The sequence below is a fragment of the Liolophura sinensis genome, chromosome 7 (genome assembly GCF_032854445.1).
Source record: "Liolophura sinensis isolate JHLJ2023 chromosome 7, CUHK_Ljap_v2, whole genome shotgun sequence".
NCBI classification, from domain to species: Eukaryota; Metazoa; Mollusca; class Polyplacophora; order Chitonida; family Chitonidae; genus Liolophura; species Liolophura sinensis.
The window spans coordinates 23372304-23610170 of NC_088301.1; the positions used below are offsets into that span (position 1 = coordinate 23372304).

Genomic DNA, 237867 nt, shown 5'->3' on the forward strand with positions numbered 1-237867 from the left:
CAATTAAAAGATCGTGACAACGGCCATGCGAAAATCTGAAGTTCGTCAGACCATCGCGAAGACAGTCAAGAGATCGTAAATATAATTAAAGACGTACAGCAAAGAGAGTGAAACCAGAGCAGTGACGAGAGTATGATAGCTGGCAAATGATCACATAAAGCCTGTTAGAAAATCACGTGATAATAGGATCTGAGTGGGTTATATGGATGCGGAATGTGTGTAATTTGTTTTAACTGTGCTTCGAAAAAGCCTTATGATTGTAATGTGATTAGAACAAGAGGATCTCAGTATGTAATTTATTTGTTTATTTGTTTATTTAAATAGTGTTACCGGTAACGTCATGCATTATGGGGAAAGCCCACAACCATCAGCAGGTTGCTGTCAGACCTAACCACTTACGACCAGAGGGGAAGCCAGCATGAGCTGGACTTTAACTCACACCGACTGCATTGGTGAGTGGCGCCTGTATGAGCTTTTGTGCCGTATGAGCTGGCACGCCAACAACTCGGCCACGGAAGCTCTTGCTTGTGTAATGAAGGTTCAGTTTTATTTACCAAAGAGTTGTACTTCACAAAGCGTCAGTGGGCTTGGTGACCACGGCGGTAAATTTATCTGGACCGTGTTTCCTGTTCTTGGGTTACCATCATTACATGTACCGTTGATGATGTCCCCAGGTCGTCACTGGTTGTTGTGTCTACATAACATGTGCTGTAGCTCTTATTATTCATCCCCACACTCAGCCTAAAGCCGTTCAACCGGGAACCACCTGGAATGCATGTGCCAGAATCATATTTTTTTAAAAACATTGCTTTTTAAATTCGATGATTGTATTACAAGAGAAATATTCAATGTATAGAATGTCTGTATAGTCTGTATTTTGCTGTATTTTAAAATATAGAAAATTATTATAAATATTTAAGAAAGCCAACGTGAGTGGATCTACAAAAATGCAGCAAAAATTTCCAACTGTACATTTACAGTATACTGACTTGCCATAGAATTACCTAATGTACTTTACCGTCATTTAAGCTTTAACTACACATTATAATGATGAATGTTTCATTACTCTTTCTTACATGTGACGACGTTGTGCCTTTACAGCGCCTTGTTTGTACATCTACAAAACTGACCATAAATTTACAGGTCAGAAAACATTTGTCTTTCTGTAGGAAAATGAACTGCGGCCGAGAATGCTAACAAAGAAAAAGTACCTATGGTTTTTCCTGGGCTATCGAAATAAGTTTTGCAATATTAAAATCTGTCTCAAAGCTGGGTCTTAAACTAGCATATGCCACTTTCACTCTGAAACTTGCCATTAGCCATTTTCTAACATCTCATCTAACCAGGTTACACACTACAAAGAAAGGAAAGGCCGTGCTATTTTTAGATATATTTTCTCTCCATTCTCCTTGCTGCCGTTTTTCGTTTTTTTTCTGCTTGTTGAGTGGTCTCATTATGTAGCAGAGGCGTCAAAGTTTCACTCTAGGCATAAATTTGTGCGTTTTTGACGAAATGGTGGCGGGCGCACACTCGACAAAAGTAGCGAAAAGACTGGGTTTGACCTCTATCAGCTGTTTGTCAATTTTGTGAAAATCTTCATCGGTCAGTCCCTATCAGGAATTTGACTGGAGTTGTCTCAGGGGACGATGACTATGAAATCCCGAGCGTTCGGGGCTCCCAGATTTAGGACCAGCCCTGTGAGGCCAAGCGATAACATGTAAGTAAATGGGAGAATAATTGTGGTGTGTGGCCAACCACATCTTACTTCTAAACACAGACTTTTTAAACTGGAGAGTGACTTCAAGGTAATTTAGTGCGGCCTTTATCTCTATCGATAACCAAGCGGGATGGCATGTTTTTTTTTTGTTGTTGATTTTTTTTTTGGGTCTCCAGTTCATGTGCCTTAAAATTTCCTGTAATGTTCTTGATGTTCTTCCGTTTGTCCAGTCAGAAATCAGATGGAAATACAGGGTCTACAGCTGTTGTATTTTACAGGAATATTAGGAGCAGTTACTTACATGGCTTGTATGTTTGTTGTTTTGTTTTACAAGATCCGACTCTGTTGTAAATCTGGAACCTGTAAAGAGAGTATTTCCTGTCCAGTGACACTATCCACGTGCGTTGATTAAAAGACTCTGTGTGTGTACATATCTTCAGGGAATGACCCACTTTACCGTCGACGGCGAAATGAGACTTGAAGATATCAAATGTTGATGACTGGCTCGTCTGTTGGTTCAGTGCCACATTGCCTTTGAAATAAATTTCAGATCATAATTATTAATAAATAAAATTCAATTTTAATTAGAACTACCTTCAGCTTCACGGCCTCCGAGCAGTCGTCACGAATGATTTTCACCTTGTGGTTCAGTCCTCAGAGGTTTGCGTCGTGACAACGGTGTAACAGGTCATCGGAAACACATCGATGCCGATATCTTCAGATACACAGCCCGTTTTAGAAAGTCATGGACAGTTATCTTTGCAGCTAAAACACATAATTGTCAAGTCACCATTTAAGTCTAGGTTAAACCAATGGGCCTAAATATCTATTTATGAATAGGGTGATGCTATTCAAACACTTGAAGCGAGAAAATATATAGTAATCCTAGTTTAGCATGGTCCAACCAAATGAAAAGAGCATGCTCCGGGCTACAATTTAAAGCAAATTTTAAGACTCTCGATTTATAGATCATTGAAATTACGTAATTTCAAAACATTAAACATGGGAAGGTCTACCAGCAATTTGGGAATTGTCGTGGGTTTCCCCTAGACTATCTCCGGTTTCCTTCCTAGATAAATAATTCAATCAATCAATCAAAACTCTAAGAGTAGTTCTTTGACCATATTTCAAGAAGTCATAAAGGTAGACCATAAACAGAACTAAACTGACGGTCAAGAGAAACTTTACAAAGATTTCAAATCAATTTACTTTGCCAAAGCAAAAAACAGGATGACTGAGGTTTAATATATTTAAAAAGAACAATGACTTTACATATTGAAAGTCTTGAGTAAGAACGGACAAAGCAGACCTCAAATCATTTTACAAGTGAATAAACAGAGCAGGGGGAGATAAAATAGCCATTCCATCTTGGTTAACAATGTGCAGAGTATACAAAAAGTTGATTATTTTCAAAATCAGTCAATATCAAAACCAATCAATATCGCGTATGGCCACCCCTTGCTTCAATGCATAAAAAACTCTCCGACGCATAGAAAAAATCAGTCGTCTGATGAGATGACGTGGGATTCGTTGCCATTTATCTTGGAGAGCGAACGCAAGTTCTTGTCGGTTTGCTGCAAGGTGTGGCCGTTGTCTTACTCGATCACCCATGTTATCCCAAAGGTGTTCTATGGGGGGGACACATCTGGGGAAAGTGCAGGCCACAGCAAGACGCTGACGTCGTTGGCGTCCAGGAAGTTCTGCACAACTCGAGCTGTATGGGGTCTGGCGTTGTCATGCTGGTACATGACACCACGTGGCTGCTGTTGAAGGAATGGCAGGACAACAGGACGTAGAATTTCATCCACGTAGATGATGACCAGTGGTATCCGTTCCTCTCCACAAATCCCACCCCACACCATCACGCTGCCGCCACCAAACGGTACTACCTCCTGGTCGCATGATGCAGCCGTTCGTTCGCTTCTTCAACGATAAACTCGCTGTCTGCCATCGGCTCGGAACAGTCAGACGCTGGTTTCATCCGTGAAAACAACACGTTGCCAATCATGCCGTTGCCAACGGCGCACAATTCGAGCCCATTGCAACCTCTGGCGACGATGTTCGTCTGTCCACAACTGCCCTCTGAATGGTCGATAGGCTCTAATTCCGTGAGGCATGAGTTTCCTGGACACGGCCTGTTGACTGACCTAGTGACCTAAGGCATTGATTGACGATGACGCTACTGTCAGGAAGCGGTTCCTCTGGTGTAAGGTGCGCAGGGACCCGTCTTCTCTGGGCGTAGTTACCCTAGGCCTGCCTGTTCTTGGCCTGTCCAATGCCTGCCCTGTCTATCTGTAATGTTGTATCAAGTTTGACACAGTTACACGAGAGCAGCCGAAGGTCCTGGCAATGTGGGCATGGGTGGCTCACATGGATACCATACCCTCTCGCGTTGTTCTGGAGTCAATCGAGACATTACTTTGGTGGTTTTTAGTCAGTGTGCAAGTCCAGCACACTGTGTGTAACGTTTTTATACACTCATTACATGTGCAGTAGCCCATGTGTGGGTCACGTAATTTTTCAACTTTCTTCGTTGTCTCAAAACAAATTCGTGTGGGCGTACATGATGTTTGTCGCACATGGGACTATGCTTCGTACAATGTTTTCCTAGAATAAGTTGGTATTAATTTGCTGAAATGCTGGTTAAATTTAACTCACGGAGTCTCTTTTTTGGCCGTCAGTTTATATTCGTATTAAGCCAGCCAAATAGCATGTAACTGTCTACGATGTTTGTTTGTTTTTTGTCTTGGAAAATTCAAAAATAGGTCGTCTCGGTCTGTGGCAAACTTCAGTCCATTGTATAGCCGTATAGCCAGAGCAGGTGTGCACCGTTAAATTTCAGTGCAATTGGATTAGCGGTTTTGGAGAAAGAAGAGGGAGATTGATGTATCTCCAATATGACGGTTAAGAAGGTCAGTGGGGCGTAAATGTTTTCTATACCAGTGCGTAACCCAAGGGATAAGGTAATAAATATTGTATGAGAATATATTCCGATAGACTAACGACAAAATGCAAATAATTATATTACTACTTCGTTCATAAACCTTCATAAGTATCATAAAAAGCCCATTGCGTAGAAGTATGCAACTTTCTCATAGCTGATCTCCGTGGCACTTTAAACTTTTCTTCGACCTCTAACACATTATGGGACGTTTCTGCGCAGCCATGTATGTTTTTCTCTCCACTGCGCAGCGGCTGATGCATGGAAAAATGTTCCAAACGCGGTTGTGTTGAAAAAGACTTAATTACGACAACGGAGAGTTTTGTAAAAGGACAACAATTTCTTTGAGAGTAATTGTATTAGAGTTGTTTGGAAATATAAAGTAGTCAGTGGGTTCTTAACTGCATAGTAACAATGATTAGCGAAAGCGTAGTTTTTTAAATACGGAGTTCCGCTTTCAAGGTGTGGCCGGTTTTTGTAGCAGCCCTTTACCTTAAATATCCACAAAAGAGGTTGGCATATTTCTCCACCAGATGAAGCGAGCTTCTACAGATGACGTAACATGTGAGATGTGCGATAGAGACTAGTTATTGGGAAGTTGCATACTTCTAGATAATGGACTTCTAGCATCATCCACATATAATGAATGTATCCACTTACCTCCGCTTCCTTCCTTCTACAGCCATGAATATATGAATATATAAAGAAAGCAAATAGTTTACAAAATACTTGTATTCTACCGTCATGAGACTTGACAAGGGAGTACTGAGGAAAGTTGTGAGCTCGAACTCTTTTGTAGTTATAGTAAATGTGATCCCCCAATAGATGCTTAAAATTTTTGACAGGTCACGTGATACATTAAGATTTGTTGTACCTTGTTGTGGCGATTAAAGAGTTCGAACATTACACCATTGATATCTACGTATTAGGAATCGCTGTATTCTCCAGAAACCAATTAACAAATTACGTTACACTATATGCAATGTATTATCCATTTAAAACTCAGTAACGGTGGGTGGCGATTGGGTCTCTATATTCATCTACTGGTATACGTGAACTTATGGCATAATATCTGGGTATACACGCAACACTGAATCTATGGTGTGGAAGGTGTCGTTCATACTGACTGTCAGTTAGAGACGTTCATAATGACTGACAGTTATAGCCGTTCACACTGACTGACAGTTACAATAGGTACATACTGACTGAAAGTTACAATCGTCTGAGAGTTGTTCATACTCATTAGCAGTTACATCCTTTCACGCTGACTGCCATTTAAAGTCGTTCCTACTACCTTGAAGTTACAGTCACTCATACAGTTGACTGCAGGTTACAGTCGTTCATACTGAGTGACAGTTACAATCGTTCACGCTGACTGACAGTTACAGTTGTTCACAATGATTTGCAGTTAAAGTCATTGATACTGACTGCCAGTTACAGGTAACTTCAGTTTTTCATACTGACTGGCAGTTACAGTCGTTCATACTGACTTACCCCTTTAAGGTACACGTAATATTGAATAGTGTTTTTTTTTTATTTCGTCGTAACCCCAGACCCCAGTACTCACGTCTCTGACAGGTAGAACCGTCCCAGCCTAGGGTGCAATTTCCGTCACAGCCTGTCCGAGGATCACAGTATCCGGCACAGTTACAGTAATACTCACAGTCTGGTCCAAATCGGCAAGCCTCCGCTGCACATGAAGAAGATTTTGATAATGAAATTAACATAATTTAATCACAGCCTCTGTGGTCTACTTACATGAATATATATGGGCAATAACCCAAGCAAACTTTGCATGTTTTGAAGCCTGAACATTAGTTCCAAGCTAAAAGTAATCTTGTACATTTATTTATTTATTTTTTTATTTGATTGGTGTACACAAATTCCTTATCGTAGGAGGAAACCGGACAAAGCCCGAAGGAAACCCAAGACCATTCGCAGGTTGCTGGTGGACCTTCCCACGTACGACCAGACAGAAAGCGAGCATGAACTCATAGCTACTGGATTACTATACAGCGCTGGCACACTAATCACTCGGCCACGGAAGCCCCCGTCAGTATGTAATGAACGTTCAGTTTTACTTACCAAAGAGTTGTACTTCACAAAGCGTCAGTGGGCTTGGCTCTTACAGCAACATAGCCGCACGTGGGAAGGTCTGTCAGCAGCCTGCGGATGGTCGTAGGTATCCCCTGGGTTCTGCCTGGTTTCCTCCCACCATAATGCTGGCCGCCGTCGTATAAGTGAAATATTCTTGAGTACGGCGTAAAATACCAATCAAATAAATAAAATAAATAAACAAATACAACCACATACGTAGTTTGTACCAACCTGCTGAAGCCAGCCAGCACAGCATCGTTAGAGCTGGGACTACCGTGTGCATCACTGGTTAGAATTTACACTTTAGTGAGTCACACAAACTGTCGTGCACGGCTAATATGCAGCGTTTACTGATATACCTCGCTGCTGTGACCACGATGAGGTTTAGATTTTTCACAACACTGACTCAATGTGTCGTTCTATTAAATTATAACCAGGGGCCTTTGCCGGCATATCATGTGAAATCCACAAGTCATATATAGGACTTTATCGTTTTAAGTTAAAAACAAGGAAGTGTGATACGTCACCCGGGGGAGCCATAACTATTTGGCTGTCTGTTCGTTGTTTAAAACGCTGGGTTTCGAAGAAGACATGCCTTTGGCTCGCTCTGATTCAGCAGTGGGCCATTCGGCGATGGCTTTAATGAATAAGGTTCGTTGGGTGAGTTGTTGGGTGAGGGTTATGGAGTGTAGTTGTTTCCTCGTTCAGCTTCAGATTTAATCATTGGGGCTTGTCAGCTGCGTTGTGAAATGCTGTCATTTCTTTGTTCGACTACGGCTTTGAATCAATAAGATCGTCAGGTGCATTGTGAAGTGTAATCGTTTCCTCATTTGACTTTAGCTGACCTGTCTAACAACGAAACCAAAATATATATTCGTATTCCGACAGTATATATAGTGTGCTCTATTCCCTACAGCTGTGGCAGATATTGACTCAGATTGTGGAAAAAACCCAAAGTATTATAGATGAAACCAAAACTGTACTCATCGGTTGTTATTTCTTCGTATGCTTGATGTAATGTCGTCAAATAAATATCAATACAAACACCATAAATCATGAAAACTTTCAAACAGTATACATCCAGGTATACCGGAGAGTAATTTGAGTGGGATGTGTGAAACGTCATTTGGACATTCCACTCGACGGAAAATTTAGGGATGGTAGACAACACTTAGTAGTGATCGTCTGCTTTAATCTTTACACCATGTATTCCCTGTACCTGTTTCTTCCCTAAAGGTACAGCCTGTGACCATGCAGTGCCATTTAAAATACTTGGTCATCCTGACAGCAAATGCCTTCGGTATGAAAATAAAAGGCGAGATTTCCACATTGTATATTTTTATCATAAAAATCTAGTCTCCCAGTTCACATCATAAGGATGAAGTAGCGCTTCAAGCCTGAGTTTGCAGAACGACAACAGTGGTTGACGGGTCCAGTGCCATTTAATATCCTTGAGCAAGTCTTCGTCCTGACAGTATATATCCTTGGTTTAGGAATAAAAGAAGATATTTCATCAAGGTGGCAAATGATATGCCATTGTACGGATAATGTTATTGTACAGACAGGTTAAATGTGACCACAATTAACATAGTATTTAGGTCATTTTAAATCAGTGACATCCAATAAATTGCAAGTAATATTGCGGCTTTTTTTTACTTAATTTTACTAACACCATGGTGAAGTAGGGGGCGTGTAATTTGCCAGTACATATGCATTTACATGAGGAGGTAAAATAAAATACACACTGAGGTAAAATGGCAAGAGGGCGTATTTCACCAGTTACTTGTAACCAGTTGCCAATTACAACACTGTCGTCGCTGCTCTGAATTTACTCTTATTATTTACTCCTTACGCACAGTATTATATGCACTGCCATTGAACTTGCCTGTTTGTTTACAACAAAAAATTCCACCAGTCTATATAAGACCTACGAAAGCAGGTCAAAGGAGGGGAAAGGAGAATTATTGAGAGTTTCGCATGCTTTCGCTGTGTGTTACTTTAGTAGGCCTTTTGTGCTGAATTTTGGTGTCTTTATAGCCTCTGGCTTTGTTATATCCTATCTCCACCGGGCACTTGTTCAGTCTGAACTTGTATATTTAATTTGTGCTCTTGTGTACACAGTGCTTATTAGTACACAGACCCTGTCTGTTCACAGCCCCCCCTCCAAAAAAAAAAAAAAAAAACACAAACGTCCGGGTTACTTTTTTTGTGAAAATGCCTCTAATTTGTTTTGCTTTATCTATCGTCATCCTATTTCGTCAAATTGCCTTGAGATATATGTGTAATCATGTTCCCGACTTCCTCAACTGTGAATTAATGGCGAAAAGATACTTTCTTGAATTAATGAATAAGCTAAAATTATCGTCGGTATTTAGTAGGCCACGATACATACTCAGGTGGTGTTTAGCCTACTCTTGTATTCTATTAAAGGTGGTCACAGATTGTTGGTATGTGGACATTTCTTGTGACATGTGATTTAAATGACCAGGTAATTTTGACAGAATTTCAATTGCTTCTACACCCTTATTCTGAGTCGGAAATTCGGGTCAGGTCAACAACATGGAAAATAATTTTGAAAGCATGCAACTAAGCTGATAATACATTAATTATACAAGCGATATCGTGTTAGGATATAGATTCAATCCTTTCAGTACCTTTCTTCTTATTACATGACATTGTAGTATAGAAAATTGCAAATGGTAATATATTATTACGCAACAAAATTATTCAAATCGTAAGCGGGTGACCTGGAATGGGTTCAAGCGACAAACTTGGGAAATTTTGAAAATTCTCTCTTGGTAATCAACATCTTAAAGGATAGAGTAAGTATATGGTCGTCCATATACCATAACCGTTTGAGGCGTGATGTCCTGTGTATTTCGAATGGTCTATTGTTCTACAAAAAGACACTGTATAAAATGTGTGCTGTTGAAAGTGATTGTGAACATCAAGCAAGCAACCAGAAAAGGCATAGCAGTGTTCATCCTTCTCTGGTATTTAATTGGTCCGCTGGTCTAAAAATGTTTTATGGAAAAGCACTTCCATCTTTAGATGCCACCTCAACGTCTACCTGTGCTCAGTGCTGGCTTGCTGAGGTATTAGGCGTGATAGGGACAGAAGCCTCTTGTTTTCACCTCCTCCATTTTTCTATAAGTCTATCAGAACTCTTCTGCATTGCATTAGCCGTAGAATCATACTAGCTTATTTTCCAGCTTTTTGCCGAACTTTTCCTTGACTTACAGTGACATTTCTCTCACCATTTATGCCTCCAGTCTGGAACAGGCATCCTTCAGTCGCTGACTGTGATACACCTTGATGGTGTACTTCCGCTTTCGGTTTGCCTTGTCTCTGTTCTGTCGTTTCACTTCGTCTCTCCTAGCCTTCCAGTGATTTCTGTCTTTGCATTTCGGTTTCCTTCACGACATCTGCCCAGTTTTTTCTCAGGTGCTCCAATTACCTAAACAGAATAAATCATTACAAAACGTAGAAATTCAAGAAAACTCTTTTCTGAATTAAAGTCACACACAACGACAGTGATAACAATAAACACATTACTTATCAATGGCATTTCTGGAGGATAATTTATAAATTTATTTATTTCATTGGAGTTTCACGGTATACTCAAGAATATTTTCCTTATACGAGGGCGGCCAGCATTATGGTGGGAGGACAGGAGAAAACCCACGACCATCCTGATGTAGATGGCAGCCCTTCTCACGTACGATCGGGTAGGAAGCCAGCATGAGCTGGACTTCACAGCGATCGCAGTGATGAGAGGTTTCTGGATTATTTTGCTGTAGTATCACTCTATCTACTTGGTCACGATGGCTCTCTACACCTAATAAACAGAAAGTTTCCGTTCCGTTTATTTAAGAACTTTCAATAACTTTCAAGAACCCCCGGGATTCCCGCAATAATCTAAACCGTATTTGATAAATGATTGTTATCTAAATTAATGTGTATCATACTTAAAAAATAACGATAAATAAATGAAGACAAAACCATACCTTTCATCCTCCATCTGATGATATCTTAACACTGCTGCCCTCTTATTTTCACGCAGAAGGTTTCAGGTTTAGTTCTTTCCTGGACGGGTTGATATTTCCTGAAACACAAATTTCTATTTCACTTTAGTACGACAAAGAAAGATATTGTTTACAAAAAAAAATGAAGTATATTTTAACATAATCTATATCATTCAAAGAGTCATGAAAATTACTATTAACTGTACTGCAGATTTCATTGAATATATATAATTTATGTGAAAGTGGAATGTCACAGTGAGGACATATGGGTAGAGCTATTTAGTCGACTCGATGTCTTGGAATCATCAGTTTAAAAGAATGTTCCAGTGAACACATCATCCGCAAAACAGAAGTGTTTCGAAAAACTGAAATGAAATAAATGTGATATAACTTATTTAGCAACCTTTCTGCTCTTGTGTGGCGGGTTTTGTTCTGATATGGATTTTCGGCAGTGTGAACCTCAGGCCAACTGTAGGTAAAACAAGTAGAGATATTCAGAGAATCCAAACAAAATGGTGTTATTTTTGTGGAAGACAAAAATAATCAACATAAAAGGGGAGTTTTGAGGTAAAAAAAGACCTACTGTATCATGTGACCTGCCAAAAATGTTAGACAACTATTGAAGGATCACATTTATTATAACATGGGCGTCTGAAAAAAAAGTTTCACAAAAAGTGATTTCAGGGTAGACAAACGATGGAAAAAATTCCGGAGCTAAACGTTCTTTCTAGAGGAAAGAGGTGCCATTTGTGCCTTTGAGGCACAGTGAGACAAGTGACAGGTAAATTAATGGCTGCAAAGGTTGCCTATCATTTTTCTCAAGTCACATGGTACAGGAAGACTGTTTTACCTTCAATGACAAAAGAGTTCGAACTCGAAATTCCCCTATTATTATTGACAGTATGCCACTATGTTAGATATTGGTTACAAAACAATCACCTGCGCGATGTTTGCTGTTGGGGGTCTTCTGGCTAAGCTCTCTATTTCTTCCTGCGCTTGCCAGCAGTGGAAGACAAAACGAGAGTCTTACATCCGTTTTGGAAGTCTGCTGGAATTTACCTAGTTTAGGAAATGAGGAACAAAGAGTAAAAAAGATACCGTGAAAAAAAATGTGATGCTTTTCGAAATGATATGCATTTTCGACCCAAAACTCAAAAGCTAAGTATTTATGTACATACCCCTCAAAATACAGAGCATCCACATGGCTTCAGTAAATATCTAAGTATAAATTTCAATATAAACCTTGACCAGGATTCTGAAGAAATAATAACAAATTTATTCGGACATATTAATCCATGAGATCCATTTTCATGTCATTTTCTATCGGACGTCATTGATGGTTCAGTTTACAAAATAAATTAGATATGCCTTATTAACCAACCTGTCTGCTCCTGTGTAGGTTTTGGTGCGACATGGGTTCTCGGAAGACTGGAAGTTGTGTCAACTGAAGGTTGAAAAAGAGTAGGTATTTAGAGAATGGATACAAAGTGGTATTACTATTGTTGAAAACAAACTGATCAGCTTAAATATCGATGACACCATGCCTTTCCTGTGAAAACAGTCTAAATACTCTCTCTGGTCATTCCCCATGAAAAATCTTAAAATTAAACACATAGCTCCCGTTCATTTATATCATGTATCAGCTAAAAATAGGTTAAAAATAAATCACCTACATTGTAACAAATCATGTCTGAAGTCTCCATTTCTTCCTTGGAAATTGGCCAGCTATAGAAGACAAAACATAAGTCTTACATCCGTGTTGGAAATTGGCTGGGCTTTAGCCAGTTAAGGAACTGAGAAACAAAACGTAAAAGGGACGCCGTGATAAAACATTTGGGAACATTGCGTTTAAGAGAGAAAAATACAGTCGCTGTTGAGTACACCGGATATACGACATTGAAACTAGAACATGAATTATACCAGTATGTGATCACCTTTGGAATGCATTCTCCACAGAAAACTAATCTGTGCGTATTCATTGAAAAATATTGATTTCAGTTTAAACCATGACAGCTCTTCAGTAAGGTTCTAAAATCTGTCATGAAACAAGAAATTTTTTCTGGACAGCAACCTGTTCGGCTCGTAATCGTTACGAACGGCCAGCAGTAGGTGACGAGGGATTATGCTCCTCCTCTTGTTGTCTCGGGCAGCGTTCCCAGCAATCTCCAACTCATCAGTGGTCAAGTATTCCATCACTGCGGCCAGGTAAACGGGAGCTCCAGCACGACACGGTTAGAGTAGTTCCCCTTTCTCAGAAATCTGTGGATACGGCCTACAGGAAACTGTAGACCAGGCCTTGATGAGTGGGTTTGGCTCTTTCCACTTTAAGACAAGTGTGTCGTCCGTCGTTCGATGTGAATACGAATGATAATTGACTGCCTCTACGTTACCTTTTATACTCTTTGCGGGGATTCTGTTGTTTTTAGATGCATTATTTTCCGCCAACATCCCTTTTCAGGGCCAACCACATCCTCGAAAGAGGAATGGCCTAATCTGAGCATACAGTATTTTAATACAAAGGAAAAAAAAAAAAAACACACACACACACACACAACCACACAGTATTATTTTTTCGGGAGATCTCATCATATTTTTTTTTGATTTTTCAAAAACAACAATGAACACGGGGTTTGATACGAATCATGCGGTCCACACAATGCTATATATATCAGTGTCGATTGAACATGGTCGTTAAAGGAATGTTTTTTTTTAATCCTTTCAATGACAAAAAACTGGAGTCGGGATACCAAAACTTGTGGTCCGCCCAATCATATACCAACAGATCGTTATCATGTGGTGGTAGGTGGGGATTCAAAAGTACTCACAAATACAGCTCAAGGAACGTCCTCGGGCGAGAGCTTTAATAAGATGTACAAACAATATTGTCCTCACACGGCTGTATCGAAGCTTTGTACAAGTCGGAATCTAACTATTTCGCCACTCCTGTGCGGACGTAAGAATTCGTAAGTCCGTGGGAATCAAAATAGTCTCCAGAAAGGTGATGTGTCTTGGCATCGTAATCCAGATACAAAGCCACCCAATGTTCCCAGGACCGTCACAAGGATATATACATGACGGGACGTTGAGGCATTTCTGCAGGGAGGGACGCCTTGTATCATGTCACGTGTGTAAGGATCTAGCTGCACAATCTGTAACAGTTGTCGACTGTCCATGTTTTTTTCGCCATCTTACGTTTATAGCCGGTGAAATCACACAAGACGTTTGCTGCTCGGCGTAACAGATCACGTTGATGGTTTGAGGTGAGGCGTTATTAAACCGCATTTGCAAACGTAGATCACCCTTTTGCACCATATTCAACAGATTATCACCGTTATGGTCAGCGGTCGGGCCAAAGAAGAAACAAAGTGTGGCCTCCCTCGTAACCCTCGCGCGTGATGCCGTCACTGGTGTCCCAGGCCAGCTTTACAGTATCTAAACATGCTCATGTTTAGACCGAATGTAGTTGTCCGAGTCAAAGTTCGAGCTGAGTGGCTTGGCCAGCATGCACTGGTCTAAACCCCTTGGGCGTCGTGGCCAAGACTATGACGGAGAAAGTTTAAATACGTTTCACACCAGTTGCCGGCACCCCAGAATTGAAACTACCTGGATAGTCAAGCCACTTGACCAAGTGGTCATTTTGTCCCGCTTTTTCTTCGTGATCAGCACGGTCTCCACTTGGTAGTAAGTCTCCGGGAAGGTCTCACGGGTTGGAGTTCCTTCTCGTAAAATGTCTCCCCCTCCCCCCTCCCCTTTGAAATTTTCCAAAGAATAGACCACAGGCTTCCTGGGAGGGCGCCGAAGGATGCGGAATACTTCTTGACACCAGTTTGGGAGGTAGATTTCAAGGAAAATCCCTTGAGAGATCTCCACGTCCTAGAGGTAAAGTCGACGGTGCCGAGGGCGGGTGGGACTATAACCAGGTAGGAATCTCGTTTTCGTTCTTGTTGTGACGGTGATGGGTGCTCGACGGATACTGCAATGGTTGACCCGATTGTATCCGCGTGGTTAATGCGGACAAGACGTCCAGGTAACGCCGTTTGTTGTTGGCCGTGAGTGTTTGTACATGTGCCCTTCAACCGTGTGATTGAATCGTTTGATCACCACGGCAATGGAAGAACACCCCATTCTCCTTTAAAAATGCTGGAAAGGACTTACTGAGAATTCCTTTTCCCTTGTCCGTTTACAGGAACAAGGCGGTACACCCGCTTTTGAAGATTGTCTAAATGCGTCGATGAGATTAGCCCCAGTCTTGGTGTGGATGGGCACCACCCAAGTGTATTTAGAAAGAATGTCTATACACGTCAATACCCATCGTGTATTTGGCAAAGGCACTCATATCCTCAAGCCGTATACGTCTCTTGCTTGGCTAGACAGGCCTTCACCCGAGTCCGTGCTCACGTGCCGCCTGGGTTAACGTCTCCACTGCAGGCGATCAGGCTGGTAATACAGCTGATGTAAGACGGTAACAACGCTGTCCTGCGTTTTTTTTTTGTTCAAACTCTCACTGAAACGCTGACGACGGCGTCGTGACGGCTGAACTGAGGTGGAGAACACTGTACAGGCACAGCAATCACTCTTATTTTGTAAAGGACAGCGCAGGTGAGAGAGACAGCTATGGGCCAAACCGCCACAGAAGGTGAGACCGCGGGAGATGCCTGACGCTGGGTGAGGTTCTGTGGCGTAAATGATGGGTCGCGTGGACGTTGGAGGACACTCAGTTTCGGTAAGATGGTGTGGTCACAGTAGTTGAGGATGGGATGAGGATCCTCCACACGGTTACATATATCCTTCGTGACCCCCACCCTCGTTCACGTGACCGCCTTCGAACATGGCACGTATCACGTGTTTGTACCTTGATCCGTGACAATGCTGACTAAACCTTCCACCCTAAAGCAGTTGGACTTCATAATGACGAACGTCTTTAAGCCTCCCTGGCTGGGTACGTAATGACCACACCTGCTTGACACAACGTATCTTATGTGAGTTTGACCACAAAACCCCCTAATCCACAAGCTCATCTGCGGTAAGAACCACTCGGCAAACACCAATCCATCAATCAATCCATTAATAAAAATAACTACCCCTCTAACATCGGAACACCATGGGTATATCTTTCAACAGCTACAACAATAACAACAACAAACACAGCATCTTGTATAAACAGTTGAATAAAAGTAAGTTCCCCCTTGGTACTTATCTCCCTTGATATGTACCAGATCGCAATGAAATTTTGCACACCCCATCCCTGTAATCCGGCAGACGTGGCATATCAAGGATTAACGTGCAGGTGCAGGTTGTGCGCTAATGGGCATGCTCAAAAAAGTGAAAATCGGTCGATTTTGAAAATTTCACAAAACGAGTTAACCAGATTTTTCACCGCCAAATTTAATTTCATCAGAGAATTCGTGTTACTAGTCCTGAAATATTCGTGCGGGTGGGCATTAAGGACATGACATTAAGGACAAGGACACCCACACACAAGAAATTCATGCGGTTAAATACGACCTGCATCAGGTCTGAGAAACCACCTTCAGGAAGAGTGGTTAGCCATCCCGCAAAGTCGGATAGCACGCCTCATCAACACAATGCCAGCGCGTTGTTGAAATGTGTTACAATGTCGTGGCGGCGACACACGATATTGATAATTACTGGTCATCGAGTGAAAATGATCGAATTCTGTGAAAAAATAAAAAAATTGCCGTTGAAAAATCTGGTTGACTCCTTTTATGAAATTTTCAAAATCCACCGATTTTCAGTTTGCGCATGCCCACTAGCGCACAACTACACCTGCACGTTAATCCTTGATATACCAAGTCCGCCGGATTACTGGGATAGTGTGTGCAGATTCACTGCGATCTGGTATATATCAAGGGAGATATCAAACAATGTTTTGGGGGGAACTTACTTTGGTTGCACTGTATATTTCAATTATTTGACCATCATAAAACAAACTACAGGAAGTGGAGAAACGAAAAAACAAGTCACTCATCATGGATCTGCAAAGATTACTACGAGGTCAAAGTTGAAATGTGTGGTCAAAGTGTATTGCATGTTCAAAGTTCAATCAGTGGTGAACGTTTCAAACAATGGAAAAACAATCTCAAGGTTCTATTCGCCGTCGAATTTCAGAGAAAACATCTCAGATCTCCAAAGTTCAATAGGTCACCCATGTAATGGTGGATATTGACGATACAGGTGTTACTGATATGCACACCGTCGCAATATTCCATGTTCAAAGTGGAGACAGTGTTCCCCTGGTGGATTCATTGGTGAGTAGTGGTGGTGGTGTTATGCTCCGCCTTTTTCTCCCCCCCCCCCCAAAAAAAAAATTATAACATGTGCTAGTCACTAGGTGTGGTCAACATTGCCATCTTAAGTGAACATAGTCCAAAGCAACAACAGCAGTAGGTATATGGTGGGGAATTATGCTATAGTTTTAGATATGGATTTAACCCACAAAACAAATCACACCTAGGTGTAAGGTTATAAATAAAAGAAAGGAAAAACAAACAAGAAAATTACTTACGCCTTTGACAGGATACGCCTTTCACAAGTTGTCTTCCATGAACGTTGGGCTGCACAAACGGCCAACGATTCTCGTTGATCGGTTAACGTCAACAAGGCCTAAAAGCAACAGTGATTGCGGAGGACTGTGCAAACTTTGAACCCGCACCTGTGTGTCCTGTGGTGATAACTGGATACAGTGTAGTAAATCGGATATTACCCCATCGGCCGTCCAGGGCCCAGTTGTTCAAAAGTGTATTAGAGCCTAATCCCGGTATTAAAACTACAGACTAAAATATTATTTACTGTGTATTGGAATGAGACTGGTATTAAGATTCAAGTCTGGGTTAACTTGTATACACCTCTGAACTACTAGCTACTGGCTACTGGCTCCTGAATGTGCAAGTCACCTTCCAAGACGGGCGATGGCTTAGAGTCAAAAATCACTCGATTTTTCGTACAACATCAGCTATTGTTCGTTCTCTGTCATCAAGCGAAGACCGAACTCAGACAACGGTTTCATTATTTCAAAACCTGTTAAATTTGAAAAGGATTTCAAAGTATCAGATGATTTTTTGTTGGTAAGCTGTTACAATCAGACAAAAAAAGGAAATTTATAAAAACTGTTACGCGTTTGCTGTCCCCAAGAACGTTTTTGAAGAAAACCGCACCGTGGTGTCAGCACCGGAGATCGATTCCCAACCACCGCCAAACGTCCCTATTAGTGGGGGTGGACTCCATGTCAAGGCTCAATATGATTAGACAACTGAACAAAACATATCACTTTTTGACCGAGACGCTCGGGAGAGTTGAATTCCATGGCTACAACAAAGTCGCGGATAACACGTTCGTCAACGTCGTGCCGCTATTTACTGGCAAGTTTGTACATGAAGTACCGCCAAGTGGAAAGAAAAAACACGTGAAGAAATATGAATACATGTGGAAGGAATTCTCCAAAGCTGGATACCTTACACTTTTGGCTGAAGACCACCCACAAATTACCACGTTTAACTACATTAAGCCCGGTTTTCCTAAACAGCCCACTGGTTACTGTCTAAGACCTTTCAGTTTAGCCATGAGGAAAAACACTTGAACCGTATTACCAATAGCACTAAGTGCGCGGTTCTACATTTAAAGGCAGTCCACAGAGCCTGGCGATTTTCCGTCAATGCTTATCTGAAAAACAAACAGAATAAAGCCTTGACTCATTGTCAGATCATGTTCTCATCTGTGCCCGGTGATGGGCTATTCGAAGCAACAGTTCGCCAAGTTGAATCCAAAGACATTTTTAAATTGACAGGGGAGATAAGCCGTATAGACATGTACGGGCAGCAATCATATTGTATCAACAAGGCAAATCTGAAAAAGTGTTGTTATTGCAGAGAGCCTCTCCAGTAAACAGATTTTTATGTTATATGTTTGAGATTTGTTAAAATAATTGTTTTCGGTTGATCACAAACTAAGGTTTATTGTTTTATACCAGATGACTTAAATCTACAACAAAATCTAATGTATAAACCTCTCGTGTCATCGAGTTGCATAAATGCCTTAAAGAATACGTTTGTTGATCATATTTATGGTTTTATATTCTATAAGAACATTATATATGTGAATACATGGGCACTACCATGCGCGCGTAGAATACACAAAGTAGTCATGTAGTCGCACACTGAACTCTTCAATGAATGGGGACCCGATTTCCTCCCACCATAATGCTGGTCGCTGTCGTATAAGTGAAATATTCTTGAGTACGGAGTAAAAACACTAGTCAAATAAACACATAAATCAAGGAATGGAGATAACATTGTATAACCTTCAAAAGATCTCCGTATACACGAGTTTACAGTGTTGCACTATTCGATCAAGTAGGACACCCTGTGGAACGTAAGCAAAATCTCAGCATGTCAAAAAGGGCAAGAACTGGCTATGGGCCTTTGCGAACGCAACCAAACCCCGCCTACTGAATGATCCCTAAGCACCACGTGGCTTTATTTACACGTTCCAAACGCGAAACACCTGGCTCTCCATGTCAGTTGTCAGAGGGCATCCGCGCGTGTGGATTTCACTCCAGGGATATATGGAAACTGATGAACCCCGAAGTCACGACATATTCGGTCTTGTATGTTTGGTATATTAACCAATTAAATCAAAGAAGACAGTGCACGTCCGCGCATGCCAGAGAGACAGGCTGACATGCAGGCCATGCAGCAGAGTTGGTTCTAGACTGGTTCAGGGGGAATAACTCTAAAAGGAGTACTACTCAGCGGTTCGGGTTGACCTGCATGAGATGCACAAGTTTGTACTCATACAGGAAAAGCAGGTCCGAGCCTTTCGTATATATGGCGCCACTGTTTTACTGCTGAGCAGGTTTTCTACTCGCTCAGCCCGAAAGAAACCACCAATATCTGGAGGTGGCAAATGTCAATTTAACCCCCTGTCTATTTCAGACGTGCATTGAGGTTGTTTTAACACGGTCGATTGTAGTGGGTCGCTGTTGGCATTGTGTGTAATATTTTGCATTTTTTCAAAATTCTAGATTTATTTCATAGTTTTGCAGCTTGCTTTATCTTAGCTTGTTAATTTAGAATTTTTCTTAGGTTTAGGCCTGTGGTTCTGTTGTGTTTTCAACATTCCTTCTGTATTGTCAATATTTTTCAGTTATGTATATATATAGTTAAGTAATAAATAACACTTCATATAGACTCATTTCTTATATAGTCTGTTACAAGGCTTTACGTTATCAATGTAGTTATACGTTTCAACCTGCAGTGTTGTAATCGTATCTTCTGACGGACGTCCGATAAACTATTCCTTTATTGAGTCGTCAACGGCAAGATATGTAATATATCCACATCACACAGAAGTTATTGCCGTCATTAATGCAGGTCACTGTTCACAATATGCTGGATACTTGTTTAAGTTTTGGTCTACATTTACATGTACAGTTATGCGTTTCCCCTTTTCGATATATATTTTGCCACATGAAGTTTGATAATGCGAAGGCTTGTTTTGCATGATATTCTTCACCTTTCGTCCCTTTACTCTGAATGCTAAATTGCTGGATATATTATTTCCGGTATTAAATACAAATTCTTGACATTAATATTTCAAGCGTCTTATTTTTTAATTCATGTTGGAGTATAAACTTGAATAACATGGGTAGATTATCAAGGTTACTGAGTGCCTTTTGAAATAAGTCCGTGTCTTATAATTACCGTTATCCAAGCATCAGGCCTGTGGCTTATTCCACAAACACTTCTGACCAGATTACCAAAAAAAACTAGAGAAAGATGAACACTGCGCGAGCTTCCCCTTTCATGTTTGTTTGCGTGATGTTGAAAATCACTTTCAACATTACACCATTTATACGTATTTATACGATCTTCTTGTAAAAGATCGTATATGTGACGTATAATATAGAGTACTGCAACACTACACCATTCCTAATAGACCACAGGTTCGAAGTATACGGACAATTCTGTACTTGCCCTATCCCTTCAGTGCCAAGAAGAATTTACCAAAATTTACCAAGTCATTTGCCTGATCTGACTCCAGGTCTCCCGCTTAAGAAGGGAATAACTTTTCACCGTCTAATAATATATTAAAACTTACAATTTTCTGTCAAGTTGCCATATGGTTAGTATAAAAATTTGTAAACAACTATATGTTAATTGATATTTTATTAAATGCGAGCAAAGTAATATGCCTTCTGAAGTTACCTCCCCTGCACCGTCATGTTATTTATATATACACCATGTGGATGGGAGAGTTGTTCCCCCTGAAGTTAAGTTACAAGGCGGGTTATTTTAAGAAGAAAGGTATTTGTTGACCTTGAGCCCACAGACTATAGAGCAATAACAGTCCCTGTTCTTCACTTGTTTCTGTGTTTGAAAATGCGTCCTATAACGTTTGATCATACATGCATTTAATTGCATGCTTCAAAAAATTCGTTTCCGTTCTGGTGCCCAAGTTATGTGGAATGGCCAGACCGATTTGACTTCTATTTCTTTGATTTCATTTCCTTTGATTTTTTGGAGTCATTTATTTTACTTGGTCAAACACATACAAAAGATATAGAAAAATACAGATATTGCATGTCTTCTGGTGAAATTTAAGCTCTCTTTATATGATGGTTGTGCACTGTAATTAGAATGTAATTATTAATAAGAAATGTGATTATGCATTAATAGGAACACTATATACAAATTATTTATTTCACGTAGAGCAAATGACTATATAAATCGGGCTTTTTTAGCATACTTGGCGATTTCTGATATTTTAGGAGCATGAGAGAGAGATACTAGTAAATCGACATTGTAGAAATGCCTATAAAATCGAATGATCGGTCTCTCGTAATGGTCGGCGTCTTCTGATTTATTCATTGTTTTTTTCTGTGTATGTGTATGCAGTGTAGGCCCTATACTACACTATAGAGTGACTAGCTTCAATTTACAAGCATTTCTCAATCCCCAAGCTCCCAGTGTAAGGCTGTAGAGTGTAGTAATCATTCAAGGGTAGAGCGCACGTGAAAACATATCCTCCAATGAAAAGCAACATTTCTGCTTTCTATTCGGTCCGCGCTGTGGATTTCCCTACAACTTCGCAAACAATGCTCGCCATATAAAAAGCTGATAGCCTCAACTGTGACAACTTGCCCTGAACCTATTATATATGAGTGCATATATTTACCTATCTAATGTATACATAATAAACTAAGGGAAAATAAGCCAAGCAAACTCAATACCACGTAAAGCTGTGGCGTGCATCGCCCATTTGGGGCGGAAAACGCCAGTGCAAACCAAATTTTTAATTGAGTTATACACTCTCTACAAGTGAGAGCATTTATAGACATTCAAAAAGATTGATCCCATGGCTTCTCATATTGTGGGCCGTAGCAAGCGGCATGACGAAAATGTTTTTGGTTTGAAAATAGTTTGTTACACATATAATTAAGTATAAGTAGCCTTCACTCAGTACTTGACATGTAACCTACATATATAGGCCTACATACTTGAAATGAAAAAGTGCATCCATATATAGAAAGTAGAAAATATGATATTCACCCGGAAGTCTTTGCTCTCAGGACGCCACCGTGTATAAGCTAAATATTGTACCTTAACTCGTGAGAGTCCTTTCTTTTAGTAAAACAAACAACTTTATCAGGTAGGCGTTGATGGCCTTTCTTCTGATGGTATCCTTATATATTATACGTAGGTCCATACTATTCTTTTAAATATTCCCCATGCATTCTCAGTTGTAACTGCCATTTATAAATTAGGTCTACATATGCTTCAAGTTAAATATAGTTTTTATTTGAAGTTTCTGGAGGGCTTTGTCGAGAACGTGACCTCAGCATGAGGCTCAAACGGGTTAATATACATGTAAATAATTGCTGAGATTAATTAAGGAGTCTGGTTCCGTATCGAAGATAAATAATCTCTTATAGGTACAGCTATCCACTGCAGTGATTTATATGAATGCGACAGCATCAAGAAAAAATACGAAAGCGCGAACCTAATAGAAAACATTTTATCTGCCTCTAATTGGCTGGTGTGACAATTTTACCCTCTGCTGGTTGGTTAAAATGATTGCCGGAAAAAATGCATCTAAAAATAGCAGAATCCCCGCAGAGAGTATATAAGGCCATGTATAGCCTTCTGGCATCATTCGTAGTTACATTGAACAAGGGACAATACTTATATACATACAATCGAAGATGTCTGGACGTGGTAAAGGAGGAAAGACGAAAAGTGGCAAGAGCCAAACCCGCTCATCCAGGGCTGGTCTACAGTTTCCTGTGGGCCGTATCCACCGATTTCTGCGGAAGGGGAACTACTCTAACCGTGTCGGTGCCGGAGCTCCCGTTTACCTGGCCGCTGTGATGGAATACTTAACCGCTGAGGTGTTGGAGCTGGCTGGGAACGCTGCCCGAGACAACAAAAGGAGGACCATCATCCCTCGTCACCTGCTGCTGGCCGTTCGTAACGACGAGGAGCTGAACAGGCTGCTGTCCGGAGTGGCCATTGCCAAAGGAGGAGTTCTGCCAAACATCCAGTCTGTTCTTCTGCCCAAGAAGTCCAAGAAATCTCAGTGAGTCGCTGTTTCCAAGTGACACAATCCAAAGGCCCTTTTCAGGGCCAAACATTTCTTCCGAAAGGAACTTGATAATAGAGCATTTTACAAATACAATTTTTCTCTTCTGTAAATAATACAAACTCCAAAATATTTAATGATTTGGTAAAGTCGATTGTTGCAGTGATCTAATGAGCTTGAGAGGCAAAATGGGCAAGACTAGTAACAAGTTACGAATATACAAGTAAGTCTAGAGAACTATAAATCTACATGTATTTTTAATATCAAAATGTTAAAGTTATACATGTGGCCACTGTACTGCAGATATTCGTCTACTGACAGACCAGTGTGATCGGTGCACATCTTAACTTGACTAACCTCAGCAGACGAGTAAATGACGTCACTTTTTGTGGCGGGATTGCTCACGAGCCCAGAACATGACGTAACTAACAAATGATGTCACAGACATCAATAAAGTATTACCACTTCAGTTCAGAGGAATCGCTTGTCAAGATTGACACCAGCACCTGAATAATCATAGGCTTTAATTTATGTCAGGTAAATATACATCGCTGTATTGTTTTTGACATTATGGGGAATGAGAATCGACGCCTGTTCGGCTGTTTTTTTCTTATGGGAAATAGGGATTTTCAAAGTATATAATCTTCGAGCAAAGTGATCAAAACAAATCGTTTAACTTAACTATAGGGGTCACCCAGTAGAAAAATTTCAGGTGACTTTGATCAAAAAGATTCTTTTCCTTCCATTATCATTACAAAAAGAAAATATTTTTTACATAAAGATCTTTCGCAAATATTTAGTTTTGTTTTTCTATGTTTGCATTCAGTGTTCTGCTCAGACTTTCGATGTTTTGTGGTTATTCAGAATCTGTCATATTTTGAGTATTTATAATACTAGCTCTGAGATGGATTAGCCACTTTTCCAGCTTACCTTCAACATTATTCTGAAAGCTGGGATAAAGTTTTGATAACAGAACATGCGCATTGTTCATAGTAAGAGGGTTCATAATTTGATTTTCCAGAGATGATGACAGAATACATGAACAAGTTGCCAGTTATTGGCACAGAATATCGAAGGAGCAACTATCCGCCACCGGCAAGACAAGGTAGGCATGTATAATTTTTGTTTCAATATGTGGGGCTATTTATGTTACAGTTTTACACCTTAATGTAAGTCTTGATTCTGATTTCCATGGTACTATGAAACGCATGTTTCCTCCTAACTTTATACGGTATTATATCTTACTACATTAGGTCAGTTATTGAGCTATTACATGATTGGTTTTATCAATTTCTTCTTCCTCTTAAGTTTTAATCTGCAGTTATCGTAACAACTACTCCACTGTTCATTGAATACACTAAAAACATCAGTGACACCCGGTATTAGTAGATGTGAAAATTGACCTAATGCATTTATGTGTTCGAATAAATTTCCTTACTTAATGGTAAGTGTCAGAACCTCCCTCAAAGAGCTGGCAAGGAGTAAATTCATAGTTTAAATTGCTGAAGTCACAAAGATGCTGTGCAATTTGGGGACTACGTTTTTGACATGGGTTCTTAGCCTTTGATATAAAAGAGTTTTGCATCGGAAACTAAAGAATAATGTCTTTATCACATACCCAGGGCTTTCATTATTTTTATGGGCAGTCGGCTACCCTGGCCGGAAAAATAAAGTAGGAGAATTGGTCACAATAATGGGCTACCTTTCTTAATTGTTGATGAAAGCAGCAGGGTGCTTGTCATAGCTGGTTAATGCCTTCAAATTAACCCCCTGTATACCCGTTCCAGTTTCTGTGCCCTATAGATCTGGTGTATCCAACAGAAGAAAACTTATATTTTTCCAAAATGAAGGCCCTTTTACATTATTTTTCACAGATGACGGCTGGCTATATGAACAAATTTTTATTTATTATTTTTTTAAGAGGTCTGCTTTACTTGTTACTTTTCAGTTTCTAAACTGACTAAAGACCAGCAAATTTCCAACACCGATACAAAACTTTCCTTTTGTCTTCCACCGGTGGCCAAACCAAGAAGAAATGGTGACTTCAGACAGAAGACCTCCAATGTGAAACATGATATAGGTGATTTGCTTTTAACATTTTAGTTATACATGATATGAATGTACAAAAGCAACGTGTTTTAATTTAACATTTTCTTCATGGAGAATGACCAGAGATTCAGAGAGTATTTGAACTGAGTAGTTGAAGTTGTGATGGATGTTAATCAGATTGTTTTCAACGATACTACATGTAATGCTCCTTTGTTTCCGTTCTCTAAATACCTATTTTTTTTTCAACCTTCAGTTGACACAACTTTCAGTATTCCGAGAACCCATCTCGCACCAAAACCCACACTGCAACAGACAGGTTGGTTAACAAGGCATATCAAATTTATTTTATAAACTGAACCATCAATGACGTCGGATAAAAACAAAACTTACATAAATGGACCTCAGGCATTACTTTGTCAGAATAAAATTATTTATTTTATTGCAAGTGTCAGAGCCCTAGTCCTGGTTGAAATTAAATTTGTAGATTTTAAAGATATTTACTGAAGTAACGAAGAATTTATATACGTTGAGTGTATGTTTAAACTCTTGGCTTCTGAGATTTTGTGTCGAAAATGTACGACAATCATTTTTACGGTTTCTTTATGGGGTCTGTTTTTTGTTTCTAAATTCCTAAACTAGCTAAAGCCCAGGAAACTTTCAACATGGATTTACTTCCACTTCGTCTCCCACCGCTGGCCAACCAAGGAAGAAATGGAGAGCTCAGACAGAAAATCTTTAACGTCAGACATAACCTAGGTGATTGAATTGTAACCGATTTCTAGTTAATACATGATATAAATGTTGTGTTATTTTGTTGTTTTCTATGCGTTTTAAATTAAGATTTTTTCATGGATAATGATTGGAGTGAGTATTTGAACTGTCACTGCGGCAGAGAGACATGGTGTCAGAAATGATAATTATGTTGATCATTTCATTTAAATTGTTTTCAACGAAAGTAAGAACACTTTGTTTAGATTCTCTGTATACTTTTTGTTTAACCTTCAGTTAACACGAAGTTCCCTCTGCCCAAAATCCATGCTACACTAAAACCCGCCACACCCACCACGCAAGAGCAGAAAGGTTGGTGAATAACTTCTATCAACATTTTTTTAAATTTTGTCTTGAAAAATTGTAAATTTCAGCTTTTTAGAAAACACTTCAGCTTTAGGGATGGTGTGTTCAAAACAACAGATTATGTTTGGAAATTACTGATTCCAATATAATGGATATTTGTGTCCACGAATTACGTTTACACAAATTTTCTTAGTGAATGACTTACTATAAGGTAACACTCCGCTTTCTTAAAGGACATATCAACTAAGTCATATATTCAGTTAAATTTGCAGTACAGTATATAAGTAATATATATATATATATATATATCAGTAATTTTCTGAAGTCCTGTAGTCTGATATAGACTATGTTAAAATATGTTTCATATCATTGTTTGGTAATATGTCTCTTTATCGCACAAAGCTGAAAGAAAAATTTGTGTTTCAGGAAATATCAACGCCTCCAGGGAAGAACTAAAACTGAAACTAGCAGAAAAACTTCTTCGTGAAACTGAGAGAGCAGCAGAGTTAAGATATCATCAGATTGAGGATGAAAGGTACGGTTTTGTCATGTGCACGTACTTGTAATTGCTTTATTTATTTATTGTTTGGCACTTTCAAGTATAATACACATTTATTTAGATAAATTTATTGAAGTGACCTAGTTCCTGATCATATGAACCGAAAAACTGAAGCTGTGAAACTGTCAAATCTTTTAAATTTGAGGGTTTTCTTGTTGAAATGTTTCGTATTCGGAAGGCTTTTAAGTACAGCTGCATGTGTCGGTCCTTTGATCTTCGTCTTCTTGTGTAAATATTCAGGTTTTGACCTGAATTCAGTTTTATCTCGCTTTTGAAAGGAAGTTTTTCTTTTTCGCATGTTAAACCACTCTGTCTCAGTTATATAAAAAGAGACAAGTTTCTTGTATAGTGACACCGATCATCATTTTAGTCACCAAAATACTATCCCACACACCTTACTCATCCCACTTCAATTTTCGTGGTGTGTTGCTTTTTACCCTTGTATTTCGTTACAAACTCCGGTCTGAAGAACTAATGTAAATTAGCAAATGTAACAGAAATGTGAATTAATTAATATCCTTATTGCATGTTACCATTCACACGGACTTTATTCCAGTTACAGAGTCTTCCTTAATTTTAACGTTCGCTCATGATTTATTCTCTTCTAGGTATTTGGAGCACCTGAGGAGAAACTGGGCAGATATTAAGAAGGAAACCGACAAAGCAATGGCAAAATTAACCGAAATCTCTGCCAGGAAGGAGGAAGTGCGCGAGGCGCTGAAACGACAGAACAGAGACATGGCAGATCTGAAGCGGAAGTACACCATCAAGACGTACCGCAGTCAGCGCCTGAAGGATGTCTGTGCCAGGCTGGAGGCAGAAATGGCGAGAGAAATGTCACTGCAGGTCACCAGAAAGTTGGACAAAATGCTGGATAATAAGTTGGATGTCTTTACGGATAATGTAAACCAGAACAGTTCTGACAGACCAGTAGAAGAATGGAGGAGGGCAAAGCAAGAGGCTTCTGTCCCTGTCATGCCTTATGCCTCAGCAAACCATCATCAGGCACCGGTGCACGTGAAGGGGGCATCTAAAGATGGAAGTGGCTTCTATAAATTCATTAGCAGGATGCTGAGTGGTAGGAAAAGGTCTGACGGAGATGCGAGCAAATCCAGAAAGCAATCACCCATTCAGTCTATCAAGCGAAAATGCCAGAAGCTCATCTGCAGGTTAAAGGGTCGAAACCGGGTAACACCAAGTTCCGCGGAAAATTAGATGACTGTATGCATGTCGGCGTATTGAAGACTGGTTAAATGAGAGAATATTACGCATGGTTTATGCCACCATTAATTTCCAGTCAATTTTGTTTGCTAGAATTAAGGACTTATCAAAACATAGGCATGTGGTTACACATTACGTGTACGGTAGTTACTATAGTGACGATAATACACACGTAGTGATGGACCTTTCACTGCGTGTTGACGTGTAGAATTTCGCCAAAAAAAATTAATTTTCTGTTATAAATAATTTTGTCTAATGTTGTGAACGTATTGAAACCAATATCATAATTAATGCGATACGCAACCCTAAACGGTTTCACTGAATTCAATTTGTGGTGCTAGAAACAGCTGTTATTTGTCAGAGTAAGTCAACCGCTTCAAGCTGCTGTGTTGTAATCGTGTTTTGTGAAGGACTTCCAACCAGAACTCGTGTCCTAGAGAATTTTTCCTTAAAATCGTTAATGCGGCTTAATGTTTACAATGTGCGGGATACTTCTTCAGGTTTTGGCCTACATTTACATGTATGTTTCTTCTGTGTCAATACATATTTTGCCATATGAACTTATTTTTGTACATATTTTGAAATATTTCAAAGAAATTTCAAACTGAGTTTATTTTGTGTACATGGTACATCGTTTGATATTGCTGATAATATATACAAATGTTTGACATCAATATTCCAAGCTTCTGAATTTTTTATTCAATTACTGTTGCTGGATTGTCAAGATTATTGTAATTTGAATCCCTATAATTAATTTGAGAGATACACTACCGTTATGATGCATAAGACCTTTGGCACATTCCACAAACATCTTTAGACCAAATTACCCATTAAAAAAAAAACAGAAAACACCGTACCGTAACATTATGCTGTTTACAAAGTATCTACTTGTAGAAGGTTGGTAGCATGCACGGTAATGTTACACTAGACCATGTCAAAGACACCAGGTATGACGCCTCACGGGATCACAGTATGCGGACAATCCTATACTTGTGTCCTCTGAGACGTTGAGTGCAGTAAACCACCGCCACAAAGTGTAAGCCAGTGGTGAGAAGCAAACCAGAGTAACACAGTAAACCACTGCCATAAAGTATAGACTCGTGATTTAAGCCACTGATGAGAGAAAAACAAGAGTAATGCAGTAAACCACCGTCAGAAAGTGTAAGCCAGTGATGAGAGAAACCAGAGTAATGCAGCAAACCACCTTCACAAAGCGTAAGCCAGTGATGAGAGAAACCAGAGTAATGCAGTAATCCACAGTCACAAAGTGTAAGCCAGTGATGAGAGAAACCAGAGTAATGCAGTAATCCACAGTCACAAAGTGTAAGCTAGTGAAGAGACAGAAACCAGAGTAATGCAGTAAACCTCGGCAGTGTAAGCTGGTGGTGTAAGCCAGTGATGAGAGAGAAACCAGAGTAATGCAGTAAACCATCGCCAAAAAGCTCAAGTGGATAAGTGAGTGCTTGGGGTTTAACGTCGTAATTAAAAATTTTTCAGTCATATGATGACGAAGGAGTCCTTACATTGCATGACATTATTGGTACGCAATGCAATTACATTATTGCATGGTATTGGTACATGACGGATTTCCACCGTTCGTACTTAGTGCAGCTTCACTGAGACGACTTACCGGAGGCAAGTAAGGTGCCCCACTCGAGCCATTTATGCTTATGCGGGTCAATCAGTCGTTCCACTTTCCCTTAATCCTGAACGTAAAGCGTTTTTCTTTGAAAGGAGAAGAAAACTTAAAAACATGACACTATAGGCTGAAAAGAGAACTCAATCTGGTGGTGCATGCTGCATAATTTTGCAATTTTTCCTCGCCATACACGTAAAGCTTCAAAACGGCAAAGCTGGCATAAATCGCTGAATCCATCGCGTCCTCCATCTTTAACACCCTGTAATTTATGCTGGGGGTGTGTTACCTCTCAGCCAATGAGAGTCGTTAAAACTGCCGGCTTGTTCGTGTAAACTCGGAACCTCGGCCCAACATTCCGGTTTCCCGATCGTCAAGCGGAAAACGAACTCTACCGTTCGCTACCTTCTGGGAAGAAGAGTTCTACCGGAAATGTATGAACTGCACTTCGGCGGTTTCCGACGGCAATTCTCCTCCTAACACAGAAGACTTCAGGACTAGTTCCTAGGCACAATGGAGTCGCCCACAGCGGAAATGGGCGATGACTTTATTTATAATTTATCAACTTCAGGTACATATTTTAATTTTTTTTTAAGGCGTGCACCTGCGAGGAAATGGATACTCTTTTCAATGGTATTTCATTGCTATTAAAATTTTCTTCTCCTTTGAGGTGTTAGGTGTTTCCCGACCAAGGACTGACCATGGATTTACCGCCCGCGAAACGGACGCTCTACCACCATCGGGGTCGGTTTCATAAAGTGTGATGTACGTGATGAGTAAGAAGCCGGAGTAATACAGTTAACCACCGCCACAAAGTGTAAGCCATTAATGTAAGTAATGAGGAAGAAACCGGAGTAATACAGTGAACCACCGCCACAAAGTGTAAGCTATATAGGATATGTAATGAGTGACCCGAAGACATTAAATTTATTTAACGAGAGTGGAAGAGGACAACCTGTCTATATCTACTCACCATGATGTGGCTGAAATTCTGCAGAGATGATGTTAAGGCATAATCATTCTATCTCTCCCTATATTTATACATTATATATCTCCCATGCAAGCATCCCATACATATAGGTCGCTCACTCACTGCTTTTCGCCTGCTCTCCCCATGCATAAATGCATGCAGCTGTATAGTGTGTAAAGTGACAAACATCGACAAAGAGCAATTTGAGCACTACTTAAGTTGTTAAACTGTGCTAAATTAAGCGGAAGTGAGTGGACCGAGCGAGTGGGAGCCGGAGCTCCTGTCTATCTGGCTGCCGTGCTCGAATACCTGGCTGCCGAAGTTCTCGAGTTGGCAGGAAACTCCGCACGTGACAACAAGAAGTCCAGAATTATTCCTCGACATCTCCAGCTGGCCGTCCGAAACGGTGAGGAATTGAACAGGCTCCTGTCCGGCGTCACCATCGCCCAGGGAGGTGTCTTGCCCAACATAAAGGCTGTACTGCTGCCCAAGAAGACCCGGAAGGCCGGCAAATAAGCGCCCAGAACACCGACTGTCCGTCAAGACACTATCCATCCAACGGCCCTTTTCAGGGCCAACCAATTCTCCGGAAAGAACCTTTTCCATCTAAGCACTTGTAATGCAATCCCATGCACTCACTTTTACGTACATGTCTATACGTACATATGTGTGCATAAACGTGTGCATGTGTATATGTATGCAGGATCTCAACGTACGTTCCCACGTGCACATTCCTGTATGTCTTCGTGTAAGCAATTAGCACGTTCTTCCAACATTCATTGAAGAATTAATCCGTTAAATTTACCAAAGTCTCTTGTCTAAGTGATTCTAGAATACATTCTGCAAAGAGATTATTCCGTTAAATATAACACACATGTACATACACTCACACATTCTCTTAATGCAACATATTGATTCTATTACACTAACTTTGGGGTTATTATATGTTGAATATGACAGCATTACGTTATAACAAAATACATTTTATTACATCACTCAGATAACGGGCTTTCTGTTAAAATTAACACATTACTTCTAAATTTACATGTCCTATATATGAAATCTTACTTTCATGTAAGTAAGAGGACAACCTCTCTCTATATATACTCGCCATGATGTGCATGGCTGGAATTTTGCCGATGTGGCGATAAGGCATAATCATTACATATCCCCCATGCAAGCATCCCATACACATACAGGTTGCTCACTTAGTGATCTTCGTCTGCTCTTCCCATGCATGTATGCAGCTGTATATATAGTGTGTAGCGCAGTAAAGTGACAAACATCCACGAAGAGCAATTTGAGCACTACTTAAAGTGTTAAATTGTGCTAAATTAAGCGGAAGTGAGTGGACCGAGAACCCATCCATAAAGCTCCTATATTTATTTATTTATTTATTTTATTTATTTATTTACTTGCTTGCTTACTTGTTAATTGCTGTTTTACGCCGTGCTCAAGAATATTTCACTTATACCACGGCAGCCAGCATTATGGTGGGACGAAACCGGGCAGAGCCCGTGTAGCTTCCAACTTGTATGTCCACGTATATATAAATAAGTCAATGAATGGAGGCATGCATACATGGACTCACACAAAAAATGTAATAATAATAAAGAAATAAAATAGACGGGTCCGCAGTTGGAGGACAAGTCACCATGCACCCTTTTGTGTCGAAAACAAAAACTAAATGGCCGCCCATTGTTAAAGCATTGGGGAAAAGGTCACCTTTTGCCATGGACTTCGCTAGCGACCAGTAAGGCCTACAGTTGTACAAAATAACTTGACGAAAGCTCTGCAGAAATACTCAGGCTATCTGGAAAGCTGAAAATTATACGAATCAAACGGATACAAGATCGCTGACAGCGATTCGAACACAGACATTTTCCTGTGCAATAACGTTGGCAGGACCGTCTTCTGCACCCACGCCGCTTGTTATACTAAGGAGATCACGAGGTTTCTGCCTTTCGATCCGTCTTACAGAATAATGTGTCGAAGTGCACGTAAAGTATCACATGCGACAAACTCGTGTATAATCCCTGATCCAAATGCTCTGCATGGCTAGCGTGCGTGCATGTGCCTCGAGTAAACACACCATGCAACATAGCCTATATATGACTCTAATATTACGCCATCGTTTCCAGCACCACGTCACGGTGTATGCAGTTAATGCATATAGGCTTGCGCCTTACACATGAACGGTCGCCCCGCTGCATTGTGGGTAATCGGCCAAAATTTCGACGTGCCCTTCACACACGCCCCACCTCAACAGCTTTATAAACAAAGTCCGAGCTGTTGTCAACATTTTCACACCAAATTTGCCCACAAGAACCCTTCATCAAAGTGCACTCCAAATGGATGCAACACTTGCCCGCCCAAAGCCAATGCTTCTCCAGGCATGTGCGCAGCGTTTTCACATTATGTGATGTATGCCCGTATTTATTTCATTTCATCTTTATTTTATTTTATTTTTTTGGGGTGGCGTTTCAGTGTACTCGCCGATCTATATTTAGCCTACATGTAGATATACATACGTATATATTCTACCTTAAACCGGAATTTTGGCCACTGGACAAAATGATTACACATCCCTGCACTGGCGTGGGTGTTATATAAAGTTTCTTGAATAGCGAGTACACATTTTGTGCAAGCTTGCACGGAGGTCCGTGCGTGCCATCTATACATCCGTGCATGCAGCATTGTAGTTGCAAGGAGATCGACATGCATGCATGCAGTGGCAGCAATGGACGCCGGCGTATGGACTGAGGTGCTTTCCCCATCGAACATACGTTCAGTATGTACATATGTAGCAAACCAAGTAGAATAAATGTGTGAAGACATTCTAGCTATTCGAGGAACACAGCAGGTACTGGTACGCCTGGAGCAATGTAACAGGGCAGTGCATAATGTAATAGGTTTAAGGTTAGGGGCTTGTGCACGAGTGCCAAAACAGAGCTTCCCATTCGATGGCACCCTATAGATGTACGTAAAATGATGCTGTTGTCAAATGTATAGTGGCATATACTTAGCTGTAGCTGTAGACAGCACAGGTCCGCGCAGGCATGCAGGAGAAGCAGGCTGACATGCAGGCCATGTAGCAGAGTTGGTTTTCGAGTGGCCGTTCAGGGGAAATAACTCTAAAGGGAATCTTTCTCATCGGTCCAGACCGAAATACGTGGCGCGCGCCAATCAGTGAACCTAAGTTGGAAAGTGCATTGCTGCTGGGGCAGCGTGTATATAAGATCGCCCGTCTCCGATATGTGTGGTATGCTCTCAAAAAAGTCAATGTGCGCCGTGTCGTACGCACGTTTTGTACACAAGATGTGTGTGCGTCTCAGGTAGGCCTACTCATGCAATTTGATCACATTAAAAGTGTATGTATACGCTTGTTTGCCCGCCTCTTTTCACAGTTACCCCCATTCAGGACTTTGCCCAACATTTAGTGCTTTTGCGTGTATTCAGATTTTGTCCATGCACCTCTACCTGAAGTGTGGAATCGATTTTCATGAAACTTAGCATATATAGGCCTACATCTTCTCTGTAATCTAAGCTTGTGTGTGTTGAAGGTTAATTACAATCGGGTAATTACTTTCATAATTAATCCCGTTATGGTGCTTGGTGCAATAATGGATTTTCATGTACACTGCATTCTCTTTGTGTGTGTGTGTGTGTGTGAGTGTGTGTGTGTGTTTTTGCATCACTGTGGAATGAGAAGTGGGAGGGGGTGACGGGGGGATTGGGGCGGACGGGACAGACTGCTTTGGATCGAGGTATTCCTTAACGTGTCGAGGTATGGCTTTGCATGCTGCGCCTGACTGGCAGAGCCAAGCCGGCCCGCGCTTTTCAACCATTCACCGCTCAGATAATTGTACATGCCGTGCTTTCGTCCAGGTCCGAGTCGCGGGTATATAAACCGCTGCCGGGCTTGTGCTCAGCATATTTCTACTTGCTCAGCTCGATAGAAGGTATAGATATGTCTGGACGCGGTAAAGGAGGCAAAGGTCTGGGAAAGGGGGGCGCCAAGCGCCACAGGAAGGTTCTGCGTGATAACATCCAGGGTATCACCAAGCCAGCCATCCGTCGTCTTGCCCGACGAGGTGGTGTGAAACGTATCTCCGGTCTGATCTACGAAGAGACCCGCGGTGTCCTCAAAGTCTTCCTCGAGAACGTCATCCGTGATGCAGTCACCTACACCGAGCACGCCAAGAGAAAGACCGTCACAGCCATGGATGTCGTCTACGCCTTGAAACGCCAAGGCCGCACTCTGTACGGATTCGGCGGTTAGACTCCAGCTCCACTCGGACCACCAGCAGCAACAACAACAACCCAACGGCCCTTTTCAGGGCCAACCAAATCTTCCCGAAAGAGATCTTTCAGTCTTGAGCACTAGTGTGAAATTTTCATTATATGCATTCACAACCAGCTAGGTCAGTTCATGTCCGCGTGTTTCAAACGTGAGTAAACGCATGTCGATTTTCTCGTTCAATGTGTAACGTATACCCAACATCCCTTTAAACGCAGCTATATATACATGTCCATTGACATGTACGTATTTTCTGGCATGCGTGTGCTCGTCCGCTTATTAAGGTGTTGCGGGCCAGTGTAGTGAAGAAAACCTGTATCGCCTATTTAGTTGGACACAACTTGACTATGAAAACACATCCATGAAGCCCTCCCAATACATATGAAGACACATACATGTACATGAGAACTGGGTCTGTATGCCCGGCATGAACTTTCAGTCAAAAGATTTCAAAAAAGTACCCCTGTACACGTTTACAGTTCTCTTACCATAGGGTACTCTGCCTGTCGTCAATACATGTCACCCGCCCACCCCCCCACCCACCGCCACTCATGAAACATTGCCTGCACTCAATCACACGACTCCACGGGGGCCTAAGCCGACTGAAATCCCACAATATATGCATGAGAAATTACAATTGCATAATGGCAAAGGCGTGCATTGAGCTCCAAAGCAACAACCACATGGATGGAAACAGGTGAATTCAAAATGAACTTACGAACCCATTACGTACAACATGCGCACGTAAGTTTTGTATATGCAAGCACACATGCACACTTATACGCATTATAGGGTTCCTCCGTGGCTCAGTCGGTTAGCGCGCTAGTGCAGCGTAACGACCCAAGAGCCTCTCATCAATGCATTGCAGTGTGAGTTCAAAGTCCAGCTCATGCTGACTTCCTCTCCGGACGTACGTGGGAAGGTCTTCCAGCAACCTGCACATGGTCGTGGGTTTCCCCCGGGCTCTGTCCGGTTTCCACCCACCATAATGCTGGCCGCCGTCGTATAAGTGAAATATTCTTGAGTACGGCGTAAACACCAATCAAATAAATAAATAAATATACGTATTATAGGCCTACATGTCCACGTGTCGGTGAAGGCATATAACATGTACATAGCAAATATACAGGTACGCGTGCAGAATGCGCACGGGTGTGGTAATCTTTGTGAACACTCAATCTCCTCGTAGCAGAGAAATATACGAAAACACGCCCGCCAATGATACATCACTTTTAGTGCTCTCTGTCAGGTCCGCGCTCCGCTTTTCCCTCCAACTTTACAAGCCGGGCTCGTCTTATAAAAGGCCGATCGCCTCCGTGGCACGTCACTCTACAGGGCTATCTCTGACTGAGCAGCAGCCGTACCGCCATGGCACCCAAAACACCAACCGGCTCCAAAGGAGCAAAGAAGGCTATTAAGAAGTCTGCCCCAAAGTCCGGGGATAAGAAGAAGCGTAGGAGGAGGAAGGAAAGCTACGGCATCTACATCTACAAAGTCATGAAGCAGGTCCACCCTGACACCGGCATCTCGTCCAAGGCCATGTCCATCATGAACAGCTTTGTCAATGACATCTTCGAGCGGATCGCCGCCGAGGCCTCTCGTCTGGCTCACTACAACAAACGCTCCACCATCACGAGCCGGGAAATCCAGACCGCTGTCCGTCTTCTCCTGCCCGGTGAGCTGGCCAAGCACGCCGTCAGCGAAGGTACCAAGGCTGTCACTAAGTACACCAGCAGCAAGTAAACTCCTCGCCGCTTGAAAACTCCCAACGGCCCTTTTCAGGGCCAACCAACCCTTCCCGGAAGAGTACTTTCTGTTTCTGAGCACTAGTTCTTGAGCGTTCAACGTGTACAGTTACCCTGTACCGTGTGATATCATAGTAATTCGGGTGTATGCAAGTCGTTTAGTTCCCCTCGATATATATATATATATATATATATATATATATATGTGTGTGTGTGTGTGTGTGTACAGCACAGATAGTATAGAGAGCGAAGCTTGATCAATATATAAACAACCCCCACTCGCCTCCCTCAACGGCGATGACCCCAGACATCTGATGCGAATATGCCTTTATTTATAATACTGCATGCGACATGTCTACACTATGTGGTTTGTACCGGCACTGTATATATTTGGCCTGTCGTGTATTGATGGCTTTACAAACGGAACCACCTCTCTTAACCCGCACTCTCGCCAGCGCAAACCAGCTAAAACGACACATTTCCACACCTCTCGCGCTCTGTCTACATGTATGTAGATATATATTTACTGCATGTTTCATCATGTCAGTTCAAGGCAGGTTACCCGAGCATTTCCCTCGACAAGAAAACTATAGCCAGACTGTAAACACATCGCTTATGCTGCACAAACAAACGGTTGCATAAATAGTTTGTCATATATTACACAACCCTTATCATTTAACTCGATAAAGAAGTCATGTCCACAGCTGTCTTTTTCTATCTATCCATCATCCCCTCTTCCTCCCCCCCCCCCCCAACAAAACCCAACCCCGACAGCCTGTATCCACAAGGCTTTGTTCCTGAACAGTTTTGCGCCTAAAAGCGCGGACCTTTCAGAGAGCCATGCTCATCGCCTAACACGGCTCGGGGATTGGTCGCCCGCCAAAACCTGCCTAAAAATAGCAGAATCCTCCTCGGCAGTATAAAAGCGCTGACTAAACTCGGAAGCCAGTTTACATAAACTCCAATATTGCACATGACTTTCTAAATTGGAAATTCACCCCAAAAGAAATAATTGAATGGGGAATGACCCAAAATTTACTCAGAAGGCATCTACTCCAACCAAAATATCAGAACGACTAAATACGTCAATATAATTACAGCCCCAACAATGATCAACCGTATGGCTCCAAATTTCGATCAATAAATTCAATCAAAATCACATCAAAATCCTACAATGGAATGCCCGCGGCATTCAAACAAACGGAGACAACCTTAAAGTACTTACCTCTGAAACTAACCCCGAGGTTATTTGTATTCAGGAAACCTTCCTCAAACCAGGAAACAACCCCAACAACAAATTCAATATCCCCGGCTATAAAGCATACCGATGTGATAGGTTGCAAGACCGTCTGGGTGGAAATCTTATCCTTGTCAAGGAAAACATCATACACCTGTATATGGGCTCGAATAACGTAAATGACTTACTTGAATGGCAAGCTATTCAAATTTACCACGAAAATAAACCAATCCACATTATAAACATATACTCTCCCGGAAGTATGAGGAAAATATCCAAAACAGAACTGGACAATATTATTTCCATGTTCAGCCCAAGTGCTATTATCTGCGGCGATTTCAATAGCCATAACCCTTTATGGGATGCAAAGTGTAAACACAGTGACGATCGTGGCAACACAGTACAAGCATGGTTAGAAGAACACAACCTAGTCTTCCTAAACGACGGTGAGGGAACAAGAATAGACTTCGTCACAGGCAACACTTCAGCAATAGATCTCACTATTACCACACCCGATCTCGCACCTAAATCAAGCTGGAATGTTATACCAGATACACTCGGGAGTGACCATTTCGCTATCATGACAGAACTTGGTATGTCACCTCAATCTGAAGTAAATCTCAACAACCCCAAATTTCTGTTCCACAAAGCAAACTGGGAAAATTTTAAGAAAGATTGCCAAAATATATTCATTGATGATGACTGCCTCTCCGATATAGACCTATTCAACCAAAAACTTACTGATAATATACTCAGGATAGCAGAACAACACATCCCTATTTCCTCCCAGCATAAAAGGGCTGCAAATCCTGTTCCCTGGTGGAACAGTGAATGTGCTGCAAATATAAGAAACAAAAAAGAGCACTGCGTAAATTCAAAAGAACCAGATTACATACAGACCACGAAAAATACAAAAACCTAAAAATTGAAGCCGAAAAATCAGTCTCCCGTGCCAAAGCCAAATACTGGGAGAACTACTGTGGAACACTTGATACAAAAACAAATTCAAAGCAGGTATGGAACAAACTCAAACATATACAAGGCAAAACCATCAATCCAATCCCAACTTTGGATCACAAACACAAAATCAATGAGGAAAAAGCAGAATGCCTCGCAAAAACCTTCGCAGAAAATAGCAGCGATCGAAACCTCAATCCAACGTTCAAAATAATCAAAGATAACACATTTCTACAACTAGAGCCCGACGATCACGTTGAACATGACCTTAACAAAGATTTCTCCCTACAGGAATATCACAAAGCCATTCACTATAAAAAAGAAACCTCACCAGGCGAAGACAAATTAGGCTACAAAATCCTGAAACACTTACCGCTAAAAAACACAAAATATAATACTAAAACTCATAAATACAAGTTGGAGGAAAAAACAGCTGCCACAAAGTTGGAAATCGTCCATTGTCATTCCCATCCAAAAGACTGGAAAAAACCCATCAGATAGTTCCTCCTACCGCCCAATATCACTCACGTCATGCCTATGTAAACTAATGGAAACTATGGTCAAAAACAGACTAGAATTTCATCTTGCTAAAAATAAAGTACTAAATGAAACACAAAGTGGATTTAGAAAAGGACGAAGTACATACGACCATCTAACAAAATTACAACATCAAATCCGAAAGGGGATAAGTAGGCGCGAATTCACTCTGGCTGTTTTTCTAGATATTGAAAAAGCCTTCGACCTCGTTTGGCAGGATGGAGTTATACTCCAATTCGATCAACTTGGGATAAAAGGAAGAATCCAACATTGGATATATGATTTCCTAAGAAATCGGAACTTTAAAGTCAGACTTGGACAAACTTCATCTAAAAGGCACACTCAACAAAATGGTACACCTCAAGGGAGCGTACTAAGCCCGACGTTATTTAACATTCTGATAAACGGTTTAGCAAATACAATAGACAGTAACCATCCAAAAATAGAGCAGTCACTATTTGCTGACGATGCGGCAATATGGAAAACAGGCAAATCTATTAAGAAAATAAAAGATGCTATACAGAAAACATTAAACACCATCTCGAACTGGGCCGACCACTGGGGATTTAAATTCTCAGCCACTAAAACGACAGGTATTGTTTTTACAAACAGAAGAAAAGTGAATATTGAACTTTTCATAGGTAAAAAGAAAATTGAAATCAAAGAAAAAGTGAAATACCTAGGTATGATTCTTGATAGTAGATTAACATGGAAAGACCATATTAATGACCTCACAATTAGATGCCAACGCGATCTCAATCTTATGAGATGCATTTCAGGCACTAAATGGGGAGCCAACAAAACCACACTCATAAAAATGTACCAGTGTCTAATTCGCTCCAAAATAGACTATGGTGCAATAGTCTATCAATCCGCGTGCAAAACTCTACTACAGCGAATTGATAGTATTCAATATTCTGCCTTAAAAGTAGCAACAGGAGCCTTCAAAGGCACTTCGCTTTGCAGTCTCCAAGTAGAAACACTTGAAAAACCCCTTCACCTTAGAAGAGAACAACTAACCCTCAAATATGCAGGAAAAATAAGCGCTTACGGTAATACACATCCATGTTACAATTTAATCCTCCCATATTCTGAATATGAATATCTGGAAAAAAAATGGACAAAACACTCAGCTCCAATAGGATATGAAATCAACAGACTACTTTGCAAATATGACATTGCCTTGCCAAAGCAACAAGAAAATGTATATCAACAACCCCCGTGGCTATTGCAAACTCCCCAAATAGACATTGCACTCCACGACCAAATTTCAAAACTGGAAAACCCAGTATATATCAAAGCTCAAGCCTTAGAACACTTCCACGAACACTACAACGGTCATCTAAAAATATATACTGACGGATCTAAAAATGTGCAGGGTCACACTGGATCATCATTTGCAATACCAGATCTAAACATAGTTAAAAACTATAAACTACCCAACCACCTCTCCGTCTATACTAGTGAATTAGTTGCAATTACAATGGCACTACAATGGATTCTTGAGAACAAACCAAACCGAGTAGCCATACTAAGCGACTCCCTCAGCGGAATAATTTCCATCCAAAACTCCAAATCTGAGAGTAGACCAGACCTCCTACAAGAAATAATCTCGCTAACTGACAAAATACAGAAACAAAAAACCGACCTGACTCTAGCATGGGTTCCAGCACACGTTAATATTCGAGGAAATGAAATTGCAGATCAGGCAGCAAAATCGAGCCTACGAAAATATGAACAAGATATAGACGTCCCCCTGAGCCAAAATGAAATATATACATTGATCAATACCCAAATTAACAATCAGTGGAAAGAGGAATGGGATAAAGAATCCCGCGGACGGTGGCACTATAAAATATTAAACGGAACGATTACAAAATTAAATTCGTTCCAATTATTGAATAACCAAGATGACAAAAACATATCACGCCTGAGACTAGGGAAAACAGGGCTCAAAGCACATCTAGCAACTATAATCCAAAATTCTTCACCAACTTGCCCAGCCTGTCAAGAGCATGATGAAACCATAGAGCACTATTTGCTACAATGTATTAAACACAGTAAAGAACGAAGGCGATTGGCAGAATGCCTGCAAATCTACAAATGTGAACTTGACCTTCAGACTATCCTTAACCCCAAACCACACCTGAGAGCACAAATATTCTCCTTACTAAAAGAATACATCAAATCGACGAGTTACGAAAGCCGAATCTGATAAAACACAATTGACCAACAACGGCGATACCTTGATTCTGAGGGCCGTTTCTGCTCTAGTCAACAATACGTCACCTTCTCTGATTAAAAACGGTGCATTCTCCGTAATTACCAAACACATATACTAACAACGGCGATACCTTGATTTTGAGGGCCGTTTATTCCACAGATACATAATTCCTCCCTACAACTTTATCCCCAACTATATCGGCGATACCTTGATCTTGAGGGCCGATAAAACGTCCATGAAACCAATCTGCAAAAACATAGCACACGAAAACAATGTAACCACAAAAGTTGATAACTGTAGTAATTAATAATATTTCTCCATTAACTAATCTGCCCTCTTACTTGTTGTTATTTATCTATTCTTATTAGTTGATATTTATTATCTATTTATTTACAAATGTGTATATATCATACGAGGGCAGACCCTCTATCAATTTCTGATTGGTAGGTATACCACTAATTTGCTCCTAAATATCTGTTTTATCAAATATCTTCTTGCTTAAGATATACATTATCTCATAAACAAAACACCTTCGCAAATCAAAAATACAACTATCTTGTATATTTGTTTTCTCTATTTGTTTTCACAGGGAAAAAAGGATGAAAATCTTTATTATCGGCAGCAGTTACGTTCATAGACTGGAGAATAGTATCCTTCGAAATTCGATCCCAAACTCTAGAATCGACTTTGGAACAGGCCAAGACATTCGGTTTTTTGGCATTGGGGGAGCTAGAGTTGGGACACTTAGATGCTCTGGAAGATTGGAAAGTCTCCTTCAGGAGACAAAACCTGACCTAGTTATCCTTCACATTGGGGGAAACGATGCGGACTCTCACAAATCAGCAGCAGCAATTTGCGCTGATATTTTAGACTATGTTGGTGCACTTAAAACGAAATTCCAAATTCCAAGGATCTACATCAGCCAGCTTCTTTACCGTCAGGTAACTCGGCGAATTTCGGTCCACATTTATAATACAAAAATCCATGAAATTAACAAGAAGCTGACAAACAACCAATTGGCCACCTTCTGGAGACACCGGGGACTGATCCGACCACAAAAACAAATTCTAACCAAAGACGGAGTGCACCTAAACACTCTAGGCCAGGAACTGTTCTACCGGTCTATGAAACGTGCTGTCTGCGCCGCCATGGGAGGCAGAAAATAAAAATTGGAAATAGAGAAGGAAATCAATTAAAGAAGAAGACAGGGAAAACAATAAGAAGACCCATGGAACCAAAGAAACTTAACAACCAGGAAACGAAGACCAGAAACATGAAAGACATCATGACAATAGGACTATCTCTTGCTTCAACTAAGTGGATGAGGCCTGACATCCTTGCTCCTCATTTATACTTGTCGCACCTGTTACAGGCACAGGTTTCCAGTACGCTGGTTTTTCCTGGACGGCGTCCGGTATAAGTGGCGGGAGCTCCTTAACTCCACGCCACAGAGGAGGAAGCAAGAGAACAAAACTGTTAACCAATAAATTGTTTTCTCTCTGTGTAAATTTCTGTATAGGCAACTCATTGTAATCTTTTAATGCAGATCTATGTATTTCTAATGTAAAGATAACGTTAATCCCTGTAAATAGCTTACTATTTATCCCCTTTCTGTTAAATGACCATGGCAGCATTTGAACCTATAGAATAAGCTGTAACATGCTACCACAAAGAGGTTAATCCCACTAATTGACTCATGTACATATGTAAATAGTATACAAACGCACTGCTGTTATGTAATCAAAATATTCATGTGTTAAAAAAAAATAAATAAAACACTGATTTGATGGGCCACGATATCCGCCAGGAAAGTGGCCCTAAAACCAGTAAATAAACAAAAAAAAAAAAAAAAAAAAAAAAAAAAGGAAGCCAGTTATTACTGAGATCTGTTTCCGTACACTCGACTAGCACAGCAAGCATCATGTCTGGACGTGGTAAAGGCGGTAAAGTCAAGGGAAAGAGCAAGACTCGCTCATCCCGCGCTGGACTCCAGTTCCCCGTCGGACGTATCCACCGTCTGTTGAGAAAGGGCAACTACGCCGAGCGAGTGGGAGCCGGAGCTCCTGTCTATCTGGCTGCCGTGCTCGAATACCTGGCTGCCGAAGTTCTCGAGTTGGCAGGAAACGCCGCCCGTGACAACAAGAAATCCAGAATTATTCCTCGACATCTTCAGCTGGCCGTCCGAAACGATGAGGAATTGAACAGGCTCCTGTCCGGCGTCACCATCGCCCAGGGAGGTGTCTTGCCCAACATCCAGGCTGTCCTCCTGCCCAAGAAGACCCAGAAGGCCGGCAAATAAGCGCCCAGAACACCGACAGTCTGTCAGGACACTATCCATCCAACGGCCCTTTTCAGGGCCAACCAATTCTTCCCGAAAGAACCTTTTCCATCTAAGCACTTGTAAAGCAATCCCATGCACTCACTTTTGCGTACATGTCTATACGTACATATGTGTGCATAAACGTGTGCATGTGTATATGTATGCAGGATCTCAACGTACGTTCCCACGTACACATTCCTGTATATCTTCGTGTAGGCGATTAACACCTTTCAACATTCTTTGAAAAAAATAATCCGTTAAATTTACCTAAGCCTCTTGTCTAAGTGATTCTAGAATACATTCTGCAATGAGATTATTCCGTTTAACAAAACACACACATTCTTTTAACGTAAGAAATAGATTCTATTACACTAAGAAGCGGGTTAACTATAATGTTGAATATGACAGCATAACGTTTTAACAAAGTATATTCTATTACATCACTCGGACAACAGACTTTCTGTTAAAATTAACAGATTAATTCTTAGTGTACATGTCCTATACATGAAATCTTACTTGCATGTAAGTAAGAGGACAACCTCTCTCTCATATATAGTTGCCATGACGCGGCTGAAACTCGGCCGATGTGGCGTGAGAGTAAAATCAGTTTACCTCTCACTATATTTACATTATATATCCCCCATGCAAACATCCCATTTATAGCTCGCTCACTGACCGCTCTTCGCCTGCTCTCCCCATGCATGCAGCTGCATTGTGTGCATAGGTCTACAGGATGGGGTATACTAGGACACCATTAGGACATAAGATCTGTAGGCCTCATCCCTAGTAGTGAAGATCATGCCATGGAGAGCCATGCCATATACGGCCGAAAATATTCATTGATTTTTTGCGACGAACTTACTTTTGCACAAATCCTCTTCCTACCTCCACCCAATGCACCCCTGTTAATATTGCTGTTTTTTGGGGGGTTTTGTCCAGTAACGGTCTCCGTTATTGAGATTCGAACCCACGCACCATATGGCTCACTTTTCGACACAAGCAGCGGCTACCCCCCCCGCCCCCCCCCCCCCCCCACTCCCACCCAAAAAATAAAAAAAACAGAAGTTTCACTCATAAGGGATGTATGGGTGAAATATATAAGGGGATGTACAGGGAAAACAGATGTGGCCCACAATAGGCACTGAATACATGTATTTTGGGTGTCGCTTCGAGGAAGACCTGGGAGGCGTTTAGAGCTATGGCTATAGGTATAGAAATCGCGCGTGACACACACGCATCGCTCGTCAGGATACCCGACTCAGGTGTAATTGGGATGCCAATCACAGGTAGATTTGTTTACACCAGGACTGGAACAAAGCCGAGTCAATAAAAGTGAAGTCAGCACGGAGTACAGGAGTGGGATGGGATATAGAGAGTGTACGCAGCAAGTACAGTGTAACGGTGTGTACTGTACGACAGGCCTTCATGGACAGGCTGAGTGGGTACATTTAATGTACGATGCGCAGAATATGTACAAGTGAATATACCTCGCAGTAATCAACATTCACCTGTACTGACTGATTGAGTTCTTTCGACGGGTAAGTTTAAATTAAATTTAATTTTTATTAAAGAAATTTACTATAACTTAATGTATATATCCTGGAAAGATTACGAAGAGCACCATTGGTAGCATGAGTTTATGGAGGTTGTCATATTGCTGTGTAATTAATTTTATTTATTAGAAAAATTTATATAACGTACTCTCATGAGTATAGGCTGAAGCCCATGACGTCCCATTGCACATGGCTTTTTAACATGATTAAAGTATTTGATTGACATTCATTTAGCTAAATTGTTCGTCAGTAACTTGTTAATTAAAGGTTGGTATAGTTTATTTTGGGCACTCCGGTTCCCTACACCCATAAAACCGACCGCCGCCGTATATAGGTGAAACATCCATGATATATAATGATAATAATAATAAATCAATAGATTAATCTTATATGCCTATATTCTTGGTCTATACAGTGGTTTGCAGTTGCAGTAATGATCGTCGAGTCTATAGCAGAAATAGGATATTAGGCGCACACGCTTCCGAAATGGGCCTCATGCTGAGGTGATGCACGGGGCTTTCACGTGTATACAATGAACGACTTGTGCACACATGGTACCAATGACCAATAATTTAGACTTAAGTATTTAGAGAGTTATTTAAATGGAAAGTAAACTCATTTTATAAATTCATTGTTTGCTGACACCTATATATAATTCTTTGAAAAGAACAATCTTAAAGAAAACACACATTTTCCATACTATATAGCTTCCAAAAGTCTGTCAGATAATGACTAGTTATATTTTGAGGGCTTTTTTGATGATAGCTCCTGCTTAGTGAAGTTTATGATTTTAAGAAAAAATTATATCCACTGTGTGTGCAAATCCGGTAAATATAGATACAAATTTTGTTTGATCATGTCTGAGGTGCTCAATTATGCTCCAAGTTTGCGTATTATAGACACGCTATAGAAGGCCATAAAAGGTCAGTCACATGGGTGAGTTATACGTCTGTATCAAACCCTGCATGTGCAAAATCAAACCCTGCACGTGCAATCTACCACGTATGTTTGTTATTTTAGTACAAGTGATGTGTGTAGAAACCTGGGACTAATATAACTCGTTATGTTTTATTATATCAAGTAGAAACGAACCCAAGAGAACAGTGAAAAGTCAGATCACAACTGAACTGATATATATATGTATAACTGTTTGTGTTACACTCCACTGTTTTATTACACATGAAAATCGACCACGCTTTGGTTTACCTGCATGCAGCACAGGCTGAAATGCACGTGCATGCGATTTGCTCGAAAACTTACTGCCGGAAGCTTGAAAAGCAATTTACCGCATATACCTGGTCTCATTGGCATCATCCTGTTTGTTGGTCTGTTTACCTCTTTGTATACACTACAGGCCTACACAGGACCCTATTCATTTTCTTTAAACTTGGTTATTTTTTCAAGGTCATTGTGTCATTATATATTGCACTATATATCGCGACGTGTTTTACTAATTTTCATCAAATTGTAGCATGCGTGAACCTAATAATATAGAAGAATCGTAATTTTTTCCATTGACCTAGACTTTAGGCGTGTGCATCCATTAGCATGTAAACACACTGTCTCTTCAAAAAAAAACATGTACGTTCCTGATTTTCAGGAAGGTTTCAATATGCACAAATACTCTCCATGCTGTTTTCTGTTTATGTATTTATGCGTGGTAGAGAATAATTTAGTTTTTAATGTCTATAAAGGAAGGTCTGCCTGCAACCATCAAATATTCTTGAGCACGGCGTACGGCGCAAAACGCCAATCAAACAAAATAAATCAATCAGCCCAGCGCCTCTTTTAGTACCAGTAAGCCTTTATAAATCGGTACTAATTTTTATCTAAATTATATTGCTGAAAGCTGTATGCCAAACCCTTAGTGAAGTGTGCCTAGATTTACATGTTTAAACACACATGTTAGTTATACAGGCTTACAGAACGTTGAGTTGCACTTTGTCTTAGGCTATAAAAGAAGCAAATGCAGGTCGAGTTTGTAAAAACAGTTTATAAATTACATCTTCATATACTAGCATACAGGCCAATCTCGCATCCACCTTTGAATGTAATACATGTACAAACTTCATGATTGAATTTACTTATGTAGTAATAATTGTAAATCTAGGATCTTAAAGAATGTTATCACAGTTTTGTTTGACGTGTTTACAGCTTCATCGATCCCGTGTGTAGAGCAAGTGTTGTCTGCATACGAGTTTGTGTTATGCCGGTGCCTTAACTCCATATCTCGCTAACGCTTATCGTTTTGTAATGTATACGGTCAAGTATTAACAAAAACACTATTAATCTTGTTCTTGTGCTTGGTGAGAAAAATATTAGCTGGGTATTATTTCATCCGTGTGTGGGAAGGTCTGTCAGCAACCTGCGGATGGTCGTGGGTTTCCCCCGGTTGCAGGTTTTATATATTTAATATGTGAGTTTTATGAAGGTAGGCCTATATACATAAATGTTTTCCATCCATAAAACCTACAAAGAATTATCCCACCCATTAGACCTATAGAATGTACCTGTACGTACATCACAATCTATCTACAGACATGGCTCACTGGCAGGGCTTTACAAATGACGTTCCCAACCCTCTCAATGTTGGGGAGCGGCCAAGGTTATAATGGAAACTGAACTTTGTCCTTAGTTTAGCACCATTTAAGTAAATATAGTGTGAGGGAAGGTTACAGAAATAGGTAACAGACAAGATGTATATAGTATCGACACTGTGTGGGGCTGCTATTGCACCGTCAAAGCTACACAGACGGACGGACGTACATGCATGTAGTCCTACGTCCATATACAGAGGCCAAGTCGCATACACATGGCACATGCGCTGTACACATATTACCGAGTGACCGGGCTGGGTTAGAAATGGCAAAGGGTGAAGACCCAATGCCACTAACACCGTGCGTGGACAGAATTTAAACTATTCCCCACCAGACCGTGAGGTGGACTTAGTTTACCATGTATGCACGTGTATGCGGGGGACAGTGTGTGAAACTAGCAGGCCAGTGGTATATGAATTAAGGAGATGTATCACTAGCTACCTGACCCCGGATAACCAGGTAAGTCCCACAGTCGTGTGTAGATATATAGATCTATATCCAATCGCAACATGTATAGATTTATCCCTTGTGAGAAATATTTAATGTCCCGACCCATTTATAGGAAATTTGAAGATCCCCAAATAATTTGCACATATGTAAATTACTATTTGAAGATGGGTTTATAGATACGTAAACTTGTGACCTATTTGGGGATCTACATATGTAATATATATGGATGTACGCTATAATATAGATTGCCCCGTTTATTTTTTTTTCAATGTTGAGTCAGCTTTTAAAAAGTGTTGTTCCGTGACTTGTTATGGGCTTGTAAATGAAATCACTATCCCCATAGTGATGCGAGATTTAGACCTATTATTGCTTTTGTATATATTACACACAGGATCCCCATACACGTCATGCTTTATGACATAACATATGTACATGTTACGTGTATGGTTGACCATGGTGCACGGTATTCGTGATTTCGAACTTTCAGGGGAAAGCACCGTTCGTCCCTCCATCCATATGTCTGCCACTCAGTCATGCACGTTGGTTTCCATGCAATATAACTTTTCCTAATGTTGTCCTCATTTGGATAAAGCTTTGTGTGCAGGTTCAGTTTGTGTGATCTCAGATCTCGATTAAAGGTCTTACCAATCTGGTATAAATTTTACATATTTAATTTATTCAGTGATTCGCACTGGTAGTTGATTTCCCCACTAAAACTACTCATAATATACTTCAGCCTGCATATGCTGAAAGTACTGGATGTTCGAGCGCGCTGGACTGCCTCAGCTCGTAGTACTGTATATTACCCATTGACATTGAGGTCACGAGTTCGAATCCAGCTCTAGGTAATTTTACTGCGATCGTTCATGATAAGTTTTATCAGGCTCAGGTGCATGACGAAGTGGGGTGATTTCCTTCAGGCACTCCTCAGGTTCGTCCAAACATAGCCAGTAGGATATTATTAAATACGCAAAATAACAATCGTGCATGTAAATATATATATATATATATATATATATATTTATATATGGTACATCAAATTTTACACATTGAACAAAACCACTCCCACGGCTTCAGTTTACAAAAAAAAAAAAAAAACGGATATGGGGTTTCTGTAGACGGTCATATAGGTACATGCACTGTTACTGTATTTGACGCATAACCGTTCGTGTAAAATTAGCCTGTGTTGTGGAGAGTCTGGGTCCGTGAAAAAGTGTATAGAGGACTTTTCTTGTGATGTTTTATACAGATCTGCAGATTGGCTGACCTCGAGCATTCACAGGAAATAGGATGTATTTATCTATATGTATTTGGGGGTATAACGATGGATAAACAGGGACTATATAATATACATAGTTAATGTTTCCTAAGGCTATACCAACGCCCATACCAGCAATATATGCCTAATTTTCAGTTTATCATCCGGCACAATCTATATAACACTACTGAGATCAACAGTTTAGTTGTTGCTGTTTTTTTTTTTTCTGCCTCTCTTTTTTATATATATGCAGCTACATCCGAATAAATAAAGCTGTGGTTAAGCCCTATGACCTTTTTGGCGCTGGCTAAATTTGATATGTCGTGACACGTGATCTTCTTTAAAAGAAAAGAAAACAAATAATATAACCTAAGATATTTCCGAGGAGGGTGGAAAAATACCTAAATGGACAAAGTCATTTTGTTCTGACGTTCTTGGTAACTGTGTAAACCAACGTTTAATCTGAAATTCTTGCGAGGCCATGGGATACGCCAAGTTTGAGAAACCGAAAACACAATCTTGCGTCACTCGTACCCAATCGTGCAGGTTCATATGGCTAAAAGGAAAACTGTGTCCGCGTGACGTCAACGGAAGCAGTGCGTTCTCGGGTTATAGAAATAATTCACATCTGACAAGTTGAAATTGATACATGGTCGCGCATTCGATTTTCTCATTGTGCACGATTTTGCTTTTTCTACGGTACGATCTCGATTATGCAACATCACAAAAACGAAAAGGGGTATGCCTTTTAAACTTATGTGATAATTTATCAATGCATGTGTATACTTTTGGTTCACAGTGTTATCTTTTATTTTAACGATTATACGCAAATGGTATATAATAAAACTTGTACGGTACTAAACATTTATTGCTCACTGTGTAAGGCATTTTAATGTACATAAATTGTGCGTTGAAAATGTATTAGATAAGATCAATGTTAGGCTATATAGTCTGAAATCAGTCTATAACTGATTTCAATTGTATAGTTATACGTTATTTCGCGTCATTAAAGATCCATTAAAGGTATATGCATATGTAGTAGAGGTTGGAGCAATTCCGTCCTCTCGCACGCTACATATAGGCCTATTTGGTATTTGGTATATTAGCTTATACAATTTATATCAATTATATATATCTGAATATCAATTCAGATAATGATATATTTTGTGTCACAAACCGCATGTACTTGAAATATATACAGTGCACCTATTCACGCCCACGTGCGAGGTTCATGCATTACGCGAAAATACAAACGTTCATGTGCAAGTGAACTGCCTGCACCTTTATACAGTACTAACTCTTGTCACATAACAATCTATAAGGAGCAGCTGTTGAGTGTGTTGTCTCCGCGTCTCCTGTGATAACCAGTGTACACAGAAACACGGTAAGATATATATACTGCTTAGCCTATACTTTGTATACACAAATTCTTAATCAGGCCCATAATACATAGTCGGTATACATTTTAATTACCTTGTTTGTACTGGATTGTCACAAACCTCTCGTTCGAGGCTTTCAGTGTTGTCCATATAACGGAGAACATTCGAGAAGTCTATATATATATATATATAGCTCTGATTCTTATTCCACAATCTCATTTCACGCCCTTTGTGACATAGACCTTTACTGAGAAGTTAAAAACTTTGAATGCATGAGTCAGAGATAAACACTGACATAACCTATATATAACGATATTCTTCTATAGGTTTCACATATGGGTATCGGTACGTATATACATTATTATCCGAATTACTCCTCTGTATTATTGGCTTTGGCACAAAAAGCATGACATATAATACTTATAGGTCTAGCTTGGGTGGGGAGAGTTTCTTTCGATCAAAGTTCAGCTGGGTTGTATAATAGACAATAGTATATGGAGATAAACAGGGTAATTGGATTCCATGGGATCACACATATAGCGCATTGCCGAAGGCCTGTTGTGTTTGCGTGCATATATAAGGTTAACCATATTGGGTGAAAGTAATGTATTCGTATAACATTAGAAATATTGAAAAATTTAAATCTATACAGCATTTAAATTCACTTATGTTATATAAAAGGTATACTGGACACCTTAATACATGTATGCATGAGTGTGTTTGTGGGGACAAGATTGGCGTATATATAGACTCTATATGTATATATACACACACAAATACAACTGATAAATCTTATGACGTATGACAAATGGCATATATATATATATATATATATATATATATATATATATATATATATATATATATATATATATATATATATATATATATATATATATATATGTATAATGTTTGCAGAATGCTTTGGTTTTTGCTGTTCTCTCTTTGAGATATTCATTTAGTTGGGCTTTGTCAACTCCCATGCAAGGAGAAACCATAATATCGCATGCTGAGTTTTAGCTTTGCACGTTTTATGCTGTTAATTTGTGCAGTACATATTTACTTCATAATTCTAATCGGCACTTCATAGAAACATAATATATGTGTATCTATATATAGACGGACAGGATGCTTTCCATGCACAATGTTTAGAGGTATACGGTGTATAATATAGGCAACCATAGCAATTTACAAAAAGATACAGGTACATAGATGGGTTAAGGTGTCTATATATGAGGGGAAACGCGAGGGGCATCAAATTAAACACATGCAAGATGCGTTCAAGTTTCTCACGGTGTCATTCCTAATACAGAGAACTGAAATTCATGCAGTTATACCTGCACAGCATCTGTAAGAATGGAAAGAACTGAAACTGAAAGTACTGAAACTGAAAGAACTGAAAACCATACAGCTATACTTGTATAGCATCAGTAAGAATGGGAAGAACTGAAACTGAAAAAACTGAAACTGAAGGAAATGAAAACCATGCAGTTATACCTGTACAGCATCAGTAAGAATGGAAAGAACTGAAACTGAAAGAAATGGAAACCATACACGATAATCAGAATTACAGAGAAGTGTCGTCTTTGGGATTGTTAGAGGATTTGCTTGTGACGTTAAGACGATATGTCGGTCATGATTAGCACAATAGATTGTCGGCCATATTGGAGCAATATTATCCTTAGCCGGTAAATAACAGCATTGATCCAGTATGGCTGTCAAAATCGTTAAATCATATTGTCCATCCGCGCTATATAGTGGTATAAATCGTTACATAAATCTCACGTCTAAGTGATATCTTGAAAAATATGAATCTTTAAAAAAAAGACTAGAATACATAGGTTAGAAAGGGGTCTCGTTATGTTGTATTGAAATTGCAGGATTATGTTAGCCGCACCAATGACGTACAGAGCAGTTCTGAGCCACATTCAATAGTGGTATTAAACGGTAGGTCGAATTAATCCGTGACTATATCGGTTGCACTGGGTTTTAAACAATGCCAGTGTTAGATTTTTGGGACCTACATTCATGGTGTGAAGATGAAAGTGCCGTAACGCAGTGGATGAAATGAATTTTCTTCTGAGTCCGACGAGAGCAAACCTGTAATGATGAACCTAATCTTGGCAATGTTTGTCTCCCGAAGAAAAGAAATTCTCACATTTCCCGAAAAAAAAAAAAACACTTGTGTCGGCCCGAATTTAGCGACTCGGTCACGTTACCCGCAACAAACATTTTTTTTTAAATCATGGCCTGGTTGAATCACTGGAAATGCGAGCATTTTGTACCAGGCATGCAGCTAACAACACATGCGAACTGACAACACTAATATTTTATTGTAAAAAAACATAATTTCACCTGTATTTTATGAACAAGATTGTGCTTCACAATAACGATGCTCCTTATGGGGAGATGCTAGAACACACCGCGGCAATACACGATAAAACTGGAATTACTCGAGTAAGTCGGTGACGATTTTCACCCTGCACCTCAGAAATATTCACCTGCATTTAAACACTGGTTTACATTGTGTAATTTTACACATCCGCTTCTGGGAGTGACTTTTGTATATTCTTAGTACATATATAGCCTAGCCTATCAGCTGACAGTGTGTGCATGTTGAAAGTCAGATAGGACAACCAGCTTTTCAGGTTTTGACTCCACATTCGATATTCACACGCATCCGTCCCACAAGCTAAAATTTAAATCTGACTCTGAAAAAATGCTCTGGCAAAGTTTTAAAACAGACCGATCAAGCTGTCTTTTTGTATTTTTAAACAAAATCTCCTTTTAGCTTGTTTGTACTTTGAGGTGAAGTTACCGTTAAGATATATGGACATATAAAAATAGTTGAATGGGTGATACATGGAAAATCCATGCAGACGATGGGGTCTCTGTATGTAAGTATAGGAATTGTACTGCAAGAGGTGGGCATTGGGTTAAAAATTCAGCGTCTTATTCGGTAGACATGAGTTTGATCCCGAGTCTGGTTACGCATGCGTGCTTGACACTGTAAAATTGTCAGTTTTATTCATTCTTCGATGGCTTAACGCTCACTGCAATTAACGGTATATTGATTGTCCCGGTGTGGGTGTAATGCGACTGCATGTATATACATACGGGTAGTGCATCATGTCTGGTGTCACCTGCACGGAAACAGCATAATTGAGAACAATAAGTTTCATATGAGGCACCCAATGTGATATGACCAAAATAGTGTTTAAAGCGACGTTGTATATAGACTATGACCAAAATAGTGTTTAAAGCCACTTTGTATATAGACTATGACCAAAATAGTGTTCAGAGCCACTTTGTATATAGACTATGACCAAAATAGTGTTTAAAGCCACTTTGTATATAGACTATGACCAAAATAGTGTTTAAACGGACGTTGTATATAGACTACTTTAAACAAACAAACAGAAGTGAAACACGAATGATTGTTTTCTTATATAAACTTAATGTGTTGCCTGAAAATCTTAACGGTATATTTTATTACAAGGCGAGTTATGACCAGTCGTCTGTGTGTCAGAAATGGTCGATATTTTTACGGTATTAAGAAGAAATGTATTACATGTACATGTATATATTTTCAAGCTGCCATCTTTGCGATTTTCAAAGATGGCTACATAAAGAACAATGTGAATGTCCATTAATGTGTTTAATTTTCTTCACAATAGCCCATTGTTTAATAACATTTGTGTAACTCTTGCAGTAAGTTTAAATAATTCTGCAATTGTTCTCTTATTTTTGCGTAAATCTGCGTGACATCATGTTATTTATCACAGTTTTAATTTTTGTTTACCCTGATTAAAGTATACAGTGAAGATTATAAACTGTGTAATTGTTACGGCTGCTGAGTTCATGTTCCGTGTAGAGTTAATTCCCTTTAGCCGTAGGAGATGGGACTAATCTTCACACGATGGTCACATCAGAGCATGAAACAATTATGCACTTGTCTGTTAACTTATATCCTTAATATTAAATTAATAATAATAAATTCTTAATTAATCCTTAATAAACCATTTTTGTGCCCCAAGGAGAAGTTTGAGAAGCTTTTTTTTCTAATTTTAAAAACATCCGTGTTAGTTCCAAATACTTATATTTAGACACGAGTCGCAATATATGCTGTGGCGTTACCCACCTGTCCGTCCATCTGTCTGTACACATTTTTATGTTACCACTCTATCCACACAAACTCTTCACTTATAGAGTTTGAAAATTTTAGGGAATCCATGACAGCTTTTATCTATTATTCTTATACCTCTGTATAAGGAATGGGAAAGGGGCGAGCTTTGAGAGAGGGAGCGGGGCTGGTGCATAGAGATCTTGTCCCAATGACCCGGCTATTTATGCATGTCTGGTGCCGTGACAATTCATGGACAGCTGGGGAACACTGGTGATGAGTTCGATTAAGGCGTGGACATCCTCTCATCGATTTCCATGTATTCTTCAAGAAAATGGCCATGTTGAAGAGGTGTTTCACGGACGAATGAATTCTGCGCACAATTCTATTTATATGGTCTTTATAGAATGGTCAACGGCTAAATCTTAAACTCCGCCGTTATAGTCCACTGAATACAGGAGAAATGAAGTGGTCACTTTCTATTGTGCCCAACACAATGGTCTTGGGACAAAGGTTCAAGCTTACGCAATCTGGTCAGTCATGTGGCTCCGCCCGCTTTAGAGAGAAAAGATCGCATGTGCAGTATGTCAAACTATAACACGGGGCAAAGTGCAACGCATCCTTCTCGCGTACAAGACGGAATGTTTGTACGATTATAACTGTCGCTGTGTGTGAAACTGTTGCGGTGTTTGAAATTTACTGGTTGGACATTCGTTAATTGTAATACGCATAACAGTTGTGAACGTACGGAACTATATTACGGACTCCTTCTTTCTCCGTACTTTGTTTTACGTTCGAAATTATATATACAGAGGTAAAGTATTTATTTATTTATTTGTCATTTTATTTCTACACCTGAATATTCGAGCATTTTTCTCTTAGGCCTATGTATCAGGTTTATAGGTGGAAAGAATCGGAATGCCCGAAATCAGTGAACTTTGATACATATATACAGTCTCTAAACACAAAGAGTATATATTTGGTTAACTGAGAATTATAACAAAATCAAAACATACAGCGGAGAAAGTTATGTACCGATAACATGTATACACCTGAGTTCAAGACTGATGCGTTTTGATGATCAATCTGTTTTGCTACCCGGTAGCCTAATTACTTCAGCACAGTAACTTATACAACTTACAAATAGCCCATATCGATATATATATATATATATATATATATATATATATATATATATATATATATATATATTCCCCATATACATATATTTTTTTCATTTATTTGATTGGTGTTTTATGCCATACTCAACAATATTTCACTTATACGACGGCAGCCAGCATTATGGTGGGTGGAAACCGGGCAGAGCCCGGGGGAGACCCACGACCATCCGCAGGTTGGTGACAGACCTTCCCACGTACGACCGCAGAGAAAACCAGTATGAGCTGGATTTGAACTCACAGTGACCACTTTGGTGAGAGACTCCTGGGTCATTACGCTGCACTAGTGCTAACCAAATGAGCCACGGATGCCCCTGATATACATATATATCAATCAGTGGATATTATATAGGCCTACCTACCTGAAAGTCACAGGTCTATAATGTGAATTTTTTTTATTGGTATGGTGACATTACCGTGATTTCATGGAAAGAGTAGTTCGGGTAGCATGGCTGTATATACACGGATGTACACAAGGCAACCCTACAGTGTTTGCATGTACGCCGTGTGTATTAAAGAGGTGATTCATAGTCGGCTGCCGGACAGTTTGAACAAGGTATTGATTAATCGTAATCAAGGGAGAACGGTTAGCCTCAGGGGGGATACAGCCACGTCTTTTGTACCCAGAATATAGGACGTGACCCGTTTATGCCGGTGGACCGTCTTTGACACACGGACATCCCCCGGTCTGCAATCGTTGACCAAATACTTGACAGACTAACAAGATGATGCCGGATTTAGACGCGGGTGTTCACAGCTTTCATTATCCTATCGCATCTGTCTGTCGCATTATCAACCCACAGCCCCTTAATTTAGTTTTTCTTTAGACAGGCTACCCATACTTTAGACTGAATAGATACAAACGTCTGAGTCATACTCTCTGATAGCCCAACATACCGGCACATTTATTATATAGGCCCTACCGGTTTATGTGTATTTTGCTCCACATTGCAGTATATGTTTTGATTATGATATTCTAAAAATTCGGATGCTCATACAATCATTTTAAATTATGATGATGTAGGCCTACCGATAGGTAAGTTAATCAGTGCGATGGATTTTGATTAACATAAATGACGGTATGCAGAAATATGTACAGTTAGACAGCTATGCCTGTAGTGTCAGTATGCGTCACCCGTGCAACGTACGTGCACATTCGTAATTTGTAGCCTACGTTGGTCTAGATGGTTTTAAGTACGATAGCTATGTTTCAGAGTGTCAGTGTTAATTCGTGCTGTTTGGTCAGTGTGTCTAGGCTTCAGCAGAAACATTAAAGTTTGTGTGTGTTTTCCTTTTTGCAGTATATATCATCTACGAACTAACTACTTTCACTTTTATCGTTTGGGATGCTGTGCCTTGATATCTCTAACGTGGCCAAGTAAATGACATCATCTGATCTATCAATAGTAGGGTGCCCTTAAAAGAACCAATCAAACAACGTGTTACAAATTTCGCGGGACGCCCCTAAGGCTGTTGAGAAACTGAGCGTACTCCTCATAATAAAATCATGGCTCCCTTATCGTTTTTGTTATGTTCTCTCATTATATGTCGGTAATTACTAAAATAAGCACGTTTGAATATGGACAGAGGCTAATCAGGATTTATTCTTCATTTGAACATAACAAGGCCTTTGCCTGGTGCATAAACAGAGCAACAGCGGGGGTTATGGGAAGAGCGGTCGAATGAGGTTCAATGTACTCGTGTGTAGACTGACTACACGAGCTCGTACTCGAGGAAGCGGCCATGTTCCCTGAATATTAATTATTTCTGGCGTGATTGTTCTTGGACGGAGTGGAATTTCTCGGCTCAAATGGGTAGAAATGCTGCAAAATGACAACCCTTTCTGGTGACCAAATTTCGTTGTCAGTAAAACAAGCAGATCGGAGCCTGTCGTGTCTGTATCGGGTCACTGTCGAGCTGTCATTCTAATTTTCGCCTCTCCTCTTCGCAGATTAAATGACTGTCGCCGTCTGACGATATGCTGCCTTACCGGCTGGATAGAAATTCACAGTAACCAGCAGATTGCCAGAAAACATGGCACATTTTCCATCTTGGGCCGAGTTCAAGGAATACAAGGACTTCCCGGTTTCCCTCAGCATTCTACAGCTTGATCCAGCGGACCGGGCCGTATTACGAATCGCAGGTAAGCAGATCAAAGGCGCCGACTGTCCGGAAGCTTGTCGGATTTCCTATTTTGATTTTGACGTGATTGAAAATTGAGAGGTGTGAAATGTTTGAATTAATCTGTCTAATACTGACAGACTTTGGCATGGCTTTACCCTCTGGGTAAAAAATACGTACATGCATTTTAAACACCGTAGGTGAAACGATAAATTGTTGTTTTATTCTGTTATAGTATTTGAATGTACCTACCAGTAAGATTATAATATAAATGGAAATCATGACATGGCATTTTACATAGTTTGTTTGAGCATATGACTACTACACAATAATTTGGTTTAAAATGTGGTACATGCACAAGGGCAAGTTATGAAACTAGTTTTATTGATACGGCTAAAATAAGGACCAATGGAAACATCATTTGAGGAAAGAAATCTTGGTACAGTCAGAGTTTTAATAGAGGGACGGGTTATACTAGCGATATATGGTGTGTTCCATTTGACGATCTGACGGCGACTGTCGGCAGATACAGTGGACACCGGAGGATACAGTGGGACGTCCCAGTGTTCCGACTCAAATTTGTGTCGAGTTCTGTAAGCATAGACACACGCCATCAACTTCACTGAGATCGGATTCCGTGGAGGCAGTGGTGCCACTGGTCTCTATCTGAGTGGTATCGCTCAGGGCATTTCTGCAGTTTCCTCATATATTTTGTGTATTGTTTCTTAAATAAGCCATGTGTGAAGCCCCAATTAATTCATGCCAAGGTCAGTGCCAACCATGCATCTCAAATTGAGTTGTCAAATATTTTGAGGCATTACTGAGTGAGACAGCCAGATGTCATAAATATTGTTCTGATATAAACGTGGGTATGCCGTATGACTGATGAGAAGTGGGGTGGAAACAAGTATAAAAGCGTCACTCTGTTAGTCTGTTAATACAACCCATGTCATGTGGTTTCTCATAACCGGTGCGTTGAATAAACTAGCCTGCACAGCAAAGTCCAATACACATCTACATGTATGGATGCTCAAGCTCAGACCTCCATCACAATGCATATAGAGAGTTACTGCATTTAAGAAAAGAAAAAGTCTGCATGCTGTTTTTACTCAACGCCCCCAAATACACTTTGAGCTAAACTGCTGAATTTTGAGGCAGCTTGTATAAGTCAAAAGTGCAAGTTCAAGAGATAGATATAATTATTGTAACCCTGTGGCTCATGCTGGAGATTGGGGCTGGACATCCTGTGTATGCTACAGGCTAATTATTATGCAAGGGGTCACAGATGGTTGCTGTGTCAGATGGAAGAACTTAGTGCAGTGACTTCAGTGGACTGGGCTTAAAGCTACTACGGACTTTACAGTTTATAGTAGTGGACATATTTGAAGGGGTGTATATTTGTGCATGTGACCGTTTTTAATATTGCTCTAAATAAAGGCATCATATACGACTACGTGTCAGAAACATTTGTTTTCTTTATATGCCCTAAAATTTGCCTGAATTATAAAAGGGTACATTTTTAGAGCCATTTAAAGGTCATATTAACCTAGACGCTGAAACTTCCGAAAATACCCCCCAAAATAAAGCAAAAAAAACAAAAACAAACAAACAAAACAAAACAAACAAACTCAGTGCATCTAAAGATGATTAGTTCTAACTGAATCAAGTAACATAAGTGGCTTAGTCATAGATGGAATTTTGGGTCAAGTATATCTACCAAAAATCCAGGGTTTTGAGAGAGTGCGCTGTAGACATATGCCGTAAACACATATATATATATATATATATATACACATTTTGTATGTATAAACTGTATACATATAGATTACTCAGTGTTACCATCCTTCATTTTTTTGATCAGCAGAAAAATATGATGAAAACCTGATAATATGATTAATATGATAATTTGTCATGATCTTTTAAATATTTTGTGGTGTAATGTACACATGTAAAGTTTTTTGACCCTGTGTAAGGGTAAACTTGAAGTTCATCCCAATTTCTTCCTTGTAATAGGACAAACGGTAAAAAATAACTGAAGTGATATACCATAAATAGTATATTATATAAGTATGAATTTATAGAACATCTATGTTACAATTACAGATATTGTGTGCATTATTGCCATTCAGAGCGCTTTAAATCAGTTCAGTGAGTTTCCTCAAGGCTGCATAAATGAAGATAAATTGTATGTACCTGTCGTTTTACACTATTCTGTGGATTAATAGTGGTGAAACTGGCTGTGTTAAGCTGACCCTCGACGTGGCAATAGGTCTGGATAAGACAGCTGCAGACTTACAAACCAGATGTTCTGATGTTAACCACACAAATGTACTCCATAAAAAAACGTATATTGTGGGATAATGCAGGGGGGTCACAGACTCTGAGGTGTAAACATAGCCCTGCTGGGGTGGGCAGTCCTTGATGGCTTGAACATGTCCTTAATATCTCTCCCTCTGCCTCACTATATAACCAAAGATAAGAAAAAAACACTACGACCCTTTAGTACTTGTGCATGAGTCAGTCAAATAGAGTGAGTGAGTGAGTGCTTGGGGTTTAACGTCGTACTCAACAATTTTTCAGTCATATGACGACGAAGGAATCATTAGGGTGCATGTACGTGTAATGAAATGAGGGAGTTGTCTGTCAGTAGTGGATTACAAGTACGGATGTACATGTAGTACAAAATTCATTAAAATGTGCGACACCAAGATGCATGTAGATATATACAATGTATAAGTTTGTATAATATACGTGTTGCAAGTTTTCCATATGTGTCTCTGACTTAAGAATTTTTCACTTATGAAGTCAGTTTTATTGATGGCGAAACAAAACTCGAATGCCAGGTGTAAACCTCCAACCTTTGGCAAGTTACTGATCAACTTTCCCAAGTGTGATGCACTGATGTGCATATCATATTGGTGGAAGACAAGTGGCCTTTAAGAACTACAGATGTTAGACTGCAGAAATAGTTTTTTAAGTGTTGTTGACAGCTTATTGCCACCAAATAGTGAATATTGGAAGCATTATAGTGGATGTGTTAGAAGAAATTAATGACAGGGTTTGTGATAATGTTTTGTATGATGGCATTCACTTGTACACATGGGGATAGTCAAGTGGTCACATAAGTTGTGGACTTGGGTAGTGTCTTTATGCTGCCCTGTGACATGGGGTAGATCACTGCATCACGGAAGTACATGTGCCCACCAGTCTCTGGGGGCTGTTTCTTACAGGGGTCGTAACGTTATGGTGGCCTAATAACGTTACACCGGCCTAATCACCATGGTGTCGCATACTGATGGCATACCTCTGCCTTGGCATTAGCGACTGGTGTAAGGTTATGACCCCTTTGAGAAACAGCCCCCTGATTCGTAAGTGTAGACCAACTGTAGTATCTGCAATAAATAAAAGAAGACCATAAATGTATAAATTATCACGTATTTTGTCCATCGCTTAATTGTGAATTCTGTTGGTTTGATCAACTTATGACCTACATGATTGTATAGCATAATCAGTACATCAGTTGCTGTGTCATGATATATTTATAAGCATTATGTTTTTCCACAATTATAAACCGGACCAAAATGAATATACCTTACTCTTCTCAAAATTTATAAATGTATAAATTATATTATTACATAGTGTGTATGTACATGCAATTCTGACAGACAGTACTAGAAGATACATGTATGTACTTGTACAGTCCACAAGTAGATTAGTTACATTCCGCAGAAAGGCTCCATATCTGACGATGTGTTATTGCACAATTTTCTGACTTTTGAGCGTCGTTATATTTCAATTGTGTCTGAATCCAGGGTCGAAGAACATAGATACCTATGTGTTCTGCCTGCTTATGTTTCATATTGACCTTCAGTTCCGCTGTCTGTTGGAAACACCTGCTGACCTCTACCTCTGAGGTCAAGGTGAAGGTCACTCAGCTCATTTAGCTTTCAGGTGAGGCTACCGGGGGGGGGGGGGGGGGGGGGGCTGATATATTCCTGCCATCTTGTAGTGAGATGACAAGGGGGAATAAGTGTGCTAGACTGTACAAAGGCAGCACTGACAGAGACATGATGGAGTAGAAAGGGATGTGTTCAATGATGCGTGCCAGTGATTGTGGCAGCTCTCTCTTCAGAACCCTCCAGCGCTGCCATGTAGCAGGCGCAGAGAAATTTGTGTCACATTTTACAACATAAAATTTCCTTTGAACTATACATTCGTACATGATCAAAATTAAAAGGAAGGTCATGTACATGAATTTAATTCAAACTGAATGTTTTATACTTGTAGTTGTTGCACATTTTGCCAATGTTAAGTACAGTTCTTCTCAAGAACTAAATGATAAATTGAATGGTGATTTTGATTTCGAAAGGATAATTTTTTTTTTTTCAAAATAAAGTATGAGTAGTTTTTTTTTGTATCTATACTCTAGATTATTAAATAATTGGAGCTAGTTTAAAAGATGCACATGTACATTTTTGTCCCAATATTGGTGAGAAAAACTGAGATATTTACATGTACCAGTGATTTCCAATTGGACATTTGATATTCATTTTTTGAAAACACAGTTTTAAGAAGTCATAAAAAAGAAGACTTCCAATTACATCCTAGCAACTTTCAGTGAAGAAGTTTGGTTGGCGTTGAGTGAGGTGCAGTTGTTTGACCCTGTATAACATGTATAACTTTTTGCTCCACTCTAAAAAGTTATTGTTAAAAATTGAAGTAACATTCCATACATTGTAAAACACCATTTAAATGAAATAATAAACGTATGAGGCCTTATTTTGATCCCCTGTTAATATGCCAGTTTGTTGCATTGCCAGGAAATATCTTGGCAGATGGTAAGTGTTAGAAGGATGTAACTAGGGATTGATGATCAGATCTTGTTTGTCATTAATCAATAGAGAGATGTTCCTTGTTGCTCGAGACAACATGACTGACATGTAAGAAGGAAGCGTGAGAAATGTTCTAAAGTCTCCGCCGTGTTTCCATGGCTTTGGAATGTCCATGTTTCTCCTAGCTCTCTAAGTTGATCTGCATGTAATCCTTGAGTCTTGGTTGTGCCAATATTACCCCTATTAAAACGCCTTCCTCTAGACTGGCAGGTTTCAGGCCTTCAGACAGCAATATCTCACTGTCAACATAATATGCCCCATATACCTTTATATCTGCCAGCTGTTGAATATTCATGAGGCCTGCCCTTCCCCCCCTTGTTACTCAGCCAGGAGAGAGGCTATTTCTGTACACCATTGATACACCATTTGGGACCTCACTTATTCCTGGGGGTGGTCTGGTAGTGCTGCACCAGTACCAACAACTTGGTGGAGTTGTATTTAGACTGGTCCACTTTTGCCTGAAGGCCTGTGACTAGTTTGTAAAGGTTGTTGTGAGCCTTTGGCAGGCTGTAAGTTTTTAGTTTTTCGGGACCAGGCTGCCTTAGCCGGGAATATCTGACAGCTAGCCAGCCAGCCAGCCAGCATGCCTGCCTGCCTAGACTGGTACATGAGAACCCTGTAGACTGGAATCTACCTGTGTTGTAGATATCAATTCATACCTGTACTGGGTTCCAGGGGGAGGGGTATGCCCGCTAGTACTAGTCTACGTGTTTATATTGTGACAAGGTGTGACGATTGTATACATACCTGACATACACTGGAGAAGGGCAATTGTTTGATGGCAGCGCCACCAGTATATACCCAGTAACAATAGGACAATGTTGTAACAATTGTTGTCAGCTGTGACAAATGCACCATTACTGAGAATGGTGTGAACAGTGGAGAAAAGGTACATTAATTCAGACCTAAGCAAGAAGTACGGAAAAATTGTTACCTGGTCGCTGATTGACGTGTGCGGCCCGGGGCCTGTGGTCAGCATGACTGTGTTATAATATACTGCGTAGTGACCAGACCTCCTGACTCCTACCCTGCGTTATTTCCACCTCAGGTAACTAGGTTATATGACTGGGGGCTATATAGGAGCCTGTATGAAATACCGGTCGGGTAGGAATCTCTTACCTGGCTACAAGAATAATCAAGGGGTCTCCCCTTCTGACCAACCAGAACCTTGCCTTACCACCTTGAGATATCCTCACAGCTCGACTGACAACTGCCATTCAGTGTGACGACAAGACACCACTGACAATACAGGGCCACATTCTTTCTGGATCGCCCGAAATCAAAACTGGTCTCTCCAGAAAGCGGCTTGGTGACAAGCTTTTTGATATGCTGGGTGGTGCTCCGAGGGACTGAGGAGGCTTAACCTAGCTGACGGCACAACTGGGTAGCGAAATCTCACCTGTTATCTTAGGAGGGACAAGAGGTGGTCTTAAGGCCAAGCCATGACCTGAGGATGACCACATTTACAGACTCACAGTGAAGACAGAGAGTTTCTGATCAAGACACCACCAATCATGGAGCAGGATTTCACATTTTACGAAAACAAATACAGCACCATAAGCAGCAGTAGTAGCCGCACCAGCAAGGCTGGGAGTTTCAACGCCTACAGCACCTTGCCTTCTGGTTTCTCCAGCACCGGCACTGGCACCGTCCAGTCAGGTTTCACCAACTACAGCACACTGCCTGCTGGTGCCACCTTCAACTCACATCAGCCTAAGAAATACAACAATTACGACCTGAACACTCAAGGAGCAGTGGTAACTGGTTTCAACAGTTTCGGAGCCGAAAATGCAGTTGTTTACAACAACTATGCCCCGGTGGATGGTGCTTCTTATAACCACAGCGATGCCCAGGACGTTAAGGTCTTCAGCGAGACCATGTCACCTTTCGACCCCACCCTCAAAATGCCTGATCCAATGCGAAAGTATGAGATTGCCAGAGCTAAGGAAACAGGTATAGATGCAGCTACATTTAAATGAGGTGTAAAAGATATATGTATTCTGTATGTACAAGTGTACAAAACAGAATGGTCATGGATTCACTTAGAAGTTGTAAGATCTAAAAACTAAGAAAACATTTGAACAAATTAAGAGTCGTGCAGAAAGTGAGTAGTGGAAATCACTTGTTAGAGTATTTATGAATTTAGCAAGACAAGTCTGCATGATCATAATGATTCATTATGTATCTACTTGTATATGTGTGACCCAGAATTTTAAATGTGATGACTCATCACAATTGATCTCGTGCCAGCTAACCAACTATACATGTATTGAATGAATTCGTTGACTGTTGAATGTGTGTTTTTACATAAAATAATTTGACACTTTGAATAAGCTGACTTATTCGTTTAGGTGAATTTTAAACAGCCTGAACATTTTACATGCTTGAAAGGCCTATCTGATTGAGATCGTAACTCTGGTTAATAGAGAGTTACAAGTTTCTGGATTTGGAACGACGATATTCTTTTTTTTTTTTTTTTTTTTTTGGGTTTTGTTATCTTGGAATGATGCGATGGTCATTTAGTAATGCTTACTAGTGGCTTTGATATAATCAAGATGGCATCTAATCCAGTCTGTCAGATATATACAGATCACGTATGTGTTCAGAAATCAGGGTTAAGTCTACCATATGGTCTACATATGGTCTACAACACATACACATGTATATATTCAGGTCTGTAAACATGTTGTTATCACGCCACCACTGGAATTCTCCTCTATGCCCTTCAGAGTAAAAGCATTGGTATTAACATGGAAGTCTGTAACAGTTGTTTTATGTAATAATATGAACTTTTTCACCTCCGTGATTGGCTTGTTCCCATATTCTCATAGACTCAGTGCGATTAGGATTTAGCCTTTATGTTAAGCAACATAACAGTTTGCTTGACTTTTACACCACATTAGAAAGAGTTTGGCATATGCCAATCTGCACTGTTATAACATAGTGCAAGGCTTATGTGTACTGTGGTCTTTATACTAGATGTAATATAACTGTATATATGTACATGTATTGTACAGTTGCATGTATAGACAAGATTTCATGAAGTCTACCACATTTACTCTTTTCATTATGGGCCTACATTATTAACCAATTGCCCTCTTGCATGGAGACGCAAAATGCCACCGACGATATTTTCTCGATAAATAATGTAAGGGCCTAACCTCATTCAGAAAGGCTGGTTACATGAAAGGGTTTGTTTATCTTTTACAGACAAATGTGGCACTTCTGGGAGTGCACATGTACATGTATGCAGCTATAGCATTACATAAATTTGCACTAAAGACTCATAACCACTGGCTATACATGTATATATTTGTATCTAAATGATGTGTTCCTATATATATGTCACATGGTGAATCCCATTTCCTGTGGCTGGTACAAAAGGCTTGTGCACACATATTTAAGAGCAGGGGTTAGGCCCACCACTCACATGTGTTAGTACTTACATCATTTGTGGGTGTGAAATCTGGCATGAATTTCTACCTGGTGGGCAGGCCACTGTGGAAATGCAGAGGAAATTGAAGTTCATCACAAATTTGTATTGATTGGTGTTAGCTTACATGGAAGATACACCTCTCTAGGGATAAAGTATATTTATGTATTTATTTGATTGGTGTTCTACGCCGTACTCAAGAATATTTCACTTATACCACGGCGGCCAGCATTATGGTAGGAAACAGGGCACAGCCCGGGGGGAAACCCACGACCATCCGCAGGTTGCTGGAAGACATTCCTACTAATGGCCGGGGAAGAAGCCAGCATGAGCTGGATAAAGTATAGATGTTATTGTGTATTAACTTCCACTGACTTAAGTAAACATTGCCTAGCTGAGCAATATGGTCTAAAATTTCCTCGAGATTAAGCAGTTATCAGGTTGGATCACAAATATGATAATGTGTACATGCATGGCATGTACATGCATATATGTACATCCAGTTAAGAATTCAATGGTTGCAAAATTGTGACCACTTGCAGGCCATACTTTTTCTTATTGCCTTTTCACACCCTGTTATGCATGATTGGGGTTAATCTGCTTTCCTGTTTCACTGATATCACAATATTTGTTACCTTAGATTGTAGTCTGTGGAAAACTCACACTTACAGACGTCATTAATCTTGACACATTAGCGCAGATTTTTGTTTTGTTTGAAATCGCAAGGTTTACATGTATAGCGTCCAGTACATGCCTTTGAATAACATCTATAAAGATATTTATGGTTGCTTTACTCTTGAGGGTGGACATGATTAAAACACATTTGTGAAAAATTCCTGGTTTCATTAAAAAGTACAACATAAATATATTACATGAGCTGATGTAGTATTCGTGACAGATGTGTAGGCTCTGCAGTTGTGAGTTAAATGATCAGAATTTTCAGGTTCTTGTTTTACCATGATATGATGTTAAAAACAATCATAAAACATCATAAATATATTACATGAGCTGATGCAGTATCCGTGACAGATGTGTAGGCTCTGCAGTTGTGAGTTAAATGATCAGAATTTTCAGGTTCTTGTTTTACCATGATATGATGTTAAAAACAATCATAAAACATCATAAATATATTACATGAGCTGATGTAGTATTCGTGACAGATGTGTAGGCTCTGCAGTTGTGAGTTAAATGATCAGAATTTTCAAGTTCTTGTTTTACCATGTTATGATGTTAAAAGCAATTGCCTGCATAAAATGTTTTGGCACATGAATGAAACAATATCTTTATAGTGAGCTTTTTTTGCACTGACTTTGGAGGAAGTTATTATTGCTTCTGTTCAAATGTTTTTTGAAAAGTTCTTGTACATAAGCCTATTATGAGAGACGACTCGAGGATAAGTGCTCTGGGCACGAACATTTGGGTAACAGTTGTTTTGAAATGGCGTGTCTGTTTCTAGTAATTCTCTTGTAGTTATATTTTATTCATGCAGTTTACCCGTATATACATTATAAGCTCTTTGTCTGTTACATACCCATGTCGTTCAGTTTCACTGTTTACCTGCTTATACATTATATTTTCTCACCTGCTCTTTTATGTCTTTGCAGATGAAAGAGATGCGGTCCAAAAGAAAACATTTACGAAATGGGTGAACAAACATCTGCTAAAGGTAGGAGTGTAGTGTCAAGATCGTGAGGGGTCATGTGACAATACTAGAGAGGTCCTCTAGGGCCACATACGTCAAGACGTCATGAACAAAAGCTTTTCAAACATTGGGGGTTAGGGATGGGGGGGATTGGACACTCCAACACAACACCCTAGCAAACATTGGTAATACATGTGCAGACTAAACACATCATTATTAGGTAGAGGAAGGGACATGACTTAGCGATAGCTGTAACTTAACAGGGTGGACCTGAGTGGACATTTCACCTCATGTGTGACTTTTAATGTGATGGTAATGTTTGACTAAAGCTCTGGAAATGTTGAATTTTCTTCTGCTAATACCTCTGCCTGGCAAAAACATTTGATTCAGGTTGACCATATATTAAGTGTGTTGTTGTGTACCTGAGGTTTAGAAGATATGATTGCTGGCCTGTTAACAGGCACTTGGTGTCATTCCATGAGAAGAGTCATTTTGGCTTTGAACTGCACTGTGGTTTTGAAGAAGTAGAAAACCTTTAATGCAAGTTCAGGTCCAATATGTGCAGTCTTCTGTGCTTTCTGTCAATAGTTAGAATTTCTGCTGGCTGTGTTTGTAAGTTAATAGTTTCAAAATTACATGGATATTACCTTTGTCAATATTTGTCACTGGTTTGCCTGAACTGGAATTGTGTCCCTATGGAGCAAAACTGAATTTAGAATCATTTTTCAGTTGCTGAATAAACTTATTTTTTTAATGCATTTTTGTGCTGGAAGAACTTAAAACATGGTATTTGTGTGCTGAAGCACATTGTATCAAACACACTCCTTTGAGTTCATTGCCCTTAAAAAGTGGTTTGAAAGAAAAAAGCTTTCAAGATTCTTGTTCTTATATTTAAAACTATTGCCCTAAATATACTTTTTTTCCATTCTCTGATTTCATACAAATTCTGCTTTTGTCAGTTCAGACATATATACAAGTGTACAAACTGGTTTCATTGTATTCTACATGGCTGTCACTATTAAACTGTAGTGGACTTCCTGTACATACCCATGAAGGACAGAGCAGTTATAAACAGGGTTCGGCTTTTACTCCCAATACCTGTGCAAATATAAGACAGTCAGTGGAGGATTAAGGTGAAGTGTGTGGGAGCAGTGTGGAATGTAGACTCTTTGCTCCAAGTAATTACTGCACAATATCTGTAGATGTGTTAGGGGTGTTTGTATAAAACAGAAGGTTAAAATTAAGGAGTGGGAGGGCACTGGTTGCTGGAAGCTTGTTTTTTTTTTTTTTTAGGTGCTTTTAATTGACCAGAGTATACTGTGTTAAGATGGAATTACTAATGACACATGTACATGCAGCTCAGTAGCTTTTATATTGTACAAACGCCAGGTCTGTTGTTTGTTGTTCTGTGTTTAAATTCCCTTTTTTCCTGCGTTCAGTGCATGAGACTCCATCTTGAGTAACTCATACTTATATTGGTCAGGTAAATTCACCTGAAAATTGCATTTTTAGAGGCCAAGAAATACCTTAAAGTTCCACGTTTTTCTGCAGAAAGTTTCATTTTTTCCAAAAGATGACTAGAACATTTCACAATATGTGTGACTTAGTCATGGAGAAAATTTTGTGCCAAATACACAAAGTTGTGGCCAGACCATTTCTTATCTACTGTCTTTCGGACTACACGTATGACAAGTACTATGCTACAGTACATGTAACAGCCCATGTACAGATGAACATCACAGACCGGTAAACTCGCTGAGTGTTCACGAGGGTTATAACTGAGGGTGACAGTCTCAAAGCTGCAGGGCAGGAATAACCTGTTGTTACAACTTGTACAAACTCAACCTAATAAGGATAGGGGCCACATGTACACATCACTGCTAATGAGTGAGGGTAAACAAACAACCTCTGAAAAAGAGTAGAGATTAAAAAAAAATTTGAAATTTCTCTAACAGGACCCAGGTCAGTTTGCTTTGCAACATGTTTGCGAAGGGTTTTTTTTTTGGTGTTTACCTGTACATGTAGTATGATCTCTCCGAAGGCTAAGTATTATCTTGTTCCAGATGTACTGCGACATCTTGATTTCTCAGTAATTTGTGATTAATAAATTATTACTTAGTATGAAGGATCTCTATTTAGTGCATACACATATGCTTTTCTGTAACATTCATCTTGAGTAAGTTGTAAAAATGCAAATTTGCATCTATATTAACAAAGTAACTTGGCCAAAATATAAATCATAATGTGTGAAGAGATTTTTCAGTCAAAAGAGTAACAGCAGAGGGGTGTAAATTATTTTATAGTGTTTGGACTATTAAAATGTTACACAGAAAGAAAGGAGAGAATATGCAGTCAGAGCCTTAACAAAAGATACCTGTACCTGTTCATGAAAAGGTGAAATATTGTGTGAATGTTTGCTCCAGGAATGCTATACGACATGGACAGTGAGCACTTAATTCCGATGGACAAATATGGATTAAGAAATTATACAACCAATGAGCTTGTATGTCTGACAGGCATGTATGGATTGTAGACATTTGCCTGAACATCTGATCGCTATCATTCTGGCTGCAGGCATATGTACATGTGCCGAGACGTACAGCACTGAAGATAAGAACCGATGAGGTATTTATAGTGCCTTCATCAAGCCATGGAGCTTATGACTTTAATACTGTAAATATATTTGTACATGTAATAGAACAGCCTACATGTAATATATAATCTCTGAGATTCATGCGCAAAGCAAACCGTGTTATCTGATATTCGGACATTCTTCTCAGTTACAACACAAATTTAGCTGTACAGTGCATATTGGTACATTTGTGCATGTAAAGACCCACGGTTGCTCATACTCAAACAAGCACAAAAACAACTACCCAAAAAGAACTACCTCCCTCTAAAACTCCCTCCAGGAATTTGGTCTTAAGCTTTCGGACGTTCCAGAAATGCAAATATATGTGTACATGATAACTATTCATTTTATTCATTCCTTTTTTAATATTTCATAAATGACATTATCAGTTAGATATTGCAAAGATTAATGTTAAAAAAGCTGTTAAAACAGAAAACTGGAGTTCGTGTACATGTATTCTTGCATGTAACTCCTGTACATGGGTTTCAATGTTAGACATTGTAGATGTGGCAGTTAGGTAATAGGGCATCTAGCTGTGTATGCTATTAAGAGAATTATTATGTCTTTTGTCTCAGTAAAAGTAGGTTTATTTGCTGTTCTGTGATATCGTGTTGAACTATCGTGGTACAGTACAGGTAATCAGTTGTAAATGACGTAACAAGTTTATGATAGATCAGAGTTTTTGATAGAGTAATGACAATGGCTAGGAGCCAAGAGCTAAAACAATTACTGTGTGTTTGACAATGAAGGTACAAAAGCGTGCTAACCTGCTAATGGTGTGCTGAGTGAAGTGTAATAGACAGGTGTGTATAAGTGTGTACACTAGTTACTCGTCAGTTGTTTCTGGGGTAACATTCCAGCGGGGAAGTCATTGGAGAAACATGGCGGTGTACAAGGAGTGTTCCAATTTACACAGATTCCCACAGATAACATCAAAGTTTTAATGTGGCCACCAATTTAGACAAACAACATGTAGCTTAACAGAGTTGTACACGTATTGGAGGTTAGTGAAGAAAAAGTCCTCCAGTGAATTCAGCTGGCTCAGCTATTTTTACTGTAGTACAATCCGGTCAGGCTGGTTTGAAATCCTGTTCAGAAAAGCCAAACATAAAAACAGATTTGCATAATAAAAAAAACAGTCAAGCCTTAATTTATGCTTCGTATTGTTGTATATAGACAACCTTGACAGGGATTTGTAAAATTTAAGGCGAACTTGTTTGTCATGATTCCTGTAGGTAAATGACATGTTTTGATGAACCAGTACAAATTTGGCTAAACCTTTTAAATGAATTGTGGGACCTGTCAATCATTAATGCTTGTGTAGCTTTGATATGGAAATAAAATGCGGTGAAGTTTTTGCTATGATTGGGTTGGGTGGGGGGGGGCACCTTGGGAAGGGTTGAAACAATTAAGATTGAAATATTTGCAATAACAAATCTATTTTGGGGCAGATATTGTCATAACAGTTGGTGGTAATGGTTTGTTCCTGGATGTTAAACATCATTGTGCCTGGCTTCCTCATACAAAAATATTTTAAAATGAGAAAGAAAAAAAATTCCCTAAGCAAAGTCATTGGGCGCAAAGATTTGTTTACAGTACAGGTGCAGATAGTGCTCTTTTAAATCATCACTAGTAAATAATGAAGCAGTTACTTGTAGAAGTGTTATTGGTCACTTTAAGAAATAGATGTGGGCAAATTGTTTCTCTCTGCTGAACACTTTTTGAGTTGAAATATAATATCTTCCTTAGTCTCCTTGTACATACATTAGGGAAGGTTTGTAAGTCAGAAAAGTATGCATTGAAGCCTATGATATGCCTTTGAAAAAGCAAGATGATTCACTGTCGTTTCTTATTGATAATGGTGTGGTTCTTAACACTGAGAGAAGCCAGAACGTGTTGAAATTCAGCGTACTGATGTTACCTCAGTGATTTATGGACCCTGGATCCATCTCTCTTTGTCACACATGATTGACTTCTAACACTGGGCCAGCATTTTTATGACACCAGCTGTTTTGTCACAAGGAAATGTAAATTTGACCTCAAACTCCCACTGGATTTTAATACTTTGTAAAAGGCTATGTAATCTGAGGAAATGGAGGTTGACTGTTTTTTTGAAGTCCATAAAGTTATTGATGCATGGATTAGTTGCTGGGGAAGTACTTATAGCCAGTTATTCCATATGAGTTGTGAATGTTAGTCTGTACCAACGTTGGAACATAAATGTACTGTTATTCATTAACAAGTAGCTGCTTAAGAACTGTTCCCAGATGGAGATGAAAAAAACATATATAAGTCAAAATCAGCGCAAAAAAATTTTGAATCAGCGTGAAAAAGATAGGCTCAATTCATTTTCGAGTAATCACTCTTGATTCATATCATTTCATTTTTGTAACCAAATTGCTTATTTATTCAGAACAGATATCCTAAAACTAAATAATATGAAAGAATGAATGAATGATTATGGCTTAACGCCACACCCACAGTATTTCAGCCATATCGTGGTGAGAACATATTTAAATCAAGAAGCCATGAGATTTTAAAGAACATCAGTTTGTAAGCTTACAGGTGAAGTTGGATCTATGACAGGAACAGAAATATCACATTGTGGTGTTACATTTTATGCATACATATACCAATCACAGCTCTTTATGAGTGGAAATTTTGACAGTGGCATGTAGGACTAAGCAAATAGTGCAAGAATAGCTTTAGAAAAGTAATGCTTGTATGAAATATAATGTACATGTGTCAAAACTTTCCAGATGCCTTTCTGACAACTGAGCGAACCATTTTGGACTGCTTTAGAAATTGAGATTCACACATGCCCTCTTTTTCAAACGCAACGTGCCATTTACAGTAAGTCTACCAAAGTGTGTACGTGTGTTACGTGCATAGTAATATCATACATGTATGTAACGTCACAATGACCCAGGAGCTCCCACCATAATGCTAGCCACTGTGGTAAAAGTGAAATATTGTTGAGTACAGCGTAAAACACCAATCAAATAAATAAATGTTGCATGTATACTTGTTATGATTCATATATTATCTCTAGCTTCCACAACATCTTAAAATTTTACCAATACCTAAGATTTTGTATGTGTGTGAAATAGTGTGGCTGGCATGTGTCAAGTTGGCATTGATAAGGCACAGTGTTTGGTAAATATTTGAGTTTTTGTAGAGTATTTTGACAATGATAAGATATTGTATAGTGTGAAAGATTTGACATTGACAAACTCACATCTACAGTTTATTTTGACTTTGATACAATTCACATGCGGGATGTTTTGGACTTGATAAAGCACAAATTCTTGGATAATGTTTTGTGTTGATAACATCAGTTCTACATGCATGCTGGTGGATGTATGTAGGTCTTGTTTTTCTATAAATTGTTGGTTATCATGCATTGCCTTGTCATTGAAGTATATTTGAGTTATTTTATTTTTACTGTTAATAGCCTGTGCATATTGACATTGCCATTTCTGTGTGAGTTTCAAATCAGTATAATTGATACTCTGTCAAATTAGGACAACTTGAGCCAAAGCTGTACCATTCATTACCTGTTGATAATCATGGTTGTACAAGATATCCTATGGCTGTCATCTTTGTGAAAGGGCTTAGAATCTCCAGAGAAACAAGATTAAGCAGTTAGATCTTTAACATATCAAAACCGAAACCTGTCATTTTCTGTAACATGACAATGCGCATACCTGGTCCATGCTTGCGAATTGTTAAGGTTTCAAAAACTTGATACCTACATGTACAATGAGGCATACATGCTCCAATTTCAATGGAGGAAATTACTTACCCATACAAATACTTGAGCCAGAGTATGTTCAGAAGTTTCTAGAAGACCATACAAAAGGTGCTCACCTACATGTAGCTGGCTGCTAAAGTGCTCATACGTTATTCTGGATTTCTATCGACTTTGTGACGTGTTTTGGAAATCATTCTTTTCATTTTTTTTTTAAAGTCCATATAACATTTGTATGATAAAGGCATCTTGAGGAATGTTGCAAATAGTGTTGTGTGTGCCCATTATTGCAAAACGTATAAACTTAATTAGCAAAGATAAATTGCTTTTAGGCAGGAGTGGATGACAGAGTTAACAGCACATGAACAAAGTTGTCTAGCACATTACAAAACAAGAAATCAGAACATTTGGAAATTTGTATGTAAATAAATGAATCCAAATGAGATTTTTTTTTTTGCATTCGAATTTGTCATGGACATTGGTTTAAAGTTTATCTGGTACATGCCATGTTTCCGTGAGAACTCTCCACTCCATTTTGAAAAAAAAAAAATCATATGGCTGGATACTTTCCGGTATTAGTTAAATTGCCTGTTTCTTCTACATGTAATAAAATGGCCTGGCTCTAAAAACATTTTTATTTTTTCTCCTTTCCATTTGTTACTGTGCCAAGTGTTGTGACCTCAGACAAATCTGATTGTATTGGCGACTGACCAGGACAGTGATTCCAGCAGCTTGGGCAATGATCCAGCATTGTAATCATTTATTGATTTCTCTGAGCTCCTTGTAATCCCCTGCAATATTCAGTCTTTAGTAAGACTACTGTTTTTATGATGTAGTGGAAAATCAGGGTGTTAAATATGGGTTGAAAAGGTGAAGTGGTAAAAGACAGCCTTCTGTTGGGGAAAACCTGAACCGTGCATTCATAGTTCAACTGTTCAGCCAATAAAATACATGGATTTCATTATAAATCTTACAAACGAAAAAAAAAAAACAATATTTTAGAAACCTGTGAAAAAATTTCACGGTTACCAGTGGGTTTAATGAGATACACTGTAGAATACATGTGTACATACAGTGTACATTAACCTTGTAACGGTGCATTGTTTGACTGACTTTAGCATGGAGGTTGTTTGATCATTGCCTGAATTGCCTGAATAATGTCTGGAATAAAAAGCTTTTTGCATACTGGTATTCTACATTTTTACGATTCTCTTGGGTAGCTGATGTCCTGACAAGTGTGTGTATAAGCTGCTGTACATGTCCACATCTGTCTGACTAATACATTCATGTACAATAGAGCCTCAGTTGAATTATTGATTAAACTCACTGATGTGTACGTATATTTGACTGTGTGAAATGTACACCACTATGACCTAACCTAGATACATGGCCATCATCGGCAGTTTAATACTGCAGACTTATGGTAAAATTTCGCCCAAAATAACGCATTTTTCAAGACAAATAAATGTCAGTCTTCCAGACATACCTCAAACACCTACCCTAATTAGTCAACCATTTCAGCCCCCTCTGCAACCAATATTGTAAAACATTCTGAGAGAATCATGGGGAGTAGAGAAATAATGTGCTCAGTTTTGTGAAACCTTTATTTTTAATGACACAAGCAAATAATTTTTAGCCTCATTTTCATTATAATTGAAAAAAGTGCTTTAGTGGTTGAAAACGTTGAATGTATAAAGTATGTAAGATCAATAGAATTCTTTGAATCAGGCACAATGTTCTTGTGGGAAATTTTAGGTGATTTACCGTATGTCTAACCCCTGCCACCCCATGTACATGTAACCCAAGGCTTTGTACTCTTTGTATATGAATGTAATGTTTGAGAATATATCCATAAATACAATGTGTTTGCTCTTGTTTTCTTACCTGTCCTGGGGTATTTTACCTGTACATGTAACTGACATTTTGACATCTTGCTATTAATACTGCCTAATTAGTCTGTCAAGGAAGACTGATGTATTTTCATTTTTATGGGATTAGAATCAAATTATGAATGTTATAGACTAAATTTTTCAATCTCCTGTCGGGATTAAAAGTGCCTCTGCTATGAGCGTCAGTGGGAGGGGACTTTCACATTACTGTTTTGTCAGTCTGCATTGAAGAAATGAACAAACAGGGCTGATGTATAGATAAGGTTATAAATTTGTTTGTGACCCAGTCAACAGCAGTATGCGGAATTGTGTGTTTTTGCACTGTAAGCTAAGGGTTTGCCTGTCTAGTATATGCCAGATGAAATAGTAAAAGGCTGGAAAGAAATGGGAGTTTCGAATTTAAGAATGCTATTGTCACGCTACTGTTGTCTAATAACGTGACCTTCTTAACTGTACATGAAGTACATACATATCTACATGCATTTCATTATAAGCATGATTGTTTTTCCCTGGTTACAGTAAATGCTCCGTGTCTTGTGTAATTATTATATACAAAACTATGTATATTAGAAAGCTAAATTTAAATTGCATGTACATGTATACATGTATGCTTTTAGTATAGACAGGTGTGCTTCCATTACCTTGAAGGGGTTTTTGTGTCCTGTGAATATAGGTGTGGTGAAATGTGAAGGCTATGGCATGTTTGTTATGTGTTGAAATGTGAGTAAGATACCATACCTGCTTGTTTACCTGTACATGACGTGAAGTAGATTTACCTGTGGCCTTAATGATGCAGCGCTGTCCATGTATAGGCCCACTAGAACCAGGTGATGCTAGATATCTGCCTCAGGGATATGAGACTAGTCATTGAATTTTAATGTGACACCTGCTTTTATTATAGGTTGTTCATTAATTTTTTTTAGAGTGATAAAAAGATACTTTTTAGAGGGATGACTAGATGACCCAAAAATCTCAATAATTTTGCTGTGAATGAAGTATTTTTTTCATTCTTGACTATAAATTATTTATAAATTATGTGAAATGCAAGACATGACATGCAAGTGCAGGTGTACTACAAATGAACTTATGTCATACATGGATTTGATTACATCACATATGAATGTAAATGATTATATCCAGGTACATGCAGTTTATTCTGCTTAATAATAACACTTTATTCAATAGATTTAAAGTAACTACATGTATACAGCATTTATGATCGAATGTTTTCACATGTTTTAATTCTAATACATTATGGGTTCAAATTGCATGTAATAACTGACAGGCTTCATCCATTAGTCTTATTCATAAGCTTTTAGTGCCATTGGTCTCTGGACTAGAACAGTTTAGTTATTAAAGAGCTATGCACGCTGAAGGATGAGGGTTTAGGCTATAAGTGTAGAAGTGTAAAAAGGCTATGTACAGGAAATACATGTAGTTGATATAAAGATCTGTTGAACATTTGTTCTGGCATTCTCAAAAGTGACTGTCATCAGTTGTCAAAATATTGATTCTCGTTGTGATGAGGACAAAAATATTCCTAAACCATAAACGTGTATATACACATATTTGTGTTAAGTAGCACATTGTTGTGGGAAAGATAATAAGATGGGTTGATGATGAGATCTGCAGACCAAAATGAACTACAAGTTTTGGACTGGGCGCCACATACTGGGTGTGTAGAGTTCAAACGTTGGACAGTCTGGTTATTGTTCATATCTGCCTGTACATATTTTATCAAAAAGTTACCATGAAGTTAAACGTAGACTCACTCGTAAAAGCAGGTTGTTTTTTGTCAGAACTGAAACCAACTTCTCTTAGGAGTTAAAGTTAAAGTTCGGTTTAAGGAGAGTTCAGAGCAAATTCACTTTTGACACTGGAGAAACTACTCGTGAGCTGACTTTGTTCAAGCATTATTGCTTCCAATCCATGTATGCCTTTTTGAAAACAATATTTGATCCATTGTTTTATTTTTATTGTATTGGTGAAGGGATTGTCTTATGTTTCTCCAATTAACTTGTTGACTTTCTACATACATGTACTGGGGTATGTTCAGTACATGCATATACAGTGAGGTTCTCTCCAGAAAACCACAGCTTCCTAGTACAGGGTACATTTATCATTCCTAGAATTATATTGAAATTTGAGTGTCTGTAACCAGATGATGTGTGTGGTTTGCCCTTTATCATAATTTCCCTTTGATCAGCTGTATCTGGTAATACTGCCTCGGACTAATCCCTCTGTTATAGCTGAGCTGCTGGCCTAGAACACAGCTGAGGATCTTAAAACTGTCTGATCTCCCTAACCCAGTTCAAATTCCACAGGCTATTTAAATCCTCTTTAACTCCCCAACCCCCACCCCCTAGAGTTCAGGCTGGTCAGCAATTCACTCTCAGTTATCTCATGACCCTAAATATAGCTGGGAATTTTACCCCACCCATCACCACCTCTACAGCCACAACAGAGAAAATCAGGTCTCCTTTACTAAGGCTATCAGCTTGAAAAGTGTGGGTACCGGTAGGGAACCTCACTAAAGAAACATGATGCTGTGGTGGAGTACTTGGTCTTCTCTCTGGTCAGGTCACACTGGTTTGCCACACATTGATATCAGGTTAAAAGTTACTGGCATCTTGAGAAGGATTATCTGACTGAGACAGTGGAAATTCATGTACATGTAATTCAAGAGGCATTTGATTGCTGTAATTTGTGTTAACGAAAGGGTGGGAGATGTTTAGGCTGTTGAAGAACTAAAGTGACATGTATTTGTATAAGTACAAATATATATATATAGAAAGAAAAAAATCTTTGCACTCTTGGAAGAATTCTCCTTTTTTTGAATCAGGTTCAACATGGTCCTCAAATGACATTTCTGCTGTAGCGCCTTATGAGCAAAGAATTAAAATCAAAAGTCATCTTTGAGGCCCCCCCCCCATACCCCCCATGTGGAGCCTCATTGAAACAGGCCAGTCTGAGGTCATGATTACCCCATTGACCAGGGTTAATTAGTTGATAGTATCATGTGTACTTGGGGAGCCTATTAGTTAGGCTACTGCTTCCACCAGGTCAGTGTTTGTTTGTACAGAATTCCGAACTAGATTTCGCCTTTCTACAGGTATTTCTTTTCATCGTTAGTAATATGTTAGCGTACTTTAAAAAGTTAATAGATTTATTGAGTAACACTATACAGTGAAGTTCATTATAAATCATTACAACAAGGGATAATTTCCAAAACTTGTCACAGAAATCGGTTGTTTTATATCAGAATAGTTATATAACATGATACATTTTATACTTTCTAAGCATACAGAGAAATACATACTTGTAGATCTTTTGATCATTAAGATCTAAATTTTCAACATCTTTCCATTAACGCATAATTTTGCTTTGTATGAAAATATCAAACTTGGAATACTGGAATAACTTTCTCCATCTCTGAAGATTTTTTCATTTTTCCTGTTCATGAAATTACTACATCATGAAAACATGAAAGAAACAAAAACCAAGGTTAAAATTTGTGCTGATCCAGCCTTCCTATGGAAAGGTTTTCAGTTTTCCTATTCATAAAATCATTACATCATCAAAAACTTAAAAGAAGCAAAACAGAGGGATAAAATTTTTGCTGCCCCAACGTTCCTATGATATATTTTGACACTCCTTATCATTGCAGACCACCATGTACATGTATTTGTAGACATCAGTTCATAAAGCAGCTGTTAGGGACAGGATTTGTGGTGAGGGGCAGGAGGACTGTGTTTGCCCTCAGATATCAGGCCAGCTAGGATTAGTCCAGCCTTCCTAGATCCCATCAGTCCAGCCTAGTTTATTTTCTTGTCATGACTAAGAATGTGACTGGTCTGCATCCCTCCCATCTTGCTTGTGGTAAAGGGCACCCCATGATGATGGACAGATGTTACTATAGACCTGGCCAGTCTGACTCCACAGGCTGCTGGTCAACTAAACTTTTCCTGGCCTCAAAGGCCTGTTATCTGGTCTTTATGGCTTTGTTTGATTGACTGGGGATAATATTTTGTGGAAGTAAGAAAAAATAGATCCTATGTTGGAAAGCTTATTATATTAACATACACACCCACATGTAGACTTCATTCCACAGAGCATTTGTACAGGTACATGCACTAGGTTAATTGAGGTTACCTAGGCAACAAAAGTTAAAGAGATTCGTTGCCATGGTAGTTATAATTAAATAACCCTGTGATGGCTATTTCCATTATCTTCGTGATGGTTAAAAAATTACCTTAAATCCTCAACAAATTGACTTCACAGCTAGTGCATGTTTAGGCATCTTAGATAATTGTCCTTTGAACTGGACAGGGTCTTTTATTATTATTGGGATGTTCTTATGTGCCCCAGTGGAGCAGTACTTTTTGGTCTTCAGAATCCTCTGATTTATGTTCGTAAATTTGATCGTAAGTTACGCTTTATTGGTCGAATTTATTGGTGATTTAGGATACATGTGTGTTTACCAAAAATGATAAATAAGCAACACATACAAATCTTAAACAACATGTAAATTCATGAAATGTAAACAACTGTAACACTTTCAGAGTGAATACATTGAATCTGTTGTGTACTTGTGGTACATTAATGTGTATGTAATTTGTGTTGTCATGTTAGGTTAGGATTTATAAGTTTTTAAAAAAATTTTTTGTGTAGTCATTTTTTGGTGTTGACAGTACTGACTGTGGTCTACTTTTCCATACATGTGTGCTTTCCTCCTTGAAGTCTGTAATTAGCATACCTAAATCTGCTAGACTAAGAGTCGACAGTTAGAAATAAACTTTTCCCATAGTGTTCCAAAGTGTAGAAAGACCTTTAATGTATTGTACTTGCATAAATAGACATGTCATAATTTACGGTGTTTTATGCTAATTGTCATACTCAAAATGTGGAGGTCTGCCAGCAACATGCGGATGGTTGTGGGTTTCCTCCCACCATAATGGTGGCTGCCGTCGTATAAGTCAAATATTCTTGAGTGCGGCGTAAAACACCAATCAAATCAAATAAATAAATCGAAATGTGGATACTGCACTCTTTAGGAGTTGCCAAAATCAGGACCCAGTTTTCTTACACTATATGATGATGGATGGTAAATTAACTTTAGTTATGACTATAAAAATACCTCAGTTACGTTTAGACTGGTGTTAATAATACATGTAAATCTTAGTTAACTTCTGATTACACTTTTGAACAAGCTGGATTTTACACAGGCTCAGCGCAAAAAAAGACACATCGGTTTACATACATGTACTGTGAACAAAAAAACATCAACTGGCAAATGAACTGGTAGGTTGGTGAAGGTTCTAGTAAAATACATGAATGGTTGAGGCAGAATGCTGTGAGTATCTGGGTCAGCTTGTACATGTATGTATGGGTGCTTACATTGTCCAGGGCCCCACCTTCTGTCTCCAGGCCTATTGTGGCTGTGCTCATAAGGAGGTCCTTCAAATGTTAAGTAGGCTGTGTAGAAGAGAACAGGTTTGGCCAGTCCTTACCCCTCTGACAGGCTTACCAGTCTTCTGACAGATAGAGGGGGTCTCTTAGGGAGTTTAAGGCAGTATGTTTGTAAGCTCAAAAAACAAACTTGTGGTGGTTTAACTAGTCATGATGATGCCTTTAACCTTTACCTTAATTTGTAGAGATTGGCTAAAATGCACCTCGTAATTACTGTATTTACTCTAAAAAATTGCATAGATAAAAGGCAGATAAAAGTCGTAATATATTACCTTTGGTGCTGAAACTCACACTTTTACCCATAGGATATCATCTAATAATACTTTCCAAAGAAGCTCAAAACATTTTTCAAAGTGAATGCAAAATGTCTGAATCAGATGAAATGATTATGAGTTAGTCTTGTTCAAAATTTACAGTAATGCTAATTTCGATATTGTGAATAATCTGAGTTTACTCTACATACATGTAAATTTATATATAGTCAAAGAGAGGTTAAATTAACATTTTTAATTAGCCATTTAGGCACTTTTGGTAATTTAATTCAATTTCAATATTTTTTTTGCATTTCTGCCAGTGGCATAGAGGTGATGTATGAATTGACCAGCTGTGACAGCTCAGTTAATAAACGCATTACAATAAAGTTCAGATGTGCAGCATAGAATTTTAAGAGTATAACTCCTGTTTAGGGATCTTGTGATCAGAACTACTTTATAAAGTGACTTTATTAAAACTTGAATAATTGTGAGGGCACCAAACAGTGTTCACTTAAAGAGGCTATTCCAGAGATTTTTGGCCAAAACTTCACATTGGCTAATCAAATAAGATTTTCTCTATTTAGCAAGAAGAGCTAAAACTATTGTTTTTCAGAAAACATCAGACTCGTACTAATTTAAGAATTAATGTGATTCTAAATTGTTAAAACGACTCATTTTATAAATTTTGTCACTGGTGTTATAAATTTCTCCAACAATGTTACTGATGTTGAATGGTATCAAATCCACAGAAAAGGCTGACATTCTAATATAATAGGAAAAATTGAACTGACTTTTTTTTTTGGCCTAAAATTTCTTTAACATGCATTTATATACAGTCTGCAGTAGTAAGGAACATTTGACAACTGCGTGTACACGTATACCTGAACATGATGAGCATGTGTTACTGTCATGCAGTCATATTGACATGTAAGATCACCCTGCCCATGACTTTAGCCTATGTCCAGGTAGGTTGAGGTGTAAGCCTGTATCTTGTGTAGTGTTTATTATGGAGAAAGTTGTTGATAACTGACAAGCTGCTGCCTGCATGGTGACAGACGGTATGCAAACTGAACCCCTGGACAACCTAGCTCAAACATAGATCAAAACAACATAGCTGCCGGTATTACCTGCAGCTCAGGTATTCCAACTTCACTTAACGATGATGTATATGTACCTGTGTTAACGGAACAGCTCAGGGATGGGTTATGACTGGGGAGTTGTTGGGATGGGGATGGGGGTGGGGTTGGGGGTGGATGATCAACATTTTCTGGTTTTGAAATAAATGTAGTCTCCCAACCTGTAGGATCCCATTTTCGTATTCACGAAGGATCTGTGAAAATTGAATCTTACCTGTCATGTGGGGGGAAAAAAAATGTCAGCTTGTCAGAAAGGTGGTACGTGAAACTATAAAGGCCTGCTCTGATTTTTTTTCTCCACTTGGCTGTCTCATTGAAAGCCTGAAATCCAGATAGCGCGAAGTAATGGATGTATGTGGACACAGAATCAATAATTATACACCGTGATTTGGAACATTCGCTCACATGCATTATATTATAGTGCAAGACAGCAGAATGCAATACACTGGTATGACTTGATATATCCTTATGAAAGAAGCTGGATTTTACAGAATGTGTGCAAATTTAGAAGCTATACACGTACATGAAGGTTGTTATGGATTTACTGTTATACATGAGTGCAGTATATATTTACATGTGTACACAGATATTATCTGCATGATGTAATATGTCAATGTATGATCACTCAGTCTCATTGCATGAGTCTCAGCTCATGCTGGCTTCGTCTCCAGCCGTACCTGGGAAGGTCTACCAGCAACCCGCGGACGGCCGTGGGTTTTCCCAGGGATCTGTCTGGTTTCCTACCACCCTAATGCTGGCCGTCGTCATATAAGTAAAATATTCTTGAGTGCGGTGTAAAACACCAATCAATCAAATAAATAAATAAATCTAAGTGCATCACTTTATCTGACTGGCAAGTATAATGTACAAAACACAAAAGTGAAAAGTGGATAGATACAGTGTACTTGCGTTTCCTTAAGGTGGTGTTTAGTTTTAAGAGTACATATACACTTGCACAGGTATTTGTAGTGTGATGATGTGGAGTGCCTTTTTGATAGGTGGAGATGTGGATGTGATGGAGGATGTATGCTACAAATGTCAGCTATTACAATTCAGTCATTAATTCATGGTGTACATTTTGTATTAACAGGACCAGCCCTTTATGTTTTTATTATAAACTGCCAAACCAATAGTATACTCTGCCTTTAACTGACATCTTTACATACATGTACATCTGTTATATTGAGGTACATGGTTTACCTGTGTCACCTGGGGAATGCAAGTTAAAGCAATCAGTAATCTTCGGACCTAAGATATGGGTATAGAATATTGATTAGCTCTGATTTTTTATAATAATTACTCAGAGTGCATGTCATCTTGGAAGTCTGCAGATGAACATTAGGAGGTGTGTAGAAGGTATAGAGAGGAACTAAGCATTTCTGATGCAACTTAGAGTATATTGATTCAGAGATAGAAAGCTGGAGATTACGACCCTCAACTATACAATCTCCATAAGTAATTGACCCGGACAATGTGACGTGAGAAATCAGAGAGAGCTTAAGGAAGGGCGAGGACTGCCTTAATTATGTTGCAGTAGCTTTGCTCTTGAGTTTTCCTCCCTTGCACTGGCCTTCAATTTAGAAAATGTTAAGAGCTATAAAATGAGTTTTTTGTTTTTCTCTTGAAAAACAGTCAGGGAGAGTGGCTTGTCAAGTTAGGAGAATAATCAAATCTTTGTCAGTTTTAATTTCAATAAATGAAGAACTTTTTTAACTCCCTGGAGAACTTTTTTTTCATTGTGCTTGGGCATTCACACCAAAACGTATGTATATAATGAACATTTGGTGCTAAACGTAGGTTGGAGTTATTAGTAGTATTAACTGTGACCTAGAAAAATATAGCAGAAACATTTCTCTCATTCCACCATTCCAGAAAGGTTGAGTTCTGCTCAAAGGTGCCAATGTGCTCCCTGTGTAGGTAATATAAAATCAACTCAGTAAGCTGAGTTGCGTCACAGCTGTAACCAAGACACTGGTAATACAGAGCCAGCTGTTGTGGACCAATCACAAACTCTGTTACAAAATCACGGGCGTTACAGCTTCCAGTGCTGTTAGAGAGTTATATAATGTACATAAGTGCTTTTTCCTGGAGTAATCTAAACAGACCAGCACATCCTATGCTTACTGACAAGAGATGCAACTCTGGAGCTTCTCTGATAAGAAAAGCAGAAAGATATTTAGGATATGTAATGGTTAGAAATGCTTTTTTGTGTACATGCAGTTGAGCTGCGTTTTGACAGGCGCATGCATGTGGGTGTTTATACTATAACTGTCAGTGCATATCAGCTGAGTAAATAAGGGATAAGCTGTGAGGGGACAGGCAGTGTCTTGGATAGCTGGTTTTCTCATTGCCAGGTGACAGTTCATTGACATCACTTAATTTTTGGTACAATCATATTATTTTGAAGTGAAAGAGCTTCTGTATCAATTTGTAAGGACATGTCTTGTGATGTCTGGTAAATATATATACATGTGTGAATATAGGAATATCATATATCATATACAAGCTAGTACATACAAAAGCAAGGAGATGTGTTTTTTTTTTGAGGGGGGCGACTGATAGTTTACGTACATGTACATTTCATTTAATATCATTAAATACAAGTTTCGATTTGTATCTTATGTTTGATGAGAAGTTGTGTCCAAGAAATAAACATAAATATGTCAAAGCATACATGCAGACGTTTTGTGTGTTTAGGTTAAGTATATGCAAGTGAGGCTAAATTATATTATGAGATGTGCATGTAGGTTTTTACATTGGTGAATTGCGTCAAATGTTATTGCGTGCTTTTAATTGTTAATTGGACGTGAATCTAATTTGGGTATGACGAATACTTACTTGTTGATTATGATTGACTTGTATTAGTTACTCTTTGTGCATGGGGGATTTTCCAGTTCCTGAAGTATGGTGAAGGTGTCATTAGTTCTGTTCTAGTAACAAAGACAGTCGTGTAAGCGTACAGTGTACACATGTACTGGTATTTATTATACAGAAAAGGATACCGGAGATTACGTGTCATTCATCTGGTCGATGTAATGACTACACATTCCTGATGGTAGCAGATGTTTTCTTTTGGTCTTCCATTGAATTGGCCTCCTGCTGTACACTGGATACACTGACTTGATTGGAATGACAGTGTAACAGTGAGCAATGGCTCACATTCTTTCCCTGCCTGTCTTACAGATGTAAAACCTCCTGTCCTATCATGTCACTGGTTAAGTCTGAAACATGGTAGCAGGGCAGTTTTTAAATGTCAGCTGATAGAACCAGCTGTGGGATAGATGAACTGGTCACAAATCTCCAGTGACAGCAGAAGTATGTCTTCTATCTCCACCCTCATGTTTTACCCAATGATGTGCTGATAGAAAAAAAAAAGCCCCTCTGGAGTGCAAACTCCTGCCATACCAGCTGCATTCACTCTCAGATGTAAAACAATTGTTAGAAATCTGAGAATGACTCCTGTAGAGAGATGATCAAGTTACACAAAGCTTTCAGTCTTTTAGATCACTAAATGGGCAGTAGAGGTGGATCAAGTGCCAGGAGCGGCAAGGGAAACAACTCTGCATCTTATCTCATTGCATCTAAGTTTCCCTGTCAGACTGCTGGCATTCCAGTAAATGTAAATCCGCTGAGTCATATGTTTGGCACAGAATAAAAGAAATATCCACAGCATGGAAGGAAAGGGTGGAGATTCTTCTAAGGCAGGGTGCAGCAGCCATATGTTTGTTAGTACATGTACAGAAGTTCCTTTCACTTTTACTTACATATACAGTATCCGGTAGGGCTAGGTAATAAGTTACATATATGCAGTAATAATCATAATGAATAATTTTATGTCTTCCCCTAGAAACCGCTATTTTTCTTAATAGTATTTCTGGACAGGTTACTGACCATACATGTATATGTATGTGTAGCTATTTACATGAATATCTGCAACTTCTTATCTTTCATGTGCATACATTACTACTGCTGGGAAAAAATTCTTGAGCATGACATTTACATGTAACACCAATCAAATGAATGCAACAGCTTTAAAAGGTTGTTCAGCATACAGCCGATATGAAACTTAATGGAGTTTATATGTACATGTAAGTTTTCTTTTGTATGTTCAGGTGTATGTACTTTATTATATTATTTGGGTAGTAAAGTGAACAGTGGCTTTCTATATATGTATCATGGAGAACTAGGAAGTACATGTAGACTGTGAATTAATCTGTTTGGAACGCATCCAGATGTAATGGTCTAAAGGTAGGGCCTTTACCTGTGTGAGAGTGATCAGTCAGATAATATTGGTTTGTTTGTCACCTGTGACCCTGCACTGAAAGGTCAACTAAACCAACCTTCATAAAATACACAGCGGTTACCCAGTGCAAACAACTGTGTGTACACATGCACACATTTAACAACTTAATTTGTTTGAAGTTGTTTTAAATTAAAAGTGTCAAGTGTTTTATTCCTACCTGTACAGGGCCAAGGTACAAGTATAATGCATATTAATGATTTGTCTACCTTTGAAGAATCTCATGTAAAGCAGAAAAAACAAACTTCGAGCTGTTAAGATCTTAGAAGTTAATGCTTAGGTCCATAAGGTAAAGTGTAGGATAACTCTATATATAGACTGTATATTTTCTATTGAACTTAAAAATTTGTTTCACATGGTGTTAAAGATTCATTAATATGTTATTTAAAAAAGTAAGTAATGTATCATAAAAGTCAAGAGGATCATGTGAAGAAATTGACATTGTGATTAGTGAAATTTTGTAGTGAAAGGAAAGAAATCAGTTTCTACTTTTGAAATATAACATGGCATTTTCTTACTTTTGAGCTGTTATAAGTTGCAGATTGAATGATTTTATATGATAAAATTGACAAGTTGTTCGAAGTGTTTGAAGAATTGTTCTAGATTTAGAGGTAAATATTATATTTTCGCTTTTCGATTCTATTTCATGTGGCTGAAATGTTAAACCAATTTATTTGGAAAGATTTTGAATGATTGGCCCTTAGTTTTCTAATGTAAACAGTGTTGTTCTGCTGTTATCAATGGGTAGATTACCCTGTGTAATGTTGAACTTCATCAATAGGGATCCAAGGACTATGAAGGAAAGGGAACCAGGGAGAGTTCCGTGAGTTTGTGAATGCATGGGTATGTTGATTCACCCAGGCTGGGTTAGTCAGACCTCAAACAGATCTCCAGTAGCATTCAACTCATTCCAGCCAATCAAACTGTGAAGGTTTGTTCGGATGTAATCTCAAAGATAGAACAAGGAAAGCAAACATTGCCGAGTCTGTTCGCTACGGGTGGTCTACGGGGTGTAGAGAAAGTAAGGTGGTATTTGACATGTGTGAATGAGAATGTACCGATCAGTGTATTGCACATATACATGTATATCATAAACATGTGATATTACTTTTTATTCTTTATGTGTATGAATTTTTCCAGTATATTTGTATTTTTGGATTACTGAAGAATCAGTGCTACAGATAATTTTTTTTGTCAGAGGGAGTACGTTACTTCTGACTAGGCACCGCAGAAACACATAAATCTTCGAGGGTATACAATACGCTGTGTTAATTTAGAAGCGTATTATCAAATGTTTTAAGGGTATTTACGCCTGTAGCACTGGAAGAATAACAGTGTTTACATTTAGGAAACAAAACTGAATGAATGAGTTAAGATTGCTTTAGATACCTCTAAGGACAATAATTTCATGAGCCTTAGTGAATATTTTAAGTTCTCAAATCTGGTACATGAAATGGATTGAATTTCTGTCACGTTTTACCATTTTATGTTCATTGTTTTTGTATTTACAAATTTGAGCGCCGTTAAAAATAATTAGAAAAAGATTGTGAAAAAAAAAAAAAAACAACCTACCTGAATTATTGAAAGGAAATTGTCACTTAAATGGCACTGAAGGAAACTGTTGCACAGCCATAAATTTACACTTACTTTTTATGCTGTTTGGGGATTTCTAGATCTTCCTAAATTAGATCAAGATGATTTAGTGCTCATCAGAAGTCATGGTTTATGGATTGCTGACGATGTGTGTAATTCAGTTGTGATGGTGTTTTTTTTTCCTCTCCATTTTCTAACGACCTCGTTCCGCGACTATTGCCGAAACCATTAATATAAGGCTGTTATAGGACTGGCATGCTTCAGGCCGCTGGGTGTGCATATGTAACAAGCTATGCGATTAATGGTTGCAGCACTTGGGTTTTGCTTGCGCAATTCGGAGATAGCAGCAGGTTTGCCCTGCAGTAGTGCAGCTGCAGTCAGTTGATGCAGTAAAAATAAACACAAATCTGACCCAGGTGTAACCGACACACAGTAGGTTATTACCCTAGTATTTTACTTGTCATTTGGCTTATTGAGGGTACAAGCTACATAGGGCTGCATATGATACCATTCCACATGGCTTGGAGACGTGCCAAGGACTTTGTCATGCTGACATTTGGGTAGAACCTCGTAGACCTGCCGTCATGTACTGCCTGTATGTCTAGTGTTTGAGGAAATGAAGGCATATGTACCAGCTTTAATCCCTGTATAAGGTTTCCACTTTCCGGCCTGAGACTTGGATGTTTTTCATCACCGCATGCACTTAACATGCACCATTGGTTGTAATTGTTATTTACATGTATTTCTGATTTAGTTTGTACAGTAAGATATACTAGGAGTAAGATTGCATCCTGTGCGCTCACTTCATCATCAAGGGTATACATTCCATCAATTTTATTAACTTCCATCATTTACATGTATAATTATACTTGTAGGTGGGTAGACTAATCTAACGTATCAAAATTTCATTGACAATCTAATCTTCTAATCTGATTTTTTTTTCTTATGAAAAAAACAAAAGAAAACATTTGAGCACAATGATTATTCAAGCTGATAGTGTGCCATTTAGAGTGTTACGTTGACCTGAGACACGGGGGCCACTTTCACAAAACTTTGTAATCATTTTTTCGAAACTTTCCTCAGAAATGATGTTGCCTTAGGTCACTATAACACTATAACACATCGTCATTTACATGTGAAATGTGACATGCAAAGTTTTGTGTCCCAGGAATACAAGATTGTAAAGGCCAGTGTATTAATTGTAAATCTCACCTGATATTTTTCTCGGGTGTTGTTTGTCTACTGATAATATTGCCTTGGAGAAGGATGTTAATGTCTTGTCATGTTAATAATATAGCTAAGTAGAGGCCGAACATCCTTGGAAATGTTGATTGATGGATAAAAAGGCTCTTTAAAACGTAATGTAACATTTGGAGTGTATGGGACTTTAAAGTGTAATGAACAGTGGTCCGACCCCCCGCACAGGGCCTGAGTAATAGCTAATATTTCAACATAGAGAAGATGAAATTTTATTCTCTACCTTTATTAGTAAGATCCCATTTTACTGAATTATTCCGTATGTTGCTCAGACCAGATAGATTTTCCACTTCTGTGAATTGTAATGCTTGTCCTCACCACACAGTTACACTGTAAGAGAAACACCTGGGCAGACAGGCTATATAGTCTCAGGGACTCTGTTTGAGTCTGATTAGAGTCAGCTGCAGGGAGTCGTAATCATAAAGTACAAATGAGTCAGACAGCCAGTCATTGTGAACAGTGATATACATGTACAGAGGTGTGAGAATGTAACCTCTCTCTCTGCTGATATCTACATCTGATCACACTGGCGGTATCCCGCCCTGGGTCCTGAACCTGGCATACAGTGTATTTGACATGATCCTCCTCCCCTCTACTCCCCCTCCATCCTGGCTCAGGTTTATTCAGGGCCGCCTAGCTTCTGTACATCAGGCCGTGCATTTGAGTGTGAGACACGGTATCACACAGGAGAGATGGCATCAACCGGCTGTTGCTAAGCAAATCAAACTGCCTTGGGAATTGGTAGCATTTTTGTGTGGCATAACTAAATAGTTAGCCTGATAATTGGTATTTATGTGCCCCTGGTGTATGCACGTATATGTTTGCACGTATCTACATGTAGAGTGTGTAGGTGGTTACTTGGCATTTGATCATATTTTATACATATATATTGGGGCAAGTTCAAATCAAAACAAACTCTATTTACTTTCGGTGTTCCAAAACATTAAAACCAGAGAAGTGTAATTGCACCAGGTGATGTAACTATACACCGTAAATGTTGAAGTGTGATATTCCTGTTGGAGTATTTTTACCTGTACATTTGTCTACTTGAGGCTCAGCCAGTTCAGAGCTTAATGAATTAAAAGAGCAGGTTTTGCATGTAAATTTGTATATTTGCACAACACGCCTGTATGGTCTTAGTGTTACATCCTAATGTACAAACAGATTTAATAACTCATTGTCGAAGAGAGGCATCGTGCACTGTGACATGTATGGTAATGTACAAGTAGATCTGCCCCGTATCTTACCTAATCCCAGCCTGTTCCCCTTATCTGTGGACTCCGAGCCCAGATGTTGCGTGACGGCCACATATTTCTAGTGATTAACTCCGGCCACAAATCTGCTGCTGTGGGATTCACTTACCTGTCTCTCGCATGCTATTTTCCTGACAGCTTTTGTCAGCAGACAAAACAAATGACCCCATAAATCTGGGTACTGAATCTGCATATGCCTGAGGTAATAGGGTCATGACTGACGGGCGATCATTCGATATATACACGCACAGTACACAGGACCCAAACAGCTTTATGCCCCCAGCAAAATAGAGCCTTAAATGCACATGTTTCCAAAGGCACGGCCCAGTCTCCTCCCACCATAATGCTGGCTGTCATCTTATAAGAAAAATGTTGTTGGCATAAAACCCCTATCAAATATATAAATAAATAAACGTACATTTTATGTTACTGAACATGTAATGTACACACAATGTAATATTTAGGATCTAATAGCTGATTTACTTGTTGATATTACATGTACATGTGCCATTTTTCCTCCAGTAACCTTGGGACTTCCTGGGTTTATGTGTACACAAGGATATAGACTGATTGATTGATTGATTGATGGGTTTTAAAGTGTTCAATACCCTGCTCAAGAATTTAAAATCTAACTTACATACATGTACATGTACAAGCATATGATGGCGGTCAGGCTTATGGATTGAGGAAATCAGGAGTGTTTGAGGCGTAAATCACCGATCTTCACCAAATACCTGCCACACTTCATTACTTTAAGCTGCAGCCAAACCACGGGGAAATTGAACTGAAGCAACATAAATGACCAGAATTTTCGCCCATGGCTACCTTGCCCATTTGTCCTGATTCTGAGAGCTGTGTTAAGTTTAGAAAGGTGTTTTGAGGTTTGCTTTGAGCATGGGATGATATTCTACTGGAAAATTGTAAGAGTCAGCACCAAAATTAACATTTGCACTCTCATGGGAGAAATTTTAAGTCATTTAAGGTACATGCAAACATTTTGACCACAGTGTTCCCGCTAGTTGGGTCTTTGAAATCCTTGAATGTATTTGAATGTTGTTTAAAGGTTTTCAAAACCTTGAAAGTCCTTGAGAAAAAAAAAATACAAAGGTTCTGTGAATGTTTTCTTAAAGGAGAAGAAAACTTAAAACAACGACACTATAGGCTGAAAAGAGCAAATTTTTTTCTATCTGATGGGGCTTGTCGCGTAATTTTGCGATTTTTCCTTTCATACACGTAAAGCCTGAAAACGGCAAAGCTGGCATAAATCGCTATGTCCATGGCATCCTCCATCATTAACACCCTGTAGTTTATGCTGGGGGTGTGTTGCCTCTCAGCCAATGAGAGTCGTTAAAACTGCCGGCTTGTTTGTGTAAACTCGGAACCTACGTCCAACATTCCGGTTTCCCGATCGTCAAGCAGAAAACGAACTGTGCTGTTCGCTACCTTTTGGGAAGAAGGGTTCTACAGGAAATGTGGATGGCAATTCTCCTCCTAACACAGAAGACTTCAAGACTAGTTCTTAGGCAAAATGGAGTTGCCCACAGCAGATTTTGGCGCTGATGACTTTCATTTATGATTTATCAACTTGAGGTACATATTAGAATTGTGTTTATGGTATGCACCTGCAAGGAAATGCATACACTATTCAATGGTATTTGTTTGATATTTAAAGTTTCTTCTCCTTTAACGCATATACATGTAGTACCAGGATATTATCTGTAAAGGACCTGCCTTGTATGTGGTGTGAAGCTAGTCGAGTAGATATTGATAAGTTTACTGTGACACATTACATTTGGCCAAACCCCAATCATCAGCTTTGCTGATTTTTTGGAAATACTAATAAAATATCCGCACAGATTGATAATAACAAGTTTTTTGTACGCTCAGAGCTGTGAATAATAGTAAACGATCAAGTACCTGACAGGTATTCTGTGACCGGTGAAAAAATTAGCATAGAAAAGCCATTAGGGATCTAAGAGGTGGAGTTAAGACTCCAGTATATCCAGCGGTGGGCTATTGTAAATGCATCTCTGTTAAGCATGCTTGGCCAGGTAAATCCAATAGAGAACGTTTAATGTCCAGTCACCTGTAAAGGCGAGCCAATATATCCTTGTCCTTCAGGTGTCAAGTTTTACTGTCAAGATCCTTTGACAGGAGAACACAGTGTAAGCATAGTCGGGGGGAGGGGGGGGGGTGTTGAAAAGGTCACATTTGCGACACATGTTTATACACAAGTGGATTCAATAGGGACAATATTTAGAGAGTGAAATGTGCATTATGCACATCTCTGTGTTTGATAAGTGCTACATGAACTTGATCATAAATACACAGAGTTACAGTTTCAAATCTCTACTTTGCACAAGATACAAAAAACCAAAAGGAGACAAAATCTCAAGAATTGTATTATTACAGTATATTTTTCTGTTGTCGTCATTGTTGGTGAACATATGGGTATTTTTTGCCTTATTTGAACAGCTGTATTGTTTAAGCACATGTACATTTACATGTCAGTGAAGTTTCATCAGGGATGGCCTTTGTGTATAACATATGGCATTGAGAGTTATGTCCCCTGTTTTCCCCCTATTGACACACATGGTTTTCTTATGTTTGACAGTAATTGTTATACGTATATGATTGTAATTGGTAGAAACAAAATTGCACTTGAACACTATGACTATCCGAATAATGTATACATGTATGTGCACACTGTATAAATTGTATGTGTTTATCGGGATATCACAGCCCTTAAAACGGCTCTCTTCTACCTCTATACTTACCTCTGAACTTGTATTCAATCTACCAGTGGTATCCTCTCCCTGTTGACTACATGCAGCACTGGAGGTTTAATAAGGTTTGTCTGTGTGTCCGCGTGTGTGTTCACATATGGTATAATGTGACTGGTTTTATGTAGAGAATAGTGAAGTGATTCAAACCAACCCCTCATGCATGAATTTATTTGTAAACTATTCAAGCACGCTTAAGTCACCTGTGTTATTGCATTTAGTAGTGGTTGTTTAGTTACTCTTTTGATTTTGTTTGAATTACATAAATTTTATACATCAAAGCTTACGAAAAGCGGATAAGTATATTCCTTTGGTTTAGGAGTGTTTAGGTGTAATAAATATCTATCTAACAGCATGAACTTACTGTTTTTTTTTATGTCAAAGTATAACTCATAAATGGACAGAACTTCAAGTTCTATTAACATATTTTGTCCTTCCTTGAAACATAAATTAATATTTGTAGAAGCTGTTGTAAAATATACCTAAATTTTTAACATTTGACTGCATTCATGTGTGAAGGTAATGTTTTGTATTGAATATACGTTGACCCTGTCTAATGTCTATGTAAGGATAATTATGGGTCAATAATTTTATTAGTGTACATATAATTATGTACATTCTTGCATTTTTGACAACTATACTACAAGTTTTTCGAAACGCTTGCTGTTTTTTCTAAAGGGCTGTATTCCCTGGGATCAGATTAATTTTTTTTTACCCTTCCTTTACAATTTGATTTTCCTAAGTGACTTTATGATGAATTTCACATGTAGTGGGAACTTGCAAAGATTCAGAGAAGATGTTTTATTTGAGTTTTTAAAAGCTATTTTATGTGTGTTGCTTTTGGATAGTTCAAGAATTTTACTCTTTATTTTATGTGTTCCTCTTTGGACTGTTGTAATAGGCTAGCTGTAACATGGGTACATGTTTGTGACAGTTGAATGATGGACAACTCATTGTCATTGAATGGAGTTATTTCCCTTGTGTTCAGTGCTTTTATGTCGTTGCTCTTATTAGAAGCGTTTATGGTTTATGTAAATAAAATGTAAATCATACCTTTGGCTTGTTACAACTTCAAGGAACTGAATTATTAATTATTAATTATTGCTGCAGCAAAAATGGATTTCTTTACAAGGAATTTTAGTTTAATTGCAAAATATTTTTTCACATCTTCTGTGATTACCAGATTACAAATCACGCATAGTTGAACTATTTTGAGTCATTTATTATTTGCAAACTTCATAACTATTTAAAATCTTCTGAAAACTTCAGATATTTTTGTTTCATGAAGGCTAACTGTAAACAATACCATACAGTATACATATACGTGTAAGTAATATACACATCTAAGACTCAATATGTCCCATTAATGTGTGTATCTATGAACTGAGAAGTATTACCATCATTGGGAAATACTTTGTAATAATCAAGACTTTCGTCTACTTCTCCTGTATTTATGACTACACGGCTGTTGTTGTGGTTTCAGGCTGGTCGACGGATTCTGGACTTGTACGATGACCTCCGTGACGGCCACAACCTCCTCTCTCTCCTGGAAGTCCTCTCCCACGAAACTTTGGTCAGTTCCACACAGTCATGCACGATTGTTTTAATTATATAGGTTGATAATTGATTGCCTTAATTCCTCAACCCTTTCAACTTCCTCTGCAGCCGATTTTCTGAGAGAATAATGGGGCGTGGAGAAAAAATTGACACAGGTTTATGAATCTTGCATCTTTAGTGACGCAACCAAATTATGTGTAGCATCATTTTCAAACTAATTGTTTGGGTAAATTCAAGTGAAAAAAGTGCTTTAGTGGTTGAAAAGGTTGAAGATTTACCTTTGTAAAGATTCTACATGTATAGGTGACTATATGTCATGCTTTCGTACTATGGGAATGGTTAGTTCTAACATATAAGTATGTAATTGGAAGATAATGGATGTATGGTGAAAACTTGAGCTGTATTTCTAACAGGAATCTTTTTGCCCGAGTTATCTTGTGGACTTACATGTAGCCCAAGTATATATGATATAGGGTATAGTTTTTGCAGAAATCTGATGCAATTAAATATGACCTGCTGCATTCCATGGCCTGTTCCACAAAGCATTCGTAGTTATTTGTTATTAGTGCACCCATTTTTGTTTTATAATGGTTGGTTATGTGTTTTTGTTTTTACAGCCACGAGAGAGGGGCCACATGAGATTCCATAAGCTACAGAATGTACAGATTTCACTAGATTTCCTGAGGTATCGAGGGGTGAGTAGTTTGTTGTTAGATCTCTGACATCTCTGCTAAAGGATTATGGTAAATGACCTGTTTTTTTGTGTTGAAACTTACATTTTTCCAGGAGAAAGTCATTGTTTTTAAAGTCAATAGAGCTGTCCGAGTCAGTTAAAAATTAAGGGCACTTTATGGTTAGCATTATTATTGCCACAGCTGATGGTCCGTGACCATTGAACCTAGGGTCCAGCTCTATTTCGTTCAGCAACGGCTTTCAGGAGCTCTAATAAATGAACAATTTTTGAATACCAGTACACATTAAACACAAGATTATGAAATCAAAGAATTTTTGACATTAGCCTGTTTGTTAGCCTTCTAGAAGTTACAGAAACTGGTTGGCAGATTTTTTTTGGTAAAGAAGTAGGAATTCTTTGCAAATGTACTTGGCGATTTCTGTTACCTAACACATATTCAAAAATGATTTTTGTTACAGATTTATGTGAAACAACGTTGCCTGATCATGAATATCAAACTCCTTATCATTGATTACTGCCTGATCATTAATATCAAACTCCTTATCACTGAAGTCGTAATCAATCAGTATCTTTATTTTTTCAGATCAAGCTTGTAAATATTCGTGCCGATGAAATTGTGGACGGTAATCCAAAACTGACACTGGGGTTGATATGGACCATAATATTGCATTTCCAGGTAAGTCTGTTTGTTGTACACAATTTTCAGTTTTTACAGCTCACATTCACAGCATGTCCTTTGTCCTTCAGGTTGTAATGATGTGGATCAGATAGAGCAGCAAATCATGTGTAGACCTTAATGAGGTCAGGTTTTCAGTGTTTATTCAGTTGAGTTTTTCTTTTGTTAGCTTTGTAGTCGTCTTGGAACTGAGTTAAAAAGGAAATTGTGATCCAGACTTTTGGGACACACCCAAAGTGTTTTATATTTTAATGTGACCATTTTGCTCTTGTAAAAAGGGACACCATGTTTTGTTCATTGGTGATTGTTCAGTGGAGTGGGAAGGGTGGCTTTTATGCTATTAATAGCTGAGTTAGAATCTAGTTGAACTGTGTACACAAGTATCACGTTATTTACAACGCATTTGGAACAATATGGACCAAAGACAAGGAAAAAATAAAAAGGAAAGGAGATTACTTCTACAAAATCTCATAGAACAATAAAATGGTACAGTAATTGAGCCGATTGCCAAATAAAATCTTAATTTAGCTGGCATTATGCATTATGGTGGCAGCTGACAGACAGTTGTACAGTGGTACTCACAGGTGTACTGAAGTAAAGTTTGACGGACAGGTGAAAACTTGTGAATCTCAGCTGGACCACTTCCGCATGTCTACCAGGTGAAGTGTTTCTCCTGATGTTCCTACTTCAGGATGCCCAGGTTAATTTGTGAGGTTATCATAACAAACAATGATTAATGGTCTCCAAGGTCTATAATTGTACCAGTTTTGACAGCTTTACTGGGAACATGTTACTGTACAAGATGCTATCTGAGGAGTACACTGTAATTATCCCCTCCCCTGTGGGAGGACTTTGACAGCTGGTCAGATGTGGTTGTGATATACATGTAGGTGTTGGACTCTCGTACCACAGAGACTATCGGCTTTAATCTAAGCGGCTTTTGGATAAATTAGCACCTGTGAAGAAGTGAAAGTTGCTACATAAAATGTGTGGTCTTTGACACCTGGAATCAAAACCCAGGAAAGTTAGAGCAATTAAATGCTGCAAGTTAATTCAACTTCTTCTATATATCAGCTAAAGCAGCGGTTAACTTGTATATTTGTAGCTGTTAAAGCAGCATTCAGTTAGTGCCTTACAGTCAGTGGAGCTTCTGTTAGCGCATGCTTTATTATCAGTTAAAGTGGCATTGAATCTGTTCAAAGTGACAGTGAAAGCAGCATTCAGTTAGTGCCTTACAGTCAGTGGAGCTTCTGTTAGCGCATGCTTTATTATCAGTTAAAGTGGCATTGAATCTGTTCAAAGTGACAGTGAAAGCAGCATTCAGTTAGTGCCTTACAGTCAGTGGAGCTTCTGTTAGCGCATGCTTTATTATCAGTTAAAGTGGCATTGAATCTGTTCAAAGTGACAGTGAAAGCAGCATTCAGTTAGTGACTTACAGTCAGTGGAACTTCTGTTGGCACATGCTTTATTATCAGTTAAAGTGGCATTGAATCTGTTCAAAGTGACAGTGAAAGCAGCATTCAGTTAGTGACTTACAGTCAGTGGAGCTTCTGTTGGCACATGCTTTATTATCAGTTAAAGTGGCATTGAGTCTGTTCAAAAGTGGCAGTGAAAGCAGCAATCAGTTAGTGCCTTACAGTCAGTGAAGCTTCTGTTGGCACACGCTTGATTATCAGTTAAAGTAGCATTGAATGTCTACTTAGGCGGCAATTATAGCAGCGATCAGTCACTACATTAACATGTGACATATCCTATTATATCGGTGAAAGCTGCATTACACTTAGACAAGCAAAAATATATCTCTTTGTATTGAAAATAACTTTTAATAAAATGAATCAAAATGCATCTGAAAGGGTAAACTCGAAAACTGTTTGAGAATGACATTTGGACATAAACTGAGTATTTTGCGAGGAATACCAAATTGTCATCTGCACATAAATATTAATTTGGCAGAGCAGTGCTCCCTATTCATTACCTAAAGTACAAACACCATGATTTATCTACTATTTGCCAAGTGAACTGATACTTGGCAGACAGTACATGTATTTATGCATGCGTTAAATGCAAAGCAGAATTCTATAGCTTGTGACTTAAGTATGTGGAGTAACAATATGTTCGTGGTAAGGACTTTGTCTGATTGTTCTTGATCCTCGCCGAGTACCTCAGTGAGGATGGGCGTTGGGGGAGGGGGGAGACGATGGAATGCCTCTGTTCTTCTCCAATCTAGCAGGTATTTATAGGTTCTTACACATATGACTGGCAAGGTGCCTACCATATACAAGTGTGGACTTAAGTAACAGTACAACCTGTGCAGACAGAACATATGTTTACATGTCGTCTTCTATCAGACAGCCCACCAGTTGTAATAGTTTATTGTAGGCATGGAGGGGGAAGTGCAGAATAACTGTATATCTCCCTACATCTGTACTGAGGACGCAGAGGAAATAAACAAAGCCCTGAGGAGACCTCCCAATACTAGACCAAACACAAGATTTCTGATATGGCTGTACCCATGTACCTATACTTTTACATGTGTCAGTAACCTGGGAAATACACTCAGTACATTTTCTGAGGCTGTATAATTGAATTTTGTTTTTTAGTACGTATTTCATGATATAAAGACAAAAACACAAGATTTTTGATATGGATTCCCAAAATACATCAATACTCGAAAGTATTTCACGTATACTATTACGTGTGTAATATCAATAAGGTGTAAGGGCATACAGGGGTACCATGCAGAGTGTCTTTCACTAGGTAACAGAGTTATTTTAGCGACAGAATTACTTAACGATAGACTGCAACAGATATGTTTTATATTCATGCAAAGTAGTGAGTAGAGGAACTCAGGAAATGGAAGAGGTGTGTGAACCATTAGTATCTAAAAATTAGGAAATTTAAAATTTTCCTATTTTTTGTTTTTAACTGAACGGCCAGATATGTTGCAAATTCCTTGAGTAGAACTAATTAATTTTATCGTATTCTCTCTTAAATTGGTTGACATGCTGCGTTTCACCTTATGCTTGGTGTAGAAAAAATGCGCATAAAGGCCTTAAAATGACACTTTACATACCCACACTTTAGTTTTTCTGATAAGAAATTAATCAAACTTCACCAAAAAAACTATGACTGCAAGATGAATGAATCAAAGAGAATCAAGTAAAATGTCTCACTTGAAAAACGCTAAGCTTAAGGTGAAATAATGTAGAGAAAACTTACAACTAACTGAATGAGACTCTCCAGACCTTAGGGAGAATTCTAGGCATGTACATGTGCATTACAGCCGCTGATCACTCTGACCAGGTGGATACTTTGATAGTTTACTCTCCTAGTGGGCCTGAGTGCTTTATCTGGCCAGGGCACTATCCTTCTGCCTCCTATCTGGCCTGCCATCAGGTGTTGCTTTACGCGACCACGAGTGTTGAGTTACGCAAGCAATGATCCAACCAATTACAAGTCATGGACCCTCTCCAGATCCTCATCTCTGAGGTCAGACATGTCATGTTTGTGAGTTGCCTGTCGGGTACACCCCACACCTAGAGAGCGGTCTCATTCAACTTGTGGTTATGAGGAAAGAAACACGTACACTTGAGTAAATTTGGAGAAAGCAGAATTTTTGTGAGGGATTACTCGCTAAACACAGTTTGATAAATGGTACCTCCAAACGAATTATTATCTTATCCAAAAAAGACAAATTTATTTTGGGATGAGGAAAAGGAGTCTTTTATTTGCATCTTAATACTGTAATTCTTCAACCTTTACATATATATGCAAGGTGTTTATTCAAGTATACTCTGTAGTCATTCTGTGTAGGATGATAAAATTATACTTTTTATGAAGCTGTGAAATTGGCCAATGCAGCCAGTGTAGTGCACAGAAAGTTCTCTTTTATATGTGAAAAGGTTGATTAATTAGGGTACTTGTAAATGATTTTATTTTTGACTGCAGGATAATAAAATTGCTGGTACTGTTTTCTTAATACAGTGCAAGAATTAACTATTATGAAGTAGAAAATTACAGAATCTGGAAAAGAGACCTGGTTTAATGACCAATGGAATAGGTTTCTGTGGCTATTTTGTAACACATTTTGAATAAAAAAAGTTCAGTACCAAAGTTTACAGTATTAAAAACAAGCTTGTGTTGTGAGAAGCATTGAGGCAGTCAGTGTGATATAATCTTTTTTTCTTCATCACATTGGTTAAATTTGATGGTTCCTTTCTGGATAATCAACTGTGCTTGAAAATATAGCGTTTTCATTTAATGGATGACTGTGAATATATGCATAGAAAAGTGTTTCAAAATTTTGGAAATGTGAGAAGCGATGCATTACTTTCATTGAAACCTGCCGTGCATTTTAATTTGCTGGTTTTGGATGATATTGAAAGTTTATTATCAGTATTTCCTGCTGTGATGTCTCAGCCACTTCACATGATTTATTTCTGTCTGTCATCGCTGTATCCGGCAGCTATAGGATGTTTGGGGACAGAACTTTCACTGTTGGTAATAGCCTGTTATTAATCTGTTATACCCTGGGATGATGAGGTCACAAGATAACCTGATGGTGTTATCATATCTGCTCTGTAAGTTGTGATTGGTTACAAACTCCTTTACCTCTCCTGTCAGAAGATTGGTATTCAAGGGAGGCCACTTTTAGGACTGATTGACACCATATAGATTCAATAATGTATACATCCGCAGGGATGCAGGTTGTGTAGGGTAAACTGTTTGGTGAGACGGTTAAACTGTGGCTGGCCATTACATCAACAATCTGTAAAGATGACTCTTCACTTCTGGTTTACATCTTGTAAATGGTGTATAGACATTATGTATATGCAACCAATTTGAAATGATAAATATTCCCCCTGATATAACGCCACAGATTTAGCTAGTATAATTTTTGAAACAGATAAAAATTTCTCAAATGTTGAACTGACAGTTCATTGGTTTGCAGACTTGTTGCATTCTGGCTTTAACAAGCAAAAAAATTTTTTAGCCACTACTTAAGAGTGAAAGAACGCGAATGTTTAATTCTGCACACTGAAAATTAAAAAGAACTTAACTGGATGGTTTATAACACAATGGGATTTGTTCAGTTCGTTGATGTTGCAATGCTTGTATGCATCAATATAGAACTCTTCTGTGTTACTATGGAACTTGTGTCTCTAATTACTACATTTGTGCTATATGTGGTGCCAGGTCTATTGGGTTGTCAGTGAGGGGTCTACTTTATCTCTAAGGTTCATCCCTACCTCCTGAGCCTTGGCCCCAGACTGCTGCCCCGACCCCTTCCCACCAGCACAGAGCTGGAGCATTCCGTGCCAGCCTGGCATGTCGATCTATCACTCAGCAATGCATGTTCCTCTTCAGCAAAAGGCAGCCATAGGGAAATCCTACTCAGCAACTCTGTCAGTGGGTTATCTCCTCTTGATGAGGGGGATAAGTAATAGTTTCCATGGCGACCTGACATATTTCGGAGATAGCAGGTATAGAGTGTCGGGATCTGTAGGTGTTTAGATGTTTGGGCCATGCTGTGCTCAGTTGTCTGTACTGCAGTGAGAGAAACTTCTGCACCATCTACAACTGGCACTGGTTGGAAACTTTACCCCTGAAAACTTTTTGTGTGTGTGTTTTTTCCCTGTAAACCTCTACCTGGTGGAGAGAGTACCTGGGTGTTTATTGGAGCCGGGGTGAGGGGGACATTGAGATTAACTTTTGGCCAGCTGGTGAAAGAATGGAGCATATTACCACAAGTGTCTTGTGTATAGGTTGAGAGGTGTAGAAGTTTGGGAGCACTGAGGGTGAAGAGAGTACCTGTTGACGGTACCTGTGCCTCACTTATACAGGGCTGTGGGACATGGAGAACTCAAAGAAACCTCAGTCCAGACAGGTAAAGAAGGCATGTGTGGTGTCCCCTAACATGCCTGTCCAGGCGAAGTCTTCAAGGTCAGATAGGCCCTTTAAGAGAGAGGCTCCTCCCAAGGGGGGTTCAGGTGTACCGGAGGAATTGTACCAGCATGAGTTTATGTGTAAACGTTGGAAGATACTGAAAGCTAGCACAGGGGATCAAGGTCAGGTGAGTGTAAGGTGTTTTGATGAGAAACGTTCCTGATCTGAATGGTAAACATCTATTGTTTTAATTATCCAATCAGGTACACCTCATAACCTTCTCCGGAGCAATGGCAACTTGCAGGGGGCCTTAGCTGGACTAACCAATGTTTTATTGTAAGACAGGAGCACTGGGTCAGTTTACCGACTAATGGTCATTGAGAAAACGGGAATGAGCAACAGACTGCGCCTGCCTAACCCTGAGTTACTTAAGCTGGGAAAGGTTTTAAGTTAAAGGCTATGTGAAGTGTTGTTAAACTTAATACAGTATTAATCTCATAATTTCATAAAATTGCACTTTGATAGTGCTCCAGTAAATACAGGTGCTTTCAGACTCATGAGCATTCTGAAGTATGTTAATGAAGCTATGTATATACACAGGTGTTTTGGAAAAAAATGAAAGGGAAGGCTCTGTATTTTTTTTTTTATATATTTCGAAATCTGGCTGCAGTAACATTTAACACAAAAAATGAGCAGAGGTCAATATTTTTTCCTCATCAGATGTTGAATGAAAACTTTATTGCTATAAAAATTAAGATACATATAATGTTGCCTTGTAAATTTGAGTAACTGAGTAGATTGGTTTTTGGTTGACTTCCTGGAATATGGCTGTTGGACTGTTTTTGTTGGATGCTTTACACAGATAGTCTTTACCATGGCTAGATGTTTCTGTAGATGTGAAAACCAGTGTTTTGAAGTGCTTTTCATGAATTATCTCTTGAAGGCAGCAAGTAGCCTAATTGTTTTAAAATTTGAGAAAGATATTTGTAGTATTGAAAGTAGAATATTACATTTCTTTACCAGCCTTTGGAAAAGTGAAGATATGAGTACATTGTTCATTATATGGTCTAACCATGAGAGAAAAAAGAAACTCAATATTCCTATTAGAATGACATAGATATTGGCTAAAATGAGCAGACCAGGTGTCCCAAATTTTAGAAGAAATAGGGTAGGCAAGTACAGTCTGTGATGTGGAGGTGCCCATTCATTGCGGCTACACTTTGCTCCCATTAACGGAGGGGCCGACAGGTTTATTAGAAACAGTCCAGGTTTAGGCTTGGGGATTTTGAGATGAAGCAGATCCCCTGGGCTGCAGATAGGAGGCTGTCAATACCAGCTCAAGCCAGAAAGTTTCCATTTCACGGCAGATCGTTTAACTGGATGAGTGTATAACATGGACATTAACATAGTGTATCATGTGGTTGCTCTGGCGGTCCATCAGTCAGGCTCCATAGACCATTGGTCCCACTTCTCAATTATGGGCATCTCAACTCAGACTGTGTTTTTTTATCAGGAAGTTCATCGAGCCTTGCTGATACCAGCTTTGGAGTTTTGGAAACCTGCAAAACACATATGATCTGACATAAGATACATGGACTTGTGCAAACAGCTGCTCTTCTCAAAAGAGTTTTAGCTCATCTTTTTTCATGTCAAGATGTAGAATTGTCTAGCCATTTTGGTGAAACAAATCATGTGGTAGACTCACAGATGTTTTATTGATAAATTTATGAAATGTGACGTTTTCATACACTTGTAATTGCTCCCATCTTTCTGCCAAAAGATGCTCAAGTCATCAGGCATAGCCTATCTGCACATACAGTATCAAACATACAAAGTAGGAAGAGTGGCATGCTAGTAGTTCACCACTAGCACATATATAGAAGCACCTCACTAGCACCATATAGAAGACTACTAGCATATTCCACTTCCATTCTGATTCTTTCAGTTGTAAGGGCACAGGAGATGTGTGTTCAGTCCTGGCCACAGACCAGGAAAGCTTTTCAGTCCATTTCCAAAGGTCGGTGGTTTAACCCCAGGAACTCAGGATTTTCTGTACCCATAATATTGACTACCATTGTATAAGTGAAAAAGTTTTGAGTAAGAAATTAAACAACAATCAAATAAATAATTATATTCCATTTTTCTAGCCCTTGTAGAGCTGATGTTGTACAGGTATTGCTATGGTCGGCAAGTTATTGTAGCCAGCTGGAAGCTTCCTTCAGGGCTGGAGATTCCTGTTGGTATGGTGGCCAAGATTGTGCACATTCCTTAACCATCCAATCATACAGCTCAAGTTGGCCTGTCAGAACACTGCACAAAAGTACATCCTCTTACAGCTTTTTTTAATGGTAGCATTCCAGCTTTGTGACAATGCCAAGTTTTCCTCACTTACAAAAACTTTTACTTGGCATACTTTGATAGCCGATTTATCTTGAAAAGATATGTATAAGCATTAAGAATAGTGAGTTTGGTATATGACTTCAGTCATTCAAGCATAGCCAAGGCTACAACATTTAACCCAGGAAACCTTATCTTCACTCTCAGCCAATCAGCGTCGATTTTGTATCCCTTTAAGCTTAATCTGAAATACGTTATTTCATGTGTGTAATTGTCATAATGGATTCCTGGTTTGAAATGGTTGAAATTTGGTCATTTATGTTCATTATATTTTGAAACTGACGAACAAATACTTTACTCTTTTATCTTACATCAGTAAAAATTTAAGGATCTAGCATATAAGGCGTGTCTAAAAATCATTTGTCTTGTGAAACGTTGGAATATGACATAGGTAATCAGCAAACCTTTGTTCCAAGAGCTTTGAGGTTTGCAATTGTAAAGTAACATTCTATCTGTTGTCAAGACTGCTGTGTTAACATTTAGCTACCATTCATGTTTCATTCTTCGCATCACAGAGATGTTTCTCATATTGCTCTTGCTGAAGCAAGACACTTGAAGAAACCCTAGCTTGTACTGGGAGAGTCTGTAGCAAACTTTCCTCACTGTTCAGACACAGATAGCATCAGTCTGTTGTCTTCAGTCTGGAACAAATGAGCATAGTCTGACAGTAACACAGTAGGATAGAGGTCGGCAACATAAGGCCATGAGTAAAGTAACCAACATTTAGTATGGAGTTGTGAATGTAAATATCTAATTTGTTATATATCATCAAAGGTCAAATTGTACAGGTTGTTCTAGGTGGACAATATAAACATTGCTGGTGAGAAAAATTATATCTTAAGTTGATAATATGAATAATATTTTATAATATATAATAGTATTTTTCAGGTCAATATAGGGCTGTTGACCTTTGATTTAAATAAGTAAATGCGGTCTATTTCCCCCAATCGGACAGATGAATATTGTTCATAAATCACCAGATTAGTGCCCTGTAAAACTTTTTATGAACATACCTTTGTATTTACATACTGTAGGTATCGTACTCTAAATACATGTAAGAAACTAAATTCAAACCTATAGGATTTACTGATTTTCTGATTTTCATTTTGATGTTACCTGTTTTAGATTAAGCTGTTAGGTGTCCCTATTAGATGCATGAATATATCAGAATCAAGCAACATATACCACTTGAAAAACACTTAACTCTAAGTGAAATGTGGTAATCATTCAGTACAAACCACCTGCTAAAGTTTCAAAATTTTCAGCACAATATAGGTAAAATCCTGCCAGTACATGATCATATTCAAAGCAAAAACATGTATATATATATAAATATATATTTGGGAAAGATCATTTTATAAAATGATACAGTGATCAGATTTGATAAATATAGACCACTGCACATGCCAGGAATGGGAGAAATAAAGATTTTATTTCACTTTGTTCGACACACTACAAGTCATGTATGACATCAGATGTAAAATTTTGTAAATTCCTTCAGTCCAGTGAACATGTATTAGATTAGGACAGGAAGACAACATTATTGATATGGTTTTATTAATTTACCATGCAACATGATATGAGGTAATTACTTGTAGCTGACTCATAAGCAACATGTTTGAATGCTTATCATTATTAAATATCCCTACTCGTATATATTTAATTTTTTTTCGTTGGAGAGACTATTAATAATATACTTGATCTGCTGAATTCTAATATTATTTATATCATATTTTCTCTGTCTCTACATTTATTGTTCTCATCATTAATTGTTAGGTTACCCCCCCCCCCCCCTCTAATTTTCATAAAAGCTTATTTTAACCACTACTCCAGTAATATAATTAGTAACTTGCAAGGATTTGTTTTTTCATCGTCATTGTAAAAATCAGAACTTCAAGCCATCGGTAAGGTGCATGTTTCTGTTACAAACTAATGTTTTGTGTACTGCAAGAATATTCCATATCACAATCATGTGTTACTTTCTTAAGTTTTGCAAAGTTTTTATACCCAGTTTGATTTCAGTTTCACACAATCCATCTGTGATGTATCTTTACATCTTATACATCTTTAAATAATTATTTCTGAAGTCTGTGTGTAACTCTATTCACCATTAGTACCCGCTTGTTCTTTATACCTTCCCACATGTTACTTGCTTGTCACTTACTTAGTATGTTCTGTAAGAAAACACAAGAGGATGCTGTTGGGTTCGGAGCTCCTTCATTACTCATACATGTAGTGGTATAAATCAGCCCAATTCTGCACCCCACCCCCCACCCCTCTGTACCTTGTACGCTGTGTTTTGACAGGTGCTAAGAGATGAGCCTTATTTTCATGCTGTCTCACATATTCTAAGCTTAGTCTCCTTCTTGGCTTTTTTTTATTATCAGAGTAAAAAAGAAAAAAATCAGGTTTCTAGTTACTAGGCTGTGTAGATGTACCACAGTATTAGAACATCCCGGTAAGGCTAAGTGCATGTGCATCTGCAAAGTCAGGTGTGTAGAAGAGAGTAACTAGAGGCCCCTTCACTATATAGAGTGGTAACACTATATTAACCAAGTTGTCTAAGTGTGTGGCAAAGCATGTGTATTGACGAAGGTTTTTTGCTCAATGTAGCCCAATTACGAAGTCATGACGATTCAGAAATTCTGCAAGGATGTTAGTACATACATTATGAGTTCTGGCCTATAATCCCAGTAAATGAAGTCATACATGTATCATTCATGGAAACCCTATTGTTGGTCCAAATTTCAAACATGTACATTGGAGCCTCAGTGTAGCTCAGTAATGAAGGCGTTGATTTGGAAACTCTGCATACAGGTCATACAGGGTCAGTAGTTATTGGCATTTGTGATTGTCTGCATTTCAGACTGATATTAGGATTTCTTAGTGTAGCTCCACTTTGAAGTCGTCTCTTGCAAACAATTTGTTTCTAGTTTCATATGTTTTCTTGGCTTGGTAGGCAGGTTTCTTAATAATTGAAAGTTTTGGCAAATGTTGTAAATGATACAGTGTAGTTCTGTGTGAGGTAACATTAGCTTCAGGATTTGAGATGTTATAATGAGTGTATGTACATGTATAAAGTATATATAGTGGCTCGTCTTTTACATGTAACTTTCTGCTACCATACCTTGTCGGTCAAAGAATAAGGCTGCTTATTATGCAGAGAAATAGCATCTGTCAAGCATTCGTTGCATTGTGTTGAACACATGTTTTACATCACCAAGTATTTGTGTGCACGTCCAGACTAATTTGTAGCATTCTTCAGCATGAAGTAGATTTATTGACCTTTTTTCCCTGTAACTTGACCTTTGCTGACCTTCATGTTATGTTCACTTGCCCTTCACACAGCTGTCCACTTAAGGAATGCTAGAGGGTGGTCTTGTGGAGGGCTTGGTGTTAAGCTGCCAAAGAGGGAGGGAGAGGGCAAGGCAAATGGGAGTCAAGTTTTATTAGGACAACAGTATGGTTTGAAGTTTTACATGTGAGCGAAAGCTTTGAGTACATCATTCAGGTATATGCACTTCAGACTTTAATGTCTTGGAAAAATAGACTAAAAAATGCCAAAAGTGCATTGATTTAAGTAGAGCCACTATTTTAGTCTGTTTCATAAATTTTATCAAGATCATTTGCAACTAGAACATGGATTTGCCTCTTGTTTCTTGGGGTTTTTTTAACTCTTTAATTCCTTTACATGTACATACCCAAAAGTTTTTCAAGTTCTTTTCAAGTATTTTTCTTGGTGCTGTATTGACATTGAACTGGTGGGTTTTCCTGGTATTGTCCCCCCCCCCCCCCCCTGCCAAAATACAGAAATCATTATTCACTATGACTGTTGTGTTGAAAATGAAATGTTCAGGTCGAAAGTCATTTTCAAAGAACTCCACTATTCTTAACCCTTAAGACAAACACAGTCAGTAGGTTGTGTAAACACTGAGGGCCTGTACTTTAGAAGTTTATGGATGTTAAAAGTCTGAGAAGATCAACTTAGGCCTCTGGGATGTTCTGTGCCACCTTTGGAGCTCACAGAAGCTTGTTGTAGGTGGAATCTCTTGCGTACGTTTATGTCAAGACTAGAAGAGGCCTAATTTAATTACAGGGCCAGTATTTCACTAATGTGCCAAGAGCCCCATCAAAGATTATACCACTTTACTAACTCTTATTGGTTTGCCCTCGGTAACTTTAGACCAGCTCTCCAGAAGTTGTGGAAAATTGCACCCGTTGCAAATCAGTCAGGACTAGACAGGTCTTGTTTTGTTTTAGGACAGTTTATGTACTTGGCTGCAGATCAGATTGTTTCTCGCAAGTCAGTCAAAGTTATCTTTTTAATTCATATGGCTAAACGGTTCCTTATCTGTTAGAGTAGCTATGTAGAGTACATGCCACTCTGTTTCTTTGCCAAATGGTCTAACCTTTCTTTCCTTAATGAAAAAAATTTAGGGTTTTGAAGGCCAAGAAGTATACATATTATTTTGCATGGCCTTTGAAGATTTTAGAAAAGCTAAAAAGTAATTTTGGTTGGCGGAAGTAAAATTTCTGACATTTAGGAAAGGTTTTTTCTGTTCTTAATCGCTAAATTGTAGAATAGTTTCATTTTGAAAGATTAAGTAAAAACAGAAAAAAAATGTAATGTAAAAACATGTAAACTTGATTCCCATGTTCAAGAATGAGTTAGCAATATGTAGAGAAACACTCAGAAATCGTATAACTGATAAACAACTATTGAAACCGAAAGGTGTTATTTATTAAAGAAAAATGGTGAGTCGACAAACCACAAACAATTATTGCTCTGAAAAGATTACCTTTTTAATTCTCAAAGGTGTTATATTTACCTCAATATTTTCTTTTCTGGCTGAATTATATAAAAATTTCACCAGCTTCTGTGGTATGTATTTTGAGGTGTGTTGGTATGTTGTAGCAATCTATCGCATGTCAGAAGGTTTAGATCCAGGTTTTTGTTGCTGTGTTCTTATTTACTAAAATGATGAAGCTGGGAGGTCCAAGGTATCTTGGGCTTTCAAGTTCTTTATTTAAATGTTGAAAAAAAAAAATTGAACTTTTTCCATAACATTTTCATTTGGTCTTTCACCTGTGTCCTTTGGACAGATTGTGTCAGGCCATAGATCTAAAATACTGCTCAGCCTCCTCCGTGTGGTTTGGTGGTTACCATCTAGTCTCATAAATGCCAACCTGCCTGTGAGACATTTCTCTTTGCTGCTGCAGTTAGAAATGTCTGCTATTAGCTACATAGGGCTCATCTTGAGCACACAGGCTGAAGGTGAAACCAAGCACCTGCTCCACTTCATACCATTTTGTTACTACATGATAAAACTATAGGCCATGGCCTGTACCTTATCTGGGCGCCTGTGTATATATGACCGTGGGAAATTCTACATGCACATGCATATCTGCTTTTTAACACCAGCATACATGTGGAAATATTACTCTAAATCTCGAAATGCTAGGCTACGAATATAAACGGTTTTATTTTTAAACTTATTTTGTGAAAAATTGTATTAAAAGTGAGTATTTGTTTTTCTTGAAGTTTTGATTGTCACTTTATACAGATGTAAGTATAATGTGAAAGTTGGGAAGTGTTTGAGTGAATACAGAAAGTAGGTCAAAATATCATCTGGGCTTATAAAAGTTGATAGTAGAACAGGCTTGTTGTTATGAACACCTAAGTACTTGAAGTGAAGGTAGTGATTTTAACTTTTGATGGTATGGAGGCCTTGTGTTGTTGAAATAGACTTGGGGAATGCGTGTATCATGTGTTTGTGAGTTATACTCATTTTGCTATGTAATTTAAGAGCTGGCTCAGTTTAGTCAGTGTGACCTCACGGCGGAGTTTGAGATAGAGATCAATAGCAGATCTATACATGGATCTTCTGTGATAGACTCTCCACGTAGTTGTGTCTGAGGTCAGGCACATCCTACATAGATATGTTTTGTCACATCACAGTTAACAAGCTCATTCACCTTCCCATGAGACAAAGAACGGTGGTGATTGATGCATGTCCAATCCACCACATTTCTGACAGGTGTGTTTTTGTTTTATCTGGCTACACCTGAATGAATATCGCAGGGGTGACGATCCTTTTTTCAGTGCAAGATTATAATTGTCCTTGAGACGGACAGATCTGTCAGTTTGATGAAGGGATATCTGAGGATTTGAAGAGTGAACAATAATCTGACATCAATTCTTTCTAATGGTTGATGTAAACTTGATCTGTATAGACTGAGCTGAATCAGTCTCGAAAGCCAGGCCGTCTGGATGTATTACGCAACATTAATGGCGCTCATATACACTGTGTGGACCCAACCTCACTGAAACTCATCCCAGTAGTCTTGATTTAAACTCATATTGACTGGGCTGAAACTGTTTGTCTTGGGATCTTGGTCCTCTACCAAGACAGGCTGTCTGAATGTATTGCACAGTGTAGGAGGTGTTTATGTACATATATGTATACTCTGTGAAGTAAAGAAGCCAGACCCACAGCCTGTGATGTGGCAAGATGCTGATCAGCTACTCGCTGATGACATCTGTGTCCTGTGGGGTGGGGCTGAGGACTTACTTCCTACCTACTTCCTAGTCCATGCTGTGGGACGCCCAGCTACACCAGTTACCGAGTCCAGGAGGCTAAAAATACAGCCTGTAGGCCAGGTCTGGAGTACAAGTGGCTAAGCTGGTGATGACCTGAAGCTTAAGGTGCTAAGGTGGACTATTACATGCACATGCTTGTTGTTATGAAGGCCTAGTATGTTTTGACAGAAAGTGAAAGCTGTGCTATCCTGGAAGATTGGACATGTACCTGTGTGTGTGCTGATCCCGTGGAATTAGCAGATTGTGTATAGGACTTCCTGATGAATGACAATTAAGGGATTATAACATGCCAGGAGAGTTGGAACCTTGTCTACAGTCTATGAATCATTGACTTTCTGTGTCAGATGCAGGACAAATAAAATGGTAACATATACACTGGATATGTACCATAGATACAGCCGATCTGGCTGTATCTATGCATATGGGGGAATCGTGTTATTGTGTCACTTGGCAACATGGACTATCCCAGCTTCTCCCCCTATTAAAGCCTACACACATCAGCTATAGCCAGCGGTATTGTTGATGACAGGTTCTGGTGTAGTCAGCATGCAGATGCTTTGTCAGGTGGAATACAGGCAATAAGATACCCCTGCTCGGAGAGTCTTCCGTGGAAATGATGATGTCTGGGGATGCAATGTTGACCAGATCTAAAGTGATCCTGTACAATCCTGGTGTTATGCTAATGTGCTCTTAGCTATGTGCCAACTGTGTGATGTGCTGTGTTAAGCCTGTGACTTTTTGCTCTAATATGACCCACGAGACATTGAGGAGGGGGAGGGTGGGGCTCATAGAATCTCCTCACTGGGCTGTGGTAATGCACTGATGCCATAACGTACTGAGACCGTTTATTTGTTGTCGTCGAGCTGGATAATTACTATGACTATTATGTATTGGGGGATGGAGCAAGGAAACAATTGCTACATGTATCAATAATAATGAAAATAGTGTGATAAGAAAGGTTCGTTGATAACTGGATTTACACTTATATTTGGTTAAGGAATGGAGCTTTATATCTGCTGTCTGCAGGCAAAAAAATGATTGTATTGGCACCAATGTTAGGCTGTGTAATAAACCTTTATGGCTTCTGTCTCTAAGCAAAGAATATTCCTATAAACAGTGGTGAACAGTTAATCAGTACAGTGTCAAGAAGGTAGAAACCATGTATTACACAATAAGGATGGACAGCTGGATAAGCCAGGAAAGCTCCAATGCATCTCTTACAAATGACCTCAATGTCTGGTCACTGTCTGATGGACACAATATCTGGTCAGCCTGACCATATATAGTCTAGTTTCTAAATGACAAGTATTGACCAGCACCGGTCATTTCCACTCCACCATACCGATCCAAACGGAATTGACCTGATCAGGACACTATTGACCTGTAACCCACATATAGATGACCTGGATGAGAGTGAAGGAACAGACATGGTTATTGATTGGCTTATACCTGCTTTTTTCTTCTGACAGGGAACTGAAACATCAGTGGATTGAGTTTGCAAAGATTTGAATGAGAAAGGATCTGATTGATAACCAGCTGAAAATGGATGATATGCTGAAACTTCATGAGGAATGAAATTTTTGTTCCAAGGGTTAATTTTGGGGGAATAAATTAGTCGGCAATGTCTAGGAATGTAGTGAAGAATTTATTGTCGAAGACAAGATCAAGGAGCCCAAACAAAAGTTTTACCGAGGGTGAAGGTCGTTCAGGGTCATGTATGCCTGAAATCGCACAAGTTGCAGACCACACCTTATCTCATAATGGTTCAAAGCTGCTTGGAAGCTTGGCCACTAGGTGTAACTCTTCATTGGGCACGTGCAAGCAGCAAAGCATCAATGGATCCAGAGTGTTTGCAACTGCCAAGCTTTGCGAGCAATGTGGTCATTGTTTCTACTGCTCCTGTAACAGTAACACTCGTTTGTCTCCAGATTCTACTGTTATGTTCACGTCTAAACATTACTGGGGTATTCCAGAATTTGGATTTAAAATTAACATTGGTATTACAAAGAACCTGGCCCTTAAGGTGAGTAACTAAATCTCAAACCTCTGCTTGTTTGCTAAATATTGATGATAAAGTTTGTCCCAGGTCGTAAACATTTGTGGACAGCTGTGGGTGGCTATGGGCAGTCCAGAACTGTTCAACCCTGCCAACAGGGGTTACCAGTTTCAAGTGTTTATCCCAGTAAAAGAAACCCCACCTTATCAGTCAGTCCTGTGAAGGTCTGACTATCTGGATGGTGTCAAAATATTGTGTAGAGATTATGACAGTGTATACCCAGCACTTTTGACTGATGGTTCTAGTTTTTCTAAACATGAAAGGCCAAGGCTTTGGAAGCATGTCTGTGTAATGGACAGAGGGGTGTGCTTGGAGTTGGAGAATTAGGGAGATGGGGCAGATTCCTCCTTAGATAGCCCTTTGGGGGGGATGGGAAGCAGGGGATCCATCTGCTGCCCCCAGCTGGTTGCTATATATCTTGGTAGTTGGTGTGTGCATCAAGGAATCAGAAGCTGTGCACAAGGTTATAGTATCACAACATATCTAAAACATAAAATGAATATCAAGGGGCCTTCACTTACCCTTCAATTGATAACTCAGCAAGGAAACTAGCTCTTGACCATTGTTTAAATATTGAGTGTTTGAGAGCAGCTCCTGCTTTAAATAAGGGGGTGTGTCCATGGAACAGGATTTTATATACTTACAGAACTTTAACATATATTTAACATTGTCCTGAAAAGGTTTTCACAGAAATGAGCTAGACAGCAATTTAGTTCATGGCTTCCAAAATCAATGTGTTGAATTTGCAGTGCACTTATGGGCTGGTGCGTGAGAATGTCAGGGCGATCTTGTGGCGGTGTCGGCTACAATTGGATTCCGATCACATACTTGGCACAGCCTCAAACCTTGGCAGGCGTGTTGTTGTGGAGCTGTAAAGCTACCCCTCTCTGGTTCGCATTTGTCGGTTACTGTTGTCAAGGAGAAAAGAGAATTCCAAGATGCGCAAAAATGTAGATTACGCAGAGTGTTGTCCATTAAATATTTCTTGCGATAGGATAGGGAAAAAGCTATGAAACTGTTATGTTTAGTTATGTTCAGAAATTGTCAGAAACGATCATGTTTTGAATTCAAGCTTTATTTTACTCTTTGCCTGATATTTTATGATGTGTTTTTTTTTTTGTTTTTTTTTTTGACACGGTTGATCTGCTTTGTCTGTGATTTATCAAAGTCTTCATAAGAAGCTAATTACACCATGTGCATTAACATCAAAGCCAAATAAAATATAATTTTATATGTCCTCATAATTATCAGTTCAGGTATTGTCATTAAGTATATATGTATACAGATGTATCCAGATTTCCTGGGAATTGTATGGCTGTTATATCATATGTTTTCTTGGAAAAGAGTTTTGGGCGGAAAATTTTTGCTCTGAATCTAGGATTAAATGATTTATACAGTATTTTGGGGCAAGATTTATGAATGGGTTGGGCATGTGGCAAATAAATTCATTGTATGTAGAAGTAATTATCAAATCTTAGCCCCAACTGTACAGTAATGTTCACGTCTGTTAGTGATATAAAAATATGACATGTCCTTGTATATGTTCATGTTGGACATCTGGGGACCTTGTGATTTCATTGAACCATGGAGATTGAGCTAGGATGAGTTCCCCATATGTTACTGTTGATTTACTCACAGTGGACATTGGACTACTGTAACAACTTAACCAGTAAGGGATAGACAGACAGTGCTTCACACATGTTCCACAATAACAACTGGCCAGGCGGTTTGTCCATTTTCTGACCATTCAACGGGAGGGTAAATAGACCTGGAAAGAGCCTGAGGTATTTAGCCATGTGTTGATGAGCTCAGGAATCAAGGATACATCTCACCCCTCCCCTGGCCCTTTCCTTTACTCAGTGGGTGAATGCAATGGGAGTATGAGTAGAATGACTTCCTCTGACAGAACCAACAGAGTTGATTACTACAAGAAAGAAGCAAGGGTATACTCTTAAAATAAAAAAAAAAACATATATGCAAAAATCATACTCTACCTGGTGCCATGAAAGGCTCAATTGATACAGATGTCAGATTTTGTGACATTTCAATGGGAAGAGGGTACTGTATATGTTTTCATTGTACATAAGTTTTCTGTATAATTTTGTTGAATCATTTTTCACTGCAAATAAAGACTAAATGCTTATATATGGCTGCACATCGATGTGAAAAATAACCATTCCGTTTTGTAATTCACAGATAGTTGTTTCAAACTACCCTTAGTTGCTACAGTTACTAATGTGTCTGCCAGGCCCAGGTGTTGACAGTTTAAACAAATAAACGTTGCCACAAGCTGTCTTCCAAATAATCCCACCTCCAATTCCCTCCCATTGTAACCATCCTCTGCCACCCAGATACCCTTGATGAGGAGTGATTGTATGTTGCCCTTTTGCCTTCACTTAAGCTCAAAGGACAAACGTTCATGCAGCATACCTTTGATGCTCTCATTATAGTTGTTTTGCAGCTTACAAAAAAAGCACCCTTTCTAAAAACTTTCTTATTGGCTTTACGTTTTTTTTTTTAGGTCACTCTCTTGTAGGCTATGACTGATACCAGCTTTTCAACAACTTTTTCTTTCATGTAAATAAACCTGTAACTGAACACAGAGCCATCTAAAGGATGTGTATATGTTTTTTTTTCTTGTACAAGAAGGTTCTTTTCATTGCCGACTTTTCATTAACCTTGCCTCTATCCAAAACTTTTACATTTAAGTTGCTAACCTGTCCATTTTAATAGATTTGAGATAAAACATTTGGTAGAGAATGAAATATTAAAAGGCAGGCATCAGTGTTGGTGCTGAATGCTGATTTGATATTCACATCCAGTGTTGTCTTACAGCTGACTAGCTAGACATGTGCTAAAAGTAGTATGAAAGTCCTGCAAGGCTGTGAAATGATTGCTATGTCCTAGGGTATGTTTGAGCTGCCTGGAAGTGGCTTACACAGGAACCCTTAAGCACAAGATATTGTTTACTGCGTAGATTTGTTACATTTCTGTAGTAGATAGTAAGTTTAGTGTAATAGTCCATATCTGGCACATCTGCTATCTGTAAAAGAGAGTCTGTAGCTTACTGTAGCATGGCTCTGTGTGTTTTTTCCCCTCTTATCCAGTCACAGTGTCTCTTGTCTCATATGCCATCTGCAGTCTGGAGTAGGGATTCTCTGGTGCACATGACACCCTCTTCCTTCTCTGAAAGCGCTGTTATCTTTGTACTTTTTTTGGCTTGCTCCTTATGACATTGTCGGCCATCAGAGTCAGGTTACGGAGAATGTCAAAGATGTCAAGTTTCATAAGGCTCTTAGGACATTTCCAATGGGTAGGGGCGCCCCTACAGCAGCATACAAACCATACCTTGGTTACAGAAGCAACTTCCAGAACCAGATTGTGTAATACCAAGGGAAACAGTGTTTAGCACTTCCTGGCATCGTTTCTTTAGTGCGGGAGTTAACGACTGTTCACTTCTCAACCATAGACATGTTGTGTAACTGACTGATACAGTGTTAATTTTGGGCGAGTTGTCTCCGGTGTTACTGCCTAAATGAATCATGGAGTCCTGGGGTCATTAATCACAATATGTGATTTGGATAGACCTTCATCTTTACTTTGCTGCATTGTTCAACAGTGTTATATTTTCATGGGTGTGTTTCAGTGTTCCTACGGTAGTGAATCATGGAATATGTGATAAATGTGTGTCATTTGGATATCCGTTACCTTCTACTTGGGAGCATTAGTCCATTGTGTTAGATTTCCATGGATGAAGTTCAGATTATTCATGGATGAATCATGGAATATGTGATATATGTTTGTCATTTGGACATATGTCACCTTTTACTGTGAAGCATTGGTCCATTGTGTTGAATTTCCATGGACGAAGTCTAGTTCCTGCATGGATGAATCATGAAATATGTGATATATGTTTGTCATTTGGATATCCTTCACCTTTTACTGTGAAGCATTGGTCCATTGTGTTGAATTTCCATGGATGAAGTCTAGTCCCTGCATGGATGAATCATGGAATATGTGATAAGGCATTGGAATATACTTCTTCAGCAATCTGCAAGGATGCTAAATTAATTCTACTTCAACAAAATTAATCCACTGCTAATTCATTTGTAAGGCTAGGATAAGCCAGTGCCATTATTATAATCTACTATATCTTTTACCGTTCTGAACTGTTCACTTCTTCCAATGGGGACTGGTCCCATAAGCTACCAGGCTGATCTTATGTTACCAGGAGTTAACGCCTACAGTGTGTACAAGTGCGATCAACTAATCTGATTTGTATATACCTTGTACAGCCTACCATATGGGTTATTAATGTGATTGGTTTTCCAGCTTGTACAGGCAGATTACTGGTTGTAATCCTATGGCAGTGGTCATGATGTAATGACCTTTGCAGAAAGTGTGACAGACATTCAGGAGGGGTTTAACTCTGGAGCGGATACCTTTATATTTTCTCCATGCTGTCCTATGTAAAGGCGCAGGGCTGCTGTTTGTGGTGTCTAGTATGAAACAGTTATGAAAATATTGGAAATATTTTGAGGAATGGATTTAAGACTATTTTGTGTGGAGCCTTCACAGCAACACTGGGTGGATTATTGTTTTAGTACACATTGACCTTAAATCCTTCGGTGAATTCTTTTGCAAGAACTAGCTCGGTTCTTGGTACGAAAAAATGTGTGACATTGGAGCTTTTCGTGAAGTATGTTTTGAGGGCAGATTGGTTTTTGCTGACTGTGTATTTGCTTGTGGATTTAGGGAAGTAAAACACTGAAGTGCCTGTTTGTGGGCATGTCAGCTTGGTGATCGTGTCATTTCTCACCTGGTCTGACCTCAAGCCACATTTACCTGCTCAGATTTTAATTACTGCAGCAGCATGTTTAGGTGTTTCAAAAAGAAAAAGAAAAAGACCCGTAAGACTACAAAGAGAAAGGTAAGACACAACCCTGTGCTGTAAATGTGTGTTGAAAGACAGAAGGCTGTTGTGAAACGTGATACATTCTAACAAGCTGTTTGTTAACAAGTCATGGTTTTGACTTCAGTAGCTAGACATATATAAAAATGGCTCAGTTTGCCAGAGCAGTATGAGCATACTGTATATGTAGGACAGCATTGTGCTTGTATTAACAGCATTAAACCCATGTCCATCAGTTAATCTTTGTATACATCATGTCAATTAGTAGTAGTTCTTTGTGAATTAGTATTAATTCTTTGCAAAGATTTGACTTATAACACATGTACAGGTACATGTATGTATACGGTGTATGTTAGCGTTCGTTGATTTTGTACTTGATTTAGGGACGGTAGCTTATTATTTATGTTGAGAACATTTTGTTGTGATAGGCTTAATAGGTTTGTACATAGCTTAGTTTGTCCAAACCCATGCGTAATGAGATAAAAATTGGTGGTACAAACACACTTATAACTCATTGCATTTTGCATCAAAATATTCCAGGCGAAGTCAGGAGATCAATTTGAGTGCTGCTTTGTCTATTCCACCCCTAACCTGATAAGAGTGGTAGAAATAACCTTGTTCATTTGTCACTGTAAACTGTTAGATGTATCTTGCTTGCATGTTTGTTATGAAAGTAATTACAATTTTTCCATAGCTTCCATAGCCCAATCTGTTCAGTGATCACCCGTGAAATGTCATGTTGGCATACTAAAGAAACTACGAAAAGAAACAAAACAATAGTCCTCATGACTAATTAAAGTGTGACGTCAGAGATCAGTGTGATTGATGTTTTGTCTGTTCTGCACCTGATTGTTAAATAGTTTGGGAAAAATAACCTTGTTGATTTCTCACCTGAAGAATTGTCATTGTAGTTTTGCTTGTTTAACAACAATCTAATAAGCTTCCATCGTCTGCCAAGTCTTCAATAATCACCAGTGGTGTGTCGAAATATGCCAGTGACATAATCTTTACTACTCAGATTCATGGGGACTGTTTGTTGTATGTTTTCAGGTATCCGATGTCGTCGTTCCAGGACAGCCAGAAGACTTATCCGCCAGAGAGTCTTTGTTGTTGTGGAGCCGGCGCACCTGTGAAGGGTATCCCGGAGTTAAAATTAGTGATTTCTCGCGGAGTTGGCGAGATGGCCGAGCATTCCTCTCCATCATTCACAGACACAGGTATGTGCTGCTGCCATTTGTTTACGCTTAACGCCTATAAGGTGTACACCTCAGTGTGAAGTATAGATGAGGTATATATGAGTGTAAGCCTCATGTACACCTTAGTGTGAGGTGTATATGGGGTGTACACCTCATGTACCCCTTAGTGTGAGGTATAGATGAGGTGTATGCCCTATCTTTGTTATCTGAGTTGTACTGTACCTCAAGTACACCTCAACCATATACCTATACCTCAGATGTACCTCAAGAACTTTGAAAAAAGTCAACACTTAAATGAATGATGTACATGAAGTACACCTTAGTAACTTTGAGAGTTTGAGCTGTTTTTTGAACGCGAGATAATGTACCTCAAATACACCTCAGAAACAGACATGAGGTGTACACCTCAGTGTGAGGTATGGGTGAGGTGCATTTGGGGTGTACGCCTCATGATCGCATAGATGAGGTGTATATCCCATCTATATTATTAGACGTGTACTGTACCTGAAGTACACCCCAGCCATATACCTCTACCTCAGATGTACCTCAGGAAGTTTGACATCTTAGAAAATGTACTTTAGATACACCTTAGAAACTTTGAAAGTTAAAAGAAGTAAATGCTGTACTTCAGGTACACTTCAGCCACTTTTTTTAAGTTTTAAAACAAGAGATCACATTTTCATTTTACTTCAGACAAAATTGTGAGTACAGAATTACAAATATTTTTGTGCAAGAAAAAATGTTTACTAAATGAATATATGCCTTTGTCTCACCCTATAATGACTTAGCATTCAGTGTGCAAATCTTGACCACTCACAGTGCTTGGATATATTTGCCCCTGATTATTCCAAGATGGCTGCCTTGAACAGGGCTCATAGATATTCCAGGCTGTGGGAAGACAACCCAATTATGCACTGATTGATGCTTTCTGGGTCAGAATTTGTAACATGTTTGGGCAAACGAACAGTTCTAAAAGGCATAGAAAATGAGTAACACTAAATTTTGATCAAGCAGCTAGAAAGCCTCAATGTAAATGTGTGTCACAAATGAGATTTACAGATACCGTAAATACAAAGCATAGCATGCTCTTGAAAAACTTACTTAAATTTATCTATAATTTACACAGCCAATATATTAGTGTTTTGGGCTTGTTTTCTATCAAAATAAAAGCGAAAACAGTATATATCCACCTTGCCTATAAGCATGTACCTCCACCGTACCTCAGATACATCTCAGGCATCATATTTTTTACCTAATATTTACAGGGTGTGCCTCCACTAAGGTGTACTATAGGTGTGCTTGAGGTACCAATTTGCACAATTGGCAGTAGCTCAGATACACCTCAAATACACCTCAAATATACCTTAGACAAACCTCAGTTCAGATATGCTACACCTCAATGGTACACCTTAGATATACCTCAAGTATAACTCTAGTACACCTTATAAGGATAAGGGTATTGTTGTCTTGTATGATTGGCCTTATACACCGTAGGTGAGAATGGTTTGCTTACATGATGGCGATCTCAGTGTGAGGAGAGACTCATTTAAGATGATTCTTAAAAGCTTCATCCATTTTGAAACAAGTACCAGCAATTGTTTCTGTTTATACCATTAGATGTCCACTATTGTTTGTTAATAAGCTAAGAGGAAATGTATGTATTTTCACTCAGAAGAATTATCTATGCCTGAAAGAACTAGAAAGGTCTAGAAATTGACTTTATTCCTGTGCAAAAAGAAGTTAAGGTCATGAAATATCATTGTTGTATAACACAGTCCCATTTTCCATAAAGTAGGTTTGAAAGGTTTCAGTTACCCATTAAGCTGCATATATCTTGCCTAATTAAAATAATACATTGTTTCCTTTTGACTGTTGACAGGCCAGACCTGGTGGATTACAGACGCGTGTATTCCCAGAATGCTAGGCAGAACCTGGAGATGGCCTTTACAGTGGCCGAGAAAGACTTTGGAGTCACCAGATTATTGGACGCAGAAGGTATTAAGGACCGTTCCATTTTTTGATAATACTGCGTTGATTTCTCTGCATCAGTGAGATGTTTATAAAATGCTTAATAAAATGGACATGTGTTAGAGATAACAGTGCATGTGAAAAAAGGGACTAAATGTGACAAAAGTATGTTGACCATCAAAATTTTGCTTTGTCCTTCTTTTTGAAAGGTTAGTAATACAATGTGTAAGAAGTTACAGTGAAACATACCACCTGGAAACAACTGAAGTGACCAAAATTGCTGATCTTGTTGCTTGTGTTTGTTGTGACAAAAATGTGAAAAAAACATAATGTGCCAAATTGTGAAATATCTGTGGAGGCAATACGTAATGAATTCAGATTGTGTTCTGTAATTCCTGATACATTTAGTGGCATATCATTAATTGGTCCATCTCAGACATTTTATTTATAGAAAAAAATAGTACATGATGAAAAGCCTTTTTTTTAATAATTGGTGTTGGACAATTTAGTATATACAGTATCAGCCTTGTAAACTGTTTGATAGCCAGCTTGGCTCGACACTGACAGTGACAGAAACTCTTGATGATCCTTTCACTTTTACTTTCAGACATCGATGTGGCCCACCCTGATGAGAAGTCTGTGATTACCTACGTTTCGTCATTGTACGATGTCTTCCCTGAGGTGCCTACAGTGGAGCAGTCTCTTCGAGACAACGTAAGTCTCCTAGCCCGATAAGTTTGTGTGTATTTAATGCTGTATCTATAGTACAAGCACATGTACTTGTGTACTTACCAGTAAAACACTTGCCAGGACATAGTGTGATCATGCCTGGGTTTGCTGGTTGGCTGGACAGGCTATTAATAGCAAATGCAGAAATTTAAGTATGAGAAAAAAATATCTCAAGACAAAGGCCTTACTTGATAAGGTGTCTGTTCCTGTACACGGTCACCAAACAGATGGTTATGTTTGGATTGAGGAGGGGGAAGGGGTGAAATGACGTAATCAGTATTGTAGGTGATTACAAATATAGAACATGCCAGGAGAAAATTTTCTAGAGGCATGCTAGTAGCCTACTAGTGGTTTGCCTGTGGTGCCCATGGGGATTGGCTGTAGATAGTTCTTGTTGACCCCTGGGCTTTGCCAAATTTCCTCCCACAATATTGCTGGTAGATGTTATGTAAGTGTAATATTCTTGAGTATAGCGTAAAACAGGAGTCAACTAAATAAATAGTTAGTTACTGTTGACTGTTCATTGACTTCACATCTTAGGCAATTGAAGATTAGTGCACTTAACTAAATCTGTTCTAATGACAGGGTGATATGTAGCTCTTTTAGAAACCTTCAATTTGATTGGTGTCGTAACCATGACAACTAGTGAATATTAAAATAATCTGTACTTTTCAGGAGAGGTTACTGAAGTGGGAGCAGTACCGCGAGCTGTCCACGTCTTTGGTGCGCTGGCTCCGGGACGCCATGGCGATGATGCTGGACAGAGAATTCCCCACCACTGCCATTGAGATTAAGGTGAGCTCAGTTAGGTTCATGGTAAAAGTACACTCACAGAAGGTACTCTATTTCGTCTAATATTTGGGACACCTGGTCTGCCCATTTTAGCCAATATCTATGTAATTGTAGCACGAATATTGAGTTTTTTTTTTCTCATATGGTTAGAGCATCTAATGAAGAACATACTCACTTTTACTCTTCCTAAAAGTAAAAAGGCCGGAAGAAATGCAGTATTTTATTCTCAACACTACTAATATGCGTCCCAGTAATTAGAAGAATTAAGGTAGGCATGAAATTTATATCAGGCAAAACCATGCTAAGCTGTAGAAAGAGATGTGCATGTTATGACATAGACTAGTGTTAATATGTTAGTCCTGTTATTTTGAAGAAACTGAACACTGAGAAGTGGGATTTCACATTTCATGAACTACTGTAGTCTTGAATCTCTCAGATTTTGACCTTTGCTTTGGTCAGTTGTCACTTAATTTACATCGAAGAAGTGGTTTACGTTTCCTCTAAACTTTTTTCAGCCTGAAAATTTCACCAACAACAAACCTTCTTGATATTTTATTGGAATTTATGTTAGAGTTTGTTATAACTTGCTAATGATATAAACATGAAGTGTTTAATAGGCTTCCTTCATTAGAACAAGATAAGCCAGTTGATTGATTGCAGCTTGTTTATAAAGATATAGGTTGTTTCATTTCATCTGCCTTTGTAGCTACCTGGTTTTCCTTTTGTCAGAACTGTATAAAAAAAAAACGTGAGAATGTAAAAAGTGGTTTTGTTTTGAATCTTTCATACTCTAGTTCTGTCTGGATTTGATAAGGGGTCCTTAATCTGATGAACTGTTGTATTGTTTACAGAGGGCACTAGGAGAGTTTAATAGGTTTAAGAAAGAAGACGTGCCACCCCGGCTGACAGACAGACAAAAATTGATGCGCCTTTTTGATGATTTGTTGGTGAGTATAAGAGCAAAATGAAAAATCCTTGGACATATTTTTTTTATCTCGCTTATCGATGACACATGTAATTGTCCCAGATGGAGTTTTGTCATGTGAAGGCCTAAATGGACAGATGTATTGGTCTCCTTCTCACATTCACCTCACTGGTGGCATAATTATGAAATATTCTTGAGTAGGGCGAAGTAGTCTGGTTGTCAGATGTCTCAGATGTGTTCGGATTGAGATACAGTCACGTTAGGAATAGTTAGATTTACTTGTATTTGCACAAATTGTTCTGCGTAAACCGCCATGATGTCCTGCATATTATTCTCTATCAGTTACAATCATCAGTTCATGTGCACTCATTTAAAATTAGAATTTGGCTCCTCATCTTGGTGTTTGTTTGCTTCAGTTTATATTATTGATACTTTTTATAATGAGATGCTATTATAATTTTAATTAATGATATCACAAGACAAGGAATGTTTTGTGTTCAGTCTATTTATTGCCATCCTCCCAAGACCTCTTTAGCGCTGATGACGCAAAAGCTTGTACTGGTTCCTAAGGGGAAAAAAAATTAACCAGCTCAAGATAAAACATCTGGTAAATTGTCAAGCACCTGCAGAATATCTTAAGAGTACAAAAACCAAATGATGCCTATCCTCGGGAAGAAGTAAAACGGCGTATCAAGACGTGGCCTGACGTGGTTCTTGGCTGAATTACAGGAAAACACTCAGTAAAGCATGATGAGCACATGCAAGGTAGTGCAGTTTGTGTGTATCAGACTGCAAGATCATCTGCAACTGATACTAGGTCTAGCTCACATTGTGACTAATTTTTGGAATATGGCATAAACTGTTGTCGTTCCAAAATACATGTACAGTGTATGTCTAATACAGAGTCAGTTGTATGTTTGACTGATATGGAGTTTGTCCTAGGTATATATGACCCATATAGACTGTCCTGGATATGAACAATGCTACGTCTGTCCTAGATAGATGTAATACTTGGTGTGTCCTGAATATAGCCCATACTGATTGTGTCCTAAAAATGAGTGATACAGAGTCTGTTCTAAATGTGAGTGATACTGAGCCTGTTCTAGATATGGCCCATACCCCCTCTCTCCTAGAAATGGTCCACACCCACTCGTCCTAGAAATGACCCACACCGACTCTGTCCTAGAAATTGGCCACACCGACTCTGTCCTAGAAATGGCTCTCACCGACTCTGTCCTAGAAATGGCCCATACTGATTCTGTCATAGATTTGACTGATACTGATACTGAGTGCGTCCTGTATTTGTCACCAGGCACTGCAGGCTCTGTCTGGCCCCTATGTGATAGAGGATGAGCTGATGATTGAGAATGTGAACCGGGTTTGGGTGCGCTTCCAGACGGCGTTACAGGAGAGGGAGATGGCTCTGGAGAGTGAACTTAGGAGGTAACCACACCCCTCATTGTTTTTCTGTTATCTTTTTCTCTTTTTTTGTGTTAAAAAAGTACTTAATTTAGCTGCAGTTTTGGTTTGAAATTATTGATGGACAGTTTTATTTTGTCCATGCCCTTGGGACCTTGCCAGCTTATAGGGTGAAAGAGCTGGCTCGATCACTCGAACTATTATGCCTTTGATCACTGTGGTCTTGTGTTTGAATCCAGCTTGTGCTATTTTGGCTGTGCTTTTAAATCAAAAGGCTTTTCAGGCACCAGACAAAGGATGGTGGTACATTCCAGGCACTCTGGTTTCCTCTACCCATAAACATTACCACTGGCATATACATAAAAAATTCTTGAGCACAGCGTGAGACAGCAGTCAGTCAATCTATTAATATAATGTTGTATTTGTATAAGATTAAGGATTTTCTTAGAATAAAATAAAGGTAAATAATTAAGGGTTATCAGGTAAACTAAAAGATTGAGAAATCCTGCATAGCATTGTACATGTAATGAATGCAGTAACCTTGTTTTCACGCGTTATTTTGTGATGTGTCTCCAGGGTAGAACGGGTGGATACCCTCACAGAAAAACTGATCAAGGACATGAGGATGTGGGAGTCCACGTTGTCAGAGTTAGAGATGAAAATCTCAGAGGTGAGGCTCATTTTTTCAAGATATGGAGTGGAGTTTTTGGTCGTGTTCCTGTGATTGTATTTTTGAATTTTTGGAAATCCAGTTGAAATAACTGTTGTGAAAAACATAACAAAATGTTTATAATGTCTATTTTCAATATCAGACTTCCAGCACCTTTTCAGACTTCATATACGCTCTGTGGCGGTGTATATCGTTTTGGGAATTGGCCTTGTGATTATTAACATGGAAAGTCCATATTTGTTAACCGCTGTTATACAAATGTCTGTTTCAACACATAAATTCAATCAATCAGTCAACCAATCAATATTAGACATATATATCTGGGTTGAAAAAAATAATCAAATGACAACAAATATAGGCTGAAGCAGAAAAAAAACAGTACAGTATATATGAATGGGATCATAAGGCTCTGATCAGTCTTGTGCAGGATGCAAACCTCTTGGTAAAGTTTTATTTGATTCCATCAGCTTGTGTAATTTTACACAAATCCTGTTTACATCAATTCCTGTTGATTGACACAAGGTCATGGATAGACCACTGCATACACATGTGATTTTGTTCCCAGGAGGAGAGAAGACTGGACCATGCAAACCCCTGGGAGGCCAAGCAGAACTGTGAGACAATTGAACGCTCACTCAGGAGATGCGAAGAAAGTGTTCGCACGATGTTCACAGATGTTCATGTGATGAGAGAACGACACCATCCACAAGCAGAGAATCTGAACCGAAGGTCTGTGCTGGAATTATTTGCATCTCTAATTTTATGTATTCTGTATTCTACAAATATGGGCTTTGTTAGGAACTTAAAGTCTGAAATACGTGTTTAGTTTTGATCACTGAAATTTCCTGTTGAGTGTTGTTCATTGTGAAACACCTGACTGTTCATTGTGAAACACCTAACTGTTCATAATGGTATATTCTTGTGACCTTGGCTGTAGTATTTGCCTTGATATGCTGATGACATTTATGTTTTCAACTAATGTTCATCATTTTCAGTTGAAATATGTTACTTGATTCTGAAATACAGTATTACTGTGCTTTTCTTTCTTAGTTTATTCAAGCTGTTCATAGTTTACTGTCAACAAAATAGTATGCAGCTGTGATTGAGCTGTTCATCATATTCTATTATTGCAATAGTGCTCAGTTTTTATTGTGCTGTTCATCACATTCTATTATTGCAATAATACCACTGTTTTTCACACAGTTTGTTATGTGATAATAGAGTTTATAACCTGGCTTTTTTCAGAGTGTTCGCCATTCAGGACCGGCTCAGCTCTCTTCAGAGTCACCTCTATAACAATGTGATACAGAAACTGACGTCCAAATCGTATGTGCAGGAGGGGAAGACGTACACAAAGAGAACCGAGGTGGTTACGGAGGTACGCCTGGTCGACACCCAGGAGGCCTTCAAACACCTGCAGGACTGTCTTACCTGGATACAGAATAAACAGGTGAGACAGCATTAATACACCTCAGCATCCATTGTTATGACGTGTATGGTTTAAATTCTCGAAATTCAAGACACTTTCATGTGCGCGAAAAAAATTATGGAAGTATGTGAAAAAATAAGGAAAACAGATCATCTATCATCGATGCTAAAAACAGAACATTTGTAGAAATGAGCTGTATAATTTTTCACTAGGTTAATAATAAGATGCCTTGCTGTTGAAATTTACTCCATGGCAGGATATTTTGTATTATAAATGTACATAAATTCCTGGTTTTAAGGAAATTTGTCAAGTAAGTGCCGCATGTCAATATGAAGTGTTTACTTTTAAATTAACAGTAAAGCATTGTTAAATTGTTTTGTCTCCGCTGTTCATTGCACAGACGGAGCTGGAGACGGCAGAGTACGGCAGTGACTTACCCGCAGTACAGAAAGCTCTGGAGAGGCACAGGCTTACTCACCAGGAGGTGCAGAACTTCAGGGGACGGGTCGAGAAATGCGCCGCAGATAAGGTCAGTCTGAACTGAGAATTCTGTACAATAATCGGGAAACTCTTTTCTGTGACTTAAGCACATGCAATGGTACAGTCTTTTTGTTACATAACAGTGATAAGCTTTAAAGTTTTTGGTATGACCAGATAGTGATCTTTAAAAAGCAGCACCAGTACTTCTGTAGAAATATGGCATTGCGAAACTGACAGATATGTTTTCCTTTCTCTTTTTTTTTTTGGCAATTTAGACATGCTCCTCTTACAACTGATCATTTGTTTGTCTTTCTGTTTACAGAGAACTTTACCTCAGGAAGACCAGCATCTGTACTCAGAATGGCTATCTAAAGTAGAAGTAGCTTACTCCTTGTTAACAGTGAGTTCTCATAAGTCCTGTTGTTGCATTTTTAGAGGCAAATAAAGACTATAAAATATTGAATTTGATGCTGAAATCTGCATTTTTTTACACTGTCAAGACAAACTTCAAAACGTCATTCTACATGTAAAATCAGTAGATCAGGTGATATGAGTAACTTCAGATTTAGTACAGTAAATACATAAATAAATAAATGAATGGATACACAGCTGTCAACATCCTTCATGGTAGATTCCTTTATTGCTCAGTGATCGTTATGTCAGTTTTGAACAATATACCTCTGATACATGTACTTTTTATTGGATTGAGTTTGAACGTACCATGGTTTTTTTTGTTTGAAAATAATGTTGTATGTGTGCATTTCTGTGTAGAACACCTCAAATCGGCGCCTCAGGAGTCTAGAATCTCTGACAGACTTCATCCAAGCGGCAACCACGGAACTGGTCTGGCTCAACGAGAGGGAAGAAGTGGAAGTGAATAGAGACTGGAGTTCCAAGAACTTAAATATCCCAGAACTTACCGCCTTTCATCATGTAAGGCTTTCAACAAATTTTTTTTTCATCTCTGTATTAGATTATGTCAGTTAAACTTGACTTCTGCCATGAGAGTAAAAGTTCCTGGACTATGGTGGATAAACACCAATTGCATATGCAAAAAAATAACCTGTGGGGATTATTGATGATGATGTTGTTGTATTTTTCTTGCTTCACCAGTCCTTATTACGCGAGATGGAGGGGAGAGAAGTCCAGTTTAACTCAGTACAGGACAAAGGTGAAGTACTGATCATGGACAGACACCCTGCTGGTAAAACCATCGAGGTAAGATTCACCCCCAGAGACTCAAAGAGCCATTCTGTTGCACCCACATTTCAGGGTAAAATTGCTAGTATGCGATATGGATACATAGTATGTACAAACCGTTATCACATAACGATATGTTAAGCTTCTTGGACAATTCAAAAACCCTGCAGTGCAATTCAGTGCATAAAACAAAATGTTCAGTCATTTCGGTACAAATTCCTGGTCTGACATTATATTACCCCATTTGACGCTACTATGAGTTCACAAAACTCCAGTTGAGGTCTCTTGCGCAGAAGACCACGTCATCTGTGAAGGAGCTTTAGTGTGATTGAAGACGCCTCAGATTACGTAAGGAAAAATGATGTTGCTCCAGGAGATTGACGTCACTCGAGCAATTTGTACAAAAATGACCGAACATTTTGTTTCTGTAAGCGCTCGGTATCAGTAAGATTATTTGAAGATCTGAGAGAATTCATGCATGGTGTATGAAATAACTCATGCTGTGCTGCACAGTTTACATTTCTTCTTCCATTCATCATTCGAAGAATCTTGCCTGAAATGGCTCTTTAAGTGTTTCGTAAGTAAGTTTTGACTAGCCACGATATGATTGAAACTACCTGTACTGTCAGTGTGGCATTAAACCCCAATCATTCAGTCTTTCAATATTTTATTTCACTTCGCTCACTGGGACTGTAAGTTTGCTCTTTCCATGTCAGTAGGACATGAAATTAAATTTAAACTAAGTTATCTTAATTATCTGGTATACTAAAACAGCACCATCACTTTATGCTTTTAGGTCATGGTATTTGAAAAATTATTTCAGTCAGTAAATTGGAAATGAATGTACTGTTAGTACATGTTCATATATTATTATAGAGGGCCTCTAACGAGAGTAAAGTGTACATTTTAACAACGTTACCTTCTTAGTGGTTTCATTCACTCATTCATTCATACTATGATGAAGGTTGTAGAATAGAAATATTTCTGTGGTCGACCTAAAATAATTACCTCATCCACCTTGTTGACTGCAGAACAGGCGTTAGACACTGAAAGCTTCGACATTATTTCTTTAGTGGAACACATGCCTGTTTCTGAAGTTATGGGGATGGATCTTTATTGTTTTGATGCCGTTTGTTTTTTTTTGCAGGCTTACATGGGAGCCCTGCAGTCCCAATGGTCCTGGTTGCTCCAGCTTACCGTCTGTTTGGAATCTCACCTCAAGTATGCTCAGGCTTATTACCAAGTGAGTTAACAAGGTTTACATGGGACAGTTACAGGAGTGGCATCAATTATGCTGACACTGATGCTTCGAGTGTCATTTGATGCAGTACTTAAGTGATGATTCTCTATAACCATGCCCTCAGTCACAAAATTTCACCTGTTTAACATATTAGGTTTGATTACAAACCAGGAGCCTTTAAGAAGTGTCTGTTAGCCTGTCATGCACTGTCATTTTAAATTTTTTTCAGCTTGTTATATATGTGTATATAAGCTTAGAGGCAGTATTAAGTTAGTTAAGAGAATATTGCAGTATGCCAATGTAATCCCAAAATTTATTTGTTAAAATGTTGGATACAGGTAAAAACAATATTTGTATTTTAAAATTTAAAAGAATATACACATGAATTCTGTTCTATTTCAGTTTTTCGAGGAAGTGAACCAGGTTGAGCATTGGTTAAACCAACAGGCAGAGTTGCTGAACACACGTTTCAGTCAGCACACGGTGAAGCCAGAAGAAGCCGAGAAACTCATCCGTGACGTACAGGTCAGCCCGGGACAGTGGATCAAGAACTGTCTTAGAGATACTTAAATCGGACTTAGTCTTACCTTGTCTGATTATTCCATAACTTAGATTTGAACTTGAATGCTAATTTTTAGTTTTGACAGGAAAACCTGTCTCTTTTAAAATTATAGTGTTAGACTAACAGAGATTCAAATGTAAGACAGCTTTTTCAAAAGTCCACTCAATCTTGAGTGCCGAATATATGATGAAACAAACAATTATATTTTATTGAATATGAGCAAATCTTTAAAGTTCATTGTTAAACCAGATTTTATGCTTGAAAATCAGAAGTGTAAATTTAGGTTTCATCTTGAACTTATGTATAACTGTAGACAGTATTTCCTGACAGGCAAATGTCATAGTATCATGTGCATGTTACTTACGAATATTGATGAAGCTGTGTTGTTTATGCTTTTTTTAAAGGAAATGCGTGACCGCCTAGCTCAGTACCAGAGAGTAGTGGAGATCTTGCAGACTAAGAGTCGAGACATCGTACCTCTCCATCTGCGCAGCAGAAGAGTTAGTGCCCCTACCAGAGTCCGCACTCTATGCAACTACAAACAACTTAATGTAAGGAAGCTACGCAAACGTTTTTCTTAAGGCAAAGAACACTGAAAACATATGTGTTTATTAATTGACAGACAGTTGAAAACCGTATCATTTGTCAGAAACATTTTCATTCATTTCTCACAGTTGTTGTTACAGAGAATTAAATGACTGATTTCTAAATGGTAAGGTAGATTTTAAGAACCGTGTCTAAGTAGAGTTTTAAAGATGAGGTGGTATGTTTATGTCACAGAATAAGGACATATCAGTTACATTAAAGACAAGAAAAAAAATGGTATTCCTTTATGTTAAAATCCATATTGCTATTCAGTATAAAGTCTTTTATAATATTTCTGTTACTTTTTTGTGTAGTTCAACCTCCACAAAGGAGATGACTGTACCTTGTTTGACAATAGCCAGATGACCAAATGGAAGGTGAGCAGTGAACAATAAGAGCATAGTATGCAAATTTTACATCACAGATGAATGCACAGTATTTGATAAGCTTTGATGTCATAGCTGTTTAGACTTGCTAGTGGACTTATTAAGTCTAATGTCTTAATCTGACTGCAGTTCATTAGTCTAATGTTTTGATCTTACTGCAACTTATTAGTCTAATGTTTTGATCTTACTGCAACTCATTGAGCCCAGACCAATGAGGCTGTAGACACAAATACAGCTCTTGCTAGTTCAGCTACAGCTTGTCAGGTACCTGGTGAAAGCCTGTGTTTTAGCTTGGCTACCACAATTTTTTCCACCCATAAGTTTGACCACTTTTGTACATGCATGTGTGGTTGAGTACTGCATTAAACACCAATCAAATAAATCTTCTAGCCATTTTGGACAGACCATATCCAGTGAAGAGCCTTACAACATGTAATCTGTTTGAAGACTTCCAGTTTTATCAGTGCAATTTTTGTAAAAACTTCTACTGAATACAGCTGTACATCTTCTTTTATAATACTGAGAATTTTCCCTACTCCTGTGATCACCTGTGTATAATGCGTGTCTTACCTTACCTGTTCAGGTGAGAACACCGTCAGGTCAGGAAGGCCTTATCCCATCTGTTATATTCCTCATTCCCCCACCTGATAAAGAGGCTGTGGATAGTGCCGAAAGGTAAGACATTTTTACGTGTTCAAATTGTGTTTATCTTGATAACTACATGTACTGTACTATTAGATGATTGTTTATTTGTATTTTCATCTGTAAACTTTAGCAGATATATCTGTTAAGGTAGTAACGATTATGCAAGTAATTTTAACCATTTCTTTAATTTTGATAACTGGATTAGGAAGTCTAATTTGTATTTTAATGTAAAACCATTTCAAAGATACTTGATATGAATTTATGGTGCATTTTTTCTAGAAAAAAAATATAGTTTATTATACGTGTTTATTATACACCTGTTTTTACCTGCTCATTTAGACTACGAAGACAGCTGAGCCAGGTGATGTCCTTGTGGGAGTCCAGGCAGAAGAATCTAAGGCTAGAAATGATAACAGCCACCATAAAACTGGTCCAAGACATGACCATTCAACAGGTGAGATTCTCGTTTGTATCACATGCTGCTCAAGCCCTGCCAAAAGTTGTGTAAAAAAAGCACCCCTGTATCCTGCGTCTAGGCTGCTAGTGGTTTGCCTCTTGTGCCCCTGTGGAATGATGCGGAACAGTGACAGTTCACAGACAGCAGTGATTGTAAATCCTCAGCAGACGGAGTGGAGTTGACTGTTGTGAGAGTGCTAGTGGTGAGCAGATGGGATGCTTAGAAAAGTACATTTTTTTTTCACCATACTATATATGAAATACAGTAACCCCAGTAAGTGTGTAAGTAAGTTTTACTGTGATATCAGCTAAAAATGTTTCCGATGTTTTACTTTTGATGCAATAAGCTAACATAAATTGATATCTTGTTGACAGTTCATGGCATTGGAAAATGCTCGGCGTGATGCCATTTGGAGACTGCTGAATGAAGATGCTGACCGTTTGCTGATGGAAATGGACGTGAACACACAGCGCAGACTCCGTGAGGAACTGAAGATCTGTACACAGAAGTTTGTCCAGCTATCCTCACAGGCCCTGGAGATAGGTGAGGCTTTTGAGGCAGAGTAGTTTATCTGATTTTAATACTGTGGATCATAATTTTGTCTCCCTGCAAACCATAATGAATTTGCAGAGAGTGTTGTGGAATTGAATGTGTTGTTGAAAACCGCTTTCAAAGAAAAAGGTGGCCGAGGTGGTTAGAACACCAGCACAGCTTAATGACCCAGGAGCCTCTCATCAAGGTTGTCGCTGTGAGTTCAAGTCCAGCTCTTGCTGCCTTCGTCTCCAGCTGTGTGTGGGAAGGTCTGCCAGCAACCTGTGGATGGTCGTGGGTTTCCCCCTGGCTCTACCTTGTTTCCTCCCACCATAATGCTGGCCGCTTATGTATGAGTGATTTATTCTTGAGTAGGGCATAAAACACCAATCAAATCAAATCAAATCCAACAAATAGAAGGCTTTCTTTGAAATGAGTGAAAGTTTCTTTCATATCTTCTGAAAGGTTATGTCTAGTAGCCCTTGCGGAATTTGGTTGTGGATATATTCTTAAAAGCATGAAGTAAAAAATTTTCTCTATTACTGAAAAGTAATATTTTATCACAGAGCTACATCTTATTTGCATTAATTTTGTGTAATTACAATAGTCTTACCGTAGCAGTTAATTAATAGGCATACTACAATATAGTAAAGGAATTTAGACTTGAATACAGTGTAAAGCACCAATCAAATAAATAAATAAAATGAATGACTGTAACTGCTTGGACAGTGCAGATCAGGGGAGATAACTGTGTTTCAATGGTTTTAACAGAGGCCCAGAGGAACAAGACACCTCAGCAGCTGTTCCTGGAACAAGCAGAAAAGATCAACCATAATCTGGACAAGTGTCGCAGTGAACTGACAGTCAAGCTACAGAACCCCCTGCCCAGGGACAGAGACAAGCTACAGAGAGCCGTCATACAACACGAGGTGAGTGATACAACTGTTGAGGGTCCCATTTCCAGAAAGCTGTCATAGGTAAAGTTGATTGTATCCGCTAGTATGACGGTACATGTCTTCAGCCCCTATACTTTAAAACTTGAATGTCAATGAAACTTCAGGTGAACAGAACAGTTGCTTGCTACCTAGGAAATGGCAGAATACTCATTTCTTGAAATATAGAACATGGAAATGTAGTCTCTTCCTACTCTTGTTGGAAACTAGTCAGAACAGAGCTGAATGTAGCTTTGGGTTGTACGCAGAGTAATGGTGACATGTTACGTATTTTTTACTTGGTTATTTATGTATTTACAGGCTTTCGAGAGAAACTTGAAATCATATGATGTGGATGTGGAGGAACTGAAGAGGACTTATGCCACTATTACACTGAGAGGTCCCCAGTCAGAGTCCAAGCTGAACCTGGTGGTGGACAAGTGGAACAAAATCCTCGCAATTTCACATGTCTATGTACAGAGGTTAGAACTACACAACATTGTTATGACTTCAAAAGTCTGTATTATGACTTCATAGATAGTGTTATGACGACAGAAGTCTGTCTGTTGTAGAAAGACTCAAGAAATCTGTAATGTGACCCCAGAGGCTGTGTTATGATATCAGAAGTATTATGACTTCAGACACCTGTAGTATGATCCAAGGCTGTATTATGACTCCAGAAGTCTGTAATATGACTCCAGAAGTCTGTAATATGACTTCAGAAGTCTGTAATATGACTTCAGAAATCTGTAATATTTATTCACATGGAACTGCTTTATTGAAAAAGAACATTAGTTCAGCATTGTACCAAGTTTGAGGTTTAAATTTTGGAGACTTCAGCCGATTTTCAGATGTTAAAGACTTGTTGTAATATGCATGTTATTGTGACATAGGTGAAGATTGTGATTGTTGAGTTATTTTTTATTTTTTTAAACTATTTTTTATATATTGCTGGCTATTGTTTTTAACTCACCAAATCCATTTTTTTTTTTAGATTGAAGTCTGTGGAGATCCTGCTGGTGGATTTTGATGGCTTGAGACAGCTGGTGGGTGACTACGAGATCACTCTGGCCTCCCAAAACACAATGACCTCAGACCTGGACGAACTGAGAAATCTGAGAGAAGAACTGAATGTGAGTCCTGACATCTTGGTTTATGTATAAAACAGTCATCGAAGAACACCCATACATATGATACAGTTTCCAGTACCAGCCAGGCTTAAGATCTTCATTTGCACAATAATAAAGCTTTATATCAATATGTTTACAAGATAAACTCAATCAGTACTTAAACTGCTCTACTTTGAGGCAGATAGTGTTTACAGGAAGAAAAGTAGTACTAGTGTTTACAGGAAGAAAAGTAGTACTAGTGTTTACAGGAAGAAAGGTAGTACTAGTGTTTACAGGAAGAAAAGTAGTACTAAGCAGTACTGATAATGGACAGTACTGTAAGTGAGACGGAATAGTTTTCTGTACAAAGTAATTGGGATGTAGATATGTATATAAGAAATGCCTGTGCAAAGCAAAATATCTCTTCTGTTACATCAGAGATGTATTTTTTGTATGTTTGCAAGGTGTTAATTTAAGCATTTTCTGAGGGTATAAGTCTGTGTAGACTGACAAAATCATAATGTTGTGACGCCCTGAAATTGGCCAATCCAATCAGTGTAGTTTTGTTTTCAAAATCAAAGAAAAGATGTGTATAGATTACACTGAAAGTTGCTCTTTTTATATGGGAAAAGGTTGATAAATTAGGGCTGGTTGACTAGTACTTAGTCGTGAAATTTTCCACATTCTCACACCTGTTCAGCCAATGCCAAAAGGCCAAAGTATTCTTGCAATGGTGTACCAGTGCTCTTTTTTTTTTCACCAGTGGATTTCATTGGAAAACTCTTTATTTTGATTGCTTGGCTGTACCATTGTGAAGTAGCAGCATATCCATGAATTACATACCAGACAAACCATGAACTGAGGAACATACCATTATCACTTAATGAAAAGTGTTCAGTGGACATAGATTCATTTTTAAAAGTTAAAATTAATTCAGTTCAGATCAAACCTTGAACAGTGATTTTTTTTTTTCATGTACAAAAGATGAGTAGTTAAGATGATAAGATATCTGTTTACTCTTTAAATGATGACATCTATCCAAATACACATTGCATACATTAGTGACGTTGTTTATAGTAAATCGTGTGCTCTAACATTTGTGCTGCCCCAGACACGGCCTGTAGCTGTAAGTCCACCCAGATTAGGTGGCCCACTGAGTAGAAACTTTGTGGATTCTCGACGTTTGAAACGATGCTACGAGGTAACCATTTGTGGAACCCCGTCCCCTTTCCAAGTGGTGCTGGTGACTTTCTCGACATGAAAAACCAATACACTTTCTTTTCACATCCAGTGCATTACATTTTTTTTTTTTACTTACCCTGCATCAAATTTTTCGTTTTCCCGTGATTCCACATAATATTCAGAACTACACATCTTCATATGAAAACATAATGTAGATTTCAAGTGCTAACAAAAGTTGACAACTTTGTTATTTGGTAAAAGTATATCAGTGTTGTATGTTTGATTGAAATTTTTTGATTTTTGATTGACCTGTTAGTTGTGATCTATGGTGGTATTTGTTTTGTCATTTTTGTTTTACTCCAGGAATTTGTACTCTTGCCCTTTTCCCATCCCCAACAATTTTTTTTTTTTTTGTATTTCCCAAGGTTTGGCATGTTGTTACTAATAAGAAAGCACTTATAACCTAAATTCATGAAGGGAATACATATTTTCTATGTCAGAAAGCAACATAAGTTTATCAGTGGCACTGTGTACAAGTGCTGGCAACCGCTTTTAACAGAGTGGTTCTGATTGCTGAATTGTATTTGTATTATATTTTTAGCCAAGAGGGTTTTGCTGCTATCATATACATCAGTCTGTCTGCCCCCTTACTAAATAAAGGAAGAAAACAGAATCATGTCTTCTTGTAACTGAATAACATAATTATTTATCTTATTTTGAGTTGAAAGTGTATTGAAATTAAAGTTAGTTTGAAAATACAATGTATTTTCTAAGGTGTTCCTCTGTTTGATATAATTTTTCTCTTCCTCTGGAGTGGGAAACAAAGGCACTGTATAACAATTCTGTGTGGGTGAGAGATGAATGGGACTCAACTTTCCTATTTGTGTTGATGTATACATTTTATCTTTTTCACCTGTAGGAGTTGCAGACATCTCTGCAGCAGCAGCAGCCTAAGATTGACACCATGAAGAACAAGATGGTGGAGCTGAAGGACCAGGTGGAGCGTAACAGGCCAGGGGTGGGGCGACACCCCGATGTGGAGGCCATGGAAAGAGAGGTCACAGGGCTGAACTCACGCTGGGAGAATATCTGTATTCAGGTCGTTGAGAGGTGAGTAGGGCACGAAGGTAAAGGCAACCCTGTATTTGTTAGTAGGGTGAAAACTTGTGTTTATATGATGATAACAAGTATTTGCAGGTGAACTTTTATATGAGGTGAGTCAGGCACGAAGGTAAAGGCAACCCTGTATTTGTTAGTAGGGTGAAAACTTGTGTTTATATGATGATAACAAGTAAAGCAGGTGAACTTTTATATGAGGTGAGTCGGGCACGAAGGTAAAGGCAACCCTGTATTTGTTAGTAGGGTGAAAACTTGTTTATATGATGATAACAAGTAAAGCAGGTGAGCTTTTATAGGCTTTGATTTATTTATTTAATTATTTTACTTGTACGAGCACTTGGCCAACATGGTAGGAGGAATTCGGGCAGTACCCACTACCGTCTGCAGGTTGCTGCAAGACCTTCCCACATATGACCAGGCAAGCATTGGGGAGAGGCTCCTGGATCATTGTGCTGCACTAGCACACTAACCACTAGGCCACGCAGACGCCCTGTTTGCTCTGTGATCTGTACATGGTATGCTGTAACCAGCTATCATGACTAAGTGTAGGTTCAATCTCTTGAACAGGGAATTGGTAGACCGGGGAGCTTGGGAATCTGTTCATATGGGCCTTGATGAGAGTAAGGGGTTTACAGCGCTCGTAGAGATGGTTACACAGTCATTATGGCAAGCAAGCCTGTTCATCAACGTAGTTTTGCCCTAGGTTGATGGTTTACCCATAGGACTCTGATTTCCTACATGCATAAAAGTGACCTCCAAAGTTTAAGTGAAAAATAATTGAGCTCAGTTTGTTTTTAACGTTTGAGCAGCTTAATGACCCAGGAGCCTCTCACCAAAGCGGTCGCTTCGAGTTCAAGTCCAGCTCATGCTGGCTTCCTCTATGGCCGTACATGGGAAGGTCTGTGGGTAACCTGCAGATGGTCATGGGTTTCCCCCGGGCTGAGCCCGGTTTCCTCCCACCATAATGCTGGCTGCCATCGCATAAGTGAAATATTCTTGAGTACGGCATTAAACACCAATCAAATAAATAAATAAATAAAAATAATTGAGTATGGCTTTAAACTTATGACAGTGAAGCTAGAACATATATCATGTATGCAAGTCAAGTCTGGCATGTCCTTGAAACTTGTTGTTCCAGAGGTGTGAGGTAAAACGTACATGTACCTGTAAATGTATGACTGGCTTGTTCCATCTATATTTCACTGTTGGTAATGCATCATTTGAAGGAAAGCTGAATGCGCAAAGGGAGATAACTTTTGCTGATTTTGGTGTTGGCGTTGAAGCATTGTGTTTTCTCTGTCTGTCACAGATTGCGCAGCATTGAGGCCTCCATGGAGCTTCTGTCTCTGTACCAGACTGGGCTGAAGGGAGAACAGGCCTGGGTGCAGCAGATGCAGCATCGAATTGACAGTCAACCAGCCCTAACTAATGACGTCAATCAAGTCAAGTCACTAGTGGAACCTACTATGGTGAGATGAGCTGTGGTCATTACCATGTACATCTAATACCAGGGCCTCCTTTTCTAGTCTCTTGTACCAGAACCCTCGATCTGGTTGCTGCTAGTTTAACCTAATGGACTTACGCTAAAGAGTACAGAGAAATATCAAGCAAAGGATGTGTTTGTGTCAGTATTGCGGTTTATGGAATCATCACTAGAAATCTGGGTGGTCCTGAAGATGATTCAGAAAACTGAAATATCGAAACAAACATTCGATTGGCATTTCTAGGAGTTGTGACTTTGGTCTACTAAAATGTTATAGTAAGAGTGAATCTGAGTTTACCATCTTAAGATACAGCAGTACAGTGAAACTCTCAGTGTTCAATTTGTTGGGACAGACATTTGTAGTTTAGATAGGCAAGAATTACATTTCTCTCCCAGTGTTTTTGAAAAGGAAAGGTATGAATATGTTGTTCATTAGATTGACTAACCGTATAAAAGAAAGGAACTAAATATTCCTGCTACAATTACATGTATTCTGACTAAAAAGAACTGACCAGGTGTCCCAAAAATTCCAAGAATCAGGGTCTCATTAGATGGAGATTGCCACTTGTAAAATATAAAGTCAGCCCCTATTTTGGATTTTAGATAAACACATAATCAAGGTCAGTTTCATTTTTTAGATCAGCAATGTTACAACTGGTAAATACAATTTTTATTATGTTAAGATATGGTTTCAAGTCAATTGACAGTCATGCCTAGAATAAAGTTAAAACATGCTTATATATATTTGGACTCAGTATGTGGGAGTTGAGTTTTTGATTAATATGGTGTAAAACATCGCAAAAGACTTAAATTTTTTTCAGGCAACAATTATTTTTTCATTGACGTATAACATGTACTTGTGTATTGTTCTTCAGGAAATTTACAATTCACTTGGAGAGAGGAAACACAAGATTGAGACTGTAAACAAATATGGAGGCCAGTACATCCGTGAAGCCAAGGTATTACTTCTCTCCCCTTACCCGTATTTACTATATTATTATCATATTCTACCCTCTAACCCATTTTTACTTCAGGCAGGTAAGAGTTCTTATCGCCTAAGTTTGATTTCAAAGTTTCGAAGATGTTTATTTCTAATGTGAAGTAGGTTATTGTTTTGCTGTTGGTGGCATGCTATATAGGAGCTCTGAATGATGCATTGTGGAAGTAGCTATTTTACCAGTTTTTTGCTATTTGCATATTTGATGATTCTTATGAAATTCTGTTTGTTTTAACGAATGATTGATGATTTGTCAAATTGGCTAATACTTGCTTAACATTTATCCCTTACCCCATGTTTCTCCTTTCAGTTTTTGTTCGTTTATTGTTCTTGCTGTTTTTTATTTTTTATTTTTTTTTGTTTACCCCAAACTTTGCTGTGCTCATTATGCTTGTCTTACTTCACACTGTTACCTTGTCTGAACCGAGTTTGTCACTTCATAACCAGTGTTGTTTCATCGTTGATAAAACCATGGTGATGGCTATAAATGGATAATGACCAATGATATGATGTTTAAATGTGGTCAGCAATGTGTTGTTCAGTTTGTGTTTGTCTCTGTCAGCTATTCATGTGCTCGACAGTTTTGCCAGATTTAAATTGTTCCTTGTGTGACATTGTTTCTGTAAAGATTTTAAAATTTATTTCATATTATGTTCTTTTGTACTTATATAAACAAACAGTGTCTCTGAGTGGCAGAGTTAAGTGAGGCTCTGTTGTAAATGGACTTTGATCTTGAATTGTGCTGGTATGGTAATACTCTCTCTGCCCGCCTAACTTTTCTTTCTTTGTCTACCCCCCGCATGCCATTTGTACAATTTTAGTAATCACAGATCATTTTTTTCCTTTCCGCTCTCCATATTCCTCTATGTTGATTTCTGTGTATTTATTCTGACCCCCTTTTCTTGGTATTGTTCAGATTTTTTGCTTGTGATTTTTTTTTGATGTTCGACCTTGTCCTTAATAGTACGAGCATTTTCAGCTGTTAAATGCACGTACACTGCTCCCTCCCGCTTGATTTTGCATACTGAAGACCGTCTTCAGTTTCGCTTGAATCCCAGAAGAGATGTGGACTTGCCACAGTAAGTAATGCTGTTTCCACTCCTCAAGTGAAGGTGCATATAGATGCATCTTTGAAACTTCAGAAAGGTGCTTTGGAAAAAAAAAAAAAAAAGATATCAACTCAAACACTGATTGTTTCAGAGAGAATATCAAAGCGAAAGTATTCTTTGGAACCATTTGCCAATAAGAAAACAAGGATGTGGTCTTAATTTAATACTCCATGGGGAAAATCTTTGGTAGCGCTAGGCTGTCTTCTATAGATGTGTCTAAATTCACCTTCACTTAAGCCATTACCTCTTTAGTCTTGAATTCATGAAAAAATTTAAAAATAGCTTCAACAAAATCCTAATCATCTTCCATATGTGTGTTTTTTCTTGGAAGATATTTCTATGGAACGGTTACTTTGGATTTCTAAGTTTAGTTCTTGTTCAGATTTTTTTCTTCTGACTACTTGTGTAACATTTTAAGAAAAGAATACTTGTGTTCATCAACAAAAGCAAAGATTTAATACAAATAACTTTTTATTTCTCTTTCGACTATTGTTCTAAAGTGTAATCATTTTCTATGATACGTTTTACTACACCACATTTTCCCAACCCGCATACTTACTTTTGGAGTGAAAGTTTATGAGGTGTACGAGGGTAGAGCACGCAAGAAGGGGGAAGGTCTTCTGAAACTCTGCAGGGGAAAGGATGGGAAACTTTGCAGTCATTTCCAAACTAAACACTGTAATCCTCACTTTATATTCACCATTTAAAATTGCTCCGCATATAAATGTGTACAGCTTTTTTTGTGGGTAAGCTTTTCTATCAGTAACACCTCTGACAGTATATGGGTCAAAATGTGTCAGACTTTTGCAGTTCACGTTCAGGTTTAGGGAAACTGCATTTGGCTTCAAGAGCATTTTGCAATCCCAAGGCTATGTGGTGGTAATGTTTCATTTTCTGTGGTGGACATAATGTATATCTCAACAGAATATTAAAGACAATTTAGATTTGGCTTTGAAACAAATTTAACCTGCACTACACCGAACACTAAACACATGGTCAACTTACATGACTGCTTGGAGCATGATAAAATGGACAGAGCTTACTTTATTTACATTTGCCTGAAAACAGGAAATGAATAAAAAATGTCCACTAACTACAAAGCAAAGCTGATGGATAACATTGAGGATATGTAAATATCTTCTGCATCTGACCACTAACAAGAACAGACCATATCACAAGAAAAAAAAAGAATGACTTTCATGTATGAGACTCACTTGAATTCTTTTCTGGGTTTTTGGTGCGTTTCTTTTCCCATGCATTTTGAACGGTACGGTGAAGGGATGTGTTTGTTTGAGTACTTTCGTTTCTTGCATTATTGTTGTCATTAGACACGGAGTATATTTACTAACTACGGTAGTGTTGCTGCCATGATGCTTTCTCTGTGTCATGGTCAAAATGTACAGCTTTTTTATAAGTCGGTCAAAACCGTAGCATTTGTATAAAAATTTAACAAATCTCTACGGTTTTTGTGTGTTGACACGCATACATCAGCATGATTTTTGTAGGTGTTAAACTTGGTTGGAAAGTTTGCATGGGAAATTGTTTCTTTGCTACATATTCCGTATATTGTTATATTATATATGAAGAATATATGATAACCACATTTTAACCAAGTCACGTAGCGTGACTATTCTCTTATTCTTTATGCCATACTGTGCATATTTTCTGGACAAGCATGAATTAAGGTCATATATAAGGCTATCCAGGAAATCATTCTTGCACGCCGTCAAATTTCATTTCCATCTGAACTTTTGTATCATGCTGAATCTGCTATTGCCACTGAGTCTCCTGACCATAACTTATAAAAAACACTTGTCACCCGAAGACCCACTGCATGATGGCTCATTACTGCCTAGCTAACCTTTCTACTACTAACCAATGTCTGCATGTTCCCCAATGGGCTCTAGGCTCCCTGTGGGTGATGTTTGGGGGCTGGGTGAGGGACTAATTTCCACTGACGCATCCATGTCAGCACAATGCAAGAACTGTGAGCCTATCAAAACGAAAAAAAGAAATTTGTCTAACAAAAATTTGTAAGGTGGTAAGTTTACCCAGGTTTTATTGATGTTTTCCGGGACATGTTTTCTGATTAGGCACTGGGAGCTTAGATTTAGACCGTGTGGTAGAGACGTGAAGTGTCAGAGATCTTTTCTTCTCTCAACTTGTTCCTTGAAAGTTTGTAACATGATGTGGCCTTTTGATTCTTCCAGATTTACGACCGCAAATTGCGCCAGTACCAGCAGAGTCTAGAGGACATTGATGCAGGTCTGGTTCAGAGCCTGTGTAACAGAACTCGTCTGGGAGGTGGAGCTGAACGTGTCAAAACTGAGCTAGATCACCTTAACAAACACTTCATGGACATGGTGGCCTGGACAAATGCTCGACTCAAAGACATCACTTCCATTCTATCAGAGGCCAATATAGATATCAAAGTTAGTAAAGCAGCACCAGGGGCTTGTTCAGTTTTAAAATTTAGCCGCAGAATCTTAGCTCACATGGAGGTAGTTGAAATTTGCTTGAAACTCAAGTAAAACTCTAGTATTGGTGGGTATGCGTTACACAAAAGACAAGTTTCAGTGATACTAATGTTCAACGATAGCGGGAAACAAACAAAAAAACACTGTGCTTACAATAGTGATTTTTGTTTCTTTAAAGATAGAAATTCTCTGAATATGTCTTGCTCTACATTGAAGAGCTTATCGCAGATAGTGAGCAATTGTAGTTCTTTCGTGTGTAATCATATTCTTTCATGTGTAATCATGTTCAAAACTGTTATAATAATATGACAAACCTGAGGGTGTTTTCAATTGACTTTTGTTTTGTTTTTCAGTTCCAAATGGTGATAGATGAACAGATACCCTTACTTCGTACATTCCGAGCAGAACTAGCAAAACGTTCCTCCATGCTGGCTGATGAAGATATGCAGGAATTCTTCCAGCATATGTCTGACTTTGAGGCCTTTGGCACTCTCCAGGCACCTCACGTGGGTGGTCGACCCAAGCCTTATATCAGTGAGGCACGCATCACAACAATACAACATGATCCACAGCAAGTTAGTCGCACTGTCAAAGTGACCAAGCGAGAACAGGAGAGCAGGCCGACAGAGTTGCCTCCTTCTAAGAAACCTGCCAGTCTGACCAGCATCACAGTGCAGAGTAAGCAGAAGAGCTCAGTCAAGCGAGTGCAGACTTTGGTGAGGGCAAAGCAGAACACTGTTTACCCCAAGGGTCAGATTCTGCATGTCTCTACCATCCTAAACACAAGATCTGGGACCAAGCTGACCTTAAGAGAGGCCGTAGAACAAGAAGTTTTTGACCTGAAGTCAGGCCAGTTTGTCGACTTAAAATCCAGGACGAAAATGAGCATTTTAGAAGCTTCAAGAAAAGGCTATGTGAGCCCTTCGTTGGTCGAACAACTTACTAGACCATCAGGAATCAGGGATCCGAAGACAATGAGAGACTGCAGTCTTCTTGAGGCTATGCAGAAGAATCTATACAATCCAATAGACAATGTTGTGAAGGAGCCTACAACTGGTCAGTTTGTTAACATAGACGAAGCCATGACTCGTAAACTGATCTCCAAACACTTGGGTGCCAATTTGTTGGAGAAGGAGGTGACCATTTCCACGGTGACCCAGTCTCAGGCTGTGTTTGGTGATGTGGATTTCTCTGCTGCCGAAACTGCTCTGTGTTTGTCTGATGCAGTGAAGAAAGGTCTCTATCACAGTGCAACTGGAAGTATTGTAGACCCAGTATCTCATGATTCCATGTCTCTGTTGGAGGCCATTGAGAAGGGTTACATAAAAACAACTCTTAAAGAGGTGGTGGACCCAACGTCCAAAAGGAAGGTAACAGTGACGGAAGCAGTCAGCAAAGGACTATTGGACCTTCAAACAGGTACTTTCATGAACAAGAGTACTGGGAGAAAAATGTTGCTTCACAAAGCTTTGGAAGATGGTCATTTAGTGCGACCCCTGACACTAACTGAGATACTGGATTCGGGTGCAATGAACGATAGCGGCACCATTTTAGACGTAACTTCAGGAAGAAGTATGAGCTTGCTTGAAGCCATTCGTGAAGGTATTTTGGACACAGAAACAAAATGCATCATAGACCAAGACTCAAATGACCTGATATCGCTTGATCATGCACGAAAGACAGGACTGATTGATGCCACTGGGCAGTTTGTGACTAAAAGTGGTAGGTCCATGTCAATTTTGAATGCTCTGGAAGGTGGTGACCTTAAACTGGTTAGAGAGGATGTTGTTTTTGCCAGACGTGGCATCAAGGACACAAAGACAGGTGATCAGATCAGTGTAATGGAAGCGATTAACAAAGGAATCATTCTAGAGTCAGGCCAATATATTGACAAAAGAACTGGTAGAAAACTGTCTTTAAGAGAGGCATCTAAGTATGGATACATAGAGAGTGACCTGGTTGATTTGCTGCTAAGGGATACTTCAGGATTGCAAGATTCTGCTGGGAGAAAGCGATCCTTGCTGAGTGCCATCTTACTAAAACAGATCGATGCAGAGAAAGGGGAAATAACTGATGGGAAATCTGGGAGAAAAATGACCATACAGCAAGCAGCTGCTGAAAGTATCATTCCAGCGGAGGAAGCTCATTCCATCCTCAGCATCATCAGTGCTGTAGTCACCTCCACCACTGTTACAACAAGAGTGGAAAGTTCAATCTTAACCTCTTCTGTAACAGCAATCACTGTGTCAGATGCCATCAGCAGGGGTTATCTCATAGAGAGCACTGGCATATTCACCAACCCTAACTCAGGAGAGACCATGACAGTTGATGAAGCCATTAGAAGGGGATTCCTAAGACTGACATCAGAATGGCCTGCACAATCTTTGGACACACCAGATTCACCAGGACTTCAAGCAGCTGCAGAACTCTGGATGAAAGGTGTTACAGAGAAACATCAGAGAAAGACTTCAACAGGGGCAACAGTTGAATCCAGCTATCTTACCAAGTCCGGTGGAAATAGTTTTACCTTGACACAGACGACCCTCTCCCAGCCGGGTGTTCAGACTGTGATATCTGAACAGAGACACATGACAATTAAATCTGTCAAAGATCCAAGAACTTTGAAATCGATTCCCGTCAGTGAAGCTGTAGAGAAAGCTTATTTAGACTTGGGCAAAGGAATATTCCACAGCCCCGTGAGTGGTGAAAGTATGTCCATAAATTCAGCCATTGAAAAGGGTTGGATTATTGCAGAGCATTCCAGGAACGCAGATGTAAAGAGTGGAACATCTCCGATTAAAGAAACTAGAGCCTTCACCATTGTTGCAGCCATTCATCCAAGAACTAAGCAAAGGGTTGGTGTTAGTGATGCTGTGAGGCAAGGCATTATAGATCAAGTCAATGGACAGTATGTTGGGTTGGACAGGCGCATTCCTATTAGTGAAGCGATAAAGCAAGGTTTGGTGATTGCAGAAGATGTCACCACTGCTCAAGGTGATGCAGGCTTTGGAGACAGTAATGTGAGAGAAACCAGAACGTATAACCTGAAAACAGTGCTTCATCCTGTAACAGGCATGAGAATGAACGTTCCTGATGCCATTTCTGCAGGCATCCTTGACGAGAGTAAGGGCTTATACATAAATCCTGTCACTGGAGACACCATGTTGATCACAGATGCTATTGACCAAGGCCTGATTGATGGAGAATTGTTATCTGTGACGCAGTCTGCTGATGACAGCAGCAGAGTCATCACCACCAAGAACATTACTCTGTCAGTCACCTCGGTTATAGACCCTAGAACTGGAAAGACTATAAGTGTAACTGAAGCCATGGAGGCTGGTATAATTGACCAACTGCGAGGACTGTACACAAACATTGTTACTGGACAAACTATGTCCATCAATGAGGCCATAGAACGTCGACTGGTCTTCACAGAAACTACAGAAGATGGAGATGGTGATAGATCCTCAGTGTCAAGCATTCACATCACAGATGAAATGGAGCAGACTGAGGCCACTCTTGTGGAAGAGGTGATGTCTGAAACCATGACCTTCAGTGTAAACAGTGTCATTGACCCAGCAACAATGCAACTGGTCTCCTATGATGAAGCCGTTGAGAGACGAATTCTTGACCTCAAGAAAGGACTATACATCAACCAAATGACAGGTGAAAGCATGCCCATAAACATTGCTTTGAACAAGGGCTTAATTCATGGTGAAATGACATCCAAAACTAGGGAGGAAGAAATCATGAGAAGTGAATTTGTTGCTGGATCCCCTGCAGCTATTCTTCAGAATGTGACCTCTGTTAAGGACACGCTTACTGGCAAGGAGATGTCTGTTCAGGAAGCTATAAAAGAAGGCATTATTGACATGGACAAAGGCAAATACTATGACAAAAGAGCAAGAGTCTCTGTTACATTTGATGATGCAATTGATCGCAATTATTTTACCTTGTCTAAAATGACAGATGAAGCCACAATAGCAGAGCAGGCATTGAGAGCCCAGCAGCCAATTGTTAAAAAGACCATTGACTCTGTTGTTTCTTCTTCAGTTGATATGAGGGCAGAAAAGCCCACAGAAGGCAGACCAAGCCCAGCTCGTTCTATTAGCTTTCAATCCCCAGCTGTTGAAACTCTGAACTACAACACCAGTGTTGAATCTTCCACCCAGCAAACTCAGGAAATGAGTAACTTAACCAGACCCATTCCACAACAGGCTGCCCTTCGCCAAATTACAATGGAGTCAACTCGAAACTTTGCAACGGTACCAGGATCTTCTGATGTATTTACCTCAGTAACTGATGATGAACCCAATCAGATCACAGCGAATGAAGTCTTCACTCGTCAAGCACCACCAATGTCCTTTGAGTCAGCTGTGAGACTTGGTCTGTTTGATCTCAAATCTGGAACATTCAGACACCCTGTTACACGAGAAGTTATCACTCTCAGCGCTGCTATTGCTCAGGGTTTAATTGATCCAAATTTACCTGCTTTACGCAACATGACTAATGGCAGATCTTTAAATCTCACCCAAGCGGTGTCAAATGGCATGATAAACCTGAACACCGGCATCGTTGATACTGATACAATTCAAGCTAGGGGAATTCACCTTGAACCAGTTTTTCGTACAGAGGGCACTGTTCATTCGACCAATCTTCAGGATGCTTTGGAGTCGGGCCTCGTTGACCCCAGCACAGGACTATTCACAGATCCTCAGTCAGGCAGTACAGTGACAATATCTGAGGCAATTAACCAAGGTCTCATATGTGGCAAATCCACTACCATCGAAGACAGAAGATCTGGGAGTAAATACACACTTGGAGCTGCTGTTAAACTTGGTGTCATTGATGGTGTGGCTGGTTGTATTGTTGATTCACAATCTGGCAAGAAGCAATCCCTCCAAGACTGTCTGGACTGTGGTATTATAACATCCACATATGATGCTGCATCTGGAAGACTCTTTGATCCCTCTACAAAAGAGGACATTCCTTTAGAGAGAGCCATTAGAGAAGGCCGAATTGCGAGTGATGATGCCAAAATTTGGGACACACAGGCTGATGAAATGATTTCCCTTGATACTGCTGTGAGACGAGGTATTGTTAACAGAACCACTGGTGAAGTGACGGACAAAAAGGCTGGACGTAAACTATTGGCTAAAGATGCAGCAAAAGTGGGATTACTGGCAATTGTTGGAGCCCCTGTTATGGCAGGCAAGGCCATTTATGACAGCATTACCGGAAGCAGATTGAAGGAAGAAGTGAACTGGGCTACTGTGAAACAAGAAAGTGAAGTTATCCGGGCACCAACACAACCATCATCATCAAGAGAATCTGTCATAACTTCTCAGACGAGAGAGACACGGGTAAATGGCTTCAGTGGGCCAGGTGATGAGGTGGTCTTCAGTGGCCCAGGTGATGAAAAGCCACCATCGAAGCCCCTGACAACAATTATCTATGCTAAACCAGGAGATGACATTAGAGTTTCACAGCCTTCAAGTGTTCTTGTTGCAGAAGAGGAAACTGTCATAACCAAGCCAGAGCCACGCATTAGCGTAGAAACAATAAGGGTAAGTGGAGATAGATTTCCTGGTGATGGCCACCCAAGGGAAGCACTGCACTCTTTTCTCTCACAGACCACCACTCACCGCACAGATCCCTTGCACCATCTCTCTACCCCTAGAAAACCCCAGGTGTCGGAAGTTGTAAAGAATGTTGTCATTGACTTTTCCACTGGTTATGTTACTGATCTGAAAACCGGACAGCAGATGACTGTTGTTGATGCTGTAAGGCGTGGTTTGATTGATTTGCAGACGGCTGAGCTCATTTCGCATCGCCTAGATGCAGATGCAGGGAAACCAATCACTTTATCTTCTTTAAACAAGAACATCAGTATTGACTGGAAGAAAGGAGAAGTAGTTGATCTTGACTCAGGAACCAGAATGACAGTTGTGCAAGCAGTACAAAAGGGCATATTGGATTCCGAGACTGTAGAAAAGTTGGCGAGGCAGTACCGACCAGATTCTGCCCCTTCTGAGGTCACTTTGAACTGGACAACTGGAGATATATTAGACACCAAAACAGGGAAAAAGCTAACCGCAACAGAGGCATTTTACCGAGGCATGGTGGATTTAAAAGTTGCTCAGACATTTGCAGCTATACGGGGTGAAACTCTGGCAGATGACATCATAAAGAAGACACTTGAGAGCAAAACAGATTTTACAGTGGTGAAGAAGGAAACGACTACACCTGGTTACACCGTCCGACGAACAGATGGACTTGATGATGTCACAAGATCTGGTACTGGTTCTTACTTGGCGGAGACAGTCACAACTACACACACAACAAAGAGCGGACCACAGAGAACGCCTACTCTGAACTCTGCCATTGTTGAGGGTGTTATCACCCTGCAGAACGGTCGTCTAACCCACACACCAACAGGAAGCGTCATCTCTCTGAGGGAAGCGATCAGCAGAGGAATCATTGAACCTGATCGGTCCAGAATCATTGACCCCAAAACAGGTAGACTGATGTCAATAACTAAAGCCATGGACAAGAAAATCTTAGATCCAATATCAGGTGAGCTTGTTCATCTGGGAACTGGCGAAAAAATTCCTCTTAGTGAAGCACTGATAGAAGGCTTGATTCCTAATGTGTTCTCTGATGAAGAAGATATCTTGCAGAGTGATTTAGTGAGAGAACATGAAGTAAGACAGAGAATGGATCGGTTGAGGAGAAGACTGTCACCAGAATTCAAGAGGAAAAATATCTCTGCACGATCACCAGAAGAGTTTGAAAGAAATGTGAGAGAACTGTCCTACAAAGAGGCCCTAGATAGAGATCTGATCAATGAATCCAGCTCAACGTTCATTCATCCCGTAACTAATGAGGTCATGTCTGTACGAGCAGCTGTTAAATTTGGTCACATAACTCAAACAGATGTACCAGTGTCTGCTATTTCTGTGCGTACATCAAGGGAGAATTTATTTGACCATGCATCAACAGATCTAAGCCCGAGAAGTTCAGCAGACCGATCTGTGTCTGACAGATCACCATTGTCGTCATCCACACCGTACAGTGACTCCAAGTATGTCTCTCAACAAACCACCGAAATCATTACTGAATCTCAGCAGTCCACAGTGCAGCGGCGACGAGGAGTAAAGGGAGACACTAGTGCAAAGAGGCTCTCCTTCAGAGAAGCAATAGATCAAGGTCTTCTAGATCTCAAGGTCAATCAGTACACCGATCCCACAAGTGGCTCCAGGGTGGCAATTTTAGATGCCATCAGAGATCAACTTCTTGATCCCACAGCAGAGTATGCCCCACAAGAAGGTAAAAAACTAACCCTGCTAGCAGCCATTGATGCAGGTATATTTGATGAGGAAACTGGTCAGTTTACAGACCCCTCAACAGGGAGGAGAATGTCATTACCTGAGGCTATTCGTGAGGGGTTTATAGATGGAGCGACTTCAATGTATGATGTGACAGCCAGCCGGATGTTCACTCTTCAGCAAGGTATCCAAGAAAGAAAAATAGACCCTTCCAGCGGGAGGATTTTTGACCCTAACACAAACCGCTCACTTAAATTGAAAGATGCAGCAAAGATGGGACTTTTGGCTGTTGTGGGAGCACCTGTATTTGCAGGAATGGCTCTAAAGGAAAAACTTCAAAAGGCAATGTCTGTGAGGGCGACAAATGTAAAGCTTGTTGAACCAGACATCTTGGAGATCACTGAAACAGAAGAGATGGCTTCTGAAGGCACGCCTATACAGAAAGTGATGACAGTCAGCGAGGCAATATCAAGCGGCTACCTCAATGCCTCCACTGGAATATTTACTGATCCCACAACAGGCCGGACACACTCACTGAAAAATGCTTTTCAAGAAGGACTCTTACACCCACAGTCTATGAAGGTAACAGATCCACATTCAGGTCAAGTTTACAGCATCGGGGAAGCTGTTGGCATAGGTGTTCTTGACAGTACAGGACATCTAACCGATCTCAGAACAGCTGTACCTTTAAAATTTGAACAGTTAATTAGTGATGGCATTGTTACCGAAGCTGGTCTCGACAAAGGTTCAAACGAAAAGGTTGTGAAGAAAACAGTACAAAAAATAACAGTTGATGCTGTTACAGAACCTAACACTAACCGACGTCTAGATTTGGACAGTGCCATTAGAAAAGGAGTTGTAAACATTTCTGATGGAACATATTGTGACCCCAAAACAGGAGAGACGGTCTCAGTTATTGAAGCCTATACTCTCGGACTGATCGAAGGGAAAGTGGTGGACAGTTTTGCATCAAAGCACATTGAAACTGTCAAAGGACTTAAAGCTGAATTGACTGTGGCTGACAAAAGGAGCATCAAGGTATTACATGTTGTTGATCCAGTAAGTGGTGCTAGGCTGTCTCTAGAAGAAGCTGTCCGTCAAGGAATTATACTTGAAGATCGAGATCTGTTTGTGAATCCACAAACGGGGGAGTTCATGCCAATTCAACGAGCCATAGAAAGAGGCTGGGTAGTTGCTGTTGAGGTTGATAATCAGCAGCAATCAAACCAGTCATACCACAAAGCCAGCGAAGACCTAGTAAGCCACACCAGAACACTTAGTATCCAGTTTGTAAAAGACCCAAGCACTGGAAAAGACATCCCTTTGTTTGAGGCAGCAGAACGGGGCATTTTAGACATTCAGCGAGGCATTGTCAGAAACTTGCGCACAGGTGAAGAAATTCCGTTGAGTGAAGCTGTCAAAGGAGGACTTGTTCATGGCACATCTGCAAAGCCAATTGAACCGGTGAGAATTGTCCATGCAAGGCAGAAACAAGCTTTCATTCTGCAGTCTGCCTATGATCCATCTACCAGAGAGTTTATCCACATAGATGAAGCCATGGCACGAGGGATTATTGATGAAGCATCTGGGCGTTACACCATGCGTGATGGAAATACCATTAGCATAAGCCAGGCATTAAAAGATGGACTTGTAAAAGCAGTTCAAGGCAGTGTTGATGAGGCTGAGCATGAAACCACAGTTATTCATGAAAAGAAAACCTTCTGCATCGAATCTGTGCAAGATCCTGTGACAGGAAATAAATTGCCGGTATCGGAGGCCATTGACATGGGATTACTAAACCTACAGGAGGGCATTTACATAGACAAGTCATCAGACAGACCAATACCAATCCCTGATGCAATAGAACAAGGCTTCATTACAGCTGACAAACCACAGTCGGACATTAGATTGAGGGTGGGTGGAAGCAGCAGTTCATTGGACCAAGGTTCTCGAACATTTAACATAAAGTTCGTGAAAGACCCAAGAACTGGAGAATTGGTGTCCGTTTCATCTGCTATCCAGAGAAACCTCTTGGATCAGGGACTATGCAGTTTCACTCATCCACTTTCCAGAGAAGTCTTGACAATCCCTCAGGCTGTCCAACAGGGATTTGTTATTGTTGAACAAACTCGAATGGCTGGTCCAGTTGTCACTGAAGTTATGCATGAAACAATGTCTATCAAGTCCATCATTGACAATAGGAGTGGAGAAGAGATGTCTATAGGAGAAGCTGCAAGACGTGGACTGTTTGACGTGACATCTGGGAAAGTTATTGATCCCAGAACAGGCAACAAATTGGCCCTTCAAGAAGCTGTCGACCAAGGCCTTGCTACGGCGAAAGTAGCTCCAACAACACTAAGTGCTTTTGACTCTACTGTGGTTATTGACGGCATAAAAGTGGAAGGTGTACGGGATCCAATGACCGGCAGAGAACTCCCTGTACAGGAGGCAGTAAGGAAAGGCATATTAGATGTTAATACTGGGATGTACAGTGATGCTCACAGTGGCATGTCATTCAGTCTAACTGATGCCTTGAAGCAAAACCTCATCATTGGATTTAGGGCAGCAGCAGAGGATACATCCGTTGTTAAATCAAAAGATGTCAGTGTACGGACTGTCCTAGACACAAAATCCAATGTGGAACTTGGCCTGCATGAAGCCATCTCACGTGGAATTCTGTCAAGTGACAAGAAAACATTTCTGGATACTGCCACAGGAAGACAAATGCCAACAGAAGAGGCAATGAAGGAAGGCCTTGTGGCTGGGTCTGTTGAAACCGTTACCAAAACTCAAACAAAGCGACATGTTCAGACACCTGGTGGAACAGTGACAATTTCCAATGTTGTGGACACAAAACAAGGGACACTGATTGGGGTAGATGATGCCATGAGGATGGGCATCATTGATGCAGCAGGCCAATTCCATGACACCAGAACAGGAAAAGCAATGGACCTTGCCGAGGCTGTGAGAAGACAGCTTGTTGTGACAGATAACAAACCAACCAGACCGTCCGATGATATGCTGTCTTCTCTGCCACTAGGTTTCCTGCAGGCTCTCCAACAAGGTCACATCGACCCTTCCTCAGGAATTTTCTCTCATCCTCACATGCCAGGGAGTAAGACAGTTGACCAAATGATAATAGATGGCATTCTGACAGGTGATGATGGCCAGCCATTTTCATCATCTCCACATCTCAGACCAAATAACAGAAGTATGAGCTTTGCAGATGCCTTCACAAGCGGTATGATTAATCCAAGAACTGGCAAATTTTGGGACTCCATGTCAGGAAGCTGGCTGACAGTTAGTCAGGCTATGCACGAAGGGAGCTTATCACCATTTGCATATCCAAGGGAACGCATACCTGAGTCTGTAATTATGGTGAAGGGAGAGGCCCAATCTCCAGTCACTATGAATGGAGAAGGTGTATCATTCCAAGAGGCCTTGAAAAGGGATTTGATTGACCTGGCGACCAAAGAATTCAAGGACACTAAAAATGGACAAAACATTCCTTTTGATGAAGCTGTTAGTAAAGGGCTATTGATAGAAACACCACCAACTGAATCTGTGTCATTGGCAGAGGCAGCTGTGAAAGAAATGTTCGATTCCAGTGGACAGTTTGTACACCCACAGTCTGGGACAACCATGTCAGTGGATGAAGCTGTTATTTGCGGCTTCATTACTGTGACGCCTGAGAAAAAAGACTCGAAACAACATGAGACAAAACCAGATGCTCTATCATTCCAGGAGGCCATTCGAAAAGGACACCTTGATCTTGGTTCTGGACAGTTCATAATGCCAGGTGAGGAGTCATCACCATTATCTGTGGAAGAAGCTGTTAGCCAGGGTCTACTTCAACCCAAACTCACTGAAACTGAGACAGAGGAACCTATTACCTCGTCAAAAGACAAGAAGAAAAAGACTGATCATATTGTTACGGTTCAGGAAGGCTCTCCACTGAAGCCAAAAGATGACATGGTGGTGAAGAATGGTCAAGTGGTTTCTAAAACTTCCACAGAGGTACGTGTAACTGCAAGCTCTGCCACTTATGTAACTAAGCCAGGTTTTACTATTGATTCCACTGGCAAAGTTGTTAACTCAGCAACAGGTCAGCAAATGTCTGTCGAGGAAGCACTTGCTAAAGGTGTCCTGGAGACGGAAGCTGAAGATGTTAGTGGCACTGTGCAGGTAGTTGGGAAGGCTATCCCACCTGAACTGGATGAGCAGGACATTACCTTTAAGGTAAGTGCCATTTTCTCTGTTCCCCTTTTTTGTTAAAGTAGTTGTAATTCAGTCATCAATTTTGTTTCATTTACATGTACGTCATTTATTTTCTATACAAAAAACGTACTTTTCAGGGTCCCACTTGTGAACATTCAGAATCAGATATAAGTGAAAACAGGGACTCAGACAAACAGACAATAGCGATTACGCAAAATCCAGGCAGTTCCTGCCCAGATGTTGCAAAACAGGCTGGAATGTCCCTGCAAGCTGCTATCAACAGTGGATATTATGATTCGCAGGAAAAACAGTTCATTGACCCTCTCACTAAAAACAAGTTCTCACTAGGAGCAGCAATTAGACATGGAGTTATTGTGCCATCTCTGACAGATGTTCATCTCTCAGACTGCGAGGTTATGAACTTAACAGAGGCTATTGATAAAGGCATTGTGGATACAAAGACATGTACCATTACATGTTCTGGAAGTATAGGCAATATATCTTTGGAGGAAGCTTTAGGAAAGAAACTCCTTTCTGGGTCAGTTGTTCCAAGGACTTTGGCTGATCTTGCTAAGAGTGGATGTATTTTATCAAAAGAGAATTTAATCATAAACCAGAAGACAGGTGCAAAGCTAAGTTTAGAGAAAGCGCTGAAAGCAAAAGTTTTAGACCCAAAGAGCTTAAAGATAACTGACTCTCTGGCTCGCAAGGTGGTAGGATTTTCAAATGCTGTGGTAGAAGGCATTGTAGATGTTTCTACTGGAGAAGTAAGGGATACAGCCAGTGGTGAAATGTATGGTTTAGCTGATGCTATGAAGAAAGGGCTTGTTGTCACCGTTCCAGTGCACAGCCAGATGTCGACTTTTATGGAAAAGTTGATAATTGGGTTTTGGGAACCCTCGTCAAGCACAATCAGCCATCCAAATTCCGGCCTCAGTTTAACCCTGGCACAGGCTGTGGATACAGGGCTGATATGTCCAGAGTTTCTGCTGTTCAAAACAGACAAAGGATATGAGTCGCTATATGAGGCATGTAAATCAAAACGAGTAAGCATGAAAACAGGCAACGTTGAGGATTTCGTAGGAAATAAGATCGTTTCTCTGAAGGAAGCAGTACTGACTGGATTAGTGAAAGTGGAATGCACTTGCAAAGAAAATGAAAAAGACTCAGGCTTGGTGAAAATTAACCAGCAGATTGGTGATGGGCTGACTAAACTGATAGCTCTTAAAGAAGTGACTTTGAACACCAGAATTTTAGATCGCAAGGCCAACAAACACTTTTCTGTGCAGGCATCTTTAAAACAAGGTATTTTTGATTGTAAGCAGGGGATTGTAAAGGACACTGTGTCAGGGAAATGGATCTCTTGGGTTGAAGCTAAGCAGTGTGGATTTGTCACAGAACTTTCAAGCACCACTGTGTCATTAAAGTTTGCTGTTGAGTCAGGAATGTTTGACCAGAAATGCAAAGCTTTCCAAGATACAGACACTGGTAAACTGTTGTCTCTTGAAGACATGGTGAATAAAGGTTACCTGAGTTTGCGGAATAGTGTTATCCTGGACACGAAAAAAAAGGAATACCTCTCTGTGAAAGAGGCTATTCAAAAAGGTGTGATTGATCCAAACACCTGTGAGGTGCTGAATACTAAGTCACTTCAAAAACTACCTTTGAATGAAGCTGTGAAGAAATCACTTATTCTTGACACAACCTCGAAAACATTGAGAAAGGTTAATGAGGACAAACTGAACAGTGTCAATGGAGATAAACCAGGCAGTTCTGAAGCAGAAACTCAAAATCCATTCCCCCTCTCCCTTTATCAAGCCGTTAATGAAGGATATGTTCAGTTGAGGACTGGACATATTATTCTGGATCGTGACAAGGAATTGACTTTACAGGCAGCACTTGATGAAGGCCTAATTACAGATAAAAGTAGTTTAATCAGGGATACAAAGACCGAAAATGTACATACTCTGCCAGATTCTATTGCACTTGGAATTTTGGATGCAGAAATGGGAACGGTTTTGGATACAGCATCCGGCACTGTTTTAACATTGAGTGGGGGTGTAAAGAAAGGCATTATTTTAAACCCGGCAAAACCAAAGCTATCAATTTTAGCCACACAAAATCTTAATTTGTTAACAGAAGACGGCAAGATGAAATTGCCTTTGTCGGGCAATGCTGTGTCCCTGTCAGATGCAGTTAAAGCTAACGTGCTGGATGAACAGTCAAAAATAATCAGTCCCAAAGATGGTCTTCCTATTTCTCTTTTGGCTGCATTTCAGCAGAAATTATTAGATCCAGTTACAGGTGCGCTACATACATCTGATGACAGAGGCCTTAACATTCAAAATTGTAGTGTTCCATCAGGTGATGCAATTTCCCTGAAAGAGGCAGTAAGTAAGAACCTTTTAAATCCAGTTACGGGGAAATTTTTTGATGATCTATCAAAGAAAGAGCTTAATCTCCAGCAAGCACTCACACGTGGCTTAATTGACCCTGAATCTCTGGTACTTAACCCAGCAACTGGGGACAAGGTCACCATTTCAAAGGCTTTATCATGGGGTATGGTCAACCCTGAATCTGGAGACGTCATTAATGTGTGGCGCTCCAAGAAAATAAGAAACCTGCGTGATATTATACCAGACATCGACATTCCCGTCCCTGTACCTTTGGATGAGGCATTAACTAAAGGGTTGTATAACCCTGTGAAAAATGTTGCCATTCATCCACAAACAGGAGAGGAAATTTCACTGGACAAAGCAGTAGAGAAAGGAATCATTGAATCGGCTTCACTGGTAAAGGACCCATTATCTGGTGAGCTTATGACCTTAAAAGAAGCTTCAGGCTCAGGTGTTTTAAACCTTAAACAGGGGAAAATGAAAGATATGTCTGGTAATCAATTGTCTCTCAGTTTTGCATTACAAAAAGGGCTAATTGTGAAGACAAAAGCCCCTTTAAAACTCTCTCTGGCAGAGATTATGGATGAAGGACTTTATGACGAGAATTCTAGCTTGTTCATAGACCCAGAATCCAAGAAGGAATTATGTTTGGGTGAAGCCATCAAAACAGGACTGTTGGATGTAGGAGCTATCAAAGTCAGAGATGCGGAAACAAAATCTGTATTTGACTTTGAAAGTGCTGTTGACCATGGGTTGATCAGTTCCCAAGATGGTTCATGCCTTTTGTCTCCTGAAAAATCTATAAGTTTCATGGATGCTCTGGACACGGGCATTGTGATTGACACCAAATCTCAGCCTGGCTTAAGTCTGCATGAAGCCATTGAAGAGGGGCTGTTTGATAGAGAAACTTGCCAAATCAGGGACCCATCATTTGACATCACAATGTCTTTACAGTGTGCCATAGATTCTGGTTTCATTGACAGGGACACTGTTCATGTTCGTGACCCTTTAAGCTGTACGACAATGACAGTGGATGGAGCTGTCCAGTTGGGCATTGTTGATAACATTAAAGGAACGTACAAAAACCCTAAGACAGGTCAAGTATTGACTGTCGCTGAGGCTGTTGAAAAAGGTCTTATTATTTCACAACACAGTGGCACACTTTATGATCTTGTTGAGTGTATACAACAGGGTATTGTACACCCAAAGACAGGCAATTTTGTTAATCCCAAAACAGGAGCCTCTGTCTCTTTAGGCCAGGCTATACAGGACAAACTGGTCAATGCTGATAGTGCCAAAATCCTGGACACTGCTTCAGGTGAACTCATGACACTACACAAGGCCCTTGAACATGATCTGGTATACCCAGAGACTGGGTTGGTAATGGATTCAGAGCATGAAGAACTGTTGCCTCTGCAAAAGGCTTTAGACTGTGGTATTTTGAGGCAGTGTACAACATGCCCTGCTATGACATTACCAATGGCAGCTTCAGAAGGTTTGCTTGATTCAGAAACTGGACTTATGTTTGATCAAGTGTCGAAAAGAAATCTGTTCCTACAAGAAGCTTTGGATGCAGGAGCTATTGACACTGAACATACCCTTGTCAAAGATCCTCTTTCAGGGTCAATTTACACTCTGGAAACAGCTATAGAATGTGGTATATATAATGTGCAGGAAAATACATTGAAACTTTCGGGTGACTCCACTTTGACCTTGAAGGAGGCACTGGATAAGGATGTACTGATTCATTTCCCAGAAAAGGGTTTTACTCTTGCCAATGCTATCAGACTTGGGGTTGTAAACACTAAGCTTGCTACTGTCAAAGATCCTTACAGCGGTAGACCTCTAAGCATCACCGAAGCAACAGCTGTGGGTGTCATCGACCCAGATCGGTCCAAAATCATAGATCCAGACACTAAAACACCAATTTCTCTGAAAGAAGCTATAGCTCATGGATTGTTCGAAGACAGTGACAATGAACAAGATAGTTCGACTGGCTCACGTCGAAAATCTTTTGGTGAATCAGATAGTTCACAGTTTGAAAACATTCTTGTTAAAGACCCTTATTCTGATAACTTCATCAGTCTGGGAAATGCTGTTCAAACAGGTAAATTTGACATGAAATCAGAATGTGTAGTAGACCCTGCTACCAAAAACCTGGTAACATTTAAAGAAGCTGTGCAAAAGGGACTGATAATTGATGCACAATGCCCAGATTTAGGATTGAAAGCTTCTGTGGAACATGGTCTTTATGATGTTTCAAAACGAAGATTTGTCCACCCAAAGTCTGGACAGAGACTCACTCTACAGGAGTCAGTAGACTCAGGACTTGTGGACTCTGCTAAAACAAGAGTCAAACACTTCAGAGATGGCAGGTTCATTTCTCTAGACAAAGGTATGGAAGATGGTATAGTCAGCATTGGGACTGGATCATTGAAAACACAGGATCTGATATCAAGCATTCCTCTTGTAAAGGCTGTAAGAGAGGGTTTTGTTATAGATGTAGAACATTCCAAGTTATCCATTCCAGAAGCTTTCTCGTACGGATTAATAGACATGGAGGGACCAAGGATAGAGGATCCTTTTATGGGTGAAAAAGTTAATTTGAAGAAGGCCATTGATGGAGGACTTCTCATGTCAAGTTTAACTTTAGTGAAGGACCCAAGCAAAATGACCATTCAGTCTTTGTTTCGTGCAGTTGAAAGTGGCTTGTTAGATATAACCAATGGAACAGTGTTCAGCAGTTCAGACAATATGAAGATTGGATTCTTGGAAGCAATTGAAAGTGGTCTGTTTGTGGATTCTCGAGACCTTCGTTTAAGTCTTCAAGAAACTGTACAGCTTGGGTTGTTTGACAGAAGCAGAGGCACGTTCCACGATCCCAGAGACGATTCTGAGTTATTGTTACCAGAGGCCATTGAAAAGAAATTGGTGGAAAGTAACCAGACACTGATAAGAAATCCTGTTAGTGGAAGTCTTATTCCCTTGGATGAGGCCTTAGAGATTGGTGTTCTTGACCCAGCAACCTGCTCGCTGAAAAATCCAAAGACCAACAAAGTCATTCCTTTAAAACAAGCCCTGGACAAGGGTTTTGTGGTTGATGGACGTTCACCTCACTTAAGTTTGAAAGATGTCCAGGAGCAAGGCTTAATGGATGAGGCTTCAGGAATGATAATTGATCCAAAGACCGGGTCCAAGCTGACCATCAAGGAAGCAATTAACATAGGTCTTGTTAATCCTAACCTGTCCTGCCTTCAAATTCCAGGACGCAGGCACAAAATTCCTCTTGATAAAGCTATTAAAGAAGGGATTGTGGATGGATCATCAGGCAAAGTCCAGGATCAGAATGGAAAAACCCTCTCTCTCTGGGATGCTGTTGTCAGTGATTTGGTGTTCAATCCTAATGTCTCTGACTATAACCAAAATGAACCAACAGACAAGTCTCTTGGGCATGGTCACACATTCAACCAGCGGATCAAACGGCAGAGAGCAATAGATTCAGAATATTCCAGCAGTTGTCTTTCATTAAGCAGTTCAAACATATCCAGTGATTACACTTTACCAGATGTGTTTACATCAAGTGACGGTGATTCAGACTCAACTATTCCAGCTTTCGAATTCCCCTACAAATCCAAACATGGCCTTAGTCTAACACATTCGGTTGTCGGTGGTCTTTGTGATGTGGATAAAGGGACAATGATTGATCCTAAATCAGGCAAGTCCATGACAATTGCTGAGGCTCTCAAAAGCGGCATAATCAAGAAAGATTCAGTCTGCTTCAGACCCAGACCAGAGGACTCATTGTGCTTCTATGATGAAGCCTTTGCATCTGGAATGATAGATGAGGAGAGTGGCAGAATGGTGGACATAGCCAATGGGAAGCTTATGTCTTGGAGAGAAGCCATGGACTCAGGTTTTATAGCTATCCCAGCCAACTACAAAATATCCTTAGATGCTTTGAAGCAAATCGTACAAGACAGTTATATGCAGTCCGATTCTAATCCAGATTCTACAAAGGATCAACAGCAAGGTGGAGAAATTCAATTCAGAAAGCCTGAATTTTGTTTACAATCAAAAAGTTTTAAGGATGCACTTATAAACTACTTTGACCCACACAATGGGCAGTTGCGACAAAGGGATTTGTTCTGCAGTATACGGAAAGCAGTTGAAGTTGGACATATCATAGCTGATGATGTCATTGTGTTTGACCCGGCCTCTAAAGTATACTTGTCTTGGAAACAAGCCTTGAAGCAAAACATCATCAATGCTGATACAGGCGTCATGCTTAACAAGCTAACTGGGAAAGTGTGGACATTGGCTGAAGCCCTGGAGAGTAATCTGATCATAGATCTGGCGACGGAAGGCATAAATCCAGCTGACCTCATTATACGGAATGCTCTGAGTGATGATATGCGCTTCACAGATCCAAGATCTGGCCAGACACTTACTCTGACAGAGGCCCTGGAAAAAGGAATATGTGATGGTAACAAGTGTGATATATACATCCCAGAACTAGATACAATTCTGCCAATGAAGGATGCAATAGACAAGGGCTATATAGATGGTGTTCACGGTTTTGTCACATTAAGGGATCTTCGACTTCCTCTGAGAGAAGCTTTGTGTGATGGAGTTTTGTGTCAGACTGATGTGGAACTGAGTAAAATTGGAAAACCTTTGACATTTTGTTGCTCAGTGGACTTGGGATATTATGACAGTGAATCAATTGCGATGGTGGATCCGGGATCGGGGAAAAAGACACCACTGTCTGCAGCTTGGAGGCAAAACACTGTGGATACCTCACATACTTACATCAAGGACTTTAACTCCAACAAATTTGTTCCCTTTGGTCAAGCTGTGAAGTCTGGAATCCTAAATGTTGAGTTAGGTTGCGTGTCCCAGTCGCAGCAAAATAAGATTTCTCTGGGTTCGGCACTAAAGGAAGGCCTCATTGTATCTCTCACATTTCCCATGCCACTATTTGAGGCTGTTGTTACAGGGATCTATCAGGAAGATGTCAACAGTTTTAGTGACCCACGATCACGGGAGAATCAGACTCTTGGAGAGGCAATGGACAAGCGTCTGTTAGATGGGGATGCTGTTTGTTTGAGAAGTCCAACCGGAAGGTCAAGCCCTAGGCTCTCAAGGAGATTAACCCTAAGGGAGGCTGTGGATAGCGGACTCGTGGATCCCGACAACAACACTGTCAAACATCCATCAAAGGACAAAAATGTTGGTTTGGCTGAGGCCGTGAGCTCAGGAATTGTTATGAATTGGGCGTGTAGAGCTGTTAGTAAACCCACAGACAACTTTAGCTGTATTCTTCAACCCTTGCTTAGTGTTGACATGCAACCAGCAGCTTCTCTGGGTGACAAGATGACATCTAGAAGTGCCGAGTGCCTGGCTGTGCCACAGCAGTCTTCCTGGGAAACCAAAAGACACAGTTTACTGGACGTTTCAGACTCACAGGTTATTGATCCAGACACCTGTACACCAATCACGTTGAAGAGAGCAGCCAGTCTTGGGATGATCGATATTAAGGCTGGAGAGTTTAAGCATCCACAGTCAGATGTAGTCATGGCTTTGGATGAAGCAATAAAACAAGGTTTTGTTATCTGTCCAACGGGTTCGTCCTTGTACACAGCCCTTAACCATGGCCTCTATGATGAAAGATCAGCTACATTCTGGGATCCTTCACTGAACAAGTATGTATCTTTGGATGAAGCCATTGCAAGTAACTTCATCAATCCCAAGTTCAATGAAATCCGCGACTTGACCAATGACACCATCATAACACTACAGGAAGCTCTAAAGAAAGGTGTCATCAACCCAGGAACTGGAACATATAATGACATGTTGAAAGGGAAATGTATGCCATTCCGTGTGGCGTTGGCAGGAGGACTGATCATAGGCACAGGGTCAAAAGAAAGCTTGAGAGATAGGAGCTCCAGTCTGCCAAGAGGATTTGGATCTGGCGAGGAACTGTCAAGGACATCAAGCGCTGAGAGTCTGAATACATACCGAGAACAGTGGAAGAAACAAGGATGGAGCAGTGACCAAGGATCACAGAATAGTGCTGAAGGTCAAAATGGCACTGTTTTCAGCCAGAATATCATGAAACAGCAACCGTTTCCAAAAGTGCAGATAACAATTACAGATGATGAGACATCTGAATCCATCAGCGATATGGACTCATCCAGCTCAACATTAGGAGCAGAATCTGATTCTTCCCGGGAAGGAATTGTCATGAAGGACCTAAGCCGACTTGGTAAAACAGATTCGAGAAAGAGTGACAGTTTACCAAAGAAAGTAGCATTTAAGGAGGACGTTGAAAGTGTTTGCAGTGAAACTAATATTGTTGATAGTGTCAGGAATGGAACTACACGGACAAATGGAAAGGGTGGAGAGAACAGGTTTAGTGAGAGGGTCAGAAGTGGAACACCTGAAGGACTGACAAGTTGTTTGAAATCAAAAGGGTCTGGATCGCCAGACAAATCCTCGGGTGAATCTCCAGTGATTGACGAGGAGGCAGGTGACCATTTCCGGGAGGTGATCTCAGTGAAGAGAGGACCGTTAACAGTGATCGAGGACCAGAAAACAGAGGTTCCTGGTGATATACCATGGAAGGTAGGGCTGTCGGCATGTTGCTGCCTGCTGCCCCGTAAAACTTCCATTCTGCATGTCCGAGATCTCAATTTGAGAAGGATGCAGAAGTTGGCTGCCGTTGTTGTGTGTGTTCATCAGTTTATGACAAAATTACTGTGGATTTTCTGTGACTAACAAGGGATAGCTTGTGTAGTAGAAGAGTGGATGATTCTGGATTAACAAACATTTTCCAGATGCATGAACTTCAGATGCAAAGTTACAAAGTTTCCAGGAGACCGTTGGATGTCGTTTCACCAGATACTTCATGAACCTAACAAAGTGTGTGTGCAACTGTTTATCCTTAGCTTGGAAAAGTACGATCAATGTCAGCTATTTTATTTTCTTAACACTGCTTGCATTGTAGTCATTCTGTCAGCAAAAACTTTTGGAAGTTTTAAATTGATGGGAACGTGTTTTCGATTTTGATGAAAGTTTTTGTTGACAGAAAATATCACGTTGAAAATGAGAAAGGAATTTGAGAACCAAATTTAAAACAAAGGTATAATTTTTAGAAGCCAGGAACCAGACTAAATTGTACATTATGTTTGTTGCTGAACTGAAAGTATATGGCATATGCAAACCTTAAAATTTAAAATTCAGTAAACAAAATATGAACTCTAGTTCCCTTCTCATAATTAATAATAGGTTGTAGAACATTTAATTCTTTGTATTTTTATTTCAGATCATAATGATTCGATTTTTGTTTTTTGTTATTGTAGGATTTGGTTTTATTTGTTTTTTTTTAATAAGTTTTGTGAATGACTGATTTTGTACTTTTAACAGCATCAGTGTGAGTATGATGGGTTGACCGTGGTGGTGACAGAAGCCATGGTGTATTCCTCTGACCATACCTGCCATTATGCATGTCATTATTACCAACACTGGGGATATTGTGCTTTCCCTTTCATAGTGATATTAGAACTGTCCCTTTTTCTTTTCTTTTTTTTTCTTTTTTCTGAATATATATTTATATGCACTAATCATTTTAATGTTTTCTCTCTTTCTATCCAGCTTGTATAGATGTTTTGCCATTTTTTAAAAATATATTGCATTAACATCTGGTAGTGGTAAATAGTATATCTGACCATAATCAGTCTGTCAATAGCTCTTTCCAGCACCATTCTATTATGTATAAAGTACATGCGGATAGATTAAAACTTCCACCATGCCAGCTTCAGATATATTAAATGTCATTCTGAAATTGTTATATATGTATTGCTTTTGTGTTTAATCTCAGCCACTATATATAGATATGTGCGTGTCCATGTATGTTTCTTTGTGTACCTTAGACCAACTTTGTTGGCCTGCTGGAAGCTTCAATCTACATGGAACTGAACAGAGATTTGGTAATATAATGTTCATGAAGATATTATGTGGGACTTGGTTGGTGAAGGGTACAATCTCAAAGTCTGTACAGTGCATCACATGGGTTATGGTAGGGATTTAATGCAGTTCTCAACTTGACTTTGCACCACTTTCTCAACCATTAATCCAGGCCCAGATGCATTAATTTGGTGCCAGTCGGTCCTGGGTTGAGAAAATAATTTGATGTATTTAGCTGATGCTAACATTGTATGTATTTATCTGCTATAAAAAAAAAAAAGTTATTCAGAGCAAAAGCTATAGCATGCCACCAACTGATGATAGCTTAGCCCCGTGGGTCAAGGTTTGGGTGAAGAGTAGAGCATATGTAGTCTTAGTCCTTCTGGGCTGGATTTGTTAACAGTGAGGTGAGACACTCCACTGTATCTGTGCCACCGTCAAGGTTGACTGGAGGCAACATACTTACTTACCGGTTGACCATTTTAGGTTTTGACTGGGGAACAGTATGACCAACTTAATAAGGACCTGCTCGATCAGCTGGACTGGGTCAAGGGCGTGTCCACGCGTCTGCGCAACGCAGAAGGGCTGAGTGATGAGCCTGACATGTTACGTGAACAAGTGAAAGACATTGAGGTGAGTTTGACCCCTGGGTTATGCAGCTATAGAATTATATTTGGGGAAGGTATTTTTTATTTGTTTATTTTATAGGCGTTTGAGTTTATACCATATTCAAGATTATTTCACTTAGATGTCCAGCATTACAGTGGGAGAGGTGGAGGTTTGTTCAAAAGTTACGGTCGTTGGAAGATGGGCGGCAAAAAAAAAAAAAAATGGAAAACAAGAAAATTAATAAAAAGTGGACAACGATAACGGTTAGCAATAGTTCGTATGTTCATAAGATACCATAGTGGCAAAACAGCATTGATGCTGATGCAGTCATTGTTCACAGTGTGATCTCGTGTAACGTTTACTTTGCAGGGCCTTTGCTCCGAGATAAAGGACCATCAGAAACCTATAGCCTCATTAACCTATCAGGTAGAACAACTGTTAGAACATCAGACAGAGGAGCTGACACCTGAACAGGTGTTAGAACTACAGGACCTGGTCATGGATATTCAGTCACACTATGACAAGGTGAACTGTTCTCTACCGTACATCCAAAATTCAGTCCTGAAACATTTTCTTCACCAGATTGCAGTCTTTTCTTTTTTTATTGTTATCACTTTTTGTAAATCACATCACAGCCTTTCTGAAGACATTTATGAGAACTGGAGTTGGACAGTTTTAACTAGTACTTGAAATGCCTAACAATGCTCTGGAAAGATTCTCATTATTTAGTATGATAGACTAGAGATATTTAGCTTTGTGTGCTTTTTAGTAAAATCTAGTTTATTTTTTAGTTCTATTTCATATGATTCAGCTTGACTGGAAACAATGCAAAAACATACTTTTAAAGATGTTTTGATATCCATTCTATACTTTCATTTTTGATGGCATGCTGAACTTACGTGAAAAAGCTGTATATCATGTATTGTTGTTGTTTGTAGGCTCTGAAGGCATCGGATGTGAGGAGGAAGCACACAGCTACAGCAGCCGAGGAACTGAAAAAGTTTGGAGAAGAAGCCGAGAAGTTTGAGGCTTGGCTGAAATCGGCTGAATCAGAGCTGAAAAAACAAGCTCGCAAGAGCCAAGACCTAGATAATATCAAAGCTGACTCTCAGAAACACAAAGTGAGTGATTGACACTGAATTCTGCTCTCTCAATACTTATACTTGATAGACGTAGCTATTTTTGCACCTGGATGGTTTTTGTGAGCATTCCACTGATGTTTGTCCGCGTAAGCCTTTCATTTAACCATGTATAATTGTTGTGCATTTCTGAACATACTATTAATCCATCTAATTAGCCTGTAATTTCTTAGTTGCGTTGTATTCTGTGAAGAGGAGGTATAGAAAAGTCCAACTCACACATCAGGTTAAAAAAAAATAATCTCTTAAATTATAGTAAAATTACAGAAAAAAATTATTGTCCAGTCCTCAGCACAAGTTGAACTTGTTTCAGATGAATTTTTATAATTCCTGCATGTGCAATCACCACTTGGGTCCAAGACGGATTAACAGTTATTTTCTTGTAATGTAGCAGGACTGCATTACCAACTTGAGCCTAATGACCGTGACACCAATGAACAGTAGATTTCAGCTTGTGCTCAGGTGGCTTTAGGGGAGACAGCTTTACCGTTGTAATGCATTAAAGTGTAGAAAAGTTGGAATTTTGTTTATTATAATATCTTGTATTACCATATGGTTTTATTTCACTTTTTTTCTTTAATCAGGAGTTCACTCAGGATGTGATAGCTCATCAAGCTGATGTTCGTTTCCTTAACCTTACTGTACAGAAGTTCACAGACAGTGTCAGGGTAAGCCTCAGGACAGGGACATTAATGAAGAAATGTTAGAATGTATACTGTGTACCTGGAATGCCCAATAAGTACAACAAGCTCAGGGAATAGCTGTTGATAGTAACTCAAAAAGAACTTTATTATGAGAGCAAAATATTTGTTGTTTTTTTTAAGAATATATATTCTTAGATATACAGCTGAATTGATTAAAGTGCATGAGAGTATTCTTCTGTTTGGAGAAACTCCTCTGCTTTTGTCAAAAGTATTTTAGGCTAAAGATTGAAGAAGTGACACAATGATGGGAGGTTAAGGGGGTTTCCCAACCATCTGTTGAGGTTATGTGTTAGAACTATTTTTGTGTGTGCGTGTAGTTAAATAGAAGTCTTTCAATTTAATTGACCTTGATGTTATCAGTGTCTTCATGGATGTTGCTTTATTTTTTAGCTCCACAAGTTTGAAATGGAAGCCTTCCGTATTGGTCGCGACAAGGCTAAAAGAGCAAGCCGTCTGACGTTAGACGGGACAGAGGGTGAACACATCAAAGCACACATGAAAGGCCTTGTTAACAGGTTTGAGCACCTGAAGTCCAGGTGTACAGAACACAGTGACAAGCTGTTTGACATGGCCGCCCGGCAGAAAGAGTTCACAGAGGGCACAACCAAGTTGCTATCATGGTTGAGCAGTGCCGAGGAGCAGCTAGGGGAGGCAACCACAGAACCGAGTACGTCTGACACCATGGTCCTGAACCAGCAGCTGGATAGGATGAAGAGCCTTGGCATGGAGGCCATTGCTCATTCCAGTCACATCGAAGAGCTTCAGAGGAAGGCCAAGGGAATACGTGAGGCTCTGCAGGAGATAGGGGCGGAGCCAGCCCAGTTAGAGGAGATTGATAGCATCATCGAGGACATCTCCAAGCGTTATGAGACGATCAATGAGAGCAGCAGTAACAAGGCTCATGCCTTGCAAGTGGCGCTGGTGAAGACCCAGGATGTGAATGCTGCAATGGACGACCTTGCCACTTGGCTCAAGGACACGGACATCACTCTGAATAACGCCCGGCCAATCAGCTTGCAGAGGGAGTATCTGCTGGAGCAAGTGCACGAAGCGCGCATTCTGGAGGCGGACGTGGAAGGTCACAAGCCTGGCATTGATTCCATCAAGCACAAGGCCATCGAGCTGATGCAGACTTGCGAACTCGAAATGGCCAAGTCGGTGGAGTCTCGGTTGAACGAGCTGGACACCACATTCCAGGCAGTGGAAGGCAAGTGTAAAGACAGGGCGGCCGATGTGGATGATGTGTTTGAGAAGCTGTCCAGCTTCCAGGAAGATCTTAGGGACTGTAATGAGTGGTTGGTGTCCCATATCGAGACGCTGGAGTCGCAGGATCTGACTCGGATGGACAACGACAACTTCCAGCAGAGAGTTACCCAGATTCAACAGGATAAGGAAGTCCACATGGGCGAACTGGAAGAGTTGAAACAGCTCGGATCCCAGCTCATACAGGATAGCCGAACAGCCGATGTATCTGCAGTCAAGGAGAGCCTGTCAGATCTGGAGAGGAAGTGGGCCGAGTTTGAGTCCCGGCTTGGTGACCGTGAAAAAGAGGCTTCGCAGCGAGAACGACAAGGCACCGACTTTGAGGCTGCAAGGGCAGAGGTGCTTGAGTGGTTAACCAGCAAAGAGGGTCAGATGGACAACCTGGAGCCCGTGGCTGTGGAGGTGGAAATCATTGGACAGCAGATTGAGGAATTACAGGTATGGTTCTCTTACAATGAGAAGAATGTTACAGTAAAGACACAGTGTATCTTGTTTAATTAATATGTTTGTCTTAAAATTTCCCTGAAAACAGAATTTAGAAGCAGATCAGGTTATGGTTCTCTCATAGTAAGATGACTGAATTAAAGCGCATTTTAGAGGCAAAGGAAGGCCATTAAATAATCCCTGTATATTCAGTGTTGAAACGCATGTTCTACCAGAGAGATATCATCCTGTCTCATAAACAAACCAGAAAACACATCATTGTCTGTAAGAATCAGTCAAAATGAGTAAATTAGTTGAATTAGAAATTTTACATCAAATACAGTAAGCCTCATTCCTCAGAGTTCATGGTAAAAAGATATATGATGGTGTTTTTAAGTTGTCAAGAGTGATGCTGGTGTAACATACAAAAGTATATGTCTATAGGTTTAAGTATGCCAACATTTTCATGTAATTTGCCAGTTGATAATAATTCTGCATGTTTAACAGAAGTATTAAACCACACTTACCTTGGATAATCAGCTTAAAAGAATTTTGGTACTAAGAATTCCCATTTGAACAGGTCCCTGCCTATGCTTATGTTTCTTTTCTTTTTTTTTTTTTTTTTGTTCATCAGCCTTTACTGAAAGAGTATGAAGACTACGGCATGAGGATAGATGAAGTGAATGACCTGGGGAACACTTATGATGCTCTCGTTCACGCTGACTTACCTCACAGCCCTATCAGGAGAATGGGATCAAGTATGATCATGTTGTGTTTGCTCATGAACTCACACTCACGCGGATGCACACTACTACTTATGTGATCCAGAGAAGGTCTTCCAGCAACCTACGGATGGTCGTGGGTTTCCCCAGGGCTCTCCCCAATTTCCTCCCACCATAATTCTGGCTGGTGTCATATGAGTGAAATTTTCTTGAGTATGGCACAAAACAGCCAGCAAATAAATAAATAAATATAAAATATTACTTAGGTCCCTACAATTTCATTTTACTCATATTCAGAGATACAAGAATAAAAGTATACTTCATGTTTGAAGGCGAAACATAAGAAAAGTTTCTCCTATTTACTTCTGTGGATCGATTAATTGTTTCTGTTAAATTCTTTTCCTTTGCCATAAAAGGAAGTATTTTTTTTTCTTAAATATTTGAAGTGTATAGTTGCTTCTGAGTGCATTAACTGTGTATAAGTCCCACATAAATGATAAGTAAGTGTTAAAAGCAACATTCTACATGATGTTACTTTCCAAACAGCGTGAAAAACATTGATAGTGATATGGAACATTTCAGTCTCATAAGTGTGCACGTTATTAACTGTGTGTGTGTGCACTTTGAGCTCAGGTTTGTTTCATCATGTGTGATCTAACCATTGTGTGTTGTTAACCCCACCTTCAGGGACTCGTCGATGGTCGGGTGCAGCGTCCCCACGGTACAGAACCCCCTCCCCGACTCCCTTCCCGGCTTTTACGGTAGGGTCAGCGGTCAGCCCAATGTCCAGCGAATCCAGCGGAGTGTCCAGTAGGAAGAGCTCTGCTGACAACTTACTTCTGGATGGTACGACCTCAGACAGTCCATTCATATATTATGGGTCAAATACCTGTGTTAATTGAGTGGACTGAGGCTGGATTCAGATATTGCTGATTTGGGTAGCAGCCCTTTAAATAACCATCATTCTTTCATTGAGATGGAAGAAACTTTTTTTCTTATAGCAAGGACTGTACATTTATGGTTGATAATGGAACATTTCAAAGGATTAAGTGGCTAGAGCAGTTGAGATATGTATTCTATTTTAACTGGGATACAATGTACTTCAGCATTAATGTTTAATATACTGTTATGGATAAAACTGGTCAGTTCATTGAACTAGTCTTGTGTTAGGTCCCTTCATTGTGCTTTGTTAATTGATGCAAATATATTGACGTTCACATAGTACATGGGCACACACAGCACCATAGTCTTAACATTATCAGTGTGAGAATATTGTGTGTTAAAGTAAAGAATTTGTTGAGTCACAAAGGTTTGTTGATGACTACACGTGGACAGTGTATTTTAAAGGCATTGTATGCTACATTCATTTGTATGAAGTTGATTTTATCGGAAATTTGGTTCCCAAAATAAACAAATATGTGAGTTTTTAAGGTTTGTTGAAGTTCCATAAACCAAACAAAAGATGATGGAAAATAATCCTAAAATGATACACAAATACCTTGTACAACATTTTTATTTGTCTTACATATGTTTTTTGAAAACACCCTACATTACGCTGATGTGATGCACTGAAGAATGATTTTTCCTCATATGACCTTGAATGACCTTGGTTGTCTATATCTTTTAGATATGACCGAGATCCAGCAGGAGCTTATGGATATCAATCAGCGCTACGACATCCTGGGTGACCGTCTGTTGGAGCGTAAACTGGAGCTACAGTCTAACTTGGACAGCGTCAAGTCCTACCTGCAGGACGTACAGGACATATTGGCATGGCTGGACATGAAGGAGCAAGGCAGCGACCTCACTGGGCCAGTGCCAACCAATGAGAAAGAGGCTTGCAAAAAGCTGAAGTCACATGAGGTGAGACAGCCTATAGTGAACGAGACTTTTGAGACATACATTAATACACACATGATGGTGTTAATCATGCTACTAAAACAATTTCAGTCCTATTTTAGATAGGTGATAATAGAAGGATCAAACTTCTTTATGTGAGCTACATTGTACATGTCATTATTAAAGGGCAAACAGAAAGCAGGGACACAAGGGCCTCTTTTGCTGGTTGATCTGAATTTGAGGGCAGTGGTGTTAGTATTATAACAAAAATGAAGACAATGGTAATACTTCCGACTAACATTGGAAATAGTATACTGCGCAAGCTTTCACTGGTAGTGTATATCAGCTTTGTCAGTGTAGTGTCGAGGTATGTAGCTATTTTTTTTTCTCAGGGTTATGGTGGCAGGAAGTGGTCCCTAGTGTTGGCTTGTGTAATCTTACATGAAGTTCGAAGAAGGCCATTTGCCTACCACCCACATAATATACATCATGTAGAGAAGTTTGCCAGGACAACTTGCCTAAGGTTGACTGAATAATGACTCTACAGTTTTATTCACCCATAATAACTGGCTGCCATCGTTATAAATGAAAAATTCTTGAGGGTGGCATTGATTAAATAACAATCGATGAAAAAAAAAAAAAAACAGTAGCCCTGTAGGTTCAGTATCTCAAAATGAAGCTGTCACATTCTGGGTGTAAACACTCACTTTCATCAGTCCAGTTTCTCTCACCTGACCAATTGTTTCTTTGTCATTAGTATATAAGCTGTAATTTGTCAGCTTAGGCAGGTCGTAGTATTTTTCACCTATCAGCTGAGCAGTGCTCATGGGAGTTCATGCCTAAGCTTGTCTCAAACTACCAGGCCTTGTGTGGTCATCAGTGACCAGTCAGACTAAGGGCAGTGTATGTAGCCAGTCAGATCTATGTTTACAAACTGGCAATCATGGAGGGCTATTCGGGTACACTGGAGGCCAAGGCTGAGTCGTCTCATAGGCAGCATTTACAGGCCTCCTCATCCCCACTTTGTCCAGAAAGTAGGATCTTCTGTAGATTTGGTGGTAAGCTAGCTCACCTGTTGTTTACAAATGAGTTCTGTATGGCGTAAAACACCATCAAATATATGCAAATGAGTTCCACCTTGGCCTAGTTCATTACTTACGTCAGGGGATATACTTACAGAGATATTCAGGATAGATGTAGATATACGTGGTACATTATTTGTAATTAGTATTAATTTACATACTTTGAATGTGACCAACCCTTGCTAACAGAATTAATTTGATGTGACCAACCTTTGCTAACAGAATTAATTTGACATGTTGTAAATGCGAGTTAAAAAAAAGAATGCTGTGGAATTTTACTGCAAGAATTGCAAAAATATTGGTTGGAAAATTGATCCATTTTTGGAAGGAGATTTCCTGATATCAAAACTAGTTGATATTTCACCACAGCTAGTTATACGTAACCATTGAGGTCCTGTTATGTAATGGAACAGCTTTACCTGTATTAATAAGCTCTTACCTGTAAGTCAAGAAATACCTGTTGACACATTAATTAGGGGTCCAAGAATAGTGGTATAAATGGGCATGCCTCAGTGACCAGGGAACAATACAGGTTCTGCTGTCGGGTCATTTAATGACCCCATTGTATAGAGGGGAGGGGGAATGGGGGCAGGGGGGATTGATTATTCTGTTTAGTTTGTCACACCTTTTTTCTGCACCCTGCCCCAGATAACTAAAAATAATAGTGTGTTGTTTCTCAGTGTTCATATTTTCTATCTGTACTGTAGCAAGTTGAATGTTGCAATTAATACACAATACAATATAGTTTCAAATTCACCTTCTTTTCTGTTTTAATTAAAATGTTTAATTGGTTGACATTGTCTTACAGAAATTCCACAAAGAACTAGTGAGCAAGGAAGGTGTTGTGGAAGACATCAAGAAAAAGGCAAATGAGCTCATCAAGAGGAGGGACAGCGTCCCGGGAAAACAGGGGCTACAACAACAACTCTCTGACCTCAGTACGTAGCTGTAACAATTCAAGCCTAGATCCATTTTCAGTAACTGTTAGTTCGTGGGTCATGGGTTCAGATATTTATTGTTCAGAATATTCAGATCATTATAGGAGGAGACAACAAAAAAAATAGAGAAAAGAGAGAAGTTGTCATAGGATAACTGAGACCATTCCTGTGAAACAAAGAATTTATGTCTATGCTTATATAGATAAAACAAATTAGTTCAAATGTAGAAATGTCTTGGTTTTCTTCTTGTACAGATGAGAAATGGACAGGACTGCGAGAGGCCTCGGAGCAGAGACGAAAGTCTCTGGGTGACATGGTCAGCGATCTGCAGGACTTCCATGACAGTCAGCAACAACTGACCACCTGGCTGGCCCAGAAAGACAAGATGTTGACAGTGCTAGGACCACTGGCCACAGACAAGGCTATGATCAATAACCAGCAGGAACAAGTCAAGGTTAGCTAAAGGCTTTAATTGTCAGGTTTCAAAATGCTGGGGTGGAGAGGAATTGTGTAGACTCTGGGATCGCATATCGAGACAAAAAATCCCTCTGAATTTGAAAGGATTTGTGTCTCAAACACGTGGCTATTAAATATCACACATAGGGGTGTTCAGATGTCACCTTCGACATAGCCTTCGAAAACGCTTGCTTGAACAACTTTTGATTTAAGTGGTGAGTAAAGATTGACAACAATAGCAGAAAACATAAAGAACTTTATTTATTAGGGGTGCATACAAAATTATATTATTACTTCGTACAATTATTTATCAGCCAAATTTTAAATATTGATATGGAAATGCTTTTAAAGTAGAAATGACTTGCAAAAATATATTGGTAAATGTATAAGGTCTCTAATTTCATCATTCACCCTGCAGGTCCTGCAAGAGGAATTGAATAGCCTTGAACCACTTTACGAACAGTTCTTACAGGCTGGTCACTCTATACTGGATAAGTGTGACAGCCACAGTAAGGATGGGGTGACGGTCAATGATCAGATGGAGGTGGTCAGCAGGAACTGGGAGAAGCTGCAGACTAAACTTCAGGAAAGGCAGGACGGGCTGTCCGTCCTGGAGGGACTCAGTGATCAGTATAACTCCACCCTCCAGGAGTTTGGCGATTGGCTGTCGGACTTCACTGACAGGCTGGACAACCAATCACCACCCAGCTCAAACCCGGAAGTCTTGGCAGACCAAGTAGACAACATTGCAGTGAGTAGCATTTGATGTAGAAGACATACGTTTATAATCTTAACTATGGTTAACGACTAAAATTTCGCCTGTGAGTAAGTTGCACATTTTACCTGATTCTTATAATTCTATTGATCTTAGGAAGTTGTTTGAGGTTTTGGATGATGTACTACTGGAAAAACTTCAGCATCAAAGTAACAGTTTAGTAAATTTATTTGCCTCTAAAATGCAATTGCTTGTGGGAAATAGCAGCAAAAAAAAAAATGTTGAAGCCTCATAAAATAAATATTATGCTTGTTAAGTGATTTTCCTAACTATTTACAAGATTTTCCATTATGAATAGCAAAACCAGCATAAAATAAGGCCAGAAGAGTCATCCATAATATGGGTAGAAATGGAAGGAAATCTGCTTTCTTGAACTCTCCCTATCTTTTATGACAAGCAGCTGTGTAAGTTGTTTTTTAACGGTAAAAATTATGCACAGCTGTCATTTGTCATGACTGTATTTCCTCACACTGTGTTTTGTGCAAGCAGAAGATGAAGAAAGAAGCACATAGCAATGAACATCAGCTGAGACGAGCCAAAGACCTTTGCAAACACCTGTGTGATAATACCAAAGATGCCTCCACCAAGTTTGAACTGAAGAATAAACTGACCAATCTGGAGAAGCCTTACCTGGACACCCTGAAGAAAATAGGTGAGGAGGATTATGCTAAGTATTTATGTATTTTCACATTTGATTGGAGTTTTGCTGCGTAGTCTCGAATATGTCACTCTCAATATGTGACGACGGCCAACATTATGGTTGTATGAAACGGGAAAGAATGATTATAGATTATACAGCAGATGGGGTTATAGTACCTATCAGACTCAAACATCTACAAATAGAAGCAAATTTGGTAACAACAGCTCCTCCATCATTGACAAGATTTGCTTCCCTTTGTCAAGGATTGGTGAATGCCCATTTATATGACCGAACGATGGGTTAGGAAGCTGTTGTTGTAAGAGGAACAGAGGGTTCAATTTCAGAAGTGGCTTCCTTCCCATTCTCAGACTGGAAATATTTGCTATGACCCCCTGCTTCTGCTCTCATGGTTCTCAAAGACCCAAGAGCCCCCCACCAATTCGGTCGCTATGAGTTCAAGCTGAGCTCGTGAAAGCTTCCTCTCCGGCCCTACATGGGAAGGCCTTTGAGCAACTGATGGCCTTGGATTTCCTCTAACTGGTTTCCTCCCACCATAATGCTGGCTGTTGTTGTATAAATGAAATATTCTTGAGTCTGGTGTAAAACACCAATCAGATAAATAAATCTTGGCTTCTAATATGGTGTATGTCACATGTGAAAATGTTTGCCAATAACTCCAGCACTCTGTTTTCATCCACTCAAAATAGGGCGACATTTTAAAAGTGAAAAATTCTTGAGTGTGGCCTTAAATAATGAGTGACGTTCCGATGTACGATTTTGCTACAGGCCTGCTACATGCACGCCATAACAAATCTTATGTCATGAATGTTTCCAACAAAACGCAGAACATGGCTTCAGTGCTTCTATGTCACAAGAATATTGACAAGTCGATATGCCTGAGATGTGCCTTTATATCCATATGCAAGTCACTTTGATCTTATTAGCTGCAAAAAATTCTACTCATGCCTTCGAAATAGTTAATCAAAATTTCCCTTATCATAAGCTTACAAATTTTTGTTCACTCCTCAGCTGAGCGTGAAGCTGAACTGGACAATGCCTCACGGGCAGGGCAGAAGTTTGCTGCGACCTGTCAGGAGTTGATGACTTGGATTACCTCTGCCAGGGAGAAGATGGAGAGCGAGGAGCCAGTGTCTGGCAAACAAGACGTCCTCAAGCAGCAGATGTTGAGTCAACAGGTAAGTTAAAATACATGTATTCAGTTAATTGTAAAGTTTACTGTAATTCTTCAGCCGTTACGCATGTTTGCAAGGTTTACATTTAGACATATTCTGAGGGTATTATTCTGTACAGATTGATACATGTACTGTTCTTGAAGCTGTGCAAACCCAGCCAATGTAGTTTTGTCTTCAAAATCAAATTAAAAAAGGTGCATAAACTGCACTTCATAAACTACACTGAAAGTTGCTCTTTCATATGCAGAAATATTGAAAAATCAGTGTTTTTTTTTTTGTTTTTGTTTTTTTTTTTAAACTTACATATTAATTTCTATGTAAAGTATGTTGTATCAAGGGCCTGATATCACTACTCAGTAATGATTTTTTTTCAAGCATGTTGAATCAGATAAAACATTCAAATGTACAAATCTTTTAATAACTATACAATCAAACCTGTCATATGTGGCCAGTGAAGGGAGATGAAAGTATTGGCCTCTTAGGGCAGGTGGCCACATAACACGGGCTGGGTAAAAGACTGAGCCAACACATAACTTACGTTTCTTAATATGACCATTTGGTATAAATTTCAGATATGATCAGTGTTTATGCTTACATACGTTTAGAAGGCTGCCGTTGACCAGTAAACCACAAACTTCACTGATCAAGACAAAGTGGCAGGTTACACCATTGCAAATTTCCAATCACTATCACAGCTACCAAAGTTTGTGACCACCATTTTGAAATTTTCGAAAGTGCGATCGTCATTACCTTTGAAAATCAGCCGCATAGGGCAGGTTAATATTCAACTGTGTTACAATATGTAGTGGCCGCTGGCAGCGTTGGACTGGTGTCCGCATATTACAGGTCGTTTAACATGGAAAATCGTTTGGTTGCGGCAGAGAGTGGCCGCTTAAGACAGTTTTATGCTAAATACAGGTGGCCGTAAGTACAGGTTTGACTGTACTTTTAACACAGAATTGTAATGTAAAATCATTGAAGTTGTGCTTTGAAAACTGTCATGTAGTGTAAATGGGAAATATTCTCAGTTACACTGTGAAAGACCGATCAGTTTAATCAATCAAAGGAAATGATTCTTCTGTAGCTAATACAACAGGACCTCAGTGTACGTGAGCCAGACATTAAGGAAGTGTTAAACATGGCCCAGAGACTACGCTCTGCCCCAGGGGGTGGGCTGGATGACCCAGACTCCAACAGTCAGCTGGAGACCATCCAGGCCGAGTTTGAGGGGCTTAAGCAGGCAGCGTCTCAACGTCAGGAGAAGCTGGCAGCGACGGCCAAACATGCCCAGCAGTTCTATGAGAATGTGGACAAAATGGAAATGTGGTTGAGGATGAATGAGGAAAAACTGGATTACATGGGCACACCTGTCCTCACTAAAGAGGGCATCGCTAAGCAGCTCAAGGAAGCTCAGGTACTTGAAGTTGTTGTGCGGAATCTTCAAATTTCAGGGGTGACCGATTTGTTTAAGGTACTCACCCAAAGATCACTGTGACAGTGAGATCCCGAGCTCACATCTGGGTCATGCCATAACATACCACCAAAAATGTCAGGTTTAGATTGGGACCACAAGTAAAGTCCTGTCTCGAAACTTGACCCATTGCATGGAGTTGGCTCCCTTTGCTGACAGTTGAGTTAGGATTTTCTTGGTTAAATGTTGCAACCTTGGTCATGCTTGAGTAAATATACCATACCCAAAATTCAGCTTAGGCAATGCATGGACTGAACTTGCACCAGCCAATCAGAATCAGTTCTGTACCCCTTTAAGCTCTCTTGTGCATGCCAAACTTTTAAGCCCATTAATCAAGGGATAGTCAGGTGCTGTGCCTTAAAATCATTGTTAAGAGTGCAGTACCTCACAAAGTATGATGTCTTTTTCCTTGTTCTTACTTTAGTTGTCCCATTCATAAAACTGACTGCCACTTGATCTGTGAAAATTTAGGTGAGTGGACTGGATTATGTTCATTGAAAATTTTGAAATGTGCTAAAAGCTCGCAAGGAATGATTGAGTCTAATGACATTTGCCTTTGTTTTATTACTCAGTTATTACAGAGTGAGATCCTGAAGAAGACCCATGACCATGAGAATCTGAACCGAGAAGCCGATGCACTGCTAGAGACCATATACACTGGTAAAGAGGAGGTGGAGAGTAAGCTGGCCAATGTCAATGCCAGGTGGGACGGACTATACTCAGGTAAGAGGTCAACCGTATTTGGATGTGGTTAGGCTGCTGAAGCTGAACAATTTTTGGAAAGTATTCAGAGTTTTTAAAATTTAGTTTGTCAATGACCCGGCCATTTTGAAAAGCAGATTTTTCAATGAACTGACGTCGTATCACATGATCAAAAACAAGTTCAATGTTAAAACTCCCCAAGTGTTCTGTTAAAACTCCCCAAGTGTTCTTTTAAAACTCTGCAAGTTTTCTGTTAAAATGACCCAAGTGTTCTGTTAAAACTTCCCAAGTGTTCTGTTAAAATGACCCAAAACTGATTCTGCTCTGATTTCAATACATTAGAAGAAACCTTTAATCACACAGATTCATAAATTTGTAGGATTGGGTTTTTGTCTTATTTCATGTCTACACTAGACTTACGCCATGAATATGAGTTACAAAGCTGCATAACCTCAATCAGTGCATCTACACAAGTTACATTTTACATTACTGTCCCATTTCAAACCGAAAAGTTTCTATTAATTCAGTGCACAAACTTTGATTTGGGTATATAGGCTGTTCTCACTTATAATCAAAAATTGATTTGCGACAGGTGTGGCAGGGCGTGTGGAGACCCTGGAGGACATGTCCCAGAGACTGGCTGAATTCCAGGACAGCCTAGGTGACGTGAACTCTGCGCTACAGAGGCTAGAGGACAGACTTGACTCCCATCAGCACCTGGGTGCTGCAGCCAGGGATCCCAAATATACAGACATGATCAAGGTAAATAGCCTGTAACCCAAAACCTGACCATACTCTCAATTCCATGTGTACTTTCATTTAACTGCTTGAATAATTTACTTTAATGATTTGCACTGAGAATGAAAATAAAGAAAAAATATATCTGTTGTGAAAAGACTCTGTGGTGCCTATGCATGCATACAAACTGCAATGACTCAGTAATTCTTAGTTGCCATATCATATCATTGAATAAACGTGTATGTTAAAAAGCTATATAACTACAATCGATCACAGTAACTACAATTGAGTTACTGTGGCTGATTGTTACTGTGGCTGTGACTGTGGCTGATTGTTATTGTACTACATACATTGCAAATAAAGACCCATATTTATCAAATGTAAAACATTTTAGTGAAAAATTCAAGTACAGCTACGGTTAAAATGTTTTGTCCAAGAAAGTTTAAAATTTGTAAAGTGGTTCTTCTGTACCAACGACAATTTGAGTTCTGTCCTGCTCTTAGTTTGTCTTTTAAGCACTCGCAACTTTTAATTTAAGGTAAGATGCTTGATAAATACAAGCCCAAGAAACCAAATCACAAAAGACCCTTGAGGAAAAGCCTGTTATAATCCCCGTATAGTTTTTGAATCTTGCTTCTCCATATACTTCAGGGTCTGGAGGAGGAAGTGATCTCAATAGAGCCGCAGATAGACTACGTTGAGGCTCTTGCTGATGGGTTTGGCCATATGGATGCAAACAGCATCGACACAACGGCCGTACAAGATCAGTTAGAAATGGCCCGCGCCAGGCAAAGGCACCTGAAGCAAGAGTTATCTGACCTGTCTTCTGGCATGGAGGTTGGGTCTCAGCTGGCCGCTCAGTTCCAGGTAAGGGAGACAATCCAGACTGTTAGGCAATCACTACAAGTCAGGGAGGTTTTATTGAAAAATGTTGGAATAATGTTATTAGTGTGTGTGATAATGAGATAGTAGTGGTGGGATGTTTCTTCAAAGTTTTCATCATCTACAGGTTCTTTATGAATTTATTCTTTCAATACTTGTAAGTGTTTACTGTCGTGGTGAAGAATTTTTCCCTTAAGTAATGGTAGTCTAGTTTATTGGTAGAGGAAGACAGGGCGCCGACCAGCAATTCTCAGTGTTTTTAGTTGATTCCATGGTGAAATACTACATGGGTGCAAACCTTGGTCAGAATACATGGTCAGAATACAATACATATACATGAATTTCATCACCAGACAAGCACACGCTGGATATCACATGAATGTTTTCATGTATGTCATAGCCTGTGTGTTGCTGTTTCACAGGACTCTTCATGTATGTCATAGCCTGTGTGTTGCTGTTTCACAGGACTCTTCATGTATGTCATAGCCTGTGTGCTGCTGTTTCACAGGACTCTTCATGTATTCATAGCCTGTGTGTTGCTGTTTCACAGGACTCTTCATGTATTCATAGCCTGTATGTTGCTGTTTCACAGGACTCTTCATGTATTCATAGCCTCTGTGTTCCTGTTTCACAGGACTCTTCATGTATTCATAGCCTCTGTGTTCCTGTTTCACAGGACTCTTCATGTATTCATAGCCTCTATGTTGCTGTTTCACAGGACTCTTCATGTATTCATAGCCTCTGTGTTCCTGTTTCACAGGACATCTTCATGTATTCATAGCCTCTATGTTGCTTTTTCACAGGACTCTTCATGTATTCATAGCCTGTGTGTTGCTGTTTCACAGGACTCTTCATGTATTCATAGCCTGTGTGTTGCTGTTTCACAGGACTCTTCATGTATTCATAGCCTGTGTGTTGCTGTTTCACAGGACTCTTCATGTATTCATAGCCTGTATGTTGTTGTTTCACAGGACTCTTCATGTATGTCATAGCCTGTGTGTTGCTGTTTCACAGGACTCTTCATGTATTCATAGCCTGTATGTTGCTGTTTCACAGGACTCTTCATGTATTCATAGCCTCTGTGTTCCTGTTTCACAGGACTCTTCATGTATTCATAGCCTCTATGTTGTTGTTTCAGAGGACTCTTCATGTATTCATAGCCTCTATGTTGCTGTTTCACAGGACTCTTCATGTATTCATAGCCTCTGTGTTCCTGTTTCACAGGACATCTTCATGTATTCATAGCCTCTATGTTGCTTTTTCACAGGACTCCATGACAACACTGTCACGAGAACTTGCTGACCTTGACAGCGACCTTGCTAGGAAAGATCCAATTGGTCGAGATGTGGACACTCTGGAAGCTCAGCTTGAGGATATGAAGGTGAGTGAAGATGTAAGGAAAAATCATCAAACACATTAAACAAAAGTGCCGGTAAATCTTCATGGGGTTGAAATATCTACAGAAATACTTCACTTACAGTGGTAAACTTCGCTCATTTTTTGTCTCTACTACCAGGTCGACCACAATCACAATGCTTTAATACATACAGTTCTGCCCCTTTTTTTGTTATATTTTCTTCAACACAAATCCCGATGGCATATCTACTATAAAATCAGCATTTCAAGTCCCACTAGTTCAGGTTTAGACAAGACAGGGTTGGGGCTCTTGCAAAGTAACACAGCAAAAAAAGCTTGATTTTACATCTCCTGTAATCTGATCCGTTGACTCAATGGCTTTAGAGCTACAGTAAAATCACGTTGTTTAGCCACATTAGTTTGCGAGAGACCCCACCTTATCTCGCATAAACCTGTGTGAACTCACTAGACTCCTGAAAAGCCAATTCAGCTTATTTACACTGCCACAACCGCCATACTTTGAGGTTCTGAAATTCCTGTTTGGTCGGTTCAATGAAAAAATTTTCATTTGATCAAATGCAGGTTAAGTTACAGTTTTGTATGATCCACTTAGACATCAGAGGGGATTAACTGGCAAGCAATTTAAGTTTTAGACAGCGATAGATTAATCACTGTTATACAGGTCTAACATAGTACACTGAAATTCTAAATGTGTATTTTGTGTTTTTTAGTTTTTCATGCCCCATCTGAAGGACAAGACAGAGGCTCTGCGTGACCTTGAGAGTCAGGCTGAGGAGCTGATTGGAGCAGGGTTCAGCTCTAACCCCCAGACAGTCCGCACTCAGGTAAGCATACATATAGGCACATGTATATGTACAGGTTATATACAGGTGATGCTAAGGTCAACTTCAGTCACTAAAACTTTATAATTGCTTGAAGTAGGTTTACTTATACATGTATATAAGATCTACGAGTATATAAGATAGAAGCATGAATAAAATAATATATATTTGACAAATATATATAGTGTTTCAACAATATGCTTTTTTTATTTTAGGTGGAGAACTTGAAACAGCAGTTAGAGAGTATATCAGAGAGAGCCAATGAGAGGGTGGTGGAGCTTGAGAGTACCATGGACCAGATCCAGGACCTCAATGAGGGACTGAGACAGGCGGTGAAGGGGCTGGACTCTTCTTTGGCCCACGTGGACTACCTGTCCCCCGTGGGAGCAGACGTCAAGACAATCAAACATCAACAGGAAGATCTTAAGGTAAAATGGGATAGCTACAGAGTGCTATTAGAACCTTCTGTTTAACAGGTTTTACATTTACTTTTGTAATGAAATCTGGGATGTTGGGTTATGCAACTTACTACTAGTGGTCAGTATACTTGAATTTAATGCTGAAAGTTTCCAAATCAATTTTGAAAAGAAGATCTGGGAGTCAAGATTAACAACTCAAAATGCCACTATTGTTTGTCAGGAATTCATCAAGAAGACAGTGGAACCTCTGCAGAAGCAGGTGGAGAGTGGCATGGAAATGGGCAGACAACTCCTGCAGACAGCCGTACCCGGCACTTCGACCAATGCCCTGGAGTCTGATCTTGAGATCACAGCTGACAAAATGACCGACCTCAACAAGAAGGTGAGATCAGAATCCATGAAAAAAACTAATGATATATAACAAATGTAAAGGGTTTTTTATGCTTGTCAGTGATGATAGATTGTATCATGGTACGGCATTGTCTGTCCAGCCAGCTGTTCATACATATACTTTTTGGCAATTCTATAATTTCTAAAGAACACTCAGTCGGTTAGCGCGCTAGCGCAGCGTAATGACCCAGGAGCCTCTCACCAATGCTGTCGCTGTGAGTTCAAGTCCAGCTCATGCTGGCTTTCTCTCCGGCCGTAAGTGGGAAGATCTAAAGAACAGCTTTGCTTAGTGTTATCACTTTATTTGACATTTTGTCTCTACTATGGTAGTAGAAGTCTATAGAAAAAAAGAGATCACTTTAAAATCAGTATATGTGTAGTTGTTTGTCCCATGTTCATGTGGACTAAGAGGGAAAATATTTCTCATGAAAGCGTGTATGTACTGTTTTGTTCTGTCAAGACATTAATTTGCACATTTGCATCAACTTCAGGTGGCTGATCGTGAGAGGAAGTTGGATTCAGCTTTGTTGCAATCTGGCAAATTTAACGAGGCTTTGGCATCGCTCATTGATTGGCTGGCTGAGACCGAGGAAATGGTGGCACATCAGAAATCCCCATCCCCAGAGTACAAAGTGGTCAAAGCACAGTTACAGGAACAAAAGGTTGGTTGTCTCCCCTCAGACAGTTTGTGTTGGATTAGAAAATTGAGAAATGTCTGAGAAATGTGAAATTTCAGCAAAAAGTTAAATTTACACATAGATTCAATAAAAAGTGTTTTTAAATTTTTTCAATAAAAAATATGGTGAGGGTTAATTGTCATTTGCTCAGTTCAGTCAGGTGTGTTGCTGATACTTTGTGATTGCTTTCTGACATTGTCTTGTTTTACTTTCATCCAGTTCCTGCAGAAAATGTTGGAAGACCGCTCTCCAAGTGTGCGCTCTTTGCAAGAGTCCGGAAAGCAGCTTTTAAAATCTCTCGATCCCAAAGATAAGAAGAATCACGAAAAACAACTCACAAATTTCATGCAGCGCTGGAACACACTCAGTGACAATTCCCAGAAGAGGAAGGTGGTGTTAGAGAATGTTACTGGCATCGCTAAGGAATTCCAGGAGAGACAAGAACCGCTTCTGGAATGGCTGGAAGGGGCAGAGAAGAAGCTGGCATCTCTGGCTAACACCATTCCTACTAACAATGATGATCTGATCAAGAGGAGAGACTCGCTGAAGGTATGTTAGAACCTGCTTGAAATTGTAGGTGTGTAAATGTATGTGTGGATAGGATAAAAACACTAATCAAAAAAGTAAATAAAGAGGCTGCCCAAAAACAATGTTTTAGTAATTTTCAGAAATGGAAATTTGAAATTCCAGATGAGATACTGAAGATTGTGCTTTAAATTCTTTGTGAAAAAGACAAGATCTTACATAAGATTCGCTCAAGTTTTATTTGTTGATATGGTAAAAATAATATATGATGATACAGTAGCAAACACGCAAAACTCTTATTAGAAATCCATTTGGGGAGACCTGTTGTGAGCTCTATACAGAGCTTATAGTTTGTCAGTAATTTGTGTGTTCTGGGTTAAATTCATTTGAAATATTTAATGCAGTTCATCTTAGTTAAATATTGCAAATATTGCCCACAAATGATACTTTAGTAACACTAAAAGTTGAAAATAAAGTTCCAACATGGAATTTAAATTGAGAATTTACAAGAATTTATGTTGTTACCACAAAGAGCTGTTGTTGGGATAAAATGTATTGGCATTTCAATCCTGGAATAAAGTACAAGCTGTGCTGCCCACCATTGATAGGTATTACATGTTGTTTTTTTGGTTTACTTTTCTTAGGACATAATGGTGGGCCTAAGGAAACAGGAAAAGGTTTTAGAGGAGGTGAATGGCAAAGGCCAGCAACTGCTCAAGTTCTGCTCAGGTAGGTTTCTCTGCTTTAATGCATATGTACATAGAGGAATATTAATATTAATAGGGTAAAATATTAACTGTCTATTCTTTGTGCCCGTAAATTTGCTTAAAGTACCTTGTTTATGTCGTCTAGTAACGTTGTGTGATCTAAATGGCTGTTAATGATTCTTCGACAACTAAATGTGTTGTGTTAGAATATTTTAAGATAAAAAAAATACACCAGTTGCACAAATAGACTGTTCTTGAGTAGGCCATTTAAATGATAAATAAAAGTGCTGGATTTTTTTTTATCCAGCTAGTACAAATGCTGCTCCTGCAGGGTTGTCACGTACCTGAAGAAGGTGGTTTGCACTCGGCACTTTGAGTTTTGTCACCCATGAACTTGACTGCCATCTTTAATGTCAATCAGAATTCTTTAATTTGGAATCATTAACAAACAGCGTGTTAAATAAGTAAGTAACAGTGCTGAAATGAACTATTGAAACATTTTGTTGTCTACACAGATGAGGATGCCACGGCTCTGAGGAACAAATTGGAGCTGATGAACAAACGCTACACGGGACTGAAGAACAAAGTGACACAGCAGTTGGATCAGACAGAACAAGCTTTGCCATTGGCTCAGAGATTCAACGAGGCTCATGGGAAATTCCTGGAGTGGCTGGATGTGGTGGAACCAGAACTCCGAGGGAAGGAAACTGCAGGGCTGGATGCCGAGGAAGCTGTTGATGTAGGTGCACCTGTGAACCATATGCAGCATTAGGGTACAAATTGTAACGTACACCGTGTGCCAGTGAAGCAAGAATGTTCTAAACTAATAATGGAATAACCCCGACCTCTGTCATTTAAGTCAAAACTCCTTCAGTGTACCAAACAATCAATCAATCGTTTCTTCAGAGAAAGTATGGTGGATGGCTGGAGATGTAATAAACAACCAGTCAGTGATTCTTGAGTAAGGCATTAAATGTCAATCAAGTAAATACATACATAAATACAGTCAGTGATTCTTGAGTAAGCCTTTGAGCATCAAGCAAATAAGTAAATACATACAGTCAGTGATTCTTGAGTAAGCCTTTGACCACCAAACAAATAAGTGATTAAATGCAGTCAGTGATTTTTGAGAAAGTCTTTGAGCACCGAACAAGCAAGTATGGTGCTCAAGCAAGTAAATAAATACAGTCAGTGATTCTTCAGTAAGTCTTTGAGCACCAAACAAATAAGTAAATAAATACAGTCAGTGATTCTTGAGTAAGGCATTCAACACAAACAACAGCAAAAATAAATAAATTGAATTGATTTGTATTGTGACTGTTCCTCACAAGAGTGTTTGTTGCATTTCACATTAAAGAAACTGATAGGTCAGATGGAGGACATCAAGCCCTGGCTGGACATCGTCAACAAGCAGGGGATGAAGTTAGCAGACTTGTTGCCAGGCGACGCAGGTCTTCGTGTGGAGGACAACATGGAGAAGGATAACAAAAGGTTCAAGGCCGTCTGTGAGGCAGTGCAGAAGCGCGCCGAGAAACTGCAGCTGACCAGGTCCAAGTCTTTGGAGGTACACTTCTTTGTCCTTATCTAAAGGGATAGATTTGTCATTTTCCAAAATATAGTGTGTTTGTATTCTTGGGTGGGCAGGAGATTAGTTTGCTTTTGTGAAGTTTCATGTGCAAAATATGAAAGAAATATGATTGAATTTCTCTACTTTAAATGAAGCAGATACACAGAAAAATAGTGTCTTGCACACCAATGCTTGTTTATATGTTTGAAATATTTCCCTATGTGCAGCTGTTCTGACTTCGTTTTGATTTGGGATATTTTTTATTTTTAGTGCAGAAAACATGATAATTCCTTAAATTTGTTAACAAAAAATGTGTGTAAGATTTTTTTTTTTTTATTGTTGTAAATTCTTGTGTTTTTAGGTATTGGGAGAGCTTGACGATTTATTGGAATGGTTTGCTGATGCGGAGAATCAGCTTATTGTGGCTGATCCTATCAGTTCTAATCCAAGCAAGTTACAGCAACAACTTGCTCAACAAAAGGTTTGTCATTGTGACATATTTTAAATATGACAATTTGGTAATGAATACATGAATGTTGAAAACACCTTCGACATTGAAAGCTTTCTAGAGTTTGATCTGGAAGAGTTCTTCTCCATTTTTTTTGTCTTTTTAATCTTCATGTAAATTTAATAAATTAAAGTGTAGATTTCGATATCAAATGTTGCTGGTTGTAAATTAACATTGGCATTTTTTCTGACACATAGTTAACATTAGTCAAGGCCAATGAAATTATTTCGTGTTAGGAATGAATGAATAGCTAAACACCACATCAGCGATATTTCAGCCTGCGAGCAACAGAGCGCAGACTTTAGGATTGGTTCATTATCATGAATTGTTGCTTTTTGTAGGAATTTAACGAAGACGTAAGCAGTCAGAAGGGTAAAGTAAGGGAAGTCTTATCAGCAGGGAAGAAACTCCTGCGGGAGCATAAAGTTGACGAAGAGCCAGCCATCCGCGACAAGATGGAGGCATTGAAACAGGACGCAGACTGTGTCGCCAGGGAGAGTGCTGAGAGACTGAGTCGTTTGCAACAGGCTGTCCCATTGGCAGCTCACTTCCACGACACACACAGCGATCTTCAAACCTGGTTCGATGAGGTGGAGCCATTGCTAGTTGAGCTAGAGGTCATGGCCATTAATGCTGATCATGTGAAACAACAGCAGGAGAAAGCAAAGGTAGGACCATTTGTGCAGTGTAGTCAGTTTTACATATCAGGATACAAGCCACAGTACTGGCGGTACACAGCAGACAAATGGATGGATCGGGTCTTGGCCGGAATGTTAAGACACGAGGTGTAGAATCAATCCCGGTCTTAAATATGGATTCACCCACTCCAGCTGTTTGTCTTGGCAACAAAAAGTAGTCAGTAATGCTTGTGCACTGTTTCATGTTAGCTAGTTCAAGACAACTGGTCTTCTACCAGTATGCATGCATATCTGAAAGTCACACATAAGAAAGTCACACATCAGTAACTGGACACAGGTTGGGGATTTACCACAAAGCACTATCTGTGGTATCCTCCGTATATAAAACTGCCTGCTGTGATATAAGTAAAAAAAATTTTTGATCATATCATTAAACAACAGTCACATAAATAAAATACAGGCAATAACATGACCAATAGTGAGCCACTTGTCTGCATGTTGTGTCCCTGTAGTGCATTTGTAGTTATTTGGACATCATAGACTCTTGTAATAGTAACAACTTCAAATCTAGGATCCAGCTGATGCTGGCTTCCTCTTCGGCCGTACATGGGAAGGTCTGCTAGCAACCTGCAAATGATTGTGAGTGAAGTATTCTTGAGTAAGGCATAAAACACCAATCAAATCAAATGTAGGAATCAAGGCCAAGTCTTTTTCTAATTGAACGAAAACCAAGTTGCAGAGTGAATGCAATCATCTGCCTCTGGCAAACCTCCATATGTACATACATACCAATACCATCATTCATCATTCCTGTTTTTCTCTCCTCCAGGTGATTAAACAAGATGTACTGGACCACAAGCCTATGGTGGACAAACTGAACAAGACAGGGACAGCTCTGACCAAACTGTGTGGTCAGGCAGATGCTGACAAGGTTCAGAACATGCTGACAGAGGACAACAAGAGAGTGGATCACATCCGAGACTCCATTAGAGAGAGGTCTAACTCCATTGATGATGCTCTGCAACAGTCTGCCGAGGTGAGAAGTTTGGCCTGGGATAGATTTCAATTTCATGTACTTCTTGGTACAGTGCTTCTCAAAACTTTGTGACAAGTGAGTGAGTGAGTGCTTGGGGTTTAACGTCGTACTTAACAATTTTTCAGTCATATGACAGCGAAAGAATCCGTAGATTGTATGTAATGTGCCTCCTTGTTGCAGGACAAATTTCCACCGCTCTTTTATCTAGTGCTGCTTCACTGAGACACCTTACCGAAGTCAAGACTTTGTAGTGAAGAAAGATTGAAAATAGAGAATAAAGTGAAGATTGTTTTACAGTCTGTCTGAATAAACTCTTTGGACAGTTATTCTCATTAGAATTTTATCACGGTTTGAAAACTTTTAGGTTGGTAAATTGCTGCTTTGAGCTTGGACTGTTATGACCACTGGTGTTTACTGTTCAAACTCAACTGTCATGAAGTTCTACTCCAGACACTCCGTTTCCTCGACCCATTAAACAGATGGCTTGTCATAGAAGGGAGAAACATTTAAAAACATCATTAAAAACTAATCAAGTAAAAATGTGAATAAATAGTAAATCTTTCACACCTAAATGTCTTCTGGCATCACACCTAAATGTCTTCTGGCATCTGTAGTGTCTCATTGGATTTTCATGGACACGTGATCTGTTTTTCTGCTGAGCAGTTTTCTGACAAGCTGGAGGACATGTTGGAGACGTTGACCTCTACTCAAGACCAGGTGAAGCATGCTGAGCCCATCTCTGCCCATCCTGACAAGCTGAGGGAACAGCTGGCTGAGAACAAGGTACCTACACCTTACTTAGTCAAATCAGCCCTGTTGTTGGCCTTTTTTTTGTCACAATTATGATTAGCTGTTTTTTTTTTTCATTATTTAAAGTCACATTTAGCATTGATCTTGAAACATGTATTAAAACCCTTTCATTATTTCCGGAATTACGCCGAATATTCTCAAAATTTTTATTATTTTGTTTTGTTATTTATTGATCTCACGTCGATTTGATAATCTCACCTCTGACCTGAATCTTCATGTTGTCACTCTGACTTTTGTCAAGTTCTTACCCACATTCCAGGAGTTTAACCCTTTAATACTCTTAACTGCATACTCATGTTTTCACATGGACAGTTGTGCTGTTTCCTTCTATATCCTTATGTTTTCACTCTGACATTCATGATGGTCTCACCTGCATTCTCATGTTCTCACCCACATCCTCATGTTCTCAATCTGATTCATGTTATATGATCCCCACATCATTCTCACGATATTTGTCACGTTATCAGGCTGTGATGGAGGACCTAGACATGAAGTTCAGTGCACTAGAGTCTGTCAAGTCCACGGCAGAAGATCTGATGAAACAGGCCGGGGAGAACATCAATGACGAGTCTGTACAGGGTGAGTGTGAGGGAGCAGATAAAGTTGTGACAAAGTCAAATTTATTTTTATCTCGTCTGGTTAATAAAATTTTTGATGTCCATAATATGACTACAGAATTGTCATAATATTAAACCCTGTTCATTTGGAATGTGCAGGTAGAGCAATATCCCTAAAGACTAGAATGTTTCTACAACATAAATGGCTTTGAAGTAATTGTATGCGTTACAGTGTTGGAGAAACATAGAGTTTGGCCAAGGTCAAATGTAGTATGAACACAAATACAGTAAATCTTGAACCTTTTCGGCTCCTAAAGCTTTTTTTAGTGGAATTTATGCATACAATAATTAGTAGCACAATGCAAAAATGATTTGTTCTTGTCCCTCATCGTAAAACTTATGCTTCTCTACAACCCAATGTTCTCTTGGACTGTTTCAAAATATTGGTCGCAGAGGCAGTTGAAAAGGTTGAAGGGTAGTTCCAGTTGGAATGAAAATTCTCTTTGCTTGTTATGTTTTCAGATGTACAGCAGAAGATCAATGAACTGGTTGACCTTTACGATGACATCAAGACAACGAGTCAGGATCGAAACCAGGCCCTGGAAGACACTCTGGAAGTGTCTGACCGCTTCTGGGATGACCTCAATAACCTGATGGGCACGCTCAAAGAGCTACAAGACACTCTGTCCAATCAGGATCCAGTCGCTCTGGAGCCTACAGTTATCCGAGAACAACAAGAAGTGCTGGAGGTATGATGGAATGAGAGGCGATGAATATTTTGTTATATTTATTGCATACACAAATGAGATTCTGAATTGAATTTTAATTTACTGTTCATTTGGCAAATAAAGCCACTTTTCAGTGTGAATTGAGGACGTAATTATGCTGATGTAAGTGCAATAAATTATGTTTTTTTATCATCATAAAAGTACATCAGGGACAAGATTATGAAACCAATATTTGCAGTATTTATGTTAGCATTATTGTTCACAGTTTATGAAATATGGGAATTTTATAAGAGTATAATGATCATCAGAAAGGTTGGTTTTGCAGCATTTGGGGACATCCTATTCATTGCAGTGTCCAAGGTTTTGAATGTATTATCTGTCTGACGTTACTTCTGACATCAATACTTTATATAAACTTTATTGGAAAAGCATGTAAGCATATTTTATAATATAATATATTATAAGACAATTAATATCAAGTGTTGGTTCTGCAGGCTCTGAAGGATGATATTGACGCATCTCAGTCTGACCTTGAAGATGTCCAGGCTGGTGGTCAGCAGCTAATGAATCTGTGCGGAGAGCCCGATCGTCCTGAGGTCCAGAAGACAATAGACGATGCAGACTTGAGTAACCAGGCTGTTAATGATCAGTTTGTTAAGAGATCCAAGACATTGGAGGAGGCTCTGGGCAAGGCCATGACATTCCAGGATGAACTCATGGTTAGTTCAGAAATGTTGTCCCCAGTTTTAATTGTATCTGGTTTTATAAACCTGTATTTCAGGTATCAATGTCATTGTGTTGTCTGTCCATCCATCTGTCTGTCTGTCTGTCCATCTGTTTGCCTCACTGTATCTTCAGAACTGCTTCACATTTCATGAGAGTTATAAAATTTGTTCCCTGGCATCTCCTCAACCAGAACAGAAACGAGATGTGCCTCATCTTGTGATATGTTGGCTTTTTACCAATATTGATTCGCTAATTTATTGAAGGTTAAAAACACAGTCAGAATCAAAGCATTCATCCAAAAATCAAGCTCTTACATTCACGATTGAGCTCCTTCCTTTAATTCTCTTAACTTAGGTAGCACTTGGGAAGGATTGCCAGCAACCTGTGGATGATTGTGGGTTTCCCCTGGGTTAGGATTAGCCCGGTCACTGCCCGGTTTCCTCCCACAATCCTGGCCACAGCCTTAAACCATCAATCAATCAATCAATCAATAAAATAAATAAATAATTCTCTTGATTCATTCTGCTCTACAGAAAATTCTTGTGTGGATGGAGGATAAGGAAGATAGGTTGGTTTCTCTGGGCCCAGTGGGTTCTGACTTTGAGACCATCAAAACCCAGCTGGATGACCTCAAGGTAAGTGGCCTCAGAAACCATGACCTTGGAAGATCAGTTAACTGCAGAAGTTTGTGTGACCTTGGAAATGCGTGTGACCTCGGAAATGTGTGTGACGTCTGGAATGTTTAGAAGTTATTTGATGCCACGACTCATACTTTACAAGGAGTATATCACAGATTTTATTCTGTGTTTAGGAATGTGATCTGAAATTCATTTAAGTTGAAGTATACCTGATACTCTTAAATTTCCTGCAGTTGAGAAATAAGATAAAATTTCCTTAAAATTATCAAACACGCTTGTTAACCCATAACACTGTCCCCATTGATATGGATAAGACTCATGCCTGTTCCCATTGTAAAACCATATCTGCACATATCAAACATGGTTCCGCCACAATATAGTGCACAGCTCAAGTTGTGTCCACTTTGTCCATTCCAGGAGCTGAAGTCAGAGGTTGACCCCAAACAGGTGGATATCCAGTATCTGAATCAGCAGGCTACAGAGCTGGCTAAAGACAGTACTGGGGAGCAGGCGGCTGTGGTCACTGAGCCCCTGGCAGAGGTTAACAAACGGTGGGATGAACTCGTGGAGAATCTTGCTGACAGGAAGGTAGGGGCGTTTTGCTTGTCATCTGTTAGCTCAATAAGACACTCAAATGTCAAAATTAAATTCTATCGGTTAAGTAGGAATACAAAAGGACTGAACTGATATTTGGTAAATATAGTATTTACATACATGTACAGGCATGTGGGAATGCATTGATACTAAAGGCAGTTTTCAGACTTACGAAGCTTAGGATTTTGTTGACTGATTTGGGATGAAAGCAGCTAAAGTTCATTTATAAAGGTATATTTGTACACACCTAGAATTTAACACTATATATAATCTGTTTCCTCTTTTCAGCACCTGTTGCAGAGCGCCATGTTGAACATGGGTCAGTTTGAACACACCCTGAATGAGCTACTGTCCTGGTTAGGCCACACAGAACAGACCCTGAATGATCTACCTCCTGTAAAGGGAGACGTGCGAACAATTGACATCGAACTCGCCAAACACAAGGTACAGTCCTAATGGAAATAATACTGTATATTTAACATAGGCTGATCCTGAAAAAGTTTTTTAGCCCCATGAGTTAATGTTTATGATCTTAATAAACCTCTTATATTATAGTGTTTTAGGACAATTATGAGGACAGCTGTGTCGCTGTTCGTTAGGACATTACATGACTAAAGAAGTCGTAAATCTCTGGAGTGTGTTCATCTCATTGCTAACTAGTAGTCAGTGTCGTGAAAATATGGACTATTAGGAAATAAATTGACATACATGTATTTGCACATCATCTAGTGTGTCCCTCGAATGCACTTTCATATAAGTGTAAACTGGAGATAATGTTTAAAAATATGTGGTGTTTTCTGGATTCCATAAAGGTTTTGTCATAAGAATGTCTGACTTTATTTGGCCTTCAGATTCTGCAAAATGACATCCAAGCTCATCGGCCCAGTATCGACTCTGTCAACGAGGCCGGTCAGAGGGTGTTGTCAGTCGGTGGGCAAAATGCTGCCGTTACCAAGGGCAAGCTAGATGAGATGAATCAACGGTGGGACAGGATTCTAGCCAAGAGTCAAGGACGGCAGGCCAATCTTGAGGACGCACTCTTTGAGGTGGGCATTAAGGGAGATAACTGGAATTAATTCATAAATTACTATAAAAATTAGAAGTTCAGTAGGCCTAAAATCGTTTGATTTCGTGAAGAAAGATTAACTCCATTGTGTTGATTGGAATGAAAGTTGCATATTGAAAGATTGAAACATGGATTGTGAGAGTGAGCTACACGCAGACTATGAGATTTAGTAATAGAAACATGTCCTAAACTTCAATATATCAGTCAAAGCTCAATTTTAGGGGCAAGGGGATCTGCTCTGTGTGGTAAGATGTATGCCATGCATACCAAATCCCTATCTACAACATTAATATATGGAAATTATCACTTTATCAAACATTCATGTTTTCTGACTCAGAAAAGCAAGTACTCCAGAAACCATATACTGTGATGCTGTTGTTGTATTACAGGCCCAAGCATTCCACGGAGAATTACAGGACATGTTGTTGAGACTGAGTGAGATGGAAGGTCAGCTGATCACCACCAAACCTGTGGGAGGTCTGCCGGACACAGCCAGAGAACAGCTGGAGAGATTCATGGTCAGTATCTCAACTGCACAGACATGAATTCAAATCAACCTGGTGCCACATGGGTAGATGCTAATAAAGCTCTAGTGATTTGGTTTTGTTTGTAGTTTGCCAAAGTATGTTTACAAACTTTCTTCAGGTAGAAATGTGCAAGATCAAATGTTGAACAGGTCACTACTTGGAGATATAAAATATATGTTTTTAGTCTTGGTAGCTTTAGGAATCCTGTGTTATAATTAATTGACTTTAATATTCTGCAGGATATTTATCATGAGCTGGAAAACTTAGAACCAGAAGTGAACGTTTTACTCACCAGTGGGAGTGAACTGGCGTCTAAAAGCCAGGAACCTGCAGCAGGCACTCTGCGACAGAGCGTGCAGAGCCTGCAGAGCAAGTGGGACAACATCACAGCCAGAGCCAATGACAGGAAGGTAAGCAGGCTGTAAACTTGCATTAAACGACATTTTGTTATTAGCATTTTTATCAAAATATTCCATAAGATCTCCATGGGTGTAAGAAAGCTAGGAAAACTGTGTTGCTATAATTACTGTCCTAGTTTGCTTGAAACTGTTGTGAGCTAAATAGGCGCTTTGCTAGTAAAACGTTATGTAAGACAACATGAACTTTTGACATTTCATGTCAGCAGTTAAAAACTGGGCTATACCATGAGATTCAGTTTGTTTGCATTAATACAGTATATTAAAACGTTAATACATGAAACGCTAAACCATATTCATTCATGCGAGTTCTTCAAAATTCTTCACAATATTGTGATTGTAGCATGTTCTCATGCTGTATTTTTACCCTTGTTTTTCAGACCAAACTGGAAGATGCGTTGACTCAAGCCAAGAATTTCCACACAGACCTGAACAAGTTTGTGGCCTGGCTTACTGATACAGAGAAAACACTGAACAACCTTGACCCTGTCAGCAGGGTCATTGACAAGGTCACAGCACAGATTGAGGACCACAAGGTGAGGGCATAGGACTCCTGTGATGGTGATTTACCTTAACACACCTGGTTCTCGTGTATTTGCCAAGAGATTGGCCCTCAAATTGGTTTTCCTTGTATAATGACTGACAAGGGACTGTTTTCAGTCAATTGGTATCGTGATATTTATTACTGTATGAATATGACAGTATGCACACATACACAGCATATAAAAGAAATCACCTAATTCATGGGAAGGGTGGACTGTTCTGGCAGTTTTTCCTGTTTAAGATGCATTTATGTCATTGGAAGGTTTGAAAAACATGGAAATCAAAAAACAACTATGATTGGACAAAATTAAAAGGTGGATTTACAATTTAATTTTTTTCTGTTTTTGAATTTTTTAGTGTCGGCTTGCTTGTGAAACTTGAAATGAAATTGGTGTCACCTAAAATGGCTTGGCTTAGGAGCGCCTCTTATCCACCTAATACTCATTTTTTCCAGTGGAAATAGTCTTGATTACCAGTCAAAGTTTGTGGTTCTTCTCTGTTGACAGGTTTTACAGAAGGACATAGCCAAGCACCGTGACATGATGTTAGCCCTGGACAAAACGGGCACACACCTCAAGTATTTCAGCCAAAAACAGGACATCATTCTCATCAAGAACTTGCTGTCCAGTGTCCAGCACAGGTGGGACAAGATTGTGTCCCGGGGAGCGGAGAGAACGAGGCACCTGGAAAGAGGGTACAAGGAGGCCAAACAGGTGAGCAAGTAAAAGTGTTTAGTAGCCTTAAGAGCTACAGGTGAAATATATCTCGTTATCTAGTTGTTCCTTTTGTTTGGTTGCCCCAGAAGATGTTTTCATTCAAATATTGTACACAAACCTGAATTCCGGACTTACATTTGGCTGTCTGCTTGGATATACCCATCAATTCGTTGTGAATTGCTGTGCTGAGAAATTAGTTTTTCTCATGTGTGAAAGGTTGAGAAATTAGAGTACATGTACAATATTTTCACGTGTGAGAAATCAAGGTGGTGGAACTTGTTTGGATCTTAAATTGGTTTTAATTTTCTGTGATAGTTGAATATGGCCTATGTTGATCAAACATGTATTATTGGGTGGTTTTGTGATCTCTGTCCTAATTTAATGAAGCTTGTCTGCACTTTCAAGTTTCGTTAAATAAACACTCGCTTTTGGCTTGCGTTGATTCCTGATGTCTTACATGCATTTACTCTATTTCAGTTCCATGAACACTGGAAGGAGTTGCTGGGTTGGTTGATTGAGGCTGAGAAGGCAATAGATGCAGACCAGACCATCAGCAACGATCCTCTCAAGATCAAACAGCAGATCAACAAACATAAGGTGTGTACTGCTGATAATAAAGTTGAACATCAGTTCATCAGTGGGGCTGTACAGTAATAGTAACGAACATGACATACTGAGTTAACGTGCCCCCCAAAAATTGAGCTGAAGTGTTCAGTGTGTCATGATTTAGAATTCAGTTTCCAGAATTTGAACAAAGAATGAGAAATTGTTCATTTTATTTTAACTCCTTCACTTTTGATTGTGAATAAAATTTGAGCCATGACTATAAAGTTAATAATTTTGCCCGATTCTTGGAGTTCTGTTGGTAATACTTTAGTGGCCTAAGTAATATTTTATGAAATTTATTTCTATCTAAAAATGCATTTTTTTTTGGAAGACACTTTCTGGTCAAATACAGTATTCATGAATCTATAACAAACACCAATCAAACAGATAAGCAGATAAAATTTTAAACTTGTTACAGGAGTTCCAGAGAGCCCTAGGTGCCAAACAGCCGGCATATGACAGTGTGAACCGATCTGGTCGCTCCCTTAAGGAGAGGAGCCCACGACCCGATGTCCCCATACTGCAGCAGATGATGGCTGACCTTAAGAACAAGTGGAACACTCTGTGTGGCAAGTCTGTAGACAGGTGAGGTTTTGAGGCTTGTACAGAATTATAGGTTTCTATGTGGGTAGGGTACTTCGAGACCACTGCTTCTGTTAACCCTTCACAGATCCGAGGAGCAATGTGTTGGTGGAAATCTTCATCAGATTTTACAATTGGTGAGAATATTTCAATTTGTTTTGTTTCACCAGTCACAAATTCTCAAAAACTCCTACCTACTCCTCTCCCACATTCTGTTTTGTGCCATGATAAAACAAAGCCGTAGAGTCTTAAAAACTGTTTCATCATACACGTAAAACCTGAATACGGCAAAGCTGGCATAAATCGCTGAGTCCATCGCGTCCTCCATCTCCTCCATCTGTGTTGCCTCTCAGCCAGTGAGAGTCGTTAAAATTGCCGGCTTGTTCATGTAAACTCGGAACCTACGTCCAACATTCCGGTCTCCCGATCATCAAGTGGAAAACAAACTGTACTGTTAACCACCTTCTGGGAAGAAGAGTTCTACCGGAAATATACGAACTGTACTTCAGCGGTTTCCAACGGCAACTCTCCTCGTAACACAGAAGACTTCAGGACGAGTTCTTAGACAAAATGGATGCTGGCACAGACTTTATTTATAATTTATCAGCTTGAGGTACATTTTAGAATTGTGTTTATGGCATGCACCTGCGAGAAAATGCATACTATTTACAGTGGTATTTGATTGATGTTTAACTTTTCTCTTTTAATACGCTTCCACAAGTTGAACTCTTAGGATACGAAAATCAAGCATTTGAACAGTGTTTCAAAATTTTACTTTCGTCAATTTTAGCATTGTGAAAGAAACTCCAGAAATTACAGTCAGAGCATACAGTAACATGCCTATATATGGTCATTGTCTGTAATTTTTGCAGACAACGGAAACTAGAAGAGGCCTTACTCTTCTCCGGCCAGTTCACTGATGCTCTACAGGCGCTCCTTGATTGGCTAGCAAAAGCAGAGCCAACAGTGGCAGAGGACCAACCAGTGCACGGAGACTTAGACACTGTTAACGGACTGATAGATGATCATAAGGTAAGCTGTTGTGATATTTTGGTTGACTTAGAATGACTTATCAAATACAGTAACATAGTAGGTGTACAAGTGAGGCACTTATAGAAGCATATGGATGCCCTAAAATGATATTTTTGATGCCAACACTTGCTGATAATGAAATTTCACAACTTCAAACACTTGCACTAAAAGACTTGAAAAGAGCTAAACTTCAGGTGAAATACACTGTATATAGGAACAATTGCAAGCATTTATTTTTCCAACAGCAACAGTTATGTATGACCCAGTCAGCAGTTAACTTTGTATGACATGGATATGTATTATTTTGTTTCAGAAATTCCAAGAAGAGCTGAAGGCACGTACAAAAACAATTGCATTCCTGAGGAAGTCTGCTAAAGAGCTGCCGGAGAAAACCGACGAGGACACGTCCTTACAGCAGGCTCAGATGATTGAGCTGTCCACGTCCTGGGACCGAGTGTGTCGTCTTAGTGACAACAAACAGGAGCGCCTTAACCAGGCCCACAGACTGGTAAAAACATGCACTAACATCTCATCATTACACAGAGACAGTATGCATAATTGATGCAGCTAAGGTTTTGATGTCTTGTTTTAAAAGTATCCTTTCACCATATTATGGCTTTCTTGTTGAATTTGGAATGATTTGTTAGTCGTTCTAGATCTGTCTCACTGTTTACCTCATGCTAGGAGTCTGAAACATTTAAAATGTTTTGGTTGTCGTTTATATGTTGCCAGTGTCATGTATGAAATTATTTGTAAAAAACTTGATATGGCCTTTTCATGTGGAATTTATATTACGCAACAAGTGCAAATTCATTGAACTACATGTAATTTTGCTGACTTTCGAATTCTTTGTTGCGTTTTACAGTCAGAAGATTTTGACAGTAAGTCCCGGCAAATGATGCACTGGCTGGCTGAAGCTGAGCAGAAGTTACGATACAATGCACCAATCGCAGACGAGGAACCACTGGTACTAAAACAGATCGAGGAACACAAGGTAAGACAGACTGGATAGTTTGTAGCAGTTTCTGGAATCTGGCATTGACCTGGTTTATCAGAACATCCTCATTTAGCTCAGGCTCTTGCGGTAATTAGCCAGCATTGATTTTCACGTGGAATTGGCATTGACAACCTCATTATTATGTATTTTTTGTAGTGTTTTTGTCCTGTGTTACGAGGACGTAAACCTTGCTGCAGTTTTATAAACGCACATTATGTGAGTACAGCAATTAAAAAATGAAGAAATGGTTTCTATACAGACAACCATGAAGCTTCAATTTATGGTTCTTGTTATTTCTGCTGAAACAATTGGTGTATAATAATTATGAAAGTATGTCTAAAATGTCTCCTCAATTATGGAAAATTATAACCACCTTTGCTGTCCTTTTAGAAGTTTGAAGAAGAGTTAATGAAGAAGGAGATCCAGTTACGAGAGGCCTTAACCTTGGGACAGGAGATTTTGCGTCAGTGTCACCCCGACGCGCTGACAGCTGTCAAACACTGGCTGACTGTCCTCCGCTCCAGATGGGAGGAGGTAGGTCAACTCACTGACATCTGCACAGCTGAATATAATTACACATCCATTCCTATGTTCAGTTTCTCAGAATTTTTATTCAAAAACTGTTTTGTTTTGATAAGAATATCATAAAGTGATGGGGTTTGGGGGGGGGTGGTGAAATTATGTTTCATACAACCATGCAGAATTGTCAAATTATTGATAAGCAAGGAATTGAAACTTACATTTTCTAGTAGAATATCACCCTGCCTTCCAAACAAACTCCAAAACATAGAACACACGGAATACAGCAAAATGAGTAACTTTATTTGAAAGGTGTACTTGCAAAAATGCCTGACAAGTAATGAATTTATTTTGTACGGATTTAAATATTTTTTCTTATAACTCATTTCATATGCTTTTTTGTAGTAATACAATAAATACTATAATCCCCAGTTTCTGTATTAGTACTTATATTATAGGAAATAAATTAATAGACCAAATGAAGAGTTTACTTAAAAATGTGCAAATGCTTACTTATTTACACAAGAATCTCTGCTAACATTGCAGGTTGCCACCATGTCGACCCAGCGTGGTCACCGACTAACAGACTCCCTGCAAATGTTACGTAACAGTAACCGATTACTGGAGGAGCTGATGGCCTGGCTGAACGAGGCAGAGAACACCCTGGTTACTCGCGACCAGCAGTCCATCCCCCAGGACAAAGATATCATCATGGAGCTTATCAAAGAACACCAGGTCAGACACATGCCCTTACAAGAGTGTCTCTGTTTTCTGGGGATTGATATTGTTCTAAAGCCGCGTTCTCGTACGGACATATCGAATTCATCCCTTCGAAAGAAAATAGGACAGTCAATATTCCCTAGGTCTTTTTGAGATCAAGAAATCATTTCAGGTGGAGCTGGCTTATGAAATAGATCTTGTCCTATTTCAATCAGATGCGTCAAATCAAATAACACAAATTACACAGGAAAGAGAGGGGCCTGTGGCTCAGTTGGTTAGCACGCTAGCGCAGCATAATGTCCCAGGAGCCTCTCACCAATGCGGTCGCTGTGAGTTCGTCCAGCTCATGTTGGCTTCCTCTCCTGCCGTACGTGGGGTCTGTCAGGAACCTGCTGATGGTCTTGGGGTTTACCTGGGCTGTGCCTGGTTTCCTCCCACCATAATGCTGGCCACCGTGGTATAAGTGAAATATTGTTGAGTACGGCGTAAAACACCGATCAAATAAATAAATAAATATAAGGAAAGAGATGCAAGGTTAAAATCGCTGAACAAGATGATTTATAATCCGGATTTTCTTGCATATTTTTCCAAATTGTCTGGTATTGATTGTGAACCAAGCTGACTCTTCACAGAAATTAGAGAATATGTAGTGTTTTGGTCTGATATGGTGTTCTGATATTTGTTCTCTTCCATATAAATATGGAATATATTGAATGAAAATGAATCTGGAAAAACTTTTTGTACACATTGGTGTTATGCCTATTGCCCCATTATGTGAGAAAGTTTATCTTTTACTAGGGCTTCCAAAATGAAATGTCGTCACGACAACCAGATGTGGAGAGGTTGACGAAGATGGACAGACACCGTCGCTCTCCTATAGACATGTCACATGACCGACCAATGTCCCCGAGTGTGCGAACATCGCATTCTCCACGTCCCCCATTCACGACATCAGGGATGTCCCCACGATCACACATACCCATTTTGCAGAAGGGCAAGAAGACACCTACCAAACCCTCACCGTTCAAGTAAGTTATCTTTCTGCTCCATAGTGTCTTATATTTGATACAGATGTAATCAGAATTCAGAGGCAAAATATCTACTCAAACAGTGCTCTTTGTGCATATGGAGTTCTTGTTGCAAATGTTAAATACAAGTGTTGAAAAAGATTGAAATAGTTTTGCATATACATATGAATGTATGTATGGATATGATTTGGGAATAATTCTTGAGTGTGGGGTTAAAATACAAGCAAAGAAATAGATACATATTATCTTTGTATTTGTAATTTACCAAAGTTATTCCCTTGAACTTTCTCAGATTTGATACGGGCAGAAGAACCCCAGAACCTGGGAGAAGAACCCCTGATTCTGGTCGGCGCACCCCGGAACCCCAGTTCAAGAACCCTCGGCTGGCGGGTCTGGTGAACAAGTGGCAGCATGTCTGGCTGATTTCCATGGAGAGACAGAGGAAGCTACAGGATGCCCTGGATTACCTTAATGAGGTTAGCCCAGTGGCTTTGTGGAATTTGTATATATATATATGTCATCTTAATTTTATAACAATTTTCATTTTGTATAGAGCAGTTTTACAAAATTTGTTATCGTGATTATCATTGTTATTAATGAGAACACCTCCAATTATGCTACAGGTGGAGAGGATGAAGAACTTTAACTTTGATGACTGGCGTAAGAAATACATGCAGTGGATGCATCACAACAAATCCCGAATCATGGACTTCTTCCGTCGACAGGATCGCGATCGTGATGGCAAGGTCACACGCAAAGAGTTCGTGGAGGGAATTCTAGCATCTGGTACGATTGTTTGTACTCCTCATGTTATCGGCCAGATTTGGCCAGTTTGCTTAGTTTGGTATTAAACCCAACAGGACAGCCATTCAAATGAATGATCCGAGGCATTTCAGGACCAACAATTGAAGACAAACCCTTATTGTTGTTGTTTCTGTTTACTTTCAACCATTGTCATATCTTGTTAAATATTGTTGAGTTCAGTATGAAAAACAAGAGGAAATGATCGATGGCAGTCATTTCAAAAATGCACCCCACGATTATGAATTAGAAGCCCATGCAAACAACTACTCCACTCTCCAGTAAAGCAGCTCATTACAGCTAAAAGCAAACAAGAGAGTGTACTTTAGTCAGAAATCAGCTTTTCAAAACATTCTCTGTCAGAAAATAGTTTTGCACTATTTGACTTTGACCCTTGACCCTGCAGGGTTCCCCACCACTCGCCTGGAGATGGAGGCTGTGGCCAACATCTTTGACAGAGACGGAGATGGTTTTATTGACTACAAAGAATTTGTTTCTGCTCTCAGGCCAGATAGAGAGGTAGGTAAAGTTTGGGAAAGACATGTCATCATTCAGAAAATGCGATGTTAACTTCAGACACAGTCTTTGCAATATAGTACTGTTTTTATGATACGTCACATCTATTAAACCTTTTGAGATTTATGATTGTATGTCTGTATATACAAGGTAATTTCCTCAGTCTGTGTCAAAATGAAATTACACAAAAAAGAAATGTCATGTACTTCCTGGCTTTTTAGTAAGGTGCAGTAAGCATCAAAACATTATTCAGTCCAGTGAAGGTGTTAAGTTGCATTCAAGATAGTGTTTTGATATACTTCAAAATTGAAAACATTTGCTCTTCGTCTGAAGTGAAGTTGTGATAGAGGAAATGTTTTCAATTTTAAAGTGCATCAAAACTGTACAGAACAATAAGTCTGAATTGAAATAGTAAGGTAGTGTTTTTGTACAAACACTTTAAAATTGAAAAAATTGCTCTAAGTATGAAGTGAAATGGTAAAGTTGTTCTTGTAAAGTCTTATTAATAAAATTATTAAATATTGTTAAATTGTGATGAATTCCTCATATTTTTTCAGCCATTGAAACCAGAAACAGATGCTGACAAAATCCAAGACGAGGTGAAGCGACAAGTGAACAAATGTACCTGTGTTAGACAGTTTAAGATTCATAAAATAGGAGAAGGAAAGTATCGAGTGAGTATATAAACTGCATTCACAGCAGAATATTACATTTGCAGGGGCCCTCACTGGCTCTTTTATCTAAAGTACTGGTCATGCCACAGCTGGTTGACGAGGTTCATACTCAGATCCAGCTCTCACTAGTTTGTTTTGAAGCCTGGAGATAACCAGTGGTTATCTCCCTTCACTTCGACTCCTTTATGAGACTGCCATTGTGGAGACAAGAAAAAAAAAACGACTGAAGCAGCAATACATGCACATTTTTAAAAAAAGTTAAATAAGTTAGATTTGCTCTGAAACCTTATACATTTGCTTACTTTTTCTAAGCTCAGTAATATGTTCGTGTGATTATTTATTTTGAGAAGGTTCATTATCCTTGTTAAAGATTTCATTTATTAATTTGTTTTTTACCATTCTTTGTATAAATACAAATATTTATTTTACTCAGTAATGAGATTTTTTGTTTTGCTGTTTCTAGTTTGGAGACTCTCAGAAGCTGCGTCTGGTGCGCATTCTCCGCAGCACTGTGATGGTGCGTGTTGGCGGAGGATGGTGCGCTCTGGATGAGTTCCTGGTGAAAAATGATCCCTGCAGAGGTAAGTTTGTGTCCCATGATACTGGGATGTGGGGACTGGCTAACAAAATATCCATGATAATCTTAAGGTGTTAAAAACGTACACAGCATACCACATGATGTATCTAACTCTTAATACTGGGCTAAAAGGGTGGAGAGAATTAATACGTGGTGTCATAATCAGTGTAAAATGTTCTATCTAAAAAGGCAGGTGGAATCTGATGCATTAAATGTATTGGTAATTGATACTACAGATATGTTCATCATCATGTACTAACCATTGTGGGATTAGGATCCATGTCATGACCATCATGAGATTTATCCCCAGTTCATAATTATTTTTGTTCAACATGATTTCACCCAATAGAAAGACTGTATAGTCTATGTCTTGATTGCTGCGAAATGCTTCCCAGCCTTTCTTGTTCAATGTGGATTTCAATTTTAACAAATAATAAGATGGTATGATCCATGCCTTGACCATCATGAGATTCTTCCCTTGTCTTTGATAGTTCTTGTTCAACATGAATCTCAATTTCAACCCATAGAAAAACAGTATGGTCTATGTCTTCATCATCATGAGATTCATCCCCAGTGCATGATTGTACTTGTTCAACATGAATCTCAATTTCAACTCATAATGAGATAGTATGGTCATCAATCTCAATTTTAGCCAATGAAAAGAGAGCAGGTTCAACACCATGGTCATCACAGTATTCGTAGTTTAAATGTAGTTCATGCTGAACTTGAATCAGGAGAAAAAGATCTTCAGCAGAGATACACGTATATTGCCAGTTTTTTTAAAGCTCTTTTTATATGCGAATCATGAGCGATAATATCTTCAAACACTGAAATAAAAAAAGTTTCAGTTTAAAAATCAGATGTGGTGTATATATAACACAAGTTTTGTATTGCGCAATATAATTTTTTCGTTATGATTTGATAGAATTTATCAAAAGAGATATTTGTATTATTTTATATATTCACAACACTCGATGTGTATCTTTCTTGCCAGCTCCCAGCATGCCTTGTCAAGAGACAGTCACACCACATCATTTTTACTGCATTTGTTTTACCGAAATCTACTACTGAAGTTAACATTGTTCTGGCAACAACCCATTTGAGTGAAAATGGTAACAAGCCTTTCAATTATGAACCTTTCAGTTTTTCAGTTGGGATGAGCGCCATTTTGGTGTTTGGAATTTTTTCCCAACTGGTTAAAGTAGCATCAAACACTTTTTCCTCAACCTTTAGTATTTTGGTTCTCAACACAATTTGGAGCACAAATTTATTTTGTTTTATTTTTATGTCCAACAGTGTCAGAAGCATACTTTTTCTTTTGAGGTGGAAGACACAGTTAAGCTTAAATAAAACTAGGCACATAATTTTACCTCGACAAAAGAGTCACCCAAGAATGTCGTTTAGCATTATGTGAAAACGTTCGTTTTAGAACAGGCAATGTAGAATTTGTAGCGGAAATTGTAAGGTTGTTCTGAAGGTAGTATTGACCTGGAAATTACGAGGGTTCAGTTTGTATCTAGTACTGTAACACAGGATTGCAATTAACTGTTTTAGTAATATCTGTGTGTATATCAGCACAAATGTCATCAACCTTATCAAAGTTAAAAGGGCCCCATATCATGTGGTATGGATACCTTGGTGTGTTTGGTTTTATACATAGACATAGAGATCCACTAGTTCCAGCTCACTTACGTGAATTCTGCTGAGTCATGCTTAAAAACTGTTGCCTGTCTGATGATTAGAAGCAAGAAACCAATACTCACTTTAAGAGTTACTTCACAGTCCATAGTTAGGAATATCAAAGGATGCACCCTGAAACACATCTGTAAATACGTAAGAACCATACCAGCCAGTACACCCCTAGCATTTGGCTGTGGGTAACATATCCCCCATCAGTTCCATCCTTCATGCAGTCATTTATGATTCATACTTTAAACACTCATCCCATTGTTCCTGCCCACAGACTTTAACATGAGTCTAGCCAGACATGGTCTAGATCAGTTTTACTGTCGTAAGTACCTCACTGCATGGGGTGGCTGGTCATTTTTACTTGGATTTTTCATTTACACGGTTTAGATGATGTATCCTGTGGCTACATTCTACTGCATATACATATACCACCTCAGTTTATTTTGTATTTTATCATCTCATTGAATATTTCATTTTACCCTACTCCCTGTGTTTTCCTTCAGATATATTTTCATCTAGTTATGTATATATACATCAGTAGTTGTTTCTTTTTTTTTTCTTCCACTGTATACGTAGTTTCCACTTTTCAACCAAAAACCTGGGGTGATGGATAATACTGTATATTGTTAATTTCTTTGCTTCTGCAACATCATTGTCATCATTGAGGCCATGTGATGTATTAATTTTTCTATTTCTTTTTTCTCTTTCCTAACCTTTTGCTTCCAAAGTTGGTCTCTGGCGACGCAATCGCTTTCGTTTCAAAGGCGGTTTCTCCCGTGGAGGTGTAGGTTTTTTCCACTTTCCTTCGTTACTTTTGAAGCTCGTCTTTTATTTATAGTGCTCTTTGTCGATCAGTTCCAGTTGTTTTTGACTCAGTTCCGGCGTGTTTTGACTCCCAGCTACAGTGATGATAGTGTGTTCTTTACTAACAGTTCTGTACTAACCTATGTAGTTCGACTCGACCATGATGATAGATCTGTGAACAGATGGAGAGATATAAGAAGCAGGAAGCAAAGGGTTATGTTTGAGGTTGAGTCGTGGAATGTCATGTGAGAATGAGTCATGTTTGGGGTTGTTGTTGTTGTTGTTGTTGTTATTTGCTTGGAGTGATATGTGAACACAGTGAGCTTGTTGGTTTGTTTATGATGCCTCAGTTTTGAAGCTTTTTCGTGTTTGACGTCATGTCATTTGCCTGCAGGACTGGAGCTGTGCACTATCCAGCCCTGTGACTTTTGTTATCTACAAGGTACAGCGATTCTTTTTGGTTAAGATGTGATATGTGTTTTGTTTCTGTTCCCCTGTTTCGCTGAGCAGGCATTGTGTTGTTGTACACAGCTTTCTTTGTCACCCTTTTTTTTTTTTAATATTTCGCTGTCAGGTGATGCTTTTGTCCATTATTGTTTCACCCAGGTCTCCCCTATTTTAACGTTTTTATTTTTTATGGTGGTTGGTGATACCACACCTTTTATTATGTCTTTGTTTATTGTTTATTGCTACAGTTGCTTTTTCGTAGAACTCTGAATGCTGATGAGAAGAAGTGTTTTTTTTCTGTGTGTCTTTGTAGCTATTTGATTTGGGTTGAGTGAGACAGTGCATGCTAGAGAATATAAATAAGTATTTTTGGTTACTGTACATCTGGTGATGGTGGTGGAATGAAAATATATGTAAATACAACCATGTTTTGTAAAATGTTTCTGTGCTTTTTGCAGCTACAAGGTAAATTAATCCTTCATTTAAGATCACATAAAATCCGGTGTCACCCCAGTATTTGAATTATTTTTATGGACATCATGAAGCATAATATAGAAGAACCTGATGAAAAGCAAAAATAGGCAAAAGTTTCAAGTACCTTTTCTTTGTTGACCATACCAGTTAAAATTTTTGTTTTACGGACAGAATGAATCTTTTTGAAAGTTGGAGGAGGGTATAGAGCTAGAACTGAAACATCATTTAATTTGTGGGAAATGTGGACTGTCCCAGCAATTATTTCTATTAAAATCATATTTACGTGATCTGAAAGCCTTGAAAAACAGGAAAATCATAAGAACATTAATATCGGGGAAGCAAACAAGATGGATTTTCAGTTTTTTTATTTATTCCTTTTTTGGATTTTTTAGCGTTGGCTCGTCCGTAAAACACAAAATAAAACTGGTGTTGCCTGATGAGGTTTTGAGTTTTATTTTCACATCGTGCTCGGTGTAAATTTCAGCCAAAGGAAGAACCAACATGGAGCTACGAGAGAAGTTTATTTTGGCTGAGGGCGTCAGTCAGTCTATGGCAGGTTTTGTGTCCAAGAGTCCCGCAGGAAGTTCTGGTAGCTCGGCCAGTGGGTTTTCAGGCACGGCCTCATGGAGCAGTCGAACAGGAAGTACTACTAGCGGACCAATCACAAAGGTAATAATGAAAGAGGTCAAATTTTTCACAGTGAAGCAAAAGTGCGTCTATTAAAAGAAGAGTAAAAATTTTACGAAAGATCTTTAGAAACTTGCAATGTAATGACATATATTTTCTAGAAGTAAAGAAAGTTTCTGAGGCATTATGGTGGGAGGAAACCGGGACGAGTCTGGGGAAAACCCACAGCCATCCACGGGTTGCTGTCAGACCTTCCCATGTACGCCCGAAGAGGAAGCCAGTATAAGCTGGACTTGAATTCACAGCATTGTTTCATTGGTGAAAACTCCTGGGTCATTGCGCAGCGCAGGTGTCCTAATCCCCTCAGCCATGGAAACTTCTGTTCTTAGTTACCTACTGTCATGGATGAAGTTTTAACATTGGATTTGCATGTAAGCTTAAGCTGTTATGCTCTGTTATCATCTAAGCATCGAGAAAGAAAAATGTAGAATGAAAATCATGGCTGAACTGTTAACAAAACTCTGTTGTCGGTGTTTGCAGATTCGTGAGAAGAGCCAGCACACATCGCCATGGCGACAACGGGTGAAGACGAGCCCAGATGGGGAGGTCAGACAGATCATGTCACGAGTGCAACAAGATGGCAGCCGGCTGACGAAGACAAAAATCACCAGAGATATGAGAAGTCCAGGTAAATTTCAGTGTAAATGTCATCGCTTTTGTTGAAAGAAATGGGGGATATTACTTTGGTTTTCTCCCTTTGTGTGTCTTTCCGTCTGTTGATTTCCATGCAATAACTCCTCCAACTTAACATGTGGTTTTTGATAAAATGAGTCATTTTGTGTAGCCTCGGATGAAGTTTGATTACCAGCCATATCCATTTAAAATTTTTTGCATATTTAATCATTTCTTTCATTTTGACTGGTTGATGGTTTTCATGCCATAACTGCTTCACATGTGGTCAGATTTTGATGAAATTTTGTGTGCAGGATCAGTTTTACAAAGCAAATAGTGAAGAAATTCTGTTTTACACGTTTTTGTGAAAGTTTTTTGATCTTTCTGACTGTTACAATGTTGTTTGTTTCCTATGTTGTTACAGCAAGCAGAAGTTCTAGTCGAGCTAGTACAAGCAGCCGTAATGGCAGTCGACCTCCCAGTCGAACAGGAAGTGATGTATCCGAACCCAATGACCCAGAAGTGTTCACGACGATGAAGGCGGAGACAAAGAACATTGGGGGTCGGAATCAGACAACAGTTACCTACCAGACGCATGTGGCTCAGACAAGAACAGTTACCATGCCAACCGCTACAACAACAACACGAACGCCGACGGGAGCCAGAACAAAAATACCAAAACTGACGCCCAAAAGGAAATGATCACCTGATTCTAAGAATGATAAATAGGAAAAGATAGCAAATGATTCTAGTCTGAACCTGAAAGACAAGTTTTCTTGTCAAGTGATCATTTTTATCAGTTTAATAAACTTTTTATTACTTTTGATTGAATATCCTTTTTTAAAAACAAGCTTTGTCAAAATGCCATGTTGGTTTTTTTCCTTTGACATTTCACGGATTACGGAAGTTTTTGATTACACATGGAACTTGAGCTACTCATCACTGACATGATCAGTTAACTCATGTTTCAAGGGAGAACATCCTTGGATCCAAGTGATATTTGAGACGCCTCGACGAGGAACACAGGGCTGAGTTCTTGAAACTCTGCCATACCCAGCGAAAACAACTTACCTGTGCGTATCTGTTACACCAGAAATCAGAAAATGACTTTGTATTTACCAAAACTATCACATGTGATTGATGTACACATATTACCTCTGCAGCAAAGATCCTTCTTGTTGTGGTGTGTGCATGTACTCTAAATAAAAAACATCAAGAGACCACCCGATCACCGATCAGAGGTATTAGTGTATAGTCAGTACATATATTGCTTACTTGACAATTGAGAACATTACAGTTATTTAGAACGTCACAAAAGGAATGTGAAAAACAGAAATTTGACAAGAACTATACCTTAGATGTTTTGGGGAATTGTGGCTGTAACATTTTCCCCCTGTAGTGCACGATGATGGGATTAAGACCTGTAATAAATGTGCAGGATAAAAGAGTATTTTTGTATATGGGGTAATACAAATAAAAAGTGAATGTTGAAATTAAAGTATATCCCAGTCCATATCCCAGAGGTGAAGGTCAAATGTTTTGCTCCTACAGATACTGTTAGATATAATTACTCTATTCTTCTTGTGTGCGCGCCTGCTGTGTCTTTTTTATTATTTTTTTTTTTTGACTTTCACTTTGTGTAAAAAGTACCAAATACTATATTTGGGATTTGAGTCGGAATGAGAGAGAAAGAGCGTGTGCTTGGTGAAGTAAGGGGTAATTGTGTTGAAGGCTTTGACGTGCTTTTATGCTGTATGGCTATATATATATATATATATATATATATATATATATATATATATATATACACACATATGTATATGGCTGCTACATGTAGATAAATGCCTGTGTATATCCCTACCCTGAGTACGGTAGCTGACTGCACTTCCAGCCACACAGTGTCGCTGTAATTTTTGTTACAGGTGTGGCTAGATGTACAGTTAAATTGGTCAGGTTAAATTTTTATACCTGCCTGTGATACTTCCTTAAGGGGTGATCGAAAGTTTGCATTAGGCTGTGTGGCTGTAGTCAGCCATACTGTTGTATAGGGGGTAATGAACATTTTCAATAAATTCCTAATTTGTAGTATATATCATTTATCATATGTAAGTGCTCATATTTTTGTACTTAGGTTCTGTATAGTTGTTACCAATTTACAGTTTTTAGTTATTGTTTGTTTTTTTTTTTTTGTTTTTTTTTGTTTTTTTTTTTTACATTTTTTTTCTCTGTTTGTTTTCCATATGTACTACATTTGTAAACCCTGGTTTATATACTTTTTAAAGTTGTAAGTTATTCGTAGCTTAGCTGGTTAATTTTGGGGTATGTAGATCTTAATAGAAACTGCATGTCTTCACCATTGTACAGGTGCACTTGTCTTACCTTGAGCTTTCTTTGTCAACTCGTCAGGTGTTGTATACGTCCTTATTGAATTACACCTCTCCCTTGATTTAACCCGTCATTATTATATTTTTTTGTCATGCCTGTGCATGCATCGGTGTATGACCACGGGATATTAATACATCGTTAACCTGAAAGATAAGTACTTTTCAAGCTTGTATTATTTTGTATAGTTTGCTGATTGCCGTGACGTGTCACTACGGGCCAGGCGTTTCGGATTCCGTACCCAGCGGTCGACTCCAGTAGGCGGGAGGTCTATCCTGGGTATATATTTTACCTGTGCATCATTTGCATAATATCCTGGTGACATATTGCTTGTCCAGTACTTCACCTCATGCCTTGCTTCATACGCAAGTAAAAAATCATTGCAAATAAATTCTTGAAAACTATGTTCAGCTGCTCTTCCTGTTTGTGTTCGTGTTTATAAAATACACGCCGCGGTATTATTTCACTTATCTATTTGGGTTCTTCGTTGGCTCAGTTGAATAAAGCGTTACTCTGTATCTGATTGGTAGCAGTCTCTGCTCCGTCTTCAGGTTAGGAGGTTTGTCAGGAACCTGATGAAGATCGGTTGTTTAGTCGGGCCACTCTGGTTTCCTCCATCAATAAACCCAACCGCAGTTTTATAGGTGAAAGTTTCGTCACTTTGGCATGAATGATTCAAATCGATTTGTAAATATTTCAGTTGTAAATAATGTTAGGGGAGACAACTAGGCTGAGGTTGGTTAACAGTAACCTGAAGACTTTACATATCGCTACTTCAGTGTCCCCACTTCCACAGAGCCATTAATCGAAATGCGAATAGTCTGTTGAATAAAGGGACGAACTGAAATCGGTTCTACAAATAGCACTACACTAATATAATAAAAGACTTAGAGAATATAAAATAAAAACAGAGTATCGAAGAAAGTGTTATAATTGGCAAATGGTCACACGTAACTAGTGAAATGTGTCTTCTTGTCAGTTAGGGTTTAATGAACCAAAGTAAAGAGTTACAATCTGTTTCCCAAGTTGTCCCCTTATGTACCAGCGGACGCAGACGGACGGTATGTGGGGTTCGTTAACATGTTCAGAGTCGACAATTTTAATTTCCATGGTCATAAAAAGCAAACGACGATTAGTTTCACCTACATGAAACGGAATCATCGCTTGCTCAGTTATCGGTGTGGGTGTGTCCTGTTTTTGAGGTTAAGGAAGTTCTCAAATGCAATTATTTTCATGCGTGTACGGGAATGCCTAACCTTTCACGGCTTCCGTGATTTCATTGATTTGTTTGTTTGTTTGTTTGTTTGGTGGATTGCCTTGGTTTATTGATTGTAATGTTAACATCGTATTTACATGATACCAGCTGGGTTTAATGGATGATGGAAATATACCATGCGTGGGCAAACAACAGACAAGACCAACCGCCTGTGAAATCTGACTTGGAATGCGTTGTTTAACTGATTAATAGCCCGTTTTCTCTCTGGGAATTGTCACACTGAAATTCGCAATCCTTTGTGATTGTTGTACATGCCGCAATATTTTTTTTAGTTTTTTAGGTTTTGGATATGTCTAGTTACACTTTTCAAGAAAGCCTCATTGCGTCTTACCGGTACTGCTCAACTGAAAACACCAACTACAGACTATCATAAACGTTATTGTTATGAGCTGGATGGCATCGAACTGGCCTGTTGGTTGAGCAAATATACTGAACAAAAACATGTGCTATTTTATACCCATATAGAACAAAGTGGATAAAGCTGGTTTATGGACGTTAAGAGCGTCCGCTAAAATAGGATTAAGCATTTAGGTGCGCTTGATGCACCCTCCACAGTCAACGGTACAATAATGGGGTCACTTTTTGATTTTACAGGGACTGTTCCTGACCTTGTTCGCTTCCGCATAAGTCCCCATCTCACATTCACAACAGCAAGGCAAAGTTGTCTCATTGACAGCCTAATACCGGTGAACACAGCATATTAAGCAAGCTGCGCCATTGCTGTACCAACGTAACGCCCAGATCTAGAACATTCTGGGGTTGCCGTCTCAAGGCACAAAGACTTCTTCCAAGAGGATCCTATACGTGTTCGATAGGATTGAGGTACGGTGATTGCGAGGGCCTCCTCATGACCTCAATACTCGCATCTTGCAGGAAATTTCGTGTGTGGTGTCACTATTTGTCATATTCGAACTGGAGCAACCATGAACGACTCCAGCTCCGGATACAGCGTATAACGTGATTCGTGGTTAAAGACAACCCTATGCCATTGTCTCTGGAAATTGCCTGGAGAGTAGATGTTCATTACGGTTTACCAGTGTCAGTATAGGCCCAAAATAAGGACGTCGGTCACGGACATGGGCAGCACGCCAGATGTTTCGTGTGGTCTGGGCAGTTACGCGACCCCAAAACAGCGCGTTACTGGTTAACGTTGCTGACGTAAGCCGATTACGCAAATGACGAAGCCGAATTTGATAGTCGCCACATTCCACATGTGACTATCCTGACCTGCATGGGGCGATCAGGTGTCGCACACGTATGAATTGCCAGTCTACTGCGTCTCATGACACGTGCAACAGCCACAGAAGTCTGACGAAAGCCAACTGCACGTCAACGTTCAACATTTATAAGGCGTGGCATGAGAATTGTTTATATATTAAGGAATGTTACCGTGCTTAGCTAATCACCAGCAATTTCTGCACACCTCTCTTCTGCACATTTCTCCAAATGTAAAGTTCCTTTTTTTGTTCTGCATACCATGTGCAGTCTTGCCCAAGAATTACTGATCTGTATTTTTGTATTGCATGGGCGGCAAATGGAGTATATGGAATTAAGAAGTACTTTCATCCCTTTTTTGATTGGTTGGTTGGCTGATTGATTGTTTGTTTAACGCCTTAATGAAGAATTTCGAAGACGGATTATAGGTTCATCGGTTGTGGAAACCATGTACTTTAAGTGAACCATCGCCCTTCGCCAGGTATATGGCAAACCTCCACACTTGTAGGTCGTAGCTAGACCAGCCAGTTTGTTTCACTGAAGTGATAAACACTCCGAGATGTTGGCAGACTCGCTTGAATCCAAGGAAGTAAAAGGACAGCAAATTTATCACACAAATGGTTTGAGCTGTGCGGGGTACATATATCAAGTCTTCGCTGAAATAAATGTAAAGCCAATGGAAATTTTCTAGGGTTACTCTAGTATATAAAGTATTGTCGAGTTGCACTTGCCTGGATTTAGTGGACAGTTTTTCACTCACAGTGATCTATTAACTGCCGACGGTGTGGAACATTTCCATGCCTTTGTTTGGTGACGAGATGTGCTCCAATGTATTGACGATCGTAGAAAATTCAGTGAAGCAATTTGCGCACACTGACACAAAGTAATCGTTTGCCAAGTCCTTGTTCATTTGCACTGTAGTCGAAATATGTCTGATTCAGTCTGACTGCCTTTCAAGACGTGCCTAGACAAGTCTAGTTTATGGCTCCGGGGCCTCTCGACTATTTATGTCAATTCTAAAACGCAAACAGCTACGCCGTTCGTAGTTACAGGGTAATTTCGCGAATCTGTACAAATCGCTAAATTGGTTATTCCAATCATGTGAATTAAGCCATCAATCGTGGTATGCGACTGTTATTCATCACGTGACGTCTGCTTGGTTGGCGGGTCTGGTTAGATTTATGGATCCAGCGGCTGACACCAAAGCTGACGCTCATCTAAGGCTTGATCATTGACAGATATTTAGGTCTTCACCAATATTAGACGTCAAAGAGCTTTTCTTTGCGTCTTCAGTATGATTTATTTATTTATTTACTTTTTTGATTGGTGTTTTGTGCCGTACTCAAGAATATTTCACTTATACGACGGCGACCAGCATTATGGTAGGAGGAAAACTTCAGTATGAAGAGGAGTGTTGCTCCATCTAAGAAATTATGTGTCATACATGGATATGCTGGGTTCATGTACAAGGTAGCTTCATAAGAAGAAGCAGGCCTCGAGTCTTGGTGTGCTGTGAAGTGCATGCTATGTCCTTTTTCTTTATACACAATGTGGTCGTGGGTTTCGCCTGAACTCAGGGCGGTTTTCTCCCACGTAATGCTGGCCGCCGTCGTATAAGTGAAATATTCTGGAGTAAAGCGTAAACACCAATCAAATAATTAAATAAATCATAGTGTATAAACTAGTTTATAAATGCCCCTCAGAAAATAAAAAGTTTTGTGAGAAATTTGAAGCCCTCTAACGTATAAAAGTATTTCGTGAATATAAAAGAAAAAGGCTACTTACTGCACAGAGTAAAACCAGAGCAAGTCTGCACGACAGTGTGATAGTTGCCAAATGGCCACACTTGGTATTGGTGAAGCGTCTTTTTTGTTCTCCTCATGCGTGTTATAAATTAATTATGATCCCGTGTGATTTTTTTGGAACCGATTTGACATGGTTTTTATTTGGATCATGTTGCTATTGATTTATTAATTTGATTTGTGATGCTCGCTGTAAATCAACACCACTCCTTACTCACCAAACTTCCTGGCCTTTAAAGTTGCAGTCGATCCAATCCTACGTATAACTTGATTTGAACTCGCGGCTTCACTGATTATTAACGATCGCTTCAGTGCATATGGTAAGTTCCTTTCATTGATGCATGGATTAGCTTTCGTTGATGGGGATTAATGATGTTCATCGCCCTCTATGTGCATTTAAGATCTAAGGTTTGGACTTTACAGAACCTAGATCTGAATCTGCCAAGGTTAATCTGGTAAAAGAGACAACTGTATCTATTACCTGTAACGTTAGTTATTATGTTTGTCAGCATGAAGAAATATCGATTGCTTAAAATGGAAGACACCATCGAAGGAGTCAGGAACAAAGTGACTCTCAGAATTATACAGCTATATAGCTGCTGTTAATTTTACTTTTGTAAATTGTGTATAAGTATTTTTTATGTTTTTGTTTGTTTTTCTTCTCATATTGCGTTTTGGCTGCTTGTATACAAATACGCAAAAAAAGTCCTGGTTGTGGATTACTCATTATAGCGTCATAAATGTACCAGAGCTACGTGTTGCTTATATTGCTAGAAAACAACTCTCTTTTCCTTTATTTTCGTATACGAAACTTGTAAATTGTACCGAAAGCGTATTGACTTCATTTGAGGATTTAGTGACCAACATGATTGTGGGTTGAAAAATTGCTCGGATTTATCAGTGATGTTCGGATTACATTACTGCAATTGTAAATCGTGACAAAAAAGACGAAACAACTGAAGACTTTTCCTATAATTTTCTTCTGATGACGTAATATGTTGAAAACATATATAAATATCTTGAAGAAAGGACCAGAGGTTGTAATCTGAAACATTTGCTGACAGCTCTCGCCCCAATATCCCGTGGGAATTAACTCAGCCAAGAAAGCTGAGCAGCCAAACATGTCCCTTTGACGTAATCGATTGTAACCAGCACATAAGCTGTAGAACTGCGAACTGTAAAGTTTCGGGAGACAAGCTGACCTAGGTCAGTTTAGCAGGGGAAGGCTGAGCCATGTTTGCATATTATTTCTTGTACACACGCGTCCACAGTCAAAAAATGTTGGAAGGAACCCATAAAAAAGGAAATAAAACTAAGGAGAAAACGGCCATGACAGACACGAAAATCCAGCAGCTGCGTTTATCGATCAAGTTTCTCTTGTGAGCCTGTAATGGGAAGTTTGTTATCTGTCATCGCTGAACTATAGTCAGGCTAAATTGTGCTTCTCGCCGCTGCTAAATACAAAAAGGCACATCGTCTGTAATTGGTTTTTTTTAGGCTTCAGATTTTACAGGACAGAAACACTTTAACCTTAAGGTCGACACTGTATGATGTTTCATGTCGTTGTATATAGTTGTTGTGTGTGGGGGTTTTTTTTTTTTGCATTTTTTGGAGGGCTTGTGACCACTTTCGTAGTACTCTTCACACAAAGATCAATTGTATACCAATTTTTTTCTCAAGGATACTGTTCAGGTTACAATACCATAAGCGCGGCATAGTTTAGAAGAAAATTTTTAAAAAACGAATTTTCCTTTTGTGAATGGTTCTTTGTTCTGATGAACCCAATAGATTTTGTTGACGGGAATTATTCAAGTGTAGTTGATGCGATTAGATAATAACTTGGAAGAACTCCAAATATCAGGCGATGTTTAGGGTAGTTGGATGTTTGGCGATATTCAGAATTGTGTTTGTTATGTCAGTTGTCCATCTTTACACAGAAATATTGCATTCCATTATCACGAGTCATCGCCAAAACCGATGGCTGATAAGACATGTTATAGAATGCCTATAGACCCTAGAAGGGTACCTTTAATATCAAAAGCTGAGTTTAATTTCAGTTTTTATGAGATAGCGCATAAACACCTAATCGCAGTTTTCGGGAACAGCTCCACTGAATTCTCCAAACACCATCACCTGTGTTGAGCTCAAAAAACCATAGTGGCATGCCACATAAGCCTGGTTGGTATACCACATACATGTTGTTTTATGGACTAATCAGATTCAGAAAAGTCCTCTTCTCGCCGCAGTATGTATTATCATGAAGGTGAAAACGACAATCATATCCTTGTCTAGCTCACTTGCACCGCGTGTACCATGCACCGCGTGTACTATACAAGTTCTCGATGATTTTTTTTTTTTTTTGATTGGTGTTTTACGCCGTACTCAAGAATATTTCACTTATACGACGACGACCAGCATTATGGTGGGCGGACGACCATCCGCAGGTTGCTAGCTGACCTTCACACATACGGCCGGAGAGGAAGCCAGCATGAGCTGGACTTGAACTCACAGCGACCGCATTGGTGGGAGACTCCTGGGTCATTACGCTGCGCTAGCGCGCAAACCAACTGAGCCACGGAGGCCCCTAGTTCTCGATGATAAAATATGTATTTCAGTTGCACTTTGAATAGCAACTATTCATATATCTAATGGGGCAATCCATTTCCACAAGATGAATATACAACACATAGCCGCAGGTTAAACGGAATAAGACAGAGTGATGAAACAGAATGTCGTGCATTCTGTGGGCTCAGTCCATATTATACTTACAAAGGATTTCTACTCGTTGTAAAACTTACAGTGAAGACATTTGATGGAGTAACCCTGACACAATAGTTTTTGTAGTAATAATTTGCAAAGTTTATTGAAATCGCGACACGACACTCACGATCTACAAATTGCTTCAAGGCGAGATTTGTACATTTGCAGGATCTTTTGGTATATTTCTATGCAAATAAGGATAGTTTACAGAGTCAAATTTTGAAGCATCCTTCTTGTGGTATAGTCCTTGGAGAATGGAAAGCGTTTTGGTCTTTGTACAAATATAGTTTCAGAAAAGATGTACCATCTGGAGAGTAGTTTCCTTTAAACCCAGCGAAGGTGGATTTGTTTCATACCCTTTGCTGTACAAAGCTGGCAGATCATTAATATAGTGTAATATACAAGTGAATGAGAAAGATTGGGCCTGGTAGGGATTACTCTACAATAGTTTCTGCATATAGTCGTATTCATACGAGAAAGGTATAGATCAGTTAAAAGCGGGCCACAATTTGTACTCATGGGAACACCTATACAATGTTGATATATGGTTTCCCCAAATTTCACATAGATTTCACATGGATAGCTACATGTAGTGGAACTGAAGGCTTTTCCGCCTTCGTTAATGTACTGGTGACCAGTTTATTAAACAGCCATATAATTAATGATTTAATTGATAGAATTCCATCACTGTGAGGAATAGCAGTATAGAGAGTTGAGAAATCCCACGTGGAGGTGTCTTCAGACGGTTCTAGTTCTTTTGTGAGACCTTTTAAGAATCCAATTGGACTTTTTCCAAAGTGACTGCACTTATTGCAATGCCTTCGTTAAGAGAGTAGATACGAGTTTCGTGGTTCAGCGTTATGACCCCGCAATAAAGCAGCCATGGGGATTTATGCATTATTGAAATCAGTTAAAGTTGTGGTATGTGAGTGTGACTGGAAGGTACGGATAAACTCACCTGTTATCGAAAGGTCGGATTTTTAAAAAAATAGTTCCTCTAGAATGTAGGTCGTTATGGAATACGTTGATGTTGGGGCAGTTAATTAAAACAACCGCCCATAACCAGTACCTGGCAAGCCTCCTTACATAAGGTCGTAGATGAACTAGTGAAGGCTGGACTTCAGTCTGCGACCAGGCGGTTTGCAAAAGAGCAGTGGTTTGAGTATCGACTTAACAACAAAATTAATGGCTGGTGTTCGGTCTAGTATCTACATGGTAACTTAGTCACCTAAACTCATTCATCCTCACGACTCAGGCCTACGCTGTTTCACACAGGTGATAAACAGTTCGAGATGTTGGGGAGAACATTTATATACACTGATATACAAAAGTAATCGCTTGCCAAGTCCTTGTTTATTTGCCCGAAATTCGAAATATGTCTGTGTCAATTTGCTCGCCTGTCCAAACGTTTCTGGACAAGTCTAGTTTATGGATGAAGGGTCTATCGACTACTTACAGCAATTCAAAAACGTAAACCGTTTCGCCCTTCGAAGTTACAGGGTTATTTTGTGAATCTGAACAAATTGCTAAATTGGTTATTCCAATCAGATGAATAAAGACATGAATCTCGATTGATTTATGTTGGTTTGCTACTGTAATTGATCACGTGACGTCTGCTTGGTTGGCGGGCCTGATTGGATTTATGGATCCAGTGGCTGACAACAAAGCTGACGCTGTGAAAATCATCCAAGGCTTGGTCATAGATAAGATATTTAGGGCATCGCCAATATTGAGGGTCACGGAGCTTCTCTGTGCGTTATCACTGTGAAAAAGAGTGCTGTTCCATGTTGTGGTTCCTCTTAGTGTGTGAGAAAACAGGTCTCGCTCATTGGTGTGCTGTCATCTACCCGCTATGTCTCCTTTCATCAAGTAATATAATCCAGTTGCTCAATTCTCCTTAAGCATCTCAGAACACAAACGTTTTAAGAATAAAGCGAAACTCTCCAACGTAAATAATCATTTACTGAATATCTATTTAAATAACGTATCGTCCATTTCTCATGGAATATTGTTCGGTACGACTTGATTGGAACTGATGTGTTATAGTCTATACGGTCTAACACGTTATAACTTATTTTTAGGATCGTCTTGCCTTTTCATTCATCAACTTGATTAGTGATCTTTTGGATCCTTTTAAAATTGGGTATTTGTGGATAGTAATAGATTTATGAAAAATAATATGTTTTATAATTTTAGCAGAACTATACAGATTGATCAGTCAAGGCTGCTGTTTGATCAAAGCTGCATTAGTAACCGTCATGGTAGACGACACAGAAATTGTGTCGACGTGCAGGCCTCACATTATTATAAACTGTGTATCCAGCGACATCGTTAATCATGTCAAGTCTGTTGTCGCAACCCCTATTGAAATAAATTACCCCTATTGAACCAATTACTTCAGTAGGGGTTGCAATCGTAACTATTAACGAGGCGCGGGAGTGGGGGGGGGGGTGGGGGAGGGGGGGCGGGGGAGCTTAAAAATTACTGGAAATCCTGTTTTACGGTATTTCATATATATTTTGCCTGAACAGCAGAACTAGCATGGAGTATAATAGGGAATAGCTATTTTTCCCGTAATTTTGGGCACAGAGCTGTGTACTTAAGTAGGACAAGAATATTTGACAGTAACTGCACCTCCAACCCCTATTGAAGTAACTGTTTCATTAGGGGGAATTTATTTCAGTAGGGGTTGCGACAACTTCTCCTAAAATGATGATATCACTTTAGGCGACCAGATGATTTCATTGGTATGTAATCAATGACTTTGACTGCCAAGAATACTGAGTGGCTATCCATAAGAACTTGTGATTTAAGGCTTCAAGTGGTATTTAACACGTCCATTTATACAAAAATCATAAGAAAATTCCATATATACTATGATATTAGTATGAACTTACTAGTGTTTCACACTGTTAGATCCAAGCAAGTAATTTTCATATAAGCTGCATTTTTAGAAACACGTGACAAGTTTAAGTGAGACACCATGGCCAACTGTGCATAAGACAGCTGTGTACCTGAAATTTGCAATGATGTAGGTCTAAATCTTTCTACTCCACATTTGCCTTACCGCCCTTTTTTAAAATTCAGATAGCCCTGAACAATGTTTTACATATTGCTACTACAAAATATTTGGGGGGGGAAGAGGGATTAGTAAGGGAAGAGAATTCACAGTCACATTTCTCGTTGATTCACACTCTAGAGTGCTGCTGTGCAGCAAAGTATATGTGGCGTTTTTGTACTCAAGGTGATTAAAAAGGTAATTTTATTAACTGCGATCAGAAACTCTATAAGTCGCTCTGTCTGTCGGTCGGTCAAATATTTGACACATCGACGCTAGCAGGATAAAAGACGAACCATTTGAGGTACGGATTCCAAATTTGGCGCACTACCTTAAATGGACATAGAGCATGTTCCCATTGAAAACTACATCATTGCGACTTATATAACGGTTTCTATGGCAACAAATTAAGTAAAAAGTTTGAAGTATCTTTTAGCAGGGTCTTGACTTAGAACGGATGGGTTGGAGATGTTGGAGGGGATTGTGGGGGTAGAGGGAGGGGGTTGGGGGAGTGTGAGTGGGTGGTGGGCACCAGGTGGCTGTCTTGCTTTCATGCAAAATTTCTTGTTACCGGTATTCCAAGGGTACTACTGTATAGTTATTCATCAAACTTGACACACATCCCTTATGGTCAAGTTTATGCTGCTCCACCCTACATTTTAATCTCATTTGCACATTCCCAAGGGAACTACGGAATAGATCTTAACCAATCACACACATTATACCCACATTATATGTTTGTAACCAGAAACCAAATATGTTTTCCATTTGGCCTTAGCAGAGACAGGTCTCATGTTTACAGGTTTCTGCAGTGCTGCATATAATACACTAGTGCGCATCTGATGTTAATTTACTTGAGTAATAGGGGGGCCTCCGTGGCTCAATTGATTAGCGCGCTAGCGCAGCGCAATGGCACAGGAGCCCGTCGCCAATGCGGCCGCTGTGAGTTCAAGCCCAGGTCATGTTGGCTTCCTCTTCGGCCGTACGTGGGAAGATCAGCTAGCACCCTGCGGATGGTCGTGGGTTTTCCCGGGTTCTGTCCAGTTTCCACCCATCATAATTCTGGCCGCCGTGGTATAAGTGGTATAAGTGTTCTTGAGTACGGCGTAAAACACCAATCAAATAAATAAATAAGACATATTACATTGATTTGAAAATGGAACCGACATTTTCTAATCCAGTGCTCTGGTAAATTTTCATGGGTGAAGAACAAGAAGAAGCGGACACCTCCATGGAAGCCAAAATGTAAAATTGTCAAACACAAAGTTTATGTTAAGTACTGCTGTATATATAAGATCAAGACGGGAAAAGGTGTGTCCCAAGTTCCCTACATACCCGCACAACACGTACCATTGTGACGAATTTACCACCGACGCACTTAACAGTAAATTGAAGGCATTATGCTAATATAACGTACTTTCAGAAAGCAAAGACAGTAAAAGGCTTGTGTGCTTTGTCTTTCAATCTAGTGAAATTTCAAGTCTTGAGCTGGAGACATGTATATATCGACTTTCTTATGTGTTTAAGGACTAAAATGTTTTTATCTACTTATCTGCGGTCACAAACTCGATGTGAAGCCATGGTTACAAACTAGATGTGAAGCTATGATCACAAACTACATGTGAAGCTATGATTACAAACTAGACATGAAGCCATGATTACAAACTAGACATGAAGAAATGATTACAAACTAGATGTGAAGCCATGATTACAAACTGGATGTGAAGCCATGATTGCAAACTAGACATGAAGCCATGATTACAAACTAGACATGAAGCCATGCTTTTAAGCTAGATGTGAAGCTATGTTTTCCGACGAGATGTGACACCATACTTACAAACTAGATGGGACACCATCCTTACAAATAACGCAATGTTGTATCCATAAAATCGATTAAGGCAATGAATGCCTTCGTGTGTGCCTATTTTGGCCTATACCTGTTCTCACATGAATACGAATGTATTCAGGAGTAATCCTCAGCAGGTCCGATCTTTCTCATTCGCTAATCGGTATGTTGATAATGTATTACCTTTAAACAATCCACATAAAGCAAAGGCTGTGAAAGATATTTACCCCACTTGGCTGGATTTAAAGGAAAAAATGGAATCTCGAGTATGTACAAATCTATCAAGGCCAAAACGGTTTCCTCTCTCGCACAAGTTACGCGAAGAATGATAGTTTCATTTTTGACATGGTAAATTATCCATCACTTATGTCACGATTTCAATTAACGTCACAAGTTATTACTGCAAAAACTAGTGTGTCAAGGTTATTCTATCGAATTCCTTCACTCCTAGTTTCTTAAGTTTCCTTGAGCATAATTCTCTTATAAGTAAATATGGACAGAGCGTCCAGAATCTCTGCTGCTCTGCGTCATTATTGAGTCTAATTCCGCTTTAATCGTGTATAATTAGACAGCTATTAGATTGAATATGTGCACAGTTGCAATCAAAGCGCAGATGAGATAAATCTTTTGTTATGTACAGCATATTCTAGGATTGGTATACAGTTTAAATTCGGATTTCACTCAGTCGCCCAGAATATACCTTGCGTCTTTCCAACATCACTGAAAACTGTTGACCGTTTTCTTTGCAGAATTCCGTCATACGTCGTTTTGGGAATTAGTCTTACGATTGGATATATGGACAGTTGCAATCAAAGCACAGCTGAGATAAATCTTTTGTTAGGATTGGTATTTTCACTCAGTCGCCTAGAACATACCTTGCGCCTGTCTAACATCACTGAAAAATGTTGACCGTTTTCTTTGCAGAATTCCGTTATACGTCGTATTGGGAATTGGCCTTGCGATTATTAAATGCCTGTTTCGACGCATAGATTTTCAATGATGTGGAGATCTGAAAAATAAAACTCGCTTGCCGGAAAAGCATACAAAGAATAATCTCTTTGTTCTGTGTTTAGTGACCTATCAAGGTGTATTGTGACTTTGTTTTGTATTTAGTGACTTAGCTGCGCGTGCAATGACTACAATATGTTTGCCTGTGGTTATATACTCGATTTGAAGAAAGACTAAGAGGCACATCTTGGTGGATTTGGATGTTTATATGTAATTACCAGGACTTCAAAGAAAAAAGACACCTACACATCTATGGACGACAGAATTTCAGAAAAACCTGCGTGCGGTCACTACACATTACTGCCAGAACTAAGTCAAGGCTTCACTACCAAGTGCCTCCACTGAAAGTTTTTCAAGTTTTGCTAAAAATACTGGTCATATAGCTATAGCTATATTTTCATGGCGTGGAAGATGTGTGATATTGTAAGTAAATATCTAAGTCCCCTTAACCCATGACCAGGGGCTGTATATAAATATCGGTGATCTAATATCACGGCCGTGTTTTTATGAATAGTAGCGATAAAAACTTGACAGAGATGCTTTTACACATTTTTTTTCGTGTTTTCGTGCTTATTGAAACATTGCTTCAATAGGGCTTGCAGTCGCAACCATTATTGAAATATTATTGTTGAAGTAATTGTTTCAATAGGCGTAATTTATTGCAATAGGGGTTGCGACAACAGTATACATGCGGTCAAGAAATCTTCAGTTCTGTAAGGTATCGCATTATATGTATTTTCTGTACTGGGTCTGTTAAATAACAGCCAGCCTCGGCGTTAATCGGAAATTTTTTCAAACCAGATATTTGAAGATTTGCAGGGTCTACTTTAGACCCGAATGGTAACATATGATCACAAATATAGGTATTAACCCCATTAATTGATCACATATTCCATTCGCCTGTGTACTAAAATATTAACCGATTTATAGACATTTGTGAGGTCTTTACTGATGATAAAACAGCTATGTGGCATTATATGTATAAATATGTAGTAGGGGTACATGTACTGTTCCCCTTTTGTGGCAGGGCAAATCCATGCCGCCCAAGTGCTGTCGCCACTGAAGTGTTATGCCGAAGACATCAGACATGGCACCCCACCCAGAAACAATATAGCAGTACTGTTTACTTGCTACAACGTCTCAGTGCTGAGCCTCAAGCTAGGCGGCTGCAAGTACCATTTTAGAAGTCTTTGATATAACCCGACCCGGGATTGATCCCAGGTTTGCCGATTTCGATGCGTACGCTGTAACCATTGGACCATCGCAGCGGTCTGTGGCTTTATGGTTTAGTAGCATCATTCACACTGGTAAAGTAAAAAACATTTTATATCCGTACATTCATTTATGTCGATTCCTTTCAGATATTAATCTCATATAGTCATCACGCCCGTTATCTATGAGAACAATTATCGGCCTTACACACGAATGGGACACAGGTGTCATGTTCAGTTTTTTCATAGCTGATTTTTACCAAACTATCTTTACCACATCTTGAGAGAAAAGCGCCCTATGTGCATCTAAATCGAGATGTTTGAACTGTACTAAACCTTAAACCTAAGCCCTTAAACCTAATTCACTCCGAGTAGCCATACTGAAGAGGCTCTTATGAACTTGGGCAATCACTAGCGCTAAAAGCGTTGCGTGAAAATTGGTTGTCAGGTCAAGAAACCTATTAGCTCTCGATTGTCAGTGTGGTTACTTATGGTGGAAGTCAGTTTTATTACGAAAATATCTTCCAAAAATCTGAATGAAAGAGTCTGTTATCAATCAGAAGGTTCTACTATGTTCGGTGTATTGCCTGAAGTCGGTACAGCCAGCTAGGCCAAATGCTTACATCCATGCAGGACGAGGAAGAGCAGGACCGCTAAAACACGACGCTAGTGTCCTACGAACAACTCCCTGACCGAGCGCCAAACTAAAAGAAACATCGGCCCTTTGAAAACGGAACCGAGCTGATACTCTTTGATTGGGTATCAGGCGTTTTTGTTTGTATTTTCTGTTTGTCTCATTGTTTAATACCGATGATACGGGACAGCTCCTAGATTTGTGACGTCACTGTAGATTACTGTAACATGGCAAAATGGCGTCACCAAATGAGTGGCTAGGTGCTGACGATTGTTTGTTATGTATTTTGTTGATAAACGGTGTAGAATTTTAAAAATATTTTTAGAGCATTTCTGAAAAACTAGTTTATTAATTAATTCAGCTTTAGAGGCCGACTTTATGTTCACTTTAAAGAAACCATCGAAGGAGCACCTTGATCGTTAGTAAACAGCTAACCGTGGTTATGAGATTTCACTTCTGTAAACTGTGAGCCAAACTTCATTTTGTTTTGGTTTCATTTCCTTGTGTAAGGAATTTGTGTTTTCCTCTTTTTTTTTGCAGATATTGCATGAGTTTTGGCTGTTTGTTTACAAATACTCAAGAACTGGTCCTGGATGTCGATTGCTGACTACGGCACAATAAATCTACAAAATTGAGGTGTTCCTTATATTAATGGAAAATAACTTTCTTATCCTTTATTTCGCTATGCGAAACATGTAAATTATACCGCAAGTATTGATTTGATTATGGGATGGCCATCATGGTTGTGAGTCCAGAAATTGCTCGGCCTTATCAGTGATGTTCGGATTACGTTACTGCAATTCTAAATCGTATTATTTAGAAAACAAATATGAATAAATTGAGGAAAGGTCCAGAGGTTGGAATCTGAAACATTTGCTGACAGCTACCGCCCCAACATCACGTAAAGATTAACCCTGCGGAGAAAGCTGAGCAGCCAAACATGTCCCTTTGACGCAATTGATTTTAACCAGCACATAAGCTGTAGAGCTACCAGCAGTGAAGTTTCGGGAGACAAGCTGACCTGGGTCAGTTTAGCAGGGGAAGGCTGAGCCATGTTCGCATATTATTTCATGTACACACGCGCCCACGGTCAAAAAATGTTGGAAGGAACCCATTAAAAAGGAAATAAAACGAAGGACAAAACGGCCATGACAGACACGAAATCCGGCAGCTATGTTTATCGATCAGGTTTCTCTTGTGAGCCTGTAATGGGAAGTTTGTTATCTGTCATAGCTGAACTATAGTCAGACTAAATTGTGCTACTCACCACTGGTAAATACAAAAAAGCGCATCGTCTCTAACTGTTTTTTTTTCCGGCTCTGGCCTTACAGGATAGAAACTCGTTAACCTTGAGGTTAACATTGTATGCTGTCTCTTATCGTTACATATATATGTGCATTCAAGGTTTTCCTGCCATGGATAAAGTTGACGCGAAATAACCTAGATAACAACTTACATACAAGATCACCAAAAATCGTGGATGTAGAGCATCTTAACAAATTATCTGTGTTTACGCACAAATTTCGCACTATCACAAGACCTCACCAGAATCGATGACCATGATTAAGCCATATATATATATATATATATATATATATATATATATATATATATATATATATATATATATATATATATATATATATATATAAACTAATGATTAAGCCATATATATATATATATATATATATATATATATATATATATATATATATATATATATATATATATATATATAAACTAAGAAAGTATACAAGGTAAGAAATTAGTATGCTAGTTTAGAGGTTGTCGGTAATCGAAATAAATGTATGTAGCTAATTTGATTCATTTATTTGTTTGATTGGTGTTTTACGTCGTACTCAAGAATATTTCACTTGTACGACGGCGGCCAGATTATGGTAGGAGGAAACCGGGCACAACCCGGGGAAACCTACGACCATCCGCAGGTTTCTGAAAGATCTTCCCAAGTATGGCCAGAGAGGAAGCTAGTCCGAATGAACGACCGCACTGGTGGAAGGTTCCTAGGTTATTGCGCCGCGCTGGTGTGCTACAACGGCCACGTCCCCCAGTTTCACATTTGCCACCTTGATTGCAGCTGTTCACATATCGAATTTATTATTGCTATAATGGCATTTACTATAAAAGGCAAAAGAACATCGTTAGTCTGGGGTCAGGCTTAGATCTAACGTGGATATCAGATAAAATCATTTTCTGTGCAGTTTTAAAATGAGCTTCAACAAGCATTATTATAATACTAGACTTACAGCAAAACAAAGTAAAACCAGAGCAGCGACGACAGTGATAATTTGCAGTAGGCTACGTATTTTCCAGATCGGATAAAAACATAGGTATCTCAGTCGTACTTTGATTGCAACTGTTTATAAAAGCATTCATTTGTGATGTTGTAATTTTAATGTAAATAACATGGATGCTTGTACATCCCATTCCAGCTCATACTGGCTTCCTCCACGGCAGTACGCGTGAAGGTTTGTCATCTACCTGCGGATGGCTCGGTTTCCTTCCACCATAATGCTGGCCGCCGTCGTATAAGTGAAATATTCTTGAGTATGGCGTAAAACACCAATGAAATAAATAAATAAATAAATAAATAAATATACATCCCCTAGCCCCGAGCTATGTGGAATTAGATACAACTATCTTGACACAGTTTGTCAGAGATTCTAAATCTATGCGTCGAAACATTCATATACCAGCCATCAAGCAGTAGGCCCCCCCTATCTACGTTCCAGGTCAATAATAGGAGGTTCAATTCCGCAAACTACCTTTCAACAAACCACCAACGAACGTATAGAGTATATAAGGTACGTAATTAGGACTGAATCATGCAAAGACAAGCGGTCAAGACTCTCTGTCTTTATTTGCCACCAAGAGTGTTATTTACTGTAGACAACTACAAGAAATGGGATGAGCGAAGGCGTTTGATGGTATATCGCTGGATCACTACATGCTGTATAAACTGAATTCATCACATTTTATGCAGGATCTTAGAAGTGCTACAAGAGGAGAAATGTACCCGTCATATACAGGGCCCTATTCTATATTTCTACTCAAAATTGAAACTATCTATTTCGTCATATAAAAACTACGTGAGAAGAAATCTTGGTCATCATTGTACAGATAGAGGTTCAAATAAGATGGACAGTCAGGTCAATATGTTGTCTACTTTCATTAAGGTAGATATATTTCTTCTATGGGAATTATTTATGCCGCGTGGTAAATGCAAAGGTTTGAGCTATAAAAAGATTACATTTTCATACATTTTGCACATAGAGTCATATTAATACGAAAAGAAGTACAGATCTTTCAAAATAGGTGCGAAATTGGGACCCACTGCAATACCTATGTACTATTGGTAAATGGTACTTCATTAAACAATGAAACATTCCATGAATGGTAAATTGTACATATAGTCGAACTAAAAGAGGCTTTGTTTGTTTTGAAGTTAATCAACTTTTGAAAACATCGATATGATTAACGATAAAAATTAAATCTATAAAAATAGTAATATAGAGAGTAGAAAAATCCAAGGTGGATATATTTATATGGTGATGTTGTGCTGTTGAACGTTCAGTTTTTCCGTGAAATTTTTGAATTGTTAACGATTCACATGCAGTTTTGTAATGCCACAACAGTACTTATGTCAGAATCAAACTATTGTACTCTTCTTTAGGTCAGTTTGAAGGTGCGCGTCTTCTGTTTTCTGCATGCAGTAAAATGTTACAGAAATCCCTGGTGAGCAGTTAGCAGTTTCCCAGCCAGTGGAGTGTCGGTTAATTATAACCATTCATAGTCTGATTACAACATGTAACGGCCTTTCTAACAGCTCTCCAGGCATCATAAACCTTCACTACCTCTCGCCATGTTTTGTAAAATGCCACTTCAGATTCCCTGTTGTAAACAGGAGCCAAATTCAGACGAATTAGGCAAGGGGAAGTAACTCTGTAATAGCTATTAACCTAACCAAATAGCCCAAAACCTTTAAAGATTTTTAGGTGAATGGCGCAGATTTACGCCAGAGTATTTTCTCTGCGTGTTTGGAATCTTGGCAATGGCCAACCACATGGGAGATTGGCCAGAAGGGAAGGTGCTTAGGCTATGGATTAGTTCTGACTGAACCGGAACAATAGAGACTAAATTGGGGTAAATCAGCGCTCACTCGCAGCACAGACCGCTGAATTCGGTAGCTTAAGGAAGATGTATGGCATCATTTCGCTTCATGGCCATCTCTTAAGCGAAACGATGACGCAAAATTGTGGCTTGTTACACGCATCGAATGGTCTTTCCATTCGTGTAATAAAATCTACGCGTAGGCAGATATGAGGCGGTGAAGCGGTAAGCGATAGATCTCTCTTTGTAATCATGTTGACTAAAAGATATCAAGTTAGCGCAATTTGCGGTAGACCTACTTTATGTAAGCCATAATATCGGATGAAGGGTTGTACTTTATAGCCATATTACATTAAGCATCAGTAGCACTTTATATATTTGGCAGATTTCTTTTATATTCCATGCCTACATACACCAGGATTCTGCTAGTATCTAACAAATCGTTATTAACATCACTGGTTTTATTCTTGATACCTTATTCCAACCATGACCTAAGGGCATTGTGCTCTTAAGTTTTAACCATCTAAACATCTGTATACATGAACAGATTGAATGAAATCCTAAGTTATCTTTAAAAGGGAAAGTTGTGACTTCCTATCTTGGCGTTCAGCATGAATTGGATAGTGCAACGACGGGTTGACCCGTATTAGCATAATGGCTCGGGCGGGGCAACTTACTTCCCTTCGGATAGGCGTCTCAGTGAAGGAGCACCAGATAAAAGAGCGGTGGAAATCCGTCCTGCGACAAAGAGGCACATTACATACACTCTAAGGATTCCTTCGTCGTCATATGACTGAAAAATTGTTAAGTACAACGTTAAACCCCAAGTACTCACTCACTCACTCCTAAGGTATCACACAGAAGTCGCTGCTCTGTTTTTACTGTACGTGCTGTTGTCTTTTATATTGTATCCGAAATACTGCTAGCTTATTAGCACCCCCCAGTTCCTGTTTATTGTTTATTAAGTGTGTTGACAACACAGCATCTTTAGTAATTTTAGACCAGTGACGTCTAATAAATTGCTATTAACATTAGTGCATTTTTTCTCTTAATTCTGCTTAACCTATGGTGCTGTTTACGGTCTTACAAGTTGTTATATGTTATCTAATTAAGTATTTATATGAATTGTTAGAATAAAACCCTAACTGAGGTAAATTCACAAGAGGCCGCATTTCACCGGTTACGTGAGGCCATTTGCCAACTATCACCCCGTCGTGGATGGTCTGGCTTACTCTCCATGGTCTGTTATCATTTAGGTTTTGGGCTATTGCAGAGCATGCAGTAGCCTTGAAAGAACAGTCGGGGGTATCTTACATCTACGCCAAATACAATATACATACTATGCTACTTTCTTGTAATTTAATAATAACTGTAGAATAAAAATAGCTAAAATTAAGACACGTCATTAATGGTGCACTCCCCATAATCCAATCCACATGTTCCAGGGTTTTATCTTTTTCCGGACCATGCCGAATATAGCCGCAGACTCGAGCCGAGCAACGGAGCGAATCGAAATTGGCAAATGCCACAAACGTCGATGAGAGGGTTATATATGCGTGAATTTTGAGATGATGGTCTTCACTATTCAAGAAACACCAAATAATATCATTAAGTTAGAATCACGATGGAAGATAACACTGCATAATCCAAGGAGTGTATCACGTTTGTTTCCACAAATCTATTTTCGATTTAAGTCTAAATTCAAAGGCCACAGTGCACAGGCTATAATTTCTTTTTTGATTGGTGTTTTACGCCGTACTCAAGAATATTTCACTTATTCGACGGCGGCCAGCATTATGGTGGGTGGAAACAGGGGAAACCCACAACCATCCGCAGGTTGCTGGCAGACCTTCCCACGTACGGCCGGAGAGGAAGCCAGCATGAGCTGGTCTTGAACTCACAGCGGCCGCATTGGTGAGAGGCTTCTGGGTCACTACGCTGCGCTAGCGCGCTAACCGACTGAGCCACGGAGGCCTCCGCTATAATATTGGAAGTAGAAATCTTGACACATTTGTCTGAAGGTAACATTTTATGAGTTAAAACGGAGATGGCTTTGTTAAATTAATCGGCCCTGATCTGTGGTGTGAATGCTGGGAAAAATGAATCAGGGCGTCGCATCAGACATCTATCGCTGATGTATAGCCACACCTGGCGTTTTGAAGCCTTTGCGTATGTATTATTTGCTTCCACTTGACACTGGATTAGGTTGTGACCACTGACGCCTTGTTCCATTCCCTTCTCAGAGGAAATAACGGAGATCACCCACTCCGATGCCTGAGAATCCGCCACAAATGACGGTGACATGCACATTGTACGGAAACTATTCCGTAAACGCAATTCGTCTTTGTTGTAAGGCCCCCAAGACATCATCCAAGGATGTAAATCTGGATAAAAATAATTTATTTATTTGAATCGTGTTTTACTCAGTACTCAAAAATATGCCAGGTTTGTAACACTGTCTTGAATACATGTATAAAGTGGACCGAAAAAAGCTTGCGTTAATTTCATGAACTCATTCTGAGGCTGAAACTGACAGACAATCGATGCAATATTTCTGGAAACAACGCCAAATGTTACATCTTTCTTTTCTGTGATAAATCCGTCCTGTAAAAAAAAAAACACTCAAGTTCGCAAGACCCAGTGCTTTGAGCAAGTCTTTCTATATATCATCGTCATGGTGACCTGACTTGTCTAGCATACGCGGACCTCATTAATTTCCTTTAAAAATCACAGCAATCTTTTACTTTCAAATGCATGTAGTGTCTTGGAGAGACCATTCTGTATCTTTTTTGAACTCTCCAAAGATACACTAAGCGTCAGCTATATATTTGCTGTCGTCAAATCGTTTGGCCGGAAGTTCGTATCTCGCCTTGGAGAAATTGATTTTCCTTGTCAAAATGTGGTCATAGATGAGATGAAACAAATCATTCATTTATCGTCATTCTTTCAAACAGATGTTAGGTGTACAGGAGTAAGTGGGAACTGAGCTGAACATAAGCTTGGCCAGCGCTCATTGCTGGTGTCCCTTTATTTATTACCATTAAAAGACACTGGTGAGAGTCCGACAACATTCATCTATCACCCGTAGAAACTGATGATAACTGGACATTTTCAGCAAATTCATTTTTGATATGTGATCTTGTTCAAAAAACATGCAAAAACATATTTCGGGAAATGCTTTTCGAATGGAGTGCTTTTAAATTAGTTCGAAGTGTACGGTAACATATGTGAGGGATCTGAATAAGTAGTGACAGAAAAGGTTATGTCCAGACTGAAGTTAGCAATCAGAAAATACCATGTGTACATTTAGACTAGCATGAGAACAGATCATATCCATAATGGGGTAACCAATGAGAAAAATTATCCTGTCTAGCTACCGGAAAGCGATGAGAAAACTTGATCACGACCATATTGGGGTATAAGCAATGAGAATTTGCTTTTCCAAATTTTCAAATTTTGAAAAAAAAAATGGAATTTTTTTTTTCCGAAAAACAATGAGAAAACAGATCATGTCCCGACTGAGGCTTGCAATGAGCAAAATGAGGAAACAATTCATGTCCACATTGAGGTTAGCAGTGACAGGTCATGTCCAGGCTGAGGTTAGCAGTGACAGGTCATGTCCAGGCTGAGGTAAACAGTGAGAAAACAATTCATGTCCAGATTGAGGTTAGCAGTGACAGGTCATGTCCAGGCTGAGGTAAACAGTGAGAAAACAATTCATGTCCAGATTGAGGTTAGCAGTGACAGGTCATGTCCAGGCTGAGGTAAACAGTGAGAAAACAATTCATGTCCAGATTGAGGTTAGCAGTGACAGGTCATGTCCAGACTGAGGTAAACAGTGAGAAAACAATTCATGTCTAGATTGAGGTTAGCAGTGACAGGTCATGTCAAGGCTGAGGTAAACAGTGAGAAAACAATTCATGTCCAGATTGAGGTTAGCAGTGACAGGTCATGTCCAGGCTGAGGTAAACAGTGAGAAAACAATTCATGTCCAGATTGAGGTTAGCAGTGACAGGTCATGTCCAGGCTGAGGTAAACAGTGAGAAAACAATTCATGTCCAGATTGAGGTTAGCAGTGACAGGTCATGTCCAGGCTGAGGTAAACAGTGAGAAAACAATTCATGTCCAGATTGAGGTTAGCAGTGACAGGTCATGTCCAGGCTGAGGTAAACAGTGAGAAAACAATTCATGTCCAGATTGAGGTTAGCAGTGACAGGTCATGTCCAGGCTGAGGTAAACAGTGAGAAAACAATTCATGTCTAGATTGACCGGCCCGGATAGCACAGTTGGTAGAGCGTCCGCTTCGGGACAGGTAGATCCAGGATCAATCCTTGATCGAGTCACACCTAAGACTGAAGGGGATAGTGCAACGACTGGTTGACCCGTATCAGTATAATGGCTCGGGCGGGGCGGCTTACTTGCCTTCGGTACGTCGTCTCAGTGAAGCAGCACTAAATAAAAGAGCGGTGGAAATCCGTCCGGCAACAAGGAGGCACATTACACGTACATGCACCCTAATGATTCCTTCGTCGTCATATGACTGAAAAATTGTTGAGTACGACGTTAAACCCCAAGCACTCACTCACTCACTCACTCATGTCTAGATTGAGGTTAGCAGTGAGAAAACAGTTCATGTCCAGACTGAAGCTAGCAATGAGGAAACAAATCATGTCTGGATTGAGATTAACAAAGGCCATGTTCCGATTGGGTTTAGCAATGAGAAAACAGGTCATATCCAAACTGATATTAGGACTGAGAAAACA

The 237867-nt window shown here is 39.3% G+C and overlaps 6 protein-coding genes across 19 annotated transcripts; all 6 read left to right on the forward strand.

The window, feature by feature from the left end:
- The first annotated feature begins 22969 nt into the window (after positions 1–22969).
- LOC135471442 (late histone H2A.2.2-like) lies at positions 22970–23402 on the forward strand. Its single transcript, XM_064750689.1, has one exon. The coding sequence runs from the start codon at positions 23001–23003 to the stop codon at positions 23376–23378; it is 378 nt and encodes a 125-aa protein (XP_064606759.1). The 5' UTR covers positions 22970–23000; the 3' UTR covers positions 23379–23402.
- On the forward strand, positions 23273–28733 carry LOC135471437 (uncharacterized). Of its 2 annotated transcripts, none has more exons than XM_064750682.1 (8): positions 23273–23374; positions 24399–24482; positions 25326–25457; positions 25680–25742; positions 26066–26182; positions 26432–26506; positions 26927–27035; positions 27668–28733. In XM_064750682.1, exons 2-8 carry the CDS (start codon positions 24401–24403, stop codon positions 28272–28274), a joined length of 1185 nt encoding a protein of 394 aa, XP_064606752.1. In that variant the 5' UTR covers positions 23273–23374; positions 24399–24400; the 3' UTR covers positions 28275–28733. The 2 variants fall into 2 exon arrangements, with proteins under 2 accessions (XP_064606752.1, XP_064606751.1); XM_064750681.1 differs by lacking the exon at positions 23273–23374 and adding an exon at positions 23592–23914.
- A 6109-nt stretch (positions 28734–34842) lies between these two features.
- LOC135471452 (histone H4) lies at positions 34843–35168 on the forward strand. Its single transcript, XM_064750699.1, has one exon. It carries the CDS (start codon positions 34857–34859, stop codon positions 35166–35168), a length of 312 nt encoding a protein of 103 aa, XP_064606769.1. The 5' UTR covers positions 34843–34856.
- Positions 35169–36354: 1186 nt separating this feature from the next.
- LOC135471449 (histone H2B, gonadal) lies at positions 36355–36947 on the forward strand. The gene has a single exon (XM_064750695.1). It carries the CDS (start codon positions 36555–36557, stop codon positions 36927–36929), a length of 375 nt encoding a protein of 124 aa, XP_064606765.1. The 5' UTR covers positions 36355–36554; the 3' UTR covers positions 36930–36947.
- Positions 36948–43791: 6844 nt separating this feature from the next.
- Positions 43792–44212, forward strand: LOC135471445 (histone H2A). The gene has a single exon (XM_064750692.1). It carries the CDS (start codon positions 43808–43810, stop codon positions 44183–44185), a length of 378 nt encoding a protein of 125 aa, XP_064606762.1. The 5' UTR covers positions 43792–43807; the 3' UTR covers positions 44186–44212.
- A 4479-nt stretch (positions 44213–48691) lies between these two features.
- On the forward strand, positions 48692–213537 carry LOC135471433 (microtubule-actin cross-linking factor 1, isoforms 1/2/3/4/5-like). Of its 13 annotated transcripts, none has more exons than XM_064750671.1 (94): positions 48692–48815; positions 58696–58887; positions 68795–68856; positions 95170–95217; positions 96633–96722; positions 97324–97401; positions 97984–98076; positions 120979–121145; positions 123004–123119; positions 123700–123806; positions 124497–124616; positions 125465–125560; positions 126851–126981; positions 127534–127627; positions 128193–128356; positions 128873–129077; positions 129457–129585; positions 129859–129936; positions 130308–130469; positions 130650–130754; positions 131884–131979; positions 132379–132501; positions 132943–133089; positions 133438–133500; positions 134093–134184; positions 134494–134608; positions 134986–135154; positions 135914–136071; positions 136396–136556; positions 137069–137207; positions 139285–139475; positions 140794–140953; positions 141843–141926; positions 145284–145505; positions 145904–157117; positions 157234–166116; positions 167944–168090; positions 168436–168591; positions 169005–169187; positions 169790–169873; positions 170300–171610; positions 172230–172353; positions 173005–173163; positions 173945–174180; positions 176047–176176; positions 176431–176630; positions 177051–177383; positions 177897–178059; positions 179077–179243; positions 180325–180654; positions 181284–181434; positions 182006–182175; positions 182803–183018; positions 184301–184414; positions 185121–185234; positions 185447–185659; positions 185871–186032; positions 186532–186702; positions 186937–187266; positions 187887–187971; positions 188465–188688; positions 189307–189513; positions 189878–189997; positions 190366–190692; positions 191492–191698; positions 192362–192481; positions 192976–193087; positions 193588–193814; positions 194288–194512; positions 195053–195154; positions 195575–195745; positions 196040–196195; positions 196603–196797; positions 197207–197335; positions 197584–197754; positions 198141–198296; positions 198810–199016; positions 199497–199616; positions 200044–200210; positions 201080–201239; positions 201553–201747; positions 202105–202233; positions 202627–202770; positions 203302–203490; positions 204274–204503; positions 204796–204979; positions 205127–205289; positions 205711–205823; positions 206378–206494; positions 206958–207075; positions 209035–209082; positions 210970–211154; positions 211653–211800; positions 212209–213537. In XM_064750671.1, exons 2-94 carry the CDS (start codon positions 58779–58781, stop codon positions 212484–212486), a joined length of 35364 nt encoding a protein of 11787 aa, XP_064606741.1. In that variant the 5' UTR covers positions 48692–48815; positions 58696–58778; the 3' UTR covers positions 212487–213537. The 13 variants fall into 13 exon arrangements, 12 of the variants coding, with proteins under 12 accessions (XP_064606741.1, XP_064606742.1, XP_064606740.1 ...); XM_064750672.1 differs by lacking the exon at positions 48692–48815 and adding an exon at positions 51299–51448; XM_064750670.1 differs by lacking the exon at positions 48692–48815 and adding an exon at positions 58483–58590.
- Positions 213538–237867: the final 24330 nt, after the last annotated feature.

Coding starts and splice junctions, on each gene's coding strand:
- LOC135471442 (XM_064750689.1), top strand. CDS start 23,001: ATGTCTGGACGTGGTAAAGGAGGAAAGACGAAAAGTGGCAAGAGCCAA.
- LOC135471437 (XM_064750681.1), top strand. Junction 24,483..25,325: donor TCCGCCACCGGCAAGACAAG/GTAGGCATGTAT, acceptor GTTACTTTTCAG/TTTCTAAACTGACTAAAGAC. Junction 26,507..26,926: donor CACCACGCAAGAGCAGAAAG/GTTGGTGAATAA, acceptor TTTGTGTTTCAG/GAAATATCAACGCCTCCAGG.
- LOC135471452 (XM_064750699.1), top strand. CDS start 34,857: ATGTCTGGACGCGGTAAAGGAGGCAAAGGTCTGGGAAAGGGGGGCGCC.
- LOC135471449 (XM_064750695.1), top strand. CDS start 36,555: ATGGCACCCAAAACACCAACCGGCTCCAAAGGAGCAAAGAAGGCTATT.
- LOC135471445 (XM_064750692.1), top strand. CDS start 43,808: ATGTCTGGACGTGGTAAAGGCGGTAAAGTCAAGGGAAAGAGCAAGACT.
- LOC135471433 (XM_064750666.1), top strand. CDS start 65,272: ATGGAGCAGGATTTCACATTTTACGAAAACAAATACAGCACCATAAGC. Junction 95,218..96,632: donor AGCACTGGAGGTTTAATAAG/GTTTGTCTGTGT, acceptor TTGTGGTTTCAG/GCTGGTCGACGGATTCTGGA. Junction 139,476..140,793: donor TGTATTCAGGTCGTTGAGAG/GTGAGTAGGGCA, acceptor TGTCTGTCACAG/ATTGCGCAGCATTGAGGCCT.